The 255,000-nt window shown below is 39.4% G+C and overlaps 3 protein-coding genes across 4 annotated transcripts; 2 read left to right on the top strand and 1 right to left on the bottom strand.

Annotated features, from left to right (window-relative positions):
* Positions 1–40,731: 40,731 nt before the first annotated feature.
* On the top strand, positions 40,732–137,376 carry LOC309395980 (zinc metalloproteinase-disintegrin-like ohanin; the record flags this gene model as incomplete). The annotated part of the gene is made up of 17 exons (XM_081960692.1): positions 40,732–40,783; positions 42,781–42,887; positions 44,795–44,871; positions 46,004–46,082; positions 46,994–47,070; positions 48,762–48,960; positions 50,255–50,317; positions 51,790–51,861; positions 52,860–53,029; positions 54,173–54,254; positions 54,777–54,907; positions 57,359–57,536; positions 58,409–58,489; positions 60,183–60,378; positions 132,826–132,928; positions 134,754–134,907; positions 137,227–137,376. 17 exons carry the CDS (start codon positions 40,732–40,734, stop codon positions 137,374–137,376), a joined length of 1,971 nt encoding a protein of 656 aa, XP_081816818.1.
* On the top strand, positions 104,929–132,448 carry LOC309395981 (zinc metalloproteinase-disintegrin-like ohanin; the record flags this gene model as incomplete). Its single annotated transcript, XM_081960693.1, has 15 exons — positions 104,929–105,198; positions 107,811–107,917; positions 109,345–109,421; positions 114,290–114,368; positions 114,937–115,013; positions 116,471–116,669; positions 118,671–118,733; positions 120,568–120,639; positions 121,601–121,770; positions 122,909–122,993; positions 123,870–124,000; positions 128,198–128,375; positions 129,400–129,489; positions 131,128–131,323; positions 132,414–132,448. Exons 1-15 carry the CDS (start codon positions 105,147–105,149, stop codon positions 132,446–132,448), a joined length of 1,611 nt encoding a protein of 536 aa, XP_081816819.1. The 5' UTR covers positions 104,929–105,146.
* Positions 137,377–151,867: 14,491 nt separating the features above from the next.
* LOC309396029 (zinc metalloproteinase-disintegrin-like ohanin) lies at positions 151,868–212,777 on the bottom strand. Of its 2 annotated transcripts, none has more exons than XM_081960749.1 (25): positions 212,621–212,777; positions 204,388–204,500; positions 202,290–202,366; positions 198,736–198,814; positions 192,483–192,559; positions 190,432–190,627; positions 188,790–188,852; positions 187,009–187,080; positions 185,025–185,194; positions 183,330–183,414; positions 181,815–181,945; positions 177,499–177,676; positions 175,275–175,364; positions 172,736–172,931; positions 170,068–170,170; positions 168,432–168,588; positions 166,835–166,915; positions 164,800–164,875; positions 162,533–162,641; positions 161,972–162,071; positions 159,457–159,519; positions 158,646–158,693; positions 156,238–156,294; positions 154,553–154,630; positions 151,868–153,565 (listed from the first exon to the last, which is right to left on the bottom strand). In XM_081960749.1, exons 1-25 carry the CDS (start codon positions 212,670–212,672, stop codon positions 153,545–153,547), a joined length of 2,472 nt encoding a protein of 823 aa, XP_081816875.1. In that variant the 5' UTR covers positions 212,673–212,777; the 3' UTR covers positions 151,868–153,544. The 2 variants fall into 2 exon arrangements, with proteins under 2 accessions (XP_081816875.1, XP_081816876.1); XM_081960750.1 differs by having other exon boundaries at positions 161,972–162,068.
* Positions 212,778–255,000: the final 42,223 nt, after the last annotated feature.

Raw genomic sequence — 255,000 nt, 5'->3', positions numbered from 1 at the left:
GTGAACAACATAGGGGTTTTCAGTAGGGACGGATATTCTTGGTGTGGTAAAACACCCATTAAAATGCATTGTCTTCCCAAAATGTGAGAGATCAGTTCTCTATTCTTCTAAAACTGATTTCTCAAATCCAAGAAATCAATCTTCTGCAGTCATGACGGAAGCCTAAGACTGAAAATCAGGCTTGTCAGATGTTACATCTTTTCTATCCTGCTCTACAAAGTAGAAAGTTGGTCTCGGACAGAAAACCACTTGAAGAAACTAGAAGCATTTGAAATGTGGATTTACAGACGGCTGTTACATACAGAATAAGCTGGGTTGACAAAATCACAAATGGGAAGGTAATAAGCTGCCTGGGAAAGCAAAGGGAAATCATTAAAGCCATTAAAAAGCAAAAGTTAATATTTTGGACATGTGATGTGACACCCTGAAAAATATGGCATACTTCACTTAATCCTCCAGGGGAAAAAATGAAGGCAAACAAGGTCCAGGCAGAAGAAAAAGAAGATGATGGCTTCAAAATCTATGGGACTGGGTTGGACAAAACTCAGCAGCACTTTTTTTTTCATGCATCTGTTGACAAAAATAAGATTGCCAACATGATTGCCAATGTCCAGTGATGGATATGGCAAAAGAAGGAGGAGCAGGGGGGAGGGGGGGGAGGAGGAGGAAGAAGGAGGAAGAGGAGGAGGGGGGAAGGAGAAGGAGGAGAAAGAGGAGGGGAGGAGGAGGAGAAGGAGAAGGAGGAGGTGGAGGAAGAAGAAGAAGAAGAAGAAGAAGAAGAAGAAGAAGAAGAAGAAGAAGAAGAAGAAGAAGAAGAAGAAGAAGAAGAAGAAGAAGAAGAAGAAGAAGAAGAAACAACCAATACATACATGCATATACATAAAGGACACAAACCTATAGAACTCAGAAGCCAATCTCTTGGATGGCTCCTATCACTGAGGACGACAGATGATTTTGCAAGGATTCTCATTTCTGAGACAGTTCATGGAATCACCCTTGTTGATTAAAAAAAATACCTTTGGAGAACCACAGTCACATTCTTCTCCATCTTCCACAAAACCATTTCCACAAAGTGTAGTTGGAACAAAATCTGTGTCCAAGGGGTCATTGAGAATGCATTGTGCAATTTCAGTCATGACATATTTCTTATAATACCAAAAACTGCAAGAGCTGAACCCAAGAGGAGGATTAAACCTTTAAAGATGAAGAAGAGATGGCAATAATGTAATTAAAGACATTTCTCTCTCTCTCTCTCTCTCTCTCTCTCTCTCTTTGGAGGTGCCACACTTTTTATAATAAATGTTTTAAGGGAAAGGGAGAGCTAAGATATTTATTGGACTTCTTTTCTAATATCAGCAAGGTTGCCACTGGGTTCTAAAAGTCTACATTGAAAGAGATACAAATACAGTATTATAAATCCAGTTCCTGATGCTATTACAACTAATTAGGAATATAATCATTGGCTCTCAAGAACCCAAAGACCATTTTATTTTATTTAATGACCAATTTTGGCAATTAAATAGACAACATGGTTGTGGGTTTTATTAAGCAAAATTGTTCCCTAAACCAGGGCATCTGAAATACCATATAGTGGTTCTGAAGTATTAAAAAGTGAGCATAATGCAGAAGAGGTTCAATAACATTCTCAATTCTTCCAATTTCATTTGCCAGTGAATAAAATATGAGACGATGAAGTTTTAGGGCTTTGGTAGAAGAAAGCAGAAAATTGTCAACAGGTAGCATGTGCCCTGAGACTATGGAAAAATCTTACACAAAAGGTTACAGACCTTATAAGCAAGGAGTTGCTAGGACCAGTCCATACAAAGCTCATTAAGAAGAAGGTTAGAAGATTGATACCACAAATGGCAGAGGACATAATATTGTTTTGTCATTGTTATGTTATTGGAAAGATACAGGTTGATAAATGGAAGAGTATAATTTAAAACTACTAGCTAAACCTTGTGAAACTCTTGTGATAATGGGTATAGTTAAATAAAAATTTTATAATGATAATACTGTATAAAATGTGTAGTGTTATGATAAGCAATAATTGAATATGAATATTGAATGATACCTGAGATTATATATAAAGGATAATAATAATAATAATAATAATAATAATAATAATAATAATAATAATAATAATAATAATAAGAACTAGTTAAGTTTTGATTATTAGGGGGGAAATGTTGTGACATAGAATATAGCCAAATAAAGAAAGGATAATTTTATATATATATAAGACCCGAATACAACAAAACCAGCATACCTACACCCGTGAAAATCTACGAAAACAAATATATATATATATTTGTTTTCGTAGATTTTCACGGGTGTAGGTATGCTGGTTTTGTTGCATTCAGGTCTTTTCCTGTGTAAGGTTGAGATTGTCTTTGCAACGTTTCGGCAGGTTTTAAGCCCACAGCTTGAAGATGGCAGGTGTGATCCTGCCGAAACGTTGCAAAGACAATCTCAACCTTACACGGGAAAAGACCCGAATACAACAAAACCAGCATATATATATAAAACCATCTTTTTATTTTTAATGTTGCCTTTTTTATATATTTGTGTTGTATTTGTACTGATAAATAAATAAAGGGAGACTAGTATAGATCTATTTCGAGCTAATTAGCTCTCATCAGCCCGGGTTCAAATCCCAGTAAGGGTATGGCTAGCTGATGAGAGCTAATTAGCTCGAAATAGATCTATACTAGTCTCCCTTTATTTATTTATCAGTACAAATACAACATATATATAATATAATATAATATAATATAATATAATATAATATAATATAATATAATATAATATAATATAATAATATAATATAATATAATATAATATAATATAATATAATATAATATAATATAATATAATATAATATAATATAATATAATATAATATAATATAATATAATATAATATAATATAATAAGGAAATTGGATGTAAATTGTAAACAGTGATCTGGAAAGGAGGATTAGAAAACTCTGTTATTAAATATTATGGATATTTAGCTAGAATAAGATATAAGGATTTAATGTTAATGGATGATTTTACAAATAAGTAAATGAAATGCCAGTATGTGGTTATGTATTAAATTTTGCTATATTTCATGATGAAGGACGTTTAAACAATTATAGTCAAATAAAAGTGGAGGTATGATGATGGTAATATGTATAAACATTTGAGTTAAGCTACTAGAGTTAATATGAATTATACTTGATGACAGTAGAAGAGATGCACAAAACCCGTTTGTAACTAACTGATACACTTTCTACAGGATGTAAAGACGGAGGATTTTTATGTTTGTTTTAAAAATTAAAAATAAATAAAAACGTTTTTGGCAGAACAAAAATTGGGTTATGCTTCCTACGCCATTTCTTTAAAGTATTGTGTTTTGGGGGAAGCTCCTGAATGCTGGCTATTCATCTGTTGAGAGATGTACTACCTTTTTAAATACAACACATTTTAATCGCACACCATACATTGCACACATATAACCAGACTCCCCAGTTCTGTAATTCTGACCATTTCATTCTTTTAACGTTCTTGGCATACTTAATTCTATGATTAATTGCAATTATTTAAATATAACTTGATTTGAAAGGCATTAAAATATATATATTTTCTGAATCCTTACTCTATACTGGGCTTCATAATGCAGGGTGCTGCCTTGCAAGTACAGGGATCTGTGTCATGCTGTATACCAAGATTATGACCCATCTCGTGTGTCATTGTAGCTGCAACTAAAATTGACTGGTGGCTGTTATCCTGAAAAAAAGAGAGAACATTTTTGTCTACAGTTAATTCACCAAGAAACCAGAAATAAATCCAGCTATTAGCACTGATTTGAAATCTTTGCTCCAGGACTTTCTAATTAAAAAAAAAATCAGAGTTAGAAAAAGAAATAATTTGCAGAGCTAAGAATGGATTTCTTGCAGAAAGCAGTTGTTTCTTTGAAGAAAGCAGTCTTCAAAGTTAGATGGTTTCTTTTAGTAGCTTAGAGATGGAGGTTTCCTCTAACAAGCTTAGAGATGGAGGTTTCCTCCACAATTGTCTCATTGAAATAATGTGACAATAAAGTGTCATCTTATTTTTTTAGCATTTATCATAGAAATGGAAACTGGACGAATATTATTACAAAACATAAACCAATTCAGTAAATTGGCAGGGCTTAAAATAAATAAAGAGAAAACTAAAATATTAACTAAGAATTTAACCAAAAGACAAAATGAAGAACTGGAGGAGAAACTGGGAATTTCAAGTGCCAAGAAAATTATATATTTGGGACTATGGTTATCAGCAAAATGTATGACAATAAACGAAGATAATTACAACAAATTGCTATGACAGATACAAAACGATTTGGATAATTGGACTAAACTACAGATATCACTAATTGGCAGAATCTCAACAATCAAAATAAATATACTACCCAAATTACTTTATTTTTTTTTCAAACAATACTGATTAAATTAGATTTTTTTTTCCGAACAACTAAATAAAATGGTATCCAAATTTATCTGGTCAGGGAAAAAACAGTGTATTAAATACAAACTTCTACAAGATAATAGAAACAAAGGGGGCTTTGGCCTCCCAGATTGGGAGATTTCTTATCAGGCGGCAGCTTTAACATAGCTAAAGGACTGGATCCAACTAAAAAAATAAAAGAGTCCTTATGCTAGAAGTTCGCGATCTCCAACTAGGCTGGCACGGCTTCCTCTGGGAGGGAAATAATAAATCTCATTCCTACTTTCAGAGACATATAGTAAGGGATGCCCTGCTTAGGGTCTGGGGAAAAAATTAAAAAAACACTACCTGAAAATCCCAATCTGGTTATCAACCATGGAGGCAATGTCATATCTAAATACTATAGATCTCAATAAAATGGTATGATATGCAGAGTTCTTAGATGAAAAAGGAGAACTAAAATCAGTACAAGATCTGAAAACCCCAAGGAATAAATATGGAATGGTGGCCCTTTAATCTACGAATTAAAACAAGATTTTAAAAAGATCGGAACAATACGGAATATACGAGAAACAAATGGAATTAGATAAAATATTACTAGAAACGGGAGGAAAAATGATCAATAGATGGATTCCCAGCAGAATGGTACAAAATAATAGATGAATTGAACGAATCAAGAGAACCCTTGATGTTGGAGATATACAATGAGGCACTGATGAAAGCAAAAATACTGGATTCATGGAGGGCAGCACATATTACATTAATATTTAAAGAAAGTGCAGATAAAAACAGATTCAAAATTATAGGCCAATCTCGTTGTTAAATGCTGACTATAAAATATTCACAACAATAAAAGCAGAGAGATTGAAAAAAAACTATTAAATGACTATATACATCCAGACCAAAATGGATTTCTCCCAAGAAGACAAATCAGGAATAACACTAGAATAATAGCAATCGGACTTTTATAAAGTATGGAATAAAATATACAAGTGGCTAGAAATTAGAAGCCAAAACAGAAAAATAGAGAATACAAATATATGGTGATACAAATAATGAATATTATTATAAGGGTTCCTATTATAAGAATAAGAATAAGAATAATTTTATTTGATTAGCCGCAACCCTCTCCCGAAGGACTCGGGGCGGCGTACAATCAAAACGGATAAAAATACACATAAAACAAACATATATACAAAAAGAACATGTGTTTGCTTCATTATAGGACAATGTTATAGTAACGGGAAGGTAATGCAGAAGGGAGAATTATAAAAGCTAAGCAGAAAAGCCGGTATAGAAAGCTGTAAAATTATTGTATATTGTTATGTATGTTCTGTGTTTTGTTTTGTTTTTTGTTTGTTTGTTTTTGTTTGTTGTGTCTTCTTTACTGTTTTTAAAGATTAAAACATTCAATAAAAATTATATTTTAAAAAATTAGCCTCAAAGGGAAGCGGTAAGAATCTTTCTCCAAACCGTGCTAGTTTTTTTTTTTATCAGCAACACTTTTCTTATTCATTGGTTTTAACATGGAGAAGTATATTGAGATTAAGCTGTATTAATCTAAGAAATTTTATTGTTTATCCGAAGGATTATACAGGCAGTCCTCAGTTTATGACCATAACTGAGCCTGGCAATTACGGTCGTAAGTAAGGATGGTTGTACAGTGGGTCATCACATGACTGACCCAATTTACCATCTTTTTATTGTGTTCATTAAGCAAACACAGTGATTTTAAAGCAAATGTTGCAGTCATTAAGAGAATACCATGCTTGATAAATGAACCCATTGTTTGCTTGGGCTGCTTTTTGCCCGAAACCAGAAGAAAATGCCAATTTCTAGCAAAAGTCATAAATTGCAATTACATGATCTCAGGGCAGTGGAAATGGCCTTAAATGCAGGCTGATGGCCAAGGGCTCAGAACTTCAAAATCGGAGGGCACAAGTACCTTTGGGGAGGTCCATGGCCCTTTGAACAGTCACTAAGACTATATGTACCATTGTTTCAGCTCTTCTGGGTGCATGACTCCAGAACATGCACAAATACTTGCATCTAGAAGAAAACTTTAAAGCCCTGAAGTTCAAAACCTCTGCATCATCTGTGTGTCTGCATTTGTTTAGTTACTAAAACTTACAGGCAACTTCACTCCAAAAAACTACTCAGTGGCTTTTGCTACAAGCTATCATTTTCAGAATATTGAAGGCTGAAATGCTAAACAGATTTAAAAATGAGTTGGTCCTTCTGAATACAAATGAGTTTCTTCAGCAAGCCAATTTAAGGGTTACCCCATATTGTCAGGATCCTAATTCTTCTTGTTAAGGAACAAAACTTTATAAGTGGCTACCTTCTATTCTAAGTGAACAAAGCTAACTTTACTGTTTCTCTGTAAATATTGTTAGCATTTTCTTGACTAATATGATTTCCTTACACGCTGTTCAAATATTGAAAGTTGCTTTTTAAAGCAGATTTAGTATTGTCTCATTTTCCCACTGTATATTAATTCAGACATATAAATCCCAATCCTAAATTTCTTAGCATGAAAGAAGGATGATTCATGTTTGTCATCAAGGTTACTAAGAATATTGTTCAGAAGCCTTGTTTGCAAGTAATGCATCATGGTTTGACCTGCTCATTCATTGAGCCACATTTGTCCTTTGACTCCTCCCAATCCAAAAAATTATAATATATTTTCATCTTCTGATACATAAGTCAAAGCATTAAAAAAAAGCTGGTGTTATGCAATGCATGTCCATAGTGCAATGTGGCAAAACACCATCAATTGAGGAAAGACATGGAGATGTCAAATTCATAAATAGATAATATGGATGAAAATGATGTGGATTAAAAACAAGAAGAGTCTTTATTTGTAATAAAGTTATGAATGATATAGGTTTTCACCAACTACAAACAGACAACGCTTGTCTTTTCTACCCACCTGAATAATTCCTGCAGATTGGTCATCTTTGCACATGCCGCCTATGAAAGCTATTCCTAAGACTCCTGCACTGAAGTTAATACCCCTAGAAGAAAGCAGGTGGAGGGAATACAATTTATAAAAGATGGAAGTACAATCTATAGCATTGGGGCGTACATAACCCCCTATAACTTTGGCAAACCGCTAGCCCTGTCCTCAGGGATGCATTTTTAAGATGCATTTTCACTGCACATGATTAGCATCTTATGTGAATCCGCCGCATTAAATTGATTTACATTCCTTGTGTTGCAAAAACCCCAGATTCAAGTTTCTTTAATCATTATGTTTCTTCTCTCTTTCACTTTGATCTGCCCTCCATCTAGCCCTAACATATTGCATGCATTTGTTATGCACAGAGCCTGTAGGATTGCTCACAATTGTTATTTGTCCAACATATAATAGATATAAGCCAATTAACTTGCCAATTTCACATTCATAATTATATAACATATAGCCTGAACTCCCACTGCCTCTATAAACTAGTCACATTAACATCTGGGATATGGATTCACATAAACTGCTAAGCACAGGTATTATCCAAGAATAGATACTTTATTATTTTTCTTTATTCTTGGATAATCTGTGGTATAAAGGAAATGTTTATTGAGCTGGTGTAGAATTGGAACCAATCAGATTAAAATGCTTGCATGAGTGCAGCCAAAGATATCATGAGATATAGAGTAAAAGGAACTCTGTTTGATATCTGTTCCACTGATTTTTACAACTTATAAGTAAATAAGTGGCTATGTCTACCAATTTACTTGGTATTCTTCATTTTTTACACATTATTAAACATGGGAAACTGTCAGAACCTGTTTTGTTCTAACTTCTCAGGACATCATTCCAAATTTGTCAAAAAAGTCATTTTTCTAACTGCCAAAGCAGAATGCTTAATCAGAAGCCTCTGGCCATTCCCTAAATCTTCAAAACCCACTTTACAGTTGTCACCAAAAGAGGATGCTTAATAGATAGAAGTGGAAAATTAGGAATTTTGTAGCATGATAAGCATTTGAGTTTCAATTGCCAAGCCAGGTGAAATGAAGTGAGCATCATTTAATGCAGGGGTGTCCAAACTTGGCAACTTTAAGACTTGTGGACTTCAACTCCCAGAATTCTGGGAGTTGAAGTCCACATGTCTTAAAGTTGCCAAGTTTGGACACCCCTGATTTAATGTTTTCTCAAAACTAGTTCTAAGCTTTAAAAAAATGGTTTGTTTTGTCCCAGAAACAGAATTCATACATAGTTTATAACATACAACACAAAGCAGAAACCCTGAGCAAGCATCAACATTCTCATAATCTTCCACTCCTGCCCATCCACCCTCTTTCCCTCTCCCCACAATGAGACATACGTGAGTAACTGAGCATTATCATTCCTTTTGCGCTTCAGTAGATCTGACTTTCTCCATGCTGCAAAGGCATACACAGTGTGTTCTGAGGATTCACTCATCACAATCTTATCTTCATCCGTCCAAACCTCTATGCCAATCAATTCTATATAAATTTTGAAAGCTTTGAAATACTGTGGAGTGGACAAGGCATCCATTAGAAACATAAATAAACCTTGAGAAACATTTCAAGACTAAAAGACAATGGACATTTTATTTCTTTCATTTTATTGTTTTATTTTATTTACTTATTCATTTATTTATACATTGGTTTCCAAGGACAGGTGAACTGGAATCGATTGGGAATCTATAGAAGAGAATCTCCGTAGCTTATAGTTGAGCTATGGAGTTCTTAGCGCTCTCTAAATTGGCTGGTTCGCTTGCAGATATTTATTTCAGGTAAATGACATGTCTGCAAAGGAAACCACCAAGCTTAAACAGCACCTAAAATTCCCCATTTTGAGTTGCACTAATAATTTATTAAGCAGAAGAAATAAATAAAATGATAAAGAACCTTATGATCATGCTCTTTAATCAAGAACAGAAAAGGAGGAGGACTAACAGGGAGATTTCACCCACTGATGTTCCTGTTGTGTCCCTGATTCTAACTGATCATTAACATAGAAGATAGTCAACAAAGCTAATATGACAGAAACAGTACACTATGAGTGCCTCTTCTCCTCAGTGTCACAATCCAACCCCATCTGGATTCTTCTCTCCTGCTTTCTTCTCAGGGATCATGTTCATAATCAATTTGGAACAGACTTACTCTTTCTTTTTCTTTCTAACTTTAAAGTTCAGAAGATTAACCATAGCCCAGGAAGAACCCAGCAGCAGAATGCACGGATTGAAGTCTTGCAACACTTTTGGAATTGCATCCTTCCAACACAGTGGTTATATTCACATAAGAGGCTTATTAACCTAGTTACTGAACTAAAATGTTTTCTGGAATAACCTATTTATTCAACTAAGCTGTTTTCTGGGTGAAATAACTCAGCTTTGTCTGTCTCCTAAATCCATCTCCTAAATCTCTTTATCAGATTAAGTTTGTTCCATGAACACAGTGAAAATCTGAGTCAGGGCACGTATAGGTTTAAATTCAAAAAGTGAAATAAATTTTCCATGTCTTCTTACCAAGTTTGCAAAGTTGACAATTTCAAATATCCTCGCCCTTATATTACTGATGCTGTGGCTGTACTTCCTATACTACAGAAAAGACAAAAGAGTTAAAAAGGGACCATAATTTTAGGATGGGGGGGGGTTTGAAGGAGAGAGAAAAAAGAACAGGTCAGGGAGAAGAAGAGACTTAAAAATGCATTGAATTTGCTGAATTGGACAAAAATAATAATTCTCTATAAGGCAGTCTAATGAATTCTTTTCTGCTGATTTTTAACCTAAACTTGGGTTGTTAATATATCAACATGATTAATTTTTCAGCATCCCACAAGATGCTCTTTGTTAGAGAAAATTTTGGTCAGCCTACTGAAATGTTTTTCTAAATTGGATGCCATATTTCCATGTTTAGAGAAGTGTAAGATAAGCATTCTTGACTACACATCTTATTCTTTGTATGTTGTCAACATATTTATTCATTTGAATAAACAAATAGTTGAGGAATGTTTCCAAGAAACCCACAATACCTGGGACAAAATAAATTCAGATGGGATTTTTACGTGTCAATCTTGCAAAATAGTCTGGACAAGAAGCACACCCAACAATGCCAGCTCTGGGTAGTTACTGTAAGTTTACATTAACCGAGGGGGCATTATGTGTCATCGGTCAAAGACCCAGAGATTGTTAGCTGAAGAGCTGACAGACCAGGTTTAAGATTCAATTGCTGAGCAATAGATTGAGCTCCCGTTCTTGCCCCAGGTCCTATCCACCTAGCAGTTCTTAAGCATGCAAATATGATTAATAGGTACCACTTCAGTGGAGAGATAACAGCGTTCTGTGTGCATTTTGCATATAGGCATTCTGGCCACGTGACCCTAGAAATTGTCTTCAGATAACACTGGATCCCTCAGCAAAAGAAATGAAGATGAGCACCGCGACCATAGTCAGACATAACCAGACATTGTATTAACAGAATCCTGAAAGTTAAAGGACATGTCTCTGCCTTTCCCCCCTCCCCAAACTTTACGGTCCTAGAAACTAGGATTCATATGTTTTCCATGCTCCCCACACACACACACATTCCTTCTATGGGCTCAGCTACCTCTTATTGTCTAGACTGTGGCTCTTGCTTTCTCCCAAAGTCATCCCCATGTCAGATTTCCCAAGGAAACTGCTTTCGTAAGTTATCTTTTCAGTTAACTTTCTCTAACTAGTGCAAAGAAAAAAATGTGAAACTGTTCTGAAATCATAGCACTAACTACCTAAGCAGTATTCAGAAGAAGGAGCACCATTCAGCTGAATTCGTAACATAAATTAACATTATAAAGGAACATTTCAATGTTTGCAAATTCTGTGTGTTTTGATAGAAAATCACTGAATTCACACATTTTCATTTTCCCAGGAAATTTTGCTTTATAGCAGAATAAGGCGCTTACATTTTTACAATAAATAACTTTATATAGAAACAGAATGTCATTAGTCATACTGCTGGGAAAGAAGAACCTAAATTTAAACGACATCAGCCTGAGGTCAATTTCCTTGAAAATAATTTGAATAAGATGTTCCCTTTTGCAATAATATTAAAAGGGGAAGCTCAAACTGCCATCTAGGAGTTCGTGGGCTCCTTTTGTGTCATGAATATGTGCACATATTCAGAGATTCCAAATAGTTAAAGGTAAAGGTTCCCCTTGCACGTATGTGTTAGCCATTTCCGACTCTAGGGGGCAATGCTCATCTCCATTTCAAAGCCGAAGAGCCAGCGCTGTCCAAAGACGTCTCTGTGGTCATGTGGCCTGCATGACTAAATGTCAAAGACTTATGGAACGCTGTTACCTTCCCACCAAAGTGGTCCCTATTTTTTCACTTGCATTTTTACATGCTTTTGAACAGCTAGATTGGCAGAATCTGGGACAAGTAACGGGAATTCTACCCATTACACGTTGCTAGGGATTTGAACCGCCGAACTTTCTGATCGACAAGCTCAGCGTCTTAGCCACTGAGCCTTAATAGTTATTTTACTGCAAATGTTGCATTGCTGTAAATTGATTGGCTAAGTCAAATGTGGCTCTTATGTGTCTATTAGCCAAAGGTTCACTTCAATTCAAGTTAGTGGTGGTGAAGAAATAGATTTAATTTGAGTGATGGAATGAAAATGAACATTATGTTTGTTTTCTCAATGCAGTTACAATTATTTTGAAGACTTATTTTGAAATAAATAAGAAAAAAAAGTGAAGGTAAAAGCATCCAGATTTGCCCATCCACAGATTAATTCCTCATGAATTTTGTTCTGGATTTTAGAATGCTATATTGCTCAGCTAGAAGAGAGATATGATAATTCTCTTTTGCTCTTTTTTCTATTTCAGAATTTCATTTATGTTCTCAGTATTCAACTTCCTGATCTTTGCATTTCTGGATGAGGTTAATTAAAATTTAGATGGCGTTCGGGAACTAATGTGCAAATTAGGGTGTAGTTAAATTACAAATGCCTCTTCACTTTGTAAATATTGGTTGAGACAATAACAACAACACAATTCACAGTATATTTTAAAGCACATTTTAAGATAACAATCCAATTAGAAAGTTATGTTCGGTAATGCATTTCAAAAGTGACCATATTAAAAAAAACAGAAAAACAAAATTTTGTGCTCAATGCAGAAAGAAAATAGAATTATATCCAAGATACTTACAATTAAATTGTCTGCAACCATGTAAAGTTCAACGTGTTTTGGAGATTCCATGTATTCTTCTTCCTAAACAGAACAATAAACAGAAGAGTGTTTATATATGTTGCTCTCTACAGCCAACAGAAAATTGCTTATTATACTCCCTCATCAAAGTCCTTGAAGTGTCAGAAATATTGTTTTTTTTGAAGAAGAAGACATTTATAAAGAGAGAGCTTGTTAAAACTTTAACACTAGAGGAGTGATGGCCAATCTTTTCGGCACTGAATGCCCAAACCGGAATGCTCATGAATGTGCATGGTTTGCGAGTGCCCGAGGGCTGGAAACCCAAAGATCAGTTGGTGATCATGATGGTGAACCTATGGCACATGTGTCAGAGGTGGCATGCAGAGCTCTCTATGGGCACACATGCCATCACCAGCTGCTCTTCTGGTTTAAAAACAGGCTGTTTGGGGGGGGGCATTTTCAGGCCATTATTCAGCCTGAAAAAAGGCCTAAAAATGCCCTGAAAAAATGCCCTGTTTTTTAAACCAGAAGAGGAGCTGGCAACGGCATGCATGCCCACAAAGAGGGCTCTGCATGCCACCCCTGGCACCCATGCCACAGGTTCACCATCACAGACCTAGAGAATGTATGATCATGTATTACTTGCTTCTTCCCATTATTCTTTTTCTGTATGCTGGAGAAACATATATTCATATATTTTTCAACATAGGGAACTACCATATGCAAAGTCAGAGAGTTCCTATGTTGAGCCCAAGATTGCCAAATCTCTTCTTGCTCTCTGACAGCTACTTTCTTAACTCTGCTACACAAGATCCAGTTTGAATAAAGTGACCATGGCTTGACATTGAGACTAAACCATTGAGGTGAGGGTCACTATAAAATAATGGACCACCTAGGTATGCTATATATAAAATCATAACTTTCTGAGGGCAAAGAATTGCCAGAAGCACTGAAGCCAAAAATCAAGCAGCAGACTTCATAATCATTATTGCACTGTAACAACAACTTGTTCAAGTCTATCAAATTTTTACAGGAGGAATTGAAGTTTTGAACTTCTGGATATCTTTTAACAGCTAGTTTTAACCTCTGGCACCAAAATAAAGGAACTATTATTTTGGATGTAATGTTTTGTCTTCAAAATTTTCTGTCTCCAGCAATGGAGGAAAACATTGGGAATGTGAGAATCAAATTGACCAGGTTCAATTTGTCTCTTTTAATCCAATCATTACTTCAATCAATTTAGCGATTCAAATCAAATTGGAAAACTGAGTTAAGGTTATGTTTATTAGCTCTTATTCGACATCTTGAAACACTTTGATTTAATATTTTAAACCACTTTCTTCCCCTATCCCAATGCTTGCATAAAAAAGGCATCCAATTTTATCATTTGATTAAATTTTTCTAAACTGTTTCAGAAAGTTGAGATGATTTGAGGATTCATTTGAAACCATTTTGATCCAAATATCCAAACTAACTTTATGTGACAATAGAAAACAATATAAACCTGGAATATGCATTTTCTGTTCAACAAGCTTCCAAATTTTCTTGTACAGAAATAGATTTTTAGAAACGATAATTTTTCTTTTCTTTTACCATTTAGAATCAAGTAAATGCATCCATGTTCTCAAACCATGCTATGTACTTGAGGGTTTAATATGAGACTTACTTCTTCTGGTGTATTGAATGTCTTTGAGGTCATTTTGATAGGCTCATCTGATTTCCCAGAAGAGTGGATTGCTCCACAGGTTTTAGGGGTCTCATCCTCTTTTTCCAGACTTTCATATTTGAAGACTGCATGTGCATTGTCAGAAGTCTTCAAGGGTTCAATAACATACATCTCACCGTTAATCTTGAAATGCCCACTGTGGAAACAATTGTGGACTCTTTTTGAAAAAGGTGATCAGAGATGGATAACCAGTAGAAAATCATATTTGTAGCTCAGGGCTGAACTGCACTGATGATGTTACCTAGTTGCACAGTGAAATGCTTGCAAGGAAGCCACTAAGCTCAGAGAACACCTAGGACCCCTCGGTGGGTAACCAATTTTTAAATGATCAAGTCAACATCCCCTGTGATTTTGAATCCCTCCTTAAAACTCAGCAATTTTTATTTTCTTTCCTTCCTTTGCTGCTCAAAGATACAGCTATGATCAGAAAAATAGAAGCGATTGCACATTTTCAATACAACCGTGGAATGTCTGTACAATATTTGTATGGTGATAACCTGGTACAGGATCCAATGCTGTAAACTTCCTAGGGTTTATAAAAAATATAGAAAGTTTCTAGCTATGGAAATGTAAGAATACATTGTCTGAAAGATTAAGTTTTTGTGTAAGCCTTTATTCTCATAAGGGCAAAATAAGATATAAAGTGTTTCACCCGTATATTTATTGTTGTACACTCAATCAATCATTCTTTATTCAGTCATAGGCCAACATATAAAGCACAAAAATCACACTTTTATGATTAAAAAGGAAAATTATAAGTATCCAAATAGAGTTAGAAGAAATACTACGATGTAAAAAACCAAAGAGGAATATTTGGCTGTGGTCAAGGAAATAAAATCAGATTGATTTGATAATAACAAATTAAGATAAGAGTTAGAATGACCAGGGTGTTTAATAAAGAATATAAAATAATCATTCTTGGCAAGCATCTGCATAAGAGGGTAATGGAATGAATAACAGTGCAGAATAACATGGAGCTGGTGTTTAATAAAGAATATAAAATAATCATTCTTGGCAAGCATCTGCATAAGAGGGTAATGGAGTGAATAACAGTGCAGAATAACATGGAGCTGGAGGCTGTGACATATGATGAATAATAACAGGAACTAGTCTGATGAAAAGAAGGGCAACGGGTGACATAATAACAGTTTTGCAATATTTAAGGGGCGGTCACAAAAAAGAAGGAAACAACCTATTCCCCAAAGCATCTGGGGGAAAGACAAGAAGGTATCAAAGAGAGAGCCAACCTAGAACTAAGAAAAAAAATCATGACAGTGAGACCAATTAACCAGTTTGCTTGGGGAATTGTGGTTGCTTCATCATTGGAGGTGTTTAAGAGGAGATTGGACAGCCATTTCTCTGGTGTCTTCTATTTGAGCAGGAGGTTGGACTAGAAGATATTGAAATCCCATCTAACTCTGTTATTCTGTCCTCCTGTTATTCTATTGTCATTCTATTATGTTCAATCATTTCAATTATTCCTCTACTGCATAGACACAGTGTCTGCTCAAAGTGGATATACGTAATGCAGCCCAGGTTTGACTCCTAGTAAGGGTATGGCTAGCTGATGAGAGCTAAATAGCTTGAAATAGATCTATACTAGTCTCCCTTTATTTATTTATCAGCACAAATACAACACAAACATAGCAAACATAGCAAAGGCAACATTAAAAATAAAAATATGGTTTTCTGCCTGGATGCTCTTCTGTAATGAGCCGAAGGACAGAAAGGGGGAGTAGTGAACTCCCTCACATATTTGGGCAGACCAGGGGTTGTATCACAAATACATACCCATTTCCCTGCCTCAGCTGATAAGGAGGAGATCCTGTGGCTTAGTGGCTAATCATCTGCCTAATATGTAATGCAGCCCAGGTTCAAATCCCAGTAAGGGTATGGCTAGCTGATGAGAGCTAAATAGCTTGAAATAGATCTATACTAGTCTCCCTTTATTTATTTATCAGCACAAATACAACACACAGACACAGACACACACAGACACACACACACACACACACACACACACTCTTTCAGTAATGCCTGTTGGTAGGGCATTGAATATGATTAAGGATAAAGCTCTTCTGGATTTTGGAATCTTTATATGGCTAAGACATCTAGATGGTTGGAGAAGGTGTGCAGTGGCTCAAAAAAGTGTTTCTGGTTAGAATTGAAAAGTCTGCTTGTCTTTTTCTATAAACTTTCTGGCAAGGTGCCCAATCTGAAACCCACTTATCTTCTTTGCTTGTAACATCACCTCCTATATACAGAGAAGACACAATCTTTGTAGACAGGTCTGATTTAGCTCCCTACTGTGTCTACTGACTGGCAGCAGCTCTTTTGGATCCAAACAAAATCTTTCTTATTTCTGAACATGTCTTGGATCAAACCCAAGTAATTTGAATGAAAGAAACCGTCTTTGCTTTAACTATGACAACTACAAGAGCATTAATAATATTTACACTCTTAATAAAACAAATAAATGATAAGAGACTATCTTACTTCAAGCCGTCGCAAGCACTGATGACTGCAGTTGAGTCAATGTCATTCTCAATGCGTCCATGATAATAGCAGTGATCCTGTATTGTATTGAGGCAAGAGGACTACACTGGTTAAAGCTTGTTTGCAGTATGTACAGTTCCAAAAGTGCAGTTCCAAAGTATTCTACCACATCAATGAAAAAATGAGTTAGAGGGCAACTAGTCCAGAATGTTTTGCATGAGGGGGAACCTGCTTAGTATTGATTGTTCAAAATGAGCATAGGATAGGATAATCACAAGTCTCTATTAAAGGAAGTCACACTGCAGAGGGAGCCCCATTGATGGTAAAATGCTAAGAACTTTTGAGAAGACAACAAAGAAATAAAATGTTATGTTCAAGTAACAAGCTCATTTCTGAACCAACCATGTCTTCTTGGAGGTCAACTCTAGTACTGCACCACAGCATTTGCTGAATAAACTCAAACTATGTTCTAAAAAGTACACCTTAACAACTTGAGGTTCTCGTAACAAACCTATTTGTGGGGGTAACTCCCCAAAATGTTTGATTTTAATCGGTAGCAAGGAATTGATTGATACAAATATTGCCCTACTAATTCAATAAGTGGAACAGATTGGATTTTAACACATGCTTCCACAAAACATGTTCAGTATAAGACACTTCATACATAAATAGCCCTTCTTGTTTCAATAGCCTGGTCTGCTATATGCATTTTGGAATATTGTGCACAAATGTTCTTTACATCTACTTCATAAAATTAAGACACTCTGAATATTACCTCAACCTGAGGACTTGTTGTAATTTCTCTGCCATCAGGGGAATAATGAGTCTCAGTGTAATCTTTGGAAACAAGTCGTCTAGAAAGAATGCAACGAAGTCAGTATTTGTATGAGGAATGAAGTAGGAACAGAGATAGTTGCATAATAAGTCTACAACTACTGTACAATGGCATTTTAATGATATTGTTTGGTAGCAGAGGAAAGGAGCAGATATTTCAATCTCATGAGGATGGCTATTTAAGTGGAGTGAAGTCCGTATTCGATTCTTCTTGGCAAAGAGATTTGCACCAAGGAAGCTGTGCAATTCTCTTCATCAAGGCTCAGAAGTGGTAAGTTTGTCCAGGAGAAGACATTTTGTATTGCCTCTTCTTTGATTACTCGAATCTATGCAACAATCAGTTGAAGCTCCCAGGTCTACAAAGGAGACTAGTGTAACTCCCTTTATTCAAGAGTAAAGAGATTCATATTGCTTCAGGAAGAAATCAAGGGAAGGGATGCCTTGAATCTTTATTCGGACACATCTCTCTTCAAGTTCTAAATCAATACTATAGATTTACTTTCTACTCCTGGTGTCACATTGATACAGTTCTCTTGGCATTTCCTTCTCTGTTTCCAGTCTAGGCATATTCTTGGTATTCATTGCTAGTCTCCCACCTCTAGCTCTGTTTTGCTTCAAAGGCCAAATATAGCCATCCAGATGCTACACTTGAAGTTCTACACAACCTTCATAATTAAAGAGTAGAAAACACTACAATTTCTAATTTCTTATTCTCTAATTGAATAAGTTAAAGTAACAAACACACACACCACAGTTTCTTTGTAGCTTATACTTAATAATAAAGGCAATTTATATTTAGAAGGTTCCTATAGATTGTCAATGCAAAAATACATTCTAAAATCAAAGCCAGAACTTCATTCCCAATGTTCCCACTATGTATCAGGGTCTTAAAGCTATTATTAAATTGCAAGAGGGCTGCAGGGATTCAAACAAACTCTTCCCATGCTTACAGTGCAATGGCTGCCATACTCATTTGAAGTGTAATGAGGCATTTGCTGGTTTTATGGCAATGAAAATGGCATAATTTCTTTTAGTGGTGTTATTAGTTTATTTACATGTGAGCATTCCAACATTGCTAACTTTGCTAACTTTTAGCAGAGTTGGAAGGGACCTTGGAGATCTTCTAGTCCAACCCCCTGCCTAAGCAGGAGACCCTATACCGTTTCAGACAAATAGCTATTCAACATCTTCTTAACAACTTCCAGTGTTGGGGCATTCACAACTTCTGGAGGCAAGCTGTTCCACTGATTAATTGTTCTAACTGTCAGGAAATTTCTCCTCAGTTCTAAGTTGCTTCTCTCCTTGATTAGTTTCCACCCATTGCTTCTTGTTCTACCCTCAGGTGCCTTGGAGAATAGTTTGATTCCCTCTTCTTTGTGGCAACCCCTGAGATATTGGAACACTGCTATCATGTCTCCCCTAGTCCTTCTTTCTCTTAAGCTAAACATACCCAGTTCCTGCAACTGTTCTTCATATGTTTTAGACTCCAGTCCCCTAATCCTCTTTGTTGCTCTTCTCTGCACTCTTTCTAGAGTCTCCACATCTTTTCTACATCGTGGTGACCAGAACTGGATGCAGTATTCCAAGTGTGGCCTTACCAAGGCATTATAAAGTGGTATTAACACTTCACGTGATCTTGATTCTATCCCTCTGTTGATGCAGCCTAGAACTGTGTTGGCTTTTTTGGCAGCTGCTGCACACGGCTGGCTCCTATTTAAATGGTTGTCCACTAGGGTTGTCCTCTTGAAGTAAAAGAAGTTTCTTGGCATTGAGAACTATCAGTGGAATGGCTTGCATCTAGAAGTTGTGAGTGCTCCATCACTGGAGATTATCAAGAAGAGACTGGACAGCCATTTGTTCAGAATGGTATAGGTTCTCCTACTTGAGCAGAAGGCTGTATTAGAAACCTCCAAGGCTCTTTCCAAATATCTTATTCTGTTCTGTCAAAAATAACACTCATCTATTTCTATTTCCCATACTGAACCAAATCTTCCTTTTTAAATTGCTAATGCCTGGCTGGTTGAATTAGTGAAAGACCAAAAGCATGTTCCAATGGGTACTTATTTTGCTGATATAAGCCAGGTAGTAAATTTACTTATTTATTATTGTCTTCATTTACCGTTCAAATGAAACAATTGGCATAGCATTCATAGCAAAAGAATAAGGTGTGTTGAAATCTTGGCTTGTTTAGGTCAAGCATGTTTAGATTTAGGTTCCCTCTTTCATGCCTTAATAGGGCAAGACATTTCATGCCTTTCACGCTTCAATGTGTAAATTCTGATGAAATTTGAGCAGCTACATAGGTCTCTTAACAAACATTATACAGATTGATGGGGTGTCTGTGGAGCAGCATGAATGTATAAACAATTATTTAAATCTCTGTAATAGTTCATAAATAACCTAGGTAATTCAAGGTACAAATATTTATGAGTCTTGAGTGGTTATCTAGAATTGTTAGAATCAAGCAGAGTAGCATTGAAAGCAGGAATAAAAAATTCTAAATTCTAGGCTAAGACATAATTAGCATGTTCAATAACTATATCTACATCACCTAAATATAGGTGATTAATTTAATTTAATTTTAATTTGCCAAACCAGCCAATACAATTATTATTTCTGTAGGATTATGTCCAAGAATGTACAATTTTCACATTATCTTTAAAACATTAAGGGAACTTCTGTGTTAACATACCTGTTTTTTTCTAAGTGAAGGACCACTGGCTCTTCATTCATTTTAAATTCATACTTCATGGTATCTTCGTATTTGGCCTGAAATTCAAAGAGTGCAGTGTTTATTTAAAAAAAAATGTGTATTCACCTAACTAGTTACACCTGTGTCAAATGGAGACCCATAGCCGATGTGAAGTTCCCAAGAGATGACCTAATTAATTTACGAGCCTCGAGACAAAGTTCAAACAAAAAACATTCATTTATTAGGATCAACATCTTGGCTTGATCTTCTGTGGAGCCTAAACTGAATCCCACTTAATGGCGTCTGAACTTTACCCTTGTGTCCCCTCCCCTCTGCCTGAAGTCATCAATCACATTCGCCAACAAGATGTTACAGCAGGTTTCTGGACATGCACATTCACATCCCAGTTACAAGAATATGAGACTTTACTCTAGCCAAAGTATGCATGGAATTCTCCTCCCTTCTCAATTTGATAGTAGTCATGGAAACACTTTAGACGTTGACAGCCGATTCATTTATGAGATTTGGAGTATTTCATCTGGTTTTGGAAAGGCACTGTAAAATCTTCTTAAATTAAATTAAACTTTCTTGCATAATTTCAAGATCTCCTACTCTAATTTAACATCTTGGTGAATGAGGTTTGGCTGGGACAGAGAGAATGACTCAAAAGTCCTTCAGTGACAGTCTTGAATCTGGTTCTTAGTCCTTACCTTGAGCTATAACCATTACACCATGTTCACTCAAAACTTATATATTTTAAAATGACGTGTTCTGTGAAGCTGGAAAGGATAATTTCATATCTTGCCTTCTCTTGGAAACAGAGGAATAAGATTCCATGGAATTGTGTTTGTGTGTGTGTCAGTCCTGGACCTTTTGCAACTCTATAAAGATGCAAGGCTAATTTCCTCCTTTCTTGATCCTTCCACCCTGTTTGACTGGGAGTTTCCTAAGAGTTTATTAGTTATAGTAACCTATTAACATTAGGAAATTAATGTTTTAAGTCTCCTCAATTGTGTGTGAATTAGGCAGCCATATAAATTTGTTTAATAAATAAATTATCCAAGCACATAGATTGCAATGCAAAAATCCAGATAACCATCAGATGCCAGCAAAGGGATACCAAAAGCTCTCTTGACTGATAATAAATATTCATCCAGATTTAATAATCCTGCCCAGTAGGGTTCTTCATTTTCATGAGATATTATAAGAGCTGTGTAAGTTTCACTCAAACTACGTCAAGTGCAAATCTTGATATAAATGTACATGGACCCTTCTCGTTTCTGCAATTTGACAGATATCTAATCAAAGTGAAATGGACTTTCAGAATGGTACAGTCTTATGAGACTTATCATATGTCATCTATACTTGCAGCTCTCTCTAGAAATCTCTCTATGCAAATATTATTTAAAACATTAAAATCTCTAAGGTTTTAAATAGGATCAAATCCAACGTAAAATTAAAACAGGCAATAGGTTTCAATTACAACCTATCTCCCATTGTCACTTCTGATAGTCTGTGAACTCTGACAAATATGTGATTTTGTAATAATTTCCCTTTACAAAAAGTAGTAGAATAAACTTTAACATGAACAATAAGAACAGCTGGAATTTCATGGAAATGTGTTTAAAGAACCTAAATGCAAAAGTATGAAAGTAGTAGAATTTTAACTCTAACTTTGCTTTACATGAATCTTGAGCAAAATCTAGGGATTAGATTCATCAATGAAAAACCTGATGAAATGAAGATTTTTTTCTTACCTGTTCTTCACGCCCGTCAATTCCTCTTTTGGGCAACGCAAGGACTTTTTGTGGATACACTACTTCATAATCTTTGACATTCCTGGATTCCAGGATTGCACAGCTCCCTTCAAAAGAAAAGGAAGGAAGGAAGGAAGGAAGGAAGGAAGGAAAGAAGGAAAGAAAGGTTCACTTTGCTATGTTATTCTATTTTCAAATCTGCTATGTAATTTGTTATTCAGTTATCAATGAGGGAATTGAATCTTTTTCTAGTGGAACACAGCACAGAAATCCAAGGGTTTTTTTGGTGTGTATGAAATTTGCTAAATGATGTTTGATTGTTGGGTTTGCCAGAGAGTAAATTGAGAAGAAAGAAACATTTTAAGATAATTTAAAATCTTGCATTAAGAAAAGTTAAGTGTCAAGTTAGCTTTAGTACAGTTTAAAGATTCTCTGAAGATAACAACAATAATACTAGCTGTGATTTGCTCAATATTATGAAAGCTTAATTATATGATGTCTAATTGACATAGGGGAAAAAATAATACTGAAAATACTTTGTTTCTTTAATATTTTCCTTCCTGAATTTTAATAAAGTCTCTCTCTGTGTCCTCTTCAGTCTCCTAATCCTTTTCTACTCACGTTATTGGAAAACCTTCTATCCAACATGAACATGCTCTTCTTTAGAGGATCTTTTTTTTTCTTTTAAGAATTTGAAGAAGGAAATGAAAGAAAACATCTTACCTTGGTATGGAAAAATCACCAAGCTTATTGTTACCAAGAGGGCTTGGATCATTTTGGAGTCTGGGTTTGGCTGGCTTGGAAGACAGAGAATCTATTTTTGCTTCCAAGCCAACCTGAGCTTTTGTCCTGTTGACTGTGAGAAGCAAGTAATGAGTCCTTCAGCTTCATTCATGCTCTTATATGAGAAGGTGTTTGCTAAAGGATTTCTACAAATTCTAAGTTATAACAATACTATTGGAGGGCAGGTTTCCAGCTGGCTTAGCATATGTCACTCCAGAAATGATAGCTGGATGGGAAGGGCTCTTTCAAGGCATCCCCCAAAGCAGAAACCCAAAGGACAGAATGGATAGGTTACAGCAGAGCTCCCCCTACCCTGCATGTTAAATTAAGGTACTCTTGTGCATGAGTTTTTAAATTCCAAGGAGATACATAATTTTTATCGTAAGTGAGTAAAAGGTACATTCGAATAATCTACCATCTTTCAATATTACTAACATTTAGTGCTAGCTGCTAATCAGGAAGCTCAATGACCTGATTTGTAATCTTTGAAAAATGATCTTGTTGTGGGAAAGACTGAATCCATGGCAATGCATCTACTAAAAGAATCTCTGGCTTCACTACAGAAATACAAAAGCTTTATGCCATAATAGATGTTTCAATTTTTAAGAGACACCAAGAGCCTTTGTATAACATCTCCACCAGCCCTCCATTAACCTAAACAAAAGATTTATGCCTTGGTGGTGCAAATTGAAGCTGACGTAATATGCATTCAAAGTGAGAATAGTTCATGGAATGGCTTACCTCCAGAAGGTGCTACAGCATTGGAGGTTTTTCAGAAGAGATTGGAAAACCATTGTTTCCAGCTTGGTACAAGTTCTAGTGGTTGGACTAAAAGATGTCCAGGGTCAATTCCACCTCTGTTATTCTATATTTTAAAAGGGTTTTTGAATGGGAACATAGAGATGAATCACAGACAAAGGGAAAGAACTGTTTCCTCTTTTCATTATGTATTCAAAATGGTCAGAGATTGTGTGTGTGTGTGTGTGTGTATGTGTGTGTAGTATATGTTTATAAATGTATATAGCATGGGTATATGTGTGTTGTTGTTGCGGTCCACCAGCGGCCTGTGGAGCTAGCAGCAGATTTGGACAGTGAGGAGGTTGGGGAGGAACATGGGCCAGTCCTGGAGTCTGGGTCAAGGGCTCTGTGTTGGGGGCAGAGAGGGGACCAGGGTCATCTGGGAGTTATGTGCTGCCTCTAGAGCCTACGGAGTCTGACATCAATGAGGGGAGCCTGTTCCCAGTGTGGGCATGTGCAGAGATGCCAGAAAGCAAGAACAGTTAAGACAAAAGGGGTGATTCAGGAGTAAGGCTTGGAGATGATTGGCCCCTCCCATAAGACATAAAAGAGGAGCAAGGGGACGTGAGACTTTGCAGGAAGTAACATTGTTTGTTCTGGTTGGTTTAAACTCTGAAGCTCCATTTTGACTCTCATGTGACCTTGCAAAGCTAATTAGCAATTAGGTCTTTGGCGGTGTTTCAAGGGAGGTAAAGGTGGGAGCTTATAAGCCTTATCCGGAAAGACTTTGGCAGACTTCTGTCAGACTCTTTACAAACTATTTGTGACTGGACTGTGAATGAACATAATTTGTATGAATTTAGCTACATTTTATTTATTTTTTGCTGCATGTGAAATATGTGGCTCTTTGACTGTATCCATTTAATGATTATAACATTTAATGTTATTATCATTTTATTTGCTAGAACTATAATATTTTTCTTTTTATGATAGTTCAAGCATAAGAAAGCTTGTTGACTGACTGATAATAAGATAATTAGTCCATAAGCCAATTTTCTGTGTTAATCTTTGTTCTTGTTGTTTACTACAACAACAAATGAGAAATTAGTTTTTGACACTTATATATCTAAATTTGTTTCTAATTCTTTCTGCAGATCAGTCCAAGTTATTTTTGAACTCCATCTCTTCTGCCAGATTCTGGGGAATACTAGACCTTAGGATTTCCCATCTGTTCTCTTCCTCCATATGCTGCCTCATTTGGTAAAATCACCATTATTTATTTTATGTCTAGCTCCACCATGAAAAGCAAAACTATACATGCAACTTTTACTAGGGGAATTCACTAGTGATAATCAAAGAAATTGCTATGGGGTCTTTCTCTACCTACTTCCTTTCAAAGGAAAAATATTATTTTGCATTTAGTGTGGATGGGGTGTGAGCAAATATTCTGGAATTCTTTTCATATTTTATAATCTTCAAAAATAAAGTTTGGGAGATAAAAATATATAGAAACCTAACAAGGGAGACTCATTACCCAATGCAATCTCAGTTCCATTTTCCATTCTGTACTAAATATCCTAGTGATTCTGATTTGTTTTATCTCAAGATGTTATTAGAGCGATCTGATTTATTTCCTTCACCACAGCCACACCATAACCAACAGAAACAACAACAAAGATTGTGAACAATAACAACAAAGTTTAACACAGAAAATTGGCTTATGGACCAATTATCTTATTATCAGTCAATCTGCACCATACACTATAGTATTAACTCTTTTTAGATAGCTTAGAAAAAATATATTTTCACTTTTTCTTCTGTTTGCTGGTGACTTTTATGTTATATTTGCTTTTTTAATTAATATCTATTCTCTTATACTTGAAGTCCTTAGAAATTAAATCAAATGATATTGTCTTGGTCAAAGAAAAGAAACATAAACAAACACTCATCAATATAATTTAAGAACATTGTTGCATAAAAGCTGTAATGAAGAATTTATATTATTCCCGTACATTAATCTACCATCTTTTCTCTATAGATCTTAAAATGGTATACATGAGTCACCTCTCATACACAAAACACCAATCTTGTGAGTTTGGCTGGACAGAGAAAACATCAACACCAAGAGAAAAGAAGAGATAACAAGGCTTAATTTGTCACTTATGAGCTGTCAGTAAAAAGCGGAAGGCTTCTGTGATTTCCCACCTGGACAAGAGGATGATACTTTACTGTACTTGAGAAGAAGTGGCTCCTTGCCAAACCACGATATTCTATAACTGGCAGCAGCCATTTCAAATACACTTATAGTATTATTACACTATGATTATAGTCTTAATTTTCTTGGAATGTAGGCATGAAAGAAAGAAGGGACAGATTAAAGACTTTGGAACTTATGACCTGTCCTTGGATACCTCTGAATATCACCATTGTCCAAAATTTATACGGTAGTTCCCATAATACGATTACAGACCTATTGTCAGGCACAAATAACTGAGAGCAATCATAGAATGTAGAATAATAGTATTGGAAGATACCTTGGAGGTATTTTAGACTAAACCCCTTCCCATGGCAGGAGATCCTATACCATTGCAGACAAATGTCTATTCAGTCTCTCCTTGAAAACCTCCAGTGATGGGGCATCCACAACTTCCAGAGGCCAGACATTGCACTGATTATTTTTTCTCCCTATCAGGAAATTTAGCTTTGGCTCTAGCTTGAATTTCTCTTCAATGATCTCTACCTATTACTTCTCGTCCTGGTCTCAAGTGTTTTGGACAATAAGTTGTTATCGTGTCATCCCCAATCCTCACCTTCATTAAAGTAGAACATGCCTAGATTCCTCAATCATTCATCATAGGATTTAGCCTCCACACCTCTTACCATCTTTGTTGATTTTCTCTGGCCTCTTTCTAGAGTCTCAACATCTTTTTGTATCATGGTGATAAGAATTCAATGTTGTTTTCCAAGTGTGGTTTTAGCAGTGCAGAATAAAGTATAAAGCTCTTCACATGATCTTGAAATTATCCCTCTCTTGATGCAACCTAGGACTACATTAGCCTTTTTGGCAGCTGAAGCATGATGTTGACTTTAATGTTACCTAGGTCTCACTCCCAGATTCTACTGTTGAGCCAGGTACCACCTATTCTTTATCTATGTTTTTGGTTTTTCTTGCCCAAGTTTATGACTGTACTTTTCTCATCACTGAATTGCATTTTGTTGGATAATGCCTAGTGTTCAAGTCTCTCAAGGTTGTTATGAATCTTGAGCCTCTCTGCTAAAGTGCTTGCTTCCCCCACCCCACCCCCCAAGATAAACAAGTTAAGGTGGTGAACATACCTAATAGTCCTTCTTCCTGCTATTTAAACCAACAACAACCCTATGATTTTAGTTGGGCTGACAGAGAATGACTGGTGCAAGGACACCCAGCTGGCTTTCATACTTAAGGCAGGACTAGAACTCACTGACTCCTGGTGATTGGCCCAAAGTCACCCAGCTGACCTCATGTCTAAAGTGAGACTGAGGCTCACAATCTCCAAGTTTCCAGAGCAGCATCTTAGCCAGTACACCAAACTGGCACTTTTGTTACTATACTTCTTATTCCCTTTGCTAATGAATTTGTCCCTCAATTCTAACCACCACTGACAAACTTCTTTTTTAAAAAAAATTTGTGCTATGCAACTATGGGCAACTGCAGAGAGATTTAGCAAAAAAGTGTAGCCACCAATGGTAGCCATACAGTCCTGTTTCTTTTATATGTACAGATGAAATGTGTGGATCTTTGAGTGCTACTAATTCTAATTTTGCATAATTTTGCATCATTGTAAAAATGATATTATGAAGATCAACTAAGATAAACAAGGCAAAAACTAATGGGCAATGGATAAATGAGTGGTTGGGACCAGAGCTAAAATTTCATCTTATTCCCTCTCTCCCTCCCTCCCTCCATCTCCTTCTATCCATCTTCCTCTCTTTCTCTTTCTCTCTCTAAATATTTATGTCCTGTTTTCTAATATTCTTATATGATTGTCTCCAGACAAGGTGGGGCTAACTCCAATAAATTAATTAATTAATTAATTAATTAATTAATTAATTAAATAAATAAATAAATAAATAAATAAATAAATAAATAGAATATTCTTTTTTTCCTTTTCATATAGACGACAAGGGATAGGTCATTCTTGCCAGGCTTATGAACAATTGTTGCAACAGTGGAGATTGTGTTGAAATAAAGTTTTGGGTATTTGGTTAAAAAAATTACAAAGATTTATTTCATAATCTAATTTGATATATCTTGTAAATATATTACATGAAATATTAATTTGAGGTGAAAGTTGAGATTCAAATCAATTAAGTAAAAGAGAATTTCATGTTTTGTAGTAATGTTGCTCATACACCTCCAGTGGGGCACCCACAACTCTATTCCATTGATTAATTGTTTTTACTGCCTTCTAGTTTGGATCTCTCTTTAATAAGTCAATCTTTTCTTCTTTGTGATAAAGGTAAATGTATGCATATATGTGCTAGTAGTTCCTGACTCTAGGGGGCTGTGTTCATCTCCATTACAAAGCTGAAGAGACAGCGCTGTCCAAAGACATCTTTGTGGTCATATGGCCGGATGACTAAACAGCGAAGGCACACGAGACCTTGTTACCTTCCCACCAAATGTGGTTCCTATTTTTCTACTTGTATTTTTACATGCTTTCGAACAGCTAGACAGGCAGAAGCTGGGACAAGTAACAGGAGCTCACTCCAATTATGCTGCGCTAGCGATTTGAACCACTGAAACTCTGATTGACAAGCTCAGCATCTTAGACCAGTATCTTCATGATACTGGAATGTAATTATCATGTTCCCCTTTGTCATTCTCTTTGATAGGGCTAGAAATATATAACTCCTTTTTTTTTCAGAAAAGTATTGGACTAATTCATAAGTTTCACAGAAATCAACAGTTGTTAGCCTTGAAGGCAGAGGAACTATCTCTGAAAACCATCCAAAGAGACCAAAGGGTTCCTGAATTGATTACAATGAGAACAAGAATGCTGAATTAGATGGTCCAGAGCTCCAATCCAGTGTATACTCTTAACCATATCATTTTGTTCCTGAGAGGTATACAGAGACTGATACTCAGAAGTATTAAAATGCTCTTTACAAACCTATTACTTAAAAATCGATTTCTTTTGAAATATGTCCCTTGATGTTTGGCTCTTCTTTGTGTTTCTCTCTCAAGAATATTTATTTGTTAACTTTGTAGTTATCTACCTTCCATGACACCCCTCATCTACAGCAGTGACTCAAAAGATGTCAGACGAAGAGAACATCTCTTAGCCCTTTTGACTTATGAATGACCTTGTCCATATAGCCTTACCTGACACTGTCCACCTTTACCTTTACAAAACTTTCACATGCCTTGAGATGGAATTTCATTGGTCTCCCTCCTTTTGGCATTACCTAGCAAATCTCCATTCTGTTTGTCTTAATGATCTTTTAATCTAACCAGGAGCTTTGGAAGAATTAAGAGTCCCGGTAAAGGAGAGGGTCCTAATCCTTGTAAACAAGCACAAAATCTAGCACAGTAAATCACATCAAGAACCTGTAAAAATAAATATACACTCTGACATTTAGACTAAATGGTCAACCCTCGATCTCTTTTCTGGTCCAAAACACAAGTAGTAAAAGTGGCTTCACCCTTAGCAGGTAGCTCAGCGAAGACACATGATCAGATAAGCTAATTCTATTTTATTGTAAAGCTACATCAATATAATGGTTAAAGATAAAAGTGTGGTTAGAGGAGATGACAACACAACAAATAGACCTAAAACCAGAATTATTTTTAGTAGGTATACTACTGGGGAAGTATAAAAAAGGAAGTATATATTTAATGTTACCTATAATAACAGCAGCTAGAATTACCTATGCAGGAAATTGGAAAAATGGAAGTATACCTATGGATGATAGGGTAATAAAAAAAATAGAAAGTGCCAAAATGGATAGGTTAAGGATCTTATAGATCAGTGGTTCCCAAAGTGGGTGGTATCGCCCTCTGGGGAGCGGTGGGATGGCTTAGGGGGGCACTAAGAGGCAAGGGAGTTGGCAGAGGAGTGCTGGAGGTGGCCCCCTCGCAGGGTGCAATTCTGCCTACAGCAATATAAAAGCTTTATGCCATAATAGATCTTTCAGTTTTTAAAAGACCCCAGAAGCCTTTGTATAATACCTCCACTAGTCCCTTTTCTGAAAGAGAAGATTTATGGATTGATGGGGCAAATTTCAGCTGGTGTACTATGCATTCAAAGTGCAAATAGTCCATGGAATGACTTCCCTTCGGAAGCTGTAGGTGGCACCTCCAAGGTCCCTTCCAACTCTACTATTGTATTATTGTATTATTGTATTATTATTATTGTCATTTGTAGTATCAGTCCTCTAATCATCGCCTTAATCAAATTTGTATGGACTCCTCTTAGCAACTCATTATTTATTAAATCTCTCATGTAATTTTGATGCCCTTCTTCTGTTTTCTTAATCAGCTTATCTTTAATTCTCGGTGGTGTTATCAATGGTGGGATCGCATCCTACCACACACTTCCCTGCGACCGATTCGCTCTCACAGGGAAGGACTCCTCCAGGTGCCGTCCACTAAGCAATGCCAACGGGCGGCGCCTAGGAGTAGAGCCTTCTCTGTGATGGGCCCAACCCTCTGGAATGACCTCCCCCCCGATATCAGAACCACCACCGACTTCCGCTCCTTCCGACAAAAACTGAAGACTCACCTGTTCTGTTTAGCCGGCCTGGCCCATTCATAGTCTTATTCTACCTCCTGGCAGATATTTTAATTGGGTATTTTTAGGGTTATTTAAATATTGTTTTTAACTGCTTTGCTTTATGTACAGTTTCTTATTGCCTCCTCTTTTAGGTACTGAGTATGTAATTATGTTTGTACTTTCTATTTATTTATGCGTTTTATCTGACTGTACACTGCCCCGATTCCCTTTGGGGAGAGGGGGCGGTATAAAAGTCCAAATAAAGTAAAGTAAAGTAAGGTGTTGATAATAAAATTTCTCTCTTTAAATCCATAAATTATTTTGTTTTTTCTTCTTCTGTATCTTGTCATCTGGGGTAGAGTTCCCCTCTATTTAATTCCTCTTTTAGTGTTCCACTCTTTCCATTTCCAGATACAAACCAATCCCTATAGATATCAGTGGATTTAATTTCTTTATGGTCATTTTCCTCTTCGGTTTTTAGGACTCTAACCTCCACTTTTTCCACTTGATAAACATCTCCAGCTTCTTCATCATATTTTACTGTTAGATGCTCTAGGTTTTCCAACTTCTTCTCATATATATTCCTACAGATTGCAAGACTTTCCAAATTCAGGTACTTAGTTACTCTACGGATCCGGAATTTGTTCTTTTGCAAAGCATTATGATCATGAATGTATTCAAAATAAATGTATTCAAGCTATACTGTTAGTTTCCCCAAAAGTGCCATGTACACATGATCATGTTGCTTGCTAGAACCTGTTTTCTTCTTACTATCTTTTAGCTAAAAGGCAAACATATGTGAGTAAAGAGGCTAGGACTGGGACCCACCACTCCTACAGTGGGATGGCTTGGCTCTAACGCTGTGGGCATTCCATCACCTGAGGTTTTCAAGACATGTGTTTGTGCAGGACGGTCTAAGGTCCCCTGTCGTGGCCAGAGGGTTGCAATGGAAGACCTGCAAGGTTTTCTAGTCATTTATAAATATTAAGATTTTTTAAAAAAAAAAAAAAGAAAGAAAGATCTTTATATGTGGAACAACCCTGACAGGACAGAAATTTTGTGTTTTGGTTCCCAATTCTTTTTTTATTAGCTGATGACATGCGGAATAAAATCCAAGAGGTGTCATTTCTACTTATTTATTTATTTTATTTCATTTGGAATAAATACGTGCTTTGAAAATCCTATGTAAGACAAGCCAATATTAGTGGCAGATATATTTGCAGACAGAGCCCATGAATGTGTCATTTTTTGTGATGACCCGGGGTGTGGCACAAAGGCAACACAGCCAGAGAACCAGTATGAGTCCCTTTATTAACACCAACTGTATCCTAACGTCCCTTTCAACCCTCTGGCCAGGAGAAAATCTCTTCCACAAACCTGTAACAGCCTTTGGCTGAAAATACTCCAGTCCAAATGTTATTAGCAGAAAACTTCCAACTCTAAATCCAACAAGGCAAGATAAGTTATTACTCCGGCAGGGCAAGCAAGATAAGGAGTTCCAGAATCCTGACATAGCCATGAAAGCCAGCTGTACAAAACTTTCTCTCGGACCAAATCACTTCACAAGATTCTTATAGTGGGGAAAATAACTGAAGGAAGGTGTGTTGGACACGATCACTGCCTTAAGTTATTTGTAAAAACAATAAATAATAATTCCTCTCTACAAATCCATAAATCAAAAGTATCTATTTTTATTTTTCTTCAGTTCCAGATTTTACAATCATGTAAAACCCAATTTCCCTCCTCTAATAGAACAGCTTGCCTCCCAGAATTGTGGGTCAGAGCAGTCAGTAAGAGTAACTCAGTTGTTCAGTTAAAGCTACCACCGTAAAGTTTAATAGCAAAATCCTGTTTTGAAAGCACATATTCCATCTCTTCCTGGCATTTGCCTTCCCTTCAGCTTCAAAAATGACGCGGAAACACCAAGTGTGTTTTACCATTTCCAGCACAGGGAGACCAAATTCCCCTAGTCCTGAATCAAATGACCTCCAAAATATCAACCTCATTCTTAAAAATGTGGTAAGCTTTAAGATGAAAAAAATAAAAACACCTTCAAGGCTAGCATTAATTTATTTGATAATATATCTTAGATTCTGGAGTTAGGTCATACAGATTCATCACTGTGTTTTTACCATTGCTTTGCTTTTTAAATTCAAATCAACACAGGGGGTGCTGGTTCTTCTCTACAATATCGCTACAATATCTCTACAATAACCACCATTCAAATTAGATTGGACTAAAAGAATAGCCAGCCAAAATAATCCATGGCTGGGGGTGAGCTGAAAGTTGGATCAAGCTAATCCAAACTCAACACCTTAGTTGCTATGATATACTGCCTCCTCTCAATGGCAGCTGACTGCCAATCCTTACATTTAGCACATGGATGGAAAACTTCTTCTCAAGACATGTGGCTTGCTGTATTGGAAGGTGGATGCTGCAGAGATTGATATCCTGTTCATAAGCATATCTTTGTTCACCTTCATAGATGGAAAAGTCATCTTGGCATATATTTAGTTTCTTTCTTGTCCTCTCTCCACTAGTGTAGGGAAAGAGCAATGATGCGTCTTCCTCCAACTTCCCAGTCATACCATGAAGGTCACTGCTTTCTTATTGCCATTACAACTGGGAAACTGGTGATGTATTCTCAATTATGCTATTAATCAGCTGGATAGCAGAAATCAGATTACCAGATTGCTTTCCATCAATGATAGAAAAAATCTCATGACTGATTTCCTAGCAAGCAGCTGATCCTGCAAGTCTTGCATTGGTAAATTTCCGTCCCTAAACCACCCAAACTTCGCACTGGTTGTTGGAAGTAATCATTAGGGCAGAGAAGCCAGTTATTTAAATCCCACCACTGAATTGCACCCAGAAGTAAGTTGGCAGCCAGTGCAAGTTCATGTAACAGAGTGTTACATGTGCCACTGCATTCCTGACCAAATTTAGCTTCCAAAAAGTCTTCAAGGGTAGCCCCATGTAGTATGTGGGAGATGGACAAATTTGGCAGCAGGATGCTTGCTAGTTCTAAGGGTAGGAAAGGTGCCCATGAATCCAGAACTCAAAGCAAAGTACATTCCTTTAATGAACTCTTAAAAATGCTGAAATCTGAAGATTTATCTTAAGAACGCTAACTTGTGAAATCATGATTATGAACACTAAAAAACTGAAGTGAGTTTGGGGACTGGTGTAGGATTATTATTATTTGAATAGAAGCTGTGCCATTAGATAAAACTGTAAGATGCCACAGTGGAAAAATCCATCACCTTGTCTAGAGGACAACAGTAAAATATCAATAAGGGTTTTCGTGTCTTCGTTTTGCCATTTTCTTTTGCAGTAATGATTAGGGTATATGTTTTCTTATTTTTTCCTAATCCCTGCCATGAGAAAGTCTAAATGTCAGAGTGTATATTTATTATCACAGGTTCTATACACGGATGTGATTTACTGTGCTAGATTTTGTGCTTGTTTACAAGGATTAGGACCCTCTCCTTTACCGGGACTCTTAATTCTTCCAAAGCTCCTGGTTAGATTAAAAGATCATTAAGACAAACAGCATGGAGATTTGATAGGTAATGCCAAAAGGAGGGAGACCAATGAAATGCCATCACAAGGTATGTGAAAGTTTTGTAAAGAAAAAAGGTGGACAGTGCCAGGTAAGGCTATATGGACAAGGTCATTCATACGGCAAAAGAGCTAAGAACTGTTCTCTTCTTCATTTTTTAAAATATGTAGACAGCATGAAAGGTAGACAACCATATAGTTCAGAAATAAATGTTCTTGAGAGAATAACACAAAGAAGAGCCAAACACAGGGACAGTTAGAAGAATGGAATGGAATGGAATGGAATAGAATAGAATAGAATAGAATAGAATAGAATAGAATAGAATAGAATAGAATAGAATAGAATAGAACAAAATAGAATAGAAGGAACTTTGGAGGTCTTCTAGTCCAGCCCCCTGCTCAAGCATGAGAATTTATACCATTTAAGTGACAGTTTAGACTCTTCTTTAAAATATCCAGTGATACATCAAGGGATATATTAAAAATAAAGATATTTTAAAGAAGCAGGTCTGAAAATGGTATTTTTAATCCTTTCTAAATATTACTCTTTTCTCAGGAACAAAAGGATATGTACTTAAGAGCATACACTGGATCTAATTCGGCATTCTTGTTCTCATTGTAATCAACCCAGAAACCCTTTGGTCTCCCTGCGGATGGCTTTCAGAGATAGTTCCTCTGCTTTCAAGGCTAACAAATGTTGATCTCCATGACTTCTTTGAATTAGTACAACTCTTTTCTGAAAAACAAAAAGGTTGAAGGAGCTAAGTACTCTAGCCCATTGAAGACAAGGATAATTGCCTTCCAGGATCACAAAGAAGAAGAACTACCCAATCTAGAAGTAAGACTGTAAAACCATTTAATCAATAGAATAGAACTGTGGGTGTTTCATCACTGGAGATTTTCAAAAATAGTTTGGACAGCCATTTGACTGGAATGGTGTAAAGTCTCCTGCAATGAGCAGAGGGTTGGACTGGAAGACTTCTGGGGTCCCTTCCTGCCCTATGATTCAAAGCTCTATGAAGCCATCCAACAAGTAGCCAGTGCCACCTCTCATAGTGCCAATTCTGTTTTTTTTTAAAAAAGAGACATGACTTTTTTTGTCTGTATTAATTCTTCCAGGATTAAATTTCATTGGGTGACCCTTCCTCTATGTAAGCTCTCCAAATTCTTCCCCCTGTTCATGGGCAACGAAACTGAATGAGATGTCTCAATAGGCAAGGTAAATTCTCACGTTCTTTATGAATCAGAATGGTTACCCTTGATGAAATCCTCCATTTTCAGAAGGCTATCATTCCTGCCACTTCCTCCTCCTCTATCATTTCAACTCCCTTGAGATGAGCACTGTGCCCTCGAATCAGGCACGTATGACAGTAAAACTTTTAAGTTTTTAGGAAGAATTAAGTCCATTGCCATTGACAAACAGCACATCATGCTAGACAAACATTTTTTCTTTATTATTATTTTTTGATTAAGTGACTAAGTGATACCATGTTTTCCCAGTCTTAGTTTCTTTTGACACCCAAAATAAGTGCTTGACCTTATTTTGGGGGAGGTCTTATTATTTTTGAGGTGCAGGAGGCAGCAAACGTAATCACCTCATGGCTGCTGCTATGTTGCAATATTTTCATGGAGGGCTTATTTTGGGGGAGGGCTTATTTTCAGGGGAGGGCTTATTTTAGCACATGCACTCAAAAGCCTGTTTGGGATTATTAACTGGGGAGGTTTATTTTCAGGGAAACAGGGTAGTACAATGCAAAATACAGTTCCACCATGAGATGAATTTGCAACTTGCTAACCAACCACACTTGGTAGTTATCAATGGAAGTATATCTATATGATGGGAAGCATGCAACAGGGTACATCACTGTTCCATCTTAAATCCAGTACTCTTCAACATCTTCACAAAGGATCTAGATAAGGAGATTGAAGGGAAACACCGCCCCGAGTCCCTTTTTGGGAGAGGGGCGGTCTAAAAATCTAAGAAATAAATAAATAAATAAACACATCAAATATACAAATGACACCAAAATGGAGTGGAATAGCAAGCACTTTAGGAGATTCATAACAATCCTGATAGACTTGAACCCTGGGCCCTATCCAACAAAATGCAATTCAGTGGTGAGAAAAGTACAGTCCTACTCTTAGGCAAGAAAAACCAAATGCATAGATATAGAATAGGTGGTACCTGGCTCAACAGAAGCAACTGGAAGAGAGATCTAGGTGTCTTTGAAGACCAACACTTAAGTATGAGCCATCAATGTGCTGCAGCTGCCAAAAAGGCTAATGCAGTCTTAAGTTGCGTCAATAGAGGATAGTTTCAAGATCTCATGAAGTGATAATACCACTTTATACTGTACTGTATAAATAGATTACTGCATCCAATTCTGGTCACCATGGTAAAAAAAAGATGTTGAGACTCTAGAAAGACAGCAGAGAACAGCAGCAAAGATGACAAAAGTCTGGAGGCTAATGATGAATGATTGAGGGAACTAAGCATATCTACTTTAATGAAGAGATGGATTAGGGATGACATGGTAGCAGTCTTCTAGCATTTAAGGGGCTGTCAAGGAGAAGATGGAGTAAACTTACTCTCCAAAGCACTTGAGAGCAGGACAAGAAGTAATAGATGGAATATCATTAAAGACAGGTTCAATTTAGAGCTAAAGAGAAAGTTCCTGACCCTGTAAAATGCTTAGAAAGGAATGTAAAGCACTGGGAAGTGGTATATAAGTCTATGTGCTATTGCTATTTGTCTGGAATGCTATAGGATCTTCTGCCATGGGTAGGGGTTTGGACAAGGAGACCTCCAAGTTCTCTCCCAACACTATTATTTCAATGGTCTATGATACTTTCAGTTATTTGTGCCTGACAATAGGTCTATAATCATATCATGGGAACAGCATATTGTAGACAATGCTGATATTCAGAGGTCTCCAAGGGCAGGTCATGGTTCCAAAGACTTTAATCTGGCCCTTCATTCTTTGATGCCTGCTTTCCAAAAAAAAGTAAGACTTTAATCATAGTGCAACAATGCTATAAGTGTATTGGAAATGGCTGCTGCCAGTTATGGAATATTATGATTTGGCAAGGAGACACTTTTTCTCAGGTACAGTAAAGTATCTTCTTGTCCAGATATGAACTCACAGAAGCCTTTGGCTTTTTCCTAAGTGACAAAGGAAGCCTTGCTCTCCCTTCTTTTGTCTTGAGGTTGTGACTCAGAAGGACTTTTGGTGAGCAACCTGCAAAGGCCATAACCACCCAAACATTGGGTCCAGGATGACCATGTTTAAGTCTCCAGTTACCATGCACCTCCCTGTGTGACTTGGGCCAATTACTTTTCTCAGCCCAGCCTAACTCACAAGATTTGGGCTATGTGTATAAAATTAGAGGTGACCCGTGTATATGTTCTTGACGTCACTGGAGAAAAGATGTTGTAATGTTAGAGACTAATAGAAATTCTCAATTACAGCTCTTATGCAACAGTTTTTTCAAATTATATTGATGAGGTTTCTGTTTATTCCTCTCTTTGACCAGGACAATATTGTTTGATTTGATTCCTAACAACTACTATCATAAGACAAATGACATAAGTCATAAGTAAGTGGTGGGGGGAAAGGAACATTTCTAAAATATCGAAAAAAGATTAGAGTAAATACTAAGGCAGAAACTTTAAAAAGTACTTGTCTGTGGACAAGGAATTAAAATCAAATTGATATGATAATAACATCTTGAGATAAAACAAATCAGATTGATTTATGTAAGTTTTATTTATGTATACTTTTTTTCATTTCCTCTATGAAAACAAGTATTTGTGCTTTTCTTTGAAAAAACGTAATAGTAGAACTTCTGCTATCTGGCAGTCTAAAAACGTGCAGATTAAGTAGAGGTCTCAGTGAGTGAAGTGTATCAGGAATTTTAATGTTTTCCAGTATCATTTTCCTTACATTTTAAACTGAGAGGTCCTTAGTGCTCTCTGAGCTTGGTTGTTTTCTTACAGAGATTTCACAACCCAAACTTCTAAACAATAACTGGAGTTCTCTGGGCAATTTGCAAATTAAAAACTGAAAATATAAGGAAAGGACAATAAAACAAAAAAAGGATAGGTAGTAGGAAATTCAGAAAGTCCCGAGTCTGAGAAAAGGTTGGGTAACAACAGTCTTCCTTTTTTCCCTTTCTATATTTTTCGTAAAGGGACTGGATCAGTGGCTAAGACACTAACCTTGTTGATCAGAAAGGTTGGCAGTTCGAGGATTCGAATTCCTAGCGCTGCGTAACAGAGTGAGCTCCCGTTACTTGTCCCAGCTTCTCCCACCCTAGCAGTTCGGAAGCATGCAAAAGATGCAAGTAGAAAAATAGGAACCACCTTTGGTGGGAAGGTAACAGTGTTACAATGAGTCATGCAGACCACATGACCACTGAGAGGTCTTCGGACAGTGCTGGCTCTTCAGCTTTGAAACGGAGATGAGCACCGCCCCCTAGAGTCGGGAACAAATAGCACACATGTGCAAGGGGAACCTTTACCTTTACCTATATTTTTTTTCTCCCAAACTTTATTCTTTATTTTGGAAGATTGCAAAATATGTGCCAAGTGCCATAATACTCAATACTTTCACAGAACCCTGGGGCACCAACTGTAAGATAGCTGTCTCTTTTGAAAAGCTTGCTAAGACAAATTATTCACACACTTGAACAAAAAACAGATAGAAAAGAAAGAAACAATTTCTTTGACCAACACAAGTTAATTTCCCAAACAAAAGTTGCATCTGTAGCTTATATATGTGAAGGTTGACAAAAAATAGAAAATGATTATTTTACCAAATGAGGGAGTATGTGGAGGGAGAACAGATGGGGAGTCCTAATGCTTCATATTCCCCAGAATTTTGAAGAAGAAATTGAAAAAATAATAAAAACTTGTATTGACCTAAAGAAAGATTTAGAAACAAATTTAGATAAAGGAGTATTTTAGATGTAAGAGTCAGAAACTATTTTTTTCACATGTTCTGATGAACAACTAAAAATTATTTACACAGATAACTGGCTTATCAAATAATTATCTTATAATTATTAATTGTCGGGCAATAAGCTTATTTATGATTGACCAATCATCAAAAGAAAAATATTCTAACTCTAGCAAATAAAATGTTAATAAAATTAAATATTATAATGATGAAATGGATGTAGTCAAAGAAGTAAAACTCAATCTGACAAACACTGCTCCTCCCCGCCACCATTCCAAGTGGGCAGCAAAGTCTATCTATCCTCAAAATACCTAAAGTTAAAGCTTCCCTGTAAGAAATTGGGTTCATTGAAGTTCATTGGACCTTTTCCTATAGGGAATGTGATCAACCTTATGACTATACAGCTTAAACTCCCCTGCTGGCTAGGGAAATTGCATCCGGTTTTTTTCAGTAGCTTATTGAAACCGGCAGTAGTCTCCCAGATCAGGCTGGTAGATTGGGCAGCTCCAAAGCCAATCATGGTGGAGGGGGAGACTCATTATGAGTTGAAAAGATTCTTAGATTTTAGATTGCATCAGGGTTGATTACAATACTTAATACAGTGGAAGGGATAACCACTTTCTGAAGCTGCATGGGTCACAAGCTGAGATGTGAAAGACATATAGATTGGTCAAACAGTTCCCTGACTAGTAGACCCATAAGCCACAGGTGCGTCCCTGAGGAGGAAGAGGAGTTTAGCCTGAGCTTCCATTAACCTCTATCTATTTCTTCTTCTTCTTCTTCTTCTTCTTCTTCTTCTTCTTCTTCTTCTTCTTCTTCTTCTTCTTCTTCTTCTTCTTCTTCTTCTTCTTCTTCCTCCTCCTCCTCCTCCTCCTCCTCCTCCTCCTCCTCCTCCTCCTCTTCTCCTCCTCCTCCACCACCACCTCCTCCTCCTCCTCCTCCTCCTCCTCCTCCTCCTCCTCCTCCTCCTCCTTCTTCTTCTTCTTCTTCTTCTTCTTCTTCTTCTTCTTCCAGGAACTCCTTTTAAATTAATGGGGATTGTCTGTCAATCCTGAAGCTGGTCTGACTGAGACTTCAGTGCTGACACACTGAACTTGAGGGATTGGGAATGGGGGAATAGAGACAGTTGGTGTATTATAGTCAAAACAAAATTCTTTCTCCTGGGAACCAAGGACATTCCTGCAGGTGTTCAGAAAAAGGGGACTGGGGTTACCTAGCAACTGGATTGTATTCTGCTTGGACCATGTGAATGGAGGTTGTGGGAAAGTGACAAACTTTTTAATTACGTAAAAACCAAGGGAATGCACCAGCCTCTGTCAATATGACCTATACAATAAACCTATTCTTTGAGGAATCTACCTGCCACAATGTTTCGGATATGGATATGTTACTTGGAATCCCGGTAGCTAAATTGTCCAAAAATGCTTGTTGTACACAAAATACCACAAAAACCAATTCTTGACATTTAAAACCCAATGCACAAGAGCACCCAAATTTAGTTGCATTAAACTGCAGGGAAGGGAGAGCCAATTTTTGACACTTAATCCCCTCCTTTGAGGGATGCCTTCAAAGAACTCTTCCACGTGTAATAGTTGGCACTAAGTTAGTTGGAAAGATGCCCTCCAATAGTATGATGGCAACTCAGAATTTGGGCAAATCCTTTAGCAAACACCTTCTCATATAAGGGCATGGATGAAGTTGAAGAACTCATTACTTGGTTCTCATAGTCAACAGGAGAAAAGCTCAAGTTGGCTTGAAAGCAGAAAGAGACTCCCTGACCGTCAACCAACTCCAGGCTTCAAAATGATCCAAGCTCTCTTGGTAACTGTCTGCTTAGCACTTTTTCCATATCAAGGTAAGATGATTTCTTTGGTTTCCTCGTTCAGATTCTTACTGCTAAAAGGCTATTTCATCCAACAGATTTCTATGGTTATTTTTCAATGATTAATCAAACTTTTCTCAACTTTAATTTCTACAGATTTGCCAAAAGAACGCTCCCAAAAATTGCATTTGTTGTGAATGAATGAATAGATTTTTTTTTATATTTGCGTAAATTTTGTCAAGCAGCAAACAGATCCCAAGAAAAGACCTAGCATTCTCAAAAGAAAAGCATGTTCAAGTCAGGTATATTTTCCAGTAATGTGAGTAAAAAAGGAGTAAAGGGCTGAACAGGGCAGAGGGACAGAGGTTGTTGAAAGAAAAAAAAGAAAAATTCAGGAAGTAAAATATTTTTAAAGTGTTTTCAGTTTTAATTTTCTTCTACTAGGTTAATTAGACACCATGTCATTAAAGTTGCATAATATTGAGCAGACCACTTCTTGTTATCTTCAGGGAATCTCCAAATGGTACGGAAGCTAATCTGACACTTTCCTCAATGCAAGATTTAAATTATCTTAAATAATTTCTTTGCTCCTTTCTTTTCATTCTCCAGAAAACCAGGGAGGGTCCCTTCTCACCTGCTTCCCATGTTCTCCTTCCTTCTGTGGGATTAGGTACCTTTGACCTGCCAGTTAAGCAGTCTCTTCCTTCTGGCTCCCAAGTCATTCCCAGATATCATTACAAACAGCAATATTTGATTGCCTTAAATGGCTGCACAAACACAGTTATGGATCAATAGCTGGCTAGAGTAGCCCGGTTATTTAAAAAAAAGAAATCAGATGTTGTTTAATGTCAGGCATGCCTCCTTTAGTATCCAAGAAAGAAAAACCTCAATTCCATTTGAATAGAGATAAAGTACTTTAATTAGATATGAATTGAAAGCAGTGAAAAGGAAAGCAAGATCTGAGCCAAAAAGGCGCAAACAAATACATATCAAATGATTACCCAGCCCCCTCTCTACAATTACATCAGCCCAGTGTCCAATCTGCAACTCCCTGAGGTGTCATGTGGGGTTCATCTTCAAAAGGCCTCATCAGGTTGGTATGCGAGATGGTTGACCTCGACCAAGACCAAACGTCAGCCATCAGCATGCGCAGAAGATGGTGAGAACAAAACTCCCTTCTAACTCCTCCAGTACCACACAATTCCCTTCCCAAATACTTTGCCGCCACCCTCCCCGTTTCTATGGCAGCCGATAGCAAGCAAGCGCAGTGACTGACAGATGGGATCACCGTTACCAAGTGGGAAGCTTCCACAATTAAAACAGTAATTTATGGAGAAGAATATTGTAAAAGAAGAAAGGGAGATGGAGAGGGAAATGCTGCTTTTTCTGTGCTCTAAGCAGGAGGGAATAGTAACTTTTCTTTCCAATGCATGGAATTGCACACCTCCTATGTTTCTGAGAGCATCAGGTACAAATGGGCAGGTACATAAAACTCTGAGTAAGGTGTAACCTTCTCCCTGGGGCTACTTTTGCAAGATCTCCATCAGTCTCAGAAGATCCATTTCCAAGGTCAAGTTCTAGTTGTGCTTAGAATTCAGTCACTTTCTACCTTGGGAAATTTGACTAAAATTAGGAAACGTTTGACTAAAATGTGAATAAACAAATCTCTTTGTCAGTCTCCCTATTGCATCATCTACTGTAGGATCAAGACTCCTGACTTGAATCAGCCTCTGGAAAGTACACGGTGATAGTCAAGGGCTTTGCTTGGCTGCAGGATGGAAGAGGTTTTCCATTTTCCTCTGGGATACCTTTCTGGCCTTTTAGTACAGTCTGCAGTCCTGGGATTTCATGTATTTAAGTATTCCTTCTTTACTCCCAGTTATCAAACATTGTTTAGTAAATTGTAAAAAGCTAACCTGAATTTCGGTGCTATGCTCCACCAAAAAAAAAGGATCCCATTCTTCATTGATAACTGAAAAACTGTTCTAGGTGCAAAACTGGTAGAACTTTTCTTTCCTTTTCTTGTGAAGGGAGTTCTATAATCCTGGAAGCTGGGAACGTTAACGATTATGAAGTAGTATATCCACAAAAAATCCCTCCATTGCCCAAAAGCAGAATTGAACGACGTGAGCAAAAGGTAAGAAATAATCTTCATTGCATCAACTAATTTAAGTGGTCAGTAGAGGGGGGAGTGAATAAGGGCACTGCCTATCATCCCTGTCATTGTATTTTTATTCTCTTATTCTTGTTCTCATTTTTGTTTGACAAATGCCAATACATTAATTAATTATTTATTATTATTATTATTATTATTATTATTATTATTATTATTATTATTATTATTATTATTATTATTATTATTATTATTATTATTGATTGAGGAATCCGACCCTAACTTTTGTTCAAGATTTATATGAAGCAAACTTACAGTTAAAACTCTACTACTTTCACAATTTTGCCATTGTTCTTAGGACAAATTTCCATGAAATTCCCACTATATTTATGGGCCCTTTTAAAGTTACTTTTGTTTTGTTTTGAAACGGGAAATTACTACAAAGTCACATATGTGTCAGACTATGAGAAGTGATCATGGGGTGGGAGTGTTTATCATTGGGATCTAGTTTCCTCTTTAGATTGGATCTAATACTAGTCTGACCCTTATGAATAAAACTTCCATAGACGGATTTATATAGAAAGCTGCAAGTAAAGATGATATATGCTAAGTCATTTTCACTTTGATTAAAAATCTGTCAAATTGCAGAAGTATGAGAAAACTCCATGCATAATTGTAACTTACAAAGCCTTAATTTTTCAAGGGAAGTGAAGAATTCTACTGGGCAGGATTATTACAATTGTCAAGTACTTGTTGTTAGGTCCTTTCAAGCATCAGAGGAAATATTCCAAATCTAAAAATGAATTGGCTATGGCTCCCCATTTGACACAGGTGTTGAATTGATCAGAAGACAGGCTTAAGATACAGAAGGATCTTGACAAGCTTGAACATTGGGCACTATCTAATGAAATGGAATTCAATGGCGAAAAGAGTAAGGTTCTACATTTAGGCAAGAAAAACAAAATACACAGGTACAGTATAGGTGGTACCCGGCTCAATAGTAGTAACTGTGAGAGGGAACTTGGAGTCCTAGTGGACGACCATTTAAATATGAGCCAGCAATGTGCAGCAGCTGCCAAAAAAGCCAACACAGTTCTAGGCTACATAAACAGAGGGATAGAATCAAGATCATGTGAAGTGTTAAAACCACTTTATAATGCCTTGGTAAAGCCACACTTGGAATAGTGCATTCAGTTTTGGTTGCCACAATATAGAAAAGATGTGGAGACTCTAGAAAGAGAGCAGAGAAGAGCAACAAAGATGATTAGGGGACTGGAGACTAAAACATGAAGAATGGTTGCAGGAACTGGGTATGTCTAGTTTAATGAAAAGAAGGACTAGGGGAAACATGATAGCAGTGTTCCAATATCTCGGGGGTTGCCACAAAGAAGAGGGAGTCAAACTATTATCCAAGGCACCTGAGAGTAGAACAAGAAGCAATGGGTGGAAACTAATCAAGGAGAGAAGCAACTTAGAACTGAGGATAAATTTCCTGACAGTTAGAAAATTAATCAGTGGAACAGAAGTTGCCTCCAGACGTTGTGAATTCCCCAACACTGGAAGTCTTTAAGAAGATGTTGGATAACCATTTGTTTGAAATAGTGTAGGGTTTCCTGCCTAGGCAGGGGGTTGGACTCAAAGATCTCCAAGGTCCCTTCCAATTCTGCTATTGTATTGTATTAAGTCCTAACTAAATGTTCAGCACATGCTGCTGTGGCCTAGAGATGGAGCTCTTGTCCTAACACTTAGGAGGTTGTGAGTTTGATCCTTGGTAGAGGCAGATGTAGGGTCTCCTGTTTGCGCAGGGCGTTGGACTAGATGACCTGCAGCAAAGTCCCTTCCAACTCTGTTAATCTGTTAGAAGGTACACATTTTATTTGTCTTTTTGTTTGTGTTTTTTAAAAATGAACACTGAACTCTTTGCATTTCAGGTGAACTATGAAGATACCATTAAATATGAATTTCAAATGAATGGAAAGCCAGTGGTCCTTCACCTAGAAAAAAATAAGTATGTTAACTCAGAAGTTCTCTTAACTTTGCTAAGAGAAGGTTAAAAATGTATATCCCTGGACATAATTCTATAGAAATAATATCTGTATTGCTTACTTTTGGAAATTTAATTTAAATGTTACTATATCAGTGAAGTTGATATAGTTATTGAATCAATTAATTAAGTCTTAGCCCAAAACTGAGAATTTTTTATTCCTGCTTTCATTGCTACTCTGCTTGAATGTAACCATTCTATTCTCTGAACTACTCAAAATTCCCGCTATCGGTTCTCCAGAACTGGTCAGAGCCTGCTGAATTCCACCTCTGCAGCTACTGTACTGTAAATATGGGAAGAGTTGCTTAGAATCCCTGCAGCCCTATTGCAATTGAAGAATAGCTTCAAAACCTTCAGAACATTAGGAATGACCGTCTGGCTTTGATTTTAGAGTGTATTTCTGTATTGGCCATGCTATATGTGCCCTCTAAATATATGTTCCCCTTTTCTACTGTTTAACTATGAAGCCTATGAAGAACTTCTAGAGTAGCATCTGCATGACCATGTTCAGACCTGAAAGCAGAACAGGGCCATAGGTGTGAGACTAGCAAGGAATACCAAGGTTATGTCTAGACTGGAATCATAGAATAATATGCCAATGAATGGAATAGATGTGACACTAGGAGTGGATAGTGACCCAGTACCATTGTTTGGAACTTCAAGAGATGTTTCTGAATGAAGGTTCCAGAGACATCCCTTTCTTGAGGTGTCTTCATGAAGCAACATGAACCTCTTGAGTAAAGAGAGCTATACTGCTTTCCTTTTCAACCCTAGTAGTTTCAGCTGATCGTTGAATGGATCAGAAGAATCAAGGACCCTTCTCGTCAATCATACCACCTCTGAGCCTTGACTATTGCACAGTTTCCTTGGTACAAATCTTTCTCCTCAGGAAAATCCGGGATGCCTGCACTCCTCATAAAAAGCCATATCTGATCAGGTTGAAATGCTGGCTCCTTTCCTTTGACACCAAACAATATCCTTAAAATGCCATTATACAGTAATTGTAGGCTGAATATGCAATTGCCTCTTAAATTCCTACTTAATTCCTAATATAAATAATGCTTGCTAAGTAACGTCTTCTTTGCATTCTTTCCAGAGGACTTTTTTCCAAAGATTACACCGAGACTCATTATTCTCCCGATGGCAGAGAAATTACAACAAGCCCTCCGGTTGAGGTAATATTCAGAGCATCTTACTTTTATGAAATTAATTGGGAAGAATATTTGTGCACCATATTCCAAATATGCATATCTCAGACCAGGCTATTCAAACAAGTGGGGCTGTATATGGATGACATGTCTTATATTGAGCATGATTTCTGTAAGGATGTGTGGGTTGTTAAAACCCAGTCTGTTCTACTTATTGAATGAATAGGGCGATATTTTAGTTCTTCCCTATTGATTAAAAGCAAATATTTTGTGGAGTGAGCCCTACATAGGTTTAGTATGAGAACATCAAGTTCAGATGATCTACTTTGCTTTTTAAACCCTATGACACTTATAGATGAAAAATTATTTGTTTTGAATATCCAGACTTTGCTTCTACAGATTTCAGAAATAGGTTTACTGTAGCATATTTATATCTTTGATGTGTTTCTGAAAGTTTTTATTGTGTGGGTTCAAGAAAATAACAATTAATTGGTAACATTAATAAATGTGGAGTTTTTCCTACATTATGATAAGAGTTTAGTACATAGTTTGAGAGTTTCTTTAGCAAATCCTGTGGTGCAGCATGGGGTTGACCTCCAATAAGACAAGGTTGGTTGAGAAATGGGCTTGTTACTTGAACAGAACATTTTATAGTCCTTTGTTGAGTGTCTTTCCAAAGTTTCTTAGCATTTTGCCACCAGTGATACTCCCCCTGCAGTGTGACTTCCTTTGATGGAGACTTGTGTTTATCCTATGTTCATGTTGGAATAATCAATTCAAAGCAGATTTTCTGTCCTCCTCAATCAAACTATTTTGAACAAGGTGCTTATTACTCATTGTTTCATTAATGTTGTGGAATATATTGGAATTGCACTTCTGCTCATCAAATCACACTGCAATCAAGGTTTAACCAGTGTAGTCCTCTTGCCTCCATACAGGATCACTGCTATTATCATGGACGCATCCAGAATGACATTGACTCAACTGCAGTCATCAGTGCATGTGGCGGCTTGAAGTAAGATGGTGTCTTATCTTTTGTTTATTTTATTAAGAATGAAAATATTATAACTGCTCTTGGAATTGTCATATTAAAAAAGAGCATCAATTTTTCACCCCAAGTAATTGGGTGTGATCCAAGATATCTGCAGGATTCATAAAGACTTTGGATACCAAGAAGAGCTGCTGCCAGCCAGTAGACACAGTAGGGAGCTAAATCAAATCTGTCTAGATGAGCTTTAAAGTCCGTGTCTCCTTTGTATATGGGAGCGGTTGTTGCAAGGGGAAAAAAGATAGGTAGGTTTCAGATTGTGCACCTTGCTAGAAAGTATACAAGAAGAGACAAGCAGACTTTTCAGTTCTGCCCAGAAACACCTTCTTTAGCAACTCTTCCCACCTTTTCCAACCATGTAGATAACTTAGTCATTTAAAGATTCCAAAATTCAGAAGCACTTCACCCTTAACCAGATTCAATGCTCTCCCAACAGAAGGAAAATACAAAAAAAAACCCACGCCAAACTAACAAAAAAAAAACAAAACCATTTGAGCTGAGACTGTGTCCATACAATGAAGGACCAATAAAAACATTGGAACAGAATAGAATAACAAGAGAATGACAGAATGATAGAAAAAACAGAGTTGGAAGGAACCTCGAAGTCTTCTTGTCCACCATTCTGGAGAAATAGTTGTCCAATATCTTCTTAAAACCCTCCAGTGATGCTTCTACCAATTTTCAATAGGAGGCACTACTTAATTCCACTAGTTAATTGTTCTCACTTTATAAAATTTCTTTTTAGTTCTAGGTTGCATCATTCGTTGACAAGTTTGCTAAATTTCTCTGTTACTTCTTGTCTTGCCCTTAAGATACTTTGAGTAATAGATTATCCTCCTCTTTGTGACATCCTCTTAAATATTGGACAACTGTTATTATGTCACCCATAGTTCTTGTCTTCATTACCTCCATCATTCATCATGTGTTTTTGTCTCCAGCTCTCTGTTTTTCTGCACTCTTAGTCTGGATTTTATTCATGTTGTTCTCTGCATTGCATTGCATTGCATGCATGCATAAATACGTACAAGAACAAAGTTAACATTCTGAGTATAACCATGATGTATCTCTACAATATTTGTATGGAGATAGTTTGACATGTAAACCTAAACCTGTTTGAAAGATTCATTTTTTGTATAAAATTTTGTTTTATTACCTAAAATTAAATTAAAATATTTGGGTCGTGTGTGTGTGTGTGTGTGTGTGTGTGTGTATTGTAAATATGACAGAAATATTTTTATGTTTTATTGTCATTGCACCTTGTACATTATAATTATAAAAATAAAATACAAACATCCTTCACATCCTATACATTAGGACTGAAAACCCCTAATATTGCATTGATACTGCACTATATTATAATTTTATGAAATCAAATTTTACGTAAAAATTGAATCTTTCAAACAGGTTTATTCTTCATACAAATATTGTACAAATATTTCATGGTTAATTTGAGAATGTTGACTTGGTTAGTTAAGAATTGGTTATCCATCGAGGGATAACTCATAATAATAATTCATTTGATTTTTTGCAGGCATTTCATTACCCAAGTAGGTAACATCATTAGTGAAGTTCAGTCCTGAAGTACAAATATTGCCTTCTATTGATTATCCACCTTTAATCACCCTATTCCTAAAAAAGTCTACTTTTTTTTTTTACAGAGGACAATTCAGGCATGAAGGTGAGATGTACCTTATTGAACCCTTGAAGCTTTCTGACAGTGAAGCCCATGCAGTCTACAAATATGAAAATGTAGAAAAAGGGGACAAGACCCCCAAAATCTGTGGGGTAACCAGCACCAGTTGGAAATCAAATGAGTCCATCAAAAAGATCTCTCAGATGTCCGTTACTGCTGAAGAAGTAAGTCTCATATTCAACCTCAAGTATACTGTATAACATCCTTTGAAAGCAGGAATACACTTATTTGTTTACAAATTAAAAAGCAAAATATAAATTCTCTAGAACTGATTAGAAAGAATTCATAGGAGAAGAACCTCCATTTTTGAAATTCTATTTCAGCCATGCTGAACAATAAAATATGGAACCTCAATGAACAGAAAATACATATTCCAGGTATATAACATTTTCCATCATCATGCAAACATAGTTTGGAGATTTGGTTCAAAATGGATTTAACTGAATCTTAACTTTGTAAATCAGTTAAAAGTGTAATCAAATGATCAAAATGGATGCCACTTTTGAATCAAAACTAACAAATTGAATCTGGTCACAGATAATCCTCATATTCCCAATGTTTTCCTCCATTATTGGAGGCAGAAAAAAATTGAAGACAAAATATTGCATCCAAAATCAGAGTTTCTAGTTTTATTTGGTGGCAGAAATTGAAACAGGATGAAACATATCCGGACGTTCAAAACCTCGACTTCTTTTGTTAAAATGTGATAGTCTTGGAGCAATAGTTGTTGTTACAGTGCAATACCAAAATGTGAATGCAATCACCAGAATTGATTATGAAGACTTGAAGGCTTGATTGATGGCTTTAGTATTTATGGCAAGCTGTCCTTATGGTTTGTAGTCACCTTCACATCTTGAATGTTCTAGTCTCAATGTCAGGTCATGGTCGCTTTATTCAACCTGGATCTTGTGCAACAGGGTTAAGAAGGAGGCTGTCAGACAGCAAGGAAAGAAATTGCCCCATGGAATTGGCCATCTGACCTTGCAGTTCCATATACCGAAAAAGCACGGATACATTTTCCTATGGGAAGAAGGAAGTAATGCACTTCATATGGTTCAAATCTTAGCCATAAGGGTAGTTCCTGAGCAGTTTGGGTAGGTTAATGTGGACGATGGCACTGGAACTCAGGAGGGAGAGGCTTTTTCTTTCCCAGGGCAATACTAGCTATATATATATACACACATACACACATTTAATTCTAAATGTAGGCACCATAAAATTCTGAAAATGGATGCCATTGGAAACAAATGCCATGCTACATTATGTACAAAGGACATGTTTCATGCCATCGCAAAATCTCTCTCTATAAATGTCTTCTTCAAAAAAACAATATTTCTTAAACTCCAAGGACTTTAACCAGGAAGTAAAACATGCAGATTTCTGACTATCTGATGACCTGTTGGTTGCAGGGAGTAACATACTGTATCTAAACAATCTTTTCTTTACTGTTCTGTTTAGCAAAATGACTTCTTGGAGGTCCAAAAATTTCTTGAGCTTTTCATAGTTGTAGACAATTCAATGGTAAGTATACTGGATAGCATTTCGTTTTCTTTCTGAATTGTGCACACATTTTTCTTTCTGTCATTTTTCAAATAACATTCAAACTGGATTGTATCTTAAAATGTGCTTTATGATAAACTTTGATGATTTTTTTGTTATTATACTCAAATGGTTAAGAGACATTTAATATTTAACTACATTTTAATTTCCACATTAATTCTTCCTGGACTCCATCTAAATTTTAATTATACTTTATCCAGAAATGCCAAGATCAGGGAATTGAATACAGAGAAGATAAATGAAATTTTGAAATGGAGAAAAGAGTAAAAGGGAATCATCATACATTTCTTCTACTTGGTCAATCTAGCATTTTAAAATTCACGAGGAGAATTTTGAATCAGTGGGTAGAGAGGCAAATCTGGATGTTTTACTTTTCCTTATTTTTTCTTTTATTTCAAAACTATTACATTCAAGTAGGTTTTTATTTAGATATAAATATATATTTTGTCATCCATGCCTGCCAGCATATTTTTTTATTTATACTTTTGTTTGAGATGCAATTTTAAAATTTCCCTAACAGAAAATATTTTGATTTATTTTTATGAATATATGAAATATTTGAAATTGATTTCCTCCCTATGTTGCCTATGCATGTGTGAATTTCAATTTCTAACTGAATTTCAATAAATAGATTGTTCCAGGAAATCATAATTATACACTATTAATGTCCATTGTATCACTCAAATGAAGTCTATTTCCCCACTGAATTAAATCTATTTCTCAAATAGAAGCTAACCGTTGGCTAATAGAGAAGAATTAGCCACATTGGACTTAGCCAATCTCCTTTTCAGCAATGCAGCATTTGCAGTAAAATAACTCCTTTTGGCCATCTCTGAATATGTGCACATTTCCCCAGCGAAATCAAAGAACATTCATGAGCTCAAAAATAGTCCATGAATCCCCAGACACCAGTTTAAACTTTCCCCTTTAGTACTATTGCAAAAGGGAACATTTTATGCAAGCTCTCTTCAAGGATAATTGGTCTCAGGCTGATGTCATTTAAATTCAGCTTTTGTGGATTTCTCCAAAACATTCCTGCACTATTTATTTGTCTAAGTTGACAACACAAATAATTAGATGGATAGTAAATGATTATTTCACATATCCCTGAACATGGAAACATAGCATTCAATTAAGGAAAGCATTTCAGTAGGCTGACCAACATTTTCTCCAACCAGGAGGAAACACCATGTGTGGTGCTGAAAAATTAATTGCATAATATATTAATGGCACAGATGTAGGCTAAACAATAATCAGAAATGAAAAGAATTCATTGGACTGCTTGGATATATAAGTATTATTTTGCCTAAATCAGCAAATTTAATTTTTTTAAAAAAATCCCTTTCTTTCCCTGACATGTTATTTCTCTCTCATCTCAATCCCTTCAATTTCAAATTTATGGTCTCTTGTTAATTTTTTTGTCTTTTCTGTAGTTCGATAAATACAGTGGCAACACCACTATTATAAGGATAAGGATATTTGATATGGTCAACTATATAAATGTGGTAAGAAAACTTGGAAAAAGTTTTTTTTTTCTGTTTCTGGATTGAAGCCTCTCCCTGCCCCAATGCAGATTTTCATTGTGTTCACACAACAAAAGTAATGAGGTAAAACAACTTAGGAGACTGACTTTTACAAGAATGCTAACTTTTCCGGCTTTGAGTGCACCAAAACTCCATCATTTGGTAAACTGGTGATGCAGCATGAAAGCCTAACTCAGACAATGGGTTAGTTTAGTAACTAGGTTAATAAGCCTCTTATGTGAATACAGCCACTGTGTTGGGAGGATGTAAGTCTAAAACTGTTGCAAGAATTGAATCAGTGCTACATCTCTGTAGCTGGATCCTTTCAAGGCTGTGGTCAATCTTCTGAACTTGGAGATTAGACAGAAATGGACAGAGTAAGCCTAGTCCAAACTCAACTGATTACGAAGATGATCCCTGAGAAGAAAGCAGGAGAGGCGAACCCAGTTTGAGTTGGATTGTGGCACTTAGGAGAAGATCCACTCATATTGTCTCTGCTTCTATCCTATTAGCCTTGTTGACATCTTCACTGTTGATCATCAGTTAGAACCAGGGAGACAATGGGAACATCAGTGGGTGAAATCTCCCTTTACTACTCCTCCTCCTCTTCTGTTCTTGATTAAAGAGAATAATAACCTTGTTCGTATTTATCATTTTATTTATTTCTTCTGCTTAATAATTCTTTATTATTCTTTAATATGTGGAGTCCTCGATGCTGTCTGAGTTTGGTGGTTTCCTTGCAGATATTTTGTTACCTGACTAAACATCAAGTAAACCACCAGGCTCAGAGAGCACCAAGGACTCCCTCCTCCCAGTTCCACCCTGAGCTTCAGAGATTTTTTTATTGATTCCCAAATCTTTTCTATTTCACTGTCCCATAGAGGCATTGCCTTTCATAGTCCATTGCCTTTCAGTCTTGAAATGGTTCTCAAAGTTTACTTCTGTTTGAGTTTCTCATTTATGCCATGTCTACCCCACAGGTTTATAAAGCTTTGGGAATTCGTGTAACATTGAGTGGCATAGAAATTTGGTCCGGCGAAAATAAATGTGAGATCAATGCATCAGAGGACAACAATATACAATCCTTTTCAGCATGGAGAGAGTCAGTTCTATTGAAGCGCAAAAGGAATGACAATGCTCAGTTACTAACGTATGTCTCATTGTGGAGAGAGGGAAAGGGGGTGGCAGGGAGTGGAAGATTTATGGAAGGTTAATGTTTGCACAGAACTTCCTCTCTGGGTTGCATGCCTTAAACCATGTGCAAATTATATTCTGGGTCAAAATCAACCATTTTTTTTCTTATACGAGAATGAGTCTTAAGCAGGTCTTGAATGGTTTCAGGTCAAAAACGCAGCTTGATTTCATTTCACTTGAATCTAAATTGAAACTCAAATGATTAACAACTTTTATGACAACTTTAAAGAGTGTTTGGATGTGAACACCTTAGAAGAGAGAGGGAACTACCTGTGGCCCAGAGAATTTGAAAGTCTTTTGACATATGTAGAATGATGTCCTTAGAAGTTAGAAGAAAGCCAGGATCTATTTTTCTTCCCATTTCCAATATTTATCAGTAACCAAATGATTTTCCAGACTTCTTGGTTTATAATAGCAGCATTTTCTCCAAATGTTCTCAGAATGAAACTTCAAGTGGAAAAATGAAGAATGCCATGTCAATTGATATCTAAGAAAAATTATGGGCCTAATTAACACAATTATTTGAACTTAATTGGTGAAGATCTCCAAGAATAAATTAAAATAATAAAATATTGGGGAACACTTAAAATTGATAAATGTATTGGCTTATAGCTATAATCTATTGGACAAATAACAATTCTGTTATGAGCAATCCTCAGATGGAGAGCAAACAAAGTGAATATAAAATAAAAATAATCAATTTTATTTTCCCACAGGTATTTATTTCAGTTATCACTCAATCTTCTTTTCCAAGCTCAATTAATCTTTAATAATACAACAACTAAATTGATAGAAGAAACTTATTTTTTTAAAGAAACTCATTTTTTGGGGTTTTCACTGTACATGGAATATGAATTAACCCAGTGGGCTGGATTCAGACAATGCTTTCCCCAACCTAACTAAGGCTAACACTATCCAAGCATCTCATCTGGTTGGTTAAATGGTTTGTGTGGGTAGAGCCTAAATTGAATTATGGCGTCCTGAAAACCGGCAGGAACTGACGGGGTCACAAAAAGCCACAGAAGGCTCTATAGGCCCAAGGCTTTAGATTATGATTCCAGCTTCTATAAACTATGTCCCCTTCACTGCTTTCTTATAGGGGTGTTGAGATGGATGGTGTTACTGGAATCGCTTACGTTAGAGGCATGTGTGATTCTCGGACATCTGCAGGAGTTATTCAGGTTGGTAGAATTTACCTGTTTCGACTAAATGAAAACTTATATACAGGCATATAATCTCTAAATTACTAAATGGAAAAAATAGTAAACCTTCTTGCTTTGAAAGTTTCTTACAAGCTGTGATGGCATAGTGGTTACAATGCATTATTGCAGGCATGCTCTGCCCACTGCCAGGAGTTTGATCCTGACTGCCTCAAGGGTGCCTTCCATCCTTCTGAGGTTGGTAAAATGAGGACCCAAATTGTTGGGGACAATGTGCTGACTCTGTAAACTGTTTAGAAAGTGCTGTAGAACATCCTGAAGGGGTAAATAAGTTTAAGAGCTATTGCTTGTTGTTTGAACAAAGAAACTGTTTTTTTCAGGAAATACAATCACAGCCTTGCAAAGTATTAATCTCTTTTTCTAACTCTTAGATTTTTCATTGCAAAGTGTTTGAGCAAAGGGGTTAGCTCAATGCTAGTAATAGCTGGATTCATTTTGATTTCTTGCAGATTAAAAACAAATAAAGTATTCTCTTTTCTTCAGGATCATAATGAGGTTGCAAGTTTGGTTGCGGCTACAATGGCCCATGAGATCGGTCATAATCTGGGCATGAACCATGATGCAAATTCCTGCACTTGCAAGGATGGTCCATGCATTATGGCTGCTTCGGGAGGGTAAGTATTCAGGAAAATAATTAAAGTTTTTCCAATCAAGTTATATTTAAATGTTTGCAGTTAAATGTTAAAGTAAGTATGCTAAGAGCTTAGAAAATAAAATGGTCAGGGAGTTACACAACAGTGGGATTTGGCCATATGTGGGTCACTTTACCATGTGAAATTAAATTGGTTGTATTTAAAGAGATAGGATTGCTCTCAACAATTGAAGAGCCATCCATCAGTAGCTTCCTCCAAAACACAAGAGTTTAGAGAAATAACGTAGGAAGCATAGCCAAGAAGACAAATATTAATAACTGTGATAGATAGAAGAAGTAGTCAGTAAAGACTTTCCTACAGTGGGAAGAAGTTATAAGCAGAATGGAATAAAATGATTCTGAACCAGGCAACAGCTGGAGGAAACAGATATATTAGCATCCTTTCCTGCCTCAGCACTTTTTCAAGACAGAAGACACGTTCTGTCTCTCTCAGATATTGCAGCCTGCTGAAATCAACAGGTAACAATGTACAGGTAATCCTCGACTTGCAACCTAGTCCTCGCAATTACATCTGTCACAGCCTCCCTTTAGTCCTGGAGTCAAAATGCAGGTGGCTGGAAAGCGGCATGTGTTTATGATGGTTGCAGCATCTCATGAGACCATCATGTGCCACCGTCCAAGCTGTCTTCCAATATGCAAAGTCAATGGAGGAAGCAGGATTCCCTTAATGACTGTGTGATTCACATAACATCTCCAATTTTTGATCGTACATTGAGGACTACCTGTATTTTGTTGCTGTTCTTTGGTTGTCTAGTTTAATGAAAAGAAGGACTAGGGGAGACATGATAGTAGTGTTCCAATATCTCAGGAGTTGCCACAAAGAAGAGGGAGTCAAACTATTCTCCAAGGCACCTGAGGGTAGAACAAGAAGCAATGGGTGGAAATTAATCAAGAGAAGCAACTTAGAACTGAAGAGAAATTTCCTGACACTTAGAACAATTAATCAGTGGAACAACTTGCCTCCAGAAGTTGTGAATGCCCCAACACTGGAAATCTTTAAGAAGATGTTGGATAGCCATTTGTCTGAAACGGTATAGGGCAGCGATGGCGAACCTTTTTTGGCTCGCGTGCCATAAGTGGGGGGAGCGCAGGGGGGTCATGTGCAGGCGTGCCACACCCATAATGCAATGCACAACCGCCCCAGTGCGGATGTGCACACTACAGCCCCCCCCTTTTTTCATGCTTTTTTTGCCCTCCCCAGGCTCCAGAGGCATTATAGGAGCATGGGGAGGGCGAAAGCAGTCTCCCCCGCCCCCCGGAGGCTTCAGGGACCTTCAGGAGGCTTCCCTGAAGCCTCCGAAGCAGTCAAAACGACCCTCCGAGCAAAGCGGTTTGCTCGGAGGGTCATTTTAAGCACTCCGAAGGCTTCAGGGACCTTCAAGAGGCTTCCCTGAAGCCTTTGGAGGGCTCAAAACGACCCTCCAAGCAAACCGGAAGTCACTTCTGGTTTGTCCGGAGGGTCATTTTAAGCGCTCCAAAGGCTTCAGGGACCTTCAAGAAGCTTCCCTGAAGCCTCCAGAGGGCTCAAAAGGACCCTCCAAGCAAACAGGACGTCAATTCCCGAACTTTCGGTTTGCCTGTAGGGCCGTTTTTTTGCACTCCGGAGGCTTCAGGGAAACTCATGAAGCCTCTGAAGGGCCTCCGGGGAGCGGGGTAGGAGACGCTCTTTTCGCCCTTCCCAGGCTCCTATAAAGCCTCTGGAGTCTTGGGAGGGCATAAAATGGCTTTAGAAAAGGATGAATTCAGCTGGCCAGCACGCGCATGCGCGCTGGCCAGCTGCCAGGGTAGCGCCTCACGTGCCCTGACAAATGACTCCGTGTGCCACCTGTGGCACGCGTGCCATAGGTTTGCCATCACTGGTATAGGGTTTCCTTCCTAGGCAGGGGGTTGGGATAGTTTTTGATTCTTTAAGTTTGGCGTTTACGAAATTATAGAAGGCTCAAGTGGATTTTGAGTGTAACAGTCCAATAAATACATTAACTTTTCCTTTGCCTTAAAGCATTCATTTGTTATACAAATTACAACCCCTCCAATATAAGAAAAGAAAAATTCCACTGTTTTTTCTTCAATTATATTACCGTCCTTCCACAGAGAGGCTGACTAAAAATGAAAATGAAAAGCAGCACACTAGATACAAGAAGTAGCCTGAGCAACTAACATCACATGGAGTTCTGATTTAAAATTTTGTTTTGTTAAAAAAGAAAAAAAAAGTTAATGGAATTAAAAATGAGGGAGCATAATCTGGCAGTAAGATACAGGGGCACAAAGAGTTATCTTAGTTATTTTATTAGCTTTAGAGAAAAATCACTGCGTTTGTTCATGAATCATTTTTCCCTATCTTATATGCTTTTGCAATGAATTCTTTACCTGGCCCAATAGGGACGATGTCACGATCTTTTCTTCACCTTTACAGAAAGACACTTCGCCTGCAGTTCAGCTCTTGCAGTTTAGCGGATTATGAGAAATATATGATGACTTACACCCCACAATGCATTATCAACAAACCCTCGAAGACAGATATTCTTCAAAATGCAGTTTGTGGGAATTCCTATGTGGAGGAGGGCGAAGAATGTGACTGTGGCTCTCCAGAGGTAAGTTCTTTTTTTAATGAATAAGGATAATTCCAAGAAGTTTCTCAAAAATGGGAATCCTTGCCAAATCATCTGGCTTTCTAAGTGGTATCCAAGAGGTTGGATTGTGAGTAGCATAGGCGTACGTCCTCAATGTACATGGATGTGTGAATTGGTTTCTTCGATTCAGGAAACCAGTTGTAGAGGTAAAGACTTGATACCTTGCTACTCTTTTGGGAAGACAATTCAGTTTTAAAAACAGCTGATTTATCACTGCAAGAATATCCTTCCCTGCTGAAAACCCTTACATTACTTCACATGATTACTTCACATGATTACTTCACATGATTTGTCTCACAGTTTTCTTGAGCTGCTTCCTACACCTTAACCTGTGGAAGCAATTGGGGCATGGCAAGCATCTCAAGAGGAATACCTCCCACCCATTTTCTCCCCACTCTAATGATAAATGGGGAGAAACCTATTTCTAGGCATGAAAGACACTGTTAATAAAGGTAGTGTTAATACTCATGGTCGCTGAATCTTTTCTGGCCAGCTTCAAAGGCTGGCATCCTGAGTAGAAAAATGGCTCAGAATAAGGAAGAGATTTGGACTGCAGGTTATGTGGCCTTCACAATTAGGAGGTGAGGATATTTTTATTCGTTTAATTCTTTTCACATAGGAAATATCCGATAAGTATCTTTCATGTAGCTATGCCATCATCTGTTTGCAAACCCCAGGCTGCTTTTTGTCACATTCATTTGCCAGCATGGACCCACAAAAGGAAACAAATGACATAAATATCCTTTTCCCTCTTCAAAAGAGACCAATTCAAAGAGACCAGGAAGGAAAGCCTATGATGTTGTTTCATATGTTTTGATTTTCAGGAATGTGCAAACGAGTGCTGTGATGCTGCAACATGTAAACTGAAACCTGGAGCAAAGTGTGCAGAAGGGGCATGTTGTGAGAAATGCCAGGTAAGGCTTTTATATTCATAACACTAGGAGGGATTTTATCCTGCTCCTTACTACTAATATGAAAATGTGATCTCTCTGCTTACTGTGATGAAAAGCATTTTAGTTCTATTCCCATCCCTTCTTCCAGTTTCTTTGACCCTTATGAAAATATCCATAGGGAGGACAGTTTAACAAAATTTCAGCATTGTCTCAGTCTATAATGTATTCCTTTGGTATCTTAAATCACGTCTGTGAAAACAAAATATAGGCTTCTTTTTGCATGGAAACCCAATTTAAATAAGGGTTGGCAATGTTTGTGATTGGTGTCCTAACTCAGCTTCCTGACTCCCTAGAACAGGGATGGTTAACCTTTTTGGTACCAAGTGCCCAAAGTTAATGTGTGTGTGTGCCAATGCACACATGCATGCCCCAATCTCCAAAATTCAATGCAATCCCCCTGCACATGCACCCCCATGCATGCACTGCCCCCCACCCCATTTTAGCTTCCAGGGTGCAGGAGGCTTTCCAGGCCCAAAACAGGATGCAGGGTGGCCTCGCACAGTGCCCTGGGCCTTGTTTTGGCCTCCAGGTTGATGCGGGTGGAAGAAATAAAGTACAAAGGTAGGGTGTGTTGGGGGGAACTTGCAGAGATTAGGAAAGGTATGGGCAGCAGAAATGGAGTCGAAAGGTAGGGCATGCTGGGGGAAACTTGCGGAGATTGGAGAAGGCCCCACCCCTTCAGCAGAGACCCAAAGACCAGCTGGTCAGTGGAAGGCATGCACACATGCACGGTGGATTGGGCTGGGGTGACAGCTGGCATACCTACAGAGAGGGTTCTGCGTGCCACTTGTGGCATACAGGCCACAGGTTCGCCATCATGGCTCTAGAAGGTTCTAAGTCAGGGGTGACGGCCTGTGGGCTGGATGGGTCATGCATAGGCCACACCCACCCCAGCTCCATGAATGGGAAAAACATAGTTCAACATCATGTGATGGCAACCTGAGTTGGCGAGTTTTACACCTGTGTTCTAAGAGGTCTTTGGTAATGCTTTGACTTTTTTCTTTCTGAGACTTTCAAGGCGGAAATGGATTCAGGAGACTTTTGGGAGTCAAATTGCTTCTTTTACAACCCTTAAGTTCTCCATCTCCTCTCCACAGCCCTCAATTCAGCTATTCTGTTGGCACCTTCTGAAGGGGCTGGAGGGCCATGAAGAGAGAGGTGCAAGTTTCTCTTTCCTTCTTTATGGGATCCCAGTTGACTCTGTAATAAACTTGTTCAACAGAGGGTCCAAAAACATCTTGTTATACTTCCATCATAGCAACAGAAATCAGCCACCTATTTTTCAGCACATGACATGAAAATTCTATGAATGCTTCTGGCCCATGTAAGGAAATGAAAATATACCATGCACACATTCATCAATTAATGTTCTGCTGATTTTTCATGAGAGCCCATTGAGTTTTCATTGATGTTCATGGTCAGCCAACACGTAGCACTTGCATCTCATGGCGATCATTTTCTCATCGCAAATAAGGCTGGGACTTCTAGGCGTTATACACAACGTCTTAATTCATGGAGTCCATGAAAGGGATGCCTTGCTTGGTAATGCTCAAGACAGATGAAGAGGAAGCTTTGAAATGTGTTGTGAATTGTGGTTTAGCTCTTTTAGCCCTAAGGAGTTGTAGATGGAAGTGATTTTCATTTTCACCCACAGATTAAGGAAGCAGGAGCAGAATGCCGGGAGGCAAAAGATGACTGTGACTTACCTGAACTCTGCACTGGAAAATCTGCTGAATGTCCCATAAATCGCTTTCAAATAAATGGACACCCATGCCAAAACAACGAAGGTTTCTGCTACAGGGGGAACTGCCCCACTTTGGCAAACCAATGTACTGCTCTCTGGGGGCCTGGTAAGTCAACCTTAGGATTTCAAAATTATGGCATTGTAAAAAAAAAAAAAAAAAAGTAAAACAATCCTTACTGTTGAATAATTAGCCATAATAAATGATTCATTTCTGTTCTTTTGTGTCTATGTGTTCAAGTGGCATAATTTTCCAAGATGAACTTCTTTCTTTGGAGGCTTTAGAGCTCAGCCCTCCAGATCTTTTGGCTTAGGTCCAATCATCCCTAGAGAACCTGGCCAATGGTCCAAGATGATGGCAGTTGTAGACTAGAAATCTGGAGTGATGGACATTCCCAAATTGGACAAAGATCTGAGACAATATGCATATGAACTGTAGCTGTGTATATGCCAGTGACGTGTGGTGAGGGTTATGGCTGGTGAGGCTGGTGACGTCATCAGGAAGGCGGGGAATGGGACCACCTGTGCTGGAGGCTCAGGCTGCCTAAGCCTCCAGCACACGTGATCCCATTCCTTGCCTTCCTGAGCGTGCTCCGCCGGCTTGTGCTCCGCAGTCCTCGAAAGCGACGGGGAACGACGAAAACCTTCCTGCCTCTGCTGGACTTTGCACGGGAAATCCAGCAGAGGCAGGAAGGTTCTCGTCGTTCCCCAGTCGCTTTCGTCCCTTCATCATCGGGAGCGCTGACAGCATTTCTGCCTCTGCCCTCCGCAGCTCCCGGGTGCGCCCGGACAGAGGTAGCCAGAATGGCGCCGAGGCAGTCCGGCGGGCGAGCGACCGAGGATCAGGCTGCCTCGCTCGCTCTTTCGTCCGCCCGGACTGCCTCGGTGTCGCTGTGGCTACATCCATCCGGCCACGCCCAGGAGCTGCGGAGGGCGGAGGCAGAAATGTTGTCAGCGCTCCCGATGACGAAGGCACGAAAGCGGAGCACTGACAACATTTCTGCCTCCGCCCTCCGCAGCTCCCGGGCGCGGCCAGATGGATGTAGCCACAGTGACGCCAAGGTGGTCCGGACGGACGAAAGAGGCAGCCTGATCCTCGGTCGCTCACCCGCCGGACTGCCTCGGCGCCATTCTGGCTACCCGTGAGCTGCGGAGGGCAGAGGCAGAAATGCTGTCAGCGCTCCCGATGATGAAGGCACGAAAGCGACTGGGGAACGACGAGAACCTTCCTGCCTCTGCTGGATTTCGCGCGCTCCTCGCGACTGCAATATTTCTGCCTCCGCAGCTCCCGGGCGCGGCCAGACGGATGTATATAATATTATAATATTTGTGTTGTATTTGTACTGATAAATAAATAAAGGGAGACTAGTATAGATCTATTTCGAGCTAATTAGCTCTCATCAGCTAGCCATACCCTTACTGGGATTAGAACCTGGGCTTTATTATATCTTAGGCAGGAGTCTTAGCCACTAAGCCACAGGCTCGTCTCCTTATCAGTTGAGCCAGGGAAATAGGTATGTATTTGTGTTACAACCCCTGGTATGCCTAAATATGGGAGGAAGATCACTACTCCCTCTTTCTGTCCTTCGGCTCATCACAGAAGACCATGCAGGCAGAAAACCATATTTTTATTTTTAATGTTGCCTTTTTTATATCTGTGTTGTATTTGTACTGATAAATAAATAAAGGGAGACTAGTATAGATCTATTTCGAGCTAATTACCTCTCATCAGCTAGCCATACCCTTACTGGGATTCGAACCTGGGCTGTATTATATCTTAGGCAGGAGTCTTAGCCACTAAGCCACAGGCTCGTCTCCTTATCAGTTGAGCCAGGGAAATAGGTATGTATTTGTGTTACAACCCCTGGTATGCCTAAATATGGGAGGAAGGTCACTACTCCCTCTTTCTGTCCTTTGGCTCATCACAGAAGACCATGCAGGCAGAAAACCATATTTTTATTTTTAATGTTGCCTTTTTTATATTTGTGTTGTATTTGTACTGATAAATAAATAAAGGGAGACTAGTATAGATCTATTTCGAGCTAATTAGCTCTCATCAGCTAGCCATACCCTTACTGGGATTCGAACCTGGGCTGTATTATATCTTAGGCAGGAGTCTTAGCCACTAAGCCACAGGCTCGTCTCCTTATCAGTTGAGCCAGGTGTGTGTGTGTTTGTGTGTGTGTGTGTTTGTGTCTGTGTGTTTTATTTGTACTGATAAATAAATAAAGGGAGATAAATAAAATAAATAAAGAAAACACAAATTTAAAAAGGCAACATTAAAAATAAAAATATGGTTTTCTGCCTGCATGGTCTTCTGTGATAAGCCGAAGGACAGAAAGAGGGAGTAGTGACCTTCCTCCCATATTTAGGCCTACCAGGCATTGTAACACAAATACATATATATATATATATGTATGTATGTATGTATGTATGTATGTATGTATGTATGTATGTACGTACGTACGTCTGTCTGTCTGTCTGTCTGTCTGTCTGTCTGTCTGTCTGTCTGTCTGTCTTTGGTTGTTCGGGTTTTTCCCCGCATAGAATTGGAAGTATCTTCACGACATTTCGATGAAGTCTCATTCATCATCTTCAGGCTGGTGCTTCCGGCTTGGTGCTTCCAGGAGCAATGTGAGATCTCAGCCGGTTCCTCCTTATGCTCCCTCATTTTTAATTCCATTAACTTTTTTTTTCTTTTTTAACAAAACAAAATTTTAAATCAGAACTCCATGTGATGTTAGTTGCTCAGGCTACTTCTTGTATCTAGTGTGCTGCCTTTCATTTTCATTTTTAGTCAGCCTCTCTGTGGAAGGACAGTTTGTGCTGATTGGGTGGGAGCTTGGCTGGTGAGCCAAACAACAGTAAAGCAGCTCACCAGCTCAAATCCCTCTGCAACTCAGACTAACACAAGCACAACCAGGCCCCCACCCAAACAGAACACGCCCCCATCCAATCAGAGCACAGTCAAGCCCCCTACCAATCAGAATGCACCTCCACCCAATCAGAATGCAGCCAAGCTGCCACCCAATCAGCACAAACCCTCTGTCAGCGTTCCAAATATCATGCAGAATTAAATCATTGTCCAAGGCAAAGTAGTCCTTAAAACTCCAATTTAATAAGACAGGCATGTTGGCATTAAGCTGGTGAAATTTCAACTCTAAGGTACATCCGGTGAATTCCCCAAGTTAAAAGTTCATCATCTATCCCCACACCCCATAATTCATCACATGGTCCAATCTTCATCTTCCACTCTGGCATGTACACCCCTCTTCTTCCGGCCAGGTGTCGAGGTGCGGAGACAAAAGACGACCTTGAGCTTCTAAGAAATCCATAACAATACATTCCACAATCCTACTCCTTTCTATTCCCCCCTCCCAACTACTATACCAATGAAACAGCATAATATGTATGTTTTAATTATGTGGCAGGCCAAAGATCCTAAAAGGAACAGAATTACAGGCCTGACACCCTCACTGGCAGTTAAAAGGAGGAACTGGCTGAGATGTCACATTGCTCCTGGAAGCACCAAGCCGGAAGCACCAGCCTGAAGATGATGAATGAGACTTCATCGAAACATCGTGAAGATACTTCCAATTCTACGTGGGAGAAAACTCGAACAACCAAAGACATACATACAAACACCCGCGAAAACCTCAGAAAACACACACACACACACACACACACACACACACACACACACACACACACATATATATATATATATATATATATATATATATATATATATATTTGTTTTCGTAGATTTTCACGGGTGTAGGTATGCTGGTTTTGTTGTATTCGGGTCTTTTCCCATGTAAGGTTGAGATTGTCTTTGCAACGTTTCGGCAGGATCTCACCTGCCATCTTCAAGCTGTGGGCTTAAAACTTTTAAGCCCACAGCTTGAAGATGGCAGGTGAGATCCTGCCGAAACGTTGCAAAGACAATCTCAACCTTACACGGGAAAAGACCCGAATACAACAAAACCAGCATATATATATATATATATATATATATATGTATGTATGTATGTATGTATGTATGTATGTATGTATGTATATATATATATATATATATATATATATATATATATATATATATATATATATATATATATATATATATATATATATATATATATATATAGAGAGAGAGAGAGAGAGAGAGAGAGAGAGAGAGAGAGAGAGAGAGAGAGAGAGAGAGAGAGAGAGTATATAATACTATATACTATTATTTCATGAAGAGAGGTGAGGCTCTGCCTCCCTTGCCTCCCCTGACCGCACGTCCCTGGTATATGCCATTAATAGACTGCCATGTTGTATATTACAGCAACAGCTCAAAATCATTGCTCAATATTTTTTGTCACAATGGGCATCGTGAAGTAAGTCAAAATTCCTGGAAAAGCATAAAGAATAACACCAAGAACCTCTCATATGCTTAAAGGTTTATCCATATTCCCTTGTTTTTCTAAGAGTTCATTAGGGCAACTGTTTGATCCATCACTTTCCGCTTTTCTCAATCAGAGATAATAGAGATTGAATATGGGACTATCTGCTAAGAGTATTAGAACTCTGTGATTGAAATTTTCTTTACATTACAATAAAACAGGCATTGGGGATGTGATTTTTACCACTGATCACTCAGGATTTTAATAGCAGACCATCCCCAAATGAAGCTGAAAACAAGTTCCACCTTTTCAAAGAAAAGAGATATTTTTCTGGGAATGGGAAACCGGGAGATTTATATTGATCATGGATGGGTGGTGCAGTGAGGTGTTGCATATAGATTATAGAATGTCTCAAATATAATTTTAATTAAAAGATTCAGATGGTAACTGGGGGTGAATGGGAATCCTGCTGTCATGTGACACACTCAGGTCTTGGTCTTGGTTCCTCACTCCTCTCTTGGTTCCTCTCTTACAGATGCAAAAGTGGCTCCAGATGAATGTTTTGAGATTAACAGGAATGGCGATGGATATGGCTACTGCAGAAAGAAAAACGGTATAAACATTCCATGTGAACCGGAGTAAGCACTCTAAATTATTTCCCGCTATGATGATGATACAATCGAAGGATAACATAAGAAATGTTTTCAGGTCCACATCTGTGGGAAGCTAATTCTATCACCCACTACAACAACAGAAGTGTGAGCCAATTTCTGAATGGCTAATTTTCCTGTGTTTTCCACTTTCGGTTTCAAGAAAGAGCACAAGTGGGCTATATTAGGAGGCTTTCTTTTTCAAAGATTGAGTGAGAAAGAAAAGGTAATTGTTGACTTATATCCATTTGTTTAGTGACTATTCCGAGTTACAACAACACTGAAAGAAGTGATTTACAACTGGTCCTTGCACTTAGGACGGTCACAATATTCCTATAGTCAAGTGAAAGAAATTTGGGCACTTGGCAACCAACATGAGAGCTGCAATGTGGCAAGGTTACATGACCCCAGTTTGTGATTTTCTCATCCAGCTTCCAATAAGTAAAATCAATGGGGGAGTCGGACTTGCTTAACAATTGTAGTGAGTCACTTAACAATCATGCCCAAAAAGTGGTAACATTGGGTGCAATTCACTTAAAAGCAGCCTTGCTTAGCAATGAAAGTTCTGGACCCAGTTGTGCTCATAAACCAAGAACTACCACTATAAACAACTTATGTCTTTGGGCTGATATCACTCAGAATAAAGCTGGTTGGCTGAATTGCACTTAGATATGAAACCATGACTTAAAAACTACAATAGTTAAATTTGCACCACGTGTTGAACACAAATCAAACAATAAAGCACGTTATGTTTCAGTTGGCTTTCTGCCTCTAAATCTTTCACAACAAACGGACCATTTGTGCCATTTTTTTCCTACTAAAATAAGGGCTGTCCTTATTTTATCCATCACAACTTCAGTCTAATTTCCCTTGTTCTCTCCTTGTTGTCCTTAAATTGAAATGGAATAATAGCCACTTATCTGAGCAATTTCACTCTCCAATGTTTAGTGTGACTTCTGTTACCATTAGATTTCAACTCCCATCATCCCCAGCTATGCACTGGTCATAGATAATGAAAATGTTAAGATAAAGATCTGGAAAAACCAAGCTCTTAAATCTGCTTTGGGAGTTTTCCAGGTGGATCACAAATCATTACTTGCTCTGAAGATTAGAATCCTTACTCAAACTATGTTCACATACAGAACCAAAAAACAGGGAAACCACATGAACTAGTTGGAGACACATGAACCGTGCTTCTCTGTTATTTTTTTCACAACTTTGAAACCCTTCTTGAGATTTTTCACTTATGTGTTAAACTTAACCCAGTTCATTTTGAGGCTGAGCCAACATCTGGTTCTCAATCTTTGATTAAAAATATATCACATACATAATCCAAGCTCATCAACTGCCTGTTAACACAGTCACTCAGGCCCTGGTCATTGGATTGCAGCGTAGGGCTACCCTTGAAAAATACTTGGAAGATACAACTGGTACTGAGTTCAGTGGTGTCAATAGTTCTGGAGGCCCCTCACATGGCACATGTGACACCCTAGTTACATGATCTGCACAGATTGACACTTTGCTTCAGGGTCCAATTCAAGGTGTTGGTTGTTACCATTAAAGCCCATTTTAATATGAACCCAGGGTATCTGGGGAACCATTTTAGCCCTTTGGGATTAATCCACCCAAGTCCTTGCTGTTACAGACCCAGTCAGCCAAACCTTTCAGCTGGCAGGGTCCAAGAGAAGAGCCTTTTCTTCTGTCCCCCCTCCCCACTCCCATATTCTCCCATCAGAGGTGAGGTCTGCCCCCACAGTTCTGGCCTAATGGAATAACCAATAAGCTTGACTCTGCCCCTTGGTCTAGGCCTGACATGGGACTGCTACATTGGGGATGGCTGACCAGATAGAGAAGATTTTTGTCCCAACCTGCCCATCTTGATTTTTAACTTTTCGTCTTTTATTCTAATTTTACTTCTTTCCTTTTAACACTTTTTGACATTTTATTATTTTGAAAGGTGCCCAGAGTCTTTGTATTAATGAGAAAGGTGGCATGCACATTAATTAACTAATTAATGAAACAGTTTGCAAATGAGAAAGCAACAGACCTCTCATTGATGCATTCTTGTTAATGAAAACGAATTTACTTTTTCAGGAATGTAAAATGTGGCAGGCTCCACTGCATGGGTGGTACAGAGTTCCCTACAGTTGGAGTTAGGATCCATATTGGTTCGTGCAAAGGCAGCCTTTTTACATCAATTGAACATATTGGAATGGTTGATCCAATAACAAAATGTGGAGAAGGAGAGGTTAGTAAAAGATTACTTCTAATTTGCTCTAAAGTCTGATTCCAAGGGGTGATCACTAAAATAATTTTGGAATGGATGATTTTGACAGCTAGTCTCGATTTTCCACACTTCTGTGAATCTAAGTAGAAGAAAAATATCCACCTAGTCTTCTTTTTTTAAATTGTTTTGTTTTCCTTCTAACAACAATTACAACAAATGAGTTGAGTGTCTGTTTCTTTCTTCTAAGAACAAAATACCTGGCCTTCTCAGAGTCTTATGCTTCTCCCTCACAGCATTTTCTGGGCAGACCACCAAGAGTCTGTCCTTTCTCTTAGCTTGTAGGTATCTTCATAGGGAAGGTGGAAGAGAGAAATGAGAAAATGAATCTAATTTATCCAAAGCTACATGGATGTGGATATTTTCTGCAGCCATTATCATTTCATCAAACTTTAAGAAAAAGCTTTCAATTATGGATTGTATACTACAAAATCTTTTTTCACATATCAATTTTATTCAAAGCAAAAACATAAACCAAATGGGAAAAGAATAACAAAACAGTTAATAGCAACAGTAATAGCACTTAGACTTAAATTTACACCATACAAATCTGAAAGTTATTTATTGAATATCTTGGGCTATTTTGAGGGACTGACAGAGTTTTGTTGTGTGGGAAAATGCTGCCTTACTTTATTGATAATCTTAGACTTTGACTTTCAGGCCTGTTTCGACGGAAGGTGCCTTGACTTAGCGTTAGCTTTGCTTGAATTTACCATCTCTTGAACTTGATTTTGGAGATCTTCCTTCCAGAAGGCTTGGCTTCCCTCAAGCCCAAAGAGACCCATCCCTCTTCATTATACTAGTAAATCATCCTTAACTCCTAGATGGCATCTAAAATCTGCAAGATTTCTTCTCCATATTTCATCTTTTTTGCTGTGATTAAAACTTTTTCCATCCACAAAGCTCCATGGTCCTGTGCAACACCAAAGGCATATTGCTGTCAAGAAAAAAAAATAGGGGCTGTTTTACTTTTGCCAATTTAAAAACATATTTTAATGCGATAAGTTTTACTTTTGGAGCTGACATATTTAAAGGCAATGCATTCTGTTCCAAAAATTTTACTCTGACAATCAAAGATGTAGCTGCTTCCATCAATAAACAAATCTAATTCTGCATTTACTAAAGGTTGATTTTCAAATTTGTTCCTCTAGAGTAAACCACATCAAGAATTTACATGCTGTCATGAGGTAAATCATCAGCTCAGTTATTTACTGGCATTAAAGTGATTGGATGCATTCAGTCAGCCAGAAAATTCAAAAGACTGATAGTATTTTGTTCATATTCTGTCTCAGAAGGAGCCTCTAACTATACTTCATACACATATGGCAATAGAGAGCCATTTGCTAGTGATTAGGGGGTGGGTAGGTCCATCTGAATAGGTCAGAGCCAAGAGCTTTACCAAAAATAATTGGGCTATTTTCAAATCCTTGAGGTATCACAGTCTTGGTTTCTTGCACATGTTCAAGGGTTAAAATCAAGGTTAGGTGAAAGGTTAATACCACATTATAATGCCTTGGGAAGGCCACACTTAGAATGCTGAATCCAGTTTTGGTTGCCACAATTTAAAAAAAAAACAGAGTGCAGAGAAGAGAAACAAAGATCATTAGGGGACTGGAGGTTAAAACATATGAAGAATATTTGCTGGAACTGGATATATGTAGTCCGATGAAAAAGGACTAGGGTTGACATGATAGCAGTGTTCCAATGTCTCAGGGGTTGCCACAAAGAAGAGGGAATCAAACTATTATCCAAAGCACCTGAGGGTAGAACAAGAAGCAATGGGTGGAAACTAATCAAGGAGAGAAGCAACTTAAACTAAGGAGAAATTTCCTGACAATTAACTAATGATTTGGCACCGTATGGTGAATTGTCACTGTGAGTAAATTGATAATTCTCATGTTCATATGAAAAGACCCATCATGTTTCTTGACTGGCAGAATTGAAGTATTGAAAGGAGATTTCCCTTCCTTGAGAAGATCATACTGTAGGAGAAAATTAGCAATTGGTCTCCGGGGTCTGGAGACTAAAACATAAAGAACAGTTGCTGGAATTTTCTATGTCTAGTACAGGGGTTTCAGACTCATGACAAAATGTTGTCACATGATGTATCGCAACGCATCCAGACCACAGGCCACAAGTTTGACACCCCTGGTCTACTATAATGAAAAGAAGTAGGGGTGATATGATAGCAGTGTTTTAATATCTAAGGGATTGCTATAAAGAGGAATAGGCCCAACGTATTCTCCAAAGCACCCGAAGGCAGGATAAGAAGCAATCAGTGGAAACTAATCAAGGGCAGAAGTAACCTAGAACTAAGGAAGAATTTCTTGACAGTTAGAACTATGAATCAGAGGAACAAGTTGCCTCCAGAAACTGTGGGTGCTACAACACCAGACTTTTTAAAGAAGAGATTGGACATCCATTTGTCTGAAATGATATAGCGTTTCCTGCCTGAGTAGGAGATTGGAATAGAACTGCCTCAATGTCCCTTCCAACTCTCTTATTCTGTTATTCTCTTATACTTTGAATCAATACAGATTGAGTAGTGGCAGTTGCAAACTAGCATGCTTCTGTTGGGGAAACTCAGTCTGCAGAAGTAACATTTCTCAGAGGACTTATTTTTTCAAGAAAGGCCTTTATAATGTTTTCCCCCCTCTCTTCAGACATCTGTAAAAAGGAAAGCCATATTGCCGAATAACTTAATAAATATCCGTTATTTTCCTCCTGTCAGCGTTCTAATTATCATCCAGAATTAAATCAGAGTTCAAGGCATAGCTTTCATCAAAGTTCCAATTTAATAAGAGAGACATGTTAGTACATCTGTGGAAAACCTGAATCTGAAAGCTTCCCTGGGTTCCCACCCAGTTGAAAGTTCAAGACCCTGCCCCCACATCCACAAGTCCCTCACATGGTCCCATCTTCCACTGCCACGCTGGCATTTCCACCAATCTAGTTCCGGTTCGGTGCAGAGGTTGCAGAGACAAAGGATGACCTTGGGTTTCTAGAAAGGAATGTTTTATTTTGACAACAACATATTCTACAATTCTACTCCTTATTGTTCCCCCTCCCAATTACCCCACTAATGAAACAGCATAGTAAAATAATAGAGAGTGTGGCAGGCCAAAGATCCTAAAAGGAGTATAACGGTAGGCCTTCCTTTCAATGCCTAGAAACAATCTCATGTCCAGGACACAATCAAATGTGCGAATAGAATTACAGTATATGGTCATAAAGCAACACTTAAAAATAAAGACAAAAATAGGGAAAAGATAAAAATGGAAAAACCCTAAAAGTAATCTTTGGCTGAAGTTCTTACTTCAGCCAAACTGATGGAGACATCTACCCTCCCTCCCTCCCTCCCTCCCTCCCTTCCTCGCTCCCAGTCAAGTCAAAAATCTCACTCTATTACTCCAAAGATTTTAGCAAGTGATTATGAGACAAGATTCCAAACAGATCTGGTAAAACATTGTTGATTTTGATTCATCAATAGCACATCATTGATGGCAAATCTTTTTCCTACTGACAGAGATTGTCACCTTCCAGCATATATATCATCTCAAAGCACAGTTGTGCATTATTGGTATGCAAAGGAGATTCATGGGTTGCTGATTGACAAGTTCCCCCAGATTGCTTGAGATCATGTCTCTCTTGCATCCTAGGGACTGCTTTTGCAGACCAATATAGAAATGTGAAGAACAGTGAGAGGACCACTCCCTTGTTTAGGCCAATCTTCAGAACAAAGACTAGCATATAGGCATATTTTTACTGACATTAGAGCCATAAAAGAATTCCCTGGATAAAGCGGGATAGTATAAGGTCTCCTGCCTTGGCCAGAGGGTTGCATTAGAAGACTTCCAAGGGCTTCTAGTCTGTTGTAAACGTTTAGATATTTAAATAGCAGATTTCATTTTATTTTTTTAAAAAAATACCTTTATATATGGAGCAACTATCCTGACATCTACTGGGCATGAATCTCAACTGTATCCTTAAAAATATGCTACCTGTATTTTTTGGGCTATAAGACGCACCACGATTTTAAAGAGGTAATTTTTTTAAAGAAAGTGTTTGCCCTCTGTAGGTTTCCAAAAACCTCTGCACACCTCATTTTTTGCAACAAAAAGTGGGGCATGCAGAGACTTTGGGAGGTTTGGAGAGTGCTCCTGGGGGGCTGAAGGGGCAAAACCATGCACAAATGGCCCATTTTTTGCTCGTTTTTGCCCTCCCCAGCCCCCAGGAGCATGTCCTTTTTTGCAAAGGGGCTGAGGTTTTGGTAGGACAAACATGCTGTATTCATTGTATAAGACACATACAAATTTTCTCCCTCTTTGGGGGGAGGGGGAAGGTGCGTCTTATACTGCAAAAAATAAACTATTTCTTTTCCAGAAGATTTTGTGAATAATAGAAAAAGCTTTCAACTATGGATTGTATATTACAAAATCTTTTTTCACATATCAATTTTATTCAAAACAAAAACATAAACCAAAGGGCAAAGGAATAACAAAACAGTTAATAGCAACAGTAATAGCACTTAGACTTAAATTTACACCATACAAATCTGACAGTTATTTATTGAATATCTTGGGCTATTTTGAGGGACTGACAGAGTTTTGTTGTGTGGGAAAATGCTGCCTTACTTTATTAATAATCTTAGACTTTCAGGTCTGTGCCTATGGAAGGTGTCTTAGAGAAAGCTTTTGAATTCATCATTTAGCTTCTCTTGAATTTGATTTTGGAGATCTTCCTTCCAGAAGGCTTGGCTTCCCTCAAGCCCAAAGAGACCCATCCCTCTTCATTATACTAGTAAATCATCCTTAACTCCTAGATGGCATCTAAAATCTGCAAGATTTCTTCTCCATATTTCATCTTTTTTACTGTGATTAAAACTTTTTCCATCCACAAAGCTCCATGGTCCTGTGCAACACCAAAGGCATATTGCTGTCAAGAAAAAAAAATAGGGGCTGTTTTACTTTTGCCAATTTAAAAACATATTTCAATGCGATAAGTTTTACTTTTGGAGCTGACATATTCAAAGGCAATGCATTCTGTTCCAAAATTTTTACTCTTACAATCAAAGATGTAGCTGCTTCCATCAATAAAAACAGAGTGCAGAGAAGAGCAACAAAGATGATTAGCGGACTGGAGGTTAAAACATATGAAGAATATTTGCTGGAATTGGATATGTCTAGTCCGATGAAAAAAGGACTAGGGGTGACATGATAGCAGTGTTCCAATGTCTCAGGGGCTGCCACAAAGAAGAAGGAATCAAACTATTATCCAAAGCACCTGAGGGCAGGACAAGAAACTAATCAAAGAGAGAAGCAAATTAAACTAAGGAGACATTTCCTGACAATTAACTAATGATTTGGCCCGGTAGGGTGAATTGTCACTGTGAGTAAATTGATAATTCTCAAGTCCAGATGAAATGACCCATCATGCTTCTTAAATGAAAGAACTGAAGTATTCAAAGATTTCCCTTTCTTGAGAAGATCATACTGTAGGAGAGGATTAACTATTGGTCTCTAGCTTTCTCAGAAAGAGCAGACTGTTTAATCTGCACAGGTTGCTCTCCTGGTTTCAGGGCAATTTCCACAGGAGGAATATATCCACAGGAGGAAGGCCAGACCCATTGATGGGGAAGAGCAGGATGGCAACCAGAACTTAGCCCTCAAAGAACATAAATGATGCCCTTCTTCTGTTTCCTTAATCAGCTTATCTTTAATTGTCAGTGGTGTTATCAATGGTATTGCTAATAAAATTTCTCTCTTTAAATCCATAAATTATTTTGTAAATTCTTCTTGTTGTATCTTGCCATCTGGGGTAGAATTCCCATCCATTTAATTCCTCTTTCAGTGTTCCACTCTTTCCATTTCCAGATACAAACCAATCCCCATAGATATCAGTGGATTTAATTTCTTTATGGTCATTTTCCTCTTCAGTTTTTAGGACGATAACCTCCACTTCTTCCACTTGATAAACATCTCCAACTTCTTCATCATATTTTACTGTTAGATGCTCTAGATTTTCCAACTTCTTCTCCATTCTCTCAAATGTATTTGATAATTTCTGAATTTCTAACCATATCTTTTGCAGGCTTAAAATTTCTTTCGCTGTTGAAGTTGTGCCATTATCTCCAGCTGACAAACACTGCTGCTCTGGCTTAGAAGGTTTTTACAGGATTAAACATAAATTCACAATAAGGTCTGATTTTCACTGAAGAGGAAAATGACCCAGTGGCAAAAGTATCAGCTGCGGTCTCAGAGCATCGAGACCACATGTCCATATCGTCGTGACGTTGGCTCCTCCCCCATTATTATTATTAATGGGTTTAAAGTGGGCTCTAGACTTTCTGTCTGATTGCCAAGTTTGCAGGATGAAGCCCAGAAATTAAGAAAGATGGGTGAACAAATTACAGCATAAAAATCTAAAGAACAGACCGGTGATAAAATTTTACCTCATCTGAAGGAGCAAAGCTTCCCAGATTTTACCTAATTCTGTCAGAGTGTGAATTCCCGTAAGTGCATAATAAGCTTCCACTATCACTATACAATAGTACAGATTTTATTGTGCATTCAGGCAGGAAATAACAAATGCATGGGAATAGTATAGGAGGTACCTGGCTCAATTGTCATAACTGTGAGAAGTAGGTTGAAGTCTTGGAGTCCTAGTGAACAATCACTTAAATATGAGCCAGCAGGGTGTTGCAGCTGCAAATAAGCCCATGCAATCATAGGCTGCATTAACAGAGGGATAGAATCAAGATTGGGTGATTAATACTGTAATATAACACTATAATAATATAGTGCCTTGGCAGGCATGCCATAGGTTCGCCACCACAGGTCTGGATTGTTCTTCAATCTGCTGTGTATGAAATTTCTTTAGGTTCCTGGATTTCCTTGACACATCCCAGTTCGGAGGGTTATTGCAAACATAGCATGATTTCTTGGCTAGGAAAGGGAGTGGAAATCTTGTAATCCAGGACTAAACATGTATGCCACTTACTGTGCTGCTGAAAATTCAGCAGCATGTTTTTCCTATCAACTTAATGGGGAAATGCATGATCCCCGAAGTATAATTGTTAAAACAGGCTTAAAAACCTCTCTATCATATATCCAAATCTATATTTGAAGTGAAAAAGTTATTGCGTTATAGTCACACATTTTACTAATTGTCAGGCGCAAGAAACTAAGAGCCAGAATAGTTTATTCCATGCAACAAATTCACAAGGAACTGAGATCTAATGGTCAGTACAAATTGGCACTAGCTAACAGTATTTAGTATTTATGTGTATTTATTAGTTTGCCAACCATTCCAGGTTTATGTTTGAAGCTGTGTGGTACTGTCTTATTACCCTCTCTTAGGGAGACCTGTCTCCTGTTATGCGGTCTTCCTGGACTTTGATTATTTGACTTTCCCCTTTCTGGTGTGCCTCTGTGCCTTGGAACCATGAAGGAGAATTAACTTTTCACTTCTGGTTTTGCCTGCCTCCTTGGACCGACACAGGTGCCCACTCTGCTGACGCCATTTTCTTTGTAAAAGATGTATACCATCTCTGAACTCAGACAAATGGGGCCTAAGAAACCACCAATGGGCAAGTCATTTTCGGCTCCTGCTTCTGCCACCTCCAGTCCAAGCATGCAGCAAACGAAACTTACTTCATTGTTACAACAAGAATGGTCTGGAGAGAGCTCAAAAGAACTATCTGTTACCCAAATGTTTCAAGAAATTATGAGGAGTCAAAATGAGTTGAAAAAAGAGGTGACAGATCTTAAAGATGAACTCAGAGATGTTCAACATAATATTTCAGAAAATAAACAGAGAATTGTGGTGTTGGAGGAGGGGGCGGCTGGGCTGGGGGAGGAGGTTAAGGCAGTCCGGAAGGGAAATGTAGACTTGGAAAACTTTATGGCAAAAATAGAATTTGAAAGAATGTCCTTTTTTCTCAGATTCCAGAACCTACCAGAGACAGAAAATGAAGACCTTAAAGATATTATGAGTACAATTTTAGCAGAATATATTAAGAGAAATAAAGAACAGTTGTGGTGGGATATGGATCTGGTTTACAGGATTAATTCAGCATATGCTAGAAGTCATAACGTTCAAAGGGAGGTACATGTTAAATTTCTCAGGAGGACCACAAGGGATGAGGTGCTAGGGGCCCAAAGGGAGGGACCACTAAAATATAGAGATGAAGAAATCACCATTCTTAAGCAAATTCCGAAAAAGATAAGAGAAAGAAGGAGGAAGTATCAAAGAAATTATACATAATGGAGTTTGGTTTGGATTATTTATTTATTTTATTTATTTCTTAGATTTTTAGACCGCCCCTCTCCCAAAAAGGGACTCGGGGCGGTGTACAGTCAATACAATAAAACCAGTCATAAAATTAAATACATTTAAGCTACATTTAAGATACATTTGGAGGGGAGATAGGCTGTACTAAGAAATAAATAATTCTAATCCTAAAAACATCACAATTAAAACCCCAAACCCTAAAATAAAATAAATCCCTGGGAGGTAAAACTAAGAAAGTGCCAGGCCAGCTGATTGAAACAGGTGAGTCTTTAACTTTTGCCGGAAGGAACGGAGGTCGGTGGTAGTTCGAATGTCTGGGGGGAGGTCATTCCAGAGGGTTGGGCCCATCACAGAGAAGGATCTACTCCTAGGTGTCACCCGCTGGCATTGCCTAGCAGACGGCACCAGGAGGAGCCCCTCCCTGTGTGAGCGGATAGGTCGCAGGGACGTATGTGGAAGGATGCGATCCTGCAGATAACTAGGTCCTCTGCCATGGAGCGCTTTAAAGATGGTGATCAATACCTTGAAACGCACCCGAAAGGCCACAGGTAGCCATTGCAGCTCGCGCAGGAGAGGTGTTACGTGGGAGTAACGTGTACTTCCCATAATAACCCACGCGGCTGCGTTCTGAACTAGCTGCAGTCTCCGGATGCGTCCCAAGGGAAGCCCCATGTAGAGGGCATTGCAGTAGTCCAGGCGAGACGTCACCAGAGTGACCGTGCGCAGGGCACTCCGGTCCAGTAGGGGGCGCAATTGGCGCACCAGGCGAACCTGGTGGAACGCCCCCCTTGCCACGGCTGCCACATGGTCCTCCATTGACAGCCGGGCATCAAGGAGGACGCCCAAATTGCGCGCCCGCTCCACAGGGGACAGTTGTTCGCCCCCTATGGCCAGCGATGGGGTCAGCTGGCTGAACCGAGGTGCCGGTAACCACAGCCACTCGGTCTTGGAGGGGTTGTGTTTGAGTCTGTTGTCCCCCATCCAGACCCCGACGGCTTCCAAACACCGGGACATCACTTCGACAGCCTCGTTGGGGTGGTTTGGGGTTGAAATATACAGCTGAGTATCATCAGCGTAGAGATGGTACTCAACCCCAAAACCACGGATGATCTCACCCAGCGGCTTCACATATGCGTTGAACAGGAGAGGCGAGAGGACCGACCCCTGCGGCACCCCACAAGTGAGTGGCCTCAGGGACGACCTCTGCCCCCCTGTCAACACACATTGCTTCCGGTCGGAGAGGTAGGAGCCGAACCACCGCAAAACGGTGCCTCCGACTCCCATCCCCTCCAACCGGCGCAATAGGATACCATGGTCGATGGTATCAAAAGCCGCCGAGAGGTCTAATAGGACCAGGATAGAGGAACAACCCCTATCTCTGGCCCTCCAGAGATCATCAACCAACGCGACCAAGGCTGTCTCAGTGCTGTGCCCGGGTCAGAAGCCGGACTGGCGTGGGTCTAGATAGTCGGATTCGTCTAGGTGTCGCGGGAACTGCTGCGCCACCACATTCTCAACAACCTTCGCCAAGAAGGGGAGGTTGGAGACTGGAAAGATAGTTAGCTAGCTCCATTGGGTCGAGCGAAGGCCCCTTGAGCAAGGGTCTCACCACCGCCTCTTTCAAGGCGGTTGGTAAGTATCCCTCACCCAGTGAGGCGCTCACCAGGCCCAGGAGCCAGCCTCGTGTCACCTCCCAGGCTGCCAGTACCAGCCAGGAGGGGCACGGGTCCGTTAAACAAGTGGTGGGTCGCAGCCGTCCACGCAACCTGTCCAAATCCTCGGATGGTTATTGCCAGAGGGAATGTTGATTTTTTGGAAGGAGGGGGGGCTGTGGCTCCACCTGGGGACAAGGAGGAAGGAGCAATATCGAAAAGGCTCAGGTCACAAAAAATAGAAGTATTTGAAATATTTGTAATTGTTGATATACTAGAAAGTGACAAATGAAAAGATGATTGAACACATGATTGATACAATGTAGAATAAGATTCTGTTTTTTGCTTATCTTTTACACGTTGTTTTTAATATTGTAAAAATTGTGAGATTTGGAGGGATTTCTACCACTAGCGTGGGAGCTGCCAAAATTTTCTATGTACCCATTTACCTTTCCCCATAAATGTTTAAAAACCAATAAAATTCTTTTTTAAAAAATGCTGAAATCTGAAGATTTATCTTAAGAACACTAACTTGTGAAATCATAATTATGAACATTAAAAAGTTGAAGTGAGTTTGGAGACTGGTTTAGGATTATTATTTTTTGAATAGAAGCTGTGCCATTAGATAAAGATGTAAGTGGAAAAATCCATCACCTTGTCTAGAGGACAACAGTAAAATATCAATAAGGGTTTTAGTGTCTTCGTTTTGCCAGTTTCTTTTGCAGTAATGATTAGGGTATATGTTTTCTTATTTTTTCCTAATCCCTGCCATGAGAAAGTCTAAATGTCAGAGTGTATATTTATTATCACAGGTTCTATACACGGATGTGATTTACTGTGCTAGATTTTGTGCTTGTTTTTCAAGGATTAGGACCCTCTCCTTTACCGGGACTCTTAATTCTTCCAAAGCTCCTGGTTAGATTAAAAGATCATTAAGACAAACAGAATGGAGATTTGCTAGGCAATGCCAAAAGGAGGGAGACCAATGAAATGCCATCTCAAGGTATGTGAAAGTTTTGTAAAGGTAAAGGTGGACAGTGCCAGGTAAGGCTATATGGACAAGGTCATTCATACGGCAAAAGGGCTAAGAGATGTTCTCTTCGTCTGACATCTTTTGAGTCACTGCTGTAGACTCTCTTCTTCCAACGTCTTTTTTTTTTTCAAAAAATTTTTTTGGGTTTTATACATATATGGGAAAAGGTAAGGGGATACAAAGATTTTTGGCAGCTCCCACGCTAGTGATAGAAACCCATCCAAAACTCACAATTTTTACAATCTTAAAAACAAAATATAAATTATAAGCAGAAAACAAGGTCTTATTCTATATTGTTGACCATGTGTTCATTCATTTTCCTTTGTCACTTTCTAGCAGGGACGTGCGGTCAGGGGAGGCAGGGGAGGCAGAGCCTCACCTCTCTTCATGAAATAATAGTATATAGTATTATAATATTACATACATCCGTCCGGCCGCGCCTGGGAGCTGCGGAGGCAGAAATGTTGTCGGCGCTGCCGGATGACGAAGGCACGAAAGTGACAACATTTCTGCCTCCGCCCTCCGCAGCTCCTGGGTGCGCCCGGACGGGGGTAACCAGAATGGCCCCGAGGCAGTCCGGCAGGCGAGCAACCGAGGATCAGGCTGCCTCGCTTGCTCTTTCGTCTGCCAGGACCGCCTCGGCGTCGAAAGGGGCTGTGCTTTCACCCTGCTCAAGCCTTGCCGCCTGCATGGGAAGCCACCTGAATGGGAAATGGGAAGCGCAGTCGCCTGAATGGGAAAGCAATGAAAGGGGCTGCGCTTTCACCCCACTCAAGCCTTGCCGCCTGCATGGGAAGCCACCTGAATGGGAAATGGGAATGGGAAGCTCAGCCGCCTGAATGGGAAAGCAACAAAAGGCTTCTACCTCCTGCACTGTATTAATTCTTATCCTGTTTCCCTCCCAAAAGATCAACATTCCTTCTGGCAATAACCATCTAAATCAAATTCCTTTATTGTATAGTTTCTTTGATAAGGAGGAATACTTCCTCCTTTTCTCTCTTATCTTTTTTGGAATCTGCTTAAGGATGGTGATTTCTTCATCTTTACAGCACTTGAGAGCAGGACAAGAAGTTATAGATGGAATATCATTAAAGACAGGTTCAATTTAGAGCTAAAGAGAAAGTTAATCATTGCAATGACATCCCTTTGGGAATTGTGGGTACTCCATAATTGGAGATTTTCAAGAAGAGATTGAACAGACATTGAAGAACCGTGGTGGCACAATGCATTCTAACCATGCAGTACCACAGGCTACTTCTGCTGATTGCAAGAAATTTGACAGTTTGTATCTCACTGGCTCAAGGATGACTGAGTCATACCTTCGCATTTGTATTTGTTAGTTTGTCAAACATGTATAAAATAGCAGGTATAAATATAAACATGCATATCAATAAAAGAAATGGATACAAATAAATGGAGATAGTAGGACAGGAACGGTAGGCGTGCTGGTGCATGCCCCCTTTATGGACCTCTTAGGAATGGGGTGAGATCTACACCCTTCTGAGGTCAGTAAATGAGGACTCAGATTTTTGTTGACCCTGTAAAATGCTTAGAAAGGAATGTAAAGCACTGGGAAGTGGTATATAAGTCTATGTGCTATTGCTATTTGTCTGGAATGCTATTGGATCTTCTGCCATGGGTAGGGGTTTGGACAAGGAGACCTCCAAGTTCTCTCCCAACACTATTATTTCTATGTTCTATGAAAGTTTCAGTTATTTGTGCCTGACAATAGGTCTATAATCATATCATGGGAACAGCATATTGTAGACAATGCTGATATTCAGAGGTCTCCAAGGGCAGGCCATGGTTCCAAAGACTTTAATCTGGCCCTTCATTCTTTGATGCCTGCTTTCCAAAAAAAAAGTAAGACTTTAATCATAGTGCAACAATGCTATAAGTGTATTGGAAATGGCTGCTGCCAGTTATGGAATATTATGATTTGGCAAGGAGCCACTTTTTCTCAGGTACAGTAAAGTATCTTCTTGTCCAGATATGAACTCACAGAAGCCTTTGGCTTTTTCCTCAGTGACAAAGGAAGCCTTGCTCTCCCTTCTTTTGTCTTGAAGTTGTGACTCAGAAGGACTTTTGGTGAGCAACCTGCATAGGCCATAACCACCCAAACATTGGGTCCAGGATGACCATGTTTAAGTCTCCAGTTACCATGCACCTCCCTGTGTGACTTGGGCCAATTACTTTTCTCAGCCTAGCCTAACTCACAAGATTGGGGCTATGTGTACAAAATTAGAGGTGACCCATGTATATGTTCTTGAGGTCCCTGGACAAAAGATGTTGTTGTAATGTTAGAGACTAATAAAAATTCTCAATTACAGCTCTTATGCAACAATTTTTTCAAATTATATTGATGAGTTTTCTGTTTATTCCTCTCTTTGACCAGGACAATATTGTTTGATATGATTCCTAACAACTACTAGCATAAGTCAAATGACATAAGTCATAAGTAAGTGGGGGGGAAAGGTACATTTCTAAAATATCTAAAAAAGATTAAATACTATGGCAGAAACTCTAAAAAGTACTTGTCTGTAGACAAGGAATTAAAATCAAATTGATATGATAATAACATATTGAGATAAAACAAATCAGATTGAGCATGATATTAAGTAAAGAGTAGAAATATAGGGGATATAAACATCCATATTAAAATGCCAAGCAATACAATTTTCTTTTTTTTAAAATGTGCTACTGTTTAAAAAAAATCAGTTGTGAGACTAAGGGAGATATCGGGATAGGTGCAATAGGAGCCAAAAGATGTAATGATGTGATTTGAAAAAAATAGGTCAAGGAACCGAACCAAAAGAGAAAAGGTAATTTTGTTGAAATTTTCTTGATATTTTTTAGTTGTGTTTTAAGTTAAGGCCACTTCTGAAATCCTCCACATCTAATTTTTTTCCTGAGTTTTTAAGCTTTTGAATGACTGCTCCTGTCTGTGATTTTCCATTGTATTTTTGTGTGGAAGAGGAAGTGACACTATTTGCTCAGTTTTCGTTCCATTCATATTTCTCCCCCACCCTCTTCATTTTGCACATGAAAAAGAACACTGCAAAAAGAAAGCAAACTTGACACATTTCTCCCCATGCATCCACATGGATTTTTTTATATGTTGTTTTGCCTATTGCAAGAAGCACCCAGAATGGGAAGGAATTATGATGCACCTTCTTGGAGTACCACAAAGCTACTCTTTTGCAGGGCTTTTTACTGTTCATTTTGCTCAACAGGGGTGGAAAGGCATCAAAGAAACTGAGGCAACCTGTACATGTTTAGGAAATGTCAGTTGAATTGAAATTTGAGAGGAGTGACATGGAGAGCTGCCTTGATTGTCGCAGCTGGTGTCTTATATTTTTCAGTATGCTTACAGAATTTCTAACACACTACAAAGAAGCAGAGAAAAATAATGTCATCTAAATGAATCAAAGACGGAGTGCACCTATCTCTCAGTCTAAGTTGGATATACTTTGCACATATGGAAGACATGACTGGGACATCATAAACCTGTGATTTGAATTTTCAGCATGAAGGCAATTGGGTCAAATTTCCAACCAGAATACCAGAATAACAGAGTTGGAAGTGATCTTGGAGGCCTTCCAGTCCAAAAATGCTATACCATTCAAGGCAATGGTTGTCCAATCTCTTCTTAAAAACCTCCAATGTTGGAGCACCCATAACTTCTGGAGGCAAGTCCTTCTACTGTTTAATTGTCAGTTGGATCTCTCCTTCAATAGTTTCCATCCATTGCTTCTTGTCCTGCTTTCAGCTGCTTTGGAGAATGAATTGACCCCCCCCTCTTTGTGACAGTCTCTTAAATATCATATCACCCCTAGTTCTTCTTTTCATTAAATCTGAATCAGATTCAGACCAGAATCTGAAAGTCAAGAAAAACAGAACGGTTTAATGGAATCTGGTATTTGCAAAATGATTTGAACATGCAAAAAGCTTTTACATATATACAAAGTCTCTTTCCCCCCATTGATTCTGAAAAAATGTAGTTGATTTTCTGAATTGAATTGAAATTAGATTTCAAGATGTTTTCAAAATAGCCTTCGGGCCTGAGTAGCATCTCATGTTTTGTCAAAGAAAGATATGACATCTTCAGAAAGAACGGAAATACTTATCTCATTTCTTATTGCTTATTTTGAGGGGAAAACCTTATAAGTAGATGGGGGTCTTACTTCTCCTTTTGTTACAGGTATGGACTACGTGTCATTAACGAACTTTATTTGAACCTTGTGGTTTGGACATAGGGACGTTGGTTAGAACATCTTGTGGTTGAAGGCTGATGACATTTTCCTGTCCCTTTAAGCAAGCTTCTGTCCCTTTTATGCCACGCCTACATTCTTATATTTTAATCCATATTTTATTCTACTTTAATATAGGATTCTCTCTTTGATCCATATTTTATTCTACTTTAATATAGGATTCTCTCTCATGATGACCTCCTGGATTGGGAGGTAGGGCATTGGCTTTATTCTGCTTAGAACAAAAGCTATCAATAAACAGAAAACCAAAGTTTTAATGTTTGCCTAATGTGATGGGGGGGGATCCCTGGTGGTTTGGCTGAGGGAAGAAAAGGCAGGAAAAAGGAGAGAAAGGGAATCTGTCCAGTTTTTTTAATTGTTTTATCAATGTATGAAATACAAAGAAAAATTAAAATAGGAAATTAAGAGAAGAACAAAGAGAGAGGGAAAGAAAAGATGAGGTACAAGGGAAGAAAGGAAAAGGCATTGACTTCGGATCCTTTTTAACACAGTACACGATAACCACATTACAGCCTTTTTAGTTTTAGACATTATTATACAAAGTAGCCATTTCTATAACAACAAATCTACTTAATCAGCATAACCAAAGTCAAAGTTACATTTTGCTTTCATTACAAGCACAACATCTGGGAGTGATAGCCAAATAAAAAACATAATCAAGTATATTCTTCTCTTTCAATAGAACAACCAATTTAACCATTTCTGCTTCATCTTCCTTGCTGTGAATATAATTTCTATATTTCTAGTTCTAGTTCTAGCCGCCTGCAAAGGACCTCCCCACCTTCCGGAGCCTGTGACAGTAGAAATCACTGCGCAGCAGTTGCAAACTGCCGCACGGTGTTTTCTTGCCACGTGCGCGGCCGCACACCTTATCAAAAATCGGGACTTTTTAAGAACGCTGTGGGACGCGGGACAAATTATTAAAAAGCGGGACGTCTGGTCACCTTATTCAAAGAACCGGAAAATGCCACCTCTAGCTGCCCCCAGATTAGGGTGGGACTGGGGATTTTGCAATATCCTTTCCCTGAAGCGGGAAAGGAATGGAGATTTTGCAGTATCCTTCCCCTACCACCCCCACCAAGCCATGCCCACAGAATTGGTAGTAAAAAAAATCGAATTTCACCACTGGTTTTACTTATCTGGCTGTTCCCTCTCTTTGCCCAGCCTCTCAAGGTCTTTCCCACATACCATTACCATTTTTAATTCAAAGGGCAATGCCAAATCTATGTCCTCTGTCTGGAAATATATCTGCCATTAATATGAATTTGATTCAGTTAGAATTTTCAAAACCAAAGTTAGTACTATGTAATAACATTTAGAAATGGCATCCCTTCCCATCCTCTTGGATTTTATCTGACACGTCATCGGTACAGTCTGTAAAAGAAGATTTGGCATCAGAAACGCAAATCTAACTCTCTTTACGTTATCAAAATCCACTTATCTGTAGGGCTTCATTTATCTTATTACTCACAAAATCTTCTTGCCAAATATGACGGAAGAACTATCAAACATTGTTATTGACATATAGATAGCAAATAAATCACGTTGTGTTTAAGGATGCAGTTGAGAGTCATGAACAGTAGATGTCAGGATTGTTCCACATATAAAGAACTTTTTAAAAAAACATAGAATCCAAAAATCTAAATCTTTATACAGTAACTGATGTCTCTAACTTTTTAGGTACAGTGGAAACATTGCCTAAACAATTAGCTTATTTAAAACGTAAAAAATGTAGGAATCTGCAATTAGGGAATTTGCACCTTTTGGAATTCAGACAATCTTTATTAGGAGTCAGCACTTGGAATTTGGGACTGGAAGGGACCTTTGAGATCTTCTAGTCCAATCCTCCGGCCAAGGCAGGAGACTTTATAGTATCCTGGACAAATGAATGTCCAGTCTTTTCTTGAAAACCTCCATAGATGGAGCATCCACAGCTTCTGGAGTCAAGCCATCTCTGATTAATTGTTCTCACTAGGACAAAATTTCTCCTTAATTCTAGGTTGGATCTCTCTTTAAGTCAGCCAATCTTAATACAGCTTGAAAGCTAAGTAAGGCTGATTTTAAAAAACTACTTGGGTAAGAAGCCATCAGGGGAAGAGTAGGAGTGGGGGTTGGGGGTTCCAGTTCTGATCACTTCATTCACATATTTATCTTTCAGTTAAAAGCTAGTAAGAAGACACCAGGCTCCAGTATCCAACAAATCTATACCTATCTCTACACGTAAGATGGTGCTTTGGATACATTTTAAAACCATAGGTGTGTCTTGAATTTACTTATTTTGAAGGGTTTCAAGAATATTAAGCTTTGAAAAAGAGCAAATTTGGGAGCTATAGAGTAGCTTGCAAGCTGAGGCGTTTTAATGGACTCTGTTTGAGTAATGAAAGTTACAATATCAGAGGAGGTACGATGTGCAGCACTTTCCAGAATGCCCAATATTTGCCCAAACCCCTTGCACACTAAATGCACAATAGATTTTTCCTTTGAAAGGAGGTAGGTGGAGAAAGATGCCATAGCAATTTATTTGACTAGCACTAGTGAATTCCCCTAGCAAAAGTTGCATGTATAGCTTTTTTTTTTCCCATGGTGGAGCTAGACATAAAATAGATAATGGTGATTTTACTTAATGAGGCAGCATATGGAGGAAGAGAACAGATGGGAAATCCTAAGGCCTAGTATTCCCCAGAATCTGGCAGAAGAGATGGAGTCCGAAAATAACTTGGGCTGATCTGCAGAAAGAATTAGAAACAGATTTAGATAAGGGGGTGTGTTAAAGAACCACATATTTCACATGCAGAAAAAAATAAAATGTAGCCACATTCATAGAAAAGAAAACATGTTAATTAGACAATAATAATTTAGATAGAATTAATCTGAGTCTCCTGGAAATGAACGGTATTATAGGGGAGAAATATGTGATGATCTAGAAGCTTCCTTGATTACCAACTTGTGAATGATAATCTCATTTTCAAAAACAAAATATAGAGACAGAGACAAATTAATTGGGGTGTGTGAGGTTATTCAGTTGGATAGCAGATATGAGGATAAAATAAGATAACCTTTATTGTCGTTTTTACTGGCCCACATTAAAAATGAAATTCTGTTGCCCCCTCTCAAAAGAAAGTATACCTCTATGCATATACACATACATAACAAACATATACACATGCTATATAAATTCATAAATATATACTGCAAAACTGATTTTGAATACATAGCAGAAAGAGGAAACTAGAGAGTTCACAAGCTTGATGCTATTTGGATAAAAATAACTTTAAAAGCAAGTTTATGTTTGCAAGGCATGTATATATAATAATGCTAGTTTATCATTTATTCTCCCCTAAAACAGAAAAGCTAAATTCAGGATAAAGAATGGCTTGAGGCTACTATTATAGCTCTTCACCTAGACAGTTTTTGCAATTTTATTTAGTTTGGTGTCCTTGCAAGAGAGGATTTCTGTTGATGGTAAGTGCAGAAGGCTTACATACCTCCTTGTTTCTAAATGAAGAGAAGGTTCTTTCCCTTTTTCTATAATTCATCTTCACGTTCCCATTCAAGAACCCTTAAAAATACAGAATAACAGAGCTGGAATTGACCTTGGACATCTTCTACTCCAACCACTAGAATGTTTCCATGCTGGAAATAATGGTTTTCCAATCTCTTCTTAAAAACCTCCAATGCTGTAGCAACTTCTGGAGGTAAGCCATTCCACTGACTATTCTCACTTTGAATGCATATTACGTCAGCTTAAATTTGCACCACCAAGACATACATCTTTTATTTCAGATAAAGGAGTTCTGGTAGAGATGTTATACAAAGGCTCCTGGTATCTCTTAAAAATTGAAAGATCTATTATGGCATAAAGCTTTTGTATTCATGTAGTGAAGTCAGGAATCCTTTTGGTAGATGCATTGACATGGATTCAGTCTTTCCCACAATAAGATCATTTTTCAAAGACTACAAGTCATGTCATTGAGCTTCCTGATTAGCAAATACTGTAGCACTAAATGCTAGCAATATTAAAAGGATGCTAGATTGTTATTAAACACTCATGCACAAAGTACCAAAATTTAATTTTGTTAATATGCAGGGTAGGAAGAGATCTGCTGTGACCAATTAATCTCCTCCTTTGGGCTTCTGCTTTGGGGGATGCCTTGAAAGAGCCCTTCCCATCCAGAGTGGAGTGACATATGCTAAGCCAACTGGAAATTTGCCATCCAATAGTACTGTTACAACTTAGAATTTGTGGAAATCCTTTAGCAAATATCTTCTCATATAAGAGCATGAATGAAGCTGAAGGACTCATTAATTGCTTCTCACAGTCAACAGGACAAAAGCTCAGGTTGGCTTGAAAGCAAAAATAGATATTTGTCTGCCAGCCAAATCTAGGCTCCAAAATGATCCAGGTTCTCTTGGTAACTATCTGCTTAGCGGTTTTTCCATATTAAGGTAAGATATTTCATTTGGTTTCCTTGTTCAAATTCTTACAGCTAAGAGATTATTGCACACAACAGATTACTAGATTGTTTCCTTTGATGATTAAGCAAAATTTGTTCCCCTTCAATTTCTACAGACCTATCAAAGACAATTCGAAGATTGCATCTGTTATCAATTTTCATAGATTGTATTTTTGTAATTGCTTAAACTTTGTCAATCAGAAAGCATATCTTAAAAAAGAAAAGATCTAAGATCCTCAAAATAAAAATATGTTCTAATTGGATAGAAGGTTTTCCAATAATGTGAATAGAAAAGGATTTGAAGACTGAAGAGGACACAGAGAGAGACTTTGTTAGAAGAAAAATTCAGGAAGGAAAATATTAAAGAAATGAAGCATTTTCAGTTTTAATTTTTTTCCACTCTGTCAATTAGACATCATGGAATTAGGCTGGCATATTATTGAGCAAACCACAGCTAGTGTTATTGTTGTTATCTTCAAACTGTTCTCAAGCTAACATGACATTTAACTTTTCTTAATGCAAGATTCTAAATTATCTTAAAATGTTTCTTTCCTCCTTATCAAACATCATTTAGCAAATTTCATATGCACCAAAACTCTCTTGATTTCTGTGCTGTGTTCCACTAGAAAAAGATTCCATTTCCTCCATTGATAACTGAATAATAAATTATGTAGTAGGTTTGAAAATAGTAGAGTAACATAGCAAAGTGAACCTTCCTTCCCTCCTTCCTTCCTTCCTTCCTTCCTTCCTTTCCTTCTTTCTTTCTTTCTTTCTTTCTTTCTTTCTTTCTTTCTTTCTTTCTTTCTTTCTTTCTTTCGAAGGGAGCTGTACAATCCTGGAATCTGGGAAAGTTAAAGATTATGGTGTATCCACAAAAAGTCCCTGCATTGTCCAAAAGAGGAATTGAGCAATGTGAGGAAGAGGTAAGAAAAAAATCTTCATATTCATTACTGAATCTGACCCTAGATTTTGCTCAATATTCATGTGAAGCAAAGTTAGAGTTAAAATTCTACTACTCTCAAATTTTTGCCATTAGGCTCTTCAAACAAATTTCCATGAAATTCCAACTGTTTTTATTGTTCATTTTAAAGTTTGTTTATTGTTGTGTTTTGTAAAGGGAAATTATTACCAAATCACATTTTTGTCAGAGTTCATAGACTATCAAAAGTGACAATGGGAGATAGGTTGTAATTGAGACCTATTACCTGTTTTATTTTTAAGTTGGATCTGATCCTATTTAAAACCTTAGAGATTTTAATATTTTGAATAATATTTTCATAGAGAGATTTTTAGAGAGAGCTGCAAGTAAAGATGACATATGATAAGTCTCATAAGACTGTACAATTCCGAAAGTCCATTTCACTTTGATTAAAAATCTGTCAAATTGCAGAAACATGAGAGAAGTCCATGTACATTTATATCAAGATTTGCACTTGACGTAGTTTGAGTGAAACTTACACAGCTCTAATATCTCATGAAAATGAAGAACCCTACTGGGCAGGATTATTAAATCTGGACGAATATTTATTATCAGTCAAGAGAGGTTTTGGTATCCCTTTTCTGGCATCTGATGGTTATCTGGATTTTTGCATTGCAATCTATGTGCCTGCTTGGATAATTTATTTATTAAACAAATTTATATGGCTGCCTAATTCACACACAATTGAGGAGACTTAAAACATTAATTTCCGAATGTTAATAGGTTACTATAACTAATAAAATCTTGGGAAACTCCCAGTCAAACAGGGTGGAAGGATCAAGCAAGGAGGAAATTAGCCTTGCATCTTTATAGAGTTGCAAAAGATCCAGGACTCACACACACACACACACACACACACACACACACACACAATGGAATCTTACTCATCTGTTTCCAAGAGAAGGCAAGCGATCTATGGAGATTCCTGTATACTAGGCAGAATACAATGAACTCCGCACTTGTGAATCTGGTCCCTTGTGCCTGAAATAAAGTTACTATTAATGGATAATTTTAAGAGATCTCTTCTTTTTTATGCTCTTGGGTCATCTTTGATAGAAGATGATGGGAAGCAGTGATAACTGTGAACCATGAGATATGAAATTATCCTTTCTAACTTCCCAGAATGCATCAGTTTGAAATATAAAAGTTGGGTTCTAGGTGAACATGATGTAGTGGTTACAGCTCAAGATTGGGACTGGGGACCAGATTCAAGTCTATCCTCAACCATGGAACCTCACTGGATATTTTTTGAGTCAGTCTCTCTGTCTCAGCCCTACCTCATTTACCAAGTTGTTGAATTAGAGATTTTGAACTTATGCAAGAAAGTTAAATTTAAGAAGATTTTACAGTGCCTTTCAAGCACCAGATGAAATACTCTAAATCTAATAAATGAACTGGTTATGGGTTTCCATTTGACAAAGGTGTAGACTAGTTAAGTGAGCAGAGATTTTTTTTAAAAATAAACATTGCACTCTTTGCATTTCAGACCAAATATGAAGATAGCATGAAATATGAATTTAGTGAATGAAGAGCCAGTGGTCTCCTAGAATAAAATAAGTATATTAACATAGAAGTTCCCTTAACGTTTTGAGGGCAATGTGAAAAGTGTATATTCTTGGACATAATCCTACAGAAATAATAATCGTATTGCAAAATTTCAATCAATCAATTCTTTCCTACTGATTAAGAGCAAACGTTTTGGGGAGTGAGCCCCACAAATAGGTTTATTATGAGAACATCAAGTTGATAGGATGCACTTTGCTTTTTAAACCAGATTACAGTGATATCAGCAAAGTCATTTGTTTCTGAGAGGAATTTGTGAGAGGAATTCACTTTGCTTGTACAGAATATAGAAATCCATTATATTTCCCTCTCACTAAAAGGGGCCAGAACCTGTTACAATATCACAGCACTAACGTGCTTCCTAAGGTCCATGGTCACTTCCCCCTCCCCAATTGATTAAAAAAAGCATCCTACTTAATGTGTAACCGAAATCTTCTGATTTTGATATCTATATTGGTCCTCCTTCCAGAAGATGTTAGTGATCAAAATTCAACCACTAGATGGAGTCTTCCATGTTAAATAGTCATCTTTTTTTTTTTTTTTGGTATTGTGTATTTATATTTCTGATGTATGTTTCTGAAAGCTTTCATTGTGGGAGGTCAGAGAAATAATAATTAATTGGTATCATTATTAAATGTGGAATTTTTCCTACCTTATTATAAGATTTTAGAACATAGTTTGAGAGTTAATTCATCAAATCCTGTGGTGCAGCACTAGAGTTGACCTCCAAGAAGACAAGGTTGGTGGAGAAAAGAGCTTGTTATTTGGAACAGAACATTTTTTATTTCTTTCTTGATTGTCTTCCCAAAAGTTATTAGCTTTTTACAATCATAGAGGCTCTCTCTGCAGTGTGAACTTCCTTTAATAGAGACTTGTGATTATCGTATCCTATGCTCACTTTAAACAATCAATACTAAGCAGGTTCCTCCTCTAGCAAAACATTCTGGACTAGTTGCCCTCTTAATCATTTTTTCATTGATGTGGTAGAATACTTTGGAACTGCACTTTTGGAACTGTACATACTGCAAACAAGGTTTAACCAGCGTATTCCTCTTACCTCCATACAGGATCACTGCTATTATCATGGATAATGATATTGACTCAACTGCAGTCATCAGTGTATGCCACGGTTTGAAGTAAGATAGTGTCTTATGTTTTGTTTATTTTATTAAGAGTATAAATATTATTAATGCTCTTGTAGTTGTCATAGTTAAAGCAAAGACGGTTTTTCAGTCAAATGACTTGGGTTTGATCCAAGACATCTGCGGAATTAAGTAATACTTTGTTCGAAACCAAGAAGTGATGATGTTACAGGCAAAGGAGATAACAGGGTTTCAGGTTGTGCATCTTGCCAGAAAGTGTACAGGAAGAGGCAAGCAGACTTTTCAGTTCTACCCAGAAACACTTTCTTGACCCACTGCGCACTTTTTCCGACCATCTAGATGTCTTAGCCATATAAAGATTCCAAAATTCAGAAGAGCTTTATCTTTAACCATATTCAATGCCCTCCCAACAGACATTACTGAAAGAAAATATATATTAAAAATCTGCTTTTTTAATCAGTCTATGCCAGTGATGAGTAACCTTTTCTGAACCCAAGGTCCAAGTGCGCCTACGGCTCCCAAAATCCAATGTGCATTTGACACCTCCCTCCACATGTTCCCCACCCTGGCATGCATGCACATGCCCCCCGGAAGGACCCTTCCCCCCTCACGGATCCCTCCCCCACACATGCGACCTCCTGCGTGTGGCCTGCCCCCAACGCATGCGTGGCAAAGACCCGATGACCAGCTGGCACATGCCCATGTATGGGAAGGAAAGCTGAACTGGGGTGCCATACATTCGCCATCATGGGTCTATGCAGTAGAGGAATGATTGAAATGATTGAATATAACAGAATAAGAAAAGAATAATAGGAGGAAAGAATAACAGAGTCTGTCCAATCTCTTCTTAAAAGTCTTCAGTGATGAAGCAGCCACAATTTCCTCAGCAAACTGTTTCACTGGTTAATTGTTCTCACTGTCAGGTTTTTTTCTTCTTCTTAGTTCTATGCTGGATCTCACCTTGGTAACTTCTTGTCTTGCTTTTGGGAATAGGTTGTTTCCTTCTTTTTTGTGACAGTCCCTTAAATATTGCAAAACTGTTATTATGTCACCCATTGCCCTTCTTCTCATCAGACTAGTTCCTGTTACCATTCATCATATGTTTCAGCCTCCAGCTCCATGTTATTCTGCACTGTAATTCACTCCATTACCCTCTTATGCAGATGCTTGCCAAGAATTATTATTCATATTCCTTATTAAATATTTACTAAATATCCTGGTTATTCTGTCTCTTACCTTAAGTTGTTATTATTGAGTCAATCTGATTTTATTTCCTTGACCACAGCCAAATACAAATATAGTATTTTCTCTAACTTTTTAAAGATTATTTAAAATAATTATATTTTTGCTTGTGTGATTTTTGTGTTTTATATGTTGGTCTATGACCAAATAAAGACTGATTGATTGAGTGTACAACAATATATGTGTGTGTGTGTGTGTGTTGTATTTGTGCTGATAAATAAATAAACATGTATGTATGTATGTATGTATGTATGTATGTGTGTGTGTTACAACCCCTGATATGCCCAAATATGGGAGGGAGCTCACTACTCCCCCTTTCTGTCCTTTGGTTCATTACAGAAGACCATCCAGGCAGAAAACCATATTTTTATTTTTAATGTTGACTCTGCTATGTTTATTTTGTATTTGTGCTGATAAATAAATAAAGGGAGACTAGTATAGATCTATTTCAAGCTCTCATTTAGCTCTCATCAGCTAGCCATACCCTTACTGGGATTTGAACCTGGGCTGTATTACATATTAGGCAGATGTATTAGCCACTAAGCCACAGGCTCTCCTCCTTATCAGCTGAGCCAGGGAAATAGGTATGTATTAGTGGCGTGTTTGTGTGTGTGTGTGTTGTATTTGTGCTGATAAATAAACTGATAAATAAACTGTGACACAACATACACACACGCACACACACACACACACACACATATGGGTGAAATACTTCGTATATAAGAGTGTATATCTGGGTGAAACATTTTATATCCTATCTCACCCTTATGAGAATAAAGTTTTGCACCAAAACGTAATCTTTCAGACAATGTATTCATCCATTTCCATAGCTAGAAACCCTCTCTATTTTTTGTCAACCCTAGGAAATATACACCATTGGATTCCATACCAGGTTATCACCATACAAATATAGTACAGACATTCCATGCTTGTATTGAAAATGTGCAATTGCTTCTATTTTTCTGATCATAATTGTATCAATTATAAGGAAATAAAATAAAACAAACATTGCTGAGTTTTAAGGAGGAATTCAAAACTGCAGGGGATGTTGACTTGATCATCTTCATTTCTTTTGCTGAGGGATCCAGTGTTATCTGAAGATAATTTCCAGGGTCACGTAGCCAGAATGGCTATATCCCAAATGCACTCGGAACACTAATCTTCCCACCAAAGTGGTACCTATTAATCACATTTACATGCTTAAGAACTGCTGGGTGGGAAGGACCTGGGACAAGAATGGGAGCTCAACCTATTATTCAGCAGTTGGGTCTTAAATCTGATCTGTCAGCTCGCCAGCTAACAACCTATGTGTCTTTGACCAATGAGCCATAGTGCCCCTCTGTTAATGGAAACTTACAGTAACTACCCAGAGGTAGCATTGCTGGGCGTGCTTTTTGTCCAGACTATTTTGCAAGATTGACACCCAGAATCCCTATCTGGATTTATTTTATTCCAGCTTTTGTGGGTTTCTTGGAAACATTCCTCAACTATTTGTTTATTCAAGTTGACAACGCATGAAGAATAAGATGGGTAATGATCTTACATTTCTCTAAACATGGAAATACGGCATCCAATTTAGGGAAGCGTTTCAGTAGACTGACCAAAATTTTCTCTAGCCAGGAGGAGGACTCTTGTGTGGTGCTGAAAAATTAATCATGATGACATATTAACCAAACAAATATAGGTTAAAAATTAGTAGAAAAAAAATCATTGGACTGCTTTATATAGAATTATTATTTTTGTCCAATTCAGCAAATTCAATGATTTTTAAATCGCTTCCTGCCCTGCCCTGTTCTTTTTCTCTGTTATTCAACCCCCCCCCCCCCCCAATTTTAAAATTGTGATCTCTTCTTAACTTTTTTGTCTTTTCTGTAGTACAAGTACAGCCTTGGCATCACTGATATAAGGATGAGAGTATCTGAAATTCTCAACTATGAAAATTTAGTAAGAAGACATGGCAAAAGTTATTTCACTTTTTGAATTTAAACCACTCCGTGCTCTGATTCAGATTTTCACTGTGTTCATGGAACAAATTTAAAGAGACATAGGAGATGGACTTATACAAGAATTTAACTTTTCCGGATTTGAGTGCAATAAAGCTGAGTCATTTGGCCTAGAAAACAACTTAGTTCAGTAACTAGATTATTCCAGAAAGTGTTTACTTCAGTAACTTGGTTGAATATTCATGTAGCAATAACTGGCTTAGAAATTTGGTCTGATGAAGATAAGATTATGATCAATAGATCATGAGAACTCACTTTGAGATCCTTTGCAGCATGGAGACATTCAGATCTACTGAAGGGCAAAATGAATGATGATGTTCAGTTATTCACATATGTCTCATTGACTTTCATACTTTTTTTTCCTCTTCAGACATTTGTACAAAAGGAAAACCATGTTGCAGAATAACTTAAAATATTATCCATCATTTTCCTCCTTTCATTCAATGCCTAGGAACATTTGCGTTATGTCCAGGACACAATCAAATTTGCAAAGGAATTGTGAGACTATAATTCTGGGGCCATAAAGCAACACCTAAAAATAAAGACAAAAAAGGAGGGCTAAATATGTATAAGCTAAACTAAAATTGAGGGGGGGGAGAGTGACCAATCTTTAGGATCTCCAGGACCTAATTCCAAGCAAAAACCCCTAGAAAGCAAGTCAGAAAATGAAGTAAGGAGGGATGATAAGGAAGACAAATTGAAACACCAAACAGGAGACATAGGAAGCATACCCAGACTCAGGCATAAAGATCTCAAGTGCTTATATACAAAGTCTGGGGAACAAACAGGGTGAACTTGAACTATTAATACACAAATGTAGATATGAAATAGTTGAAATAACAGAAATTTATTTCTGACCCCATAAAAGAAGAGGTGGAATTGCACTGTATGTAAAGAACCACTATATTGCTACAGAATTACAAGAAACCAAAGACGAAACCTCCTAGAATGCATATTGGTTAACATAAAAGAAAAAAAGAATGACATGGCCATAGGTGTATATTATAGGCCACCCAATCAAGCAGAAAAAATAGATATCCTTTTTGGCAACCAACTAACAAACATATGTAGGAAACACTACAATAGTAGTGGGGAACTTCAATTACCCTAAAATCCGCTGGAAAACTAATTCTGCACCAAGTGAGAAATCAAATAGGTTCCTGACCAACCTAGCTGACAACTTTATTTTCCAAAAGGTAGAGGAAGGAACTAGGAGCACAGCCATACTGGATTTAATACTTACAAACAGAGAAGAAGTGATAGAAGGAGTTGAAACTGCAGGAACGTTAGGTGAGGGTGACCGTGTCATACTAGATTTCAACATATTGCAAACATAAGCAAGAGAATATAATGATACCAGAGTCTTAGATTTTAAGAGAGCTGATTTTAGTAAACTCAGAGAGAACTTGGGAAAGATTCCTTGGATGAAAATCCTAAAGGGGGAAGCAATTCAAGAATCTTGGGAAACTCTGAAAAGTACTATCATAAAAACCCAGGCCATCACAATCTCACTGATAAAGAAAAATAAAAAATCAAAGAAGAAACAAGCATGGCTGCACAAAGATCTCTCTGACAAATTGAAAGACAAAAAGGACAAGTATGAAAAATGGAAAGAGGGACACATAAATAAGGCAGGATATCAGCAGATAGCCAGAATCTGCAAAGACGCAGACAGGAAAGCAAAGGCTCAAAATGAACAAAGACTTGCAACAAAAGTAAAAGATAATAAATAAATTTAAATATTCCAACATATAAATAACAAGAAAAAAATCAAGGAAACAGTTGGTCCACTAAAGAGAGAAGACAGCAAAGAAATAACAGGCGAATGCAGAGAGAATGCAGAGCTCCTTAACTCATTCTTTGCATTGGTCTTCACGCAAAAAGAAATTATAGCCCAACCTACCAGGAACATAACTGTAAAAGGCAGACTAGAAATAAAAGTTAAAATAAGCAAAAGCATAATAAGAGAACACCTGTCTGATCTGGATGAATACAAATCATCAGGATTACACCCCAGAATTCTACATCTTTAAAAAATCTTGGAGCACCAGGGAACTACCGGAGGACTGGAAAAGAGCTGATGTATTTCCCATTTTAAATAAAAGTTAAATAAACCAGACCCAGGAAACTACAGACCAATCAGCCTAACGTCAATACCTGGGAAGATACTGGAAAATATAATTTTTAAAAAACAGATGCCACAGTGGAAAAATCCATCACCTTATGTAAAAGACAGCACTGAAATATCAATAAGGGTTTTAGTGTCTTCATTTTGCTAAACAATTTTTTTTGCAGTAATGATTAGGGTATATGTTTTCTTAGTATTTCCTGATCCCTGCCATGAGAAAGTCTACATGTCAGAATGTCTGTTTATTATTATAGGTTCTTGACACAGATGTGATTTACTGTGCTAGAGTTTATACTTGTCTTTCAAGGATTAGCTCATCTACATTATTGGAACTCTTAATTCTTCCAACGTCCTGATTAGAACAAAATAATATTTTGACAAATACAGAGAGAATTTGGTGTGTAATTCCATAAGGAGAAAGACAAGTGAAATGCCACCACAGGGCATGTGAAATTTTTGTAAATGTAAAAATGGACATTGCCAGAAATGGTCATAAGGCAAAAAAGCTAAGAGTTGTTATCTTCTTCTGATATTATCTTTTGAGCCACTGCTGTAAATGAGAGTTGTGTACTTTTTAAAAATGAGGGGGCAGCAGGGGAAGTAGACAACTACAAAGTTCATAAATGAATGTAACATGAAGAAAGCCAAACACCAAGGGATTCATTTCAAAGAAATAGGTTTTAAAGAAATAGATCTGAAAGTAATATTCACACACTTTCTAAGTATCATTCTTTGCAAGTTTCTCAGGAATAAAACATATGTACCAGGGGCGGTATTCACTTACCTTCCGTACCGGTTCGCAAATGTGAGTCCCCCCCCCCCCATCCATGCATGCGCCCAGCTTTCCATGCATGTGCTTTGGCTTGAAAATGTGCCTAAATGGGAGGACATAGAGCCGGGGCAGGTGGGCGGAGCCACCAATGATTTCCACTACCGGTTCAGGGAAACTGTTCCGAACCAGCAAAATATCACCTCATATATGTATTTAGGAGCATACACTGGATCGAATCTCTGGCCCATCTAATCTAGCACTATGTTCTCATTATAGTGGAACAAGTTGCCTCCAGGCTTTGTGAAGGCTCCAACACTGGAAGTTTTAAAGAAAAGATTGGACAACCATTTGTCTGAAATAGGGTTTCCTGCCTCAGCAGGGGGTTGGACTAGAAGACCTCCAAGGTCTCTTCCAACTCTTCTTTTCAAGTGCACAAGCAACTGCAGAAGAAATCCTTTGGTCTCCCAGGAAATGGCTTTCAGAGAGTTTCTCTCCTTTCAAAGCTCATAATAATCCTCGATCTCCATGACATCTATGAAAAAACAGGTTTTCGGGGGGGGGGGGAAGGTTGAGGGAGCTATGTATGTTTAGCCTATTAAAAAGAAGGATTAAAGAGGACATGATAATTGTCTTCCAGTATCACAGAGAAGAAGGGAGATCCAACCTAAAAGTAAGACAGTAAGAACAATAAATCCATGGAATAGAGTTGTAGATGCTGCATCACTGGAGTTTTTCAAAAACAGATTGGCAGCCATTTGACTTGGATGGTATAAAGTCAGCTTTATTGAACAGGGGGTTAGACTGAGAGACTTCCAAGGTCCCTTTTAGCCCTACTATCCAGTGCTCTATGATGCTAGTCAAGCTATGAACCAGTGCCACTTCTCATAATGGCTAATTCCAAATGTGAATTATGTTTTTTTAAACCTATTTTTTTTTGCCTGTCATTATTTTTCCAGGACTGAATTTCATTGGGTAATCCCTCCTCTAAATAACCACTCCAAATTATTCGCCCTGTTTAGAAAATGAATGAAATGTCTCAATAGATAAGGGGAACTGTCAGATTTTCTATGAATCATAATGGTCACCCATTTCCAGAAGGCTATCATTCCTGCAACTTCAATATCCTCTATCATTTCAATTCCCTCGGCCAGGAAATGGAGATGAACACTGTGACAGGTAAACCTTTACCTTTTTAGTAAGGATTAAGTCCATGGCAGGTTTCTTGCTAATTACCTCTACAATCAATAGAAATCAACATTGTCAAAAACAAAGTCTGTATCAAGTTCAATTGCTATATATCTACCACTTTCATCCACCTCTATAACTTTAGTTGAAAATCTTTTATTTATATATATCACCACTCCATTTTTCTTTACCAAATAAGAGGCAGCATAAGATGTTCCCAATTTTGAATTCACTAAATACTTCTGGTCTTGCAACCTAATATGAGTCTCTTGAAGACAAACAACATCATTATTAAATTGCTTCAAATAATAAAACATTTTTCCTTTTTTGTGGAGAATTCAATCCATTCACATTCCAAGATAATAATTTAAACATCTTTTGGCCTGATCTGAAGCGTTGAGAGCATTTGCTGAAGATCTCTCTCCACAAGACTAATCTTCGGCCCTTCTCCTCCTCCCATGGCTCCAATTTGCTTCTTACCTTCCTTCTTGGCACATTGTGCTTGGGGCTTCCCCTGCTTGTGAGATTCTAGCATTTGTCTAGTCGTAGATCTAGTAACACGTTGTTCCACTGGCTTAAGTAATGGCATTTCAATGAGGGTCTTGGACAGTTCCTCCAAGAAAGAACTTAAAAGAAATCCAGAGGGGTCCACTTGTGATCCGCCTACAGCACCCTGAGCTTCCTTCTCTTTTTGCGTCTGCTTTCTTTGTTCTTCTGTCGCTTTCTCAAACAGCCTCTGCTCTAAGACATCCAAATCTGCTGGTGTTGGTGTAGATGTATGTGGGGGCATTGCACTTGCCTTGAGTATTCCATAGTAAAAGTCTCTTGCTTTGTCTATAGTATTCAAACGGTACCTCACCCCTTCATATCTGAATATAAAACCAATTGGAACATCCCACCTATACTGTATCTCTCTTTTCTTCAGCTCCACTACCAAAAAGCGGGTGCCTAGATGCTACCTTTTTTCATGTATGGTGGACTTGCAATAAGGTTAAAGCTTTTTGGTTATGCAAAATGTATTTAAGAAAAGAATACAATTTACTCCGCAAATGTTTTTATTGGGTATAACTAAGGATTTTACTAAAGGGGAAACAAAATTGGTTTTGTATATGGTCACCGCCCTGAGTCCTTTCGGGGAGAGGGGGCGGTCTAGAAATCTAATTAAATAAATAAATAAATAAATAAATAAATAAATAAATAAATAAATAAATAAATAAATAAATAAATAAATAAATAAATACAGCAGCTAGGTTGTTGATTGCGCAACATTGGAAAAAAGATTTTTTACCGACAATTGATCAATGGATTCAGAAAGTGGCGGGGTTCGCCGAAATGGCAAAAATTTCAGCTTTCTTAAAAGGTCAGAAGCAGGAGAATTATACACAGGAATGGGTAAAATGGATTGATTACATACAGAATAAATATCAGACTAGGAAGTACTATGTAGCCTTTAGGTAAGAATGTTTAGATTGACAGATGATCAGACTAAATAATATATGGGATGCTTGGAATTGTTAGAGTGGTGTATAGCGGAAGTCAGGGGGGTGGGTTTGATTGGGAGGTGGGGGAGGGTTAGGGTGGAGGGTGGGGAAATATATATGCATAATAAATTTAGAAGATGGGATTAATGAGATATAGCTACTTTAAGAGAAACCTATATTATGATTTATATAAGTTTAATTAATTTAGATGATGGGGTTATTTGGCTATTGTTACTTTAAGAGAAACTTATACTATGATTGTTGGGAGGTGAGGGGGTACAATATTTGAATGAGAAATCTATTTTAAGACGGGGGGAGGGGAGGGGGTACAGTATTTGTATGTGATTTACATTATATGGTGGGGGGTAAAAGGGGGAAAATTTGTTTGTATAAAACCTTTTCACAAAAAAAAAAACCATTGTCAAAAACAGATCATGCCAGACAAACATTTTTTGCTTTTTTTGATGAAGTGACTAATAGCAATAGCACTTAGACTTATATAGTACTTCACAGTGCTTTACAGCCCTCTCTAAGCAGTTTACAGAGTCAGTATATTGCCTCCAACAATTTGGATCCTCATTTTACTGACCTCAGAAGGATGGAAGGCTGAGTCAACCTTGAGCTGATGAGAATCGAACTGCCAAACTACTGGCAGCTGGCAGCTGGCAGTTAGCAGAGGTAGTCTACAGTACTGCATTCTAACCATTGCACCACCATGGCTTTTAAAGCCTCAAAAAAAGTAGCCATACACAAGGATTATTCCCCATGACCCATTAGCTTTATTGGCATAGAACAGCGATGGCGAACCTTTTTTGGCTCACGTGCCACAAATGGGGGGAGCGCAGGGGAGTCATGTGCGGGTGTGCCGCACCCATAATGCAATGCGCGTGCCCCCCCAGTGTGCATGCACGCACAACGTGCGACCCCCCCATTTTTACATGCTATTTTCGCCCTCCGCAGGCTCCAGAGGCTTTATAGGAGCCTGGGGAGGGCGAAAAGAGCCTCCCCTGCCCTCCCGGAGGCCCTCCGGAGGCTTCAGGGACTATCCGGAGGCTTCCCTGAAGCCTTCGAAATGCTTAAAATGACCCTCCGTGCAAACCGGAAGTCACTTCCAGTTTTCTTGGAGGATCATTTTAAGTGCTCCGAAGGCGTCAGGGAAGCCTCCGGACCGTCCCTGAAGCCTTCGAAATGCTTAAAATGACCCTCCGTGCAAACCGGAAGTCACTTCCAGTTTTTTCGGAGGATCGTTTTAAGCGCTCCGAAGGCATCAGGGAAGCTTCCGGACCGTCCCTGAAGCCTTCGGAATGCTTAAAATGACCCTCCGAGCAAACCGGAAGTCACTTCTGGTTTGCTCGAAGGGTTGTTTTAAGCGTTCCGAAGGCTTCAGGGAAGCCTCCGGACCGTCCCTAAACCTCCAGAGGCCCTAAGGGAGGGCGGGGGAGGCTCTTTTCACCCTCCCGAGGCTCCTATAAAGCCTCTGGAGCCTGGGGAGAGTGAAAAATGGTTTTTAAAAAGGTGAACCCAGCTGGCCAGTGCACGCATGCGCGCTGGCCAGCTGACAGGGCAGTGCCTCACATGCCCTGACAAATGGCTCTGTGTGCCACCTGTGGCACGCGTGCCATAGGTTTACCATCACTGGCATAGAATTAAAGAGAACTTTCCTGAGAGTGAGAACAATTAATCAGTGCAATGGATTGCCTCTAGAAATGGTGGGTGCTCCATAGTGGAGGGTTTCAAGAAGAGACTGAACAGATATTTTTCTGGAATGGTTCCAAAGACTTTAATCTGACCCTTCTTGCTTTGATGCCTACTTTCCAAGAAAAATAAGACTTTAATCCTAGTGCAACAATACTCTAAGTCTATTTGAAATGGCTGCTGACAGTTATGGAATATTGTGGTTTGGCAAGGAGCCACTTCTTCTCAAGTACAGTAAAGTATCATCCTCTTGTCCAGGTGGGAACTCACATAAACTTTTAATTTTTTTACTGACAGCTCATAAGTGACAAATGAAGCCTTGTTCTTCTTCCCTTACTCTCGATGTTGTGACTCAAGAGGACTTTTGGTAAGCAATCTGCAAAGTCCATATCCACACAAACATTGCGTCCAGGACACCCAGTTTTAAGTCTCCAGTTTCTATGCACCCCACTGCATGACTTTGGACAATTATCTTTCTCAGCCCAGCCTAACTCACAATATTGGAGCTGTGTGTATAAATTGAGAGGTGAACTATATATATGTTCTTGAGGTCCCTGGAGAAAAGGTGGAAGATTAATATTAGAGAATAATAGAGATTCTCAATTGCAGCTCTTATGCAACAATTTTAAATTTGAAACAAGTTTTCTGTTTATGTTTCTTCTCTTTGACCAGAACAATATTGTTTGATTTAGTTGTTAACAACTTTTAGCATACAACAAAGGAACAGGAAGTAAAAGACAAAAGCTACAAATAAATAGAAACAAAAAGGAAAAATATAATTGTTCTAAACTATCTAAACAAGATTAAATACTAAGTTATGGTGTAGAAACTACAGAACAGGTTGAACTGATAATAACATCTTGTGATAAAACAAAGCAGAATGAGCAGGATATTTAGTAAAAATAAAAATATGGTGGATATAAAAAGTCTACACATCTTAATAAAATTCCAGGTGTTTTACTTTTATACCATGCAGTTACATATGTTTTATTTATCTATGTATGCGTTTTTCAATTTCCTCTATGAAAACTAGCATTTGTGCTTTTCTCTTAAAATGAAATAGAACATCTGCTGTCTAGGAGTCTAAAAATACCCAAGTTAAATAGAAATGTCAATGAGAGAATTGTATCAGGAACATTAATGTTTTCCAGTACCCTTTTTCTTATATTTTAAATTGAGGATTCCTTGATGCTCTCTGAAATTGGTTATTTTCTTGCAGAGATTTCATTACAAAAACTTCTACACAATACTTGGAGTTCTCTGGGCAGTTTGCAAATTAAAAACTGAAAATATAGGGAAAGGACAGTAATATAGAAAAGAGTAAGCAGCAAAGAACTTCAGATCATGATCCTAGGTAACTGAATTCAAGATTAATGGAACGGCTGATTGTGAGAGGGGCTTGGGTAGCTTCAGTCTTCTCCCCCCACCCTTTCTATATTTTTTTCTCCCAAGTTTTATTCTTTATTTTAGAAGATTGCAAAATATGAACAGAGTGCCAGAATATACAATACTTGCACACAGCCCTTGTACACCAAATGGAAGATAGATTTCTGCTTTGAAAAGTTTGCTAAGACAAATTTCCATTCACATACTTGAACAAAAAGCAGATAGAAAAAAAAGAGATAACAATTTCTTTGACTAACACGAGTGAATTCCCCAAACAAAAGTGCCATATATAAATTTTCTTTTCATAGTGGGGGTAGACAAAGAATAGAAAATGATGATTTTACCAATGAGGGAGTATGTGGGGGAAGAGAATTTGGAAGAAGAAATGGAGAAACAAATTAACTTGAACTTAGCTAAAGAAAGAATTAGAAACAAATTTAGATAAGGGAGCATGTTAGATATAAGAACCAGATAGTAATTTTTCATATATTGTTGTGATGAACAACTAAAAATTATTTACACAGAGAATTTGCTTATGGGGTATTTATCTTATAATTGTCAGTCAATAAACTTACTTATGATTGACCAATCATAAAAAGAAAAATATTCTAGCTCTAGCAAATAAAATAAAATTAAATATTATAATAGTGAAATTGATATAGTCAAAGAACAGCATGTTTTACATGTAGTGAAGTAAAATGTAGCCACATTCATAAAAAAGAAAACATGTTGCTCAGACAATAATAATTTAGATAGAATTAATCTTGTTGCCTGGAAATGAATAGATGAACGTTTTGTTAATCAATTAAATGTTGGTAGTAAACATACCACAATAGTAATGGTAGACTTTAACCACCCTATATCAACTGGGAGACGAACTCTGTAGCAAGTGGGAAATCTAACAGATTCCTAACAAACCTAGCTGACTTTGTCATCCAAAAGGTAGAGGAGGGAACCAGAGGAAAAACTATACTAATTCTTACCAATAGAGAAGAAGTGATTGAGGGAGTTGAAATTGCTGGAACTTTGGGTGAGTGTTATCACATCATTTTGGAATTCAATGCAATGCAAACACAAGCAATGGAGTATAATCCAACCAGCCTCTTAAGATTATGCTAAGTTATGATCTCTTCTTCAGAAGCAAAATTTGAGAAACACAAAGAGAAATTAGGGGTTTGAGATTGCTCAATTGGATAGCAGCTATGATGAATGACCTCAATCCTGGAATTCTGTATTTTTAAATGTTATTTGATCTTTCTAAAACGAAACCAAGTTCTCACTTCAAGAAAGCTCATTGGATTCTAAATCATATTCGGCATTAAACAGAGATAAGAAAAGCATTAAAGTCAGGCATATATTTGGAGATGGAGGCATATATTGTAATACTGGTTTATCATTTATTCTCCCCTTTGTTTTTAAATGAAGAGAAATTCCTTCCCTTTGTCTGTGGTTTATCTTTCCCATTCAAAAACCCTTTAAAGAATACAGAATTACAGAGTTGGAAGGGATCTTGGACTTCTTCTACTTCAATACCCTGTCCAACCAGGAGACTTTGTATCATGATTGTCCAATCTCTTTAAAAACCTCCAGTGCTGTAGCACCTACAGCTTCTGAAGGCAAGCCAGTCCACTGAATTGCACTTTGAATGCATATTATGCCAATTGAAATTGGCAACATCTACACATAAATCTTCTATTTCAGAAAATGGAGGGGCTCGTGGAGGTGCAAAGGCTCAAAAACTGAAATAACTAATATGGCATAAATATTTTATATTCTGTAGTGAAATCAGAGATCCCATGACATGTATTCAATTTTTCCAACAATATTTCACAGCCAACAAGTCAACTCATTGAGCTTCATGATTAGTAGCTAACATTAAATGCTAGCTATATTAAAAAAAATACTAATTTTTCCAAAAAAAAAGGCCTGTTGCTCAGAAAATACTACACTATACAAACCAACTCTTCACATTTAAAATCCCATGTACAAGAGCACCCCAAGTTAATTGAATTAAGCTGTGGACCAGGGAGAAGTCTCATCTGACCACTTATTCCCCCCCTCCTTGAGGGATGCCTTCAAAGAACCCTTCCACATGCAATGGTTGGTACTAAGCCAGTTGAAAACCTGCCCTCCAATAGTATGGTCACAACTCAGAATTTTTGCAAATTCTTTAGCAAACACCTTCTCATAAAAGGGCATGAATGAAGTTGAAGGACTTATTACTTGCTTCTCAATAAGAGTCAACAGGAGTAACGCTCAGGTTGGCTTGAGAGCAGAAAGAGATTCCCTGTCCTCCAGCCAACTCCAGGCTCCACAATGATCCAAGTTCTCTTGGTATCTATATGCTTAGCGGTTTTTCCATATCAAGGTAAGATGTTTTCTTTGGTTTCCTTGTTCAGATTCTTACTGTCTAATTGATGTAGTGGAAGAAAATTAAAACTAAAAGTTTTAAAAACTAAAAGTTAAAATTAAAAGATTATTGCACCCAACAGATTTCTTTTGATGATTAATGAAAATTTGCTCCACTTTAGTTTCTACAGATTTGCCAACAGAATAATCCCAAAGATTACATTTGTTATGACTGAATGGCTTTTTAAGCATTTGCTTAAATTTTGTCAAGCAGCAAACAGACCCCAAGAAAGAAAAAACCTAAGATCCTCAAAAGAAAAGTATGTTCAAGTTGCATAGGTTTTCCAATAATGTGAGTAAAAAAAGGAGTAGAAGACTGAAGAGGAGAGAGAGAGAGACAGTGTTTGTTTGATGAAAAATTCAGTAAGCAAAATATTAAAGAAACAAAGTGTTTTTAGTTTTAATTTTCTTCCAGTAGATCAATTAGATATCATGTAGTTAGAGTTGCATAATATTTAGCAAACCACAGCTAGTGTTTCTGTTGTTATCTTCAGAGAATCTTCAAATTGTACTCAAACTAATCTGATACTTTTCTCAATCCAAGATTTAAATTATCTTAAATTATTATGTGGGCTGAGATACCATACACATGCCAGTTTTCCTTCTGTCTCCCAAGTCATTCCCAGATATCATTGCAAATAGCAATATTCTATTGCCTTAAATGGTTGCCGAAACACAATTAAGGGTCAAAAGCTGGGTGGATAGCCTGGTTTTGTTTTAATCAAGGAAAAATGGGGTTGTCCTTATTAAGCGGGAAGCTTCAAAAATCAAAACAGTAATTTATGAAGAACAATATGGTAAAGAAGAAAGGGAGATGGAAAGGAAAATGCTGCTTTTTCTGTGCTCTAAGCAGGAGGGAATAGTAACTTTTCTTACCAATGGGGGAAAATTGAACCCCTTCCATGCATCAGGTATAAATTGGGCAGGTACATAAAAATATGAGTAAGGTGTAAACTTCTTCCTGGGCCTACTTTTGCAAATTGTCCATCAATTTCAGAAGATACATTTCCAAGGTCAAGTGCTAGTTGTTCTTAGACTTCAATCACTTTCTACTTAGAGAAATTTCCTTCTGTTTCTCACTGTCTCATTCTCGCCTTGGCTAGAAAGTGAATAAACAAATCTCTTTGTCAGACTCCCTATTGCAACATCTACTGTAGGACCAAGAATCCTGACTTGAATCAGCTTCTGGAAAGTACATGGTGATAGTCAAGGGCCTTGCTTGGCTCAGAATGGAAGTGGTTCTCCACTACTTTCTTATGGGATAGTTTTATGACCTTTTATTACATTCTGCAGTTCTAGGATTTCAAATTTCAAGGGCTCCTTCCATACCTGGTGTTGGGGAAACCAGAGAAGATGAGATGCAAGTAGTCGTTGACTTACAACCTTACAAAATTTAGTGACTATCCAAACTTACTGTGTTATTGGAAAAAGTTAAGATCTTCGCAGCATGCCCCCATGGGCATGTAATCAAAATTTGGGTGCTTGCCATGTATTCATGACATTTGCAGGGTCTAAATGTTACGTGACTACTATTTTTAGCCTTCCCAACTGCCATCTGCAAACTTCTCTCCAAAAAGATCAGAAAACTTGGCAAAACTCACTTAACCATCCTGCTAGCAGCAGAAATGCTGGTCCTATTTGTGCTTGTAAGTCAAGGACTACTTGTAGGTGGTGGTGCTGTCGCTCACCACGTTTTAAAAGTATCTTAAGGAAAAATAGCAAATGACCATTGATTGTCCACATGGTAACTACCCTAGGGGGGCTGCCGTGGCTCATGTGATAAGACGCTGAGTCAGGTCAGGAGCTTGGCAGTTTGATTCCTGTGAGCAAATAAACCACATAAGGACAGGAAAGGAGCCTCCTCCGATTGCCACAGCTAAGATAATACCACCTGAAAAAAATCCTTTCAACAGAGGTAGCCAGCCACCTCGGCGTGCCATACGCTAAAAGAAAAAGAAAAAACCCACAAACCCTAAATTCTTCAACTATGGGTCTGAAATCACTGAATCTGACTATGTATGTGTTGTTAGATGCCCCACTGATAACTATGGTGCTATGCATTCTCCTTACATATTTTTTAAAGTGAAAGAAAGGTAACACATTTGTATGGCAGTGAAATAGCACTTCAACTGAAAATAATTCCTAATCAGCTGCATTTCCATAATAAGCTAGGTTTGCCTAAATCTCTCACTAATGAATATGCTAAATCATAATATAGCTTACCGTAGAGTATTGAATTGTATGAATCAAACTATTGTGATTTCTTATTTCTAATGTTATCCTCAGCACTCATCATCACTCCATACAGAAGTATACACAGTGCTTGAAATTTATTTTTTCCTTTTGCTATTTATTTGAGTGGTTGGCATGTTTCCTTTTGTCCCTCCCAAAGCAATGTCTCCAGGTAGACTCCCAGTTATCAAACACCATTTAGCAAATTTCATACGCAAAAAATTAACCTGAATTCTGGTACTATGCTCCCACCAGAAAAGGATTCCATTCCTCACATATAACTGAATAATTGTTCTAGATGTGAAAATGATAGAACCTTTCTTTCCTTTTCTTGTGAAGGGAGTTCTATAATCTTGGAAGCTGGGAAAGTTAACGATTATGAAGTAGTATATCCACAAAAAATCCCACCATTGCCCAAAAGCAGAATTGAGCGACGTGAGCAAAAGGTAAGAAATAATCTTCATTTCATCAACTAATTTATTGATAAATCTGACCCTAAATTTTGCTCCAGATTTATGTGGAGCAAAGTTAGAATTAAAACTCTACTACTTTCACAATTTTGCCATGTGGTTCTTAGGATAAATGTCCCTGAAATTCCCACTATATTTATTGGTCTTTTAAAAGTTAAATTTGTTCTGTTTTGTAAATGGAAATTACTACAAAGTCACATATTTGTCAAAGTTAATAAAATATGAAAAGTGATGATGGAAAAAGGTTATAATTTTGATTTATCACCTGTTTCATCTTTAGATTGGATCTGATCCTAGTCCAACCTTTAAAGACGTTATGAATAAAACTTTCATAGATGGATTTACCACATATAGAAAGATGCAAGTAAAGATGACATACAATAAGTCTCATAAGACTGTAGACTTCTAAAAGTCATTGTCACATTGATTAAAAATCTGTCAAATTGCAGAAGTCTGAGAAAATCTCCATGCATGCCTGTATCAAGATTTGCACTTAACATGGTTTGAGTGAAACTTACACAGCCCTAATTTTTCATGGGAGCAAAGAACTCTACTAAGCAGGATTATTACCTCAGGATAAATACTTATTGTCAGCCAACAGAGCTTTTGGTATTCCTTTGCTGCCATCTGATGGTCATCTGGATTTTTGCATTGCAATCTATGTGCCTGCAAATTTATTTATTGAACAGATTTATATGGACACCCAATTTGCACACAGTTGAGAAGGCTCCTGGCAACTTAGAACATTAAAAGTTCATAATGTGAATAGGTTACTATAGTCATGAAGTGTTCAGAAATGCCTAGACACACGGGGAGGAGGGAATTTGCCTTGAATCATTGTAGCGTTGCAACAGATCCAGGACTAACACACACACACACACACACACACACACGGAGGGAGGGAGGGAGGGAGGAGAGAGAGAGAGAGAGAGAGAGAGAGACAGAGACAGAGACAGAGACAGAGAGAGATATGAGTTCCATAGAACCTATCTATCTATTGTTTAAATTCTACACATGTAAATCTGGTCACTTGTGCCTGACACAAGGTAAATATTAATATGTAACTTTAAGAGTTTTCTTCTTCCTTTTTATGGACTTGGGTTATTTTTCATAAAAGATGATGGGCAGCTGTGACAACTGTGATTCATGAGATACAGAAATATCCTTTCTAGCGTCCCAGAATACATCACCCTGAAATATAAAAGTGGTGAAGAAGATGTAGTAGTGGTTATAGCTCAAAGTTGGAACTGAGGACTCGATACCACTATATCTATCCTCTAATAAATGAATTGGTTATGGCTCTCCATTTGACAGAGGTGTTGAATTGATCAGAAGGTACACATTTTATGTGTCTTTTTTATTTGCCTTTAAAAAAAATGAACACTGAATTATTTGCATTTCAGATGAAGTATGAAGATACCATGAAATATGAATTCAAAGTGAATGGAGAGCCAGTGGTCCTTCATTTAGAAAAAAATAAGTATGTCAACCCAGAAGTTTTGTTAACTTTGCTAAAAGAAGATTAAAATGCATATTCTTGGACAGAATCCTACAGAAATAATACTTGCATTGCTTTGTTGTGGAAATTTAATTTAAATATTACTGTATCAGTGAGGTAGATATAGTTATTGAACCGATTACCGTAATTATTTCTAGGCGCAGAACTGATATTTTTTTATTCCTGCTTTTAATCCTCCTCTGCTTCACCCTAACAATTCTAGTTAAAATTGAACCTCAAGGTACATAAATCTCTGTACCTTGAATTACCAAGCTTATTTATGAAATATTTCATAGATTTAAAAATTATTGTTTACACATTAATGCTGTGCCACGGACACCCCATCAATCTGTGTAATGTTTCCTAAGAGCCCGATTTTGCTGCTCAATTTATATTAAAGTTTACCTGCTGAAACATGAAAGTCACGAAACCTCTGGCCCTATTTAAGCATAAAAGGGGTAACCTAAACCTAAACAAGCTTGGCCTAAACAGGCCCAGATTTCAACACACCCTGTTTTGTTGTTTTGTTTTGTTAAGAATGCTACGTCAGTCTTCTCAATGGCATGACATTTAAACTGTTTTAATAAATGTAATAATGAGTAGGTTTGCCATTTGGATTATATCTGCAGAATAACTAACCATTGCAACATGTTTTTGGTCTTTCCCTAACTCATCTAGCCAGGCCTCAGAGTTTTTATTAACAGCTTTGTTTCCGTACGAGAAACAGCCAGGAAGTCAAATTATTGCTTTAGTAGAACAGAATAGCATGGTTGGAAAGAGCCTTAGAGGTGTCCTAGCCAAGCCCCTGCTGAAGCAGGAGTCCATATACCATTCTGGTAAAATGCCTGTCCATTCTTTTCTTAGAAACCCCCAGTGATGGAGTAACCTCAGCTTCTAGAAGCAAACCATTCCATTGATTGTTCTCACTGTCAAGAAATTTCTCTTAGTTTTAGGTTGGATTTCTCACAAGTAAATAAACTACTAAGGCTGCTAAAAGAAATTACGTCATTTTCATTGCCCTAAAACCAGTAAATGCCATATCACGGTTGAAATTAGCATTGCAGCCACTGCTCTGTAAGCACGAGAAGACTTGTTTAGAATCCCTGATGCAATTTAATAATAGCTTTTAAGATCCTGACACATAGCGGGTGCATTGGGAATGACTGTCTGGCTTTGATTTTAGAGTGTATTTTTTGTATTGACTATGTTGTATATGCCCTCTAAATGTATATTGCCTTTATTATTAAGCATAAGTTGCAAAGATTTATATGAGTTTCTATGTGTCACTTTGTCTTATACCATTAGACACATTGGAAATTATAGTGTTCCCCTTTTCTACTGTTTAGCTATGAAGGCTATGTAGAACTTCTTTGGTAGCATCTGGATGACCATATTCGGATCTAGAAGCAAAACAGAGCTATAGGTGAAATACTTGCAAGGAATACCAAGGTTATGCCTAGACTGGAAAGATGTGACACCAGGAGTAGATTTTTTGGAACTTCAAGAGAGATGTTTCTGTATGAAGGTTGAAACCTTTCTTTCTTTCTTTCTTTCTTTCTTTCTTTCTTTCTTTCTTTCTTTCTTTCTTTCTTTCTTTCTTTCTTCTTCCTTCCTTCCTTCCTTCCTTCCTTCCTTTCTTTTTTGCGTCAATTTTTTATTATTTATAGTTTTTCCTTTAATATCCATAAGTACTTAGTGAACACATTGTCTGGGTCAATATATTTTAGACATAATAATAGTAATAAAAATATTGTTTAGTTATGCATAATCATAATCTTTCAACTTCTATCATTGTGTATACCAAGTAATTAAAATGTATTTTATTCTATGTCAGTATGCATAATACAATTTTCCAAATTTCTAATTTCTATCTCTTATTCTGTAACTACCCATCATCTCTTGCCCTTTTTAAAGTTTCAGTTTTTATTGACTTTTTGGTGTCTTTTTAATGTTTCTCCCTGAGGATCTTATTGTTCCTTGCATCCAATTTATTTATTCTTAATACTTCATCTGCCACAGCACCTATCACTTGTTGAATCTCTGGTATCTCCAATTGTAATTCTTTCATCATCTTTAAGAAAGCATCCTTTTCATTTTCTTCTGTGTTTTGGGTCCTTAAGGGGGACTGTTCCATTTTAAGAGTTGGTACTATCTCTTCCATGTTTTCCTCCACTATCTCCATTGGTGCCTTTTTTAGATTTATCTCCTCTATCTTTCCCTCATCTCCCTCCATTTTCTCTTCTATTTTCTGAGTTTTTTTGGTTCATCATTTATTTCCATTTGGTAGGATTTTTTAAATGTCACATCTTTATCCTGATTCCATTCCATCATTTCCCTATGATTTCTTGTCATATCTTCCTGAATGCATTGAACCATCAATGCTATTTATTTATAAATCATATTTGTTTCCTTCTGTTGAGACATCTTGTTATCCTTTAATGACTTACTGATAGTTAAATAATTAGCAGGTTATGGTAATTCAATATTCCACCAAAATTTCAATATCTCAATTGCCCAAAAATACCTAAGACACCAATGTCAATAAAATTTACACCATCCCAGAACTGTCCTTCAGAACCTCCTAAAGGGAGAAGCCCTTAACATTTTCCAATTTGCACCCTTTATATTTCCCAAATGTATAAGCCTTGTCAAGGTTTTCTTCTTTTTTCACCTCATGGAATGTTCCTTCAAATGGTCTTAATAATCCCAATTGGTCCACCAGGTTTCCCCAGATGTTTCTAGTTCACCAGGTCAAAAATTCAAGCTCAAAAGTGCTTCTTGTTAATTATAATCCACCTTGCCTTTTTCTTAAATTATCACTTACTCCTCAGTATCAAGGTCAATTCCCACTGAGTTCTGAGTCCAATATCTTGTTTCACCAGTAGGTGGCACTCCCGTTCAAAGTTTTGGTATTAATCAGCTGATTGTCAAAAGGGAAGAAGAAAATTCACAAAAAAGTAGGGTGAGGGGAGAAAAACAAACTTCCTTTTCTTTGTAGGCTTTTTTTCAAACTATGTTATCTACAAGTTAAGTCATTTTTTCAGGCTATTATCAGTTCCTGCCGTGGTTTTCTATAATTTAAAGCTTCAGAATCAGAAATTGCTCCTGCAAGAGCCACCATGGAGGATGCTCCCACAGGCCCTGGCCTGGCCTAGCTGAGGAGGAGAGGAGGAGGAGGCCGCTGCCACCCCGAACCACCTTCCCTCAGTGGTGGTGGTGAGAGGAGGTGGGCGGTTTCCCCTGAGGAGGAGGAGGAGGAGGAGGAAGAAAGAGAGGACGTGGATGCGAGGCAGCCCCCGCTGGCTGCGGCCCCATCCAGAGACGCCATTGGCGCTGCAGTTGCCACCTCACGTGGCACCCAGCGGCCACCCTAGCCCCGCTGTGCCTCAGGCTGACACCGCCCCATCAGAGCCATCTTGGCGAGGCCATAGCTGGCTCCCTGTGATGGGGGTGGAGAGCGCGTGCAGCCGGCCAAGCTGAGGAGATGCTCCGCCTCCACCTCCTCTGGAGCTCCACTGGGCTAGGTGGGGGGAGGCCAGCTTAGGAGTGGGAGGAGGCGGCAGAAGGATGGGGTAGGCGCGGCCCCACCGCAGACAGCAAAGGCCTGGCAGGAGGGGAGGAGAGAGAGGGGATGGGGAGGCCAAAAGGCTTCGGCTCCCCTTGGTGGAAATGGCGAAGCTCATTGGAGGAGGGGTGGAAAGGGGAAAGGGTGCAGCCGCAGCCCAGCCACATATATAAAGGGACCATTGGGACGAAGCTGGAAAGAGAGTCTGAACTGTTCCAAATATACTATACTCAAGACAGGAATGCTGTGGTATAGCGTGTGTTGCTTTTACGTCCAGCAGATGGTGCTGGTTTTCAAAAAAGCATGTTTTTACAAAAAAAGCATGTTTTTCCCTTCACAGGTGTGACATCTGTATGATATGCATATATAAAAACATGTGCATATTCGAATGCAATGTTGTGTCAAAATTTCAAAGCAATCGGTGAAGAACTTTCAGAGATTGGAGATTTTGAACAAACAAACATTACATTTTTATTTATATAGATAGATTGGGCACCATCTTTCTCCCCGTACTAAATCATCACTTTCTTGGTTTTGGAGAATCATTTTTCTCAAAAATACTTTTAAGTTGACTTAAGTTGAAAGTCACATCACCCAGTTTCAGTCCTCTATCCACTGTCCACTCCAGCTCTTAATCCTTTTGGCCTGGTTGTCCCAGCTTTGGTCTTGCCAAAAATAGCCATCATCACTGCTGCCGATCAAACAAGGAAATTGCTGTTTCTTTGCAATCTACAAAGCATCCCTTCTTTCTTCACCATCCTTACAGGGTGGCTTTGGCCCCATAGAGTCTCCTGCAGATATGTAGCTATCAGTTTAGTTTCACAGAGCTCTGTTACCGCATATCCACACTGCTGCAACATCTTGAGAGACCTCTCAAGGCATCCCTTTCTTGAGGTGTCTTCATGAAGCAATATGAACCTCATGAGTAAAGAGAGCTACATTGCTCTTCTTTGCAGACTAGTAGCTTCATCTGATTGTTGCATAAATCAGAAAAATCAAAGACAATCCTGATCAATCATATCACCTCTGAGCCTCGATGAAGAGAATTGCACAACTTCCTTGGTACAAATCTCTCTCCTCAAGAAAATCCAGGATGCTGTGTACACCACATAAATAGCCATACCTGATCAGATTGAAATGCATTCTCCTTTCCTTTATACCAAACAATATCCTTAAATGCCATTATACAGTAATTGTAGGCTGAATACGCAATTATCTCTGTTCCTACTTAATTCCTGACATAAATAATGCTAGCTAAATAACATATTTTTTGCATTCTTTCCAGAGAACTTTTTTCTAAAGATTACACCGAGACTTATTATTCCCCTGATGGCAGAGAAATTACAACAAGCCCTCCGGTTGAGGTAATATCCAGAGCATCTTACTTTTATGAAATTAATTGAGAAGAATATTTGTGCACAATATTCCAAATATGTTATACTCCAGACCAAGTATTCAAAGGCTATGTATGCATGAAGTGTCTTATATTTACCATGTTCTATGTAAGAATGTGTGCGTTGTTAAACCCCACTGTTCTACTTATTGAATTAATAGGGCAATATCTCAACCAACCAGTTCTTTCTTATTGATTAAAAGCAAACAAGCAAAAAAAAAAAAGGTCTTGTTTCTTGAACAGAACATTTTATAGTCCTTTGTTGACTGTCTGCCCAAAAATTCCTAGTGTTTTGCCATCAGTGTTGCTCTACCTGCAGAGTGACTTCCTTTAATGGAGACTTGTGTTTATCCTATGTTCATTTGGGGACAATCAAAACTAAGCAGATTTCTTTTCCTCCTCAATCAAAATATTTTGAAATAGTTGCTTATTATTCATTGTTTCATTGATGTTGTGGAATATATTAGAACTGCACTTCTGCTCATCAAATCAAAGTGCAAACAAACTTTAACCAGTGTAGTCCTCTTGCTTCCATACAGGATCACTGCTATTATCATGGACGCCTCCAGAATGACATTGACTCAACTGCAGTCATCAGTACATGTGATGGCTTGAAGTAAGAAAGTCTCTTATTTTTTGTTTATTTTATTAAGAATGAAAATATTATTACTGTTCTTGGAATTATCATAGTTAAAAGAGCATCAACTTTTCATGCAAATTAATTGGGTGTGATCCAAGATATCTGCAGGATTCAGAAAGTCTTTGGATACCAAGAAGAGCTTCTGCCAGCCAGTGAACACAGTAGGGAGCTAAATCAGATCTCTCTAGATGAGCTTTAAAGTCCGGGTCTTTGCATATAGGAGCTGATGTTACAGGAAAAAAAGATAGGTAGGTTTCAGATTGTGCACCTTGCTAGAAAGTATACAGGAAGAGGCAAGCATACTTTTCATTTCTATCCAGAAATATCTTCTTGAGCAATGATGCCCACCTTCTCCAACCTTGCAGATAGCCACATATAAAGATTCCAAAATTCAGAAGCGCTTTACCCTTAATCAGATTCAATGCCCTCCCAACAGGCATTACTGAAGGAAAACACAAAAAATAATATCTGTATCTATATATCTATATCCGGGATGGCAAAACTATGGCACCATAGGAGCCGTTTGTTAGGGCATGTGAGGCGTTGCCCTGTCAGGTCCAACTGACTTCGGCCTTCTTTTAGGGCTGTTTTTCACCCTCTGGAGGCTTCCCTGAAGTTCGGGAATGGACTCCCAATTCGCCCGTTGGGCTGTTTTTCGCACTCTGGGGGGTGAAAAATGGCTCTACAGACAACCCTGAAGTCCATTCCTGAACTTCCAGTTTTCCTGTAGGGCCATTTTTCGTGCTCCAGAGGCTTCAGAGAAGCCTCCTGAAGCCTCCGGAGGGCATTCAAGGGAGCGAGGGGGCTGTTTTCACCCTCTCCAATTCCTAGAAAGCTTCTGGAGCTTGGGGAGGGCGAAAAATGAGTCCATATGGGCCAAAAGCTGGGGGAGGGAAGGCAGGGGTCAAGCGCGGATGCACACAGGGGGTCACGCACATAGCATTATGGGTGTGGGCATGCTTGCGCGGAACCCCCCTGTGCTCCCCCCGCTTTTGGCATGCAATGGGAAAAAGGTTAGCCATCACTGATCAATACGTATACCTATACCTATACCTGTACCTATATCATCTCTATCATCTATCTCTATCTCTCTATCTCTCCATCTCTATATCTATCATCTGACCAAATATTTTCATTTCATAAAATAAAATTTTACATAAAAACCAAATCTTTCAAGCAGGTTTAGTCTTCATACAAATATTGGACAGATATTTCATGGTTATATTGAGACTGTTGACTTGGTTAGTTAAGAATTGGTTATCCATCGAGGGGTCCCGTATACTGTGTGTTCGGTTGATTTTTTTGCAGGCATTTCATGACCCAAGTAGGTAACATCATTAGTGCATTTCAGCCCTGAAGTACAAATATTGTCTTCTACTGATTATCCACCTTTAATCACCCTATTCATTAAGAGGACAATTTTTTATATACAGAGGACAATTCAGGCATCAAGGTGAGACATACCTTATTGAACCCTTGAAGCTTTCTGACAGTGAAGCCCATGCAGTCTACAAATATGAAAATATAGAAAAGGAGGATGAGACCCCCAAAACCTGTGGGGTAACCCAGACTACTTGGGAATCGGATGAGCCTATCATAAAGACCTCTCAGGTGTCTATTACTCCTGAAGAAGTAAGTCTCATATTAAACCCTTAAATATATAACTATTTGAGAACAGGAATACCCTTATTTGTTTATAATATATAAAGTAGAAGATAAATTCTCTGGGACAGATTAGGAAGAATTCATAGGAGAGGAACCTCCACTTCTGAAATTCTACTTCAGCCATACTGAACAATAAAATATGGAAACTCAATGAACAGAAAATATCTGAAAATATTCCAGATATATAACATTTTTTTATGATCATGCAAACTTAATTTGGAGATTTGGTTCAAAATGGATTTAAATGAATTTGCAAACTTTCTAAATCAGTTTAAAATGTAATCAAATGATCAAATTGGATGCCACTTTAATACATGCATGGAACAGGGGTGAAATCTTCCCAGTTCGGCCAGGTTCGGCTGAGCCAGAAGGGACAATTGACATCAGTTCTCTGAACCGGTGGTAAAAATCCCTGGTGGCCCCACCTCCGTCCACCTGGTCGCCCTGTCACTGCTCACCTCTTCCAGCTGCTCAACCCACCCATCCAATCTGAATGTTTCTCCCTCCCTTCACAGCAGAGCTTCTGCAGCCTATCCCTTTAAGATAGACCCAGGGAGGGAGGGGGCAGGGGGAACCATAAAGGGAGTGGCAGCTCTGTTTTGAATAGAGGAAGAAACATTCAGATTGTCTCTGCCACAGAATTCAACGTTAAATGCAGCAGAGACGACCCAAATGTTTCTTCCTCTGTTCACAGCAGAACTGCTGCAGCCTGTCCCTTTAAGATAGTCCCTGGGATGAGGGGGATGGGGGACCATATAGGGAGCAGCAACTCTGCTGTGAATGGACTCATACAGACTTTTTTTCCTACCGGGTTCTGTGGGCGTGGCCTGGTGGTGGTGGTGGCATGTGACTAAGTGGGCATGGCCATGAGTGACATGGAGTTGGTCACGCCCACTCAGTCACTGGACTACCAAGCCATGCCCACAGAACCGGTAGTAAAAAAAATGAATTTCACGACTGGCAGAGAGGACTTGGGATAGGGGGAGAAACTGTTTTGAAATATTAAAACAATGTCTAATAAGACCTAATAAACATAATCTTGTCTTAATTTTCCAATTTGATTTGAATCATCTAGTTGGATTGAAGTAATGATGGAATCAAAACTAACAAATTGAATCTGGTCACAGATAATCTCATACTCCCAATGTTTTCCTCCATTACTGAAGGCAGAATAAAATTGAAGACAAAATATTGCAAGCAAAATCACAGACTGTTTGATTGATCGCTTCAGTGTTTATGGCAATTGGGAACTCTTTGTCCTCAGCAAGTTGTGTTTTATAGTCACCTTCACATCTTGAATGTTCTAGTCTCAATGTCAGATCATGGTCACTTTATTCAACCTGGATCTTGTGCAACAGAGTTAAGAAAGTGGCTGTCAGACAGCAAGGAAAGAAATTGCCCCATGGAATTGGCCATCTGACCTTGCAGTTCCATATGCTGAAAAAGCACGGATAGATTTTCCTATGGGAAGAAGGAAGTCATGCACCTGATATGGTTCAAATCTTGGGCACAAGGGCAGTTCCAGAGCAATTTCAGTAGGTTAATGGTAGACAATGACATTGCTATACAGGAGGGAGGTGCTTTTCCTTTCCCAGGGAAATGCAAGTAGCAGAAATTTTGACACTGAAAAATAGGTCAAAAAGGTGATTTCTTCACTTGCTTGTTACTACGCCTATTAAATTTTGTTTAGAACAAGATATCCATATATATATATTTATCTCTAAATGTAGGCACAATAAAATTCTGAAAATGGATGCCATTGGAAACAAGTGCCATACTATATTATGTACAAAGAAAATGTTTCATGCCATGACAAAATCTCTCTCTATAAATGTCTTCTTAAAAAAAAAAACAATATTTCTGAAATTCCAAGGACTTTGACCAGGAAGTAAACAATGCAGATTTCTGAGTAATTGATGATCTGTTGGCTGCATGGAGTAATAATATTTTGTTTACTCTTCTGTTTAGCAAAAAGACTTCTTGGAGACCAAAAAATATATTGAGATTTACATAGTTGCAGACTATTTAATGGTAAGTATCCTGGATAGCATTTCATTTTCTTTCTTCATTGAGCACAATATTTTGTTGCTATCTTTTTTTTCAAATAACATTGAAACTGGATTGTATCTTAAAATGTGCTTTATAGTAAACTTTGATATTTTTTTTGTTTTTTGTTTTGTCATTACATTTAACCAATAGGTTTAAGAGATATTTAACATTTAACTATACTCTAATTTGCACATTAGTTCTTCCTGGACTCCATCTAAATAATTTACCCAGAAATGCCAAGATCAGGGAATTGAATACAGAGAAGATAAATGAAATTTTGAAATGGAGAAAAGAGTAAAAGGGAATCGTCGTACATTTCTTCTACTTGGTCAATCTTGCTCCTTGTTCTGAATTGTGCTTAGTTAGTACTATGATTTTAAAACATTTTCACATTTGTTTCATTGCACTGGGTGGAGAAAGTTGATTGGAAAGGTAATTTATAAAAGCATTCTTGCTTTGGGAAAGGTTATGTGGGGATGCCCTTTCCACAGACTAGACAATGGTCAGCTAAGAGGCAGCTGAGCCCATAGAAAGAATGGGTGCATGGAAAACATTACAGAAGGGACCCTCCATAGTTTCTTGGACTGTGAAGGTGAGTGTAAGGGTGGATGGACAGATGTCCTTTCAGACATGCAGGATTCTGTTAATGTAACATATAATAACCACCCAGAACTGATACTACTGTTTGTGCTTCTTTTTGGGACTGCCATGCAAGGCTGACACTCAAGGTGCACCTCTGAATTTATTTTATGCCACACCTGAATTTATTTCCCTCCAGCTTTTGGGGGTTTCTCCAACACATTCCTGCACTATTTCTTTGTCCAAGTTGACAACACATAAAGAATCAGATGTATAGTAAATAATGCTTATCTCACACATTCCTGAACATGGAAACATAGCATTCATTTAAGGCAGGCATGTCAAAAGTGCGGCCTGGGGCCAAATGTGGCCCTTTTTCAAATTTCAAGCAGCCCGCAGCCTCTTCTCCCCACTGGAGTTATTTGTTTAGTCTTTCATAAAATACCGTATTTTTCGAAGTATAAAGATGCATCTTTTTCCCCTCAAAAAAGAGGCTAAAAATCTGGGTGCATCTTATACACTGAATACAGCATTTTTTGCCTCCCAAAACTCTGCCCCCTTCACCAAAATGGCTATGCATAGCCTTTAGGAGGTTTTCAGAGTGCTCCTGGGGGCTGTGGAGGGCATAAATGAGCAAAAGACGGACCATTTTTTGCTCAACTTTGCCCCCCCCCCCCCAGCCCCCAGGAGCACTCTAGAAGCCTCTTAAAGGCTATTCATGCCCTTTAAAAAAAAGGCCCATTTTCGTGGGAGAGTGCAAAAACTTTTTTTTTAATTTGCCTCTTCAAAATCTTGGTGCGTCTTATACTCCGAAAAATATGGTAGTTAATTCACATTTAATGTTAAGGGTTCAAAGAATGTCAGGCTGAATGATCGGCCCCACACATTTTCACCTCACCAAATCTGGCCCTCCTCGCAAAGTTTGGACACCCCTGATTTAAGGAAAGCATTTCAGTAGGTTGACCAACATTTTCTCCAACCAGGCAGAAAGATCATGTGTGGTGCTGAAAAATTAATAACCTTAATATATTAATGGCACAAATGTAGGTTAAAAAATAATCAGAAATGAAAAGAATTCATTGGACAGCTTGGCTATAAAAGTATTATTTTTGTCTAAATCAGCAAATTCAATGATTTTTAAATCTCTTTCTTTCCCTGACATGTTCTTTCTCTCTCTCCCTCAATCCTTCCATTCCAAATTTATGGTATCTTTTAAACTTTTTTGTCTTTTCTGTAGTTCTTGAAGTACAGCAGCAACAGGACTTTTATAAGGATAAGAATATTTGATATGATCAACTATGTAAATTGGGTAAGAAGACATGCTTAAAGTTGTTTCTTGTTTCGGATTAAAATTCTCCCTCCCCCAATGCAGATTTTCATTGTGTTCACATAACAAAATTAATGAGTAAGGTGACTTAGGAGGTGGACTTCTACAAGAATGTTAACTTTTCTGGCTTCGAATGCAGCAAAACTCCATCATTTGGTAAACTGGTGATCCAGCATGGAAGCCTAACTCAGAAAATGGGTTAGTTTAGTAACTAGGTTAATAAGCCTCTTATGTGAATACAGCCACTGTGTTGGGAGAATGCAAGTCCAAAACTATTACAAGAATTCAGTCAGTGCTACATCTCTGTAATTGGATTCTTTCAGGGCTGTGGTCAATCTTCTAAACTTGGAGATTAGACAGAAATGGACAGAGTAAGGCTAATCCAAACTCAACTGATTATGAAGATGATCTCTGAGAAGAAAGCAGGAGTGGCGAACCCAGTTTGAGTTGGATTGTGGCACTTGTGTCTGCTTCTGTCCTATTAGCCTTGTTGACATCTTCACTGTTGATCATCAGTTAGAATCAGGGAGATAAGGGGGACATCAGTGGGGGAAATATCCCTTTAGTCCTCCTCCTCCTCCTCTTCTGTTCTTGATTAAAGAGAATAATAACCTTGTTCTTGTTTATCATTTTATTTCTTATATGGTATAACAACAACAACAACAACAACAACAACAACCCAATATGTGGATTTCCTTGGTGCTGTCTGAACTTTGTGGTTTCCTTGCAGACCTGACTAAACGTCCGCAAGCAAACTAGTAAGCTCAGACAGCATCAAGAATTCCACAGTTCAACCTTGAGCTACAGAGATTCTCTTTTATTGATTCCCAAATCTTTTCCATTTCACCATCCCATAGAAGCCAATTTCTGTTGCTTTTCAGTCTTGAAATGTTTCTCAAAGTTTACTTCTATTTTCTGATTGATGCCATGTCTACCCCCACAGGTTTATGAAGCTTTGAATATTCGTTTAGCATTGACTGGTGTAGAAATTTGGTCCAACGGAAGTATGTTTGTGGTCAGTTCATCAGAGGACAAGACTTTGGACTCCTTTTCATCATGGAGAAAGTCAAATCTGCTGAGGCGCAAAAGGAATGACAACGCTCAGTTACTCACGTATGTCTCATTGTGGAGAAAGGGAAAAGTGGGGCAGGGAGTGAAGGATTATGGGAAGGTTAGTGTTTGCACAGAACTTCCTCTATGGGTTACATGCCTTAAACCATGAGCAAATTATATTCTGGGTCAAAATCAACCATATTTTTGTTATGTGAGAATTAGTTTTGAGAAGTCCTTGAATATTGCAGGTCAAAAATTCAGCTTGATTTCATTTCACCTGAATCTAAATTGAAACTCAAATGATTAACATCTTTAATGACCACTTTAAAGAGTGTCTGGATGTCAAAACTTTAGGATATAGAGGGAACTGCCTATAGCCCAGAGAACTTTAATCTCTGCTTTGAAAGCCTTTTGACATATGTAGAATGATGTCCTTAGACGTTAGAAGAAAGCCAGGATCTATTTTTCTTCCCATTTCCAATATTTATCAGTAACAAAATGATTTTTCACACTTCTTGGTTTATAATAGCAGCATTTTCTCCAAATATTCTCTGAATGAAACTTCAAGTGGAAAAATGAAGAATGCCATATCAATTGATATCTAAGAAAACTTATGGACCTAATTATTTGAACTAAATTAGTAGAAATCTCCAAGAATAAATTCAAATATGAAATATCGTGTTGTGTTTAGCAGGTTGTCTGAAACTGTCTCCTACATTTTAATCTGATCTGGTTATAGAGGCAGTTTGAGTTCAGCTTATATATTCTTGTATATGAGTGGGAAATTGGTAAATTTATTGGCTTATGGTCATAATATATGGGAGAAATGACAATTCTGTTCTGAGTATTTTCACTTATCACTCAATCTCCTTTTCCAAGCTCAACTAATCTTTAATAACACCACAGCTAAATTGATAGAAGAAACTTATTTTTTAAAGAAAACTCCCATTTGGGGTTTTCACTGTACATGGAATGTGAATTAACCCAATGAAATTGCATCCGGAATATGTTTAACAGATCTGGTTGGTTAAATGGTTTGCATGGGTACAGCCTAAATTGAATTATGACATCCTGAAAACTGGCAGGAACGGACAGGGTTAGGGGTTCACAAAAAGCCCTAGAGGTTTCTCTAGGCCCAAAGGCTTTAGATTAGCTACCAGCTTCTTTAAACTCTGTCCCCCACATTATTTTCCTATAGGGATGTCAACCTAAATGAAGGAACTATAGGATACGCTTTCGTTGGTAGTATGTGCAAATCTTGGAGCTCTGTGGGAATCATTCAGGTTTGTAGAAATTACCTGTTTGGACTCAATGAAAATGTATATACAGGTATGTAAGTTCTAAGCTACTAAAAATGAAAAAGAATTAATAAATCTTCTTGCTTTGAAAGTTTCTTACAAGCTGTGGTGGCACAATGGTTACAATGAGTATTGCAGACTTGCTCTGCCCACTGCTAGGCGTTTGATCCTGAGTGCCTCAAGGTTGACTCAGCCTTCCATCCTTGTGAGGTTGGTAAAATGAGGACCCAGATTGTTGGGGGCAATGTGCTGATTCTTTAGAAAGTGCTGTAAAACATCATGAAGTGGTACATACAGTAAGTCCTGGGGGGAAATGCTACCAGTTCTGACTGGTTCGGTAGAACCGAAGCAAAAAAATGCTTTAAAAAGTGGGGAAAAAAGGTTCCGACAATCACGTGGCTCACAGCTGATCTTCGTGATCATTGGAAGCTCTTTTTTTTTTCACTTTTTAAAGCATTTTTTCCTACCTATTCGCCTAAACCATCAGGAAAAAAATGCTTTAAAAAGTGTGGGGGGGGGGAGCTTCCAATCATCATGCGGATCAGCTGTGAGCCATGCGATTGTCGGAAACGTCCCCACACACACACACACTTTTTAAAGCATTTTTTTCCTGTCAGTTTGGGCAAATAGATTTAAGTCTGAGTACTGAGTAAGTCTAAGAGCTATTGCTACTTGAACAAAGAAACTGTTTTTTTCCCAGGAAATCCAATTGCAACCTTGTAAATTATTAATATCTTTTTCTAACTCTTTGATTTTTCGTTAGAAAATGCTTGAGCAAAGGTATTAGCTCAATGCTAACAATAGATGGATTCACTTTCAATTTCTTGCAGACTAAAAACAAAAGTATTCTTTTTTCTTCAGGATCATGCCAAAGATTTATATTTGGTTGGGGCTACAATGGCTCATGAGATCGGTCATAATCTGGGCATGAACCATGATGCAAATTCTTGTACTTGCACGAATGGCCCATGTATTATGGCTGCTTCGGGAGGGTAAGTGTTGAAGGAAAAAATACTGCCTTTCAAATTAAGTTATATTTCAATGGTTGCAATTAATTGTTAAAGTAAATATGCTAAGAGCTTAAAAAATAAATTGGTCAGGGAGTTACACAACAGTGGGGTTTGGTAATACACAAATTTAACTTTACCTTGTGTAATTAAAATGTGTTGTACTTAAAAAGATAGGACTGCTCCAGAGGTGGGTTGCTCCCGGTTCGCCCTGGATCGGACGAACAGGTAGTAGTGGCAGCAGGAGGCTCCACCCACCCACTCAGATGCTTCTGTGCGTGCACAGAAGTGTTGTGCATGAATGCGAGTGCGCACAGGAGCGCACCTGAATCAGTACTAACAAGATTGGCAACCCACCACTGGAGTGCTCTCAACAATTGAATATCCATCATTCAGTAGCTTCCTCCAAAACGTAAGAGTTTAGAGAAATAGCATAGGAAGTATAGCCAATAAACCAAATATTAATAACTCCGATAGATAAAAGAGGAAGCCCATTGAGATGTTAAAGACTTTCCTAAAGTGGGAAGACGTTATAAGCAGAATGGAATAAAATGATTCTGAACCAGGCAACAGGTGGAGGAAAGAGATAATAAAGTAACATCCTTTCCTGCCTCAGCCCTTTTTTCAAGACAGGAGACACATTCTGTCTCTCCCATATATTGCAGCCTGCTGAAATCAACTGGTAGCAATGTATAGGTAGTCATTGACTTGCAACCTGGTCCTCACAGTTACAACTGTCACAGCCTCCCCTCAGTCCCGGAATCAAAATGCAGGTGCCTGGAAACCAGCATGTATTTATGATGGTTGCAGCATCTCATGGGACCATCATGTGCAACCTTCCCAGCTGTCTTCTGATAAGCAAAGTCAATGGAGGAAGCAGGATTCCCTTAATGACTGTGTGGTTCACTTAACATCTCCAGTGATGTGCTTAACAACTTGCGATTGTATGTTGAGGACCACTTGTATTTCGTTGCTGTTCAATAGTTAGGCTTTATTTCATCAAGAAAGAAAAGGGGGAAGGAAAGGGGAAGGGAAAGAGGATGGAATGGGAGGAGAGGAGAGGGGAGGAAAGGGATGGAATGGAATCTTCTCAGGAATTTCCACTGCAAAATACCCCAAGATCTTTAAGATTTTTGTAAAGCCTCAGTTAACATGCCACCTGTTGACACATTTCTGGTTTCTCCTGCCAAAGCCCTGGGACTTGTAGCCTCATATTTTATGCTACAGCAATGAAGTCAGGAAGTATGGAGAATGCTATGTAGCCTTTCCCATCCTTATTGAAGAATTTTGTGCGTCATTATTACTTTTTAATACATCAGATCCACTTCTTGGTATTTTGTGCAGAAGGCTTTGCTTAGAGAACAACTTGCTCAAAAATCTTCACCTAATGCAGTGCTTCTCAATTATTTTCTGTCATGCCCCCCCTAGGAAGAAGAAAACATTTCGCCCCCCCCCCGCGCGCGACTGTAAATAGTATAATTTGTCTATAAAATTGTTATAAGTACACCTCTGCATAACATAGCACACCGGTCTTTCCTCGTCTCCCACCGTAGTCACATGCTTTCTTTCCTCTTTCCCTCTTACTTGTCTATCCTTCCTTCCACCCTCCCTTCCTCCTTCCCTTCCTTCCTGCCTCCCTTCCAGTTCCCTCCTTCCTCTTTCCCCCTGCCTGCCTGCCTTCTTTCCTCTTTCCCTATCCTCCTATCCTTCCTTTCTCCCTCCCTCCTTCCCTGCCTCCCTTCCAGTTCCATTCTTCCCTCCTTCCTTCTGCCTCCTTCCTGCCTGCTTGCCTTCTTTCCTCTTTCCCTCTTGCTTGTCTATCCTTCCTTCCACCCTCCCTTCCTCCTTCCCTTCCTTCCTGCCTCCCTTCCAGTTCCCTCCTTCCTCTTTCCCCCTGCCTGCCTGCCTTCTTTCCTCTTTCCCTATCCTCCTATCCTTCCTTTCTCCCTCCCTCCTTCCCTGCCTCCCTTCCAGTTCCATTCTTCCCTCCTTCCTTCTGCCTCCTTCCTGCCTGCTTGCCTTCTTTCCTCTTTCCCTCTTGCTTGTCTATCCTTACTCCCTCCTCCCTTTCTTCCCTCCCTCCCTGCCAGCAGCTCCTCCAGCATCCCAGCTGGAAGCAGCAGCACAACAGTCACCGTTACCAGGGGCGAAGGGGTGGCAGTGGCAAGATCGGGCGACCGCCGCCCCTTTGTCCCTTCCCCAACAGCGGCTGTTGCGCTTCCGCTTCCAGACGGAATGCTAGCGGTGGAGCTGCTGGCGGGGAGGCGAGCTACCTGCATAAAGACGCCGCCGAGGGCATGGCAGAATATATCCCGGCTTGAAGTGGCAGCACTGGGGACTGCTCAGAGACTCATCAGAGCCGCGGGCTGGAGCTGTGCAAAAAGTCTGTTTGGGCTGGGGGGGGAGGGAGGGAATCCTGGGACAGCCATGCTTCCCTCCCTCCCACCCCCGCCCGAGCAGGCTTCTTGCACAGCTCCAGCCCGCGGCTCCAATGAAAATCCACAGTCCGAAGTGCTGCCACTTCCAGGCGGGATATATTATGCCTCGCCCACACCGCCGCCGTTGCACCCAGATGGAAAGGGAGCCTTCGCGCCCCCCTTTATGGAGCCTCGCGCCCCCCCCAGGGGGGCGCACCCCACTATTTGAGAACCTCTGACCTAATGGATCTGGTGCAACTTTGACTTTGAAAGAAGTCCATGTTGTCCATTTAATGGCCACCAGCAGACTCTCTTTGGGTTCTTGCTTTCATCTTTCTATTTGAGTGCCAAAAACTATTCCTATTGATTTGTACTAGCATTAGCAAAGTGCTTGGGTGGATTTATTATACCGTCTTTGCATGCTTTTTAATATGCATTTTCAGAACCCGTGGCAAGTTGCTGAAATTAAAGAAGGAGTCCAATAAATATATTACCATATTTTTTGGAGTATAAGACACACCGGAATATAAGATGCACCAAGCTTATGAAGAAGCAAATTAAAAAATAGTGGGTAGGTAGATAGAGGGATAGAGAGGGATAGAGAGAGAAATATGGTAGGTAGGTAGGGAGAGAGCGAGTAGGTAGGTAGATAGATAGAGGGATAATGGGATATATATAGAGAGAGACAGAAATACAGTAGGTAGGTAGGGAGAGAGCAAGTAGGTAGTTAGGTAGGTAGATAGGAAGGTAGAGGGGGGGAGGTAGAGGGAGGGAGGGAGGGAGGGAGGGAGGGAGGGAGGGAGGGAGGGAGAGAGAGAGAGAGAGAGAGAGAGAGAGAGAGAGAGAGAGAGAGAGAGAGAGAGAAATATATCTTATTTTTTAATTACATTTATATGCCGCCCCTCTCACTAATAAGGTGACTCTTGCCTTACCTTGCCCTTCTACTATGTTTGGAATCAACATCAATGCTTTATCACTGTTTTTTTAAAATGTAAACATTAACATACACACAAGTTAACTACCAGGAAAGCAGAGAAAAATCAACCAATTTTAAGCATGCAGAAATTAGTTTTTCTTGTCATGTTTTGAACATTAAAAAAAATCTTGTCTTGTAGGGATTAGGTGACCAAATGTGGGTTTAGCCACCTGTCTGATTTGCATGTAATTCTAAACTATGCGAAATCATAATCTGGGCTAGATTAATTCTGAATTTTGGAAACAATTTGGATTTAATGCTTCTGAGTCCTAATGTGCTTCATTTTCATATTGGAAACAGTGTTGCTTTTTAAAAATAAGATATTAGGAGGTTATAGAAGACAAAAATGCAAATAATGCAATTTGAAAATACCGCAACTGTTCCTCTGCCTTAAAATATTCATTTGTTATAAAAAGTACAACCCCTCCAAAATAAGAAAACAAAGAGGGTTAAAATTGGTGGTTTTTCTTTCAATTATATTATTGTCCTTCCACAGAGAAGCTGACTAAAAATAAAATGAGAGAGGAGCCACTGAAACACAAGAAGTAGCCTAAGGAACTAACATTACATGGAGTTGTGACTGCAAATTCATTTTGTTAAAAAAGAAAAATAAAGTTAATGGAATTAAAACAAAAGAAGCATATTCTGGGAGTAAGATAAAGGGGTACAAAGAGTCACTGTATTTGTTCATGAATCACTTTTTATCCATTTTATATACTTTTGCAATGAATTCTGTACCTGGTCCATGTATGGATGATGTCATGAACTTATCTTGGTTAACTTTCACAGGGAGACAGTTTCTCTGCAGTTCAGCTCTTGTAGTTTACAGGATTATAAGGAATTTATGATCACTAAGACCCCACAATGTGTTATCAACAAACCCAACGACACAGATATTATTCAAGATGCAGTTTGTGGGAATTACTTTGTGGAGAAGGGAGAAGAATGTGACTGTGGCTCTCCAGCGGTAAGATTTTTTATTAATGAATAAGGATAATTCCAAGACGTTTCTCAAAAATGAGAATCCTTGCCAAAACATCTGGCTTTCTAAGTGGTATCCAGAAGGTTGGTTTGTGAGTGGCATAGGCGTACGTCCACAATGTACATGGATGTGTAAATTGGTTTCTTGGATTTGGGAAACCAGTTGTAGAGGTAAAGACTTGATACCTTGCTACTCTTTTGGGAAGACAATGCAGTTTTAAAAGCAGCCCATTTATCACTGCAAGAATATCCTTCCCTTACATTGTTAACAGGGTCACATTACGTGTCTCATGGTTTCTTGAGCTGCTTCCTACAGCTTAACCTGTGGAAGCATTTGGGGCATGGCAAGCCCCAAGAGGATACGCCCCACCCATTTTCTCCCCACTATAAAGATGAGTGGGGAAAAACATACTTCTAGGCAGGAAAGACACTGTTATCATAACTTCACAATAAAGGTAGTGTTAATACTCATGGTTGGTGAATCTTTTATGGCCGACTTCAAAGGCTGGCCTCCTGAGTAGAAAATGGCTCAGAATACGGAAGAGATTTGGACTGCAGGTTACGTGGCCTTCACAATTATTTTTATTTGTTTTATTTTTTCACATAGGAAATATCAGATGGTTCATGTAGCTCTGCCATCATCCATTTGCAATAACAAACCCCCAGGCTGCTCTTTGTCACATTCTTTGCCAGCATGGACCCATAAGAGGAAATACAGGAGAGAAATATCCTTTTCCTTGGCAGTTTCCCTCTTCAAAAGAAACCAATTTGAAGACACCAGGAAGCAGTGGCAGATTAAGGCTCACTGGTGCCCTAAGCACTGGCAAATCTTGGGGCCCCCTTCCTTTGTACATACTGTACAAATCTTCATTGTTTTTTTCTTTAGATTTCAACTTTGTGGTGCCCCTTGGGCCTGGTGCCCTAAGGACGTGCTTAGTCTGTTTAATGGTTAATACAGCACTGCCAGGAAGGAAAGCCTATGAGATAATTTGATGTTTTTTGGTTTTCAGAAATGTACAAATGAGTGCTGTGACGCTGCAACGTGTAAACTGAAACCTGAAGCAAAGTGTGCAGAAGGGGCATGTTGTGAGGAATGCCAGGTAAGGCTTTTATATTCATAACACTAGGAGGGATTTTATCCTGCTCCTTACTACTAATATGAAAATGTGATCTCTCTGCTTACTGTGATGAAAAGCATTTTAATTCTATTCCTATCCCTTCTTCCAATTTATTTGACCCTTATGAAAATATCCATAGGGAGGACAGTTTAACAAAATTTCAGCATTGTCTCAGTCTAAAATGTATTCCTTTGGCATCTTAAATCACGTCTGTGAAAACAAAATATAGGCTTCTTTTTGCATGGAAACCCAATTTAAATAAGGGTTGGCAATGTTTGTGATTGGTGTCCTAACTCAGCTTCCTGACTCCCTAGAACAGGGATGGTTAACCTTTTTGGTACCAAGTACCCAAAGTTAATGTGTGTGTGTGCCAATGCACACATGCGTGCCCCAATCTCCAAACTTCAATGCAATCCCACTGCACATGCACCCCCATGCATGCACTCCCCCACACCCCATTTTAGCTTCCAGGGTGCAGGAGGCTTTCCAGGCCCAAAACAGGATGCAGGGTGGCCTCTCCCAGCACCCCGGGCCTCGTTTTGGCCTCCAGGTTGATGCGGGTGGCAGAAATAAAGTACAAAGGTAGGGTGTGTTGGGGGGGGGAGCTTGCAGAGATTAGGAAAGGCATGGGCAGCAGAAATGGAGTAGAAAGGTAGGGCGTGTTGGGGGAAACTTGCGGAGATTGGGGAAGGCCCCACCCCTTCAGCAGAGACCCAAAGACCAGCTGGCCAGCGGAAGGCATGCACACATGCACGGTGGATTGGGCTGGGGTGACAGCTCGCATACCTACAGAGAGGGCTCTGCATGCCACTTGTGGCATGCATGCCACAGGTTCGCCATCATGGCTCTAGAAGGTTCTAAGTGAGGGGTGACGGCCTGTGGGCTGGATGGGTCATGCATAGGCCACACCCACCCCAGCTCCATGAATGGGAAAAACATAGTTAAACATCATGTGATGGCAACCTAAGTTGGCGAGTTTTACACCTGTGTTCTAAGAGGTCTTCGGTAATGCTTTGACTTTTTTCTTTCTGAGACTTTCAAGGCGGAAATGGATTCAGGAGACTTTTGGGAGTCAAATTGCTTCTTTTACAACCCTTAAGTTCTCCATCTCCTCTCCACAGCCCTCAATTCAGCTATTCGGTTGGCACCTTCTAAAGGGGCTGGAGGGCCATGAAGAGAGGTGCAAGTTTCTCTTTCCTTCTTTATGGGATCCCAGTTGACTCTGTAATAAACTTGTTCAACAGAGGGTACAAAAACATATTGTTATATTTCCATCATAGCAACAGAAATCAGCACCTATTTTTCAGCACATGACATGGAAATTCTATCAATGCTTCTGCCCATGTAAGGAAATGAAAATATGCCATGCACACGTTCATCAATTAATGTTCTGCTGATTTTTCATGAGAGCTAATTCATTTTCAATTATGCTCATGGTCTTCTAGGTGTTATATACAACATTTTAATTCATGAAGCCCATCTGTAACATGGCAGGGATGCCTTGCTTGGTAATGCTCAAGACAGATGAAGAGGAAGCTTTGAAATGTGTTGTGAATCGTGGTTTAGCTCTTTTAGCGCTAAGGAGTTGTAGCTGGAAGTGATTTTCATTTTCACCCACAGATTATGAAAGCAGGAGCAGAATGCCGGGAGGCAAGAGATGACTGTGACTTACCTGAACTCTGCAATGGAAAATCTGCTGAGTGTCCCATAAATCGCTTTCAAAAGAATGGACACCCATGCCAAAACAACCAAAGTTACTGCTTCAGGGGGAACTGCCCCACTTTGGCAAAACAATGCATTTCTCTCTGGGGGCCTGGTAAGTCAACTTTAGGATTTCAGAATTATGGCATTGTAAAAAAAAATAGACAATCTTTACTATTGAACAAATATATTTTCTCCTTTCCAGCCATAATAAATATTCATTTCTGTCTTTTTTGTCTATGTGTGCAAGTGGCATAATTTTTCAAGATGAATTTTCTTTTTTTTGGAGTTTTTAGAGCTCAGTCCTCCAGATTGGTTTACGTCCAATCATCCCTAGAGAATCTGGCAATGGTCCAGCTGGAGAGATGGGCTTCGGCCAAAGGTTTTTTGGGGGGTCGGGTTTCTTACTACATTAATAATTAATAATAATTTATTAAATTTCTAGACCGCCCCCTCTCCCAGAGGGACTCAGGGCGGTGTACAGGAATAAATTTAAAACATACAAACAATCATACACATAGGTAAAAATCAAATTAAACAACCCCTGTACAATTTATAAAAATTAAAAAACAGACCTTAAAACCAATCTTAAAAATTTAGAAATAGAACTGAGGTGGGATAGGTGGAATTAGGCCAAGCTGGCTAGCTGGAATAGGTGGGTTTTAAGTTTCTGATGGAAGGAGCGGAGATCTGTAGTCATTCTAATGTCGGGGGGAAAGTCATTCCAGAGGGTCGGGCCCATCACAGAGAAGGCCCTTCCCCTAGGCGTCGCCCGCTGGCACAGCCTAGTGGATGGCACCCGGAGGAGTCCTTCTCTGTGTGAGCGAATCGGCCGGAGGGATGTATGGGGCAGGATACGATCCCGCAAATAACTAGGTCCTGTGCCATGGAGCGCCTTAAAAATGATGGTCAACACCTTGAAGCGCACCCGAAAAGCCACATTCCCAAATTGGACAAAGATATGAGACAATATGTATGTATTGTAGGGGTGTGTATGGCATTAATAGACTGCCATGTTGTATATTACAGCAAAAGTTGAAAATTATTGCCCAATACTCAAAATGTAAATCAAAATGACTGGAAAAGCACAAAGAATAACACCAAGATCCTCTCATATGCTTAAAGTTTTATCCATACTTTCTTTTATTTCTAAGAGTTAATTAGGGCTACTGTTTGAACCATCACTTTCTGCTTTTCTGAATCAGAGATAATGGAGATTGAATATGGGACTGTCTGCTAAGAATATTAAAACTCTAGGACTGATTTTTTCTTTACATTTGGTATAATAAAACAGGCATTGGGGATGTGATTCTTGTCACGGATCATTCATGACTTTAATGGCAGACTATCCCCAAATGAAGATGAAAGCAAGTTCCTCCTTTTCAAATAAAAGATTTTTTTTTTCTGGGAAACAGGAAACAGGGAGATTTATATTGATGATACTGTAGATGGGTGGTGCTGTGAGGCTTTGCATATACTGTAGATTAAAGAATGTCTCAAATGGAGTTTTGGGGTCATTAATTAAAAGGGCCAGGTGGCACCTGGGGGTGATTGGAGATCCTGCTGGCAGGTGACACACTCAGGTATTTGTCTTGGTTCCTCAATCCCCTCTTACAGATGCACAAGTGGCTCCAGATGAATGTTTTGTGAATAACACGAAAGGTGATGAGTACCGCTACTGCAGTAAGATAAATGATAGAAATATTCCATGCAAACAAGAGTAAGCACTTTAAATTATTTCCTGCTATAATGATGACATCATTTAATGACAATATAAGAAATGTTTTCAGATCCACATCTGTGGGAACTTAATTCTACTACCCTAAAACAACAATTTCTGAATGGCTGATTTTCCTGTGTTTTCCATCTTAGGTTTCAAGATAGAGCACAAGTGGTATAGAATAGAATAGAATAGAATAGAATAGAATAGAATGGAATGGAATGGAATGGAATGGAATGGAATGGGATAGGATAGGATAGGATAGGATAGGATAGGATAGGATAGGATAGGATAGGATAGGATAGGATAGGATAGGATAGGATAGAATTCTTTATTGGCCAAGTGTGATTGGACACACAAGGAATTTTTGTTTGGTGCATATGCTCTCAGTGTACATAAAGAGAATAAAATAAATTCATAAAGAATCAAAAGACACAACACTTAGTGATAGTCAAGGTTACTAATAAGCTATCAAATCATACTAGGAAACAATAAAAACAATCTAAATTGAAAGATACAAGCAACATAGTTATAATCATAAGTTTGGAGACATAGATGCTAGGACGGAAGAAAATACTAATAATAATACAGTCTTAGTAAATTATTTGACGGTGTTGTGAGAATTAGTTGTTAAGCAGAATGATGGCATTTGGGGGAAAAAATTGTCCTTGTGTCTAGTTGTTCTGGTGTGCAGTGCCCTACAGCGTCGTTTTGAGTGTAGAAGTTGAAACCATTTATGTCCAGGATGGGAGGGGTCTGTAGTTATTTTCACAGCCCCCTTTTTGACTTATGCAGTATACAGGTCCTCAATGGAAGGCAGGTTGGTAGCCATTGTTTTTTCTGCAGTCCTAACTATTTGTTGAAGTCTGTGTCTGTCTTGTTGGGTTGCAGAGCCAAACCAGACAGTTAGGGAGGTGCAGATGACAGGTTCAATAATTCCTCTGTAGAACTGATTCAGCAGCTCTTTGAGCAATTTGAACTTTCTGAGTTGGTACAGAAAGAACATTGTTTGTTGTGCTTTTCTGATGACGTTTTTGATGTTAGGTGTCCTTCTTTTTAAAAGATTGAGTGACAAAGAAAAGGTAGTCCTTGACTTATAGTCATTTGTTTAGTGACTGTTCCAAGTTACAATAACACTGAAATAAGTGACTTAAAATTGGATCTTGCACTTAGGACTATCACAATATTCACTAATTTAAAATAGATCACATACATAAAAAGTTAACCCAAGATCATCTGCCTGTTAACACAAGCCCAGGGCTACCCTTGAAGAATATTTGAAAGGTCCAACTGGTACAGTGGTGCCAACAATTCTGGAGGCTCCTCACATGGCACATGAGACACCCTCGTTACATAATCAAGACAGGTTGCCTCTTCTTTTCAGGGTGTTGGCTGTTACCAATAAAGCCCTTTCTGATACAAATGCAGGGTATCCGAGGAATCACCTTAACTCCTTTTGACTAATCCACTCCAGTCATTCCTATTTCAGATCCAGTCAGCCAAACCTTTCAGCTGGCAGGGTCCAGGAGAGGAACCTTTCCTGTTGTCCCCCTGTCCCCCTCCATATTCTCCCGTCAGAGGTGAGGTTTGCCTCACAGTTCTGGATTAATCTTTTTATTCTAACTTTTTAATCTTTTATTTTAATTGCTTCTTTTTAACACTTTTTGACATTTATGATATTGTAAGCTGCTCAGAGTCTTTGAATTAGTGAGAAAGGTGGTGTGTAAATTAATTAATAAATTAATTAAACTGTTTGCAAATGAGCAAAGAAACAGACCTCTCATTAATCCACTCTTGTTAATTAAAAGGAATTGACTTTTTTCAGGGATGTAAAATGTGGCAGGTTATTCTGCACAGGTGGTACAGAGAACCCTTCAGCTGGAGAAGAGGTCTCATTTGGTTCATGCAAAGGCAGCTATTCTGAAGTAATTGAAGATATTGGAATGGTTGACCCAGGAACAAAATGTGGAGTAAACAAGGTTAGTAAAAGATTACCTCTAATTTTTGTGGTCTAAAGTTTGATTCCAATCAAACTTTGAACATATGGATTTAATCTTTTTTAACTTTTGAAATGTGTGTTTTTTTAATGTTGTACGCCGCCCTGAGTCCTTTTGAAGAAGGGCGGCATATAAATCCAAATAAACCAAACCAAACCGAACCAAGGGGTGAATAAAATGACTTTGGAATGGATCATATTGAAAGCTGGTCTAGATTTTCCACAGTTCTGTGAATCTAAGTAGAAGAAAAACTATCCAACTACCCTTCTTCTTCTTTCTTTGTTTCCCTTCAAACAACAACTACAACTAATGAGTTGAGTGTCTGTTTCTTTTTTCTAAGAACAAAATGCCTGGCCTCCTCAGAGCCTTGTGCTTCTCCCTTGCAGCACTTTCTGGACAGAGACAGTCCTTTCTCTTCACTTGTAGGTATCTCCATAGGGAAGGAGGAAGAGAGAAATGAGAAAATCAGGGCAGAGCTGGTTGTGACCTAAAGGTCACCAGTTCAATGAAGCCACTTAGAAGTGCTGAAGCAATCCCAAAGCTTATGTGAAAGGAGCAGGAATCACTTCCCTTGTCTTTTTATACAGTTTAATATAAATATATATAATATACAATATATAAACTAAAAAAGTTTATTGAACATCTTTGTTTTATTCTAAGGAATGACAGAGCTCAGTTGTCTAGGAAAGCATTACTTGCCGTATTGATAGTCTTTGTCTTTGACTTTCAGGTCTGTCGCTTGGGGAAGTGTGTTAACTTATAGACAGTCTTTGGATGAATAATTAGCTTCTCTCAAATTTGATTTTGGAGATCGTGCTTCCCGAAGTCTTCCTTCAAGTCCAAAGGAACCATTTACCTTCATTCTAATCATCAATCACTCTTAGCTTCTTGATGGCACCTAAAATATTTCTTCTCCCTATTTAATCCAACTCTTTTTTGCTGCAATTAAATCTTTTTCCTACCACAGAGCTCCAGGGGCATGTCCAACATCAAAGGCATATTTAATGTCAATTGGTCATTTTGTCTTTTGCCAATTGCAAATCATATTTTATTTCAACAAGTTCTGCCTTTTGAGCTGGAGTATCCAAAGACAAGGCTTCTTGTTCAAAAATTTCATGCTGATTCCAAGATGTAACTGCTTTCATCAATAAACAATTCAAATGCTGCATTTTATAAAGGTTGATCTTTCAAATTTTCAGAAGTAAACTACAACAAGAATTTGCATGTAATCATGAGATAGTAAATCATCAGGTGAATTATCTACTGGCATTAAAGAGACTTATCTTATTCACTCACCCGGAAAATTCAAAAGGTTGATAGCATCTTGTTCACTTTGTTTTAAAAAGAGCCCCTAACAATAAATAATCCACATATGGCAGCATTTTTTCCTGGTTTGGATGGGGAAGGGTTTCATCTAAGTAGGTCAGAAAGCAAAAGCGAAAAAAGGGAAAGTTAGAATATTTTGGACATGTGATGCGATACCCGGAAAAATACAACATCCTTCACAATCCTCCAGGGAAAGATTGAAGGCAAATGAAGTCCAGGCAGAACAAGAACATCATGGCTTCAGAATCTAAGGGACTGGTTTGGACAAAAGTCAGCAGCACTGGAGGAGGAGGAGGAGGAGGAGGAGGAGGAGGAGGAGGAGGAGGAGGAGGAGGAGGAGGAGGAGGAGGAGGAGGAGGAGGAGGAGGAGGAGGAGGAGATAATCAGATATAGGAGACCCTAACAATAATCCACATATGACAACATTTGTTCCTGGTTTTGGTGGGGGTGGGTGTTCCCTCTAAGTAGGTCAGAAACAGGAACTTTATCAAAAATGGTTGGGCTATTTTCAAAGCCTTGGGTTAAGAAAGTCCAGTGCAGCTGAGCTTCTGTACCTGTTCATTGTCAGACCACTAAAAAGTGGACAACCTCTGGCTAACTGCTTGAAGGGGAAAGAGAGGGAGGGAGTTAGTTAGTTAGTTAGTTAGTTAGTTAGTTAGTTAGTTAATTAATTAATTAATTGCACATTGTACAATGAAATTAAATGCCATCTTCAGTGTAGATTATAACTATAAAAATGAAAACACAAATACACATCCTTCACATTCTATATAATTGAAATTGAAACCCTGATATTGCATTCATATTGCATTATACTGTAGAATTTAATACAGTTGCTGCCCTGGGATAGAAGCTGTTTTTCAGCCTATTTGTCCTTATTTTTATTGTCCTGTACCGTCTGCCAGATGATAATAGTTCAAAAAAAGGGCGCCCAGGATGAGATGGACCTTTAAGGATGTTTTGAACTTTCTTAAGGCAGTGGGAGCTATAAAGCTCTTGCAAAGAGTGGAGAGGACTATCAATGATCCTCTGGGCAATGATGTTAACCCTCTGCAGCACTGCCTTATCTGCCGCTGTGCAATTGGCAAACCATACACAGATGCAAAAATCTATCACTTTGTGTAGAGCAGAGCAGTAAAATATCAATAAGGATTTTAATGTCTTCGTTTTGTCAAACAGGTTCCTTTGCAGGATGATTAGAATAAATATTTTTTCTTTGACTGGGATGGTATAAATCTGTGATGGTGAACCTATTGCACATGTGACACAGATGGCATGCAGAGCCATATTTGAGGACACACAAGCTGAGCCCATGTATGCACTGGCCAGCTGATTTTTGGCCTTCCGGGGTGCGGGGGATATGTTTTCGCCATCCACAGGCTCCGGAGGCTTTCCTGAAGCTTGGGGAGGGCAAAAAATGGTCCAATGGGCCTACCGGAAGTCTGGCTTCAGTGAGGCCTGCACGCATGTGGTGGGGGAGTGTGAGGTAGAGTTGTGCACGAATATGTGTGGGGAAGAGCATTGCATTATGGGTGTGAGCATGCACACACACTGTTGCGCACACACTTTTGGCACCCAAGCCAAAAAACATTCACCATCTCTGGTATAAAGTCTCCTGTTTTGAGCAGGGGGTTGGACTGGAGGACTTCATAGGACTGCTGCCCTATGATTCTATGTTCTATAAAGCCAGACAACCTAGTTGCCAATGCCAACTCTCACAGTGACAAATTCCAAAGTGTAATTATATGATTTTTTGGTGTGTCTAATTCTTTTAGGATGGAATTTCATTGGGTGACTCTGCTTCTAAATAATCTTTCCAAATTCTTCTCATTGTTTATGAGCAAATAAACTGAATGGGATGTTTCTCATTCCACATAAGCACAGAAGAAGCAAAGCCAGTTCTGAAGTTTTTGCACCTTGGAACTTTTCCTTCATTTGACCTCAGGAAGCCTCCTGAAGGTCCCTGAAGGCTCCAGAGGACTAAAAATGGCCCTACAAGCAAACCGGAAGTCCGTTCCCGAATTTCCAGTTTGCCCATAGGGCTGGTTTTTTTGCGTTCCAGAGGCTTCAGGGAAGCCTCTGGAGGGCCTGGGGGGGGGGGCTGTTTTCACCCTTCCCAGGCTCCTATAAAGCCCTTGGAACCTGGGGGGGGGAGTTCCTGTCATGCGCGCATGCCCGCTGGGGGGTCGTGCATTGCATTATATGTGCGGCACACCCGCGCATAACCTCCCTGTACACAAGGGCACCCAAATTTAGTTGTATTAACATGCAGGCCAGAGAGAGCTCTGCTGTGACCAGTTAATCCCCTCCTTTAACGACAGCCTTCAAAAAACCCTTCTAGATATCACTGTTGATACTAAGCTGGTTGGAAACCTGCCCTCCCATACTATTGTTACAACTTAAAATTTGTGCAAATCCTTTAACAAACACCTTCTCATATAAAGGTCAACATGAGAAGAGCTCAGGTTGGCATTCACTTGCTTGAAATCAGAAAGAGATCCCCTGACTGCCAACCAAATCTAGGCTCCAAAATGATCCAAGTTCTCTTGTTAGCTATCTGCTTAGTGGTTTTTCCATCTCAAGGTAAGGTGTTCTCTTTGGTTTCCTTTTTCAGATTCTTACTGCTTTAAAGACTATTGCATCCAACCAAAAACTTTGGTTTTTCTTTTGATGATTCACCAAAATTTGATCCACTTCAGTTTCTACAGATTTAGACTGATTTTTTTAGAAAGTATGAAAAAATGGGGTTGCCCTTGCCAAATGAGAAGCTTTCAAAATTAGAACAGCAATTGATGGAGAACAATACAGTGAAGAAGAAAGGGAAATGGAAGGGAAATGATTGCTTTTTCTGTACTCTAAGCGGGGGTGGGGGATGGGATAGTAACTTTTCTTGCCAGTAAGGGAACTGAACCCCTCTCATGTTCCTGGGAGCATCAGGTACAAATGGAAAGATACATAAAACTATGAGGAAGATGTAAACTTCTGCATGTGGCTAACTTTGAAGTTGTCCATCAGTCTCAGAAGATACATTTCAAAGTCAAGTGCTAGTTGGCATTTGAAGAAACAGGATCATTCATAAAGTTGGAGCATAGAAGATCTATTCAAACCTACACACAAGAATCTAGTCAACTAATGGTCAACACTAAATTGTCCCTATATAAGGGTCAACAGAATTTAAGGAGGTCTGGATTTAGGACTCTTGTGACAATGTAGGGACTCTAAAACTGATAATGCATTTAACTTCACCCTCCAATTCTTCTCTTTTGCTCTTTTGTCCGGTAACATAGTGATAGTATTCCCATGCAAGCTTTGTCCAAACTTCAGTTTTAATGGGAAGAAATGGAACATGTTCCATTAATAAAATACTCCCTTACTTCATGTAAGAATTTAGGGGGCCCAGAAATACTCACTTTCCAGATTTTATCCTTGAAAGTTCCTTTTTCAAAGAAACAACTTTCCATAAGAAAACTGAAGCCTTCCAATCTTAGTGCAAAACTTGTAACCCTTCATCAATCAATTGACTTTCAAGCAGTGAATTCCACTTTTTGTAATCAACGAAATTGCTTTAAACACATATTCTGAAGTTTCTTGCAGATCAATTATTTAAGAATGTTACCAGAACATGGACATTAGTCAGAAGCTGGCTCATTTCTTGAAATGTAAATTTTCATAATAACATCTATATTCCTTGAAGCGATTTTTCTTTACAACCAAGTTTTAGATCAGGAGTGCACTAAGAGTTAACGAGATTAAAAATAACCTGCCAGAATCAATGTTGCAGCTGCCAAATTCTACTCAGAATGTCCTGGAGCAAAATACTTGGCCCTCTTTTGGGGGGGGGATAGGTGGGCAATATTAAGAAACAAAATTGGTACTTAAGCATTCTATTTTTATCCATAACAGTTCAAAAAATGACCCTTTATCAGTTCAATTTTCAAACATGACCCTCAACTTTCCATACAAACCTGGTGCAGGCAAGTGTTAAGTAAGTGAGCAAGAGTAATTCGATGTAAACATTATTTTGTATCTTATTTGTTTACTTGTTACGGTTATAAACTACTGAATCAACCAGGGACTCTTGACTGTTTGCAAAAGGCAGTTTAACAATAATATACTCAACATAAACTAAACTAAATGGCTGGTTAATATTTAACATAAATAACCTGACATTTCTCTTACAGACAAAAAGAATACATCCAGCTCCTTCTTCTCACCTTCAGTCTAAATCAGCTCCTCTTCCTCTAGGTAAAAGGCAGATGCTCTATGGAAATACAAAAATGATAAAGATGTTAAATAGTTATGACTTTTTAACCGGTAGAAGTAAAAAGACTGAGAGGCTATACTTTGTTCTCACGTGGCAAGATTACATTTGGATAGAAAAGTGCCATAACTGGAAATGGCAACATATGATCTTTGATATATGGATCATTAACAAGAACAGTACAAAGGGAATTGTGTCATCTAAGCTAACATTTCCAAAGTCAAATAATTTAGTTTAGAGAAACTGCCTTTGTAGGATGAAGATGTTATATGTGGACAAATGGAAGTAGATATATTTGTCCTTTGTTTGGCTGTTAATTCCTAAAATAAAGCACCTTGGGGACTTTGATGGATGGTGCAAATTGGCCCTGTTGGGTATAAATTCTCCTGGTGATTCCCGTCAAAAGGATAATCATCAATTTGATCAGTCTGAAGCTATCATAATCAATAAACATACAATATATTTTTTTCAGAAAAAAAAATCAAAACAACAAAAGCAAAGCTTATTTTGGATGGGAAAAAATTATCTTCTTTGCCTATTTATTGTGGCACTGTGGTTAAGATGTTGAGCTTATTGGCTGGTAAGCTGGCAGCCCAGGTTCAAGATTGAAGTGCCATGTAATAGGGTGATAGCTCATCCTTGCCCAGCTCCTGCCATTTTCTCAGTTTCCATATCTGCAATGCTGATTTCCTTCCACAAGTCTAATGCTTCTTATGCAGTGGGGGAGGTCTTTTTAACTTTGGGGACAGCATCATCTGTAGTAAAGATGGGAACTGATAGGAAGATCTTCAGAGTTCTTCCATTATATCCTTGGATATCAAATGGGGAGATCCTAGTACAGTTGGCATGATTTGTGAATTGTGAACTGAGCCAAAAGATGCATAGAAACAAAGGATGCCTCCATAGGAGATTTAAACACCCATCACTGCCAACTGTGGACCAAATCAAAATTAAAGAAATATTGTTTTGATGCTTGAAGTAAGTGGAAACAGAAACCGTCCTGCCTACCGAATTAATCACTTTATTCTCTTGGAGTACAAAATGACTGAGTCTTGCATAATGCCACCAGATTCTTTGACATAAGTGAAGGCTGATCTCTTTGAAACTTCTCTCTACCTGTGCAAACAAAGAAGCAGAGATGACACTCAGGAACTCCAGTGCCTATGGTTTATTGCTCAAGGATTTTCCAATGTATTCTGCCAACTTTTCCCACCAGATTCTGTTCCTATTTCCTAAGGCTACATGTGAGCTTTAGCTTAATTTCAAAAGCCATTGGCAAGTGACCCTTTCTGGCTTCTAGTAGAGATGCTTAACCCTTTCAGGGTGTTGCTTGAGAGAAAAAGGAATACTTAAAAAAATACAAGAGAGATACAGAAGTAGAATTCCTGGTCCTTTTTGCCTCTGGTCAGCCTTGACCAGTTTACCTAGGACATTTGCAGTGGAGTGGTCAAGATATTGACTCTGATCATGCAATTGAAGTTCTCCCCTTTTTGCTTATGTGCATTAAAAGAGGAAGGGCATTTATGGCATGGCTACAGCTTTCATTTTGGATTGTTCTATCCCCTCCCATGGATACCCCTGAGTATAACTCTAAAGGACCAGCTGTAATCTGCAATAGGCTTTCATGCTGTCAAAAGCTTCTTCTACTGATTCTTGCAGATCAACCTTCTCATAAAGGGAAAGAGTCATGAACCATCTTCAGGAAAAGAACCAACCAAGGACCCAATCGTTAAACATGGAGCCACATATGTTCTTGAGTATTTAAAAAGAAAGTGACAGAGATAGAGAAAGACATAGACATGAAGATCTGATAAATCTAAATGGTAGGAGGAATTCATTATTAGCATTTGAATAGGCTGAGATCTCCTTGGAGGTCATTTTAAGTACTTTCTTTTTGTTACATTACAATTAAAAGAAACTTAAGTGCTTAGACCTTTCAAGGATAACATTTTCATTAAGCAGCCAAATAGTTTATGGGTTAAAATGATGGGAAAGGTTAGGAGGCAGGATTGCATAAAGCAATACAATGTTCTTTTTAAAAACAGGTTACAGGTATGGACTACATGTCATTAACGAACTTTATTTGAACCTTGTGGTTTGGACATAGGGACATTGGTTAGAACATCTTGTGGTTGAAGGCTTATGACATTTTCTTGTCCCTTTAAGCAAGCTTCTAACTCTCCCTTTTATGCCACGCCTTCATTCTTATATTTTAATCCATATTTTATTCTACTTTAATATGGGATTCTCTCTCATGGTGACCTCCTGGATTGGGAGGTTAGGGCATTGGCTTTATTCTGCTTAGAACAAAAGCTATCAATAAACAGAAAACCAAAGTTTTAATGTTTGCCTAATGTGATGGGGGGGATCCCTGGTGGTTTGGCTGAGGGAAGAAAAGGCAGGAAAAAGGAGAGAAAGGGAATCTGTCCAGTTTTTTAAATTGTTTTATCAATGTATGAAATACAAAGAAAAATTAAAATAGGAAATTAAGAGAAGGACAAAGAGAGAGGGCAAGAAAACATGAGGTACAAGGGAAGAAAGAAAAAGGCATTGACTTCGGACCCTTTTTAACACAGTACACGATAACCACATTGCAGCCTTTTTAGTTTTAGACATTATTATACAAAGTAGCCATTTCTATAACAACAAATCTACCTAATCAGCATAACCAAAGTCAAAGTTACAATTTGCTTTCATTACAAGCACCACATCCGGGAGTGATAGCCAAATAAAAAACATAATCAAGTATATTCTTCTCTTTCAATAGAACAACCAATTTAACCATTTCTGCTTCATCTTCCTTGCTGTGAAAATAATTTCTATATTTCTATCTGAACTTAATACTCTGTATGAATTATTGCTATTTGTATTAACAAGATTCACTGTATTCTTTCAAATTCTTTAGCCATAAAAGGAAAAAATACTTCCCCCCCCCCCCACATCCATTGTAAAACACGAAGCTTTTCTTTAAAAACATTTCTAAAATGAAAACACTCTAATAGATCATTTTTTAAAACTTCCTCTTAAGAGACATATGCTTTAAAGTTCTCTTTCGGACCATTAAAATCCCAACTAACTCTGATTAAGTCATTAAATTTAGATCACTCCAATTACCCTCATAGAATAATTCTGTCAGGTTTTGGGCGGGAAGATTTTTTGATGGGAGAGTTGACTGGAATCCCAAAAGGTGAAGGGAACATTTTATCTCAGACAAGGTTAGAAATGGAAGAGTTGGAATTTTTAGTGAGAATAGCCCTGGAGCTTCCGTTGAGGGAAGAAGAGGTGGAGAAGGTGGAGGCGAGGTGACCAAGGCGAATGGGCCAGCCAGTGACCAGAGCGAGGCCAGATACTCCAGTGGACATTGGAGGTGACCTGAGCTGGGCCAGTGGATGTCCAGAACGATGGGACATTGAGACACCTGGCGATTGACTGTGTAGTGGGGACCAGCCTGGGTGTCTAGAGAAATCGGGTATCTGGACTCAGCAGCTCTTCCAGTCTGGCTCTACACTATCATAATGTTCACAGATGGTAAGCAAATGGGACTCAATTTAAGTTAGTGTGCACTTATAAATGTCTTGAAGTTTAGTTCCATTCTTCTCTGTCCTGGGATACTCATTTATTTTATTGGGGAAGTGTTGCACATAGTACCTCCTCAAATACTGTAACTTTTACTTACTTAGACAGAGACCATTATAACTCTGCAGGTTGCAAGATTTTCCAAGCTAGGGTATTCGGCTACTCTATAGCTCCCAAATTTGCTCTTTTTCAAAGCTTAATATTCTTGAAACCCTTCAAAATAAGTAAATTCAAGACACACCTATGGTTTTAAAATGTATCCAAAGCACCATCTTACGTGTAGAGATAGGTATAGATTTGTTGGATACTGGAGCCTGGTGTTTTCTTACTAGCTTTTAACTGAAAGGTAAATATGTGAATGAAGTGACCAGAACTGGAACCCCCAACCCCCACTCCTACTCTTCCCCTGATGGCTTCTTACCCAAGTAGTTTTTTTTTTTAAATCAGCCCTACTTAGCTTTCAAGCTGTATTAAGATTGGCTGACTTAAAGAGAGATCCAACCTAGAATTAAGGAGAAATTTTGTCCTAGTGAGAACAATTAATCAGAGATGGCTTGACTCTAGAAGCTGTGGATGCTCCATCTATGGAGGTTTTCAAGAAAAGACTGGACATTCATTTGTCCATGATACTATAAAGTCTCTTGCCTTGGCCGGAGGATTGGACTAGAAGATCTCAAAGGTCCCTTCCAGTCCCAAATTCCAAGTGCTGACTCCTAATAAAGATTGTCTGAATTCCAAAAGGAGCAAATTCCCTAATTGCAGATTCCTACATTTTTTACTTTTTAAATAAGATGATTGTTTAGGCAATGTTTCCACTGTACCTAAAAAGTTAGAGACATCAGTTACTGTATAAAGATTTAGATTTTTGGATGCTATTTTTTTAAAAAAAGTTCTTTATATTTGGAACAATCCTGACATCTACTGTTCATGACTCTCAACTGCATCCTTAAACACAACGCAATTTATTTGTTATCTATATGTCAGTAACAATGTTTGATAGTTCTTCCGTCTTATTTGGCAAGAAGATTTTGTGAGTAATAAGATAAATGGAGCCCTACAGAAGAGTGGATTTTGATAACGTAAAGAGAGTTAGATTTGCGTTTCTGATGCCAAAACCTCTTTTACAGACTTTGTACCGATGATGTGTCAGATAAGATCCAAGAGGATGGGAAGAGATGCCATTTCTAATTTTTATTAGATAGTACTAACTTTGGTTTTGAAAATTCTAACTGAATCAAATTGATATTAATGGCAGATATATTTCCAGACAGAGGACATAGATTTGGCATTGCCCTTTGAATTAAAAATGGTAATGGTATGTGGGAAAGACCTTGAGAGACTGGGCAAAGAGAGGGAACAGTCAGATAAGTAAAACCAGTGGTGAAATTCGATTGTTTTTACTACCAATTCTGTGGGTGTGGCTTGGTGGGGGAAGGATACTGCAAAATCTCCATTCCTTTCCCGCTCCAGGGAAAGGATACTGCAAAATTCCCATTCCGACCCCAATCTGGGGGCAGCTAGAGGTGGCATTTTCCGGTTCTTTGAATAAGGTGACCAGACGTCCCGCTTTTGGCGGGACAGTCCCGCTTTTTAATAATTTGTCCCGCGTCCCACAGCGTTCTTAAAAAGTCCTGATTTTTGGTAAGGTGTGCGGCCGCGCACGTGGCAAGAAAACACCGTGCAGCAGTTTGCAACTGCCGCACAGTGATTTCTACTGTCACAGGCTCCGGAAGGTGGGGAGGTCCTTTGCAGGCGGCGAGAACTAGAACTAGAAATATAGAAATTATATTCACAGCAAGGAAGAGGAAGCAGAAATGGTTACATTGGTTGTTCTATTGAAAGAGAAGAATATACTTGATTATGTTTTTTATTTGGCTATCACTCCCGGATGTTGTGCTTGTAATCAAAGCAAATTGTAACTTTGACTTTGGTTATGCTGATTAGGTAGATTTGTTGTTATAGAAATGGTTACTTTGTATAATAATGTCTAAAACTAAAAAGGCTGTAATGTGGTTATCTTGTACTGTGTTAAAAAGAGTCCGAAGTCAATGCCTTTTTCTTTCTTCCCTTTTACCTCATCTTTTCTTGCCCTCTCTCTTTGTCCTTCTCTTAATTTCCTATTTTAATTTTTCTTTGTATTTCATACATTGATAAAACAATTTAAAAAACTGGACAGATTCCTTTTCTCTCCTTTTTCCTGCCTCTTCCTCCCTCAGCTCTCTCCTCAAAAATCTTCCCGCCAAAACCTGACAGAAACTTTGGTTTTCTGTTTATTGATAGCTTTTGTTCTAAGCAGAATAAAGCCAATGCCCTAACCTCCCAATCCAGGAGGTCACCATGAGAGAGAATCCTATATTAAAGTAGAATAAAATATGGATTAAAATATAAGAATGAAGGCGTGGCATAAAAGGGAGAGTTAGAAGCTTGCTTAAAGGGACAGGAAAATGTCGTCAGCCTTCAACCACAAGATGTTCTAACCAACGTCCCTATGTCCAAACCACAAGGTTCAAATAAAGTTCGTTAATGACACGTAGTCCATACCTGTAACAAAAGGAGAAGTAAGACCCCCATCTACTTATAAGGTTTTCCTCCCAAAATAACCAATAAGAAATGAGATAAGTATTTCCGTGTTGCGCTGCCTTTGAGAATGTATAAGAACATGTGCTTCGATATTGAAGGTTGTTCAGAATTTGCAATGTTAGCCATGGGCTAGCTTTCTGAACCTGGCTGCCAAATAAACTCTTCCTGTATCATGAGAAGTCTAAGTCTGTCATTTTCTGCAACAATATGTGATTACATCAGAATCCCCATTAAAGTTTTCACAGAAGTGGTCTTCCCAGTTTACTGCTAAGATTTGGTGTGTTATAGCTACAGGATTGATCTTTCAGGCACCAATTGATTATATGGCAAAACCAAAGGTTTTGCTCCTGAAATTAAATTCTTCCAATTCTTTCTTACAGCCTGACTTTTCAAAAGGTCTTTATATTTTTCCAGAACATTGGGTAGTTGGAAAGCTCTTAAGGCAGTGATTCCCAAAGTGTGCGCTGCGGCTCCCTGGGGAGCCGCGCTATCGTCATAAGGGCGCTGCGAAATATTCAATTAATACCTGCCCCCGCTGGGTCTAACGCTGATGTCCCTCTCAGGCTTTGGAGGGAAGCTTCTGCAAAAGCCCGGGCATGACAAGTCTCCCAGGCTGAAATTTGCCGAGCTGTACGCGCGCGCCTGTTTTCCACGGTGTGGAGCAGCGGCGAGATTCTGGGCGGCGAGCGATGATTCCGGGGGGCATCAGTGGGGGGGCAGGGTCCCCCTCGCGTTCCTCATCTTCCCGGATGGCCCCTGGAATCATCGCTCGCCGCGCAGAATCTCGCCGCTGCTCCACACCGTGGAAAACAGGCGCGTGCGTACAGCTCGGCAAATTAAAGCCTGGGAGACTTGTTGCCACTCGCCTTTGCAGAAGCTTCCCTCCGAAGCGTTCCGAGGGAGGGCTGTAAACTTCCCTCCGAAGTCTTGGGAAGTTCTGAGGAGCCCTCCAAGGCAAAACGCCGCTGCCAGGTAGCTAAAAGTACGTCTCTGATTCGTCTCTGTCAGTCTCTCTCTGATTCCCTCTCTCACTCCCTCTCTCTGTTCCTCTCTCTGTCTGTCTGTCTCACTCACACACACACACACTGTGGTGACCATAGTGTGTGTGTGTGTGAGTGAGACAGACAGACAGAGAGAGGAACAGAGAGAGGGAGTGAGAGAGGGAATCAGAGAGAGACTGACAGACAGACAGACACACACACACACACACACACACACAGAGGGGGAGGGAGGGAGAGAAAGATAGACAGACAGAGAGAGACACACACACAGAGTGAGTGATTAAGTGAATGAGTGAGAGACAGACACACCCACACACACAGAGTGACAGAGATGGGGGAAGGAGGAGAGAGAGACAGAGATACAAAGAGAGAGAGAGAGAGATAGACACCCAGAGAAAATGACAGAGGGAGACAGAGAGGGAGGGAGGGAGAGAGAGACAAAGAGCCAGAGAGAGAGAGAGAAAGAAAAAGAAAAAAAGAAAGAAAGTGGGAGAGAGAGATGAAAGACAGAAAGAAAAACAACATATGACCACAATTGAGCCCAAAATTTTGGTTGCTAAGCAAGAGCGGCTCTCCAAATAAATTTCAATCGTGGTTTTGGCGAGATTTGGCTCAGTTGAAAAAAAAGGTTGGCCACCACTGGGCTAGTGTGGCGGTTAAGTTACTTTTCAAAAGCTATTTTTCTGATCCAATATTTGAGAAGTTGTGCAGCGAACAACAAGCCCATCCATCCCATTAATAATTTTAAATCATTAAACGATGTTCAATAAATTGTGAATTTAAAGCTCGTGTTTAATTTATTTTTCAATTAACTTAACCTTAACGAACTAAAAAGTAGATTTCCAAATCCTTAAAAAGTCAAAAATTAAAAAAAATCGGATGTACCTATTAAGGGAGCCGCGGAAAAAATCCGAAGTGTTATGGGAGCCGCAAACCGAAAAAGATTGGGAACCTCTGCCTTAAGGGATTTTCATGATAAAAGGAAGGTATTGCAAGAAGCTTTTTAGAAGGAGGAGAAGGAGGAGAAGGAGGAGAAGGAGAGGGGGAAGGAGGAGGAGGAGGTAGTAGTAATACTAATAGTACTAGTAGTAGCAGTAGAAGTAGAAGTAGTCCAGGAAAATAGCACTTCTGGACTGCTCCATGAGAAGTGTAAAGTTGTATCCAGGAGCTGACCTCTTTTTAACACCTTTTACTAGATAAATGCATCGTTCCTGTATGAAGAAAATGTAGCATTGCAACAGGCAGGGTGTTTGGGAGCTGGAAAAGGGGGAATTGTAACAGTGAAGGCACTTTGGAAACCTGAACTTTCCTGTAACTAAAACGAACCTTGAAGAATCTGGTTCTAGGCTGGCCTGGTTCTTTTTAATCCCGGAATGGGACAGATCACAAACATTTGCATTTTAACAAGAAAGACATGGTCATGTTTATTTTTATAAGCAAAGTTTTATATAAGAACATTTTAAATAGAGGTATTATTCCAAATACATATTTTACATAATAACATAATATTTTAAATCACAATTTAACTAGACACAAAAGTGTTTGTGCAAAGGAAAAAAAATTGCACAGATTGCCTTTGCAGCCTCCATGGCTTTCCATGTTTCTATTAATTTCTAGCAGAGACGTCAAGGAAAGAATTCCTTGAGTTTTTAGAGAAGTCCCCATTGCCAATAACAACAATAAAATAAACTGGGGGAAAAAACCAGGCAAGTTTGAAAGAAACCCACCAGCAATCTGAAAAGGAGACAGAAGAATTTCTTTATTTACAATGGTCAAACAGTTGATAAATTGCAAGGCAGATTTCAATGCAACATTGAGTTTATCTGGGTTTAATTTAAGAGTTTGACCAGATTAGCAATTTGCCATTTGCTTCTAACAGTTTTACAGGACTGGAGGAGAAACTGCAGAGGAATCACAGAGACCAAGAAGAGAATTATAATCCTACTTTTCCCCTGCAAGTATTCTTTTTCTCCAGCACCCTGCTCCCCAACTAAAAATCCTCAGTTCTGAAGATGATAAGCATGTGAAATGTATATTAGTGTACACTAATTTTCTAATCCCTATGAACTAGAAAATCCAATCTCATGGATAAATCTGTAGTAGTCCTCGATTTACAATGATTCTTTCAGCAATTTGAAGTTACAGTGATTCTGAATGGGGAGTTACAACATCTTTGGAGTTCCCTTCACAGCCAGCACTTCTTGTACATCCTTGCTTTATGATCGCAGCACTCAGTGATGGAAATTTTGGTCTCAGTCACTATTGTAAATTGAGGACAATTCTGTATTTAAATTCAAGCCAATGCAAATATCCTTTTCTCTTCTTGCTAAATTTAGACACAGAAAAGGGAGGGTTGGTGATAACTGTCACCCAGACAGGATATATACTCCCTCACTCCTAACAGAAATGAATATTCTCTATTTATACTAATTTATGCATACAAGGAAGCCTAAAATTAAAAGGCAATGTATTTAATTAATTTAAAACAGCCAAACTTTTAGATGTATGCCAAAATCCACAAGATGTCAGTGTTCTACAATGGCATTCATATATAAGAACATGTAAAAAGTTGAAATCTTTAAGACTGTGCAATTCAACTTTTTTTTAAAAAAAAATAACATTTGACATTTAAAGAGCCTGCCCACTCCTCCTCTAGAATAAAATAATGCCACTGGAAGAGAAGTGATGGAACAGGTACAATCAATACAGATAAGGCACATTTTATGGTGATTTCCACATGTCAAATTGGGGTATTTCTGGTTCAGAGGACATGCAGTGGAGAACAATGTCCCACCCACTTCACAAATGCCCATGTGTTTCTTTTGTTCATCAGGAAATGTTGGCTTTTGTGCCAAGTGTTTGCCTCTCCATGCCTTTTTAAATCTTGGTCAATGGTTGTGCTGCTTAGAAAATTCTAAGATCGTCAAATCTATTTATCTGACTACTTTGAAGGTGCTAACTTAGAAAGCTATTTACAGTATGTTGTAAGTTGTAATTAGTTGTAATTGTAATTGACTATTGTCTTTCTGAAGATGACATAACTTTCTTTGACAAAACATGAGATGCTATTCAGACCCGAAGGCTATTTTTAAAACATCTTGAAATCTAATTTCAATTCAATTCAGAAAATGAATTACATTTTTTTCCAGAATCAATGTAGGGAAAGAGACTTTTTATATATGTAAAAGCTTTTTACATGTTCAAATCATTTTGCAAGTTACAGATTCAATTAAACAGTTCCATTTTTCTTGACTTTCAGGTTCTGGTCTGAATCTGATTCAGATTTAATGAAAAGAAGAACTAGGGGTGATATGATATTTAAGAGACTGTCACAAAGAAGGGGGGGTCAATTCATTCTCCAAAGCAGCTGAAAGCAGGACAAGAAGCAATGGATGGAAACTATTGAAGGAGAGATCCAACTGACAATTAAACAGTAGAAGGACTTGCCTCCAGAAGTTGTGTGTGCTCCAACATTGGAGGTTTTTAAGAAGAGATTGGACAACCATTGCCTTGAATGGTATAGCACTTTTGGACTAGAAGGCCTCCAAGATCCCTTCCAACTCTGTTATTCTGGTATCGTGGTTGGAAAGTTGACCCAATTGCCTTCAAGCTGAAAATTCAAATCACAGGTTTATGCTGTCCCAGTCATGTCTTCCATATGTGCAAAGTATCTCCAACTTTGACCTGGAGAGGTGCACCCTGTCTTTGATTCATTTAGCTGACATTATTTTTCTCTGCTTCTGCTTCTTTGTAGTGTGTTAGAAATTCTGTAAGCATACTGAGAAATATAAGTCACCAGCTGCGACAATCAAGGCAGCTCTCCATGTCACTCCTCTCAAATTTCAATTCAAATGACATTTCCTAAACATGTACAGGTTGCCTCAGTTTCTTTGCTGCCTTTGCACCCCCTGTTGAGCAAAATGAACAGTAAAAAGCACTGCAAAAGAGTAGCTTTGTGGTACTCCAAGAAGGTGCATCATAATTCCTTCCCATTCTGGGTGCTTCTTGCAATAGGCAAAACAACATATAAAACCATGTGGATGGATGGGGAGAAATGTATCGAGTTTGCTTTCTTTTTGCAGTGTTTTTTTTCATGTGCAAAATGAAGAGGGGGGCAGAGAAATATGAATGGAGCAAAAACTGAGCAAATAGTGTCACTTCCTCTTCCACACAAAAATACAATGGAAAAACACAGTCATTCAAAAGTTTAAAAACTCGGGGAAAAAAATAGATGTGGAGGATTTCAGAAGTAGCCTTACTTAAAACACAACTAAAAAATACCAAGAAAAATTCAACAAAATTACCGTATATACTTTTGGTTCTGTTACTTGACCTATTTTTTTCAAATCACATTACATCTTTTGGCTCCTATTGCACCTATCCCGATATCTCCCTTAGTCTCACAACTGATTTTTTTTAAACAGTAGCACATTTTTTAAAAAAGAACATTGCAATCCTGCCTCCTAACCTTTCCCATCATTTTAACCCATAAACTATTTGGCTGCTTAATGAAAATGTTATCCTTGAAAGGTCTAAGCACTTACGTTTCTTTTAATTGTAATGTAACAAAAAGAAAGTACTTAAAATGACCTCCAAGGAGATCTCAGCCTATTCAAATGCTAATAATGAATTCCTCCTACCATTTAGATTTATCAGATCTTATGTCTATGTCTGTCTCTATCTCTGTCACTTTCTTTTTAAATACTCAAGAACATATGTGGCTCAATGTTTAAAGATTGGGTCCTTGGTTTGTTCTTTTCCTGAAGATGGTTCATGACTCTTTCCCTTTATGAGAAGGTTGATCTGCAAGAATCAGTAGAAGAAGCTTTTGACAGCATGAAAGCCTATTGCAGATTACAGCTGGTCCTTTAGAGTTATACTCAGGGGTATCCATGGGGAGGGGATTGAAAAATCCAAGATGAAAGCTGTAGCCATGCCATAAATGCCTTTCCTCTTTTAATCCACATATGCAAAAAGGGGAGAGCTTCAATTGCATGATCAGAGTCAATATCTTGACCACTCCACTGCAAATGTCCTAGGTGAACTGGTCAAGGCTGACCAGAGGCAAAAAGACCAGAAATTCTACTTCTGTATCTCTCTTGTATTTTTTTAAGTATTCCTTTTTCTCTCAAGCAACACCCTGAAAGGGTTAAGCATCTCTACTAGAAGCCTGAAAGGGTCACTTGCCAATGGCTTTTGAAATTAAGCTAAAGCTCACATGTAGCCTTAGGAAATAGGAACAGAATCTGGTGGGAAAAGTTGGCAGAATACATTGGAAAAATCCTTGAGCAATAAACCATAGGCACTGGAGTTCCTGAGTGTCATCTCTGCTTCTTTGTTTGCACAGGTAGAGAGAAGTTTCAAAGAGATCAGCCTTTGCTTATGTCAAATAATCTGGTGGCATTATGCAAGACTCAGTCATTTTGTACTCCAAGAGAATAAAGTGATTAATTCGGTAGGCAGGACGGTTTCTGTTTCCACTTACTTCAAAACAATATTTCTTTAATTTTGATTTGGTCCACAGTTGGCAGTGATGGGTGTTTAAATCTCCTATGGAGGCATCCTTTGGTTCTATGCATCTTTTGGCTTTTCATAAAATCATGCCAACTGTACTAGGATCTCCCCATTTGATATCCAAGGATAAAATGGAAGAACTCTGAAGATCTTCCTATCAGTTCCCATCGTTACTACAGGTGATGCTGTCCCCAAAGTTAAAAAGACCTCCCCCACTGCAGAGGAAGCATTAGACTTGTGGAAGGAAATCAGCATTCAGTTGTCCTTTGCAGATATGGAAACTGAGAAAATGGAAAAGGTTTTCTTTGAAATCAGATAATCTGCATTATTTCTGATTCTTGTTTTGTTTCATACCCTCAGATTATTTAGTGGGCTTCAGCGCCTGCAAACAAAAGCAAAGAAATATTGAAATCAAATGACTGAAAGCAAAGCATTATAAATGGATTCACGTCATCAGTCCTAAAGGTGGAAAACAAAGCAGAGGCAATAAACAGATAGGAGTCCTGCAGATTTTACTCCACTACTCATTGCCAACGATTGGGGGCAGCACTCATCTCTCTTTCAAGGCAGTGCTGTCCAAAGACACTTCCATGGTCATGTGGACAGCATGACTGTAAGCTGAGGGAAGATAACAGGAACACTGTTATCTTCCCACCAAAGTGGTACCTATTTATGTACTTGTACTGACATGCATTTAAAACTGCTAGGTTGGTAAAAGCTGGACGAGGATGAGCTATCACCCTATCATTTGGCACTTTGATCTCGAACCTGGGCTGCTAGCTTTCCAGCCAATATGCCCTACATATTAACCACTGTGCCACAATAAATAGATAAAGAAGATACATTTTTCCCATCCAAAATAAGCTTTGCTTTTGTTGTTCTAGTTTTTCTTGAAAAAATATACCGTATGTTTATTGATTATGATAGCTTCATAACCATGCTTTTTTGGGGGAAGGGGGGAAATCTCTGGGAGAAGTTATACCCAACAGGGCCAATATGCACCCATCCACCCAAGTCTCCAAGGTGCTTTATTTTAGGAATTAACAGCCAACATAGGACTAGAATATCTAGTTCCATTTGTCCACAGACAACTTCTTCATTCCCCAAAGGCAGTCAACTAACTAAATTAGTTGACCTTGGAAATGTTAGCTTAGACGACACAATTCCCCTTGTACCATTCTTTACAATGATCCCTATATCAAGATCATATTTTGCCATTTCCAATAATGACATTTTTCTACCCAAATGTAATCTTGTCACATGAGAACAAAGTGTAGCCTCTCGATCTTTATACCTCTACTGGTTAAAAAGTCATAACTCTTTAACATCTTTATCATTTTTGTATTTTTATAGAGTACCTGCCTCTTACCTGGGGTGGAGGGGGAGGAGGAGGAGGAGCTGGTTTAGATTTAAGATGAGAAGAAGGAGCTGGATTTATTCTTTTTGTCTGTAAGAGAAATGCCGGGTTATTTCTGTTAAATATTAACCAGCCATTTAGTATATGTTTAGTATATATTATTGTTAAACTGCCATTTGCAAACAGTCAAGAGTCCCTAGTTGATTCAGTAGTTTATAACCGTAACAAGTAAACAAATAAGATACAAAAGAATGTTCACATCGAATTACTCTTCCTCACTTACTTTACACTTGCCTGTACCAGGTTTGTATGGAAAGTTGAGGGTCATGTTTGAAAACTGAACCGATAAAAGGTCATTTTTAGAACTTTTATAGATAAAATAGAATGCTTAAGTACCAATTTGTTTCTTAATATTGCCCACCTATTCCCCTCCACCCCCATGAAAGAGGGCTAAGAATTTTGCTCCGGGACATTCTGAATAGAATTTGGCAGCTGCAACATTGATTCTAGAAGGTCATTTTTAATCTCCAGTTAACCCCTAGTGCACTCCTGATCTAAAACTTGGGTTTATATATAACATATCAAGAAATGATCCAGCTTCTGCCTAATGCCCATATTCTGGTACCATTCTTGAATAATTGATCTGCAAGAAACTTTGTAATCCAAAATGTTCAGAATATGTGTTTAAAGCAATTTAGCTGGTTACAAAAAGTGGAATTCACTGCTTGAAAGGCATTTCATAATGAAGGGTTACAAGTTTTGCACTAAGATTGGATGGCTTCAGTTTTCTTATGGGAAGTTGTTTCTTTTAAAAAGGAACTTTCAAGGATAAAATCTGGAAGGTGAGTATTTCTGGGCCCCCTAAATTCTTACATGAAGTAAGGGAGTATTTTATTAATGGAACATGTTCCATTTTTTTCCCATTAAAACTGAAGTTTAGACAAATCTTGCATGGAAATACTATCACTCTGTTACCATACAAAAGAGCAAGAGCAGAATTGGAGGGTGGAGTTAAATGCATTATACGTTTTTCAGTCTCTGCATTGTCACACGAGTCCCAAGTCCAGACCCCCTTGAATTCTGTTGACTCTTATCTAGGGCCAATTTAGTGTTGACTATTAGTTGACTAGATTCTGGTGCATAGGTTTGAATAAATCTTCTATGCTCCAACTTTATGAATGATCCTGTTTCTTTATGCCTGACATTAATCTCATTTAACTCTCCCACTCCAGCTTTCTGCTCTTCTCCTACAGTTGCTATCATAGATTAATTGTCCTAGGTAGATGGAGATTCGAGAATAAGGCCATAATGCAATTCAATATATTAGTGGCGATTCAACCTCCCTTTATAAAAGCATCAAACCTAGACCTGATATGCAACATTCCAAAGGCTTTATGTCTGTCTTGGCATTAGGAAGAAAGGACTGAATTATTACTGGTTGTGTTCAACAAGCAGTTTCAGATACTATATGGTTAGGCACAATCCCTGGAGGGTCAGGCCCATTTAAAAAAATCCCCAACCCACCAGTTGAAGTTTTTCTCCCAGTACAGTTCTTTGCCTTATTTTTCATCCAGCAGTCTGGAAATGTGAAAATGTCACACTGGCTAGATGGAGTTATTATCACAAAGCCTCACCCTAGCACCATGCTGTAAAGGAACAAAATATGTTGGAAAGTGATGTTTAGGAAGCTGACATACCAAAGCTGGATATATGGTTGGAACAGGAGGTGGAGGGATATTTGGTTTCACAATGGGCTGAAATGAAAGGAAGTTTGAAGGTTTTTTTAGTTGCCTTTGTACACAGTATTCAAGATGCATTTTAAAAAGTGCTTTCAACATCTATTGGAGATCACATTTCCTGTCAAGCTTAAAATTTGAGTCATCTGTCTGCAACAAAAATTAACCCTTATTCCCTTTCTCCACCAAATGTGCAGTTGCATGAATTCAAAATTCTCAGCATTTTCACAAAGCAAAAATTTTCCCTGATTCTTTGAAGAAAATTCTAACAGAAACTTCAGATAGAAATCCACAACAAATTTGTTCAATATCATAGGATCATAGACTATATGAAATTGAATATAGAATAGAGTATATATGGAGTATGCAGTGGTATGTGTGGGTGTCCTTGGGAGATAAGAAGAAAAGGAGAGGAAGTAGTCCCCCATTACCTTAATAGTCAGATGAAGAAACTTAGAAAGGATTCACTTTAACTGATTATGACTTGTAAGATTGTATTAATGTAGCCTTACAATAATGTAGAATAAGTTAATCTTTCTTTCCTGCCTATTTTATCTAGGAGAGATGATAGACTGGTCTATGGCTATCCAACCCCTAGTTGAAAAACACTCATAATGGGGAGTTGTCATTGTTCTAAACAGATTCTTCACTGATATTCATACTCACTTTTCTTTCTTGTCATTTCAATTCAATTCACCAAGCCATGTTCCAATTTTTGTTTCAACAGAAGACAGGTCTATTTTCTCTAGCATATGACAGCTCTTTGTCTCTGTCAATGTCTGGCACTGAGTTCCTTATATTTTGTCACAAACCAAACATCTCCATTTTCCCAGTTCCTTCAACTTTTCAAAGGACAGAGAGTTTAGGTCTATCATCCTGGTAGCTCTCCTACAAGGTTGTCCTCTGTTGGAGTCATAAGGGAAAGGCATGAGGATGTTAGCATGCCTCCCATATAGAGACACTAATGGGAGTTCAGTGTGCCATAAAAAACCCTTTCCTCAACTAGAAGAAGCGAAAGTCTATAAGAAACTTGCTGGTTCTCAGGAAACTGTATCTAATAGGATTCCAGAGCTCTGCAGAGGTCATAGGGAATGGTCTTGAAGAATAGGAAGAAAGGGCTTGAAGAGAGACTTGAGTCTGTGTCAAAGAGATAACTGTAGGAGAATGAGTCACAGCCTGGAGGTGGAGTCAAGAGTGGAATCAACCTGAAGTCTTTACATTCCCATGAGCAGTCTAAGTCCAACCCCTCTTGAATTCCTATAACATTCATGTAGTGCCAGTTTAGTGCTGAACGTTAATTGACCGTAAATTCTTATGTATAGGCATGAGCAATAAATCAGCTTAATCAGAATTTAACCTATGGCCCTATTTCTTCACACCTGATAATGACTTAAGAAAACATCTTGGAGAAGTTCCTCGCTATTTCACATGAAGATAAAATGAGGAAGGAGAAAACACACTCAGACTTACAAGATTCTATTACACTGTTGCAATAAAGATAGTCTTGGCTTACAGTATAAGTCATTGGTTTCTACTTTGTTGGGCTGACAAGTCCTTCAGACTGATTTTCTATATCACTCAATTTTTGCAACACTCTCCATAGTGTTTTTAAAGTATGGTGCCAAAAACTGGACCTAATATATTCAGCAAACAAGATTTAACCAGCCAGAATTCAATGGGACCATTTCATCTAGGCACAGTGCTTCCATTAATACAGCCCAGGAATGCCTTAATCTATTTTAGCCCCTGGATTGTTTTATTCTGTTTATCCTTGACAGTGGTGCAACAAAAACTGGCCAAGGGATGCATTGTTTGCCATGAAATCACCTAAATGCCCTCCGGCTACATATATCCCTTTGGGTATTGATATACTTTAATGATTCCCTTTCGGGAGAGGGGGCGGTATATAAATGCTAATAATAAATAAATAAATAAATAAATAAATAAATAAATGATTGACCTGTCATTGATTATTTTCTTGAAATCTGCCTAATTCAGAACATAATTATAATGTTATTGGATAATTGACACAATCCAAGAATTTGCATCTGTAATTGATTTGTTACCAGTTTATGGAAAAACCTCTACTGGAAATGCATTGTAGAAAATATATTAATGGACAGTTTGGGAAATTTAAGCATAATACTCTATGTTAGCATTTGTAGATGATGAACAGTTGATTTCCTGTCTTCAAAAATACTCATCTCATAAGATTTTCACTTTTCTATAGGCTACAGTAGAATGAAGTATGATGCTCCAAAAAAATTAGGTGGGGGGGGGGATATGTCAGGGAATTAGTAGAATCAGAGGGAATGTCTACCAGTATTCTGAAGTTGTTGGATCAAATGACCATTCATTTAGAAACTTACCATTCTGGCATTTTCATATGTGTGTCTTAATGGTTCATCTGGGATTTTCTGTTAATAATGAAATATATCAGTTTAATCAGTTGATTTTTCCAAGAATGTGTGTTAACTAACTAATTTTGTAGAACTCCCTTATGACAGAATCATGATGTTCCTATAACATTGGATATTATGCAGATTATCCCTACTCTATACAGGAATTTAGAGTGCAGAAAGGAAATCATAATTTAAATAATCAGAAACTACTCATTATGTTTCAGAATACTAGTATGGCTTTTTCAACAAAGGTTAAAAAGTGTGTAGATTATTTGTTTTTCATTTGCAACATTCTAGATCTTAAAGTTGCGAAGTTTGAAAAAATATCTTGTATATGCATATCTATTTTTCTAAAGTACAATTACATTCTATATCTGCTCATAAAGAAGTACATTGAGTCCAATGGGTATTGCAGCCAAATGAACATTCATAAATTAGAGAGACTTTTCCCCATTTGTTTAAAATCCTTCACATTTGTCAAGAAACTATATTCACATATCACAATAAGTTATCTTGTTCTAATCATAATATATTGCATGAGTCACAATGCTCAGTTTACACTAACCATAAACCATGATTGATTAACTACAATATTCAGATTCACACAATATGCTAACCTGAAATAAAATAAAATTTACTTGACTCAATATAATATGTACATTCACACCACTGACAAAAAACCAGCATATTTTATTTTATTTGTGGAATATATGTATTTTGTTTGTTAAAGACTGCTTTAGACTCATATGCAAGAATTGTTCCATTGAATTTTACTCACAACATGGACTTCTGGTGTATTTGATTGGGATGGAATTGGGAGGAGAAATCTGGAAGAATTTATCTGAAAGGAAGAAACAGACTGTTTGAGTATATCGGTTTTAAAGCCAAAAATCTTCAAACACTTAGCCAGATCAGTTATAAGCCTTGTAGGTGCATTTCCATACATACATAATTCCATGAAGGTTAACATTAATTATTTTGTGTTGCTTTCTTTACAAACACATTCCATTGAGTGTATTGTGCAAACAATAGGTTAGTTCAGTATTTATAGCAATTGTGTTATTTTTGTTTTTGAAAACAACGTAGAGTTGTGTTGCATCTTGAAAGATAACAGGTTGATTGACCTTATCTTACAATCACAGCAATAGAATCAACAACATGTTTCTCTCTATGCATAATGAATAAAAAAGGCAAGTGTTTTGTCTGTGTGTTGATGAAAAGCTCGCACATTAAGCACAGTTTCAGCATCTTGTTTCTTGTTGTAGACATTGTGTGTAGGGTAAACAGCCTCTAAACCAGTGCTTCTCAATTATTTTCTGTCATGCCCCCCCTAGGAAGAAGAAAACATTTCGCGCCCCCCCCCCCCCCCCGCGCGACTGTAAATAGTATAATTTGTCTATAAAATTGTTATAAGTACACCTCTGCATAACATAGCACACCGGTCTTTCCTCGTCTCCCACCGTAGTCACATGCTTTCTTTCCTCTTTCCCTCTTACTTGTCTATCCTTCCTTCCACCCTCCCTTCCTCCTTCCCTTCCTTCCTGCCTCCCTTCCAGTTCCCTCCTTCCTCTTTCCCCCTGCCTGCCTGCCTTCTTTCCCTCCTGCTTATCTATGCTTCCTTCCTTCCTTGCACCTCCCTCCCTTCTGCCTGCCTGTCTTCTTTCCTCTTTCCCTATCCTCCTATCCTTCCTTTCTCCCTCCCTCCTTCCCTGCCTCCCTTCCAGTTCCATTCTTCCCTCCTTCCTTCTGCCTCCTTCCTGCGTGCTTGCCTTCTTTCCTCTTTCCCTCTTACTTGTCTATCCTTCCTTCCACCCTCCCTTCCTCCTTCCCTTCCTTCCTGCTTCCCTTCCAGTTCCCTCCTTCCTCTTTCCCCCTGCCTGCCTGCCTTCTTTCCCTCCTGCTTATCTATGCTTCCTTCCTTACTTGCACCTCCCTCCCTTCTGCCTGCCTGCCTTCTTTCCTCTTTCCCTATCCTCCTATCCTTCCTTTCTCCCTCCCTCCTTCCCTGCCTCCCTTCCAGTTCCATTCTTCCCTCCTTCCTTCTGCCTCCTTCCTGCCTGCTTGCCTTCTTTCCTTTTTCCCTCTTACTTGTCTATCCTTCCTTCCACCCTCCCTTCCTCCTTCCCTTCCTTCCTGCCTCCCTTCCAGTTCCCTCCTTCCTCTTTCCCCCTGCCTGCCTGCCTTCTTTCCTCTTTCCCTATCCTCCTATCCTTCATTTCTCCCTCCCTCCTTCCCTGCCTCCCTTCCAGTTCCATTCTTCCCTCCTTCCTTCTGCCTCCTTCCTGCCTGCTTGCCTTCTTTCCTCTTTCCCTCTTACTTGTCTATCCTTCCTTCCACCCTCCCTTCCTCCTTCCCTTCCTTCCTGCCTCCCTTCCAGTTCCCTCCTTCCTCTTTCCCCCTGCCTGCCTGCCTTCTTTCTTCTTTCCCTATCCTCCTATCCTTCCTTTCTCCCTCCCTCCTTCCCTGCCTCCCTTCCAGTTCCATTCTTCCCTCCTTCCTTCTGCCTCCTTCCTGCCTGCTTGCCTTCTTTCCTCTTTCCCTCTTGCTTGTCTATCCTTACTCCCTCCTCCCCTTCTTCCCTCCCTCCCTGCCAGCAGCTCCTCCAGCATCCCAGCTGGAAGCAGCAGCACAACAGTCGCTGTTACCAGGGGCGAAGGGGTGGCGGTGACAAGATCGGGCGACCGCCGCCCCTTTGTCCCTTCCCCAACAGCGGCTGTTGCGCTTCCGCTTCCAGACGGAATGCTGGCGGGGAGGCGAGCTACCTGCATAAAGACGCCGCCGAGGGCATGGCAGAATATATCCCGGCTTGAAGTGGCAGTGCTGGGGACTGCTCAGAGACTCATCAGAGCCGCGGGCTGGAGCTGTGCAAAAAGTCTGCTTGGGCTGGGGGGGGGGGAAGGGAGGGAAGCCTGGGACAGCCATGCTTCCCTCCCTCCCACCCCCGCCCGAGCAGGCTTCTTGCACAGCTCCAGCCCGCGGCTCCAATGAAAATCCACAGTCCGAAGTGCTGCCACTTCCAGGCGGGATATATTATGCCTCGCCCACGCCGCCGCCGCCGTTGCACCCAGATGGAAAGGGAGCCTTCGCGCCCCCCTTTACGGAGCCTCGCGCCCCCCCAGGGGGGCGCGCCCCACTATTTGAGAACCGCTGCTCTAAACCCACCCTGGTTCCCAAATTCCTTAAATTGCCACTGGGGAACCATTCTTCTTATACCTATCATGAAGCCAATGGATAAAGCATTTTATAAAATTTCAGTCTTCTACTCTGCTCAGGCAGCCCATTTGATCTCTCACCTCTGGATCATTGGACACTGGACCAAGATGCTGTTTCCTCTTGTGATCTGGACCAGAGAAAGAAGGATTTGTGGCTGCAGGTGCACTTTTGTGAATGCTGCTATAAAAGAATAGAATATTATAGTTAGGATAGGATTCTGAACCGTTTTCTACACAAAAGTGAAGGTAACACTGGAAATACATTAAATGTCTCCCTTCCTTCCTTCCTTCCTTCCTTCCTTCCTTCCTTCCTTCCTTCCTTCCTTCCTTCCTTCCTTCCTTCCTTCCCCCGCCTACCGGTAGTTACCTGACAACTGCTGATATCCTAGAATTGTTTTGTTTTGTGCATATACTATACTTCAGCCAATACTATAATCCAGTCAACATCTAGTAACTTCAGTGAGAGATTTGTTGAATATCCAGTTTTATACAGCTTTTTCCAAGTCAGTACATGTTCAGCCTCTCCATTAAGTCGAGTACATGTTCAGCCTCTCCACCACTGCTGTTTTTATGGATCTCACCAAACTGGTAATCTCCCCACATTTAAAAAAAAGCTTGGCTGAGAACATTCAAAAGCTTCACCTGTCTCCTTGTTTCTTCTTTAAAATGTAGCAGCGGTAGAGAACTGCAAGGAGGATGGCCATGGCTACTAAGACCAATACCACAGTTACAACAATGATGATGATAATAGCTACAAGAGAAAGAGAAAAGGCTATGAATAGACTTGAAATCACAGTGGAAACATAGAGACAATCAGTTGAAAATTATATTGCTCCAAGCCCTGGCATTTCTCATCCATGCAATAAGAGTTTTTCCTAAGAGCCACTGTTGAGAATTGCCTGGAATGTATTTATTTATTCAATTATTTCAATGTAGGTGCTACCCAACTATGAAAACAAGTAATATACAATAATCCTTATTTCATGAATGACTTTAACTAGTCATCATCCTTTAAGATTAACACACAATAACTGAACCCCATGGCTTTTAGATGTGTTGGGATTACGGTTCCCTTATTGATTAATAAATTTGGTTCAAGGAAGAGTTAACTTATCTCCCAAGATAAATCTTATAAATGGATGTAGCAGGATAATTAAGAAAGCAAATTATCATCTGTTAAATGTATACTTGGATTTTCACTATTAAGTAGTTTTAGATTACTCTTGTTATCCATAGTTAAATAAATTGCAGAAAGGCTTAAACTTATTTTTCCCTTCTTCCAATTAAAGTATAGTTTGCAATGCACCATTGCTAGATAATAATAGAAAAACTGAGATATCAAATCCTATTTTGGATAAGGGTTAACCATCTAAGATTCAAGTAAATCCCCATTTCCATGCAATAGTTTAGTCCAGAATTAATGTGGATGCTTTCTACTGTAGGAACTGAGTCTAAACCATTTATTACTTACAATATGGAAGTAATGAAAATTACTTAAGAGGTAACCATGAATATCAGAAAAAGGAATACAAAGGAATTGCTTTGGGTAAAGAAAGGACAAATACAATTACTTTTATAATAAAATGAAATAACCAATAGAGGAACTGATTTATCATTTATGGAAAGGTCGTAATAGCATTTAACAGGTCATAATAGTCTTTTAACAGATTAACGGAGTTGGAAGGGACCTTGTAGTCCAACTGCCCACCAAGCAGGAGACCCTACACTGTTTCTGACAAATGGCCTTCTTCTTGAAAACCTCCAATGATGAAACTCCCACAACTTCTGAAGGCAACTTCTGTTCCATGGGTTGATTGCTCTCGCCATCAGAAAACCTCTCCTTATTTCTAGGTTGAATCTCTCCTTGATCAGTTTCCATTCATTGTTACTTGTCTGGCCTTCAGGTGCTTTGGAAAATAGCCTGATCTTTCTGATAGCCGTTCAAGTATTGGAACACTGCTATCATGTCTCCCCTGGTCCTTCTCTTCACTAGACTAGCCCTGCCCGGTTCCTGTAACCGTTCATCGTATGTTTTAGCTTCCAGTGCCCTAATCATCTTGGTTGCTTTTCTCTGAACTTTTTCTAGAATCTCAACATCTTTTTTATAGCGTGGTGAACAAAACTGAATGGAGTATTTTAAGTGAATCTTACTAAGATATATCACTAACCTTCATAAAAATAATAAATAGAACCTTAAAATGTAATGATGAGATGGATCTTCTCCCTATATATTTTATCCACAATAAAAATATTCAGAAGATGGGGAAAAAGAGATAGCCACTAGAGCAAGGGTCCCCAACCCCCAGGCTGCAGACAAGTACTGGTCCATGGCTCATTGGGAACTACACCACACAAGTGGTGGGTAAGCATACAAAGCTGCACAAGCATGAAACATCCCCTTCCACCACCATTTGCTGCCACTGCTGCTGGTCCATAGAGCCAGAAAGGTTGACGACTGCTACATTAGAGGGATGCCCGCAGGCCATGGTCAAAAGTATAAATTGGTGGTTATGATGGTAAGATTGAAGCTCTGCCCATGTGTATTGATGTGATGATCCCCATGAAAGGAGACGAAGCTCCAATTACACTCTTGCAGCTACCAATTTGCCTGTTTCTTTAAACATATCCTACCTCTGACCTATTTATTGGTACCAGCTAAAAAGAGTTCCATCCATCATTTCCTGTTTTCTTATCAAGTTGTCATACTGTGGTGCATTTGCTATAAAATATGCTGAGAAAAGAAAGATCTCCAAAATGTCTAGTATTAGTATTTGCCGGTGGAGTATCAAATGTTATTTGGATAATCCACTCATCCCAGGGATTTAAAAAAACCCTATCTATTTATATCTCCAGAACCTAACTAATTAGGTTCGGGGTGGGGAGACAAGTGCTTCCCTGAATTGACTCACATTTATTTCCTGTGGGGTCACAGTAAGGCGGTGTTGTTCCTTCTTTGCACTGGCACTGCAGTTCATGGTCACATACCTAGGATAGCAAAGACTGGTATTAATCTTTGAAACTAATACAAGGAAAAACAAGCTGTCAACATTTCTCTTGCATTTTTATGAAGTCTGAAGAAGGCATAAAATCCTGAACCATAAAACTGAACCTAAAACTCAGCCGCGGTGGTGTAGTGGTTAGAGGGCAGTACTGCAGACTAGTTCTGCTGATTGCAATTTGGCAGTTCAAATCTCACCAGGCTCAAGGTTGACTCAGCCTTCCATCCTTCCAAGGTGGGTCAAATGAGGACTCAAATTGTTGGGGGCAATAGGCTGACTCTGTAAACTGCTTAGAGAGGGCTGGAAAGCACTGGAAAGCGGTATATAAGTCTAAGTGCTTTTGCTATTAATTAGGCAGACAAAAAAGATAGAAATCCATTTAAACATCCTACACAGAAAAAGATATTAAGGGTTTCTGCCACAGCTGTTGGGACTGTTTAGATAATCCCAAAGGCCATCTAAACAGCCTAGTCACTATTCTCAATCAGCTGAGTTATTAGACTAATTCTAACAACAGCACAGCATGGGCAAAGGTGTTTCTCTTTTGATATTATGAGAGTTGTGGTCAAAGCATTTATACAGTACAGCAGGATGAAAAGGACTAAATCAAGCTTTGAGGTTTCTTGTGATGGTCAAAGTTATCAGGAAAATACAGTATTAACTTAGAGCAAATATTTTTTCTTCCTCCCTCCCTCCCTCCCTCCCTCCCTCCCTCCATCCATCCATCCATCCATCCATCCATCCATCCATCCAGTTTATTTACTGCCCCATTCCAATCAGACTTTATCAAAATGCACCAAAATTAAAATAGCACAAAGATGTTAATTCAAAAACAATGAGGTATAACAATGTAATTCAATGTAATAAAATTTTATTTTGGTATAGGTTGACTTCATTTTTAGTCCTCAAAAACCTTTAGGAACTGCCAAGTCTTCACGACCTCTTAAAGGTCATGAGAGAGGGGGCATTCCCATTTGACTTATTGGTATTTGACTATTCTAACTTATGACAGAAGATTTTAATCTAATTCCCTTGCTACCTGTTAATTTTAAAGCTCAATTTAATGTAATTTAGACTTTAAAGCCATAAACTATTCTGGCTTGGTAAATATAGAGGTTCATCTTTTTCTAAGTTCTAGTCACACTTAGAGAAAAAAAATGAAATCTTTTTAGCATCAGGGATTCTGGAAAGCACTTTTTGAGGGTAAGTCTTTATTTGTTTAATAAAAGAGAAGAAAAAAGAGACCAATACCATAGAAAAAAGAAAAGAATAAAAGGGAAATTATGTAAATTTTGCATGTTTTGCACACAAAGTTTTACCTAACACTCAGCTCAACAAACCAGTTTTCATTTAGTTCCAATTCTGCCTTCAATGAAAATTATTTTCATGATGGATTTTACTTTTGAAGTTACTATATAGATATTAATTGTAAAATTATAATCATAAAAATACTCATTTACTTTTTTACTGCAACAAACATATTTAGGTATAGATGCCAACGTCATCACTGTCACGTTGTTAAGTGAAATGCTTGTTAGGTGAGTTTTGCTGCATTTCACAACTTTTCTTGCCACAGTTGTTAAGTGAGTCACTGAAATTGTTAAGTTAGTAACATCGTTGTTAAGTGAGCCTCGCTTCCCATTGGTTTTGCTTGTAAGAAGGTCACAGAAGGGGATCACATGACCCCAGGACACTGCAACCATCATAAATATGAACCAGTTGCCAAGCATCCAAGCATGACCGCAGGGATGCTGAAACAGTCAAAAGTGTGAACAACAGTCATAAATCACTTTTTTCAATCCCATTGTAGCTTTGAATGCTCACTAAATGAACTGTTGTAAATCAAGGATTACTTGTAAGTTTTCTATAGGCCAAGCCCAAAGCAGAACAGTCTTAAAGAGCATGGAGAATATTTTAGCCAGAATATAAAATACAAAATGCTTACAGAGTCTCCTGGGCATTTCTGTGAACAGTTGGCCGATCTGTAGGCTGTTTCTATCTCAATACACTCCCCATTGTTGCAGACCTGAAAGTCAAAGTCAAAGATTATGAATAGAATAAGACAGCAGTTTCCTACACAATGGAATTCTGTCATTCTCAACCTTGACAGCTTAAAGATGTGTGGACTTCAACCCCCAGAATTCCCCAGCCAGCATTGTGGAATTCTGGGAATTGAAGTCCTCACATCTTCAAGTTGCCACAGTTGAGAAATGCTGCTCTAGAACAAAACCAGGTTCTTCAAGAAATTTCATCCAAGTTCTATACCACTGGTTTCCAACGTGGGGCCCACAATTTGATTTTTTAATGTGGGCAATTTGAACCTTGTTTAAACCAAGTTAGTGGCATTTTAGGCTTCCTCCGCATGAGTTGGAGTTCATATTTTGAATAAAGTAAGAATTATATGTCACGGGAGGTGGGGGGGACGACACCATCAGGATTTTAGAGATGCTTGGGTGGGGCATGGCCAAAAAATGGTTGGGAACCACTGTTCTATACTTTGTAAAAAGACAGGAGTGTGTGTATGTGTGATTCCTGATCCTTTAAAATAAGCTTTGGGATTGCTTCAGCACTTCTAAATGGCTTCACTGAATTGATGCCCTTTAGATCACAACCAGTTCTACCCCTGATTTTCTCAACTCTCTTCTCTCTTCCACTTTCCTTATGGAGATACCCACAAGCAGTGACGTGCGGTGAGGTTTATGGCTGGTGAGGCTGGTGACATCATCAGGAAGGCGGGGAATGGGACCATGTGTACAGGAGGCTGAGGCAGCCTCAGCCTCCTGCACACGTGGTCCCATTCCCCGCCTTCCTGAGTCAACATGAAGGGGACCACGGAGCGTGCTCCGCGGTCCCACGGCTCACGTGCTGCGGTGTTCATGTTGACTCAGGAAGGCAGGAAATCGGACCACGTGTGCCTTTTCCCTTTCCCCCTTTTTTTTCATGATGAGAGCGGTGAGGCTCTGCCTCCCCTGCCTCCCCTGACCGCACGTCCCTGCCCACAAGTGAAGAGAAAGGACTGTCTCTTCACTTGTGAAAGTGTTGCAAGGGAGAAACACAAGGCTCTGAGAAGGCCAGGCATTTTGTTCTTAGAAGAAAGAATCAGCCCCGGGGCATCCAACTGAGGAGCCTTGGTGGTGCAGTGGTTAGAATGAAGTACTGCAAGCTGAATCTGTCCACAGTCTGGAGTTAAATTCTGATGGGGCTCAAGCTTGACTCAATCTTCCATCCTTCCAAGGTCAGTAAAATATGCACCCAGATTGTTGGGGGCAATATGCTGACATTCTAAACTGCCCTGAGTGTGCTTAAAGCACCAATGGGACGATATATAAGCCTAAGTGCTATTGCTGATTTGTTGTAGTTGTCGTTTGCAGGAAAAAACAAAATAATAAAATCAAAAAGAAGGCTAGATAGATATATTTTTTTTTCTACATAGATGCATTGTAGTATGCAAAACGTAAACCAGCTTTCAGCAAGGTCGATTGCAAAATTATTTCACTGATTACCCCTTACAGCACACGAATTAGACATCATCTTTTACTAACCATTCCTTCTCCACATTTTGTTCCAGGATGAACCATTCCAACATCTATTTCATTTCCTTTTGCAAAACTGGCTTTGCATGAGGAAAAAGCCACCAGGTTTCCATCTGAGGGCATATGAGTACCACCGGTGCAATATAGCTTGCCACATTTTACAGCCCTGTAAAGGAAATAACCAATTCCTTTTAATGAACAAGAATGGATTAATGTTCCTTTGCTCATTTGCATGAATTGTTCTTGGATTAACGTTATTTAAAATTAGAGCTAAACAACCAGAGGCTTGCTCAGCCTCAAAATGAACTTGGTTGCATTTAAGAGATAACTAAAAAAATCTCGAGAAGTGTTTCTAGGGTTTTTTTTGGAGGGGGGACAGAGAAGCACAGTTTCTGTACCTCTAACTAACTCACGTGGCTTCTCTATTTTTGAGGGTGAAGGTAGTTTGAAACAGAAAGCTTATCTTCAGAGCAGATGATATATCTGTTTATCCACCTGGAAAACTCCTAAAGCAGATTCAGGAGTCTTCACCTCTAATTTAACATTTCCATAAGTTGTGACTGGATGACAGGGGATGATGTGAGTTGAAATCTAAAGGCTGGGGCATTAAATATTAGAGAGAGAAACTGCCCTGAAAATGGAAATTATTCCATTTCCATTTCAAATAAATATGAAAAAAAGAAGAAATTAAAGATTTAAATAAAAACTGCCCTTGTTTTAGTAGGAAAATATTGTACGGGGTCTAAACTGTCTAAAAGACAGAGTCTTGATTACAAACGCCACTAAAAGATATTGTGGCTCATTGTTTGTTTTGGGTTCAAGTTGTGATGCAAATCTAGCCATTGTGGGTTTCTAAATCGTGGTTTATAATTAAGGGCAATTCATAAACTCAGCCAAAAAGGGCTTATTCAAAAATATTGCAAAACAAGCTATTGCTGGGTGGTGTCAGCCCGGAGAGAAAGGTTGATTGTGTGGCAGTCCACAACTGGGTCCAGAATTTCCATTGATAAACAGTTGTTAAGTGAGTTGCACCCAATTTCATAATCTTTCTGCCATGGTAGATAAGTGTATCACACAGTTGTTAGGCAAAACCAACCTCCCTCATTGACTTTGCTTGTTGGAAGCTGGCTGGGAAGAGGGGAAATGATGATCATGTGACTTTGGGAGACTGCAACCTTCATAAATCCATGCTGGTTACCAGAACCTGAATTTTGATCACATGACTATAGGGATGCTAGAATACGTTGTAAGTCACTTTCAGTATTGTAACGGTGAATGGTTGATGAGTGGTTGCAAATTAGGACTTCCTGCCCTTCCACACACAGTCCTTTAAAGGGTACTTTAAAAGTTCTCATGGCCTCTTTTTATAGCTCCAGCTTGCAACTCCAACAACAAACAAAATTAGCCATTCCAAAATGACACACATTTCTGTTGATTTTAGTGACATGATAGAATCATGTTCCCATGAATTAAAATATATCTTACATCACCCATACATGATCATCATAATAAATGATGACACAGATTGTTGGGAGCAATATGCTGACTCTGTAAACCGCTTAGAGAGGGCTGTGAAGCACTCTGAAGTGGTATATAAATCTAAGTGCTATTATTGTTAGAATAGGAAATAATGTAGACTGCTTACTTTGGTTTACATGGAATGTAGGTACCATTTGCTTTTCTGCAGTGGCCGTAATAAACCCCTTTCTTGTTGACCCCAAAACATGAATCTGCACCCAATTTTCCATCTGTAAGAGGGAGTGAGGAAGAAACATAAATATTTGAGTATGTAACATGCCAGCAGAATAAAGAATGGCTTAAGATATCTCAGAGGAGTTCCAGATAATTTAGTTAATGTTCACTTATTTGTAACCGATTATTTTGTAACCCATTACTTATCTAATCTACATTATGCATGAAGCATTCACCATCTCATACAGTGTTACAGTAAACTTGCTTATTCCACTTTATAGACACAATGCTGAAGCTACTCTTATGCAACTTGCAGAAGACTACCTAGTAAATCAATGGCTGTCGAGAAATCTGAATCCAGATTCTTTCCTCTGTGTCCACATTTTTTAACTTGATCACTATCAGATACATTTCTGTGCTGGAATGTAGTGGCGGTGTGGCAGATTAGGACAGTGAGGGGGTTGAGGAGGAACATGGGCCAGTCCTGGAGTCTGGAGAAGGCTCTGATGAGAGCTCTGTGTTGGAGGTAGAGATGGGGCCAGGGCCATCTGACAGTTATCAGCTGCCTTCAGAGTCAAACAGCAGTGAATAGCTGGAACCTGTTCCCAGGGTGCGCATGCACAGAGTTGCCAGATGAAGGGAACAGTTAAGGAGCAAGGCTCAACTTGGAAGTAAGGCCACAGGTGGAGAATAAATGGCCCCTCCCATAGGGAATAAAAGAGGAGCAAAAGGGGAGTGTAGTCTTCAGGAGACAATTAGTTTGCTTAATTGGTTCGTGACTCTCAGAGGCTCCTTGCCAAGTTTTGAAGAGATCAGCCTGGCAGTTCTCCAAGCGGGATAAGGTCTGTGACTGTATATTCACCCTTGAAAGACTTTGCTAGATGTGGATGAGAGGAATTCATAGTAACTTAATAAAAAGGGGGTTTTGTCAGGACAAAGAGTCTACTTTGTGGTTTGGGAAAGCCTAGATCAGAACAAATGAAGAGATAGAATCCCAGGAGGGAGAGACTGCATTCCAGAGAAATAAGAGGCAACTCTGCCTGGATATCATGTGTGAGAGAAAGAGGGTGAAGACATGTCCTTCCAAATATTATATTGTAGATTGAGTTAGCGGAGACCTCAGTCTGACAGGACTTTGTCCACAGTATGAAAACTAAAAAAACTCTGCTTGTAAGAATCATCATGTAACATTCTTAACTTGATACCTGTCAATTCCTGGGCATAAGCCTTTTTGAATATAGCTGGATTACTTCCAAAAGATTGAGCTATTACCATTCTTTGGAATGTTACATCATTTCATGCTATTTACTGACCAAAATAAAGATCTCATTGTTTGAATTGAGAGTTTCCATTTTGAAAGCCTTGGAAATGAAAGAGCAATGTTCCATTTATGGTCTAAATAAATGGACTCCACCGGTATGACCACACTTGGAGTACTACATTCAGTTTTAGTTAATTTGCTGAAACACTAGAAAAAGTGCAGAGAAGAGCAACAAAGATGATAAAGAGGTCTAGAGGCTTAATTGTACCATGAGTGGCTGTGGGAACTAGATGTGAAGAATTTAGGGGTGACATGATAGCAACCTTCCAAAATTTGAGGGGCTGCATAGACAAGATACCTGTGGGCAAGGCAAGAAGTAATGGATGAAACCTTATCAAAGAGAGATCCAATCTAGAATTAAGCAGAAATTTCCTGACAGTGAGAAGAATTAATCAGCCTCCAAACATTTGTGGATGCTCAATCAGAATGATATAGGGTCTTCTATGTGATCAGGGGGTTGGAGTAGAAGACCTCCAAGGTCTCTTCCAATTCTATTCTATGTTCTACGAGAGAGTGACAAGAATCACATCCCTCAACACCTGTTTCTGTCATTATTATGCCAAATGTAAAGAACATTTCAGTCACCAGGTATGAATATTCTTAGCAGACAGTCCCATTTTCAATGTCAACCGGTCAATCAGTGGCCCTAATTAACTCTTTGAGGAACAATGCTAGATGGATAAAATTCTAAGCATATGACAGTTGACATTATTGTTTGTGCTTCCCCAGTAGTATTGGCTTGCTTCACAACACCCGTTGATTTAGGACAAAGAGTATTGGAGAATAGTTTTGAGCTGACAATCTATTTATGGCATGCATGCATGTGTGTGTGCATGTACACACAAACACACACACACACACAGAGAGAGAGAGAGAGAGAGAGAGAGAGAGAGAGAGAGAGAGAGAGAGAGAGAGAGAGAGAGAGAGAGAGAGAGAGAGAGGGAGAGGGATCTTTGTGCAATTTGGTAGTGCATCTTTCCCCAAAGTCAGCCTTTTCAGATTTCTGGTTTACAATTGCTATCATATTTAACTATTGGACCTGGTTCTGTAACGACATTTGGAGCTTTAAAAGAAAAGATCTGGAGGATTGAGCATTAAAACCTCTGAAGAACGAAGTTCATCTTGGAAGATTATGAACAAAATACATGTAGAACAGAAATGAAAAAAAAAAGAAAAGAAAAGAAAACGTCTTTGATCAAGCCAAATGATTGTCTTAGGGTTTTGTTTTGTTTTGATTCATTTAGTTTTGTTTCATTTCGTTTTGCAATATCACTATTCTTAACTCCTAAGGTTGACTTACCTGGCCCCCAGAGAGCAATACATTGGTTTGCCAAGGTGGGACACTTCCCCATGTAGCAGTAACCTTGGTTGTTTTGGCATGGGTGTCCATTCACACTGAAGCGATCCAAGGGACACTGGGCAGACTGGCCAGTGCACAGTTCAGGCAAATCACAGTCATGCTTTACTGTTCGGCATACTATTCCTGCTCTCTTTAACTGTGGGTGAGAATGAAAAATATTCCTAGCTATCACTCTTTAGCATCAGAGATTCACAACAGATTTCAAAGCCTCCTCTTCATCTGTCTTGAAGGTTACCAATCAAGGCATTGCCGCTACGCTACAAATGGCTTCAGGTCTTAAGACATTATGTCCAGTGCCTAGAAGTCCCAGCTTCCCTTATTTGCTATGAGAAAGTAACTGCCATGAAAGGCTCAGTTCCTGAAACGCAAGTTCCAAATGTTGGCCGACCATGAAAATCAACTTGGCTCTCATGAAAAAGCAGCAAAAGGTTAATTGCTGAACATTTGCGTAAGGATGGCCTCTACGCCTAACTTACAAAAGTGAAGACTCTTGAAAGGAAGTATTTCGAAAGGAAGCTTTTATTAAGCAGAACTGACGGCAATGAATTCACAGCAACGTCTGAATACCCTTAGGCAAGACAAGTAGAATTAAGGCAGTAGAGACCCCCCTCCCTTTAGCTAAATACGGATTCTGCCAATCCACAGGTGTGAAGATGCCATCCTACAAGCCACTCTGAGAAACAGAATAGACATACATTCCCATGGCTATCTTATGTTGGCTATCAAAGTGAAACAATCCACATGGCCATTCCTCCTATACATTCCCCAAGAGGTGAGAAGATCTCAGGGTGCTTCAATGCTAGGATACAAGTTATAAAATACCAGTTGTTACAGGCAATACTAATAAATCAAATCCAATCCTTTCTCCCAATTGAATGGCAGTATTACTTTTAGGGATCTGACAGTTTGCATGGTATATTTTTATTTCCTTACATCAGTGACCTAGACATTATCTGAATATACTGTAGAGCTTTTTGACATGCATATTTTACTGTATTTTTAATTTAGGTGAAATGTTAATGTAAGTTGCAAGTTCCTGTATGCCATATGCTAAATAAATAATTTTCTTCATGTGATGAAAAAAATGTGGCTGCTGTGAAAAATGTGGCTGCTTACGATGGAAATATGGAAATAACAAAATGTTTTGGGCTCTTCAAAATGTTTTGAGCCATGGTGGCGCAGTGGTTAGAATGCAGTATTGCAAGTTACTTCTGCTGACTGCTGGCTGCCTGCAATTTGGCAGTTCAAATCTCACCAGACTCAAGATTGACTCAGCCTTCCATCCTTCCGAGGTGGGTAAAATGAGGACCCAGATTGTTGGGGGCAATAGGCTGACTGTAAAAAGCTTAGAGAGGGTTGTAAAGCACTATGAAGAGGTATATAAGTCTATGTGCTTTTGCTATTGCTTCTGCTCAAAAAGTTCATTACAAAGTTAACTGGGATCCCATATAGAAGGAATAAGGAACTTGCACCTCTCTCTTCGTGGTCTTGCAGCACCTCCAGAATGTGCCACCAAAATGACTGAATTTAGAGGTTCAGTTGAATCAGTTGGAGAAGTTACTGGTGAGAAAAGAAAGAAAGAAAGAAAGAAAGAAAGAAAGAAAGAAGGAAGGAAGGAAGGAAGGAAGGAAGGAAGGAAGGAAGGAAGGAAGGAAGGAAAGAAAGAAAGAAAGAAAGAAAGAAAGAAAGAAAGAAAGAAAGAAAGATCTGACTTCTAGCAATGTTCTGCCTCCTAAAAGTCTCAGATGAAAAAAAAGTGCCAAAAATGATCCTTAGTAATGTCATAGCATTATCAGATGGTCACTTAGAATCTTCCAGAAAGCCAAGGAACTGAGTTAGGGCATCAATCTCAAACATTTCCCTCATTCATTCATTCATTCATTCATTCATTCATTCATTCATTCATTCATGTTTTACATTTCTGAACTGCTCATCTCTGTCAAAGAAGGAGGTATATAATAATACATCAAAATATGAAATACTATATAAAAATTAAAATGTTAGAATTTTTAAAATTAAAAACGTAAAAATTATTTTAAAAAATGTTTAAGGAGGCAGGAATAATTAAACCCTGTTAAAATTAGTTGACAAAGGAAGGGTATCATGGCACCAACACCCCCCCCCCCCACTGCCTTCATGCTCCTTTGGGATCCCCACTCAAGGCCTCAGTGCTGTGTTTTAACTCCTTTGGGGGACGAAACCCATTTAAACTGGGTGTCCATGCAAGCTCAGTCAAAGAAGGATATGTATTATTTTCACAGCAAGTGTATTTTAGACTGAGACAGTGCAATACAGAAATTTCGCTAAACTGCCCTCCCTATGGATATGTTGATAAAGGTCCAATAAACTGGAAGAAGGGATGGGAATAGGCTAAAATGTTTTTGTTCCCAGTAAGCCACCAAGAGATATCACATTTACATGCGGCTACTAAGGAACAAGGTAAAAATCTCTCCTGGCGTTAAAAATAAACAAGACTTACCTGGCATTTCTCACAACATTCTCCATCTGCACACTTTGCCCCAGGTTTCAGTTTACAAGTTGCAGCATCGCAGCAATCATTTTTACATTCCTGAAAACCAAACATATCGAATGACGTCATAAACTTTTCTTCCTGCTCTCTTTTAATGGGTCTATTTTGAAAAGGAGAACTGATATTTCTGCCCTGGGTGCTCCTTCTTATGGATTCATGCTAGGAAGTGAATGTGACTAATAAGTTACCTGGATGTTTGTTATTGCAAACGGATGATGGCATCTCTATGTGAAATATAATCTGATATTTCTTATGTGAAAAGAATGAAACAAATAAAAACATCCTCCCCTCCTAATTGTGAAGCCCACATAACCTGCAGCTCAAATCTCTTTCTTATTCTGAGTGGTTTTCTACTCATGATTTTTGACTCAACTACCATTTGAGGTAGTCCAGAGGAGGAGGAGGAGGAGCAACCGTGAGTATTAACACCAGCTTTATTGTTAGGTTACAATAATTGAATCTTTCAAGCCTGAAAGTACATTTCTTCCCCCTCATTTTTAGGAAATCAGTGGAAGGTGTTCCTCTTGAGATGTTTTCCATGCCCCATTACATCTGCAGGCTAAGCTACCTCTTATCTGACCACTATCTAGTCTGTTCATCCTCCTTCTGTCACTCCAGGACATTCTCACAGACCATTACACAATTGCCACTGACTCCGTAAGGAGAACACTTTACTAAATTACCGTTTGTGTGCAAAATTATTAGATCTTCTAGTCCAATCCACTGTTCAGGCAAGAGACCCCATACCCTCAAGTGCTTTAGAGACTGGTTATTCCCCTTTTCTTTGTGACAGCCTCTTAGGAACCCCAATCCTTCTCTTCATTAGACCAGACATATCCAGATCCTAAAACTGTTCATTATATATTTTAGCATCTAGACCTCTTATCATCTTTGTTGCATTTTTCTGCTCCCTTTGAGCAACAAAGATGATTAGGGGACTGGAGACTAAAACATATGAAGAACGGTTGTAGGAACTAGGTATGTCTAGCTTAAGAGAAAGAAGGACTAGGGGAGACATGATAGCAGTGTTCCAATATCTCAGGGGTTGCCACAAAGAAGAGGGAGTCAAACTATTCTCCAAGGCACCTGAGGGTAGAACAAGAAGCAATGGGTGGAAACTAATCAAGGAGAGAAGCAACTTAGAACTGAGGAGAAACTTCCTGACAGTTAGAACAATTAATTAGTGGAACAGCTTGCCTCCAGAAGTTGGGAATGCCCCAACACTGGAAGTCTTGAAGAAGATGTTGGATAGCCATCTGTCTGAAACGGTATAGGGTTTCCTGCCTAGGCAGGGGGTTGGACTAGAAGACCTCCAAGGTCCCTTCCAACTCTACTATTGTATTGTATTGTATTGTACTATTCCCCTGCTGATGCAGCTTAGGACTGCATTGGCTTTTTTGGCGCCTGGAGCACACTGCTGGCTCATAATTGATTGTACTTTAGGATACCTAACTCCCTGCTGTTGAGCCAGGTACCACCTACTCTACATCTTTTCTTCCTGTAAAACTTTACTTTTCTTGCCACTGAACTGCATTTTATTGGGGAGGGTCCTGTATTCATGTCTAGATCCTTTTAGCTCTTGAGCCTACCTTCTAAAGTGTTGGCAATTCCTGCCCGCTTGGTATCATTTGCAACTCTGATGAGCTTCCCTTCTATCCCCTCATCTAGATCATTTATAAAGTTGTGGAAGAGAACTGGGCCTAAGACAGAACATTGAGGTACCCCAGTGCACACTTCCCTCCATGAAGTTTCCATTGAGGACTACATGTTGAAAGCAGAGATTAAAGATAATAAATCCTGGGAGGAGACAGCTCAAGGAAATAGTGGGGATAGATAATGTGGCCATGTTAAGAAAGTAATGTGACCATTTCAACAGAGTAGGGGTTTTCAGTAGGGAAGGATTTTCTTGGAGTGATAAATCACTCATTTAAAAAAAATATGTTGTTCTTCCCAAAGTAGTAGTGAGGTATCAGTTCTCCATTCCTCTATAACTTTCTTAAATCCAGGAAACCACTGCATAATATATGTACATAAAGGACACAAACCTACGCCATTCACAAATCAACTGGCTCATACCAGTTAGAAAAACATGATTTTGCCAGGATTCCTATTTTTGAGAAACTTTTTGGAACCACCCTTGTTCATAAAAAAGAAAAAAGAAAAAGAAACATACCTTTGGAGAACCACAGTCACATTCCTCTCCCTCCTCCACAAAGTCATTCCCACAAATTGCAGGTGAAAGTATATCTTTCCTGGAGGGTCTGTTGAGGATGCATTGTGGGCTTTTCTTCAAGATATACTGCTGATAATTCTGTAAACTGCAAGAGCTGAACTCCTGGGGAGGGTTATAGCTGTAAAGGTGAACCAATATAAGATCATGACATCATCCATATTTGGACCAGGAACAGAATTCATCACACACACACACACACACACACACACACACACACACAAACCCATAAAATAGGGAAAAATGGCTAATGAACAAAACAGTGTTTTTCCCCCTCTAAAACTAATAAGTTGGCTATAACAAGAACTCTTTGCACCCTTTGATCTTACTACCAGATCATGCTCCCCCATTTTTAATTTCACTAACTTTTTTTTCTTTTCTTTTTTAACACAATGAATTTGCAATGGAGAACTCCATGTGGTTTTAGTTGCTTAAGCTACTTCTGGTGTTTGAGTGGGCCGCCTTTTGTTTTCATTTTTGATCAGTCTCACTGTGGAAGGGAGGTCTGGAAATGATACACTGATGTTGCTGATGTGACGAAGAAGAAGGAGCAATAATATAATTGAAAGGGAAAGAGCAAAATCTTGACCCTCTTTTTCTTTTCTTCTTTTGGAGCCGAGGTGGTAAAGTGGTTGGAGTGCAGTACTGCGGGCTACTTCTGCTGCCTACTATCTGTCTGTAATTTGGCAGTTCAAATCTCACCAGGTACAAGGTTGAGTCAACCTTCCATCTTTCTGAAGTTGGTAAAATGAGGACCCAGATTGTTGGGAGCAATATGCTGATTCTGTAAACTGCTTAGAGAGGGCTGTAAAAGCACTGTGAAGTGGTATATAAGTCTAAGTGCTATTGCTATTGAAGAAGAAAGGTTTTTACTTTTTATAACAAAGGAATAATACAATACAATACAATACAATACAATACAATAGCAGAGTTGGAAGGGACCTTGGAGGTCTTCTAGTCCAACCTCCTGCCTAGGCAGGAAACCCAACACTGTTTCAGACAAATGGCTATCCAACATCTTCTTAAAGACTTCCAGTGTTGAGGCATTCACAACTTCTGGAGGCAAGCTGTTCCACTGATTAATTGTTCTAACTGTCAGGAAATTTCTCCTCAATTCTAAGTTGCTTCTCTTCTTGATTAGTTTCCACCCATTGCTAAGGTGACCAACTTTTTTACAATGAAAAGGAGGACAAATAAATTGGAAAAAATATATCGTAAATAAAAGAAATATTTTATTCATTGCAACAATAATACAGTAAAGTATGATATATGCATAATAAAAACATTTGCAACATTTTATATTGTAATTATGCTTACATGCCTGTTAATTATTATTTAAATGAGTACTTTTCCATTGAATTAATATTTTTGTCAATGTATCATCTTTTAACAATATATTGGAAATATCTGAACAAGAAATATCCTTCATATTGAATTTTACGGCAAGTGCTGCAGCTAGAGTATCAACATTTAATCTCGATTTCTCACTTGTCAAAAAATCATTGGCAATTGAAAAAAACTCTTTCAACTGCTGCATTAGTTCCAGGACAGCACAACGTAAATTGAACAAGTATAAATAAATGTTCACATGGAATATGTTCATTTTTGAAATGGCTGAAAATATCCACCCATCTTTTATCAATTTCAACATGTTGATTTTCAACATGTTGTGTATTAATTTTTCAGAATTAAATATACATTCAGTCTTCTAATTTCTTCAAAGAGACAATTGTCGTCTATTTTAATGTCTAGCATTTCTTTAGATAAAAATTCTTGAGTCTTGACGAATTGTCATGTCAAATACAAATACGTCACATAACGCGCAACAGATTAGTCTTCAAATATCGAAAAGGAGGACATATAGGAGGACACTTTTCGAGGGACGACAGAACTTACAAAAGAAGGACTGTCCTCCCTAAAGGAGGACGGTTGGTCACCTTACCCATTGCTTCTTGTTCTACACTCAGGTGCCTTGGAGAATAGCTTGACTCCCTCTTCTTTGTGACAGCCCTTGAGATATTGGAAGACTGCTATCATGTCTCCCCTAGTCCTTCTTTCTATTAAACTAGACATACCCAGTTCCCGCAACCGTTCTTCATATATTTTAGTCTCCAGTCCCCTAATCCTCTTTGTTGCTCTTCTCTGCACTCTTTCTAGAGTCTCCACATCTTTTCTACATCATGGCGACCAAAACTGAATGCAGTATTCCAAGTGTGGCCTTACCAAGGCACACACTTGGAATATTTTAAGGCAAAGGGAGAGTTAATATACTATTGGACTTCTTTTGTTGAAAAGGTCATAATATCACCAACTTGCCACTGGGTTCTGAAAGTGCATACTTAAAGAGATGCCAGCATGCTATCGCTAAGCCCACCCAAGCCCCTCAATATTGTAATATTACAAATTATAATTACTGCCCCTCAAATTAGAGGGGAAAGCAAGAACTCAAAGATGATCTGCTGGGGGCCACTAAAGACACAACATGGTCTTTTAAGGTCAAGGTTGCACCAGAGCCATTAAGTGGAGTTTATTGAGCAAACTGTTCTCTATGCAAGGCCTTCTGTACAAAATACCACAAAGTGGTTTTGAAGTATTAAAAAAGTAATCATGACGCACAAAAAGTAAGGGCAGGAAAGGTTACATAGCATTACATAGCATTCTCAATACTTCCTGAACTCATTGCCATTGCATAAAATGTGAGGCAACACAGTCCTAGGGTTTTGACAGAAGAAACCAGAAATTTGACAACAGGTGGCATGGTCACTGAGACTAAACAAAAATCTTACACGCAAGTAATTGGGTGCTTTGCGACAGACAATTCCTGAGACTTGACATTTCCTTTCCTCTCCTCTCCTCTCCTCTCCTCTCCTCTCCTCTCCTCTCCATTCTGTCAGAGTTTTTGCAGAGCAACTAGTATTATGAGATAAACCCAGGAGCAAAACAGAGCACACAGCACACAGCACACAGAGCCTTTATACAATTAATAGAGGTTTATATACAAATATGCACATGGTAAATAAATCCCTTACCACTCAGCTATGAACACAAGGAGAGAAATGAGATACACGATAAGAGAGAGAGAAAAATGCCTTCTAATGGCCACCTATATATAGATACCTCTTAAAGGAGAAATGCCTTGTGTGGACCCCGCCAGAGTCTTAATGAAGTGATACCATATATTGCTGAATCATCCTCATTGCATCAGCTTACAGATTACAACCTTACATCAGCTGGCAGCTATTAAATCCTCAGTTACCCGAAACATTCTATCCCATTCCTCCCTTTCCTTTTCCTTCTTGAAGAAGTAGAGGCTAGACAAGCACTAGGAATATAATACAGGTAAATCCTCAACATACAACCACAACTGGGACCAGCATTTCCATTGGTAAACAAGGCAGTTGTTAAGTGAACCACACAACCATTAAGAAGTCAGGTTTCCTCCATTGTCTTATCAGAAGCAAGTTGGAAAGGTCAGGAAATGGTCATCACATGAACCCAGGAGGCTGCCACCATCATAAAGGCATACTGGTTGCCATGCAACTGAAGGGATGGTTGTAAGTGAAGTCCTGTCAGTTTTTTCATTGCCTTCAAATTCAACTTCAAATGTTTGCTAAACAAACATTTAAAAGTTGTTGACTACCTGTACGTTACTACCTGTTGATTTCAGCAGATTGCAATATATGAAAGATATAACATATCTTCTACCTTGATAAAGGAGCAAGGCAGGAAAACCCCAAGGAACTAATTTACCCTTTTCCTTCTGCTGTTGCCTAGTTCAGAATATTTTTTCCCATTCTGCTTACCACTTTAGGGAAGTCTCTAGCACTAGCACTTAAGACTTATATACTGTTTCACAGTGATTTCCAGCCCTCCCTAACTGGTTTACAGAGTCAACCTACTGCCCCCAACAATATGGGTCCTCATTTGACCCACCTCAGAAGGATGGAGTCAACCTTGAGCTGATGAGAATCGAACTGCCAAACTGCAGGCAACCGGCAGGCAGCAGAAGTAGCCTTGGGTTATGCTTCCTATGCTATCTCTTTACACCAGGGGTGTCCAAACTTGGGAACTTTAAGACTTGTGGACTTCAACTCCCAGAATTCCCCAACCAGCCATGCTGGCTGGGGAATTCTGTGAGTTGAAGTCCACAAGTCTTAAAGTTCCCAAGTTTGGACACCCCTGCTTTACACTATTGTTAACTGCAACTGTTTGAAAATCTCTCGATTTGAAAGGCATTCAAAGTTTTCTTGAGCCGTTACCTTTGCTGGGCACTCATAATGCATCTGCCACTCTTGCATGTGCACAGGTTTGAGTCATGCTCCATGCCAAAATTATGACCCATCTCATGGGCCATTGTTGACCCAATAACAATTGGGTTGTTTCCGTGATCCTGAAAACAAGAGAACACTTTGTCTATTGTTAGTCCTCCAAGAAACTGAAAGTGCATTTAATTATTACTAGCACTGAGCTGAAACCTTTGCTCAAGCACTTTCTAATGAAAAATCAAAGAGTTAGAAAAAAAAAGATTAATAATTTGCAAAGCTGAACTAGGGTTTCCTATAAAAAGTACTCTCTTTCTTTAAAATAACAAAGGGTACAAACAGTTTTCCTTTCAGTAGCTTAGAGATGGCACTTTATCCACAATTATCTCACTGGAATGCTGTGATGGTACAAAGGGGGGTCTTCTATTATTTATTATTTTTATTAATTAAAAGCGTTATTTATTTCTCCATGTTAAAAATATTAAATTAAATAGAAACCTAGCTTCAGAGAGAGTGGAAGGGATAAGAACCTTTCTGCAGATCATGCTACTTTTTCTATAGGCAACAGGGTTTGCTACTAGTGATTGGTTTTTAATGTGGAAAAGTACTAAAAAAGTATGTTGTTTCTCTGAAACCTGAAGCTAAAGGATTACATCAGCATTCCTCAACTTATGAACTTAACTGAGACTGGCAATTATGGTTTGGAAATGTCAAATTCATAAATAAAGATGGATAAAAATGTTGTGGACCAAGTATAAAAAGAGTCTTTATTTGTAATAAAGTTATTCCTGCATTAACGTGCTTTCATTGCCCATAACCAAGTAACAGGTAGTGCTATGGCCCGCCAGTGGCCAGCAGACCTGGCAGCTGATTCAGACAATGAGGAGGTTGGGGAGGAACCTGGGCCAGTCCTGGAGTCTGGGGAAGGCTCAGATGAGTGCTTTGTGTCAGAGGCAGTGAGGGGACCAAGGCCATCTCGTAGTTATTTGCTGCCCCCAGAGCCTCCAGAGTCTGACATCAGCAAGGCAGAAGAACAACGGGAGTCTGGTCCCAGTGCGTGCCAGCGCAGAGCTGCCAGAAGGCAAGAACAATTAAGAAAACAGGGTCGACTGGGGGGTAAGGCTTGGAGATGATTGGCTCCTCCATAAGACATAAAAGAAGAGCGAACTGGATGAGAGCTTTTGCAGGAAGCAATTAGTTCATCTGGTCGGTTCAAGCTTTGAAAAGTTCTGTTGGACTCTGTGATAAGTTTGGTCTTGCTCTGCATTTGGCAATTAGGTCTCTGGCAGCATTCCAAGGGAGATAAGGTGGGTGTTTATCAACATTCCCCTGAAAGACTGTGGCAACTCGAGCAGACATCTGTCGGAACCTTCACAGACTGTTGGAGAAGCCTTGCGGAGTGTTAATGACCATAATTTACAGCCGTATAAGTAAAATAGGGTTTTGGGGACTAAGATTGTGATTTATGCTTTCTCCGGAAGCCTAGGTCAGAACAGTAGCTTTTCTACCAACCTGAATAATTCCTGTAGAAAACGAAGGATTGCACATCGTACCGACAAAAGCCAATCCTACAGTTGCTCCAGTGAAGTCAATACCCCTATAAGAAAGAGAAAAAAGGTGTGTGTGTAAAATTTGTAGAAGATGGGAGCACAATCTGTAGCCTTGGGCCATATCAGAGGTGGGTTTCTACTGGTTTGGACCAGTTCCACTGAACTGGTAGTGGTATGCAGGCCGGGGTTGAAGACCCAGCATCGACGCAGGCCAGCCACGCTCCCAAACCAGTTCCCTGATCACCGCCATTGCCATCTTTTTGCCCTTGAACTGTGCATGTGTGCGCAGCATGCATCCAGTGCGTGTGCATGCGTGGAGCGCGCGCACAAGCAAACCAGCAGTAATGCTGGCCAGAACCCACTCCTGGGCTATATGAAACCTCTTATGAGCCGCGGTGGCTCAGTGGTGAGAGTGCAGTACTGCAAGCTACTTCTGCTGACTGCTGGATGCCTGCAATTTGACAGTTCAAATTTCACCAGGCACAAGGTTAATTTCCATCCTTCCCAGGTGGGTAAAATGAGGATCTCAGATTGTTGGGGGCAATATGCTGACTCTGTATACCGCTTAGAGAGGGCTGTAAAAACACCATAAATTGGTATATAAGTCTCAGTGCTATTGCTATTGGTAATCCTGTCCTCAGTTCCTGCCAGTCAGGATGTTAGAATTTATTTTAGGCTCTACTCACAGAAGTCATTTGACTAAGCAGATTGTTAAACATATTCAGGGTGAATTTTCATTGCATGCTAAGCTTGGCTGATGCTAACTTTCATTAAGTTGGGGAAAAGGGTTAGCATTTTGTGTGAATCCAGCCCATTAGGTTAATTTAAATTCCATGTACTGAAAAAAACCCAAATGCAGATTTCTTTCATAATTAGATTTCTCCTATCTAAGTTTAGCTGTGGTGTTATAAAAAAAAACTAGGTGAGCTTCGAAAAGTGATTAAGGGGAAGAATCAAATCAACATCTGTGGGAAAAATAAAATAGATTTTTTTCAATTTTTTTATATTCTCCTTTTTTGCTTTGATATGCATTCTATCTAGCCCCTAATATATATTTATAAGACCCATATGCTGTGCACAGATCTTGTAGGATTGCTCATACCACAGTTATTACTTGTACAATATATTATAGATATAATCCAGCAAATTTGTCAATTTCGCACTCATAAAATTGTATGGCAATTTTATATAGGCTGAACTCACACTGCATCTATAACCAGATCTATTAAGATTTAGATGACAGATTTAGACAACCTGTCAAACTCAAGATTAGCTATTTTATTATTTTATTTTATTCTTGGTTTATCTGTTTTGTAATGGAAGTATTCATTCAGCTGGTACAGAATGGGAACCAAAACATCATTTAATAAGGTTAAAAATGCATGTGTAAGTACAGCCAAAGCATAACAAGATGATCAGTTCAGTTTCAATTTCAAATCCAGATGAAATGAAATCAAGCTGAGTTTTGGACCTGCAATCATTCATGGATTTCTCAAAACCAGCTCTCATCTACAAAAAAAAATGTTTGGCTTTGAAATATAGTTTACACGTGGTTTAAAGCATGCAGCATAGAATGGAAGTTCTGTGCAAGCACTCACTTTCCCATAATCCTCCACCCCCAGCCACCCCCATTCCTTTTCCCCACAATCAGACATACGTGAGTAACTGAGCATTATCATTCTTTTTGCGCTTCAGCAAAACAGACTCTCTCCAGTTCGAAAAGCGGCTCAAAGTGACACCTGCTGATTCGTTGACATCAATCTTGTCTGCATCGGACCAAATTTCTAAGCCAATAAATGCTATGTGAATATTCAAAACTTTGTAAACCTGTGTGGTGGACATGACAGCAATCAGAAACTCAAACACAAGTAAACTTTAAGAAACATTTCAAGACTAAAAAGCAACTGACATTGGCCTCTATGGGTGAGTGAAATGGAATAGATTTGGGAATCCATAGAAGAAAATCTCTAGAGTAAAGATTTGAATTATGGAATCCTTGATGCTCTTTGAGCCTAGTGGCTTACTTGTAGACATTTAGTCAGACTCAGACAGGACCACGGACTCTACATAGAGAATAATAACATTTCTTTAAGCAGGAGAAATAAATGATAAGCAGGTGATTATTGTCTTTCATCAACAACAAAAGTGGAGGAGGACTTTAAGGAAGATATGACCCACTGGTCTTCCTGTTGTCTCCCTGATTCTAAATAATCATCAACAGTAAAGATGGTCAACAAGGCGAATAGGTACAATATGTATAATAGTATACTATATAATAGTACAATATGAGTGGATCTCCTTTTAAGTGTCACAGTCCAACCAGGGGTGGGCTTCAAAAATTTTAGCAATGGGTTCTCTGCCTGGTTGCTGGGTGGGCGTGACCATGGTGGGTGTGGCCTAGCTGGCCTCCTGCACCACAGCAGGAGGGCCGTTTTCACCTTCCCCAGGCTCCAAAGGCTTCCCTCGAGCTTCTGGGAGGGCAAAAACTGCTTCCCCCAGGTTCCAGAGGCCCTCTGGAGGTCAGAAACAAGTCCATTTCAAGAAATAAGCCTGTTTCCGGCATTTTTGAACTACTTGGAGGCCTATTTCCCCCCTCCCCGAGCCTCTGCGCGGGCCCTGAACTTACCTTGCATCCAAAACTGGCTGCTTGGAGACTCCTGGGAGGGGAAGAGTGAGGTGGGAATGACAGGTGGGTGGGGTGGGTGGAGCCAGCCAGGGGTGGAATTTGGAAGTTCTCTGAACCAGCCATCTTTAGTTACGGGTTCTCCTAATCCCGGGCAAACCAGTAGCAGCCCACCCCTCAACTCAAGCTGTCCAACTCAACTGGGTTCCTCTCTCCTGCTTCCTTCTCAGAGATCCCACAGAGTTGGCCTCCTCAGGGTGCCGTCGGCCAGACAGTGTCGGCTGGTGACCCCCCAGGGGGAGAGCCTTCTCTGTGGGAGCGCCTTCCCTCTGGATTGAGCTGCCCCCGGAGCTTCGCATAATCCCTGACCTCCGGTCCTTCCGACGCGCCCTAAAAAGTTGGCTTTTCCAGAAAGCCAGCCTGGCCTGTTAATTTTAACTTATTTTAAATGTATTGTCTTTTAAATTCGGCTGTTGTTTTGGATATGTATATAATTTTTTAACTTTGGGATGTGTGTGTTTTTAATGTTGTACACCGCCCTGAGTCCTTTTGGAGAAGGGCGGCATATAAATCCAAATAAACAGAAACAGAAACAGAAACAGATCATGTTCATAATCATTTAACTTTAAAGTAGTCTTACTAAAATAATCTCTTTCTAATCTTCAAGTTCAGCAGATTAACCACAGCCCTGAAAGAATCCAGCTACTGAAATGTATTACTGATTGAATTCTTGCAACAGTTTTGGACTCGCATCCTCCCGACACGGTGGTTGTATTCACATAAGAGGCTTATTAACTTAGTTACTGAACTAACCCATTCTCTGAAATGGCCTTGCATATTGGATCACAAGTTTACCAAATGACCCAGCTTTGTTGAACTCAAAACTGGAAAAGTTAACATTCTTGTAGAAGCGCATCTGCTATGTCTCTTTACCTGGTTAAGTTTGTTGTGTGAACACAGTGAAAATCTGAGAGGCTTAAATCCCAAAAGGGAAATAACTTTTGCCATGTCGTCTTACCGTATTTATATAGTTGACCATATCAAATATTCTCAGCCTTATTTCTGTGATGTTCCGATTGTACTTCCTGAACTACAGAAAAGACAAAAAGGTGAAGAAGAGATAATTTTTGGGATGGAGGGATTGAAAGAGAGAGAGAGAGAGAGAAAGAACATGTCAGGGAAAGTAAGAGACTTAAAAATTTTTTGTAGAATTTGCTGATTCAGACAAAAATAATAATTCTATATCCAAGCACACCGATGAATTATTTTGTGTTGATTGTTTAACCTAATTTGAATCTACATTAATATATTAATTAATTTTTCAGCATTACACATGGGTTTTCCTCCTGGTTGGAGAAAATTTTGGTCAGCCTGTTGAAAACCTTTCAATTCCTTAATTGGACACTATATTTCTCTGCTCAGAAGTTAAACTTTCTTCACTACAAACTGGATTTAAATTCCACCAGCCCGAGACCAATTTCCCTGAAAGAAATTTGCATAAGATGTTCCCTTTTGCAATAGTATTAAAAAAAAAAAAGCTCAGACTGGTATCTGGGAATTCACTGAGTTCATGAACATAGTTTTATTTTATTGGGGGGGAAATGTGCACATTTTGAGAGTTCAAATATCTCCAACAGTTGTTTTACTGCAAATGCTATATTACTGCAAATGAGGTTGGCTACGTCAAATGTGGATCTTACTTGTCTATTAGCCAAAGGTTAGCTTCTATTTGAGCTAGTGATGGTGAAGAAATATATTTAAACTGAATCAGAGGTGAGATTCAGCAGGTTCTGACCAGGTCTGGAGAACCGATAGCGGAAATTTTGAGTAGTTCGGAGAACCGGTAAATACCACCTCTGACTGGCTTCGCCCCCATCTATTCTCTGCCTCCCAAGTCCCAGCCGATCAGAAGGAAATGAGGATTTTGCAGTAATCTTCCCCTGGAATGGGGAAGGAATGTAGATTTTATAGTATCCTTCCCCTGCCATGCCCACCAAGATGCGCCCACAGAACCGGTAGTAAAAAAAATTGAATTCCACCAATGATCTGTGATAGTTTGAAAATTAACAATACATAATGCTGACCTTTTGAACCAATTTATTAATTGAAACTCATACTTGCACAAACAGACATAAGGAGAAAATCAATTTCAAATCCATATATTCATAAAATAAATTAAAATATGTTTCTGCTAGGGAAACCTATTTTCAAAATCAAGCAAAGTATGAATAAAAAAAGTATATGCTGGGAGGCATAGAAGCCAAAGTATATTTATATTTCAATGTAATTTAAAAAGCCATTTGAATGTAAGAGTTTTGAAATAAATAAACAAATATGGGAAAGCAAAACATCCAGATTTGCCTATCCTCTCACTAATTCAAAAATCTCCTCATGAATTTTGCTCTGGATCATGGAATGCTTGATTGCCCAGGTAGAAGAAACGTATGGTGATTTTCTCTTTTACTCTTCATATATATTCTCCATGTTAACTAACTTCAGTCTCCTGCTCTGGGCATTTCTGGATAAACTATCATTAAAATTTAGGTAAAGTGCAGGAACAATTTAGAATCAGAGAATCATTGAATTTCAAATGTGTCTTAAGTTTGTAAATACGGGTCAGGTCCAAATAATAAAAAACCCCAAAAATTGTTAAAGTATATTTTAATACATATTTTAGGATAAAATGTAGTTAGAATGCTGTGTTTGGTGATGCCTTCAAAAACACGGACATTGAAAAAGACAAAAACAAAATTTTGTGTTCAATGCAGAAAGAAAAAAAATGGTATTCAGAATACTTACCACTCTGTTGTCTGCCGCTATATAAAACTCAACATATTTTCTGGCCTTCAAGTATTCCTTTTCCTAGACAAAACATGAACCAAAAGACTTTTTAGACATGTTGCTTCCTGCAGTCAACAGAAATGTTGGGTCATCATCAGATAATCTTGTTATACTCCCTGGACAAAGTACTTGAACGTTTAGAAATATTGGCTCTTTGAAGAAGACATTTATAGTGAGAGAGCTTGTTAAAACTTCAGCACTTTAGAATGTGCTGGGAAATTTCTCAGGATGAGAAATTAACATTATGCAGTGGTTAACCAGATTCACTTTGTCAATTTTGATTCAATCCTTGCTTCAATACAACTTGATGATTCAAATCATATTGGAAAATTGAATCAAGATTAGGTACTGGTCTAATTAGACATCTCAAAGCACTTTGATTTCGTATTTCAAACCAGTTTTACCCTCAATCCCAAGTCCCCTATGGATGCATAATAAAGAGGCCTCCAACTGATAATTCGATTACACTTATTTCTAAACAGATTCAGAAAGTTGTAATGATTTGGAGACTCAGTTGAATCTGTTTTGAACCACTTTTATACTACCACCTCTTACAATACTAGACAACACAGTTTCAACAGTAGAGACCTTCAAATTTCTAGGTTCTATCATATCTCAAGACCTAAAATAGACACCTAACATCAAAAACATCATTAAAAAGTGCAATAAAGAATGTTCTTCCTGCGCCAACTTAGGAAGCTCAAACTGCCCAAGGAGCTGCTTATACAGTTCTAAAAGGGAATTATTGAGTCTGTCCTCTGCATCTCCATAACTGTCTGGTTTGGCTCTGCAGCCCAACAAGACAGACACGGACTTCAGAGGATGATTAGAACTGCATAAAAAACAATGGCTACTAATCTGCCTTCCACTGAGGACCTGTATATTGCACGAGTCAAAAATAGGGCCATGAAAACAGATCCCCCGCATCCTGCACATAAATTGTTTCAACTCCTGCCCTCAAAATGATGCTATAGAGCACTGCACACCAAGACAAATGGACACAATAACAGTGTTTTCCCGAACACCATCACTCTGCTAAACAAATAATTCCCTCACTACTCTCAAATTCTCTAAGGCTGCATTACTATTACTATTAGTCTTCTCATCGTTCCTATCACCCATCTTCTCCCACTTCTGACTGCAGGACTATAACTTTGTTGCTTGAATCCTTACAATTTATATTGATATTGATTATTTCCTGATTGCTTATTTGTACCCTATCACTATCATTAAGTGTTGTACCTTATGATTCTTGATGAATGTATCTTTTCTTTTTATATACACTGAGAGCATATGCACCAAAGACAAATTCCTTGTGTCTCCCATCACACTTGGCCAATAAAGAATTCTATTCTATTTTCTAAATTAAGTTTGGATGACCATAGAAAATGGTGTAAACCTGAAATGTGTATTTCTGTTCGTTGTGTTTCTATATGTTCTTATTGCAGCATGGGTGGAATAGATGTTTAGGGATCTTATCTTCTGAATTCTTTTTAGAAGTCCTAGAGAATTTCTCTTTCATTTTACAATTTAGAAACAAGTAAATGAATCCCTGTCCTCAAACCATGTTATATTCTTGAGGGATTAATATGAGACTTACTGCCATATTCATGCTCGCCCGAGAAGTCTTTTTGAGGGGCTCATTTGAGTCCCAAGTAGTATTGGTTACCCCACAGATTCTGGGGGTGTCATCCTCTTTTTCCAGATTTTCATATTTGTAGACTGCATGGGCTTCACTTTTGGGAAGCTTCATAGGTTCAATAAGGTACTTCTCACCTTGATTCTTGAAATAACCTCTGTAAAACAATTGTAGATTCATTTTTAAAAGCATGATTAGAGGTAGAAGACCAGGGGTGAAATTCAGTAAATTCTGACAGGTTCTGGAGAACCAGTAGTGGAAATTTTGTCTAGTTCAAAACACTGGCAATTGCCACCTCTGGCTGGCCCCAAAGTGGGGTGGGAGTGGGGATTTTGCAGTATCCTTCCCCTGCCATGCCCACCGATCCACTCCCACAGAACCAGTAGTAAAAAAATTGAATTTCACCATTGTGGAAGACCAACAGAAAAGAATATTTGGAGCTCAGGATTGAACTGTGGGGTCCTTGGTTGTTTTCCTGCAAACATTGCATTACTCAACTAGTAACCTCATTAGTGCACTAGATGTTACCTAGTTGGCTAATGAAATATCTGCAAGTAAACAATTAAGCTCAGTGTTAGATCTGGGCAACGAGAGGACAGACTCCGGACAATTGTGACAACAGCTCTTTATTAGTTAGGTAGTAGTGATCCAGCTGAATACAGGGTCGTGCAGCTCCCCTTTTATGGGGAGCTGGCAGACCTCCCGTCCAATCAGAACAACCCCTTGTTCCCGCCCTAGTGGCGGACCTGAGTGGAGACTACAGCAGTTTATGCAAATATCTAACACTCAGAGAACACAAAGCCAGTTAAAACTGGTTATTCCATATTGAATAGCCAGTTTTAACTAAGAAAGTCAACGTAACTTATCTTTATGAATCCCTCCTTAAAATAAACTGAGTCATATTTTTTTCCCTAGTTTACACAACACTTTCTCCTGCTTCTCAAAGATACAGCTAAGCTCGGAAAAAATATAAGATATTTCACTTTCTCAGTACAACTATGAATTATGTATGCAACATTTGTATGGATTTAGTTTGTCGTTGAATCCGACACTGTACAATTCCTAAATTATTGTTTAAAAAGTAGCGAATGTTTCTCTAGCTGTGAAAATGTAAGACTATACATGTTGGAAGACTCAGGGTTTTTTGTAACATTTTATTTCACAGGGGTGCAATACTATATGTCTTATATCTTTCCCTACTGTCGACAATCAGATCGATCTTTTGTTGCTCATAGATCAGCACATAAAACATGAAAGTCGCAGTTAATTAGGATAAAAAGGATAAAATATAATTGTTCTAAAATATGTAAGAGAAAATAGTGCAAACTGTAGAACAACGCTTGGTTGTGGTCAAGGAAATGAAATCAGATTGATCTGACAACAACAACTTTAGGTAGAAGTCAAAACTATCAGGATATTTAGTAACTACCTGATATAATAACACCTGCAACAACTTATTCTATCATTTCAATTATTCTTCTGCCACATGGACATAGTCTTTGTTCAAAGGGGATCTCCTGGCGTCTTCCTTCAGTAATGACTGTCAGGAAGACATAGAATAAGGCTAATGATAACCTGACCCTTCTAAATTTTGGAATCTTTATACAGCTAAGATACTGTATCTAGCTGGTTGGAGAAAGTGTGCAGAATGGCTCAAGAAAACGTTTCTGGTAGAACTGGAAGTCTGCTTGTTTCTTCCTGTGTACTTCCTAGCTACGTCCTACACTTCCTTCACAACCTGAAATCTACTTATCTTATCTTCCTGTAACATCAGCTCCTTTGTACAAAGGAGACAGGGTCTTGGAAGCTCCTTTAGACAGAGATTTAACTCCCTACTACTGTCTCTGCTGGCGGGCAGCAGTTCTTCTAAGTATCCAACCCAAAAGTTTAGAAGTTACGCAACTAATTTTCATAAGAAAGCGATGTTCTGCTTTTTAACTATGACAGCTTCAAGAACAGTAATAACATTTTTCATTCTTGTGAAATAAAGAAAAGATAAGACAGTATCTTACTTCAAACCGTGGCACGCATTAATGCTTGCAGTTGAGTCTGTATCATTCTGGATGCGCCCGTTATAATAGCAGTGATCCTGTATGGAAGCAAGAAGACTACACTGGATTGGACTGTGATTTGTTAAGCAGGAATATGGTTCCAATGCATTCCACCACAGAAGTGAAGTAATGAGCAAGACAGAAAACAGTCCAGAATAGTTTGATTGGTGGGATACAAAATCTGACTACTATTGATGGTTTCTTTTTTTATTAGCTTATAATATAAAATACAAAAGAATATAGAGGGAAAGTAGCGAAGAGAAGGGAAAAGTGTAGGGAAAGGGGGGAAAGAAAGAAAAGGCATTGACTTCCGACTCCTTTTGGTGCAGTAAAATAAGATAATAGCATTAAACCTCAACTTTTTACTTTTACATAACAGTATAAACTAGCCATTTCTAAAACAACAAATCTGTCTAATCAGTAAAACCCAAAATCAAAGTTTCACTTTTTTTCCCACCTCAAGCACAAAGTCCAGAAGTGGTTTCCAAGGAAAAAACAATTGTGATTTTCCCCCTTTAACCAAAGCATTCAATTTCACCATCTTTGCTAACTCCACTAACTTTTGCAGCCATTCATCCATTGTGGGAATTAGAACGACTGATTGTTTCAAAATGAGCACATTGTGTAGACTTGTAGAAATGCACAAGTCTCCCAAAAAGCAAGCTGCACTGCACACCTGTGCTCCTGAATTACTGAACTTTTCAACAGAGCTTATATGGGAGAACTGAACCTGAATTCAAGGATATCCATAGGATATTGTTGCTGGCGCCATTGCAATACAGACCAAAAACAGGCAGAATTTTGATGGCACCATTGTGACTTCTATCTTGATTTTTATAAGCTGCCCAGAGTTATTGCTTGAAATGAGCAGCTATAAAAATTGAATCAATCAATCAATCAATCAATCAATCAATCAATCTCCTCACATTCTGGACATAAATTGTTTCAACTTCTACCCTCAAAACAAAACTACAGAGCACTGCACACCAGAACAACTAGACACAAGAACAGTTTTTTCCCCAAATGCCATCACTCTGCTAAACAAATAACACTGTCAAACTATTCACTAAGTCTGCATTACTATTAATCTTCTCATTGTTCCTATCACCCATCTCCTCCCATTTATGACTGTATGACTGTAACTTTGTTGCTTGCATCCTTACAATTTATATTGATTGTTTATTTGTACCCTATGACTATCACTAAGTGTTGTATCTTTTTATTCTTCATGAATGTATTTTATTCTCTTTAGGTATGCACCAGAGACAAATTCCTTGTGTGACCAATCACACTTGGCTAATAAAGAATTCTATTGCAGAACTGGGGAATATATGATCCTCCAGATTTCATAAACTCTGACGCCATCATTCCTAGATGGGGAAATGTATTTTTTTCTGGGCTGAGGCCATTTAAAAGAAATCTCAAAAATGTTCCCATAGAAAGATGTTAAAAATGTTACTTAAAGATTGCTTTAATTTACTAATGAGGAAGCTATAAGTGGCTCTGTGAAATACTTGAGCACTCCAAATGAGAGCGAGAAAGAGAAATGCATGAAAAACAACTAAAGGGAAATAAAATTTTAGATTGGCAGTTCTCAGTCTACAGTTTTATGCATCTATGTGGCATTTTAAAAAGCATCCAATAATTTAAAGTAATGGTAAAAGTTCTCCTCACACATATGTGCTAGTCATTCCTGACTCTAGGAACAACTCAAGGAGCCAGCGCTGTCCGAAGACAACTCCGTGGTCATGTAGCCGGCATGACTAAACACCAAAGGTGTATGGAACACTGTTACCTTCCCACCAAAGTGGTCCCTATTTTTCTACTTGCATTTACATGCTTTTGAACTGCTAGGTTGGCAGAAGCTGGGACAAGTAACAGGAGCTCCCTCCATTATGCAACACTAGGAATTCGAACTGCCAAACTGCCAATCTTTCTGATAGACAAGCTCAGCATCTTAGCCACTGAGCCACCTTCAAATAATTTATTCCCTGCCAAAGAAGGTCTCCCAGATGCTGTTTTTCATGACTCAATACCAGTTCTGATTCTCCACCCTATTTGGTATATAAGTTGGTAAAATCATTGGCTGACTTAGTGTTTTGGACAGTGGCTAAAAATAAAAAGGCAGACTCTAATGTTTTCTTGCTTAATTGACAGAAATATTTTTTTTAAGTCACTATTTGGATTTTCCTATTGCCTGATGCAGGATTTTGTTGGTCGAAATTCTATGCCTATCTGCTTTTATCAGGCTTTTGTTGATAAGGTAGAAAGAGGGGAGGGTGTTACAATATTTTTTCTTTTCACTTTGCCAAAAGTTGCTTCCAAAAAAAGTTGCCTATAAATCATTCTATTCCAAAGAGCATGAGAAGCACATTGAGTCTTTACTTAGTAATGTGCTATGTATGTACCATATGCATAAACACACTGAGAAACAGCATTATGTTCAAGTTTTCTCCAACACCAAAAACCAAAGCAAGATACACTTTCACACTTCCAGAACTGAAACATCATTTACAAATTGATAACTGAATCTAGGAAGAAGCTTCCTTACACAAAACCAAAGACTCCTGCGAGTCCCTTGGACTGCAAGACAATCAAACCAGTCAGTCCTAGAGGAAATCAACCCTGACTGCTCTTTAGAAGGCTAGATTCTGAAGAGGAAACTCAAATACTTTGGCCACCTAATGAGAAGGAAGGACTCATTGGAGAAGAGCCTAATGCTGGGATGGATTGAGGACAAAAGAAGAAGGGGATGACAGAGAATGAGGTGGCTGGATGGAGTCATCGAAGCAGCAGGCGTGAGCTTAAATGGACTCCAGAGGATGGTAGAGGACAGGAAGCAGGGGTGAATTCCAGCAGGTTTTGACAGGTTCTAGAAAACTGGTAGTGGAAATTTTGAGTAGTTTCGGCGAACCAGTAGTGGAAATTTTGAGTAGTTTGAAAAACCGGCAAATGCCACCTCTGGCTGGTCACAGAGTGTGGTGGGAATGGAGATTTTGCAGTATCCTTCCCCTGCCATGCCCACCAAGCCATGCCCACCAAGCTACACCAGGCCCACAGAACCAGTAGTAAAAAAATTTGAATTACACCACTGACAGGAAGGCCTGGAGGAACATTGTCCATGGGGTTGTGATGGGTCAGACGTGACTTCGCAATTAACAACAACAACAAATACAAAACCATTGTCTCTTCCAATATTTTGCAAGAGTCAAAGCAGATACTCACTAGAGTTTACCGTGTGAAGAAAAGGGAAGAGTTTTTCTGAATAGGGGCAATGTGCTATCAGCTATAGAAAAACAAATGCTTTTAGAAAGCCCTCAGGTGGAACTGGACTAACCCTTAACCAGCAGGCTCTCTCTCTAACATCTGCTGTTCAATTGTACGTCATTTTGGATTGTGGCGGATCTAACTTCCCTTATCTTACAAGTAAATGACTGTCAGCTAATCCCTGCACCACCACGGCTCTTCTCCCAGCATAGTTGAATTGATGCAGCACAATCTGGTGTGATGTCTTAGCAGTTAAGATGCTGGGTATGGTAGCTGGAAAACAACAGCCCACGTTCGAGACCCAAGTGCTGAGCTCCTGTCACTTGCCTCAGCTCCTGCTCACCTAGCAGTTTGACAGCAGGCAAATGTGAGTAGACAAATAGGTACTATTTTGGTGGAAAGGCACCTGCAATGTGTGTTTTGCTGTGTGCTTTGTGCTGTGGCATGAAGTCTCATCTTCAGACAGTCTCAATGGCTTAAAGAAACAGATATAAGCACACCCTGTAAAGTTGGCTACAGCTACTGGAGTAAAACATACAGGGAATTCTTCACCTTTATCTTATACATAATTTAAATAAGATTTTTTTAAAAAATAAACTCCTTATCCAGCTTAATCCATGCAGTACTTAGGGCTACAAATATCTATTTGCTCATTCTAAATTAAATCAGGTTTTTGTTTAGCTTATGTTGCAGCATTTTTTATTCACATTTTGCTGCATAAGCACAAGTCTTGTGAGATTTAACTGGCTTTTGCCATTTCCTTAAAAAGTTCTCAAGAAGCATTTAAGAGAAGTGTCTGGTGTGAAGCAGATATCATCAGGAAGAAGGGATAAAAATAGAAAATTCCGTGAGCATGCCGAAAAGGGGAAGAGCTCCTTCAGACAGAACCTTAAAAAAGAAACAGAAACCCGCTATAGTTTTGTTGTCTTTTTAATTTAAATTAAATTTGTCACGGGTCAAAGGAAATAATCTGGAATTGCATGCAAAGCAATGACTTCCTCAAGTTGTTTTAATTAACATAGTCATCATTTGTATTCTAACTTCATGACTTTTTCTGCAGAAAATCTCAAAGAATGCTTGAGGCAATGCCGCCTAGGGAATTCTGGGAACTGAAGTCCAACACATCTCTTTAATTGTTTAGTAACATTGAGATGTGTGTGTGTGTGTGTGTGTGTGTGTTGCGGGAGTGGGGGGTGGAGAATCACTTGTTTGTCTTGGAATACAGACAGCAACACCTGTGTCCCTGTGATAAATCTCTAAAAATGAGATCTATCAGCAAGCACAAAGCCACCCAGTCCCCAAAATTGATCAAATGTCCTCCCACGGAGATTGAAATTAAGGTGTACCAAAACCTGTACTGATTGTAAATGAGATATAACCTGCAATTGCTGGTCCTAGAACAGAATTGACTTTGAACTGTTCTGAATATAAGGAAGTGAATGTCTATAACAGAGAGAAATAATCACATGCAGTACACAAATGCCAAAAGACATTGAATTTCAAACAAATGTATTTTGCAAATAATAACTCTTGGTTATTTGGAAGTACAGAATATCACTGCAGGAGGAACTCCGTGGATGAAAAAAGCTAAGAACCTTTGGGCAGACAATCAACAAAGGAATATAAAATGTGGCTTTCAAGTTACAAGAACTTTTCTCCACCAACCTGGTATTCTTGGAAGTCAAATCTACTCCTGCACCACAGGATTTGCTGAATAAATTTTAAGTCTTGCTCATTGTCCTATGTTCTGAAATCTTATCATAATGTAGGGGGAGGGGAACCATATTTACCTATGATATCAATTGCATGGCTATTTACTTGAACCCACACAATGGAAGCTTTGAGAAACACACCAGAGACACAAATACACAATGCTAACACTATACTAAAGATTCCTATATAACTTGGAAGACTCCAACTGGTGTTGAATTTTGATTCCTAGCATCTTCTGCCAGCAGGACCCATGTAGACATCAAATTATCAAAGCAGATTTCTTTTACACATTAAGTAAGAACAGTTTGTATGACCTTTGAAGATGTTAATTCAGGAGTAGACAAACTTTGGAGACAAAAGATGAATTTGGGAGGAGAGAGTCAAGAAAGCATGTTAGTGCTGTGATATTGTAACTGGTTCTGGCCCATTTTAGTGTGGGTTTCTATATTCTATAGAAGCAAAGTGAATTCCTCTTACTTTTGGTGTTCTAAACAAATGTGGGTTTTTTTGCATTTATCAAGGTTCCCCTTGTACAAATGTGCTAGTAGTTCTTGCTCTAGGGGGCGGTGCTCATCTCTGTTTCAAAGCTGAAGAGCCAGCACTGTCCGAAGATGTCTCCGTGGTCATGTGGCCGGCATGACTAAACACCAAAGGTGCACAGAATGCTGTTACCTTCCCACCAAAGGTGGTCCCTATTTTTCTACTTGCATTTTTACATGATTTCTAACTGCTAGGTTGGCAGAAGCTGGGACAAGTAACGGGAGCTCACTCCGTTGCACGGCGCTAGAGATTCGAACCACTGAACTGCCAACCTTTCTGATCAACAAGCTGAGTGTCTTAGCCACTGAGCCACCATATCCCTTTGTATCAACGTAATTGGGATTCAAAAGCAAAGGATTCAAAAGCAAAAGATTCAAAAGCAAAGTGGATCCTATAAACATGATTTTTTTTAAAAAATAAACCTGTTTGTGGAGCTCAGTCCCCAAAATGTTTGCTTTTAATCAGGAGGAAACAACTGATTGATTACGATATTGCTCTATTAATTCAATAAGTAGAACCAACAGGGTTTTTAAAAAACCCACAAATCCTTACACAGAACATTCTCAATATAAGACACTTCATGCATATATAGCCCTTCTTCTTTTAATAGCCTGGTCTGGTCTATGCATATTTTGGCTATTGTGCACAAATATTTTCAATTTATTTCATAAAAGTATGATGCTCTGAATATTACCTCAACTGAAGGGCTTGTTGTAATTTCTCTGCCATCTGGGGAATAATGAGTCTCGGTGTAATCTTTGGAAAAAAGGTCCCTAGAAAGAATACAAAGAAGACATTATTTAGTCTTGGGAACATAGATAATTGCATAATAAGTCTACAACTACTGTATACTGGCATTTTAAGGGTATTGTTTCGTATCAAAGGGAAGGAGCAGGTATTTCAATCTCATCAGGATGGCTATTTAAGACGAGTGAAGCCCATACTAGATTCTCCTTAGCAAGGAGCTTTGCACCAAGAAAATTGTGCAATTATTTTACATCGGGACTCAGAGGGGGCATGATTGACCAGGATAAGACATTGTGTACTGCCTCTTCTTTGATTTTTCTGGTCAATGCGACAATCCAAAGAAGCTGCTAGGTCTGCAAAGGAGAGCAATTTAGCTCCTATTGTTCCAGAGTAAAGGGGCTCATGAAGCGGATGGGCAGGTCCTCCAAGCACCGTACTGGAACTGTACCCGGTGCTCCCAGCAGGCACTGGTACGCCTGTACTGGGGCGTCCCGCCTGCAACCCACCACTGGTATGGACAGCTTGACATCCCTCGTATCATGGGTACCTTTGGTTCCACCAGCAGAACGTTCTGCCAGCAAAAACGGGCTCCTGAACTCAATTTCGGGCTGCGATGGCCTCCGGCAACCCTCTGCCAGGGAAAATGGAGCCCGGAAGGGCCACAGGCAGCCCTCCCAAGCTTGGTTTTCACCGTCAGAGGCACCACGGGCCAGTCCTTCACTGTTTCCAGGGTGGCCCCACAGGCCAGATCTAAGCACCCTGCAGGCCCGGATCTGGCCCCCGGGCCTTGAGTTTGACACCCCTGATCTAAATCAACACAATGGAGTTACTTTCTCCTCCTGCTGGTTATGCAGACATACTCATGCTCTTTTCTTGGCATTGCCTTCCATTTTTCTAATATGCACCTGGCATTTCTTACTGGTCTCCTATCTTTATCCCAGAGGTGGGTTCCTACCAGTTTGGACTGGTTCTGCCAAAATGGTAGTAATTTTCCGGGTTGGGTCACTGGAACCATCAGTGACCCAGGCTTGCCATGCCTCCGAACTGGTTCCCCGGTTAGGATGGCAGATCTCTTTGTAGGCAACTGCACATGTGTAGAGTGCACGTATGGTGCATGCATGATCCAAGCAAGCACGTGTGCAAAATTGCAGGCTCACTGAACAGGCAGAAATGCTGGCAGGAACCCATCCCTGCTTTAGCCCTGTTTTGCTCCAAGCCCAAACAAGGTCATCCAGATCAAGGCTGTCAAATTCAAGGCCACTGGCCAGATCCAACCTGTGGGGTGCTTAGACCAGGCCCATAGCCTTAGACCAGGCTGCCTTCCTGAGGACTGTTTTCACTGGCAAAGAGCTTCAGGAGGTCATCACGGCTCTCCCAAGCTCCGTTTTTTTTTCTGGCAAGGGGGAGGGGGCAGGAGGATCCCATAGCCCCACCTGGGTCACCACAGATACCTCTGACACAAATGACATTGAGCTGGCCACGTCCACCCCGGCCACACAGCCTAATCCCCTGAGGTCAAACACCACCCTGATGTGGCCCTCAACGAAATCAAATTTGATACCCTTGATCCAGATGCTACCCATGAAGTTCTACCCAGACTTCACATTTAGACCAGTGGTGGGTTCCAGATCCCGTTGCAACTGGTAGGGTTTCAACAGGGCCTGGCGTCCTCCACATGAACATGCGCTGTGCCCACGCATGCCTCTTACCTTCCAGCGACGCCTCCGCAAACCTCCACGATGCTCCAGCTGCTCGGCGGAGCATCGTGGAAGCACTGTATGTGCCATGCGCCTGTGCGGAAGTGCAGAAGGCTTTAAAGACAGGTAAGGAGCACCGGCGGGTGGGTGGGTCCTCCGGAGCATCATACCAGAACGGTACCCAGTGCTCCAAGCATGCTCCAGTTCACCAATACCAGGGTGTATAGCGGTATCATGTTACGCTTTCCTATTGTCTAAAACAGTGGTGGGTTGCAAGCACGCAATCCACCACTGATTTAGACAATAGGAAAGCATGACATGATAATTTCTAAAACACACACCATCTAATTTAACACAAAACAGCTCAACAGTATAAGATAAAATAACACACCCATGCGGCAGTTTCTTTACAGTTCATCCCTAATAATTAGATCAATATACATCTAGACAGGCCCATATAGCAGGATGGATAGAAAAATATATTCTAAAATCAAAAGCAGGAAGTCATTCTCAAAGCATTCCGTATGTATCTGGGCCTTAATGTTCATATTAAATTACATCAGAGCTGCAGAGATTCAATTCTAAACAATTGCTCCTATGTCTACCCTGCAGTGGCTGCTATACTAATTTCAACTTTGATGTGGCGTTTACTGGATTTGAGGCAATAAAAATAATGCACCTATTTTTATTACTACTAGTAGAAGTTTATTTACAAGGGAGAAATAATTTCAGTCCGTGTCTATTCCCCCTACTGAAACAAAGCTGCCAATAAAAACGCAGTGGCCTGGCTAGACAAGTCAGTGAAAGACGCAAAACCTGTTCCACTGGTTAGTTATTATGCAGATATAATCCAGGTGGCAAATCCACCTATTATTATCTTTATTGGTATCTTAATTTACAGTTCAAATGGAGAACACTGAAAGGAATGAACCAAAAAAACAAGCAAACCCCAACCCCCAAACAAACACTAACATGATATGTTGGAATCTGGGCTTGTTTAGGTCATGTCCCCTTTCATGCCCCCTTAATAGGACATGAGATTTCATGCCTTTCATGCTTCAACCTGTAAACTCTGGTGTAAATTGAGCAGCTACGAGCCATGCTGGCGCAGTAGTTAGAGTGCAGAACTGCAGGCTACTTCTGCTGGCTGCTGGCTACAGTTGGGCAGTTCATTTCTCACTGGCTCAAGGTTGACTCAGCCTTCCATCCTTCCGAGGTCGAGAAACTGAGGACCCAGATTGTTGGGGGCAAGAGGGTGACTCTGCAAATCGCTTAGAGAGGCCTTTAAAACACTGTGAAGTGGTATATAAGGCTAAGTGCTATTGCTATGTAAGGCTCTTAGGAAAAGTTATACAGATTGCTGGGGGTGGGGTGTCTGTAGAGCAGCATCAATGTGTTACCAATCATATCTCTAATATTTCATAACTAACCTAGGTAATCAAGGGACTGAAGTTTATGAGCCTTGAGTACAGGTGAAACTCGGAAAATTAGAATATCATGCAAAAGTTCATTTACTTCAGTAGTTAAGCTTTATCTAGAATTGTTATGGTTCAACGGTCTACCATAGAAAGCAGGAAAAAAGAAAATCTCAATTCTGGGGTAAGACATAATTAACATGTTCACTAACTCTATATCCCCTTCTCCTTTACAGTAATTATATTTAATTTAATTCAATTAACTAATTTAATTTATTTTTAATTTCCCAAACAAAGCAATGCAATTTAATTCCTCTTGGATTGTGTCCAAGAATATATATTTTTCACGCCATCTTAGCAAAGTTAAAAGAACTTCTGAATTAACTTACTTATTTTTTTCTAGGTGAAGGACCACTGGCTCTCCATTCATTTTAAATTCATATTGCATGGTATCGTCATATTTAGTCTGAAATGCAAAGAGTTCAGTAGTGAGAGAAGTAACAGTGGATTATTCTTTTAAAAATAGGGAAACAAAATGTGTACATTCTTAACAACTCAACACCTGTACCAAACGGAAAGCTACAGCCAATTCATTTATTAGATTCTTAAATTAAACTTTCTCCAGAGGTTCAAGGTTTTCTTCTCCATTTCAACCTCTGGATGAATGAGGTTGGATTGTGACAGAGTGACTTACTCAAAAGTTCTCCCATGAGCTTTTCTATGGCTGAGGATGGACTTGCATCCAGTTCTTGGTCTTCACCTCACTATGCCATTTTCATCTACAAATACAACTTTTATATTTCAAAGTGATGCATTCTGGGAAGTCTCCTCCAGAGGTAGGTGGGTTCTTGCCAGTTCGGCCAAGTATGTGAAGGAGGGGAAGTTTCCCCCCCCACACACCTTCGATTAACGAGGTGCAGATCACAGCCCTTCCAAGAAGCATATCTCTGAATAAGCAAAAATAAAACCCGAGAACATGTTCTAATGAAAACAAACTTTAATATGAAAATAAAAATAAATCTTACTAGCTACATTTTTGCAAGAGCAATTGTTGCCCACCTCCTCCGGTAGGCAAACGGAAGATCAGAAGGAAAGTACAAGAATGTGTGACGTATTATGAAACATGCGCAGTAAATCATTGTCAGATAAGAAAAACATTTCTACAGTATAACTCAGAATAGAGGCTCAAGTAGACAAACCCAAATAACGCAGTGACAAAGTAGGTAGTAACTTGGCCTGCCATACCCCTGAGCCAGTTCTCTCGTGGCACCATAGGTGGCGTCATCTTTTTTTTTGCTTCTGCGCATGCGCAGAGGCATTTTTTACTACTGTGCATGTTCGTATAGTGTGCCTAAAGCATGCACACCCACAAAGCATGCACATTGCACAGCCAGTCCCTGAGTGAACCGGCAGTATCATCAGCCAGAACCCACCCTTGGTCTCCTAAAATTGTGTTGAATTGGGCAGCCATATATATAGATTAATATTATTACAGATTAATAATAAATCAGTAATTACCCAAGCAATTGCATAGATTGCAGTGCATAAATCCAGATTAGCAGATGGAAAATCTAGATGGCAGCAAAATGGCATTAAATGTTCTTTTGGCTGATAACAGAGTAATTAGCCAGACTAAATAATCCTGCACAGTAGGATTTTTCGCCCCCATAAAATATTAGGGCCGTGTAAGTTTCACTCAAACAGTGTCAATTGCAAATCTTGGTATAAGTGCGCAATGACTTTTCTCAGATTTCTGCAACTTGACCGGTTTTTTTAAATCAAAGTGAAACACCCCTTTGGAAGTTTACAGTTTTATGAGGTTTATGATATGTCTAGCTGAAAAGAGGAAATCATTCTTTACTTGCAGCTGTTTATGAAAATCCATCTATACAAATATTATTCAAAGTATTATTCAAAGGTCTCTAAGGGCTGGACGAGGATCCTAGGCAAGCCAGATCCAATCTAAAAAATGAAGCAGGTGATAGGTTCCAAATTATAACCTCCCTTCCATCAACACCTCGAACAATTTCAACCAAACTTGGTACAGAGATGACTTACTCTCTGGAAACAAATAGTGTGGGGGTAAGACACCCATAACACCCCTCAGGATGTGTGTTCTGTTAAGATACAGCCTGTTGCGCCTTAAAATGGTTTCTACTCTACTGCCATAAAATGGCTTCTACTGTACAGCGCAGTGGAGTTGCCATGGTAATGGCTTCACAGTACTCCACAAGGGGGCTCCCTCTGGTAAGGGGGAAAATCCAACATTAGAAATTGTAATGATGTTCATGGAAGGACGGTTTGGATAAATAAATACCTGGTCAGTGCCGGATTATCAGCTAGTGAATAATAAAAACCATTTAGACTTTGCCTTTGCAAAATTTTGAAAGAAGTGTAGCTCTAACTCTGATTCACATGAATCTTGAATAAAACTTATGGTCAGATTCATCAGTAAACAAGTTGATGAAAAGCAAATCTTTTTCTTACTTTTTGGTCAAGTTTCTGAGCTTCTCCCACGTCTCTTTTGTGCAATGCATGGACTTTTTGTGGATACACTACTTCATAATCTTTAACCTTCCAGGAATCCTTTGCAGAGCTCGCTTCACAAAGAAAAGATAAAAAGGTTCACGTTGGTATGTTATTCTACCGTTTTCACATCTGCAACACAATTTGTTATTCAGTTACCCATGAAGAATGAAAATAGCAGAAAACCACTTCCATTCTGCAGCCAAGCAAACTACATAACGATCACCATGTAATTACCAGAAGCTGGTTCAATTCAGAATTGTTTCTCCTACAGTAGATATTCAGGTTATTTATTTCTTTACTTTTTTTAATCCAGTCTTTCCATAACATTGTAAACATCAAAGTAGCCCAATACACATTACAAAAAAGGACAATAATAATTGTAATTGCAAATGAAAACAAAACAATAAAGTAAAATATGAATAGCCACCCAGTAGGGAGGGGGGGACTTAATATCCAAACACCTACAGAAGTGAGACAGTCTTTATCATCTTCTTCCATGCAAAAGGGAGAGGGAGAGAGGGAAAGAGAGAGGGGAAAGAGATTTCTTAAGGTAGAGAGTGACTGAAGACTAAGCATTTGGCCATGGAAATGAATCTTCTGAGACTGATGGACATCTTCCAAAGATAGCCCTAGGCCTATGATGGCAAATCTATGGCATGTGTGCCAGAGGTGGCACGCAGACCCCTCTCTGTGGGCACAGGCACCATCACCAGCTGGTCTTCACGAGTGCCGGAGTGGTGAAAAATGACCTGAAAATGCCCCCCAAAATGGCCAAAAACCAGGCATGTGTGCATTGGCCAACTGGCCTTTGGGTATCCGGTGCTCCAGCATGCATGAAGATCAGCTGCATGCTGGAAATTTGAAGACCAGCTGGCCAGCAAGAGCATGCATGCCAGCCAGCTGGTCTTCGGCTTTCCAGCACTCCAGCGCTCATGTGCTTGCATTCTGGTTTGGGCAGCTCGGCGCCGAAAAGGTTCGCCATCACTGACCTAGGCAGAGGTTTACATCTTCCTCATACTTTTATGTACCTGCCTTTTTGTACCTGATGCTCCTAGAAACATGGGAGGGGTTTGATTGCTCCCCCCACCCCGGGGCAAGAAACATTACTATTATCTCCTGCTTAGAGCACCGAAAAATCAGCAATTCCACACCCCTTCCTTCTTTACTGTATTGTTCTCTACCAATTACTTTTCTCATTTTGGAACCTGCCTCCTTGGTAAGGGGAATCCCACCTGTCCTTGCTTTTTTAAAAAAAAAAAACAACAGAGCTACTCCAGTGAGCTTCTAATTCTTCATTGTGTTTGGGCAACCATCTGAATCAGTGGAGTATCCTGACTTCTTATGTTATGTGGGAATGACTTGGGAGACAGGAGGAAGAGCCACAAAGAGGTCAGCTTGTAAAAGGTATCTCAGCCTGCAAAAGGAAGGAGAATGTGGGAAGCATTTCGGAAGGGATTGTGGGATTTCTGGAGAGTAAAAGCACAGAGGGAAGAAATAATTTCAGCCTTGCAAGATGCTGTTAATATACCTTTACAGAGAACTAATATTCATTGTTGTGCTTGTTACGTAGAGTACCTGACAGGGCTAGCATTATTTTAATTGCTTTGTATTTGAATTACTGCAATAATATTGGGTAGCTAATAAAATACTGTAACACTAAAAGAAATAAACACGCAATCAGCTTTCTTTCTTTCATTCATTCATCATCACCATCCCTGTTCTAAGTAAAATGCAGATGCTCTCAGGGCCTGAGGCTACTGAACAAAGGATTCTTCAACCAGAAACTAGAAAACTCCCCGCCTTCAGCTTTAAAAGTAAATAGACTGAGTCTCGAAGGGTGGGTGAGGGTTGGGCTGTGGTATAGTAAGCATAGTTATCAACAACACAAAGTCAAGGCTGAATCGGTCAGAGAGGGAATTATGAATCACTTGCACATAATTGATAATTCTTATGAGCATTTGTGCTTCAGAGTGTTTCGGTTCAACGTTTCTGCAATCCTCTTTTCTGCCCTGAGGTAAGCTGACACATCCATTCCCGAAAGTCCCTCCTGTAATTCTTGTCAGGGGATGAGTGGGATGAAGACTAGAATATTTCTCTACAACTAGGGATAATAACCTAATTCTAAAGGAAGTGAGTATCGGAGCAGAAAAATGAAATGTCCTGGTTTCTAATTCAGAGTAATTCTATACATACAGTATATGCATGCTCAGGACCTTGCCCTCTCAGACTTAAACATGGTTATCCTGAATCCTTGACTAACCCATATCTACTGTATCATACTGGTTATCTGCAAAAACTCAGGGTGTCATGTCATAACCTGTTGTGGAGAATTGCCAACATTTTGTGGGCACATTCTGTTGGGGGCTTTTCTCCCACAAATACTGTCGATCTATAAGTCTATCAATTTATCTATCATCTATCATCTATCTTAAATCATCTATCATCTTCATAAAACAAAAATGATAAATTCTAAAAAAATGAAAGAACTAAAATGTGACAGGGATTATAGGCTTATTAGTGCATTTAGGCACACCTCCTTAGGAACTTCTTAAATATGGAATGAGGTCCACAGAAGTTAATTTGGAATTAAAACTGAAATGTAATAGATGAAACAACAGAATTGGGTAAGATATTCCAGACCTTGATAACTCTGTTATAATTTTTTTTACAATCAAATTTAAAGCAGCCTACGTTCAGTTTAAAACAGTTGTTCTCATGTGTCACAATTTGTTGAAGGCTACGTGAGTGTACCAATATTAGACAGGGACAAAGCTAAAAGCAAGAAGGGACATTAGTCATTCTCCTTCTCTAACATTCTTCTTCCTTCTTGTCTTCCTCTTTACACAGCAGGCTGCCAAAAAAGAGGACGAGTGGCTTTTTGTCAGAGATCTGATCCCTCCCAAAAGGCCTCTGAAATTAATACACATATGACTGAAGAGCTATGTTAATCTGGACTCATCCCTTCAACAAGGACTTTTTCATAAAGGTTGTTCTTTTCACACAGGTCATGAGGGAACATGCCTTACAGGTAAAAGATCCTACTTCTGCTTACTTCTTTGAAAACCACCTGTATATTTATAACACCTAAGCCCTGATGCCAGCCTGAAGCTATGAAACATTAGTAGCGGTGAGCAATTCAGAGCGTTTAAAAAAACTGTGCAGACAACTTCCACTTGAGCTTGAATAATAGCAAAGTAATTAGGGAGTAAATAGATCCATATTACAGGTCATTACATAGGAATGCTTGATAGCAACAGAGCAGGATATGCTGTATGATGTATTCATAGTATGGATCCTACACAACAAGCTATGAATGGTAGAAACAACTCAAAGGATGCCAAAGGTATCATCTCTAGCAGTGGTTGGATTCAAATTATTTTAGTACTGATTCTGTGGGTGTGGCTTGGTTGGCATGGCTTGGTGGGCATGGCAGGGGAAGGAGATGGTAAAATCTCCATTCCCACCACACTCCAGGGGAAGGATACTGCAAAATCCCCATTTCTTTCCAATCAGCTGGGACTTGGGAGGCAGATAATAGATAGGGGCGGGGCCAGTCAGAGGTGGTATTTGCCGATTCTCCGAACTACTAAGAATTTCTGCTACCAGTTCTCCAAAACTGGTCAGAACCTGCTGAATACCACCTATGATCTCTAGTAAGACCCTTTCAGAAGAACATAAACAAGCAAAACAGCCTCAAAACATGGTGAAGAAGATGATTAAGGGTGTCTAACAATCCCTATAATGGAGGTCTATGTTCCCCTCCCCCACCAAGGGCCATATTTGATCTTTAGGTACCCTACCTGGTGTGTACTCCAAAAAGTTGATATGAGCAATCCAACTGGATTGCATTTAAATTGAACGTTAAATTTAAGGTTAAAACCTCTACAGGCATATAGTTTAAAGTTTAATCTCTTTTATTCTTTCTGCTGGCAAGTAGCCATTAGGTTACCTCATTAGAAGGAGTGGTAGAAATCAAAATTCTTAACTCTGGAATGCTTTGATTGCATGAAGTCCTGTTTAACTTTTCATAAGAAAAACTCATTGACGTGAAGACCGAGTGAGCTAACTTCAAATGGGGTTCACAGAAAGAATGATTTGGCCTGAAATAACACAGTGTCTCCTTCCCTGGGTGAAATCATTGACTTGTCTGGGTTAGGAACTTTCTTTTTAAGTAGACAGTTTGCTATTTAAACTCAAAAATGTATAATTAGAAACTTCTGATTAGAAGAACCTCTAAGGCAGGGGTGTTAAGCTGACGTTGTCATGGCAGCGTCACATGACATATTGGGACTTTCCCCCCCCCCTTTGCTAAACTGGGCATGGGTGTGGCCAGCCTGTGACACATCTGGCCTGTGGGCCAGGAATTTGACAGCCCTGCTCTAAGGGAGCAATGGCTGTTTATCTGACCATTCACAGTAGGATTTCCTTAGCAATTTCCAGATATGTGGACTTCAACTCCCAAAATTCCACAGCCAGCATAGCCATTTCTCAGAATTCTGGGAGCTGAAGTCCACTCATCTTTAAATTGTGAAAGATGGGAACCACTGGTATAGGGTTTCTTAGGTATCTAATGGCCCAATGGATATTTCCAGGAGCAATTTGATCTATAAAAATTATTTGCCAGATACCATGTTCTATTGCAGGGGTGTCAAAATCAAGGCCTGGGGGCTGGATCCGGCCCATGGGGTCACCCTGGAAACAGAGAACAGGCTCATGATGCCAGTGAAAACAGAGATCATGGGGGCCCACAGGCGGGCCCTTCCAAGCTCTGTTTTCACTGACAGAGGATTGCAGGAGGCTGTCTCAGGCGAAAATGGAGCTTGGGAGCTCATTTTCGCTGGGAGAGCACTCGGCCACCACAGTAGCCACTGACACAAATGATGTTGAGCTGGCCATGCCCCCCACCCCACCCCAAGGTCAAACACAACCCTAATATGGCCTTCAGTGAAATCAAGTTTGACACCCCTGTTCTACAGAAATGAATTAGAAGTACAACTTAGAAGATCAGGAGATCTGTTCCGTTTATCTATATCAGAGCAGGCTTCTGGACCTGTCAGTATTGTCCTGCAATCAATCTGCTAGAAGTGAACCATCAACCAATTTCAATTGTTGCTTTTTTTTAAGGAATCAGGTCTTTCCAAACAATTACTTTGTGTTCCCTGACTAACTACAGCTGATTTTATATCAGTAAGTAAATGCAAACTAGTTTCTGCATGGGTGTTTGGGTAAGGCAACCTAAAAGCAAATCATTCATCAGAACTTGGAGAACAAAACTTGCCACCAGCTAACGCAAGACTTCCCCTATGAGGCAAACAGAGTGATGGCTGTTTCAGTCAGGGTCATGTAAGGAGCTTGCGAAAGGAAATATCCTTCTCACTTCCAGGTTATTGAATTGTTGATGAGTGCTACTGCTTTTGTAGCTGCTAGATAGGACCCTGAAGACAGAAATTATTCCAAATCTACAGATTTGCCCCTTTTCCATGGTTTGTTCTCCCTTTGAATTTGGCTACATTGACCAGTGTTTCTCAATCTTAGCAACTTTAAGATATGTGGACTCCAGCTCCCAGAATTCTGGAGATGAAGTTCAAGTTCTGGGAATTGAAGTCCACAGATCTTAAAGCCACCAAGGTTGACTGACATGCACTGATGGCATCTGATTGTTTTTTGGTCCACAACACACAAACGCATGGAAGTGTTCAATGCAATTGCTTCTCAACATACACTTAACCTAGACCAGGGGTGTCCAAACTTGGCAACTTTAAGACTTGTGGACTTCAATTTCCAGAATTCCACAGCCAGCAGAGCTGGCTGGGGAATTCTAGGAGTTGAAGTCCACAAGTCTTAAAGTTGCCAAGTTTGGACACCCCTGACCTAGACTATACCATCTTCAGATGGCCTTTATGCTTGGCCAATATGCTTTAACACATAAAAGCTCTATGAACAATCACCTAATTGATGTATTGTTAATATAAGTTGCTCAATAACCTTTAAAAAAAAAAAAACCAGGAAACTTTCCTGTTTTTCTCCTTTTATATGTCAGTCTCACTGATGCAAGGTTTGTAAATATAAACTTTCTCTTCTTAAAAAAAAAAAACAAAAAAAAAACAATGCTGCAATTTTCCCAGAATGTTAAGTACAGGTAATTCTTGTCTTAGAACCATTCATTTAGCAACTCTTTGAATTTACGGTTACAGTTAAGCACACTTGCTCTATTGCAAACAGAAGGATTGGAGAAAAAAATGGGAGAGAGATAAAGTCACCTCCTTCCATGCCACAGTGCTGATTCAGTTTGGTTAGATCCAAGCATGCATATTACACAGCAAATTTGGTCCAGCTTTCTCATTCCCATCAGATTTCACAAAGCAACGCATCCCTTCCTCTACTTACAAAAAAAGACACTATCCTAAATAGGAAAGAAGCACAAATGGAAGAATAATGCCATCGGCCTGGGGAAAGCAGAGTGGGATGGAGCCCATTAAATGGATCGTGTGATGTGTTATCACTGGGATGGGGGTGGGGGGGTAGGAGGTTATGTTATTATATTATTTTATTCATTTATTATATGATTATTCTCTTTTATTATTTTTATTGTTTTATATATGAGGTTTTTATATTGTAAGCGGCTTTGAATCACCATGTGCGAATAGGTGGCAATATAAATTTCCTAAAATCAACGAATCAACGAATCAACGAATCAACGAATCAACAAATCAACAAATCAACAAATCAACAAATTAACAAATTAACAAATTAACAAATTAACAAATTAACAAATAATTAACAAACTAACAAATAAATTAGGATAGAGATACCATTTCGGAGGTTCAGATAGTCTTCAAGGACTATGTAGTGCCCTATGAAGTGTGTTTTGCAGTTGTCCAATCAGGAAGTGACTAAGACATGAGTGAATGCAAGCACACTGCCTTGCAGCCCCTGAATAGACAAAACTGGTGCACCAATTTGCATTGTGCAAAGGCCTCCCTGGCCACAGCTGCCACCTGCTCTGGGAGTAGGAGCTATGAATCCAGAAGAAACCCCAGACTGCTCATAAATTCTGAATGGAGTGTGCCATCCCATGAAAAACCAAAGACGGAAACACTCCGTGTTCTTCAAATGGTGCCTCCCACTCCCAACTCCCTCAGCAACCTTTGATGCCATGGCTGATAGTATCAAAGGCTACTGAGAGATCAAGGGAATCAGGATGAATGCACTACCCACACCCTAGGCTTACCACAGATCAAAAACAAGCACGACCAAAGTAGATCTCCATACTGCACCCCACTCGAAATCCTGGCTTGAAAGTGGTTCATGCCACCAACTTAACCCAGCATGCTACACCAAGCCCTATTTAAATTTACCAACCAGACTGACTTTGTAGATACACTAAACGTCAAATTCATATAACCAAGTTTATAATTGATATACCCCATTAGTGATACCCCTGCCCAGACTTCCACCAAATTAGTTATGAATGTTGGATGAATGCAGCTTTCTCTACCATAGTAAACAATCCGCCCCCCCTGCCCAAGTCTCATATTGAAAGGGAAAGTATTTAAGGCCACACTTCACATGGATTTTAAAGAATATTCATCTATGCTAACTGGAAAATAAAATTTGCTTGTCTCTGCTGGCATACATCTGAAAATCTTTTTTTGAGAAAAGTACTAAGTAGTGTCACATTAGTTTATGTACAGTTTGAAGATTATCTGAAGATAACAACAATAACACTAGATTTTGTTTAGCCGAATAGTATGCAAGCTTAATTACAGGAGCTCTAATGGAAGAAAATTAAAACTGGAAAATATTTATCTTTCTTTTCATATTTTGCTTCCTGAAATTTTCTTCACGCAAACTCTGTTTCTCTATCCTCTTCAGTCTTCTACCCTAATTTTCACTCACATAATTGGAAAACTTTCCCTCTAACTTGAACGTGCTTTGTTTCTTAGGATCTTAGGATTTTTCTTTCTTAGGATCTGTTTCCTGCATGACAACATTTAAGCAAATACAAAAACAACAACAAAACCCTCAATGTAATTTTAGCACAATTGAGATCTTTGAGAGCATTCTTTTGGCTAGTCTGGGACAAGTGCTTGTTAATCATCAAAAGAAAAACCATAGAAACTTCACAGGTACAATAGTCTTTTAGCAGTAAGAATCTTAAAAAAAAATGAAACTGAAGAAAACATCTTACCTTGGAATGAAACGATTGTTAAGCATATTGTAACCAGGAGGGCTTGGATCATTTTGGATCCGGAATTTGGCTGGCAGACAAGAGATCTCTTTCTGCTTTCCAGCCAACCTGAGCAGTTATCCTTTTGACTGTGAGAAGAGAGTAATGAGTGCTCCAGCTTTATTCATGCCCTTACATGAGGAAGTGTTTGCTAAAGGTGTTGCACAACTTCAAAGTTGCAACAAGTACTACTAGAGGGCAGGTTTCCAGCTGGCTTAGCACATGTCACTCCAACAATGATACCTGGAAGAACAATTTCAAGACAGCCCCCAAAGCAAAAGCCCAAAGGAGGAGATTAAGTGGTCACAGCAGATCTCTCCTGGGCTGGCATGCTAATATGACTAAATGTGGGCATTCTTGGGCAAGGGGCTTTAAATGCCAATGAGAAGACAGCAATGAGTTGGTTTTTGTAGTATTTTGTGAGTAAGAGGCACTTTTTGAACAATCCAAGGCAAAAGGAAGGGATTAAGTAGTCACAGCAGAGCTCTCCCGGACTGGCATGCATATATAATTAAATTTGGGCGCTCTTGTGCAAGGAGTTTTAAATTCCAAGGAGGACACTAGCAGTGAGTTGGTTTTTGTAGTATTTTGTGAGTCAGGGACACTTTTGAAACAATCTAACCTTCTTTCAATGTTGCTAGCATGTAGGGCTAGTTGATCATCAGGGAGCTCAATGAGTTGGCTTGTAGACTCTGAAAAATGATGTTATGGGGGAAAGGCTGAATCCATGCCAGTGCAGCTACCAAAAGGACCCTTGCCTTCACTATAGGGGAGAAAACCTTATGCAATAATAGATTTTTCAGTTTGTAAAAAAACAACAACAACCCAGGAACCTTTTGTAATTCTCTTCGTGTAACACCTCCACAAGCCCCTCCATTTTCTGAAACACGAGATTTATATATTGGTCAAACGTTGGGCAGCAGTAATATGCACTCAAAGGGCTTTTGAAGGGGAAGTAGGAGATGACTCACAGAGCACAGTGGATCACTTCAATTGCCTTAAGGGGACCCCACTTTTCCTTTATAATCTCTCCTTTTGTCTCCACCTGGGATAGAATCTACAAGGACAAAATAAAGAGGAGTGTGAAAAAGTGGGGGCAAGAACCCAACCTCCTGTTAAAGGTAAAGCAGAAATCTTTGGCTAGGGAAAAGGAAAATCTACTTTTTACTATTCTGTTTGGCAATTTTGGGAGAAAGAGAAGTCACAGTAGAAGCAGCAGCTTCATTCCAAGAGGACAAAGGCAAAACAACCTTCTCTTTGTTTAGAAACAAGGAGGCATGTGAGCCTTTGAAACTCTCTTTGGTGGCCAGCTTGTATTCTTTCACATCTTCTGCTCTTGCCATCATCATCAGTCCTCTCTTGCAATGGCACCAAACTAATTAAAATGGCAAAGCCTGTCTAGATGAAGAGCGATAGAAGTAGCCTCAAGCCACATCTTATGCTGATTTTCACATTTCTCTTAGAGGGGAGGATAAAGGAGAAACCAGTGTTACAATATATGCATGCCTCTGCATATATATGCCTGCCCTTAATGGTTTTCTTATCTCAGTTTGATGCTGGCCTTGATAGAATCTTTAAACTCTTTCCTCAGAATAGAGAAAGAGGAGGAAAAACTTTTCCACCCATTGCCTTCTTAGAAATGGCTTCTCCAACAAGCTTTCTTGCAGTGAGAACAGGGTTCTGTTTTAGAGTGATCAAAGAATGAAGAGATTAAAAAAAAAACCAGATTTCCACAATTGAGGTCATCCCTCGTAGCTGCTACCCAATCGAATAACCTTACTACCCAATCAAATAACCTTACTACCACCGCCCATTAATTTGTCTTTCTGTGCCTCTATAGTTTGATTCTGAAGAAGAGATCATCAGTCACAAGTCGGTAGACAAGGAAACTTCTAGATCACCACATAGTGCATTTCTCCGCTGTAATAATTGTTGATCATTTTCAGGCGACTCAGATTAATTCTGTCTAAATGTTTATTATTGTGATATATGTAATTGTTACCTCCTCCGTGTATGTATAGGTATGTGTATGTGTGTATGTGTATGTTTATATGTATTTGTGTATGTTTTTATTGTAGGCCGCCCCGAGTCCCTTGTGGAGAGGGAGCGGCTAACAAATTAAATTATTATTATTATTATTATTATTATTATTATTATTATTATTATTATTATTATTATTATTATTATTATTATTATTGTCTGATCTGTTTCCCTTCCTATGAACGTGGCTACATTTTGCTTTATCGCTTGTAAAATATGCTGCATTTTGACTGCACCATTTATTCACTATTTGCCTTTTTCTTTTTTTATGAATTGGTCAATGACTGTAAGATTATTGATTGAGAATAACTGCTTCATAAGGCAACTCTCTTTGTAAATTATTTTTAGCTGTTCACCACAACACTTGAAAATTAATCTTTTGACGCTTATACTTAACCCATACTCTCAACCTCCCTCCCTTGTCTAAATTTGTTTCCAATTCTTTCTTTAGCTCAGTCCACGTTATTATTTTTCTCCATCTCTTCTTCCAGAGTCTGGGGAATGCAAAGCATTAGGAATCCCCATCTGTCCACTTCTTGCATATGCTGCCTCATTTGGTAAAATCATCATTATTTATTTCTCTCTCCTGCACACTCTTTTTGTGGGGTTATGATTCCATATTTATTCCTCAGATCTATTTGATTGTCCTTGTTTTATTTCCCTATATTTTCAGTTTTTAATTGACAAACTGCCCGAAGAACTCCAGTTACTGGTACTTTAAATGGAAGGGAGACCATACCAGAAAACACAAATTTTCCCAAGACAATTCACTCACTCACACCTCTACTCAATCTGTATAATTTTACCCTCCCCAATAGCAGAAGCTCTGCTATTGTAATATTTTTTTCAAGAGAAAAGACACAAAATAAAAATGTCACTTTTCATAGAGGAAATTAAACTACAATGTGTACATAGACAAATAAATATATATATTGTCCCACGGTGTAAGAGTTGAAATGTACAAAATTAAACTGTTAACACCTAAACACGACTGCCTCTAGGTTAAAAGCAACCTTTAATGGAGTGCTATTGAGTGTTCCCAACTGAGAAGTTTGTGTGTAAATAGAGAGAGCTGCTATCTTTATTGCTCAGACTGCTCATCTCTTTAAATGCTCATTGTCATTCTCTAGTTTTTGGATTAAGCAATGTGGTATGTATGAGCAGCAGGTGTCCATTGATCCCTTGACATTTACTATCTTAATAAGTATCTTATGGGCACTTTTGATTAAAAACCAATGGAAATCAAAAGTCCCTGCAATCTTTATTTACAAGAGGGCTATGTATACAATAATACAATAGCAGAGTTGGAAGGGACCTTGGAGGTCTTCTAGTTCAACCCCCTGCCTAGGCAGGAAACCCTCTACCATTTCAGACAAATAGCTATCCAACATCTTCTTAAAGACTTCCAGTGTTGGGGCATTTACAACTTCTGGAGGCAAGCTGTTTCACTGATTAATTGTTCTCACTGTCAGGAAATTTTTCCTCAGTTCTAAGTTGCTTCTCTCCTTGATTACTTTACACTCATTGCTTCTTCTTCTACCCTCAGGTGCCTTGGAGAATAGTTTGACTCCCCCTTCTTTGTGGCAACCCCTGAGATATTGGAACACTGCTATCATGTCTCCACTAGTCCTTCTTTCTCTTAAGCTAAACATACCCAGTTCCTGCAACCATTCTTCATATGTTTTAGTCTCCAGTCCCCTAATCCTCTTTGTTGCTCTTCTCTGCACTCTTTCTGTATACTTCAAACAATATTCTGGAAATGTCTTTGATATTCATTAAAGCAGCTCAATATTATTTGGGCTTTCATTTGAACATGGGAGAAAAAAAGTATTACTGCTTTAAGAGATAGGTTGCTGTATAGGTTTAAGGTGCCACTAGAAACTGGGAGACTGGGAGTTCTAGTCTCACCTTATGCACAAAGCATATATTATTCATTGTGGGCTGCACAAGGAAACATTTATTGAAAACTTACAGGATGTGCTATCACGGAATACCTAAGACGGACTAGCTCATAGTGCAAGTTACACAAAGATTGGTATCGGCTGAACATTATAAACAACATTAGTAGCAAGAACAAGCAATTTACTGAGGAGGTAAAGGGTCCCTACTATATGCTTTCATCTAGAGCCTAAACATCTTTAGAGGATGTTGAAGCTCAGAATTCTTGTACCAAACGTGAGTTTGAAAACTGAATTTGCAAGGCCTCCTCAAGTCTATGGATCTGGCTTTGTCCTAATTCTGCAGTCAAAAAATGATGCAGGTTCATTGTCTTACAGAAGAGAACACCAAGTAATTACTCCTCTTCATCTACTAAATAAATCCAGGATAGGGTTTGGGTTTTCTTGGAAGAGAGAGAGAATGGGTGCAACTCATGGAGATCCAGTATTATTCAGCACTGGCAGTACCAACTTGAAGCACTTCAGATGTTGTTGAACCAGCATCTCACCATTCATAGCATCTGTGATTATTAGCTATACAGGTCAGCATTGGAATTTCCTCAACATCTGGAGGATCACACCGGCTGCCTATCCCTGTAGGAACATAACGCAGAGTGTTGGACAGTGCTAGGATGAGTTGGTAGCAAAGGATCTACATTCAGATTAAGTTGATCTTCAGTGTCTTCCCACAGGAAGATTGTGTCATCTCTCTTCATATCAACGGATATCTGTCAACTCGAGAAGTATTGCAATCGTCGCAAATATGTCTATGTCATTCTCCTACAGTAGCATCTCTGTGTCATGCTCTCAAAAGTCCTGTTCATGAATTTTACACACACACACACACAAAAAAAATTCCCCCTGTTTAATAGGATTATGAGCAATGCTTTAGTTAACTAGTTGAAATTTGTGGTGTCATCTGACTCACTTGTTCAAATTGTACATAGGGCACTTCAAGGGCTGACATCAATCGTGCAACCTGTCCTTGCTTTATTTCCCCTCCCTCGCAAACCCCAATGAATGAGCAGAAGGGAGCCCAAGACTCTTCTAAATGGTAGCTTATTTCTTGGGACTTAAGGAATGTTTCAGCCCTCTTTGCTGATACACAGTTCTTGCCTCCATCAAAGCCATCTCTCTCATTTCTACACTCTATTGTGCCTGCCAGAAGGCAAAACTAATTCAAACATTCTTACTGAAATCAGGGAATGTTGCATTTTAGGATGAACAGCTGCAAAAGAAAAAAAAAGGCCTCCCTCTTTAATAATTGTACCAAGAGATTTTCATGAAATAAAAGCAGCCATAGAGGTGCAGTAGTTAGAATGCAGTATTGTGGGCTGACTCTGCTCACTGCCAGCAGTTCGATTCTGATCGGCTCACGGTTGACTCAGTCTTCCATCTTTCTGAGATGGGTAAAATGAGGACTCAGATTGTTGGGGGCAAATATGCTGACTCTGTAAACCGCTTAGAGAGGGCTGTAAAGCGCCGTGAAGTGGTAGAAAGTCCAAGTGCTTTTGCTATAACCATTCATATGAATGGTGAGGACACCTGCAAATTTCCCTTTCAGGCAATTACTGAAAGTGAACAGGCCCCTATCCTATTTTTGAATCTGGTTTCCTATTTCTTGGAATATTAATGCAAAAGGAGGATTTTTTTTAATGCAGGGTGCCCTGGCTTTGTCCAGAACTGAACAGGGAAGGGAAGAAGCAGGTTTAAGTTGCTATAATAACCACCATTCATACATCAACCATCTTGCAAACAACCTGGGGATAGTTTTCATACCACTGAGTTTCCTTTGGCAATCAGAAACCAATCTACTTTCGAGCGAAAATCATTTTTGCAGATATGAGTAATGCTGTTTTGAACAATAAAAGAGAATTTATCACCCTAGATCAATATTTTGAGCTTTGATGACAAGTAGCCTAAAATGTTTTCAATGTAGCAATGACCCAAACATCTAACGTTTGCACAACTCAATCACATCATTATTTTTCTTTGATCATCTAAAATTGTACTCTTGTTTTAGTTTATTAACAGATAAGGAAGAACAGTACTTAGGAAATATGAGTCCTCATAGAGTATGTTGTTTTTTAATCACATAGAACACTTGTATGATGGTTTAATACAGGTTTAAAAGAATAAGACTGCATTTTTATCAAGAGAGATCTGGCCCACGGGCCTTGAGTTTGACACCCCTGGTCTAGGATCGTCTCTGAGGCTAATTCTCAGAAGACAAAAGGAACAAGGGGAAAGAGGCACATACATTAGAAGGGAATGCTTTGTGTTCTTGAACATGAGATGAAACAGAATTCCTTAGCAACCCAGAACTAAGGAGAAATGTCCTAATAGTGAGGATAATTAACCAGTGGAACAGCTTGCCTTCAGAAGTTATGGAGGCTCCATCTCTGGAGGCTTTTAAGAGACTGGACAGCCACTTCTCTGAAGAGGTATAGGGTCTCCTGCTTGAGCAGGGAGTTAGATTAGAAGATTTCCAAGGTCCCTTCCAACTCTGTTACTCTGAGAAGGATTTTATTTTATATTAGCCTTGGCGCAGTGGTGGGTTTCAATTTTTTTTAGAACCTCTTCTGTAGGTGTGGCCTGCTTTGTGGGAATGTCTTGCCGGCCATGTGACCAGGTGGTAGTGGCTTGCCAGCCATGTGACTGGGTGGGCATGGCCAATTTGTAAAATATGGTGAAACTCACTTAACAACGCTCTTGTTTAGCAACCAGAATGTTGGCTCAGAAACTCTGGCATTGAAGTGTGCAAGTCTTAAAACTGTCAAGTTACAAGATCCTGGCACCCCTAACCCTTCAGAAAAAAATCCCCAGGGGTGCTCAAACTTGACAGCTTTAAGACTTGTGGACTTCAACTCCCAGAATTCCTCCTCTCACTCTTCATCTTGATGATGTGCTGATAGGGGGGGGGGAGGAAGGAATTGGAACTGGTTGTAAACGGCACTGTAGATTTGTGGAACCTCTTCTATAGAAGAGGTTAGAACTGGCAGGAACCCACCCCTGCCTTGGTGGCAACATTTCTAATACATCGTATGCAAATAACAAAACCAACCATATATGAATTTATTTTTTATTACAGCCATTTATTGAGATGTGTAAATGAACTCTCAGAATTGTTAGCAATAAGCACACTGCTTAGGGAATCATGGGAGGTGAAGTCCACATCACTGGAAGATGGAAAATTTGGAGAAAGCTACCCAAGCTATCTGTAGAACTTTAATCGTTTTTGAAGACTTTAGAACAAGGAGCTATAGCTCAATGATCTGTGCGTTCTTTGTAATTATATTGGGAGGGGAACATCTTGAGGCAAATGTCTGTATCTACAAGTTCTGTGCGTAAATTTCCTTGCAAAACGATGCATAATGCTGGTACTGTAATTTCAATCAGTGCCAGTGTCACTATCCAACTGTACTTGGTGGTGTCCTTGTTTTTATTTCCTGCAATTTAAGCACCTACTGTACTTTCAAAACCCAAGTAAACAACACAAGCACTGCTTTGACTTTTGAGCACTGATTGAAATGTGAAGTTAATCACAAAACCACAAAGGGACATGTTGCAAAATTTTGTTGCAATAGAATGTCACTTAGGTACCATACCCTTACAATAAAAACAACGGGTTTGCTCAATTCCTAAGATTGTAAGCCAAATGAAATGGAAAAGCCTTTGAACATTTACAAATAGTCGTTCTTCTAATCAGAAAATCTAAAACCAATCCTGATGATAATTGTTGTTCCCCAGTATCTCATTTCTCAATGGATAGTCCTGAAAATATAACTGTTTCTCTGTTATATATTCCTACTGAATAAATAGCCAAATCTGAACATGTAGAGATAATTCTTGCCTGTTTGATGTCCTGTCTCAATGTTTGATCTCTTTTCTTGGTCAGTTTTTTTTAAAAAAAAACTTTTTTTGTCATAGTTGTCAGACTAATGGAAATTTTCATAAATTATTGAACTGCCACATCCGTTAAATCAAATGGCAAAGCCATGAATTACTTCATTGATGAAATGCATTTAGATCTGACCAAAATATTTACTATTTCTGAGAAATAATAGTTCGACTTGTATTTTAAATGCTGCAAAAATTACTTAAACCCAAGTCAATTTCTGTGAAGGTAACAAGGGAATTGCAACAGTTTAAATGATCAGATATCAACATTATCATAGCTTTCCAAGCTCTTGTTCAGAAATGGAAATAGCTTGACATAAAACTCTCAGAAATGGTTTTATGACATTAGGATTTTCACTGCAGGCAAGAATGACACCTTATATCCCACAATTGTCTGTTCTTTATAATGCTAGACATTCAAAACTTCTATACTTCAGAGCAGAAGTCCTAAGGTTATTTCCTCTTGCACTTTCCTCTTGCACTTTCCTCTTGCACGTCTAAGTTCACAAATACTTCATTGAGTGGCTTAGGAAGTAGGTGAAAGATCCTTCATGACTTTCTCTAGGCTAGAAACCAATGGTTCCCACCCTTTCAGTCATATCTTTTACATTTGTCAAGAAGTCTCTGAAGAAGTCAAGAAGTTGTGGATTCTTCATCACTGAAGGTTTTTAAGAAAAGACTAGACAGTTACAAATCTGAAATAGTATAGGTTCTCCTGTTTGAGCAAGGGGATGGACTAGAAGACCTCCTTCAGCTCTATTCCATTCTAAATTCTAAATCAATGCATATACAAGGAAAACGTGATGAACTTTTGGTTCATCAGGGTATTCTTGGAATATATTGGATTAATGTTTTCCATTGCTGGATTCCAACTGACAAAGTATTCTGGAAGCTGTTGATGTGGTCAATTCAATTGTAAAAAGCAGCTTTGCTCGGAACACCTAAATATCCTGCAATGATCTCTCTAACACCATCAAACATTAATATCTGCCTATTCCAGGTCCTTGAGAAGTACTATAGGTGGATAAAAGAAGCTGAAAAGGAAAAGGAGAAACTAAGCTGGCTAGTGCAACTTTTTAAAAGGCCTTCAGTTTCCTCTCTTTTGTCCCTTGGGTTTCCTCTATATGTGGAAATATGCCATCATTTCACAACTTTGTAAACGTGTTGTCAAGTGCTCAATTAGACAACTTGTTGAAATTAAGTGAAGCTAAATACTATGTTCAACTTCCTTCCTCTTTTTTTTTTAATTCCTACCACATTTTCAACACGTTCAACATTTCAGATTACATTTTCTGTCTTTCTTCCTTAATAGGAAAGCTTGCTAACATTCTCCCGGTTAGCTCAGCTGATGTCTTTTTTTGGAAGTGAAAATTTTGGTAATGCGAAACAGTGGAAATGAGTTCATTTTGTGAACTGTTAATGGCAGCTGTTCATTGCCCAATGCTTTCATGGTCACTGTACTTAAAGCAATATATGTGTACATTGCAATGAAGGACACATTGGTTGCATCGAAGACCTTAATTATGGATCTAATCTGCTCTAAACTGTGCATGATGTGCGCTTAAAGATAAAAGGAACTGGAGAATCTTAATGTTACTATGGGTCTCTACCGCCATTTCAATGTGGTACCTATGGACACAAGTTCCCTCAAGCCATCTTCAATTGAAGATTCCCTGCTCAGGTCTTCCAACATAATGATCATTCATGTTGGGTAACTATTATCTCTTTTATTATCAACTTCTTTGTGACACCCTTGATGCTAATTGTTAACAAAATCACCATGTTAGCTACTCGGAAGTGTCATTTTAACTTCATTAGCTGGAGGTTAGGCTGGTGAAAATATGACTCCAGACTTCGATTTCTCCAATTGGCTTGGCCCCTTTCATTATGATTGACAGCTTCAGTGTTCCTGGAGCCAGACAAAAAGGCTAAATTACAAATTTATGGTTTTTCATGACTGGACACCAGTCGTTACTGAAGGAGGAAAAATATCCTTCAAAGAAAGATTGTGTCCATGCGGTGAAGTAATACAGTAATTCCTATATTACTGTATTCTGTATAGTAACTTTCCTACAGTGAGAACAATCAACCAGTGGAACAGAAGTTGCCTTCAGAAGTTGTGGGGGCTTCATTACTTGAGACTTTCAAGAAGAGATTGGATTGCCATCAGTCAGAAATGGTGTAGGGTCTGCAGCTTTAGCGGTGGGTTGGATCAGATGACCTATAAGATCCCTTCCAAGTCTTTTAATCTGTTAATTGAATTGATGCAACCTGTTATTCTGCAGGGAGTGTTAGTCATACACTGTCAAGGTGATGGCCACAAAGCCCTTCTCTTTTATATGTGTAGGTGAAATACGTGCGTCCTTGACTACATCTAATTCTAATAGTGCATAAGTCACAGTATGACTCTTTACAGCTTTAGAAAGTAAAACAACAAAACAAGCAGAGGCATGAAAAGAAATTTAAAAAAACAAGATGTGGGAAAAAATGATTCCTTCTTCCATTTTCTGTGGCATTCATCTCTTTTTGTCCGATTCTTTGAATCAGATCCTGGCAAGAGACCAAGCAAAGCAACTGTGCAACAGCTATTATGCTTAACCTTTTGGAAATCAATGGTTAGTCAAGCTATTCTTGAAAATGCAAACTTGGTCATTGTAAAGCGCTGCTCGTATCACGGCTGTTTTGTAGCAGTTTATGCTTATGAGTTCCGTGGGGTCCTTGGTGCTCGGTTATTTTCTTGCAAACATTTCAGTACTAAATCTTCCTCTCTTTCTTCTCTTCAGAATGATTCATACTTCCTCTGAGCAACTGGAGGACCACATCAGACAAATCACCAGATCAGTCACCAACAGCAACGCACTTCTTCAGTTAAAGTGACCGCCTGCAAAGTTTAGTTACAAAACGTTTTTTAAAAGCACCTATTCCAGGGATGGTGAAACATTTCAGCACCGAGTGCTCAAACCGGAACATGGGTGCATGGATGTGCACCAGAGCACCGGAAATCTGAAGATCAGCTGGCTTGTGCGCATGTGAGCGCTGACTAGCTGGTCTTTGGATTTTCGGCACACACATGGGCACCAGCCAGCTGGTCTTCGCACACACCAGAGCACTGGAAACCCAAAGACTAGCTGGCTGGCACGCATGCCTGTTTTTTTGGCCATTTTTAGCCATTTTCCAGGCTGTTTTCCAGGCTGTTTTGGGGGGTTTTTTGGCCATTTTTCAGTCATACTTTTCAGAAAAAAATTGTCAGGCGTAATTTTTACTGTGGTGTTGCCTTTCTCTGAATGTTGTGAAAGTTTCAATGTGGGTGGTATCATGTGTCCCAGAACATGATTCTCCCACGCTATGCAACAATAATTTCAAATGAAATTTCCAATTTTGTTCCCTGCAGCTTGAAAGGGGTGAAGATGGTAATTTGTTAGTCAAAATATCTCATAACAATTCTCATTTTTGCAGACCTTCTGATGGTCTCTATTGAGCACCAAGATGATTCGAGCTTCTTTGAATGGAAATTGCAAACAAACAAACAAAAAAGCGAATAAGTATGCTGATATAGACCTTTTTCTGAAGCCTCTCCTTTATTTATGTGCTGTTCTGCTACGCCTCTTCTTTTAGACTTTCAAAATGCAAAGGTTAAGATAAAACTGCTGAGTCTGTCTTGTAAAATGATGTCACCCAGGCATGAAACTAATTGTAAAAAGTAAACTAGCTGTATTTACATAAGCCTGATAGAGCCTAGTGAATTGTAGAAGAGATTTTCATGGCTTTGGGAGATACAAAAATTATGAAATATATTCCTGAAGAAAATAGCAATATGCTGGTCATGATAGCTTCCATTCCCAGTTGATGATTCTGGGCATGTTTTTATTTAGAAGTAAGTTCTATTGAACTCAACAGTCAATGTAAATGTACCAAGGAAGTAAAACATTTTAAAATGAGCTTGGCAGTGAAACCATTTCATAAGGTTAATTCTCCTGGAATGTTGACTCAGTTTCACAATTATCTTTCTCCTAGATGTAGCCAGTAATGTTCTTGAGTTTAGCCTGCATTTCCAAGAGATGCGACCAAACTGCATTTTATAACTTGATAAAAGGGGCAACAATTCTATGAGTTGCATTTAGTAATTAATTGACTGAATTTGTGCAGAATTAAATTAGTTTTTATCCTGTTCTTTCCCACTGTTTTGTGCCTAACTCCATTTAAGGCAAAAGCAGTCAATACTTGGTAACACAAACTTGAGTTTTTCTCAACTAATCATCTCCCTTGACAATCTAGATCAGGTGTGTCAAATTTCATTGCATTGAGGGCTGCACCAGGGTTGCGTTTGACCTCAGGGGGCTGAGGTAGGCATGGCCAGCTGGACATCACTCGTGTCAGGGGTGCTTGTGATTGCCTGAGAGCTCTGCCAGTGAAAAAAGGCTCATGAGCTCCATTTTCAGCTTCAACAGCCTCCTGCAACCCTCAACCAGCAGAAATGGAGCTGAGGAGGGCTTTGCATGGCCCTCACATGCAGAGGTGGTATTCAACTGGTTCTGACTGGTTCTGGAAAACCAGTAGCGGAAATTGAAATTTTGTAGTATCCTTCCCCTGGAGTGGGGAGGGAATGGAGATTTTGCAGTATCCTTCCCCTGGAGTGGGGAGGGAATGGGGATTTTGCAGTATCCTTCCCCTGGAGTGGGGGGGGGGATGTGGATTTTGCAGTATCCTTCCCCTGGAGTGGGGAGGGAATGTGGATTTTGCAGTATCCTTCCCCTGGAGTGGGGAGGGAATGTGGATTTTGCAGTATCCTTCCCCTGGAGTGGGGAGGGAATGGAGATTTTGCAGTATCATTCCCCAGCCACACTCACCAAACCACACCCACCAAGCCACACCATGCCCATCAAGCTAGACCCACCAAGCCATGCCCACAGAACCGGTAGTAAAAAAAATTGAATCCCACCACTGTTCGCAAGCTCCATTTTTGGCTTTGAGTGCCTCCTGCAACCCTCTGCCAGTGAAAAAGTGAAGGAGTGGCCTGCTAGCAGAGAGACCACAGGCGGGTCCTTCACTGTATCCAGGATGGCCCTGCAGGCCAGATCTAAGCACCCTGCAGGCCGGATCCATCCCACGGGCCTCCAGTTTGACACCCCTGATCTAGACAGAAGTATTTACTCTATGACAGCAGCTAGAGCAACTTTCCTGAAACTGAACTCTTATGTGTTAGCTTACAACCCCCTTTAGAGCTGCAGCTGTCACAAATCCCAGCCAGCCAACACATCTGGGTGGAAATTGCCTTGAGATCATTGACTGTGTTCTTCTGTTGACTACAGGATGTTTACACGTTCCAAGGGTCAGAAGAGTGCCCATGAACTCAGGATTCAAATCAAAGTATATACTTCTTTTTTTTTAAAAAAAGAATGATGAAATCTGAAGATCTGTCTGAAGAACACTAGTGAAATTGTACTTATGAATACTTAAATCTTGAGGTGATCTTTGGTGATGTTGTAAAGTGTAGAAATTTGAACAGGAGCTGGGACATTAGATAAGTTTGATGCCATCAAATATCAGAAAAATCTATCCCCTTGTGTAGAGCACAACAGTAAAATATGAATAAAGTTTTTTAACTTTTTTCATTTTGTTAAAAGTTTCCTTTGCAGCAGTGATTAGCATATACAGTGTCAGGCCAGGAAGCCATCTTTTATATTGGGCCTTCAGGCCTGCCACATTTTCTGCTGTGGGAAAACAGGAGGGGGGATTATATGGAGTGTGGGTGCTATAGAGTCTAAATAACATTCCTTTCTCAGAGAGTCAAGGACAATTTGCCCTGCACCTGGAGTGGCGTGACTGGGAAGCATCTCCAGTTTTGGACAGTGCCTGATTGGACCATATGATGAACATGTGGGTGCTGGGCAGGGGCTTGGACTTTCATTTGTGGGGGGGGGACCTGGAAACTTTCAGATTCAGGTTTTCCCAGATGTGTCAATATGACATCTCTAATAAAATGGAACTTTGAGGAAACTCAAGCCTCGGAGTCTTCTTTCTTTGGGGGTGTTACTTGGAACCCTGACATACAGTATGTTTTCCTATTATTTCCTACTCCCTCTCATGAGAAATCTCAGAGGGAGTAGTTACTATATTACAGGTACTTCACATGAATAGGATTCACCGTGTGAGGCTTTTTTATATACTTTGCCGTTAACAACATCTAAGAGATGTTCTTTTCTTCTGATGTCGTCTTTTGATCCACTGCCATAAATGAAAATTGTCTAGCCTTTTAAAATGAGAGGGCAACCTGGGAGGTAAACAACTACCATGTTCAGAAATGAATTTCTTGAGACATAGAGGGAACATGATAACTGCTTTTCTCACCATAGTACTTGAAGGACTAATGCAGAGAAGAGGGGATTGACTTATTAAAGAGAGATCCAAGCTAGAATTAAGGAGAAATTTTCTGACCGTGAGAATAATTAATCAAAAGAGCTAGGCAGTAGAAGAGGATAGAGATGGGAGAAATACCTAGATTGAACATCCAAAAGAAATAGATGCATGAAATTAAAACCCTGCCTCCCCAATTATTAGTCTATCCAATCTTGCCCATTATTTGTACAATGTTTCTCCTAACTGAGCTTCAGAATATTGTTAGGAATAGAAAGGCAGGAGGTTTAAAGGAGTTGATCTGCAAATATTATAATCCCAGACAAACATTCAAGACATAAACATGTTAGAGTGCATTGAATGCACAGAGAGCACACACATGAATACATTGTTTTGCTCTTTTAAGGATCAACATTTTTTTAAAAAAACAATTGTATTCTTAACTGTTCCCTAAATGCGTGAAGTCTAATGTATCTTCTAGTGAAGTGTTTCTCAACTTGTTGTAGTCTATACATCTTAAAGTTGTTAAGGTGGAAAAACAGTCTATTGGGGTCAACATCCCATGGCATAATCTGTATGCTGAAGCTTATAGCTAGCTTTAGCATGTGGAGCAGGAAGTATGAACTGAAATAACTGTACAGTCCTTTATATTTTACACAAATTTACTATGTTTGTTTTCCTAAATCTACTTTGAATAAGAAAAGAAGCCAATTTTTTTCTTGCTAGAGTTTTCCATGTTGTTACAAAGCAGATGCGTATGCTGAAATTTGCAAATTTCTGAATCTTGTGATTCAGTTCACTGCTAATGTAATTAGTTATCAAAAAGTATAGGTAACAAACAAATGAGTACCATATTATACATCTGCATATCTAAGGTGAAAGACTGCTCAAAAGCACCATATTTTCTGGAGTATAAGACGCACCGGAGTATAAGATGCACCTTAATTTTGGGGGAGGAAATCAGGGGAAAAAACCGTTTCTGCCTCTTTCCCAGCCATCAGTATTTATCTGGCTAACATCTTTGTTGCCTCGATCGGAGCCTGATTCCCGAAGCTGCCTGGGGAACTGCGATGAAAGCCTCTTCAATGAAAGAGTTTTTGGGCTGCAAAGCCCCCTCCCCGATTCCAAAAAGGGTGTGTTCAGAGGCCAAACAGGTGCATTGTGTTTCAGGTAGCAGGCAGTTCCAGCACGTGCTGCCACCTGAAAATGCTCTCCTTCCCAATTTCCTGGTGCACATCGCAGAGCCATGCGCCCTCCTCCTCCTCTACAGACTCACCACCTGTTTTCTCCTGGTCAGCGCTGTCGGCTTGGGGAGGCAGGGAGAAAAGCGAGAGGGCAGCTCAGTCGGGCGAAGGCGCAGGAGCCGGGCACTGATACAGGGCAGGCAGATTAGAGGCAGCGGGCCAATTGCCAGCTTGGCATCTTGGCTGCTGGCCACTCAGAGTGCGTAGGCAGCAAAGGAAACCCGTGTCGTGGCTCTATTAAGAATGTGCATTTCACAGTGGGGTGCCAGGCACCTCATCCCCTGCCCCACCTGTCACTCCCAAATTGTGCCCCAACATGAGTGGGGTGCCCGGCATCCCTGCCAGTGGCAAAGAAGTGCCCCAGGTGCTGCTGGACTCTCCCCTCCCCTTGATCATTCGGACGGGAGTGGTGAAACTTTGCCCAGCGCGCTGCGTCTCCTCTCCTATCAGCTGTTATCCAGGAGAGGGGGCACGAAACCATGGTCACTGGCAGCAACACTTAAGAGTGTGGGCTCTAAGAAGCGGCTGCCAGGGTACCCCATTCCCTGACCCACCTGCCACCCCCAAATTGTACCCCACCGTGAAATGCGCATTCTTAATAGAGCCACGACCTGGGTTTCCTTTGCTGCCTGTGCACTCTGGGAGGCCAGCAGCCAAGCCGCCAAGCCGGCAATCGGACGGCTGCCTCTAATCTGCTTGCCCTGTTTCCGCACCCAGCTCCTGCGCCTTCGCCTGACTGCGCTGCCCTCTCACTTTTCTCGCTGCCTCCCCCAGCCGACAGTGCTGGCCAGGAGAAAACAGGCGGTGAGTCTGTAGAGGAGGAGGAGGGCGTGTGGCTCTGCGATGTGCACCGGGGAACTGGGAAGGAGAGCATTTTCAGGTGGCAGCACGTGCTGGAACTGCCTGCTACCTGAAACACGATGCACCTGTTTGGCCTCTGCACACGCCCTTTTTGAAATCGGGGAGGGGACCCTGCAGCCCAAACACTCTTTCATTGAAAAGGCTTTCATCGCAGTTCCCCAGGCAGCTTCAGGAATCAGGCACCATGTGGCAGCGAGGGTCCCCGCTGCATGGACCCCCCCCCCCCAATAATGCAATGCGCGGAGGGGGTGGGTGAAGCTACATTCGGAGTATAAAATGCACCCAGATTTTCACCCTCTTTTTAGGACTAAAAAGGTGCATCTTATACTCTGAAAAATACGATATTTTATATTAGGGAGCATAATCTGTAAATTGTCCATGATAGGGGTGGCGGGGAGAGAGAGAATATTAAAAGTTTTATGAACTTATTAAAATGTTTTATAAACTTTTATAAACTTTTTTAAATGTTTTATAAACTTTTATAAAAGTTTTATAAACTTTTTAAAATGTTTTATAAACTTTTTAAAATGTTTTATAAACTTTTTAAAATGTTTTATAAACTTTTTAAAATGTTTTATAAACTTTTATAAAAGTTTTATAAACTTTTTTTAAACCCAAACTTGATCAATGAACTACAACTCAGACAAACAAGCTAATAGTAAAGGAGTGCCTAACCAAGGAATCACCAAGAACACTCCCTAACATTGGTAGGACAACAACACTTGAACCAATTGTAAAATGCATAAACATTTTACTTAACCATAGTTTCAGCTGATAACTGTGAGCATTAGCTAAGGCTAAAAACATTAGAGAATTCCTAGAAGCCTGGCACTCAAATTGGCCATCAACGGGCATATATAGATCATCAATGTCTACACACCATTCAAAAGAGAGAATCAAAAAGGCAAAAAGTAAACAAAAAGGCAAAAATAACAACACCCAGATAAGCAGAAATTAATACCAAGAAGGCCAACAATCAAGAAATAAACTTGACCAAGGAACTACCAATGTAGATAAACAAGTTAATGGTAAACACACTAAGCAAGGAACCACCAAGAACACTCTCACCAACATTGACTGGACAATCCACTTATACTAATTGCACAAGACATGAAGAGACAACACCATGGTTTCAATTGGGAAATGTGAGCATCCTAGACCAAGCCAAGAAATACTAGAGAATTCCTAGAAGTCTGGCACTCAGAAAAACCAGCATAAATAGGCAGATGGCATCTAGATGCCATTCAAAAGGGACTAAAAGCTAAGCAGGAAAACAAAAAGACCAAAACACTCCACACCAACAATTACCACCCATATCAGCAGAGATTAATAACAAAATTAATACCAGACTAACAATCAAACCATACCCTAGTCAGGAATTACCCATTTAGACAAATAATCAAAAGCAAATCAAGACTAATCTTGAAATTACCAAGAACTCTCCCATCAAAACTAACAGGTCAAGCCACTTGTATATAAATAGAAAGCAAACCCCACTCTTTTCTAGCCCTGATGATGTTACCTCATTGGGTAATAAAATGTCTGCAAGAAAACAACCAAGCTCAGAGACCACCAAAGACCCCACAGAACCCACAACCATCCAGATGTTGATGGGACTCTACCTTCCATTAGTTACAGACAACATCAGATAATGACAGTCATGAACAAATAATATTTAGAGGACATTGGGGTTCCTCTCCTTCCATTATGCAGAGTTGATTGATGTAAAATGTCAACTAAAGAAACTGTAGAAGATTTCATTCACTGCAGCCATTCATACAATCAATGTTAGGTGCAAGGGACCAGAGTAGAGATCAAAGCACTAAAATTTTGTTTCATGCTACTTATACTCAAGAATCTGATCTACAGTCAAGCCATATTGGCTCTAGGTAAGGGTCAATGAAATTCAGTGGGGGAGGCTAGACTTCGGTCACTTGTGGGGACATAAAAACTCCAAACTAATTAAGTCTTTGATCCCTCCCTCGGTCTCTGCCAACAGCTCATCTCCTACAGTCAATGCCTGAAATTCGTTCGGTGCAGCTGTCCATGCCATAGATCAGGGGTCCCCAACCTGTGGGCTGTGACCCACTAGTGCACTGTGAGGGGATTGCAACCAGACTGCAGAAACAGCCGGCGAGTGCATGCATCTGCAAGCAGTGGACGGACGAGCACATGGGCTCCATTTAAGTGAGTGGCAGGCACGCATGCATGCCGCTTACACAAATGCAGCTGCACACATGCATGCGCACTTGCCAGACACTCAGACAGAGCCATCCCCTCTTTCACACACCACTTGCCAGTCCACAAATCTGGAAATGTTAGAGAACCCTGACACAGCTGCAACTAAGCACAGAGGATCTGCTCCCAGAGACATTGAGAACTAGAGTGACTGACTGCAATGAAAGACCCTTTTCTCGATTGCAAAGAAGCCAATCATAGAAACCAAACTGAATTGGCAAATGCCGAGTTACATCAGTTGGCAATGGGTGTAACTCAACATTTGCCATACAATGTCTGGAAATGGGACGGAGGTAAATCTAATATAAAGGGGACACATAATTTGTTGCATACTTTTTCCCATCATTAAGCAATATGGCTTGGTGGTTGTGGTCATGTGACCGAGTCAGCTCAAAAACCAACTTTCACACTTCCCATACGAGCAACACAAAAGCCACACAACTGACTCACACACAATGCAGAAGCAGCTGGACTTCACACAAAATGGCCCCCGCAACAAGCAGGAACCTCACAGAGTCACAGTTAAGGCTAATAAATAGTAATAAAAATGCTTTAAAAAGTTTTTTTTTTTAAAGAAAAAGGTTCCGACATCCCCCAGCACAGCTGATTTTCAAGCAGCTGATAATCAGAAGCTTTTTTTTTCTTTTTAAAGCATTTTTTTTTTACTACCAGTTGGGCGGATAGGTAGTAAAAAATGCTTTTTAAAAAGTGAAAAAAAAGTTCACCAGCTGTGACAATCAGCTATGCTGCACGATCCTGCGAACCTTTTTCTAAACTTTTAAAAAGCATTTTTTACTACCGGTTCAGGGAACTGGAAGTATTTGTTACTACGGGTTCCAGCGAACTGGGCAGAACTGGTAGCATTTCACCCGTGGAACAAAGCTGCTACAGAATCAGGTAGTCCTACTAGAAATACTTTGAAATCTCCTCCCAAAGGGGAGCAACAGAAATGGACTGTGAAGTGGGTGTGTGGGGTCCCTAACAATGCTTTGAGCTCTAATCACATAGCTCTTATAATCGGCATACTGAATAACAGGGAAGTGAGATTCCTATAATCATCTCGGCTGTCCTCACCACTCTCTGTATGGTCTTTCTATCTGAGGCACTGCAGCCATCAAACCAAATAGGGATGCAGTTTGTTAAAATGCTCTCAATCGCGCCTCTGTAAAAAGTGGCCAGGACAGAAGGAGAAAGATGTGTGGTCCTAAGTCATTTTTTTCAATGCTGCTGTAACTTTGAATGGTCACTAAACAAATGGTTATAAGTCGAGGACTCCCTGTAAGTTGACATAAGGATCTGGACATGAAATTACTGCCGATACACAGCACTAGGGTGTAACCATAAAGGATGCCCTTCGTTTGCCAAATGTGGCTTTTAGGAGACGTGACAGAGACAAGGGAATGTTCTCTCAAGTTAATCAGGTTACAAAATTGTAAGTAGGTATTTCCGTGGCAATGATTGCTTGGTTCTTGCTGTGAAATTTGCTCTGAACAGGAGTTGTTTAGAAGGGCCCTCCACATTTTTGAAGGAACAAAACAGTAACATCAAAAGAACATGATGTTCTGGTACACCAAAGCAGGCTATTGTGGGAGGAATGACCCAGTTGATGTTCTCCAATTTCCATCACCGAGAACCACGAGAGTTGTCCTCTCTTTGCTCTTTCTTTCTTTCTTTTTTTCTTTCCTTCTTGGTGGTGCTAGAACATTTCTTCTGACCTCTGTTTTAGGCAAAGCTATTGTAGATGAAGCTCACAACACCGAAGCTTTATTTATTGGAAGCCCGGTTGAAAGACACAATTAAAGATCAGGTCAGATCAGGTCAGTACTAAAGAAAGGATCAAAAGCAGAGAGGATGGAGGGAAAAGTAAGTGGCATGCATAATTATACAAGGAAATAAAACCCCACATTGATAGAGCAGAAATCCCATTTCATGGAACTAATTAAGCCCACTAGACCGGCTCAGAACACCATCACCTGTTGAAAAATAATATATCCTACGTCAAATCAGCATTATATTTGATTCAGCTTACAAACAGTGACATTTGGAGGGTCTATTGTGGTTTAGGGTTGTGGCGGCTCAATGGCTATGGTGCGGAGCTTGTCGATCAGAAAGGTCGGCAGTTCAGCAGTTCGAATCCCTAGCGCTGCATAATGGGGTGAGCTCCTGTTACTTGTCCCAGCTTCTGCCAACCTAACAGTTCGAAAGCATGTAAAAAATGCAAGTAGAAAAATAGATACCACTTTGGTGGGAAGGTAACAGCACTCCATGCGCCTTCGGTGTTTAGTCATGCCGGCCACATGACCACGGAGGCGTCTTTGGACAGCGCTGGCTCTTTGGCTTTGAAACGGAGATGAGCACCGCCCCCTAGAGTCAGGAACGACTAGCACATATGTGCAAGGGGAACATTTACCTTTACCTTTTATTATGGTTTACTATCAATAGGGTTAAGAGGCAGTGGTGGGATTCAAATAATTTAACAACCGGTTCTCTGTCCTAATCATTTCTTCTGACAACCAGTTCACCAAAATGCTCAGAAAGTTAGCAACTGGTTCTCCCAAAGTGGTGCAAACCGGCTGAATCCCATCATTGTTTAGAGGGTAAATAACTGCAAAGCCTCTGAAAAGAAAATCAGGACATTTATTTGTGTGTGTGTGTGTGTGTGTGTGTGTGTGTGTGTGTGTGTGAATTCTGCATCCAGTTTTGGTCACCATATTATAAAAAAGATGTAAAGGCTCTGGAAAGAGTGCAGAGAAGAGCAACAAAGAAGATTAGGGGAGTGGAGACTAAAACATATGAAGAACGGTTGCAGGAACTGGGTATGTCTAGTTTAATGAAAAGAAGGACTAGGGAGACATGATAGCAGTCTTCCAATATCTCAGAGGCTGCCACAAAGAAGAGAGAGTCAAGCTATTCTCCAAAACACCTGAGGGAAAGACAAGAAACAATGGATGAAAACTAATCAAGGAGAGAAGCAACCTAGAACTAAGGAGTCCTGACAGTGAGACTCCTAAGGAGGAGAACTAAGATCTAAGGAGTCCTGACAGGGGCAATGATTAACCAGTGGAATAACGTGCTCCATCACTGGAGATTTTTCAGAAGAGATTGGACAGCCATGTGTCCTATATGGCATAGGGTCTCTCCCTTGTGCAGGGGGTTGGACTAGATGACCTCCAAGTTCCCTTCCAACTCTGTTATTCTGTTGTTCTACAGTTCCAATAAACTTTCACCACATGGGCAAAACCTTAGCCCCAATCAGATGCTCTTGCACCTTCCTTTAAACATTACTGAATTGGAGTGATTTGAAGCAGGATGAATATGAATTCAATGTGAATTGAATGGGTGCTGAATTGAAGCAGGATGAATGTCCTCCTATAACTAACAATTATGATTTGGCTTAGATATTTAGCAGGCTCCATGCTTGATACAACCTCATTAGATTAGAATAGAATAGAATAGAGTAGAGTAGAGTAGAGTAGAGTAGAGTAGAGTAGAGTAGAGTAGTTCTTTATTGGCCAAGTGTGATTGGACACACAAGGAACTTGTCTTTGGTGCATATGCTCTCAGTGTACACAACAAGACAAGATACATTCAATAGAATAGAATAGAATAGAATAGAATAGAATAGAATAGAATAGAATAGAATAGAATAGAATAGAATTCTTTATTGGCCAAGTGTGATTGGACATACAAGGAATTTGTCTTTGGTGCAGATGCTCTCAGTGTACACAAAAAGACAAGATACGTTCATCAAGAATCATAAGGTACAACATTTAATGATAGTCACAGGGTACAAATAAGCAATCAGGAAATAATCAATATCAATGTAAATCGTAAGGATGCAAGCAACAAAGTTACAGTCTTTCAGTCATAAGTGGGAGGAGATGAGTGATAGGAACGATGAGAAGACTAATAGTAATAGTAATGCAGCCTTAGTGAATAGTTTGACAGTGGTGAGGGAATTATTTGTTTAGCAGAGTGATGGCATTTGGGAAAAAACTGTTCTTGTGTCTAGTTGTCTTGGTGTGCAGTGATCTATAGTGTCGTTTTGAAGGTAGGAGTTGAAACAATTTATGTCCAGGATGTGAGGGGTGTGTAAATATTTTCACAGCCCTCTTTTTGACAGTGTACAGGTCCTCAGTGGAAGGCAGATTGGTAGCAATTGTTTTTTCTGCAGTTCTGATTATCCTCTGAAATCTCTGCCTGTCGTGTTGCAGAACCAAACTCTTGGTGTTAAATAAATATACACCATCTATTACACACGCTGCTCATTTTCCTGATTTCCCCGAGCCAATGTTTGTTTCTCTTTATAAAATCTTGATTACTACATGGTATCACAAAGGTGTGGCAGGGAACAAACCTTTACATGTACAAATTCATCATCAAAAAACTAAGATCATTTCTTTCTCTTTTCCAAACAGCCCTGGGAGATAGTTAATCTGATGTCATCTAGATACTTCATGATGAATTGCAGAATTAAACGGGATTTTCCCAGTCCTCCTCTGACATTCTAACTCACTTTTTTCATATGTGATGCCAACTCTTTCTGATTACAGCTTGCATAAGCTTCCATCTACAATACCCATCATCCTCAGCTGGTAAAGCCAGCTACTGTCACATACACGTAGTGCCATACACTTACTAACATGCAATAGATCTATTCTGAAGTTGACCAATCCCTTGCACTAATTTTACCTGGGGAAAAAATTAAAAAGCAAAGTTATGTTTATGTTTTGAAAGAATTCTACTCAATCAATGCAAACACTTACAACACTTAACACTTAATGATGTAAAAGCCAACCAAGCAAACTACAGGAATACCATTTTGAAAAGGAAACTAAACCAATAGAAAGAGACAGAAAAGCAGTAAGGGAGGGGGAGAAAGGGGAACTGGTGAACATATAAGAATGTGTATGTGTAGCTATGTGCGTTTAAATTTATAGATCGTAATCCTTCATGAGAATCACCAATAAGATGCACCAAGATTTTGAAGAGGCAAATTAACAAAAAAAGAGTTTGCACTCTGCAGACCTCCCAAAAAACGGCCCATTTTTCACAAAAACTGGCCCGTTTTTTGCTCATTTCTGCCCTCCCCAGCCCCCAGGAGCACTCTGGAAGCCTCCTAAAGGATATGCACGGCCATTTTGGTGGGCGGGGTTTCAAGAGGCAAAAAATGCTGTATTCAGTGTATAAGACGCACACAGATTTTCAGCCACTTTTTTGAGGGAAAAAGGTGCGTCTAATACTCCGAAAAATATGGTATATAGTATCATGCAGAGAAGGATAACATTTAGGGGTGGGCTTCTGGGGGATCACGCAGGTTTGGCCGATCCTCTAGCTAGGATTCTGCCCAGTTCGGCGAACCCCCAAATGCCCCCCTGGCTGAATTCACATTTGTTTAATAAAAAGGGGTTTTGTCGGGACCAGGACTCTGCTTCGTGCTTTTGGGGGAAGCCTAGGTCAGAACAAACCTTTCTGAAGTTCAAGCTTCTTCACTGATTCATTTCAAAGTCCTGGGAACAGTCCGATCCTTGGTCCAGGTTGTTCCCCACGAGTGACGTACATAAAAGACACACAACTACCATTTCATGTATTCCCCACCCGTCTCTCAGCAGGGAGCCATCTGAAATGGCATCGCCAAACATTTCCGTCCCAGAAGATTGTGGAAAATTGAGTCTAATGAGTGCATTGAAGTTAGGGGAGGACTAATGCCCCGATTTGCCTTCTCTCTTTCTTATTTTTTTTTTAAAAGCAAGACAAAAAGTACTGCCAAACTTTGCCACTTTCCACTCAATTTCCCCAACCTACGCCAGGGATCTCAGAGAGAAGGAAAAAAATGGGGTTTTGTCGGGACCAGGACTCTGCCTGTTTTTTTATGGTCCATTTAAAATGAAAAGGGGGCTCCAGAGATAAAGACAGCAAGCATAATTATTATGTAGGTACAGACACTTGGGACGTAGTGGCTCAGTGGCTAAGACGCTGAGCTTGTCGATCAGAAGATCAGCAGTTTAGCAGTTCGAATCCTTAGCGCCGTGTAATGGAGTGAGCTCCCGTTACTTGTCCCAGCTTCTGCCAAACTAGCAGTTTGAAAGCATGTAAAAATGCAAGTAGAAAAATAGGAACCACCTTTGGTGGGGAGGTAACAGCATTCCGTGCACCTTCAGCATTTAGTCATGACCATGGAAACGTCTTCGGACAGCGGTGGCTCTTTGGCTTTGGTAGCGGAGATGAGCACTGCTACCTGGAGACGGAAACGACTAGCACATATGTGTGAGGGGAACCCTTATCTTTACCTTACAGCAGGGGTGTCCAAACTTGGGAACTTTAAGACTTGTGGACTTCAACTCCCAGAATTCTGGGAGTTAAAGTCCACAAGTCTTAAAGTTCCCAAGTTTGGACACCCCTGCCTTACAGCCATTTGATTATGCTAGGATTGGCCCTCACCTCTGAATAACCTAGAAAACAACTTTACATAATAAATGAAATGAATACAAACCCAGACAATTCTTAAACAGGTTTGTGCCTGAAATAAATGCCTTACAGGCTAAGTTAAATAAATGCACTGTAAATGTGATTGACCTGCTGGTAAATCTGCTTCCCAGGTAGAAATAGCTGCATTTTCTTTTATTATCCTGTTTTTCAAGTTTTTGTGTGTGTGTGTGTGTTTCAGGGGGAGAGGGTAGAACAGTCAGACTATTATGACTTACAAACAATGGTAACAGCCTTTTACACAAAGTTGTAGGCCGATACTGTACTTAACTAATCTTCCCCCTTTCTTTTTCTCACCTCTTTCCTTATTCTGAGAGAAACAAGACTCCCAGCCAATTCAGCTAAGAGAGAATTTGAGAGAAGGAGAGGAGAGAGGGATGGGGGAAGGGTGGGGAGGAGAATAGAGAGGGGAGGGGAGAGGAGAGGAGAATAGGGAGGGGAGGGAGGGGAGGGGGAGCAAAGCAGGAAAGGAAAGTGAATGTTTGTCTGGGATTACAGTATTTGCACTTCAACTTCAGTTTTCCTGCCTTCCTGTTCATAATGATATTTTGAAGATCAGTTAGGAGAAGCATTGCACAAAAGGACAAGACTGGATAAACTAGTGACTGGGAGCAGTGGTGAAATTCAAATTTATTTACTACCTGTTCCATGGGCATGGCTTGGTGGGCGTGGCAGGGGAAGGATACTGCAAAATCCCCATTCCTACCCCACTCTGGGGCCAGCCAGGGGTGGTATTTGCCGGTTCTCCGAACGACTCAAAATTTCTGGTACTGGTTCTCAGTACTCATAACTACTCAGATGAAGCCACTGAGTTGACCTTAGACCACGTCTGTAAAACTAACATAACCTAGAGCAGGGGTGTCAAACTCAAGGCCTGGGGGCCAAATCTGGCCCATGGGGTGCTTAGATTTGGCCCACGGGGCCACCCTGGAAACACAAGGACTGGCCCACAGTGCCTCTGCCAGTGAAAACTGAGCTCAGGAGGGCCACGTGTGGCCCTCCTGAGCTCTGTTTTTGCTGGCAGAGGGTTGCAGGAGGCCGTCACAGCTGAAAACAGAGCTCGGGAGCCTGCTTTTGCTGGCAGAGTGCTCGGGCCACCACAGGCGCCCCCATTATGAGTGACGTCGAGCTGGCCATGCCCCACTTAGCCATGCCCATCTGCGCCCCCCCCCCCCAAGGTCAAACACAACAGTGATGGGTGAGATCATCTGTGGTTTTGGGGTACGGTATCATCAATATGCTGATGATACCCAACTTTTCATCTCTACCCCAAACCACCCAAACGATGCCCTCGATGTGATGTCCCGATGCCTGGAGGCTGTGCGGATCTGGATGGGGAGGAACAGGCTCAAGCTCAATCCCTCCAAGACTGAGTGGCTGTGGTTCCCGTCATCCCGATTTGTGCATCTTGTACTATCTTTGATGGTAGGGGGAGAAATTTTAGCCCCCTCAGAGAGGGCCTGCAATCTGGGAGTCCTCCTGGATACGTGGCTTAGTTTAGAAGAACATCTGATGGTCGTGACCAGGGGGGGCTTTTACCAGGTTCGCCTGGTATGCCAGTTGCACCCCTTCCTGGATCAGGATGCCCTGTGCACAGTCACCCACACTCTCATCCTTTCTCACCTGGACTACTGCAACGCTCTCTACATGGGGCTGCCCTTGAAGAGCACTGAAGAGGCTTCAGCTGGTCCAGAATGCAGCCACGCAGGTTGGTCACAGGGGTACCTAGGTGCTCCCATGTTACACCCCTTTTAGGCAGCCTGCACTGGTTGCTGGTTGTTTTCCGGGTGCAATTCAAGGTATTAATTATGACCTTTAAAGCGCTCCATGGCTTAGGCCCAGTGTACTTGCGAGACCACCTACTGCCACCGGTAGCCTCCCACCATCCAGTACGATCCCACAGAGTTGGCCTCCTCAGGGTGTCGTCGGCCAGACAGTATCGGCTGGTGGCCCCCAGGGGGAGAGCCTTCTCTGTGGGAGCACCTTCCCTCTGGAATGAACTTCCCCCGGAGCTTCGCATAATTCCCGACCTCTGGTCCTTCTGGCACGCCCTAAAAAGTTGGCTTTTCCAGCAAGCCGGCCTGGCCTGAATAAAATAAATTATTAATTTTAATTGTTAATTTAATTTCTAAATCTTATTGTAAATATCTATTGGGTTTTTGGGATATTCTATTTAATCTTTCTTTTAACTTTTGTAATATGTGTTTTTATGTTGTACGCCGCCCTGAGTCCTTTGGGAGAAGGGCGGCATATAAGTCCAATAAACCGAAACCTAAGCCTAATCACATACAAAAAGTGCACTGTAGGAGGCACATGGGCACCCAGTTTGCATTTAAACTGTCAAAAACTCAGGTCACACTGCATCTCTGACATCTTGACTTCCAAAAAGTGTATTCGTTCCAAAGCATCTGGTGCAAAAAGATCACCCAGCATGAACAAAAAATAAATAAATAAACTGAGAAAGAAAACAACAACAACCCTCCGTGCATTTCTGTAATGTTTTCCTGCCACCCAGTGGTGACTAATTGAATTGCAAGAGAAAAATGAATCATTTTTCAGATATGGAGAGAGCTTGCTTTCAATTGCTCAGGTTCAAATGACAAAAAGGAGGCCCTCAGTGGTGGTTTGCCTATTTTTTTACTACCAGTTTGGGTGCGCTCCCCATGCATGCTCCCATGCGTGATGCTTCTGTGCATGAAGTGTCCGGGAGGTGAAACAGAAGGTTATGCTTACCACTGGTTTACTTATCAGCAACTGAAAGAAAGGTTCAAATTGGATAAAAAATGCTACGGTTTTGACTTTGCTAAAAAAATGAATGGGAACTTTAATTATGTGGCAATGATGAACATATGATTGTTAAGATTTATAAAATGTTATTGAAATTGAACTTGGAAAATGAACATGTAAAACATTGTATGATTCAGTGGGCAAGGAATTTTGGATATAATGTGATGCTTGAACAATGGGAAAATATGTGGGCAAACGGTTTAAAATGTACGCTAAATTATAAACTAAAAGAGAATTTCTATAAGGTTTAGGTTTAGGTTTTATTAAATTTATAGACCGCCCCCTCTCCCCGTAGGGACTCGGGGCGGTGTACAGACCGTTCGTGTATAAAACAACAAAACATAACATAAAACATCAGATAAAACAACGCAAACATACCGTCTGTATATACAACCCAAACTAATTAAATAATTAAAAACAATTCTAAAACCAATTTAAAACCCCAAAATTTAAAAAGCCATCCAGGAAGGTCAGTAGTAGATGTTCCCTGTAAGTACAATTACAGTTACAATTAGGCCAGGCCGGCTAATCGAAACAGGTGGGTCTTGAGTTTCTTGCGGAAGGAGCGGAGGTCCAAGGTGGTTCTAATATCGGGGGGGAGGTCGTTCCAGAGGGTTGGGCCCATCACAGAGAAGGCCCTATTCCTAGGCACCGCCCGCCCGCACTGCTTAGCGGAAGGTACCCGGAGGAGTCCCTCTCTGTGAGAGCTGATTGGTCGCAGGGATGTGTGGGGTAGAATGCGATCCCGCAGATAACTAGGTCCCGAGCCATGGAGCGCTTTAAAGATGACAATCAACACCTTGAAACGCACCCGAAAAGCCACAGGCAGCCAGTGCAGCTCACGCAGGAAAGGTGTTACATGGGAGTACCTAGTACTCCCCATAATAACCCGCGCGGCTGCATTCTGAACCAGCTGGAGCCTTCGGGTGCATCTCAAGGGGAGCCCCATATAAGATGATGTATGGTTGGTATTTAATAGCAGATAAGTTATCCAAGATGTATAAAGGCATGTCAAATGAATGTTACAATACAATAATACAATAGTAGAGTTGGAAGGGACCTTGGAGGTCTTCTAGTCCAACCCCCTGCCTAGGCAGGAAACCCTATACCGTTCCAGACAAATGGCTATCCAACATCTTCTTAAAGACTTCCAGTGTTGGGGCATTCACAACTTCTGGAGGCAAGCTGTTCCACTGATTAATTGTTCTAACTGTCAGGAAGTTTCTCCTCAGTTCTAAGTTGCTTCTCTCCTTAATTAGTTTCCACCCATTGCTTCTTGTTCTGTCCTCAGGTGCCTTGGAGAATAGCTTGACTCCCTCTTCTTTGTGGCAACCCCTGAGATATTGGAAGACTGCTATCATGTCTCCCCTAGTCCTTCTTTCTCTTAAGCTAAACATACCCAGTTCCTGCAACCGTTCTTCATATGTTTTAGTCGCCAGTCGCCTAATCATCTTTGTTGCTGTTCTCTGCACTCTTTCTAGAGTCTCCACATCTTTTTTACATCGTGGCGACCAAAACTGAATGCAGTATTCCAAGTGTGGCCTTACCAAGGCATTATAAAGCGGCATCAACACTTCACATGATCTTGATTCTATCCCTCTGTTGATGCAGTCTAGGACTGCATTGGCTTTTTTGGCAGCTGCTGCACACTGCTGGCTCCTATTTAAATGGTTGTCCACTAGGACTCCAAGATCCTTCTCACAGTTACTACTATTGAGCATGGTACCACCTATACTGTACCTGTGCATTCCTTTTTTGTTGCCTAAATGTTGGAAGGTGTAAAAATAAAGAAGTGACTTTTTATCATTTATAGTGGACATGTGATAAAGCAAAAAAAAAAAAAGGAGTATGATTCATATTTGAATACAGAAAAATTCTGAAAACAGAGATAAAAATGAAGCCACAACTTTTCCTTTTGGGTCTCATGGAAAAAGAACTGGAGAAAAAAATTGGAACTTTGTTACTACACCAGGCCATCCTGATCTACTCAATGGGAAGAGGAAAGATCAGGCCAGTGTGGCTTTGGCCAAGTCTACCCAATGCAAAGAGGAAACATGCCAGCAGTTTGGGGAGTGGCATCAAGCTGGCCATGCCCACCCAATCAGCCATGCCCAGCTGGCCTCCCTGAGGTCAACCACAACCCTGATGTGGCCCTCAATGAAATTGAGTTTGACTCCCCTGCCCTACATCATTGTGGACAAATATCTGCCCAGTCTCTTCTTAAAAAACCTCTAGTAATGAAGCACCCACAACTTCTGGAAGCAAGCTATTCCTGATTCCTGATTAATAGTTCTCACTGTCAGGAAATTCCTCATTAGTTCTAGGTTGAATCTCTCTTTGATAATTTTCCATCCGTTACTTCTTCTCCTGCCCTCAGGAGCTTTGGAGAATTGATTGACTTCTTAAAGCAGGGGTGTCCAAACTTGGGAAGCTTAAGACTTGTGGACTTCAACTCCCAGAATTCCCCAGCCAGCCATGCTGGCTGGGGAATTCTGGGAGTTGAAGTCCACAAGTCTTAAGCTTCCCAAGTTTGGACACCCCTGTCTTAAAGTATAATTCCTTGTTACGTAAGATCTGAATAACATTCAGGTGTCACCTTTTAAAAAAAAATTATCTGTATGTTTCAACTGTTTTCTGGATTCATTCACTTTTTTATCTGTCAATATTATCAAAGAAATTATTTCTTTCCTTATTATGACTGTACTTGTTGTCTTTCCCTTTTGTTATTGATATAAAAGAACGGGAGGGGGGATTCATGGAGATGGGGATGGAAAGAAAGTGATTTTTTAAAAAAATAAATGAATAATATAAACAAACAAGCAAGCAAGTCACCTCGGAATTATTTTGACAACTGTTGAGAGCAAAATATTTTTCAGCTTAACTGAGACCTAGGCTAGGGAATCTACTCATTACATGGATTTGTTTTGCTTTTTTTACTTCTATAAACTTTAAAACTTTTCTATGCTATTTTATCTGCCCAGTTCCACAGAAGAATCATTTTTGCTTTCATTCTTTCTCACACAAACCACTGGAACATCCCACTGCTTTCAACTTGTTCCTCCAGGACTTCTATTTCCCCTGACTTTCTATCATCTTTATTACTTTGCCAGATGGATGGATGGATGGATGGATGGATGGTCAGTCCTGGTGTTTCCTTAAAGCTTCCATTGTCTTCAGATGGTGCAAGGGCCGAACAGTGAATAGTTCTGTTCACAGATGACCATTCTTATCAGACGCTGGTATTGACATGCAATAAAGAATACAGAGTATATTCACTCCTATTGTGCTTTTATTAATATTTCCCTAGTCTTCGCTTGTTATACTCCTGGCTATGACTTTGATTTCTCTCCTGGGTTTATCTGGGTTTAATCAAGAAAGGTAAGGGAGTCCCTGTGGGTTTTATTCTGCTAGTCGCTGCTGACTATGCATTTCAAATTTGGTCAAATGGTGGCAATGTGGTTGTGGGACTCTCTTGAAACCTTCTAAGTGTTACTTGTCTTCTGGTATCACAGAATAGCCTCTCCTCTTTCCCACCAATCTTTAAATGTCCTGTAACTTCTAAGACATTTGGAATCTGCATGTATTGTTATTAGTTGCGAAGTTGTGTCCAACCCATCGTAACCCCATGGACGACATTCTTCCAGGCCTTCCTGTCCTCTACCATCCTCAAGAGCATGCCGACTGCTTCGGTGACTCCATCCAGCCACCTCGTTCTCTGTTGTCCCCTTCTTCTTTTGCCCTCCATCGTTCCCAGCATTAGGCTCTTCTCTAGTGAGTCCTTCCTTCTCATTAGGTGGCCAAAATATTTGAGCTTCCTCTTCAGGATCTGGCCTTCTAAAGAGCAGTCAGGGTTGATCTCCTCTAGGAATGACCGGTTGGATTGTCTTGCAGTCCAAGGGACTCACAGGAGTCTTCTCCAGCACCAGAGTTCAAAGGCCTCCATTCTTTGGCGCTCAGCCTTCCTTATGGTCCAACCTTCACAGCCATACATTGCAACTGCATGGGACCAGACCCTTAATATGTTCTTCATTTGGAGGGGTTCTCTCACAATATATTACTCTCTGAATATCCACAGGAAACTGAGCTTAGTTCAGACCCATAAGGCACTTTGGAGAAAGACATTTCTGTGGTCACGTGGCCAGCATGACATCACAGAGGATGGAGCAGTGTTACCTTCCCACTGAAGTGGTACGTATTTGTCTACTCATATTTACATGCTTTCAAACTGATAGGCTGGCAGAAGCCAGGGCAAGGACCTGAGCTCACCCCGTCACACAGCACTCACATCTCAAACTTGGGCTGCCAACTTTCCAATAACAACCATATCTCCAAATACATCCTGGAGAGAAATCGAAGTCAAAAAGCCAATTTGTTCAATATCCCTCTCTCTTTTTTTTGCCCAATTCTCCCAATATTGAAATAATGTTTGATTTATGGTATCTATGTGCATATCATTATAACAGAATATCTCCTTGACCTTAGGGATCACAGTGTCAAGCCTGCAGCCATCTTTTCTTTTGGATCTTTGGCCTGCCACACTTTCTATTATTCATACTATGCATTTTCTATTGTGGGAAAACGGGAGGGAGGATTGTAAGGAGTTGCATACTATGTAGCCGTAACAAAATTCTTTCTAGAAAGCCAAGGTCATCCTTTGTCTCTGGACCTCTGCACCTGACCAGCATGGCAGTGGGAGATTGGACCATGTGATGGACTTGTGGGTGTTGGGACAAGAACTTTCAACTAGGTGGACAAAACTGGGAAGCTTTCTGATTTGGGTTTTCCCAGATGTGCCAACATGGCTCTCTTAATAAATTGGAACTTTGAGCAATACTTTGTCTTGGACTCTGATTTAGTTTTGGATGCTATTTGGAACCCTGACACACAGAAAAGGTACAGTCCTGCATTTCAAATTTGGCCAGATGGTGGCAATGTGGTTGTGCGACACTCTTGAAATCTTCCAAGTGCTTATCATAGAATAGCCTCTTCTCTTTCCCACCAATCTGTAAATATCCTGAAACTTCTAAGGCACCAGGACCAGAGTATCAACGTGTTCAACGAATAGAGTAGAATAGAATAGAATAGAATAGAATAGAATAGAATAGAATAGAATAGAATAGAATAGAATAGAATAGAATAGAATAGAATAGAATTCTTTATTGGCCAAGTGTGATTGGACACACAAGGAATTTGTCTTTGGTGCATATGATCTCAGTGGAGATAAAAAAAATACATTAGTCAAGAATCATAAGCTACAGCACTTAGTGATAGTCATAGGGTACAAATAAGCAATCAGGAAATAATCAATATCAATATAAACGGTAAGGATGCAAGCAGCAAAGTTACAGTCCTGGAGTCATAAGTAGGAGGAGATGGGTGATAGGAACAATGAGGAGACTAATAGTAATAGTAATGCAACCTTAGTGAATGGTTTGACAGAGTTGGGCGTTTTGGAGAAAGCATTTTGGAGAAAAAGATATTTATTCTAGGAAAGAACTATTATTTGTGGAAAAGAAAAAATATTAACCACAGGAGGGCACCATATGTATTATTCAGGTCCCTTCGTAGAAATCGCATTAATTCTAGATGAAGAAATTGTACAAGGGACTGATCGCTTATATTCCCCAGAGGGAGAATGGTCAGCTGCAAGCAAACCCTGGCTAGGTGTGATGCTCATCCTACAGAATAGAAGAGGGGCTTACTAGATGCTTCCCTGAAAAAAAAAATAGAAATATCCATCCACAATTGTAAAGAAATTTTACATTGTAATGTTAAAAATATGCAGGGACATTACTGATTCATATACATCAAAAACACTGAATGTCGTTTCCAGCAGTGGTGGGGTTCAAACATTTTTGCTACCGGTTCTGTGGGCGTGGCTTGGTGGGCATGGCATGGCTTGGTGGGCGTGGCTTGGTGGGCATGGCAGGGGAAGGATACTGCAAAATCCCCATTCCTATCCTGCTTTCCGGCTCCGTTCTCTGTTCATGGCAACAAAAGAAGATCGGCTGGGAGGCAGCGGGGGCGGGGCCAGCCTATTTGCCGGTTCTCCGAACTACTCAACATTTCCGCTATTGGTTCTCCAGAACCGGTCAGAACTGGCTGAATACCACCTCTGGTTTCCAGCAACCTGGCATCTTCTAGATTTGTTGGGTTTAACTTCCCAAATTCTCAGCTAGGATGGTAGTTAGGAATGTTGGAAGCTGGAGAATCAGAGATAGGAGAAGGCTGCATGAATATAACACAACCATGCCAATAACACAAATCATTTGTTGCATTCCTTTTCAAAGGCAAGTTTCCTTATCTTTACTGACATTTAAAAAGTACAGGTAGTCCTTGGCTACAGTTCATTTAATGACCATTTCAAGTTACTGAAACGGCACTGAAAGAAGTGATGTATGACTGCTCTGCACACTTAGGGCCTTTGACCATTGCTGTATGAGGTCATGTGATCTCTTTTACGACCTTCTGGCAAGCCAAATCAATGGGGAAGCGAGATTCATTTAACAACCACGTTACAAACTTAACAAGTGCAGCGGTTCACTGAACAACCGTGGCAAGTAAGGTCCTAAAATGGAGCAAAACTCAGTTAGCAAATAGCAACAGAAATGATGGGCTCAATTTTGGTCATAAATCTAGGACTACCTTAATTCAGAGCAACGTCTTGAGAGATACATCTCTGGAAAGCAGGCATGTCGGCCCTTGTTCCTTAGATGTTCCCTTCTCCTGGCAACTCTGCGCATGCGCACACTGGGAACAGGCCCCAGCTGTTCTTCTGCCCCACTGATATCTGACTCCAACAGCAGCAGATAACTGTCAAACAACCCTGGCCCCATCTCTTCCTCTGATATAGAGCCCTCCTCAGAGCCTTCCCCAGACTCCAGGACTGGCCCATGTTCCTCCCCAACCTCCTCACTGTCTGAATCTGCTGCCAGATCTGCTGGCCACTGGTGGGCCACAACAGTTGATTTATAGGTATATTTTCTTTCCCTTATGATTTTTTTAAAAATTCAATTTATGAATAGAGGATTTCTTCTCAACATTTATTTCAAAGACGAAGAAATTGCACTGGAATTCCTATCAATGAATTGTGCTGTTTGTGCACTTGCTCTATTCTGAGATGACCAAGATCTGCAAGTGGAGCTTACGTTAATTGTACAATCCTATCTCCCGTGGAGTACATTCAGAGGTGGCATTCAGCCGGTTAGGAAATAGTTCACCTGAACCAGTAGTCAAAATTGTGGCTGGATCTGTCCACCCGCCCCTGCTCTATGCCGTCCTAGTTAGGCATGTTTTCAAGCCAAAGCGCATTCACGGAAGGCCGAGCCCATGTGCACCCTCCCATTTGCGAACCAGTAGAGAAAGTGAGTGGATACCACCCCTGAGTACATTCTGCATCATTTCTGTTAAATCTAAAAACAAAACACTGACCATAGAATTATTTCCATGGGACTTTTGAATAGCATTGTTATTGTTATCTCTAAAAGGAATGTTAGCCTTGAAAACTAACTGAAGGCTTTCTCCTTCCCGCTGGGATTATTAGTGGAAGTTATCAACCTATGTCAGGGGTGTCCAAACTTGGGAACTTTAAGGCTTGTGGACTTCAACTCCCAGAATTCCCCAGCCAGCATGGCTGGCTGGGGGATTCTGGGACTTGAAGTCCACAAGTCTTAAAGTTCCCAAGTTTGGACACCCCTGACCTATGTGCTATCTTTAGTGTATTATTTTCAAATTACACCAGTACCCATTCTTCAGAATTCAAGGGGACTGTCTTCCCAAGAAGCACACACAACTGGCTTTTAAAAAGGTTGTTTTTTTATCTTAACACGTTTTACAGAAAGAAATAAGGGGGGAACCGGGGGGGGGGGTTCCGGCTGTCGCTACGGCCGGTTCCCTCAAGGACGCATGCCCGTACTTGCGCACACTTGTGCAATGCAACAAAAAGTGCTCTTGCACATGCGTAGAAGGCAAAAACAAGATGGTGGCAACAACGGCACCGCCGAGAGAACTGGTTTGGAGGCGTGGCAGGCTTGGGTGGCTGCCAGTTCCAGCGACCCAGGCCGCCAAGGTACTACAGATTCAGCCGAACCAGTCCGAACCAGTAGGAACCCACCTCTGGGGGAAAACCACAAAAACATGAAAAACTGAAAAACAATGTAGATACCACACTAATGAAACAAAGCAAAACAAAAGCAGAAAAGTTCAAAATTATACAGGCTGCCTATTAACCAAAATACCAAACACATTTCTGAATCTATAGCAAGAAGAATTTTAAAAAGTAATAAAATATCATAAATCTATGCCAGTGATGGCGAACCTTTTCGGCACGAGTGCCCAAAATTGAATGCATGTGTGTGTCTTGGAGCTGGTCTTCAGATTTCCGGCACTTGCATGCATGCCATGCCAGCTGGGCTTCGCATGTGCCAGAGTACCGGAAACCCGAAGACGAGATGATTGGCATACACATGTCTGTTTTTTGGTCGGTTTGGGGCATTTTTCAGGCCATTTTGAGGCCGTTTTCCTGGTCATTTTCAAGCCATTTTTCAAGCCCATTTCGGGAGTGTTTTTCAGGCCAAAAACACCCCATAAATGTCCTGAAAAAGAGCCTGGTTTTTTGGGCCATTTTTGGCCATTTTTCCGATTGTTTTCCGGTATTCTGGCGCCTGCAAAGACAAGCTGGCAACAGCATGAGTGCTCAAAGGAGGACTCTGCATGCCACCTCTGACATGCATGCCATAGGTTCACCATCACGGATCTATGCCATAAAACGTAAATTGAATCGTTTTTAAATTAGCGGATAGATTTGCCTTTTCACAAATGAAGTAATCACTCGCGCACACAACTGACAGTCGATTCCCCTGCGATGGGAAATCTTACTACTACCACTAGTACTGTGTGTATTGTAATCCTGTTACAGCACACACAGAGACACACACAAACATACATTGTGACACAGGCATACACAAATACACTATTGATCTAAGGAAGATCACAACTCCGAAAATATCTCTGCCCTTCCAGCTCCGTGTCTCACGTTCTCGGGTGAGACCAATTTTTCTCCACAAAATGTGTTTGAAATGGAAGATGCCACGTGAGTGGAAAGCGTTTTTCCCATCACACTCATTAATAGCATTTAGGAATACAAATGGAGGACTGGCATTTCAAAACAACAAAACAAACTCTATTTCACACAATTATTTGATCAGCCATAGGAAAACAAAGCAAGAACGCACATACACCCATCACACGTAAGAACAAGAAGCATATTTACAATATATAATTCATAACAGCTCCAAGGAACAAAGAGAGAATAACACGCAAAAAACATTCCAAGTGAAAATGTCCCCATGCTTTCTTTCATTTAAGTCTATATAAATTCCTTTCCCCTGCGTTGTGAGTTCATGTTCTGTTTCCCCGCCTATGATATTTCCCAGTATTAAAAAAAAATCATCAGAATTTCATATTTGGCCTTCTTTCCTTTCCCTGGACACCTTTTCCTGGTCAAGAGTTAAGACGGCATCTGTTTGCATCCAGTTTTGGTCACCACATTACCAAAAAAGAAAGAAAAACACCAAAAGATGTTGAGACTTTGGAAGCCATGCAAAGAAGGTCAACAAAGATGATTAAAGGCTGAAATGTATGAAGAACAATTGCAGGAACTGGGTTTGGCCAGTCTAGAGCAAAGAAGAACTAGGGGTGACATGATAGCACTATACTAGCATTTGAGGGCTGCCACGAAGAAGAGGGAGACGTCAACTTCTTTTCCAAAGCACCAGAAGCCAAGATAAGAAACAATGGATGGAAACTAATCAAGGGGAGAAGCAACCTGGAATTAAGGAGAAACTTCCTAACAGTGAGAACAATTAATCAGTGGAACAGCTTGCCTCCAGAAATCATAGGTGCTTCATCGCTGGATGTTTTAAAGAAAAGATTGTCTGAAACGGTATAGGGTCTACTGCTTGAGCAGGAGGTTGGACTGGAAGACCTCCAAGGTCCCTTCCAGCTCTATTCTGATTGATTGAGATCTTAGTCAGCAAGCCTCATTTGTCCAAGTGCAAAACTGGTGGAAGACTTTTTTTTTTAAAAAAAAATCACCATTCTAAATCTACTCGTCCACAATAAACATGCTTAGGGCACAGCCAACTAGCTATTCTCCTTATCAAGCCACATCAGATATTTCCCAGACTGATAAAAAGTCAAGAAGTTATAATGCAAGCAATCCAAGGGTGAAATTCAGCAGGTTTTGGAGAACCGGTAGCGAAATATGGTTTTGTTTTTTTTTGAAAAGTTTGCTTTATTTTTTATTCTCTTACATACCATTGTAAGTATACATTCACATAGTTGTTATTCTTCTTTACATTTGTCATTCTTATACATTTGTTATTCCCTGCTTGGGTTAAAAGACCTCCAAGGTCCCGTAAGAATTAAAATGGTCTAATAGGAACGGCCACCAATTAAACATCCATCTGCTCCTTTCCAATAGATTGGAGGAGGACATGGATGATGGTGACTATCCCAAATCCAGATGACTCAACAGCTGGCGGTATCTCTCTTTTATCCTGTTAGGATTTATCCACCATGTGTCAGAAAGTTGTTTGTACAATTGGAAGGCTGGAAAAGACAGGAGGCGGCAGTATTTGCAAAAGATGAGAACAACATATGTTGCCTTTCTTTTTTTCTAAAAAAAAAAAATGCAAAATGGAAATGCCGATGCTTACCTCGCTCCGTATGAAATGAGGAATGCTGCATTGCCAACAGGAAAGTATTTAGAAAGCCTGAAACAAGATGGGTGTACACTAATCCCAAAGGAGCATGAATTAAATAGTTGGAAATCAGCACCATAACTTGCTTGCATTGAGACTAAATTTTCACTTGGACTTCTTCGGTCCCAAACCTGGTGCCCTCCAGATAGTCTCAGATGATACTTTCCAGCGTTCCCAGTCCATGCTGATTGGGCATTCCCAATGGAATGGTTGATGATGTGGTCCCAAGACATGTGGAATAAATCAATATAGCTGATAACGTCCTTCAAACTTTATAGTATATATCTTATTTGTTTCACAGCAAGTGGAATGCCAGGACAATTACACTGTATTCAATATATTTATATGTAAACTAGATAGATAGATAGATAGATAGATAGATAGATAGATAGATAGATAGATAGATAGATAGATAGATAGATAGATAGATGATATATATATAGAGAGAGAGATAGGGAGGGAGGGAGGGAGGGAGAGAGAGAGAGACAGAGACAGAGACAGAGACAGAGACAGAGACTAAACTAGAAGCCCAGAGGCTGTGAGTTCTAGTTCTGTGTTAAGCAAAAAGCCAGACTGATGATCTTGGGCCAATTACACTGTCTCCTATCCTAGGAAGGAAGCAATGGCAAACCACTTCCAAAAATGTTGCCAAAAATGCTACAGGGATTAGCTCAGACAGACACCAGAGGTCAACATTGACCTGACTGATGGTACTCAATAAGTTAAATAAATAAATGCAATATATGAAGAGTCACAGGTTCAACCACCTCTGGGGGCTTCTGAGACAGGATAGCAGCCTTGATGCCATGCATCTGCCACAAAGAAGAGGAGGATCAACTCATTCTCCAAAGCATCTGAAGGCAGAAGAAGAAGCAGTGGATAGAAATTAATCAAGGAGAGAAGCAACCTAGAACAAAGGAGGAATTTCCTGACCATCAGAATAATTAATCAGTGGAAATGTTTTGTTTACATAAGTTGTGGGTGGTTTTTAACAAAAGCTTGGACAGCTATTTGTCCTGAATTGTATAGGGTCTCCTGCTTGAGCAAGGGGTTGGATGAGAACAGAGGTCTCCTACCTTCGTCACTTTAAGACTTGTGGACTTCAACTCCCAGAGTTCCTCAGCCAGCTTTGGTTTGATGGCTGCTTTGCTGGCTGAGGAATTATGGGAGTTGAAGTCCACAAGTCTTAAAGTTGCCAAGGTTGGAGACCCCTGAACTAGAAGGTTATTCTGTTATTTATTTTATTTTATTTTTATTTAGTTAGTTAGTCAAATATGTACAAGTTAATAGATATAAGTATAAACATGGATATGAACGAAAGAAATGAGTACAAATAAATGGGGACAGTAGGACAGGGACGGTAGGCACGCTGGTGCGTTTATGCACGCCTCCTTTAGGGACCTCTTAGGAATGGGGTGAGGTCCACAGTAGACAGTTTAAGGTTGAAGCTGTGGGGGTTTGAGGATGTAACAATGGAGTCAGGTAGAGCATTCCAGGCATTGACCACTCTGTTGCTGAAGTCGTATTTTCTGCAATTGAGTTGGAGAAGTTTACCTTGAGTTTGTATCTATTGTTTGCCCGTGTATTACTGAGGTTGAAGCTGAAGTAGTCGTTGACAGGTAGGACATTGTAGCAGACAATTTTGTGTATCTTCAGTCTTAGGTCAGACCGAAGGCGGTATAGTTCCAGGTTGTCCAGGCCCAAAATTTCGAGCCTGGTGGCATAAGGAATTCTATTGTGAGCAGAGGAGTGGAGGAATCTTCTCGTGAAATACCTCTGGACCTGCTCAATTATATTAATGTCCAATAAACCGTGTGGATTCCAGGCAGATGAGCTGTATTCGAGAATTGGTCTGGCAAAGGTTTTGTATGCCCTAAAGGTTATGTTACAGTAAGAATGACTATGCCACCAAAGAATCAGCAATACGTGCCTCTCTTAAAGAACACATCCTAAATATTCCAATCCATCCTTTTGAATTATTTTTATCTCAAAACTCTCTTCTCCTTTACCCTGATTGCATTTGTGGCAAGCATTCTGGGCCATTGCTCATTCCATGTGCTCCTGCATTTAAGGTGCTTCAAAAGTACAGAGCAATCAGTTTTTACTTGAAAGCCAATGTAAAGTATCATCTGCTGGGAAAATCACATTGGGGTATTAGCACTGCGAAACTGATTAGAAGGGATTATGAAATAAAGTTGATTGTTCTGAGAAAACTGAACTTTGCAACTGCAGAGATGATGAACAAAGTTGTGAGATGGAAAAATAACTACCCATCTTTGCTTTCTCCAGGAAATTAAGGTAAAGGTTCCCCTCGCACATATGTGCTAGTCGTTCCTGACTCTAGGGGGCGGTGCTCATCTCCGTTTCAAAGCCAAAGAGCCAGCGCTGTGAGAAGATGTCTCCGTGGTCATGTGGCCGGCATGACTAAACGCTGAAGGTGCACGGAATGCTGTTACCTTCTCCCCAGAGGTGGTTTCTATTTTTTCTACTTGCATTTTTATGTGCTTTCGAACTGTTAAGTTGGCAGAAGCTGGGACAAGTAACAGGAGCTCACTCCGTTATGCAGCGCTAGGGATTCAAACCACCGAACTGCCGACCTTTCTGATTAACAAGCTCAGCGTCTTAGCCACTGAGCCACTGCGTCCCACTTCGCGTCATCTTAGTGTCATCACGTCCGGGAAATTAGTCAGTCGAAAAATAAGTGGAACTTTTTATTTTAAAATATATATTCTATATCAGATATATATGAATGAACAATATCTCGAACCTGTGTATGTTAACATGCCAAAAATCTAGATTAAAACAGCTAGTAAAAAAATAGCCAGATCCTCAGCATTTCTAGGTCTCTGTTTCATTTTCATATTTGAAATATAACATATATATATATATATATATATATATATATATATATATATATGTGTGTGTGTGTGTGTGTGTGTGTGTGTGTGTGTGTGTGTGTGTGTGTGTGTGTGTGTGTGTGTGTGTGTGTGTGTGTGTGTGTGTGTGTGTTGTATTTGTGCTGATAAATAAATAAAGGGAGACTAGTATAGATCCATTTCAAGCTATTTAGCTCTCATCAGCTAGGCATACCCTTACTGGGATTTGAACCTGGGCTGTATTACATATTAGGCAGGAGTCTTAGCCACTAAGCCACAGGCTCTCCTCCTTTATCAGCTGAGCCAGGGAAATATGTATTTATTTGGGCATACCAGGGGTTGTAACACACACACACACACACACACACACACGGCTGTATTGACAATATATTACTGCTATGCAGCAAATTCATCTCAGAGAAATCGTACTGTCACTTTACACTAAGCAGAGATTTCATTGAAGGCCCTGTCTGTGCTACATAATAGCTGAACCATTTTAGTTAACAGCTTCTCTCATCCTAGCCTTCTTCCATAAAACACTGGACTATTCTATAGAGTTTTTGGTCTTGTAATATACTTTTATTATTATTACACATAACTCAAGGCAGCAAACATATCCAACGTACCTTCTTCCTCCTATTTTTCCCATAAAAACAACCTTTTATGATAGGTGAGGCTAAGAGAGAGTGAATGGACCAAAATCACCCAATTGGTTTGCAGAGCTAAGGTAGGACTCATGTTCTCCCACTTTATAGCCTTAACTGTTACACCAAACTGGCTCTCTTTTGCATCCCTCATCATCATCATCCTCACCATCATCAATCATCATCCTCCATCTTCACTTTTAGCACTGAT

Source organism: Natrix helvetica (assembly GCF_964273705.1).
Source record: "Natrix helvetica genome assembly, chromosome: 8".
Classification (NCBI taxonomy): domain Eukaryota; kingdom Metazoa; phylum Chordata; class Lepidosauria; order Squamata; family Natricidae; genus Natrix; species Natrix helvetica.
The sequence above is the reverse complement of the archived record's forward strand: the minus strand, read 5'-3'. Positions and strand labels throughout refer to the sequence as shown.

Bases quoted from the DNA above. Each gene is read 5' to 3' on its own strand.
- LOC309396029 (XM_081960749.1), bottom strand. From the start codon at position 212,672: ATGATCCAAGCCCTCCTGGTTACAATATGCTTAACAATCGTTTCATTC. The intron at 198,815-202,289 runs GTAAGTTAATTC...TATTCTTTCTAG, and splicing joins CTTCACCTAGAAAAAAATAA to GGACCTTTTTTCCAAAGATT. The intron at 185,195-187,008 runs GTAAGACGACAT...TCCACCACACAG, and splicing joins TGGTCAACTATATAAATACG to GTTTACAAAGTTTTGAATAT.